We start from the raw sequence: 288358 nt of genomic DNA on the forward strand, positions 1-288358 counted from the left end.
CTTCCACACACAAGCCTGGCTGCATCTCCCCAGACATAAGTGCTTACGATGCTGGAAGAAGACTTGCATCCACATGTACATAGGCTGATAAATGGATTTAGGCCAAGACACAAGAATTGCTTTGTGGAACTGCATCCACAAAGATAAGAGCCTCCATCCTTCTTGTAATATTGTTCTTAGATTCCTTCCAAAGTCTTAGGAAGAGATGTTAAGACCAACTCATTTTTCCAGCAAATATCTCTTGCATACATCCTTTGCCGGGCAGTATTCCAGGGCCTGGGGCTGCAGGCGTGAATAAAACAAGACACAATCCCTACTCTCAAAGAGTGGAGGAGACAGATAGTCATGTTAGAAAAATGAACACATGCAATCATCTCAGAGAAATAAATGCTAAGTAGGAAATAAGGGGGGGGGGACTTACGTCAGAGAGTGATGGGAGGGAGTGGCGGTGTAGATGGGTCATCTGGGATGGGTCATCTGGGAAGATGGAATGAGGCCACCGGGAGGAGCTGAGACTGTATTGCAAATGAATGAACATGGCTTTGAGGCTTACAAAGGGGAGGGACATGACCTGACACAGGTTCCAAGAGCATCCCTGACTGCGTGTGGAGAGCACATTGTGGGCACAAGGGCAGACGCAGAGAGTCCACATAAGAAGCAGCGTCGTGACCAGGCGGGAGCTGATGGAGTTTGGGCCAGGGTGTGCTGTGCAGGCGCTGTGAAGCCGTCTGACTCCATCTACATTTGGGGGACTGGAGGTGGGGGTTGAAGCAAAGAGAAGAACAAGGAACCACCTATGTTTTAACCTTGAACCACCGGTTGGTTGAGCTCCAGTTCTGCTCTCTTGGGAGCAACAGGCATTTACTGTAGGATCCATGGTTTGAATAAACTTTTATATTAGGATCTGGTTGTAATTTTGCTTCATTGACTCTTGATGAAAACCAACAAAATATCCCGGTATAACAAAGTGGGATGGGGGTACTCCTGGGTGACTCAGTGGTTGAGTGTCTGCCTTTGGCTCAGGTCATGATCCCAGGGTCCTGGGATCGAGTTCCACATTGGGTACCCCACAGGGAGCCTGCTTCTCCCTCTGCCTGTGTCTCTGCCTCCGTCTCTGTGTGTCTCTCATGAATAAATAAATAAAACCTTAAAAAAAAGTGATGAGAACATAGTAAACAAAACCATGGAAGCCTTAAAATATATGTACATTTTCCCTCCATTATAAAGACGGAAAAACTGAGGCACAGAGAGGTTAAGAATCTTACTCCCCTCCGTCCTCCAACCAGCAAGTGGTGAAGTCGAGAGTTGAACGCAGAGCTCACGTTCTTGGCCACAGCACCGCCTAACCAGGTTCCTGGCAGAGGATACTGTGTTGTTCCAATTCAAAGGATATTTTTCATTGTTCCATGTAATGTGGCTTGGAAGGTCTTTATACACCCATCTCTGCACCCTTGAGTGAGCATTTCTGAAGATGAATTCAGGGCATAGATGCAAAGGGCTGAGGGTCCCTCACGTTCTGTGACACCTGCCAGCCCCACCCAGTAGCCCTCCACTCTTCGATCTGTGCCTCAAAGACTTTCCTTCTCTGAAGGCGTGAGGGACCCTCCCCAGGGATTGAACTGGCCTTGAAAGGTGACTGAGCACCTTCCAGGAGTGGGGGATGGGCAGAGAGGAGAAGTCTTCAGAAACTCTAAATGCAGCCAGGTCATCAGTGCCGGCCCCAAACCCAACACATTATCCCATAGTCCCCTGCAGCCGACATGCAGACGAGGCTCCTGAAAAACGTACTGTCTCTCCTCTGCTCCTCTCTACGGAGGTTCTGGCATTTCTCCGAGCTGGAGATTTCTTGGCTGAGATAATCCCAGGCTTGCTTAGAGTCCCAGGGTAGAAAACAGCCATCCATCCTAATTAGGGCCAGAAGAGGGTCTCATCCTGTGTCCTGTTTGCAAGGCTGAAGTCTGGGGGCTTTATGCCATGAATGTCTTTACCCTTCCCTCTGTGAAATGGTCATGCCTCCTTAAATTGTCACTTGGAAGTATCCAAAGCTCAGAGGAACTGGTTCTATGAACTTACGGGTCAGTAAGTAGCCTAAACTGTCATCGAATTTTTAAATAAACTAGGAAAATCCGTACGTTTGGGTGATGCTCAGAGACCCTTAGGCTTCTTCTGTCACCAGGAGGTTAAAAGCAGGAGGGAAGTAAGGAAGCCAAGATCTTGTTCGCACGTTGTCCTTTGGTCAGGGAGACATAGCCGCACACTGACCCGGTGTTACTGGCTTAATCCAATCCAGACAAGCCTGCGGTGAGTCTTCTCGGGTGCAGGACTCTGCTAGGCCCTGGGGGCACCCACGTGAGCATGACCTTCACTCTGCGGAGGGAACTGTCCAGCCCAGGGTCCCCAAACATCAGCCATCCCCACCTACAACCTCAGGACTTGGTGACATCAGGGAACAAAAGAGTGACTGCCAAGGTGTGGTGCTACACTGAAGCCCCCATTCCTGGGGTGTAGGGGTGTCTCTGACTAGGGGAAGCAGGAGTCCTTTAGGGGAGCAGGACAGGGACTGCTTGGGGACTCCTGGCTCAGGCCACATCTTGACTCTGCCTTGGGCAGTTGTATGACCTTAGCCAAGACTTTCTTCCTCTTAGGACTCAGACATCCTCACCATCCAGACAGTGATGAGTGTGGACCAAGGAGTCACAAAGGCCAGTTTCTCCCCGCCCCTCCACCACCACCACCACCAGCACAGTCTCGGGCTCAGTATCTAGGAGATAATAACCTGTGATTAACGGTGATTGATAACGTCAATCACATTATGAAAAGCCTGTCCAGGTCAGAAAAGCAGTGCAAATGTACCCTGAGAATGCACCACTTTTCATAGCACAGGTAAGGGAGGCCCACCTGTGCAGGCAGGTAAGTTCCAGTTTTCTGAGAACACACTCCAAAGTCTGAGCCCACAGTTAACAAAGGGCTACTCGGCATCCACTGGTCATGTCCAGAGTGAGGGATGCAGGTGCATCCTGGATCTGGGTCTGCTCTTCTCAGGACTGCCTCCACTCAGGGGAGGAGAACGATGACAAGGAGCCACGGTTTACTCTCTGGAGGCAGGAGTAAGAGAGAGAAAACATAATTTCCTAGCATGTGCATATCCCAGGACTTTCTCAGGATATCACTATACCTGGCATCTAGAAGGTTCAGATGTCTTGGAGCAGGTCATGAGCCTTTTAGAGGGATGCCTTCCTCATAGTTGAGGAGCTTCAGCAGCTTAAAGAGAAAAGGCTTTCTGGTCTGGCTTACTGTGCTTTGATGGCCTCTTTCTGGAGGAATTGACACATTACTTTTTGAATTCTTTTCCCTTTGCATCCTCATCAGTCTGAGTTTTTTATCACAAGGGACAGAAATCTAATACAAGTCAGATTATGCAAACAAAAAAAAAAGTTTTTCTCATTAAAATTAAAAGTTCAAATTTAGCTAGCTTCAGGTGTGGTTGGATCCAGGAGCTCAAACTGTATCTCCTGAATCCCCATCTCTCTGATCTCACCTTTCCTCTTCATGACTTCATTCTTAGACCAGCTCTCTGTGTGGTGGCACCTGTACAGCAAGCCATCCCATAGGAATGATGGTTACAGGGACACCTGGGTGGCTCAGCCATTGAGCATCTGCCTTCGGCTCAGGTCATGATCCTGGGGTCCTGGGATCAAGTCCCACATCGGGCTCCCCACAGGGATCCTACTTCTCCCTCTACCTGTGTCTCTGCCTCTCTCTGTGTTTCTCATGAATAAATAAATAAAATCTTTTTTAAAAATGATGGTTACACTTTCCCATTATGGCAGGAAAAGCCGCAAAATTGAGTTTCACGGGGCTGGGCTTTGTCCTTGAATGAATCAGGAAGACAGAGTCAAGATACGTCCTGTGAGCTATGCAATTTTTCTTTCCATTCCTCCCCCAGTGATCTTAGTTATGTGAATAATAGGATTGTGATTTTAAAAATTCAAAGAAGGCAAAGTGAAGTAGCCCTCATTCCCCACCCACTTTTCCAATGTGTCACCATGGGCCAGGCTCATTTTCAATGTGATGTGTGTTATCCTCTAAAAACACAGAGAGAGAATAACCAAGAGGGAGGCAGAGAGCAACAGGAGCCTCTCTTCAAAGTGGGACCAGGAAGGCCTCTCTGAGGAGGTGCCAACTGCAGAGAACGAAATCAGAAAATGAGCCATACAGACGCCTGAGGGAAGGGCAGTCCTGGCAGAGGCACCCAGGAGTGCAAAGGCCCTGAGGCTGGAGCTTTTTAAATGTGTCTGAAGAACAAGAGGACCCTGTGGCTGGAGCGGAGTGCCTGAGGTGAGGGAGTGGTAGGAGCTGGGATCAAAGGCAGGATGAGGGATCGCATCATGTAAGGCCTTCTAGGCCGCAGTGAAGACTTGCTTCCATTCAGAGCAAGAGTGGAAGTCATCAGAAGAGTTTTGAATAATGAAATATGATGATCTGATTTAATGTATTGGAAAGACCACTCTTCCTGCTGAATGGAGAGCACAGAGCAGGGGCCAGGGGGAAAGGAAGACCGGTTAGGGGGCTCGTACAACAGTCCAGGTGAGGGACGGCCGCACTTAGACACACAGCTGGGCGTCCAAGGCCTGGGTTAATGGACTCCAGCTTCATTTTTCTCACCGTCCAACCTCCCCCACCCCTATTTTTCCAGAGAGTTCCTGCCATCACATAATCTATTTCTCTCTAGTTGAAAGACATCACACATGATTTATCTATCAGGCACAGTGCATCTGTGTCACCTAAGTCGGGGTCACAGGAAGTGGTCTGGAAGGGTCTTCATCTGCTACCCAGGTGAAGCAAGTCTCTTGGATAGAAGTCTCTGGACTTAACCATCGGGTCTTAGCCACCAAAATATGTAGCAAATGCCAAGTCCCAATAAGTGGTGGTTGTTTGGACCCAGCCCTTTCGCATATTGAGTTAATTCAGCATTTCAAAAAGTGGGTGGGTGACCTGTGGTGACACTAGAGAACCCAAGATAATTTTACATGCCATGCCCATAAACATTATTTCTTTTTAAAGCATGTATTTCTTATAATGTATATTCGGAAAACATAGAAAGTATGGATATGAGCTCCATGATTTCACAGCCACGACTGAATGGATGAGACTTAATTCAAACGAGTGGGTCCATTTAAAGAAACTCATTAAAGAGTAGCACAGGCGGTGCAGGGAGGCGGCCCCAGCAGCAGTCGTGAAGGGCTGTGTGATGGGCGCCACTTGGGACACGCTGGGGCGGTTTGGTTTGAAGTCTAAGTCCCATCACAGGGGTGGCAAGGGGTCCTTCCAGCCCATCAGAGTGACAGAGAAAGGTGTCAGGGTGACCTCACCGCCAGCCCGGCATGGTGGGAACATTTCATAATGGAAAGAAATTGGGTCTGTTTTTGTTTCCCCACATTACAGGCTACTGTTGGAGAAAACAAGTTTTGGTTGGCTGGCTTGGATTCACTAAAACATTTAAAACTGGCTTCTTCTGCCCTTCATGACGTGCCTCCCACCCAAGCTGTCTGCCCGCATCGTGGCTGGGCTGCAGAAGGAGTTTAGATCATATGTTTTTGTATAAAAGACACTGATTTACAGAGCGCCTCTTCATTATGGCTGTTTTAATGAAGCAGGTTACTGTCCCCAAGAGGAGGCTTAACATATAGTGCTATTTGTGTGTAGATCCTGCTGTCATTTAAAAGGATTGTTAAAATTGTACTTTAATAGCAAGATGACATAAATCTTTGACTGGCTTATTTGGGCAGGGATGAGTGCATCTAACAAATATTCGAGAGCTCACAGGCAAAAGCACCCAACAGCTAATTGCCTCTGAAATTAGTAGGATGGAAACATAAGCACTCGAGACCCTGGTTTTTATGCCCGTTAAAAATAAGAAACAGTTCTGCAGGCTGCTTGCTTTTTTGCTAACACAGCATTTGGAGCTGCTGACTGCAGCAAGTGAATTATTCACCAGGTGGAAGCTTCCCCTGCATTCGGAGAGAAGGGTCTGACAGGCCTATGGGCAGCCGGCTTTTGCTCCTTTTTGCTCGTAAGGGGGTCTCTGGAGACCCAGAGAGGAGGAGGAGCTCTCCTACCACTGTTCCATCATGGTTTGTGAAGCGCAGGCAAAGGGTCGATTCTTCCCCGAGGGCCCTGGATTCATGGGTTCAAGAAATATTTATTGAGCACCTGTCTGCTGTATAGCAAACACCGTCCTTGATAAAGTCACTAAGGGGCTTTCAGTGGGGAGAAAACGGGACCCAATGCCCCCCTGGCTGAAGGGTGGTCCCTGGGAGGCAGAGGGGTTGGAGGAGGATGGACATGGGGAAGGGGGTCTGGTGGTCGTGGCGATGGACCCCTCCTCCGAGAAGGTGACACCTAGCTGGCTTTTCCTGAGCCCTGCCCCTTCGGCAGGTGAGGCGTGGTTGGAAGCCATCCTTCCCTATGAATCACCTCATTTAACCAGCACAACCCAAGAGGTGCAGAGCATTACTGATCCCATTTTAGTTTAAGGAAACTGAGTCAGTCACACAGAGGGCAAGTCCTTTAATGCAGTGAGTAAAGGGTGCCGGTGAAATCCGAACCGCAATTCGTCACACTTTGCAGTCCCTGTTTTGATGGCTCTGCATCTTGTTTCTGCTCCAAGGAGCTGCAGCGGCTAAAAACCAGATACTGAGCCCTAACATTCAATTCTCAGGATGCTGGCAGCTTCGGCGGTCCTCAATGGCAGCGAGGAGACAGGAGCTGGTTGCTAAGCAACCTACTTGTTGTCCATCCTGAGCCAGGCTGGGTCACTGGGTGGCTGGGTCGGTGAGGCCCAGGTTACCATGTGATCCAGCCCTGACCCGCCGGAGCACCCCGTTCTCCTGGCTGCGCTGATTGGCTCTGGTTGTGATCCAAGTTGCTGTGGATGCAGTTGGGCCTGAGACTTTTGGGTGATGCTGCAAGAGTTGCCTCCATCTGCCAAGTGGCTGAGCTAGGAGGCTATTAGTCCAGAGCTGCTGGGGGGCAAGGGGGTGTCGTCCCTGCTGTCCCCAGGGGAAGGTCTGCCTTAGAGCAAAGCCGCTATGGAGGTAAAAAGAGTCCAGGCTACATTCTCAGCATCGGGATAAACCTAAGCTTTCTGTGAGCCAAGGAATTCCCTTTGTACCTAAGCCAGTTTGAGTTGGTTTTTCTATCATTTTTGTAACCAAAAGCGTCATGGCAGATACTGTACGGTAAGGGTTCGTGCCCCCGTTTGACAGGTGATAAAGCTGAGACTCCAAGCAGAAGACAAGAAAAAGGAATAGTCACTTACTACGTACTGTCCCCGTTGCTTTTTTTTTTTTAAACTTATTTTTATTTATTTATGATAGACATAGAGAGAGAGAGAGGCAGAGACACAGGCAGAGGGAGAAGCAGGCTCCATGCACCGGGAGGCCGACGTGGGACTTGATCCCGGGTCTCCAGGATCGCGTCCTGGGCCAAAGGCAGACGCCAAACCGCTGCGCCACCCAGGGATCCCCCCGTTGCTTTTTTAAACGTGATCAAGCTGGGTTGCAAGCCCTGATGTGACACCAACTCACAGTGAGATATTGCAAATCACATTGTTCCAAGCCTCAGTTTACCCATCTAGGCAGTGGCTGAGCTGGCCTATATCACCTGTTCCCACGGATGTTCCTTGTGGCATTAGTAAAGCTCCACTACAGAGAGTTTCCATAGTCAATGGGCTCAGGAAAAGTTGCACCCACTAGCTTTTTCTTTGGAACCTTAGCATGTTAAATGTTCTGGAAAGCTCGGCAGCCAAGACATATGTGTGTTTAACCCAGCATTTTCAGGATGTGTAAGTTTGGTTTGGAATTCGTCAGAGATGTTTAAAACACGAACAGAAAGAGAGAAAGAAAAAGATATCCAATAAGTAAAATCCTGTTCTGACATGTCAAAAACTGGCGTGAGGACTGAAAATTTAATTCACTTTGGAAGAGCTCGTTTTGAGTCTCTCAGAGGCTGAATAAGTGCGAGGTCAGCCGAGCTGCAGCATGTGGACCACAGGTTAGATAAAAAGAAGAACTCTCCAACACTGCAAGGTGTCCACCTAGACATGGGATAAGCTCTTGATAGGGAGATGTCCATCTGTGATAATCCGAGGACTAGATGACCTCCCCTTGAAATAGAAGGCAGAAAGCAAATTTAGAAATTTCTCTGGGGGCACCTGGGTGGCTCAGTGGTTGAACATCTGCCTTTGGATCTCAGGGCAGGATCCCTGGGTCCTGGGATCGAGTCCCACAACAGGTTTCCTGCAGGGAGTCTGCTTCTCCCTCTGCCTGTGTCTCTGCCTCACTTTCTTTGTCTCTCATGAATAAATAGATAAAATCTTAAAAAAAAAAAAAAAAAAAGAAATTTCTTGTTCTGACAACATAATGTGGAGCACAAAGGAGTGACTAAAGAAACCCATTGATAGAGATTCCTGCATTTCTGTCCATTCGAGTGATCCAGGGTTTCTCTGTATCATTTCCAGAGTGATGAACCCCAGACTGGGGCGGGGCCGGGGGGGCGGCAGTGCTCCCAGGAGCAACACTCTCCTTGGACCCTGGCTCTGCTCCAGCGCGTAGGACCTTCACCATGTTGAACTTTCCACTGCTGGCTGACCTCCGGTGGTGTCTCCAGACAGACCTCACACCAGCAAACCTCACAGCCTCTGTCCCAGGCTGGGTCCCAGCAAATTGGCAGGTCTCAGGAGAGAGATGGAGGAGGGGGGTGTCGATAAGGAGACCCCAGGTGGTAAGGGCCCCAAGATTGGCATCAGAGGGAAGCTGTGCCCAGGCCTGCAGACTTGAGGGTGAAAGTTCCTGTGGCCCCAGGGCAAGCTGTGTTGTACCAGAGGGTCACCTGCCAAGAGCAATGGCTTCAGAAGAGAAACTCAGCCATTGCCAACCTCTGTGTTGCAAGGCTTGTGCCAAATGGTGGGGGGGTTGGGAGGGTGGGGGGGTTGTGAACAGAAGCTTTAAAATTTAATTTTCTTTTCTCTCCCTGTTACTGTTGTATATGGTCAGCCTGAGGAAGCTTTGCTTTTCCCAAGGTCTCAGAGATTTTTTACCCCTGTTTTCTTCTAGATGTTTTAGAGTTTTCGATTTTATGTTTATGGGTATGATTCATTTGAAGTTAATGTTTATGTGGTATCAGTTAGGGGGTGAAGTTCATTTTCTCCCCATATAAATATTCATTTACTCCTAAACCATTTGTCAAAAAGACTTTTCTTTTCTTCACTGAGTTACCTGGACACCTCTGTTGAACATCAGTGGAATATATACGAGCAATGTATTTTTAGTGTCTCTCTTCTGTTTCACCGATCTGTATGTTTTTCCTTAAGCCACGAGCGCCCTATCTTGACTTCTATAGCTTTGTAGTAATCTTGAAATCAGAGAGTACAAGTCCTCCAACTATGTTATTTAAAATTTTATTGACTATTCTAGATGCTTTGTATTTTCATGTAAATCCTATAATCAGCTCATCAATTTCTAAAACTGCCTGCTGGAATTCTGGTTGGGACTGCATTTAATCTATAGATCAGTTTGGGGAGAATTACCATCTTAATGATAATATTGAGTCTTTTTTAAAGTTGTTTTTTTTTTCCTATTGACTTAAGTAATCTCTACACCCAACATGGGCCTTGAACTCATGACCCCAAGATCCAGAGTCACATGCTCTCCCAGATGAGCCAGCCAGGTACCCCAAATATTGAGTCTTTTATCCCAGGAAACCGGTGTAACTTTTCATTTATTTCAGTGTTTAATTTCTATCAGCAATGTTTTGTAGTTTGTAGAATACAAATCCTCTACATGTTTGGTTAAGTGCATCCCTAAGTACTGTGAGGGGTTTTTTTTATGCTATTGTAAATGGCATTTTAAAATTTCATTTCCCAATTGTTCGTTGCTAGTATACAGAATTTAAATTGATGTTTTCTATTGATCTTCTAGCCTGCAATCTTTCTAACTCACTTATTACTCCTTATCAGTTGTTTTGTTGATTCTTTAAGACAAATTTTTCTTTTATCCAACCTTGGTCCCCTCCCTAGAATTAACACTGTTGAGTACATCTTTCTAGATCTTTTTTCATATATTTTCCCCACATACACATGAGCCCATGAAAAAGGCGTAATATTGGCTCTTATTTCGTGCAACGTTATCAAATTGTGCTGTCATCATGCAACTTGCTTTCATTCTTCAACTTGTTTTCACTCAACACCATCTCTTGAAGATTCCTCCAAGACAGTAATAAAGACCCACACATTTTGTTCAATCACTGTACAGTGTACTCTAGTTAGGAGAAAATGACATATCATGGGACACATACACTTGACATTTTCAAGGATGACAACGTCCTTCTGCCTGGGCTCCTGGTGAAATGAAGACCTGTAGGTGCCCTGTTGAGTCCAAGAGGGAGGAGATGAAGGACTTGGGGAGAGGAGGGATGTGAGTGTGCTTGCACACCCCTTTGGGGACGAGGTGTGGATTTGCACCTGGGCGTGATGGAAGGGGATTGCAGGGCCCCCTACAGCTCTAAGGGAAGCAGACGTCCTCCTGGCAGCCTCCACCCTCTTCCTCCCACACTCCTCCCTCCTTCCCCCATCCCCCCCTTCCCACAGCTCTCCTCCCCCTGCTGGGTCCTTGCAGGTCCCCACAGTCAGGGAGGAGGAAAGCCACCTGATGGATGAGTCTGCATTAGGTGTTGCTCATTTGTGTTTCCCAAGCTGGGGGATGCAGCGCTGGTGGGGGCGTCAGCAGCCCCTGGGAACATTCGGGATGGACAGAAGGGCTTCCTGGGGTTGCTCCTACTTCACAGGTTGCTTTTCAGGGTGCACAGATGAGGCTTGCCCTCTGGAGACAGTGCTGCCGTCCCGGAGAGAGGCCTCACACATGAGCCAGGGCCTCCTGCAAACTTTGCGGGTGTTTCACATGGAAAACATCGGTGACCCCGCTCCCTCAGGAGCTGCGTGTGAGGCCCTGCACTGAAAACCCTTCTCTGGCCACTTTGAGCTCCACGGCCTCGGCTGAGGCACGTCCCACCTCTGACTCGCTCTCCTGCTCTGGGGTGAGGAACCACGGAGCACCCACGATTTCTAAGTCGTGTCCACCCCTGTCCACCCCTGATTTCCCACTGGGGACACGGCCTCCCTCACACTGAGCCATGGTGTGGACCGAGCAGTGTGACCCCAACTCCCAACACCAGGATGGTCTCGTGACCCAGGTGCGACCAGCGGGCGGTCCATCCTCTCGGATGCTCTGATTGGCTACGAGAAGGACATGTGACCCGAAACGGGCCAATGAGAGGCTGCCCTGGGGCTTTTCCTGGATCAGGTGGGGAGAGACTCTGTCGCCTGGGGCTGCATCTTGCTCACCCTACGGAGACCACCTGCTTGAGAGTGAAGCCAACCCAGGGGAGAGCAGAGCCCAGAGAGGGAGAGGGACCCAATCATGACTAAGCTGTGGGAGTCCCTGGATCTGGCTGGGTGGGCACCCCAAACACCTGACTTTTAATTACCCGAGCTAATACATTTGCTGTTTCACTTGGTCTTTTGAATTGAGTTTCTGTCACTTGCAATTGGGAGACTCCCAGCTATTAGAACCGAGTTTGCCTCTGGGACCCGTCAGTGGTGGCACCAGCCGACCATGGCAGGGGGGCTGCTCCAGGAAGGCTGTGCCCTCGGTGTCTGGAGACCCGGCAGGCTCGGGGGCTTCTCCAGGTGGGGCCGGGCTGTGCTGTGTCTCCTCGTCCACCCCCAGGACGGCCCCCTCAGCAACCAGGGGAGCCTCAGGACCTGGCTCACGGTCCCTCTTTCCTTGGATGACACAGGTCCTGCCCAGCTGGCTCAGGCAGACCCAGGCAGGTGCTCTAGACGAGGAGAGCCAGCAGTGGCTTCCTGAAGGGCATAGAATCTGAGCGGGATGAGAGGAGATAATATAGGACATACACCAGCTTGAAAACCAGAGCATGTGCATTTATCCAGTGTCAGCCCGCACACCACCATGGCCTGGATCGTGAGCTCCATGAGGGCAGGAGGGTGTAGGCCAGTTTGCCCCCAGTAGGGAGGGAGCATCGCCTCTAAGAATCTAAGTCAGATCAGGTCCCCCTTCTGCTCAAACTCTGCTGGCTGCACCTCACTCAGAACCAAAGCTAACCAAAGTTGTCAAAATGACCCTCAAGGCCTGGGTCCCACCCAACTACCCCAGGCGACCTTTTATCTCCGGGCCTTTGCACCTCCTTTTCCTCCTCCCAGAAATTCTCTTCCCTGGGGCAGCCGCATGACTCCCCTCTTTCAGTTTTCACTCAGACATCTCCTTGTCAGTGAGCCCTCCCCAACAAGACACACCTCGTCCTCCTGTCCCACTTTGTTTTCTCCACAACACTATTGTCATGATTATTGTCTAACAAAGGCATTGGTTTTTGTTTTGTCTATTCTCCCAAACAAGGCCGTAAGTTCCATGATGGAAGGGACCTCCGTCCACTGCCTCCCAGCACAGCGTGGGCACTTTTTAAAAAATATGGCAAATAAATGAATGGATTCTCCCTTCTGTGCACAGTGCCCTGGTTGTCCTTTGGGAGCCCTCTGTCCATGTGAACCCCTGTCCACGTGCTCAGTGGGCTGAACCCCACTCCCAACTCCATGCCAGGTGCATGATCCAGACCCAGCAATCAGTATGTGCAGGACCACTGAGCAGGTCCTAGGCTGGTTGTACCAGAACAAGGGGCTGAAATTTTGCCCACCAAGCCTGTGTCCTGGCGTGGGGCTGCTTCTCCTGGGAGGAAGGGGTGCCTTTTCTAACTGATATCAGGGCACCTGAAGGAGCAGCCCTGGCCGTGAGCAAATCCCATCACGTTGGTCCCAGGGTTCCAGTCAGAGATGGGCGTGTGAACAGGTTGGTCCAGCCAGGTGAATCCTAAGAAATGCACAGGTGCCACCAGGAAAAGAAGATCTTCCCTCCAGGTTTGCTGTGCCAGCAAGTGGCATCTAGCTCCCTCGACCCCCACCCGAGAGGGTAGAGGAACAGAGCAGTGTTGCAGTATTGACAGAAACTGGCCAGAGTCCCTGGATCCAGCCCTACCTGAGGCCTGCGTCGCCCTTGGGACTTCAATTCTATGAGCCCATTCATACATTCCCTCTTGGTTTGAGTCTGTTAGAGTTGGGTTTTTGTCATTGACAACTACTGGAGCCCTACCAGACCTAGGAGGGTGGGTAACGATGGCCTGCAGGGCAGCCCTAAAGTTAAATGAGACCCGATCCATGAAAAGCACTTTGTTGTGTTTTTGTTTTTGTTTTTGTTTTTAATTTATTCATGAAAGACACAGAGAGGGGATCCCTGGGTGGCGCAGCGGTTTGGCGCCTGCCTTTGGCCCAGGGCGCGATCCTGGAGACCCGGGATCGAATCCCACGTCGGGCTCCCGGTGCATGGAGCCTGCTTCTCCCTCTGCCTGTGTCTCTGTGCCTCTCTCTCTCTCTCTCTGTGACTATCACAAATAAAAAAAAAAAAAAAAAAAAGAAAGACACAGAGAGAGAGAGGCAGAGACACAGGCAGAGGGAGAAGCAGGCTCCCTGCAGGGAGCCTGATGCGGAACTCAATCCCAGGACCCCAGATCACACCCTGAGCCAAAGGCAGACACTCAACCACTGAGCCACCCAGGCGTCCCAAGTACTTTGTCATTTTAAGCACTTTATGAATATGAAGGTGCTGGTGGGCTCATCACCATCCTCCCCCCCCCCACTCCGGGGTTCCTTCCCCAGGAGTCCAGACCTCGCCCCAGGGCAGCCTCCACCCCCTCTGTGTGTCAGCTACTCACAGGCCTTCTCTTCCAGCCAAGTCATTGTCTTCTTTCCCACTGTGTCATCTGGAAAGATGGCAAATGGAAGCACTTAATTTTCCTCCTCAACCCAGTGAGTATGAAAGCGTACAACGCTGATGAGTGGCAGGAGAAGGAGAGTCATCTATATCAATTAGCAAAAATAAACATGAGCTTTGTGCAAATGCACAGTGAGGACAGCCCTTAGGAGCGCGAAGCCCAGCACGGTAGCCGGGATTCAGCCCCCTTGGAGCCTCTTGGGGGAAGGAGGAACTTGGGGGCACTGTTCGAATGGCATCTCATGACCTCCCTTTCCCGTGAGGTCCCAAGGGAAATAGGTCCAGGAGTCAAGAGAATCTGCAGGCAATGCCACACCTCACTGTTCCCGTATCTTGGCTCAGCCAAACTAGTCTCCCTTCTAAGTGTGTCCTCAGTCCACTCTCTTGTCTCCACCAGCACGGCCTCCCCATCATACACCAGGGCTCCCCTAGATACTTGTCACAGCCTCCCCAGCGGGCCTCTCAGTTTGCGCTTGGCCCTCTGCAATCCAAACCCCCCTCAACACACATTGCAAAGTGAGCTTTAGAAATGTATATCAAATCGTGTCACCTCCTGCTCCAAAACCTTCAATGGCTCCCTGTTGCTCATAGAATGACATCTAAACCCCCTGTCAGGGGCTCCAAGGCCCTTAATGGTCTGCTCGCCTCTCAGACCCTTCTGCCCTCCCCCTCCCCCTAGCTCACTCCATGGCAGCCACACTGACCTCCTCATGGCTCCTCCAACTCCCCAAACTCACTCTTGCCCCAGGCCCTTTGCACTTGCTTTCTCCCCACATCTTTTCCTGTTGGTTCCCTTTTAACTTTCATATCTCCGCTCAAATGTGACTCCCTGCCAGCCAGGCTAATGTCACTGCTGTTCATTCTTTCCACATCCATTCCATCTACAAACTTCTGTTAATCATCTCTAGCATGCTGGCCACATTCTAGGCCCCGGGGACATGGCAATAAGACAGACATGTCTTACAGCTCCTGCCTAATGGAAGCTCCATTCTAGTTAGGGACGGTAGAGGGGGTGGGTAGAAAAGCGGCAAACCAGGTAAAGACAGAAAAGATCTGAAACACTATGAGAAAAATGAAGACAGAGGAGGGGAGTGAGACTATAATTGGAAACCGAGGGAACCAGAGTGGGATTCATGGAGAGTGGCACTTGAGCAAAGACCCAAGGGAGTTAAGGGAAGGAGCCATGTGAGTACCTGGGGGAAAGTGTTCCAGAGGGAACAGCAAGTGCAATGTCCCTGGGGCAGGAATGTAACTGGTGCATTTGGGGAGCTGCAGGGAGGCCAGTGTGGCTGGGACAGAGTGAGTAAGGGGCCAGTAGGGGGAACGAGGACGGGGAAGGAACCATCAAGGCAGGGGTGAGGACTTGGGCTTGTGCTCTGAGAGAGGTGGGAGCTGAGAGGGCCCTGAGCAGAGGAGATTTAGCGGGATCCCTTCATGAGGATGGTGACAAATCTCCCAACAGGGTCCAGGCAGGCGCAGGATTGGAACAATGACGGTCCATGGAGCAGGGTTCCAGAAGGAGGGTTGGCCTCATTCATTCACTGGGTTTCATTCACTCATTCATTCCAGACTGAGCAGAGGCTTTTTTTTTTTTTAAGGTTTTATTTATTTACTCATGAGAGACACAGAGAGAGAAGCAGAGACACAGGCAGATGGAGAAGCAGGCTCCATGCAGGGACTCGATCCCAGGACCCCGGGATCATGCCCTGGGCCGATCATGCCCTGGGCTCAACCACTGAGCCACCCAGATGTCCCCTCGCAGAGGCTTTGAATCCAGATGGTTCCATCTCTGGCTCCTCCCACTTCCTCGCTGGGAGGGGCAAGGACTTTAAACTCTGGGCCTGACCACACCTAACTGTGCTGACCCCCGTGGAGACCCCCGCCCCAGGGCAGACCCCGTGGGCTGCTTCACACGGCCCGCACAGAGCAAGCTGTCGGTAAGTGCAAGCCTCACTTCCCTTCCTCCTCCTTTCCAGCCTCCCCTCTTTCCTTCCTTCTCATCCGACTGTAAGCTCCGTGAGGACAGTGACTTTTATCTGTTTTGTTCACTATCCTATCCCCAGGGCCCAGGACCTTGCTTGGCATAGAGTGATTGCTCCATAAATATGTATCAAATGGGTGAATCTCCTGAGTCCTGAGCAGATGGAAAACACCTTGTCAGAGTCAGGGTTGACAAGAGGAGAATAGGGTAAATGCCAAATTCCAGAAATGTGGATCAAGGACTGGGCCACAGACGTGTCAACTCACCCAGAAGAAAGTGACAGGTGTCGCCCGACCTCGTTCTAATTCTAAGAGGCAAACAAAGGAGCCTTAACGAAACCTTTGATGTCTGCTTTAGGTCGCGTGCAAGTTGTCTGTCAAGTCTGTGGGCCAGAGAGCCTTGCATTTTAAAGTGCTGTGGATACATATTTCAGTACACTGGGGTCTGTCGTGTAATGATTATGCTTTATTGAGTCCCGGTGCATATGCTTATTGTTTTAACTGTTGGTGGGGGGTGTCGCATGGGGTCTCCGCCTGGGGAATTCAGCAGAGCCTGGGCTGTTGGGGGCAATCCCTTGTGTAGCCAAGTGACAATAAGGCTTCTGATTTATGAGTGGATGTGACACACTAGGTCCCATGTCAGCCATTCATGTCTGTGATTTCAAAGAATCCTCAGGAGAACCCCGTTCAGGGGAGTCCTGCTTTAGTTCCGTTTTACAGATAACAGAACCAAAGACCAGAAGAGTCTAGCATTTTCCACAAAGTCACACGGCTCGTAAGTAGCAGAGTTGGGATTTAAACCCAAGTCCACTCCAACTTATCCAAAGTCGGGACAATCGCCTGGTCCCGGTTTGCCCAGGACTGTCCCAGTTTGAAAACTGAAAATCCCACATTCTGGAAACCCTTGGAGTCTCAGACAAACCAGGATGGCTGGTCCCCCTATCCAAAGCCCATGCTTTGAACCACACAGCACATTATATGTCCTCTTTTAAGAAAGCATAACAGGGGGCAGTGAGGATTTTCCAGGAGGTGCTCATAAATAGGGACAAGAATCTCAGAATTCTTGAGGGGGGTTGCCTGGGTGGCTCAGTTGGTTAAGCATCTATCATGATCCCGGGGTCCTGGGATCGGGCTCCCTGCTCAGCGGGAAGCCTGCTTCTCCCTCTCCCTCTGCCTGCTGCTCCCCCTGTTTAGGCTCACTTTCTCTCTTTCTCAAATAAATAAATAAAATCTTAAAAAAAAAAAAAAGAAAGAAAAAAATCTCAGAAAGGGAAGGCAATGCTTGAAAAATGGCAACTAGCCACATTTCACTGAAATTTAAAAATTTTTAATTCTAAAATGATTATAGACTCATAGGAAGCTACAAGTAGTGTTACAGCGTCCCATGTACCCTTCACCCACCTCCCCGCGTGGTGACATCTCATACAGCTGTAATTCCTTATCAGGCCAGGAAATTGACCTTGAGGCAACACTGTTATCTAGATCACAGACCTCATTCAGATCCATCATTATTTACGTGCAACTCACATGTGCGTGTGCGTACGTGTGCCGGTGTGCACGCACACATGCACGTACATGCTTCTAGTCCTACACAATTGTATCCCATGTATAGGCTCATGGGAGCCCCACAGCCACCAAGATAGAGGACTGTTCCTGCACCACAAAGGAACTCCTTTGTGCTACCGCCTTGAGACTTACACCTGCTCCACTCCCAACCCCACACCCATCCCTACTGCCTGGCAACTGCTAATCTCTCCTCCATCTTTATAGGTTTGTCATTTCGAGAATGTTATCTAATGGAATCACCTGGAACACAACCTTTGGAGATTCTTCTTCGTTCAGCATACTGCCCTGAGATCCATCAGGGCTGTTGCACGTATCAATAATTCACCCCGTTTTATTGCTGAGTCATAATCCATGGTGTGAATGTACTTGAGTTTATTTAACCACTCACCCGTGAAGGGCAACTGGGTTGTTTCTTTTTCCTTGGATTTTTCTTTTTAAGCTCCAGCAGAGCTAAAGAGGATTTTTTTAAAGCCGATTGTGAGGAGCCCAAGTGGGAAGTCAGGGCTTGGTTCTGCCCATGCTGTGCCATCAGAGCAGGGTCTAAATGAAAGGGAAGTTAGAGTGTGGGGAGCTATACATTAAAAAGTATGTGTTTTTTTTTCATTATGAATTACAGAAACCCAAAGCAAAAGGGACTTCTGACTTATGGAAATGAAGAGTCCAAAGATAGTGCTGCTTCAGGCATGGCTGGATCCAGGGATTCCAATGATGCCATCAGATCTGCTCTTCCTCCTCACTTCTCTTCTTCTCCTCTCCTCCTCATTTCTTCCTTCTCCTCCTTATTCTCCACCACCCCCCCGTCTCCCCCTCCTTCTCCTCCCTCCTCTTGGCTCTACTTTCCTTTCTATTGACTGTTCCCCACAGGCCCACTCTGAGTAGTGCCACAGGAAGTTCCCAGCCTCCCTCATACCAGATCAGCAATTTCAAGGCAAGGGAATGCTTCTTTCCAGCAGTTTTCAGGAGCTTCTTAATCAATCACTGAGGCTGGGGGAATGCACTGCTCTAATCGGCTAGAGCTCAGTTTGTGTGCCTTCTGCAGCTGGAGTAGGACCAGCCTGAGACTGGGGAAGGGAGGGTCTCCAAAGGAAAACTGGGTCCCTATCACCAGAAGAGAGAGGAGGGATGGATTCTCAATGGGTACCCACATCAGGAGACCACCGCACAAGGACTGCCCTGCTCGGGTGCTCAGGATGGGCAGCAGCGGGGAGGCCAGCTGCTGGCACTGGCTGTGTGGGGAGATGAACAAAGCAGGGCCAACTTATCAATTAGGTACAGGGGGAGCAGAGCCTAGGGATCATGATACTTTTAGGGGCTAATAAAAAAATTTTAATTCCTTTGAAAATCATGAAGTAGAAAATGAATGTAACCCATCCTGGAATATATTCATCATATATTCATCTTTATACCAATGCAGTCACGTAACATAATTATCTGTCTCTTTATTCATATGTTTTAGAAAGAAAGAGACCACAAAGATTGACACAGTAGGACTGGGTGTTTGCCTGGACAAGGTGGACCAAGTGAGGCGATTAGGAAAGTTCTCAAATTTGGATTCTGGCATCTAAGAGAATGGTTTGCTCATATTAGGGAAGAAGGGTTAAGAACAATTAAGTCTATGCAGGGCTAAGGCTACAGGCTCTGGGGCTGAGTCCTGCATCTGTGACCACCCAGAAGATCAACCTTGGGCAAGGCCCTTTACCTCTTTAAGCCTCATGGTCCCCATCTGTAAAACGGGCTCAAGAATTGCCATCCTTTCTCAGGTGGCATGGGGATTACATGAGACACTGTATGTGCTTAGCAAAGGATTTACCATGCAGTGGGTGCCTAATAAATGGGATCTGAGTCTTAGTTTGGGGAAACCTAAGAATAGAATTTGAGAGAGATGCTGGGACCAGACCCGAAGTGACATCTGAAGCTGAGACCACAGAGCGGTTGCCAAAGAGAGGAGGCAGGGAGAGGAGAGCAGGAGACAGGATCCCGGGATGTGTTGACATTAGGGGCGAGGAGTAGGGGCTGGTCAGCAAAGGTGGTAAGAGAAGAAGGAGGACAACACTGAGATCAGGATCTCGGAAGCCAAGAGAGTAGTGGGCATCAAGAAATTGGAAGTTATTACCAGGGCTGGATCCTGCAAAACAATCCAGAATAAGTGGTAGGGAGAGTTTTTTGGGGAAAAAAAAAAAGATGTAACAGATATCTGTGGTTTTGTCTGAGCAGTTTCTAAGCCCCCTCCTTTTTTTGTTAATTATTCATTCATTCAACCAACAAATATTCACTGGGCTTATTGGTTGTGTATTGGTCTCAAGGTCACTCACTTAGGCAATTTTTGCTGCAGTGTCGTTCTGAACACTGCTGGCTCCTACCTGTTCCATTTCTGAGCCTTCTCTGATCATCCGAGCATCCTTTTCTTGGACCCAGTAAATTCTCAATTGCCTCAGTTAGCCAGATTCCATTCCTGCTGCTAAAAACCAAATGGATAGCTCACACACTTGGTCCACATGTTTGGGTGATGGTGACTCCCACACCCTGCTCCACAGTGGGCATGACACCTAAGCCAGGCCAATCAGAGCAACCAAACCTTCAGCCAGTGGAGTGGTTCTCTCGAGTCCAGTGAGAGTGAGCCTAGGGGTATTGCTGGAGCTCTCACGAAGGAAAAAAGTATCACTCCCCTGGGGTTGCTGAGCTGGTGGGATAGTAGGCTAGAGTTCATAGGGACCATCTCTGTCCCTGTGAGGGAAGGGCCCTCCAGGGAATGAGGCCAACATCGAGGAATCAGGGATGAGAGATGGAGACAAATACGTTACAGATCCTGGATCCAGAGCCCCTCCTGAAACCCCTGGGCTTATCCATTGTTGGACCACTAACTTCCCATTTCAGCTACATCACTGTGGATTGGGATAACACCCTTTTCAATAAAAAAAAAAAATTTCTGTTTAGGGGCGCCTGGGTGGCTCAGTGCTTGAGCATCTGCCTTTGGCTCAGGTCGTGATCCTAGAGTTCCAGGATCAAGTCCCGCATCAGGTTCCCCACATGGTGCCTGCTTCTTCCTCTGCTTGTGTCTCTGCCTCTCTCTCTGTGTCTCTCATGAATAAATAAATAAAATCTTTAAAAAAAAAAAAAAAGACTTCTGTTTAATACAAAGACTACATCACTTTAAAGTGAGTGCCATCCTCCATTGTTCGTTGTGGGCAAAGGGCTTCATAGACAAATGTGATAGCTAAATGTGAGAGCACAGCACACAGTAAGTCATTCATCTTTGTTACTCACCTCCCATCGCCCAGGAGCACTCACACGTGAGCTCACCAGCAAGAAGAAAAGAGCCTGCAGGCGATTTTTTTTTTCCCAAATCAACATTCCCAAGGGTTTTGCACACCCTGCTTGCTAAACTCACCACCTTTCCCTGTCAGCTTTTCATCACTGTCTTGAGCCACCCAAATTATTCCAAAATAGACACCCTAAATTCTAAGAAGACAAGCAAAGCTAGTGCTAATGAAATGTTTAATGCCTGCTATAGCTCATGTTAGTTTTACGCCAAATTTATGGGCCTGGGGGGGTACATTTATAATGTATGATGTGTATGTTTTTATTACATTGGAGGACCCACATATAATCAACATGGACTATAGATTTATGGCCATCTTTATAAGACTTGGAGTATAATTGCATTACTCTTAATATTTACAGAGGTTCAAAGTTATAGCATGGCTTTCATGGCGTATTGTGATATAACACGGTCCTGTCTGTGACTTGGCAAGCGAAGCCCGTGGTGAGGAACGACCCTGGGGGGAACCGTGGGCTCCGGGGGGCCGTGAGCAGCGTCCTGACCACGTGGAGATAAACCTGCAGGGAGCAGGCAGCTGGAGCAGCTCAGGGCTCAGAGAAGACGCATCCCTCGAACCAGGAACCACAGAGGAGACAGTGGGGAGGAGGCCAGACTGGCAGGTGGGGCCCAGGGAGACCGTGGGACACTATCCACGGGGCAGCTGCCACTGTGGAAAAGCTCCCTTCCCTGTGAAAATGCTGCCTCGGCCTCCCCGGGCTCTTGGAAAGCTGGGCTGCCTTCTGCTATTTCCTTAATGAATCTTCCCCAGACACTCGTGAAGAAATGAGCAGCACGGAGCATAAATCCACAGAGGTTTGTCGATCCTCAGAGGAGGGAGCGTCTAAATAATCATCTGGCTGCAAGGTGGTCAGGCAGGTGGGCCCTGATTATGGACGGGGATCAGTGTGCAGCTCCTTTGGTGATGTGATCACACAGAATGGACCTTCTTAAGGTCCCCAGTGAGGAACTAGGGTGTGTGTGTGTGTGTGTGTGTGTGTGTGTGTAGATTACTAGATTCAGCTACAAGTGACAATAAATCCATTTTAAAAGTTCCTTAAGCAGAACACAAGATTATTTTTCTCTCTGGAAAAAAGAAAAAAAGCCCAGCAGGAGGCAGCCAGGGCTGATGGGATGGCTTCACTCTGATCAAAGATTCGGGTTCCTTCTAACTTATCATTTTGTCGATCACAATACGTTTCATGAGGCTTCCAACTTGTGATCCAAGACGGCTGCTGGAGCGCCAGCCATCACACCCACATTTCTGTCAGCAGTGAGGACGGAGGTCCAAAAATATGCTTTCCTCTTCCTCAGAGACACTTTCTGGAAATGACACATGGCACTCTTGCTTTCATTCCACTGACGACGACGACTTCATTACATAGCCAAAGCTAACTGCAGGAGAAGCTGAGGAATGGAGTCATTATTTTGGGCAGCTTTGTGACAGCTGCACTCCTTCCTCCCTCCAGAGGAAAGGGAAAACAATACTGGGAGGAGCCGTCCATGATCTCTTCCATACCGCGTGGTACGTGTGACTATGTCCTCGCCTGGGTTTGTACTGTGCTCATCATCCTTCATTATTAAGATACGCTGAATGAATGAATGAATGAATGAATGAATGAATGAATGAATGAATACGGCCATGTACGTCCACGGAGATGTGCATATGGCGGTGAACGGATAGGGTATAAGCATGAGCGTGTGTGCTCATGCACACAGGTGTATCTACTACTTACCCACTAATTCAGCTAATATTTAGTGAGCACCTGCTCTGTGCCTGGGACTGTGCGCCACACTCGTGAACCGAGTAACCGTGGAAGCCCAGCTTGCTGCCCTCGTGGAATGACGCCGTCCGGTGGGAGAGACGGACAAGCCCAGGAACACAAATAACCAAGGGAAATAGTATAATAATCACATTAGTGAGATGAAGGAAATAAACAATGTGATCTTTTAGGGGATCTTTAGTTGGGGATAACAGGGACACCCTATAAGGACAGGAGAGTTGTTGAGGGGTGTCCCTGAGGAGGTGACGTTGAAGGAAACACATCAGCCCGCTCACCCCAGACATCTGCCTCTAACTCAGACTTCTCATAGCTCCAGGCACTGATCTCCTGATGCCAACTCAGCGTGTCCCCCGAGGCCCATTCTGCCCCCAGCTCCGTGTGGCTGAAGAGAAGGTCCCGTTTCTCTTACCTGAACCTGATCCACCCCCTCCTCCCGTCTTGCCCTAGCTGAGTCCATAGTTGTACGGTTTACTTAAAGATGGGAGGAACCAGCTTAGGAAGAGCTGGCAAAGGACCTTTCCAGAGGGAGCACCAAGTGTAAAGGCCCTGGGGGAGGAAACATCCTCCTCTAGTGGAATAGAAAGGAGGCTAGAGCATCGCCAACCCAACGTGACCCCTTAAAAAGGGAGCCAGGTGAACCACCTCCCAACACTACCCTCCCCTCTTTGGCGATCTGCTGATTATCTCCAGAGACTGGACCAGAACCAAAGCCAGAAGCCAGAGAGCCCCGTGGATGGACCACCTCGCAGTCAACCTTATGGGTGAGAGAGCAGGGGAAGGTAGAGACAGTAGTCGCGGAGGGCAAAGGACAAACAGGTGACACAGGCCCACAGTCAAGGCCAGGGCTATGGCACTGATGCTGAGTTAGGTGAGGACCCCCGGGGGACGATGAGCTGAGAGGTAACAAGAACCAATTTGCACGTTTCAAGTGTCACATCACTGCTACGGGGACAAAGGATCGTGCAGGCCGCACAGTGGGGGCAGGAGGTCAGTGGGGAGGTATGTGCGGTGCCCCAAGGAGGGGTGACCTGGCTCCAGCTAGGGGAGGACAGTGGAGGGAGCAGAGTCAGAGCAGAAAAGCCACACAAGGGAACCCAGGTGGCTTCGGGACAGGGCTGGCTCTCAGGTGCAGCTTGAACGCCGAGGGACAGCTGTGCCTGTGCACACACACGGCCTGAACACCTGGGCAAGTGGGGATTTCAGGCCCTAGAGACCGTGGGGTCAGGGCCAGGGACGTGACCCAGAGTCTCCCGCCTGTGCCACCCCTGAGGAGCCCACGGCTGCCCCAGAAGAGCCGACAGCAGGAGCGTCAGGGCCCCGGGAAGGCCCTGGGCCGGGGCCGCGCTGCTCCGGGGTTGGGCTTCCCCGCCCAGTAGGAGGACACCCACGGGGCCAGGCCGCGTCCTGCTGGAAAATCACTGTGCCCTCAGAGCTCACCCTTGCGTCCGCCCCTGCCCTGAGCATCCATCAGAACTGGCTGCGACAGCGCCACACCCAACCCCGGAGGGACCGCGGGCCCAGGTCCTCCTGCAGGGCCACCGCGGCGGGGCCACTGGCTCAGCCTGGGGCCTGCCCCGCCTGCAGGAAGGAGACCCGCTGCACCTGGATGGCAGCAGGCACCCTCTCCCTGCATCCTGGGCTCAGACCCCAGCTCCACACTCGCCAGCTGGGTGACCGGGGGAGTCACCTCCCCTCTCTGGGACTCAGTCTCCCCATCTGCAAAATGAGGCTTTATGGTCAGAGTATCAGAGCTCTTCACGGCAAACCACAGACTCTGCTCCAGCTGGTTTGAGCAGAGGAAGAAATGGATTTCGGGGTCAGCAGGCTCTAGAGCTGCTGCGAGGACCAGAGACGCAGGTTTGGAGGCTCCACAAGCAGAAACCAAGACCGACTTCCCTGGCAGGACAGCTCCCGGGGACCCACTGCTGCTGCCCGGGGCACGGACACCCCAGCTTGCACCCAGACACCCAGCTCTGGGCTCAGCAGTGGAAGCTCCTCTCACTCCCAGTCCATGTGGCCTAATCCCCTCCTCATGTGACCTCGGTCTGGCCGATGAGCAGCACCCTGGGGCTCAGCTGGACTCCTGGAAGGAGGTCTCTGGTTTCTGCTTGGGCTGCTAAGTTGGTGGATGGAAGCCTGGAGCTGCCGGTGACCAGTCTGCCCCCACCTGGAAGAGCCTGTCTGAGAACGACACCAACACAGAGGGAAACCAGGCCTGAGAGATGAGCGGCAGCATCTCACTGACGTTGTAGGAGCCCCTGGATGTAGCCATGCCTGAAGCCATCCTGTCAGTGTGTAGAGGTCAGCCATCGCCTCTGCAGGGGGCCCAGTCTCCTTTTGTGGAGTGAGTGCAGTGGAGGTTAGGGGAGGGAACCCCAAAATGCTACCTCACAGTCTCATCACAACCTTCTCTGAGCCAATGGCCCACCTGGGGGCAAGCCTTGCCTTCTGGAATCTTCTTCCCACTCGTGTCTGGAGGAAATGCCAAGGGGAGATGTGGGCAGATCTGGGGTTTAGCACCAAACACACTGCATGCATGACAACCCTCTGCCACTCACTGGCTGTGGGGCAGTCACCTGTGGGGCAGGTCACCTCACCCTCCTTGAGCCTCACTGTGCTGATCTATGAAATGGGGATGATGGACACATGATCCTGCAGAGTTAAGGGAGCCAGTGTGTGTAAAAAAGCTGAGTACATGGCAGGGGCTTAGAAACAGCTGTGCATCCTGGTCTTTCCTTCCTGCCAGGAGGCCTGATGGGCGCAGGATTGACAGCAGAGTCTATGTCTGCCTTTGGTCAGTTTAATGAGGTGATACACAAACATGAAATGTACCTCCTGGTCCACATCAGGGCTCAGTAATAGTTCATTATTGTCACCATCACCATCACCATCATCATCGTCACCATCATCACCATCACCACCGTCGCCATCACTACCATCGCCATCACCACCATCACCATCATTATCATTCATCACCATCATCATCAGTTGCAGAGGCACATGATTGACAAGCTGACCTGGGAGGTCTGGGGCCCTGCCCAGCAGCATGCTATGCAAGGGAGCCCAGGAACTTGTGGGGGTCAGAAAGGGCTTCCTAGAAGAGGCAGGACTAAGGTGACACCTAAAGTTCACGAGGGACTGGGTTAGAAAAGGAGTGATGGAGACAATATCTGTGCAGCTGTTGTTCAACGATGTGTCTGCTGTGGGCAGCTTAGTCCCAGGTGTTTGAAACAACCTGGGAAGTCACTGTGATTATTACCATGCAGTTTACTGATGAGCTGAGTATCAGAGATATTAATTATTCACCGAAGGTCACACAGCAATGAAGTGGCAAAGCAAGGATTTGAACCCAGGCAGCTGGGCTCCAGAATCTGTCCTCTAGACCACTACCCCATAACTGTCTAGACCACTGTCTCCATAACTTGATACAATGATAATCACAGTATAGGTTGGCTAATCTGTATGGAGGATTCATGTCCCAGGCACTTTACGTGCATCATCTCATTTAGCCCTTGCAATAGCCCTACAAGGTTGGGATTACAGGCATCCTGTTTTAAGGATGAGAAAACTGAGCCTCAGAGAATGGAGTGCTTTAGTCTCACTGTAGAGCCCACAGTCAGTGTCATAAATTCAAACACTCCCATGGTGAGACAGTCGGTGTAAGTGAATGAAATAGGCCAAGTGTGGGACAACAGGGAGGAGTAGGGAGTGTGGCAAAGTGGAGACCATAGGCTACCTGTGGAGGGGCAGCCATACTCACCTCCAGTGATCTTTGCCAGTGTATTACCCCAATGTTCCCAGATCTTCCAATTACTCCAGAGAAGTTGGATATGAAATTTTGTATGTCTCCTAATTTTTAAACTTTGATCACAAATTTAGTTTTTCCTTTTTTTTTTTTTTTTTTTGAGGAGATAGAAGTTTATTGAATATACCGCAAAGGAGCGGTGAGCAGGACAGCAGAGGAGAGGCTGCCACAAATTTAGTTTTTCAAAACCCTGGGTGGTGCGTCTCTGTGAACCAAGTAAAACATATCTGGGAGAGAGAATCAGCCAGTGGCCCAGTAGTTAATGGCCTCTGAACCTTCAAGAAAGGCACCCCAGCACGGCAGTGGGTGTGCAGGTAGACATGAGTCTCCCCTCCTGCCCGAAAGGGGGAAGGAAACAGGAGGGTGACACAGATGGAAATGCAGGGCGGTAGGGACCAGAACTCACAGCTGACCCACCCACATTCCTAGTTGGGAGGGATCAGATATAGGAACTCTCAACATGGGTGGTCCTGCCCCCAGACATATCTGAGAACTGTGGAGACATTTTAGATCACCATAATAACTGGGGGCCCCACTGGCAAGCAGTGGATGAGGCTGGGGTGCCACACATCTCACCCTCAATATACAACACACAGTCCTGAACAACCAAGGCCTCGTCCAGCCCAGCTGGGCTTCTCATGCCCTCCAGACCTTCATGGGGCCAGAATCTCACTCAGATGGGATCTTAGTAGGGTGTCCTCAGAAGTAGACCCTGAGTCAAGGATCCAAGGGCCAGTGATTTGTTTGAGGCAACTAGTGCCTCAGAAACACTAGTGTGGGTGGAGGGGGGGAAGGGAAGGGAAGGCAGTGGGCACTGGGTGTGCCAATAAGTGTGTTACCTGCAGGGGTGCCCAGACTGCAGACGGCTGGGCAAACAGGACAGGACCTGTGCCAGTGGCATCCCCACATGCCCATGGCATCCCCATGTGGCCCCAGTGTCCCACGTACCAGAGTGTGGCTGCTGGAGCATTTGCTCCCCCACCTCCACCTTCGCTGGGTGCATGAGTCCCATGTGAGCACCAACTCTGGGGACAGAGAAAGGCTGAGGCTGACAGGTGCCAAGCTGGGAGGGAGCCTGGGGACTGGAAAGGAAGGGGCGAGGGGCACAGGCACTGACAGTATGACCTCAATTGCTGCTTGTTTTATCCTCTTCTGTGCTCTGAAGACCCGCAGGATTTTTCGGAAAGCATCTATCATTGACGTTGAGGGAACGCAGTCCATCGTGCAGGCTCCTGTGGTGTCAGGTCCCCAGCAGGGCACACATGTCAGTCTACGTTTGTCACCATCATGGTCACTGTCCTCCTGCATTGATGTGGGAACATGATGGCTTCATTCCATGACCGTCATGCTCAAAGAGTCACACAGGAGAAACACTTCATCAGCTGGTGGAAACCTGACCTCAGACAAATTGGGGCTAACGCCTCCCCTTTTCTGAGGATTTACCTGGTCCAGGTGATAGGAGACCAACCTGATCCTTAGACTCCATCTCTAAGACATCCGCCCTTCTGCTTGGATCCTGAGTGTTGGCTCAAGTGGTTGCCATGGTGATGCTCCTGTGCCTGTCACTCCTTCCTGGACCGTTACTCTGCTATTACCATGACACCTGGAGCACAGGGAAATCACCCCACAGCTCTGGCCCCGGGATGGAGGGCGCTCTGGCCATCCTCCAAGGCTTGGCTGCTCAGGGTGAAGGTTGCAAATGCAGCCTAGCAAACGGGTGGTGAGGGGGTGGGAGAGTATTTGCCCTGTGTACAGGGCTGCTGTGGCCCTGCCACAGCTTACTTTTCTGGTCTCGAATGATGCCAGGGTTTGGGATGTGAAATAAACTGTAATTTGTTTTGATATTGGCAAAAATACAATTTTGAAAAGCAGGATGTGAAAGCAAGAATAAAAGGCATACATATTGGGAAAAAAATAAAACTGCTCTTATTTGCATTCAGTCCCAAAGATTGCACACATACACGTGCACACACATGCTTGCATGCACACACACACACAAACTCCCAGGAGTTAACAGTGAGATTCACAGACCTTGTTATATAGTATTTCTATACAATAGAAATGTACAATGGGAAAACGTATTTTAAGTATTTTGACAAAAACTCTTTAAAAATGGAATACTGTGATATAAATCTTACAAATACATATAAGATTTTATGCTTGAAACTACAAAATACTGATAAAAGAAATCACAGAAGACCTAAATAAATTAAAAGACACAGCAGGCTTATGGATTGGAAACTTAACACAGTAAAGATGTCGATTGTCCCCAAATTTATTTAGAGATTTAACACAATATCAACCAAAATACCAGAAAAAAAAATAAAAATATAGATTATCCCATTGTAAAGTGTAGAGACAAAAAGGCAAAGAAATCAAATAGCTAAACAGTTTTGAAAAAGAACAAGTTTTGAAGAACTACTACCCTATTTTAAGGCTAACTGTAAAGCTCTAGTCATCAGGACAGTGTGGTATTGATGAAGGATTGGTAAACAAATCAATGAAAAAGAACAGAGAGTCCAGAACAGATGCGTGCAAATATGGCCAGTTGATTTTGCACAAAGTACAAAAATGGGGAGCCTGCATGGCTCAGTTAACCATCTGCCTTCAACTTGGGTCATGATCCCAGGGTCCTGGGATGGAGCCCTGCATTGGGTTCCCTGTTCAACGGGGAGTCTACTTCTCCCTCTGCTGCTCCTTCTGCTGGTGCCCCCTTTCTCTTGCTCTCTCTCTCAAATAAATGAATAAAACCTTAAAAAAAAAGGTACATAAACAAGTCAATAGACAACAAAGAGTACAGTCAACAAATGTTGTTGGAACAACTGGTCTTGTCTATGAAAAAAAATGCACCTCAACCTGTACCTCGCACTTTGTATAAAAATTAACTCAAAACGGATCTTAGATCTAAAGATAAAACAAAAAAAGTGTAAAACTCCCTCAGTTGCAGTGGAATGGTGTCTTGGAATAAGAAATTAAATCGAGGTGGAAATTCCTCCTGCTCCCCTGAGTGAGGAGACAGAGGTTCAGCTCACAGGCTGACTTACACTCACATTTGCAGGACTGCAAAGTCCCCAAGGGGTAGGGACAGGGTTCTCCCCCCACCCCCACCGAATCCCCAGCACCCAGCACAGCCCCAGCTTGGAGTGAACATAATGCTTGGCACATGGCAGACGAGGGCCACATCCTCCCCCAAGGCAGAAGCAGGAGCACCCCTCAGCAGTCTGGGGAGTGACCCTGCTGGTAGTTCCTCAGCCCCAGGTACATGTCTGCCCAGACCCCATTGTCCCCTGACCTTTGGGGGCTCAAGTGTCACTTGTGCCTGATGGGGCAGGGGAGCAGAGTGAGAAAGAGAAGACAAGCAAACAGACAATGCTCAGAGGCCCTAGAAAAGGCTGTCCTTCAGCAGCTGGTAGGGTCCATGATGCACCGTGACAGGTGTCACCAGGCTCAGCTTCTATGACCAATTCTACAGATACTTACTGATGGTCAACTGCCAGGGTCACTGCTGGGCATCTAGCGGCAAATCCAGCCCACGGTGTGTGATACGGTGGAGGGTGTTCAACGCCTCCAACAGCAGGTGACCAGGATGCACAGCACTCCTGGATGAGCGGGGCCACCCGGTGAGTGCCCTCCAGGTGAGCACCTGCTCTGGCACCCTCCCCGTGTCCTGCCCTCACTTGCCCCCAGATCCCGGGACCCTCCCGCTGGGACTGCCGAGACCCTGGTCAGAGCCACCCCTGGAGACCTGCGTCCACCCACCAGCCAGGGCATCCAGGAGGCCAGGTCCCCCATGTCCCTGCCTGTCACAGCCCTGTCTTGAGAGCCCATTTCTGGGAACCGGGCCCCTGCCAGGAAGCTTCAGCTGACGGTATTGATCGATGGGGGCCTCGAGCTGCCCAGGCTTCCTGCAAGACCTCGGTGAACCTCAGCTCAATGAGCCTGTCCTCCCAAGGCCCAGTAGAGCCTCCTGGAAGCTTCTGCAGGAGGCAGGCGGGCGGCAGCGGGCACATGAAGAAGGGGCCCCGGAGGAGTCAAGCCCTGGACTCTGCTCTGCCACCGTCTTGGCCTCAGAGCTTGGCCTTCGGACGCCGCGACTGTCCTGTTAAGTAACCGGGGCTGCAGGTGACTCTGATTTACAAATGCTGGAGGCCTGGGCGCCGTCACCCCGGCCCGGATCTCCCGCTGCTGAGGCTGGGCCCACCCAGGGGCCACCCCCCTCTGCCCGTGGTGCCCCCCGCCGCCCCGCTGACACCCCCTTTCCACCTGAAGCCACCTGCCAGCCCAGGGGACCCCCGGGGGCCGAGCCTGACAGGACCCACCCCGGTCTGCCCTGGGCGGGCGGTGAGCACACCTGACTGTGGCCTGGGCTCCGGGGCCCCGGGGCCCTGTGGGAAGAGGCTTGCAAAGGGGAAGAGGGGACCAGAGGAAACAGCACAGACCCTACGCCCTCTTCGCCTTCCCTCCAGCCCCTCTCTCCCCGTTGCTCCCTAAGCACCGTCGTCCAGCCCGTGTGCCCCCTCCCCGGCCTCTGCCCTTGCCCAGTGGGGGCTCCACGCGTGGCCCCGGGGAGCCTCAAAACCCCGCTCAGGGCCCTCCGGTGCTGGGACACCCGCTCCCATCTCGCTCGGGGTAGAAGCCGAACCCCTCACCCCGCCCACGGGCGCCCCAGGAACAACCTCGCCCCTTCCCCCCAATTCCTCTCTGCCCACTTGGCACCACCTCGCCCGCCCCTGCAGCCCCCCGACCCCCCACGCGGTGCCCACCGGGCCTTCCCCCTGCCTCTGCCCTCTGCAGGGCCCCCTGACCCACGCCCACACCCGAGGGCTGCTCCAACCCCCCGGGGCTCTGCCCACGGGCCGCCGTCCCCAGAGGTCCCCTCCACCCGCCCTGCTGACTAGCACACCATCACTCTCCACCCGCTTCCCGACATCCTCCCTAAGATTCAGCCCCAGCTGACGCTCTGCTGGGTATTTAACCTTTACACAAAGCTTCAGTGTCTGCCTCCTGCCCCCGAAATGCGGCCTCCAAGAGGACAGGAGTTTAAGTCTTTTCTCCCCCGACGGCTGTATTCACACAGCGCCTAGGAGGGCACCCGACACGTGGCGGGAGTCTGTGGATGACTGTTGAGTGAGTGAAGGAAGAAAAGGAGGAGAGAGGGGAACAGGGTGGCTAACTCTCCCAGGAGCTGTCCGTGCAGCCAGGGCTCGCGGCCCTACGTCCCGTTCACTCACTCACCCACTCACCCATTCATCCACTCACCGTCTCACCCAAACCTGCCTTTACTGAGCACCTGCTGCAGGCCAGCAAGTGTCATGGGTTCTAGGAGTAAAGCAAGGAGCACAAGATCAAAATCCCTTCGTTCAAGGACTTTAAATTTCGCGGTGGAAGCCAGACAACAAGAGAGAGAAGGGCAACACGCAGCGTGGGCGGTGGTGCTCCGCGCCAGGAGACAGGCGCTGACGAGGGGCTGGGTGGAGACTTCAGGTGAGGCGGCCGGGGACAGCCTTGCTCACAAGTGACATCAGAGTCCAGAGCTCAAGGAGTCCAAATCCCCCGAGTCAATGAGAGAGAGACCATGGTCATCCCTGTTTTCCATGTGAGGACACTCAGCTCAGAGGGGTTCGGTGACTTGCCCAGGGTCACACAGCCGCTGAGTGGCAGAGCCATCAACCCCCAAAGTCGACTGTAACTCTGCTCCTCCCTGTCTCGCCCAGACCCCGCAGGTGCTCTGGGTCTGAGGGTACCGGGGGCTGTGTCTCCCCTTCCCCAGCCCAGAGCTGGGCTGCCGCGGCATCTACCAAAGAAGGAGCCTCACGCTTGCTCCTCGGGCCTCCTCTCCCTCCAACCTCCTGATTTTCTAACAGGCAGGAGAGAAGATGTTGAATGGCGCAGCTAGAAATTCATTTCAATATTAATTCTGGAACCTCATTTTCAGCAGCTAATTAAATTACTTTCTAATTACAAACAGAATACCTGTGCATTCCCTCTGGGTGAGCGCGGCGGGTGTGCAGGGGAGAAAGCCCTGCAGGAATGGCCGGGCCTGCATTTCCCTTCCGTTCCCCATATGGGCTGCCCCGCCGCGGCCAGTGAGACCGGTCCCTCCTTTCCTCCTTCTGCGTCTGGGTGACCCTCCCGCCAGTCACCCGTCAAACCCCCGCAGATGCTCCTGCCGCTTCTGGGCCACGCGGGCAGCACACCTTCTTCTCAACAGCCTGCCTCCTCCCCAACCCCTAGAACTGCTCAAAAGGGGACACACCAACTTTCCACTAAAACAAGACAAAGGGATCCTGTTGAGGTCGGCACGGAATTTGGGCTGCAGGGAGGTGTCTGCAGTGAGACAGCGGGCTGTCCTGACCTGGGGGCTTCTGCAGCCAGCAAAGAGCCTGCCCCCCTGTGCAGAGTCCCTGCAGAAAGAGGAGACCACCGTTGGTCTTCCTCGCTGGAAATTCAAGTGTACAGGGGCACTGCCAGAGGATGGTGTCCCTCCTCCTCCCCCGCCTGCTTGCTCCCTGGGAGAGCCTCTCTTTGCTCCCTCATCCCGAGCCACCTCTGGTTGGAGTGTCCAGGTGTCCAGACCCGGAGGGTCAGAGCTGGAGGGAACCTCCCAGGGGGACAACCTCCTGACCACCGAGCAGGTGTGGCCTAGGGACCATCCCAACATTCTGGTAGCCGAGGAACTGAGGCAGGATCCTGCTGGGCAGACCTTGGAGGCAGATGGAGCCGGTTCAGGGGTCGGCTCCACAGCAGGCAGCAGAGAGGGGCCGAGCACCGGCTGCATCGGATCGGCCGGGCCCTGGGCAGGGAGGGGTGCCTCTGAGCCGGGCCGAGCCCAGAACCGCCTCCAGGGACACGGGCACAGATGGTGACCCAGCCCAGAACAGCCCTGCCCTCGAGAGCCCACCCCCACATGAGCCGCCCTGCAAGCACCTGCTGCTGGCTTTCTTCCCCTTGACCCTCTGCCCCAGCCAGCCTCTCCACCCTGGTCGCGGACACACGGCTCTCAACACAGCGCTTTTCCAGGAGCAGATGGCAGCGTCATCCCCCGTGTCATGTCCCGCCTGCCTTTCACATGAAAATGGGGGCAGACAGCCAGACAGATGTCCACCAAGCTGCCCTGTCCGGGCCTTGTGGACCCAAGGCCACGTCCACCCCGGGTGCCTGGAGCAGCCCCCGGACCAATGGCCTCTGGTCAGCACCCCTCCCTGTGCCTCGGTACCCCCATCCTCTGTTTTCTCCCTCTCCCAGGCCTTCTGAGGCCACAGGGATGGGGACACGGAGCTGGTGGGCCAGCGGCCTGGTGAGTGGGAGCAGGACTTTCTGTTTTAAAGTGACACCCAGCCCCCCGCCCCCCGTGGTGAAGAGCAGAGGCAGGTGTTGCCTCTGGACCAAGAAGAACAGCCCCTGAGGACCTCCTCCCCCTCCCCCTGCGTGACACAGGCCTCCTCTGTGCCCTCCCAAGACCCTGGGGCAGCAGAGAGGGGGAGTCACCCCCCTGTTCCTTTGTTCCCTCAACAAATGCTGGGGGAGGCGGACTCCCCCTCAACAGGTAGGGATGACAGCAGTCCTCACTCACTCCAAGGTCATTGGAGGATTAATTCGAAGGTGCCAGGAGGGCCGGGCCTGGCCTGGTCAGAGGGTTTGGTCACTAGGGCGTCCTCGCAGACCGGGGCTCTCCTGGAAGCCAGTGGTGGTTGGATCTCTCTGCCCACCTCTCTGTCGTCACTCCCTTTTGTTTCCTGGTCACTCTTTGAAATTATCTTATTTGTTTTTTTGCTTATTCTCTATTTTCCCACCAGAGTGTGAGCCCCATGAGAGCCTGGAGCCATGCGTTGGGTCTAGTGCTGGATTCCCAGTGTCAAGAACAGCAAATCCTGGCCCACCGTTAGGCCCAAATCATTTGTTGAAGGAACTGGGTAAATCAGGTGGATGAAGGAATGGATGGGTGAATGGGCTTCATATGACCTTGGCCCAGCTCCTGGTCCGGACTCGTGGCCCACGACCACCCCACTACCCTCAGGACCTTCCAGCAACATGTTTTCTCTCCACTCCTGGACCACTTCCCCGGATACATGTCAGGTCTCGGCCCTCACCTCCTGCAGATGTTTGTAGAGACGTCACTATCTCGGGCCCTCTGACCAGCCTGCCTAAAACTGTAAACCACCCCCACCTCCGGGCATTTCTTACTCCACCCCCACCTCTACTTTGGCTTTCTTTTCTCCATAGCACTTAGCATTATCTCACATAGTAATAAGTTCTTTATTTCATGTATTGTCTCTCACGTCCCCACTAGAACATCAGCTTCAAGAAGGCAGAGATTTGTGTGTTTTGTTGGCTGACCTAGCCCATGCTCTTAGATCAGTGAGCACCTGGCACATGGAGGTGGCCAGATATACTTGCTGAGTGAATGAGCAAACTGGAGGTCAAAGGAGCTGGGGTACTAGGGCTGAAGTAAGCAAAGAGGACTTCCTGGAAGAAGGGGCTTGCATTGGAATGTAAGGGATTAGGAGAGGCATAAGTTGGTGGGAGAAAATTCCAGGTAGTATAAAGGACTCCAGGATTTGGAGCTGGAATATTTTAGGTACCTTCTTGACTTTTGTTCTCCCCACAAATACTTAGATCTTATGCTGTCTGACAACGGTTCTTTGAAAATTTATTCAATGTTTTATTCATCTTTAAGTTCTTTAAAGCTGCAAATCAAACAGTCACTGGGTGCTTTGCTAACCACAGGTTCCAGGCTCCTGTGTTGCAAATAACTCTGTTCTTTTGCATACCAAGCAGACCTTTTTCTGTCCCGGGAAAATGAATTTCTCCTGGTGATCATTGCTCTAATTGCATCCACAGGCAGAGCAAACATCTTCTTGCCCCGATTTGCATTATGCAAAACCTTAATCTCCACAAGTTTCTAAAAGCACTGTGAATGATTCACGGCCTCCTAACACCAGGAAATGCACTGCTTGATCTACCAGTCCATATAAATTAGATTTATGGGGGTGAGAGGGATAAAGGAGTTTTGATACTGTAAACTATTGGGGAATAATCACCCCAAGTGTAGATGCCCCATAAATTTGCTTCTTAGAAAAAGAAACAGGACAACTGACCACACACGTAATGCTGGATTTATGTCCTTCGTTCCATTATCAAAATTAAAAGAGGACGGTGGACTTCTGTCTTGAGCAAACTCCTATGCCATCCAAAGTGGGACTGGCCCTCTGTGAACTGGGGGCAAACTGGCCTAAGAGAGGCCCCTGGAAGGTGGGCCAGGAAAGCGAGAGGTTGGACCTTGCAGCAAGGGCACAGTATGAGAAACCACCTGGCCTTTGAAGCCCTGCTGTGTACCTCCACGGCTCTGTGACATCAGGCAGGTCACTTAATGTCTCTGGGCTTTAGTCCTCTTACCTGTCACTGAGGATAACAAAACCTGCCAAACCGGGTGGCTCAGGATTAAGTGAGGTTCTGGATGGAATCTTTGTCGGGCACCTGGCCTATGCTCTGGGGAAACAGTGGAGGCCTGGAACACAAGGCCCCAGATCTCAGGTGTTCAGAGAGGAGACAGGAAAGAAATCTGTTGCCTGGATAAGCGCAGACAATGGTAAGGTCTGTGAAGTGAGTGAAACAAGTCTATGACCGTGACTAGGGGGAGTTACATTGGCCGGTAACACAGTAGACCCGGCTGTGACAGCGAGGGTGGGTGGAAACAGCCCTCTCGGGTGCTGGCACAGGTGGTTAGAGCCAGAGTCCTCCACCCGTGCAGATCTGGCCACCAGTGGCCACCAGCCACGGGGGCGTTGCATTCTGTGTCTGGGTATCAGGACCGCATGCAACCAAACATATTCATTAACAGGTGTATTATTATTATTACTATATTTTTCGTTACCATTTACAGATGAGGAAACTGAATCTTACCATAGAATCTACAATCAGCAATTTGATATGCGCTCTGTCTTCCATCTCAATTCGTGTGCCTGGAGATGAACAGGAAAGGGATGCCTTGTTCCTTGTACCAGTTCTTAAACTATTGTCTCTCATCTGAAAATCTACCCTTGTGTGTGCTGCTTTGCGATACTGGGGCTGCCTCTGCAAACCACGTTTAGGCTTTGCTGGTGATCCCTGTTGGGCCTTGCCTATGGGGGTGCCAGAGGGAGAGCATCAAGACTGGAGGAGGAAGAGAGGATTTGCTATTTCCCTCCACTTCCTGGTGCCTCTCTGCTTCCCCCTCTTCCAGTCTGTTTTCCTGTTCCTGTCAGTGTCACCTGAGTGCCTTCAGGCATAGCAGCATCAAGCAGCCAGTGCTAGATGACTTTCAGCCTCACAGTTTCAATTCTGCAAGGTCCCTCTTCCAAGCCTCTGTTTTAATCATTACAACATAACTGCCGAGTCCTCAGATGGTAGCTGATTCCTGGCCTTGCCACTTCTGTGACACCTTAGTGCAGGAGTGGGCAAATTTCTTCTGAAAGGGCCACATAACAAACACATTAGCCTTGCAACCTACATGATCTCAGTTGCAGCCACTTGGCTCAGCCCTTGGAGTGTAAAAGCAGCTGTAGACAGTATGTGAACAAACGGGCATGGCTGTGTGCCAATAAAACTTTATTTACAAAGGCAGATAGACTACCCATGAACAGCAATTTGCCATCGCTGCCTTCGTGTTCTCTCTTTGCATTTCAATTCCTCAATACCTAGTTAACAGTTATATTACATATACATTATTTTTATTGTTATTGTTAAAATAACTGGCATGATTTCTGTCTCCTGGCTGAACTCCTGCTCATACGGAAATTGGAACCCAGATTAGGATTCACATTTGACTTACTAAATAAAACATTTAATGTTGTTAAATTTAATGTCAAATTTAATGTTATAACAAAATATTGTTACATTTTGTTCATTGGGTCCAAACAGCCAAATGTCAACACCATAGTGGACCAACCACTATGACGCTTGGTACAATGAAAAGATAACCAAGAATCTCAGAAGACTATATTGTGGCAAAAAGCAAGAGTGTTGGCATAGACTTGGGGCAAGACTGTGAATGTGTACTGTTGGCTCCGAGCAGTAAAAGCAAGCTGCTTCCTATAGTCCTTGTAGATTGCTCTAGAAAAAATAAAGCATCTGGCACGTCAACAGCTGCATATGGGGTGTCAGGGGGCTACTGACGGGCTGAAGCAAAGATCCTATGTCCAGAACAGCAGTTTCAATTACAGTCACCACCTGATTAGGTTTATAGTAATCCACTATCATTCTCCAAGAACCATCTGCCCCAGAGAAGCCAAACAGGCAAGTTAAATGGAGATACGATTGGATTCCCCAACCTGCCACATCTTTCAAGTCTCCAAGGGTGGCACTAATCTCTGCAATTCACCAAAAAATGCTATCCTGGTTAGGAAAGAAATTACTAGAGGGTTCACTTGGGTCTTATCTCTATTACGGATTTTACTCCATGGATCCTTCCAGTTGCCAAGGAGCTCAGGATCTGCAGGCCTACTGGGTCCACTGTGATTTGGACTTGAGTCAAAATTCCATGAATTACCTGATCTCTCTTTTCAAAATATTAGACAAGAGGCCATGACTCTCCGTTGCAGTGGTTTCTGGCCACCAGATCTTTCTGCGTCATATAGATCCAATAACATTTTGCTACACTGCCCATCTATTTCATTTCTAAGGACACCATCATGAATAAGCCATGCAAAAGATTTCCTGAGACATTCTGATCACTGCTTCTTTTCCTCTGGGAAATATAATAAGTATGCCCATCCTAGTCTTGGGTGGATAAATGCTGTCACTTGTCCTCATCCCCACTGTCCTTCTTCCCACAAGTGAAATGCTGTCACTCGACCTCATCCCCACTAGATAGCTGGCACCTCGTATCTCCCTGTGGCTCTCCACCATTACACCTGGCTTACCGAGAACAGTCACACAGAGAGTTCCAAGGATGCAGGTGCTCCCTCAGGGATGTATCCCTCAATGCCTTCGTGAACCGAGTACCTACCAGAACTTTAGAGGGCACAGGAGGGGTTAGGAGGAGTGCTTGTCCGTATCATTCATGATAAAGTCACTCCCACCTCCGTATCTCCCTAAGCCTTTGGGTTTCTTCCCTTAGGTTACACAAGGAACATTCTGTTATCCCATCCTGGTTAAATGAGGGCCTGCCGTGAAACCATGGAAGGTCAGCAACCAAGTGAACAGAGCCACCTCCAGCCTGGTGAGCTAACCAGTGAATCCAGAATCCCCGGAAGCACCCATATTTCTACATTTACTTTGATCCAATGTATATGCTGTCCTCCTTAGCCTAACACTCTTGCCAAATCTATTCCTGTGCGTACTCCCTAGGTTTCCACCGATATAAATCAGCAACATCCCAAAATCACTTTGGAGTGCATGTTGTTTCCTCCCGGCCAGGCTTTGCACTTGCCCTCTGGAACATACTGACACCTGACCCCAGTTAAGTAGCAACAAGAGTGATTAGGGTGGGCTTGAGGGGAATACATAGCTCCTGGCAAGGAAACCCTCTAGTAGCCTTCTAAGGAGGCCCGGGAAGGAGCCTGTTTCTACTTGGTCCTACTTAGTTTCTGTTCTTTTTTTTCTATGTTTGTGTTATTTCCGGTGCCCACAATGAGGGTGGGCACTTAGTAGGCACACAATAAATATTTTTGGATAGATTAATAAAAACACTTCCGGGGTAAGGGCCAAGCATTTGAAATTCTATTTCATTTTTTAATTTGTAATAAAATGGTCAAAATGTAGCTTTTTCCTCTAGGTAAGGCTCACTTGAACAGAACCCCCAACCATCTGGCTCCTCCTTACCCTGTCTCTGGCTAATGCAGGCCTCCCCTAAAGGGCCGGCTCAGGTCTGATGCCTCCCAAACCTTCATATCTGGAAGCATGAGTCTTGGTATCCAATGGATGCTCAGTAAGTATTAGCTGGATGGTTGAATGAATGAATGAATGAATGAATGTAGGGAATTGCTTTCAGAGGCCTCTTCCAGAACCGTCTGTCTCAGTTGGGCATTGGTCACACCTTACCTACCCTCTGTATTCTTCAGTTTGTGCTCAAGGAGATAAACCAAAAAAAAAAAAAAAAAGGAGATAAACCAATCTTTCATTCCCACCAGCAAATTCTCTCCCAGATGTAAATTGATGCAGTTGTATGACCAACACCCAGCAGGCCATAATGTGGTGGGTTTCTACTGTCAGGTCTCCGGGCTAAATGCAAACCCAGCCCTGCCTCAGTAGCCCTCTTGGCACCTTCATGCCTCTCTGTGGATCTCTTTCCTGAGCAGCCACTGTGACTCAGTGGCAGTGAAGGAGCAATTGCACGGGCAATCAGACATCATAGGTGCCAAGCCAATAGCCACTTCTGGCCTTTACTCTTAACTCAACTTTGAGGTGATTCAGGTCCCAGGAAGCCACAAATTTCAGAACTCAGGCTCTCCTCCCACCCCAGGATATGAATCGTGATGGATTCAGGCCAGTGGTTCTCAATTCTGGCAGACCCAATGACCTCTCCAAAGAGGAAATGTACTCAATAACCTCTCTATTGCCCTGAGATGGAAGTCATAAATAATTAACCTATAATATCACACGTACTTAAAAACCCATTATAATGCTCTTAAGTGGATTATAAAAAAGAAATAAAAGGAAAATAATTTGTAATAAAATAAATCACATTTCAGTATGTAAATGAGAAGCCACAGACACATGAGGACACACGATGAATAGCTCTTTGCCAACATCGGGAGAATAAGTTTGGATGTAAGAGAAGTAAGATCAGGAGTCGCCCCACAACAGAAGGGCAGAAAAAATGACAGAGATACTTGAATATCAATAGTATATTCAGTATATATGAAAATCTTGCAACATGTTTTGTTTTGATATAGTTGACATAAGTTGTATGATTAAACGTGCCCTTTACACCATTTAGAAAATAAACTAAAATGGCACTTCACACACACATAAATGATGTTTATCTAGCTTAAACTGTCTTGCACATTGTAGGACACTCAGGATTCCTGGGTCTATCCTGTAAAGGCCAGCAGTGTCATCAATCATTAAGACAAACTAAAACATGGGACGCCTGGGTGGCTCAGCAGTTGAGCATCTGCCCTTTGACTCAGGGCATGATCCCGGGTCCGGGGATCAAGTCCCACATCGGGCTCGCTGCATGGAGCTTGCTTCTCTCTCTGCCTGTGTCTCTGCCTCTCTCTCTCTCTCTCTCTCATGAATAAATAAATAAATCTTAAAAAAAAAAAAAAAAAGACAAACTAAAACACGCCCTAGTTTCAACATGTCCCCAGGGAGCAGACCTTCTGGTGGAAACATCATGGTGGCCAATCATGATTGGTACATTTTCTCTTCCAGTGACTGGTCTAGGAATAAGCCTTGGATGCAATTTTGGCCAAAGTACCATGAGAGAAAAGATGCAGGGGGCTTCTGGAAAAGGTTTCCCAGGTCCTATAAAGAGGCCATAGGAAGAAATATATTTTTCCCTCTTTCTGCCTCTGGACACTGTTGTGTGAGGATATGATACCTAGAGCTGTGGAACCTTCCTGCAACAATCAGAGAGAAAGCCAATGAGGGGAAGACAGTGCAGCAGAGAAGCTGGGAGGGACCAGGTCCTTAAGAAGCCATGGCCTCCAAGCCAGCCAGACCCAGAGCTGCCTGGAATACTCTCTGGATTCCTTGATTTATGAAGTAATAAATTGTCCTTATTATTTAGCTACATGTTTGGGAGCTTTCTGCTTTTTGAAGCCAAAAATATCTCATCAGTGACAGGTAGGGACACTTTTGCTCATTACCATAATCCCTTCTATTTAGTGAGCAAAAACTTCGTAATTTCCAAAACACCAGAACTACATTCATGTCATCTGAACCTGACACCTCTGTGAGGTGTGGGTTAGGGTCCCCATTTACAGATAGGGTGTCTGAGGCCAAGGAGGAGGGGCGTGACTTTTCTGGTGTCAGATGCACAGGTGGTAGCTAAGCTGGGACCAGGTCCTGGTCCTGGACTGACTCCCACTGCAAAGCTCCCCCTGCCCTCCCACCCCACACCCAGGAGAACTGCTCCGTTCTGTGACCCATGGCTCCTCCAGGCCTCCATGCCCTAAATATCCATACTCCCTCATTGCTATCATTTTACATTCTCATTATCGGGGTAACTTTCCTTGGATTAAAAACCTGAGTCTCTAGACATCCCTTATTAAATATGTATATCTCATCTTGAAAAAACTAATACAGGGACCAAAACTAATACAGCAGTTTGGGCGATTGCCGTCAGCTCAGGGTGTGATCCCGGAGTTCTGGGATCGAGTCCCACATCAGGCTCCCTGAATGGAGCCTGCTTCTCCCTCTGCCCGTGTCTCTGCCTCTATCTCTTTCTGTGTGTCTTTCATGAATGAATAATTAAAATCTTTTAAAAAAAGAATTAATATATATTCATTAACACAAGTAAGTTCTTCATTAGGCTCAGATGTAGAAGGCTTTGAAAGACATGGGACAGATGAGGCTGGAGAAGAGTCTGCTCTTGGTACCAGGATGAGCTTCCATCCATTCGTCCCTACACTCGTGCACACAGAGAACCCCAGCAAAGTGCACCAATGTGCTCCAAGGGTGTGGGGTCCTGGAATCACGGCCCAGGGCTCACCACAGTTCCTGCCCTCACGGACCTGGCTTCCTTGAGGCGAGACGGTCAATGATCACATGAGCCAGATGATCAGAGGACTGATAAACCCCACAATGGAAAGAGTAGGGCATTAGGGAACAGGAAGCGACTTCAGAGGAGACAGGGTGGTCAGTGAGGCCTCCAGGTAGAGGAGCCAAGACCCAGCTAATGGCACAGGCCCCCCTCCTGCGGGGAACTTGGGCCTCTGAGAAGGCCCTTGGAGCCTGGAAGTCTGGGGAGAGGAGCAAACAGCAGAAAGATGGGGGGCCTTGGGCGCACGAGGCCAGGGACTAACCCCTCCGGTACGCTCCTCGGGGGGCTTGAAATGTGGGCCCCATCAGACCTGGCAGGAGCACAGGGTCACCCAGAGCCAGGCTGAACCACCACTGCCCTGGAATCTCCTCCGCCCGAGCCGGCACCCCCTGCAGAGCGGAGGCTCCAGAGTCCACACGGTCCAGCGTGAGCAGGAATTCACACGGGCTCCACGGGCTCCTTTACCATCACTGCTCTTGGGGGATCCTGCGTTTGCTTAACCAGGCCCCTGGGCGGGGACACTGACGGGGAGCTTTGTGCGAGCCTGAGAGGCTTGAGAAGGCCTCTCACGTGTACACATGCACACACACACATTCACACACACACTTATGCATCCATATGCACACACATACATTCACACATATGCATATATACACATATAGATGCGTACACACAAACACAAGCACATGCATTAACATACATACACACACACACACACAATCCACGAGCGAGACCGGTCGTTGAGAACTGCTGTGATGAGACCGAGGCCCTTGTGCAGCAGACTCTCGTCTTGGGGACCTGACATGCAGACAGACAGACGCACGGTTCCTGCAGACCCAAACAGACCCCGTCTGTCCCTCCTGACGAATTAGTGGGTGCCGGGGAAGGACCCAGGGAAGGAGCCCCCAGGGGCACCAGCTCCGAGCCCGCGGCTCTCCAAGGAGGGGCTGCGGCCGAGCCCAGCTGGCCCGCGGGGACAAGTGTCGCCCTCAGCAGGGCGCGGCTGCGCAGGACCCAGCGTCTACGCGGACGGGTTCCTGGGGACCCTCTGGAGGCCGGGGCCGCATCCCCCCTACGGGCTCACCCCTGCACTGCCCACCTCTGGCCAATGAGCCGCGAGCACAGAGGTGGCCTCACACCCGGGGTTGGGCACCTTACTGCCCTGCAGGGCTCCCCACCCCCGCCACCCTCCCTTCTCAGGGCCTAGGCGCTGGGGATGCAGGGGCTGGGCTGCCCTGTCCCCGGGTCGCAGGTGAGGAGCCTCCTGAGCACAGCCCCCAGGGTGAGGCCGCCCCTCTGTGCACCTGCACTTGGAGCCAGAAATCCACCTTCCGGGGCGGGGCCTCTTCTTGGGGGGCTGTTTGCGGTGCAGCATCGCCGGCCTCGCCCGACTGTGCGTCGGGGGGTTCAGACCGATGCACCCCAGAGAGGAGCCGCTCCGTTCACGGCGCCCCGCGGGTGCCAGGCATGCGTCCCTCCACGTGAAGAACACGACCTGGGCGGAGCGGGGCGGCCCATACGCTCCCCATTTCAGGCAGGAGCGAGGAATAATTGAACCCCGCGCACCCCGAACCCGGCGGGCATTGGCCCCGCTTCACGGCGACTTCTCGCAGCCTCACGTGTCCCGAGGGAAGGCAGTCTTGTGCTTTATTTCCACGGGACAGATGGGGACACTGAGGCTCTGGGGTCATGCAGGGACCTCGGCCCACACGGCCAGTCAAGGGCACAGCTGGCTTTGAACCAAGGCCCATCCGACTCCTGACTTGGGGTTCATGCTGAAGCCCCCCCGGGGCAGGATGGGGGGCGCAGGTGCCACCCCGCCCCTGAGGGTCCGGCCAGGAGCGCCAGTGCCAGCGGGGCCCAGGCCCTGATCCTGCAGCTCCTGGTGGCCGCAGTGACATCCCCAGGGAGCTTCTGGGTCGGCCCCGACCCTCCACCCGCTTTGCGTCCAGCCCAGGGCGTCCAGGCCGACCTCCCCGCCTCTCCGTCTGAAATGGACCCTCTTTAGAGTAAACCACATTGATTCTGCCTAATTAGCTCTTCAAATGAAATCACCGGTTATTTTGGGAGCAGCATCCTCACAAATGAACGTTTCCCTGGAGCATTCAGGTGGAAAATGCAGATAAACACAGCGCTTTGTAAAATAAATGGATGCAATCCGTCCCCAGGGCCCGGGCTACACAGGCGCCAGCCTCACTCGCACAAAAGGCCTGACTCTTAGACTTCTGGAACTCTCTCTGAATGAGGCGCCCGGAGAGTGGAAGAGGAACCCTGGTCTGGGCGCCCCCTCCGCCCCCGCGGCCTCCTGAGCCCCCCCCGAGGCCCAGTGCCCAGCACAGGCATCCGGGCTCCCCCCCCAGCCCCGCTCCAGCCCCGTGAGGAGCCCACTGCCGAGAGCCCTGCTGCCCACGGGGAGACTGAGGCACGGGAGAAGCCATTCGAACCCAGGGAGTCTGGCCACAAAGCTCAGTACTTGGCCACGATGCCGCATCCCCTACCCCCGCCCCCCACCCTGTGCTCATGCCTCAGTGCACCTGGACTTAGCCTCTCGTTAGATCCATGCGGTCCGGGTTTTGGCGCAGCACCGTGACCAGGCGTTGGCCGCTTCACGTTCAGCCAGCCCGGGGGCCTCGTCACCCCGTCTTGGCATGTCCCCCGTTTTTGGTATACCAGCAGCCCCCCAAGGGGGAAGCCTCCCGGGGCTCCCCTCTCTGACCCGCCCTCGGCGGAGGCCTCTCCCATCCCATGAGCAGCGGGCAGGCCTGAGGGCTGGGGAGAGCACCTGGGACCAGGCGTCACGCTCTCCAATCCCGGCTCTGACGCCCTCCCCACGGGACCCTGGGTGAGCCCCTCACCTCTTTGCCTCCCTCCTCTCTGCAATGGGGGGGCGGTGTATCCGGGGCCCCCCAGGGCTGCTGTAGGGTGAGGGAGGTGACATGCTCACGCGAACACGGGGCTGGCACTCGGGAGGTGTTCAGTGAACACACATCAGATTGACTCTTCGGTCCCAGGGGGGCACTGAGATCCCTCCCATCTGTCAGTTCGGAGGAGGCTGGGGGTCCGTTTATGCCCCTCGGGCCGGCTCAGGTGTGTGCTGCCCCCGCGGGGCTGCCCTCCTCCAGCCTGTTGGCCTGCGGCGTGCCGTTCCTGGAACAGTTTGTCCCCCTCCATCGTCATGGTGTCTGAACCCCCTCACCCCCGCCCTGGCTCAGGCAGGTCCTGGCCAAGCACAAATAGGTAACTAGGGGATGTCTCCCCATTACTCCGGTGGCACTGTGAGGCCTGTGTCCCTCCGCAGGGAGCAGGGCCAGGGGGAGGGGGACAGAGGATGGGTAGGCTTTGACTAGAGAGAGGGTGAATGGGCAGGAAGGATCTGGAAAGATCTGGAGGCTGAACCCAGGGTAGCAGGGACGGGCTGCATGGTGGGGACGCTGGAGCAGCCCTGCACTGGAAACATGGGCGTGGAAAGTACTGGAAGGGAAATAGGACAGCAGGAGGACTGGGCAGTGGCCTCCCTGCATGCTGGGCAGAGGCTGGCTGAGGCCCACCCAGGAGGGGGTGACCTGGGGCACTAGGCCTTCCCCCAAAGCCCCAGAACGTCTGGGCTGAAAGGCAGAAAAACTGAACACGGCATGCAGGGAAGAGGGTGGGAGCAGCGAAACCAGTGGAGAGCATAGAATATTCTAGGGAGAGGATGATGGTTTGGACCTGGGTGGCAGCAGCAGATGTAGAGTGACATATCCTAGTGTCCAATATCCAGAGCAGGAAGTTAAGGGCATGGGGAGAAAGGAAATGTTCCTCATGAGCATCCTCACTTCAGGGAGAAAAGATTTTCCCAGAACCTACCAGAGCAAGGCCCTTACACCTCACCTCGTTGGTCAGAAGTGGGTCAATGTCCCACCAATGACAGGCAAAGGGGCAGGATCCCAGGATCGGCTCGCAGCCTCATGTCGACCCTCCTCCCCATGTGTGGGGCCCGGTGCAAAATAAAAATATAGAGCCCCTACTCAAAAAGTTATTAAGAATCTCAAGACTGCAGGGCGCCCGGGTGGCTCAGTTGGTTGAGCGTCTGACTCTTGGTCTCAGCTCAGGGCCTGATCTCAGGGCTGTGAATTCGGGCTGTCACTGGCTCTGCACTGGGCATGGAGCCTACTTTAAAAGAAAAAGAAAGAAACTTTTAAAAAGAATTTCAAGACAGGAACAGCAGAACCTCAAGCCAGTCGTGGGGCCCTTCTGAACACTGTGACTACGCAGGTCCCACGTGGGCCCGAGAAGGCAGCCCTGTCCTCATGATTCATCCCCTGGGCTGAGCACCCAGACTGCCCGCCGGAGGGAGGGCGTGGGCAGTGGGGAGAGACCCCAGCGAGGGCCGCAGCCTCAGCAGCGTGAGATTCAGGGTACAGGACTTATGTGCGTAGCTCTGCTGGTCCCTATAATGGGCATCACGGCCCAGGGAATTGCTGGGAAGATGTGGGTGATACAGGCCAAGTGCTGGGAACAATGGCCCTTCTTCCCACCCTCCTTACCTCTCGGGACAAGATCCACCTTCCTCTTTCCAGCCTGCTGGTGTCACCCAGTTGTAAGCCGCTGACTCCAGGAGGACTTCTCCGGCCCACGCTCCCGGCAACCTGAGTGCCCGCAACTCCCCCATGGGGCAGGTTCCTTGTCTCCAGAAGAACCCTAACCCTGCTTCAGCCTTCCTCAGACAGGCCGCTGTGTCCGTGGACTAAATAGAAATATGAATGTGTGTCATGGTAATACTACACAGTTCATAAAACACAAAAGGAAAAATGCAACACATTGTAGAAATAAAACGTTACAAACCACTTTCACTCTGGAGAGTCCTCTCACCTTCTTTTGGAAAGCATCCAAACGGGCAGGGCTGGTGGACCCAGACCTGTAATTGCTCTGTTTTACAGATGAGAAAACTGTCTTTTGCTCAAAATTTGCCAGTGGCTTCCTGATTCTAGACATGAACTCCAAAGCCCGCCAGTCACCCATATGCCCTGGCCCCTGCCTGCTGTGACATCACAGCCTCCCACCCCCAGCTGCCCCAGCTGCAATGCCCTTGTCATCCCTCCTCTAACCCACCAGGGGACTTTCTACCTCCAGGCCTTTGCACCTGCTGTTTTTACTATGTGGAATCTGTTATCTCTGCAGCCTCTCCTCCTTGGGTTTGCCCAGAGAGGCTTTCCCTGACCATTTATTAAAATCGCTCGCACATCCCCTCCTGACCTCCCACTTGCTGGATTTAGCTCATTGGCATTTACACCATCTGGCGTATTACATACCCGTGAGTTTATTGGCTTTTTTGTCCGTCTCTTCCAGCAGAAAATAAACTCCACAAGCCCTTCGCTCATATGACTTTGGGCCTAGAACAGAGCCTGGCACCCAGGAGGCCTTCAATAAATACTTGATAAATGATGCGAGCAAGAGCCCGAGGTGGGCCCAGATGCGTTGCAGAGCAGACCTAGAATCACATATGGGTTTCTGCGGGGCTCTCGTGTGCCAGAATGCCGAGGGAGGACAGGACACACCCTGGATAGGGTGGGGTGGCTTTGCATCGTCAGCCGTGCCCTCCCACCAAATCAGACCCAACACCTGGTGACTTGGGTCCAGCCTGATGGAAGAACATTCTCACGGACCATTCAGCTTCGTCCCGGCCTCCTGCAAGGTCTTGAGGCCTGGGTGAAGCAGAAGGGCTCCAAGTGGGTCAGGAGCAGAATTATCCCACCCAGGGAAGGAACAGAGACATACTCGTGGACTTCCCAAAACCTGAAGATTAAATTAGCATAAATACCTCGTGAGGAGGCAGCTGTAAGTTCATCCTCCCTGCCACGGCCATTCATTCACTGCTTCATTCGACCAGAGTCAACAAGCACTGACCGAGCACCTACTGTGCCACGGTGCTAGGAACTGAGGAGACAGGTGTGAGCAAGGGGGGCCCGCCCTCCCCGAAGCTGCAGGCCGCTTGGAGTAGACCAACGACACGTGAGTTAAGAAAGGCAAAAGGAGACTAAATAAAGACTGGATCTTATGCAGTAGGAAAGAGCATGCTGTGTGACAGTCAATATGTGAGGATATCTTTACTCAATCTGGAAGGCCTCTTGGAGGAGGTGGCATTGCAACCTGAATAACCAACAGGAAGGAGGCAGTCATGGGAGAGGCAGCCTGCAAGAGGGCTCCAGGCAGAGAAAACAAGTGCGAAGTTCCCGAGATGGGACAAGGAACGTGATTACAGACCCCAAGGAACAGACAGGGGGTCCTGGGGACTGGAGGGCAGCGAGCCAGCGAGGCAGGGGGTCGGGGAGACTGCAGAGGCTGGAGCCCCCCCAGCACTGGCTGCTTCTGCCCGCCTGGGAGGTGCTCAAACACCCGGGGAGCTGGAGGCTGACACGCTCGGTCCCAGCTCCAAGGCTTCGTGACCTCAGGCAGGTCACTGAACACGTCCCACCTGTTTTCTCATCTGTAAAATGGGACAATAATTGTCTTCTCACAGGTGCTGTGAGAATTCGTGAGGATTAGTGATCAGAATCCTCGCCAGTGGGGATGTGCTGCCCCCCCCAGCCTGCACCCCTCGTTCCCTGATTCTGTCCACTGGAGTCCATGGGATTGAAAGAACATCTGCAAGAACCCACTGCGCCAAGACTCCGAGGGTTAAACTCGGCAGACAGCGGGCGCCTCCAGCATTCCGACGCGTGGCACTCACATGCCCAGGACGGCGCCGGGCACAGGGGGGACGCCCAAGAAGCAGCGACGCCGGTGTGCTTGCGGCGGGCCGACCCCAGCGGACACCTTCCTACACATCTGGGCCGCCAGGCCTGCCCTGGGCTTCCTCTCCCGCGGCCGTGGCGACAGGGAAACCAGTCGGGACACACGGCAGAGGCAGCCCAGAGCCCAGTGTGGTTCCCAGCGCTGAGGTTCTAGGCCGGGGACCCATTAGAAGGCTTTCCCACCGCATTCTGATGAACGGCGAGTCCCTAATAAATGTGGTGAACAAGGGCCCCTGCCCTGTGAGCTGACCTGGATGTAGTGCCAGAGACGGGAAGTGGGCCAATGCACACTTCTGGCAGGTGGTGGTAGATGCGATGCAGAGGAGGGTGGTCATCCGAAGGAAGGGGGAAGGGGGTGACATTTGAGCAGATGTGAGTAAAAGGAGGGAGCAAAGCCTGAGGCCAGCTGGGGGAAGAGCACTCCAGGCTGTGGGAACCTGTGCAAAGACCCTGAGGCAGCAACCCAGGGCAAGAGCAGCAAGGCCCTTTCTGCTTTCCCAAAACAGCCCGCAGGTCTTCCTTAATCAAGTGACCTCCTCACTCTTCCCTTCCTCTGCCCCTATTTCTGCCAGGTTCTGGGCTAAAGGTCAGATTCTCCCATGGTGCACATGGGCAGAGTCCAAGAAATCCAGCAGCCACTGTGTTTCCCACTTGCTAAATGTAACGTTGCTACCACAGCTGGGGCTGGGATATTTGAGCTGTGTGACTCTGGATAAGTCACTTAGAACTATCTGTCCCCACCTCCTCCTCTGTAGAATGGAGGGAGCCCTTGTCATACCCAAAGGGCTGGTAAGAGGATCACACCTGGGCACCTGGGTGGTTCAGTGGTTGAGCATCTGCCTTCAGCTCAGGTCATGATCCCAGGGTCCTGAGATCAAGCCCTGCATCAGGCTCCCCACAGGGAGCCTGCTTCTCCCTCATTGTTTCTCATGAATACATAAATAAAATCTTTAAAAAAAGTTTTTGGAATGTGGATCGTACCGGGTAATGCCTTTACACCACCCAGCCAAGTATCCAATAGACACTGAGAGCTCAACACACCTGAAAGATCCTGAACGTTGCTATGAATCCTACAAAGGAGTCTGAGGGAGGCCAGGCTGGTCAGAGGATAAGTCCTTTTTTGAGGAATTGAGTTGTACATACTCTCATCCTAGGTAGGGAAACTGAGGCACACAGGACGCCTTGGGCTCTGGGGCCCTACCACCCTCCCCTGACCCTCCAGGAGATGTTGCTAAGTACTCAGAGAAGGCCACTTTGGGCCGGCTATCTGACTCACCCCCCCCATCCCTGCAAAGCCCCAAACCCCAGAGACTTACAGCTGGAGGTGCTCTCCCGCCCCAGGTGCTCTGGGAGACTCAAGTCTGGACAACCTGGCCCACAGCGCCACCTTGCGGTCCGTGCTTCCAGGCGCGGCCTCGTTCCAGGCCCGGGTGTACTAATGACATTAGTCATTGGTGAGTTCCTGGCTGCAGCCCTGATGAGCACCTCATTTTACAGTGTACAAGGGTCTTTCACATCCTTCTCATACATCCAAGTGCAAGGGGTGAAAGAAGAGAGAGAAGGAAATGCACAATTTTTAAAAAAAAGAATATAGATTCGACCTCACAGACATATGTTACAAGACAAAGAAACAACAGAAAATCTAGGAAAGAAAGACATGGAGGAGAAAGACAAAAATAATCAAGAAAGAGCAATAACAAAAAATGGAAGATAAAGAAAAAGAGAAAATATCCACACCAAGTCAGGCCAATCCCGGGCCAGAAGGGCAGGAGCCGGTGCTCATCATCCAGACAGTTCTAACCAGCACTTCCAGGCCACCTCTGTCCCAAATGTGTGCACCCAGCGGCCAGCATTTGGGTTGGAAGCCGGTTGGCAGGACCTGGCAGGACGAGAGCCCAGGTAACCGAACCTCCTGTCACTACACGGTCTCTGATGCCACCTGCTGGAAGGACAGAGCACCACATTTATCCCCTGGAAGTTAAATTTGGGAATCCTGGAGATCATTTGTCTCCCAAAAACACAGCCAGATGAATAAACTCCATTTCTCAGAGAAGGAAACTGAGGCTCCAAGGGAGGTGGTGACCTTTCAAGAGAGGGCACCCAGCAAGTACAGAAGACTTCCAAGTTCAGGGGGGAGGCAAGGTTATCTGACTTCAAAGGTCTCAAGCCAGATCCTCACAGCCCTCAACAATAAGCCCCAGAATAAGGCCAGGTGCAGAGCACATGATTAGAGGCACGAGCTTTGGCTGTGGCCTGGGTTCCTGGCTCCGATCATCTTGATCCTTCTTTTATTTAGCCATGGTTCACTGATGTCCAGGACTGGGCTAGACCCTGGGGACACAACACACAGGAGGGATAGGGCTCCTACTCCCAGGGTGCTCTTACTGGCAGGAAAGGAGGATGGTAAATGCATGGACATTTAAGTTTAGACAAAGTGATAAAGTGGCCAATACACCCCCATCCCACCTTTGGCTTCCTGAGTGGCCCCTGACACCATCCACGCCAAGGGGCCATTTTTGAGTCAGTTCCATTTGACGGTTGGAAGAAACCAAGGTGCAGAGGGATTCTGGAAGCCCAGCTCGGAGGTTCAAGAGATTCATCAGCTATGGGGTTTTGCCCTCCCCTTGATGCTCCATTGACCGGCCCAGTAGCCAGGTCACCAGGTCCTCACTCAGCCAACATCACCAGGATGAGTCAAGAGCTGAGGATCTGGACAGTTATGAGGCAGGCACTGGCCAAGCTTGCCTGAGCAAGTCCAGCCCAGAGACGAGAAGGTCAGGTAAGGGGCTGTGCTGGGCCAGGTGGGGCTGCAGAGGACAGGAGAGCCGGCACCTTGCCCAAAGGTGGTGGCCCTCCTCAACCACAGCCACCATAGCCAGGCAGCAATGTTGGGCAGTAGGACCAGAACTTCTGAATTTTCACTAGAAACAAATCAGAATTTGGAAGTGAAATCTGCTGATTGTCAAGTGTCTAATTCAAAATTATGAAAATACCGTATTGGGAAAAAACAAAACAAAACCCATATCTATTTCCAAGTTTCAACCTGCAGGCCACCAGTTTGACATAACATGCCCCCTCACTCCGGGTAGCACTTTGTGTTTCATCTTGTACAGTGAGAAAGGCCTTCCTGAGCCCAAAGCTGGTCCTGGGCTTCCCCCCACCCCCTCACTTATGCAGACAAAGCTCTGTGTCTGTGTCTGAGGAGGGATGTGACTTGCTCAAGGCCACAGAGACCCTACCTCTCAGCTCCAAACCAAATCACTATCTGAGATTTCACTTTTCTCGTTTCCGGTACCCAGGTACAGAACAAGCAGACTTTGCTGCTTCCCATACAAGAGCCTGCCTGAAGAAAGGCATAGAATCCTCCCTGTTGACCCCAAATACAGACTGAGGTGACAGGTCTCCTCTCTGAGGATCCTTCCCTGGATCCAGGCACGAGCCTCGGGTAATTCCAAACAATCAGCCCATTGCTGTGCCTCAAATCCCACCAGGATTCACTCTCAGCTATTTGTACAGTGAGATGGAGTCTTTGAAACCTGTAATTGAAAGACACCAGGATCGCTCTCTCTGGGAAGGACCCAATCTGGGCCTTGAGAGTCGGAGTTCTGGAACAGGTTAGCTTGGAAAGAGGAGACTAAAAGAAGTGCTGGTTTGAAAGGCACGAGTGGGTGGAGACATCATGGCTCAGGGGGCTCCCAAGGGCGGCAGACTTCAAGAGGAGGGGGGACCCGGAGGGAGCCTTTCATAGACGTCAGGGTCTGCCAGAGGGAAGGAGGGAAGAGGGCAAGCCCAGCAAAACAGGCCTGCAGCTCAAATCCGGCCCAGGGAATGAGATTCCCCTCCTGGGCGGATAGACCCAGGGAGCCCCGAAGGCTGACCCGGGCACGGGCAGGTGAGAGCCTTCAGCACCTGAGTCCAAGTCCAGGTGTGCGTCTGTCCTGATTGATCCGCCGGCGGCAGCCTGGACTCTGGCCGGAAATCAGCCCATGGTGAGAGCTCCACCCCCACTCGGTCCCAGATCCCAGACCCCAGTGGGCCTTGCAGGCTGGAGCGGAGGGCAGCTCGGCGGCATCGGCATCGCTTGGACCTGCCCTGGCCCTCGGGCACACGTAAGAGTGGGAGGCCAAGCATGACACCCAGAGGAGGCAAGGAACGCCTGGAAAAATGATCCCATTTTCCACCACTGTGGTGAAATGGGAGCTCAGAATGGAAGCTCGAGGCGAACGCAATGTGAAGACCGTTATTTCCCTGGCACGCGGGAGGCTCAGGCCCACCGTGCAATCCCGGGTAGTCCTCACCTCTCTCCCCCTGCAAGAGGACACATATGCCGCCCCCATTTTAGGGCAGGAAACGGGTTCAGACTGGTAACGTCACCGCAGACGTGCTGGCCCAGGGACTAGGTCAGGATCGATGGGAACCGGGTCCGTCCCCGGCGCAGCCTTCAGAGCACGAGCTCACCCCCACACGTGACGCTGGCCGCCCCACACCACCGGGGTCAGCCCCCCAAAGGAACCCTCCACAGATCAGGATCTTTGTATTATAAACTGACTTTTAATAATAATAAAAAATCTATCATGAATTTAATGAGAAGATCTGTACATTTTAAAGTAAACCAGTGCACAAGGCCCTTGCCCCCAGGGGGGCCCTCTCTGTTTCCCACCAGGGGGCTAAAGCACATCATTTGTATCCATGTCACCTGTGTCCAGCAAGGAGCCACCTCTTGCAACCTAGGCCACAGTGGCAAGAGGGGGAGCGTGGCCCTCTGGAGGCCCAGAGAGCCAAGACGCTGGTGGCTTCAAGCCTCAGGGACAGTGGGTAACCCATTCCCGACCTCAGCCACAGACAAGAAAGACTTCCCCTCCCTGCTACCTCAGCTAGGAGGCTTCCCTGCTGGCATACAGAAGCTAGAGGGGACACCAGGGTGGGTCCCTGTGGCCAGGAGGTGGGCAGGTTGGCTTCCTGTCTCTCCCGCTGGCTGAGAAGTCCCAAATGCCCTGCTCTGAGCTAATATCAAAAAAAATAAGTTACAGAAGCCACCTCCCCATGTTTCCCAGTGGTCCTCCTAGCTGCAGGACAGACACCTGTGCGGGACAGCACCTTGGGTAGGTGGTTCAACCCCCTCCAGCCCCCAGCCCTGGTCCCACTGCCGCTCAAATCCTTGCAGCCCCGGATTCAAAGAGAGCAGAGGAATTCATGCTAACACTGACCAGCTGCTGGAGAACTGAGGTGGGTGGGAAAAAGAATTGTAGTCAATACCTGTAAGTGATACCTTAAGACCCTAATATTAAAAAAAGATGAAATACTGACATTTTTGAATTTTCAATAATTTAGTTTCTCTCTTTTTTTTTTAGTAGATGGGAAAAGTCATCAGTGCTACCTTATGTTGGTCCCCTGTTAGACAATATATCTTTCTTTGAAATTTAAAATGTCAAATATATAATCACACAACCCAGAGAGAAAAAAAAAAAAATCTCGACAACACCAACAACATAAAAACCCCAAAATAAACCATAGAGATTTCACACCATATAAATAAAGTCAGAGCAAATCTCGCACCCAGGGCTGATGGCTCAAAGTTCCGATGGCAGTCATGTAGGAAGCTGGTGTGGCTTTCAGGTTTCCTCTTGGTGACAGGGCTTGTGCCCTGTCCCTCTTTCTTGGCAGAGGCCCGGCTCTTCTGAGTCCACCGAGCAGGTTAGTACGGGGTTAGGGGTGAAGTGGAAGCTAAGGGGTGGGGGGGGGAGGAGGAGACTCATGTGTCACCTGGAATGTGGATTTAGAAGGAAAGCAGGGGTTTTAAAAGTGCAGGTTGAGCCATCCTGAGGCAACTGGGTCTGCAGGCCTCCAGCTACAGCGCCCGTGACTTCTCCCGTGTCCCAGGGACTTGTGGGCAGGAGCCCAGGTCCTGGCTGCACCCATCAGCTAGCTCTGTGGGTTTACGGCACCCCTCGGGCTTCTGGCCGAAGGGTCGAGAATGTGCCGGCCCGGGGCCAATGGGCCAGCTCATCCGAGAGCGGGGACACCACTTGTCTTCGCAGGAGGTGATGGAGATGGCTGGCAGATCCCAGAGCGGGAAGGAGTCCCGGCAAGCTCTGGTGAAGGCCAGCGTGGCCCCCCGTGCCCCGCCAAAGCCCAGCTCCAGAGGATGCAGCTGAGCACCGGGCATCCGTCCCCACGTTTAGAGGTCTCCATCCACCGGCGGCTGGCAGAGGCGGTAAAGCCTGGGGAAGAGGGTGCGAAGAGGATGAGGAATGGCCGGGCAGGCTGTTTTCCTGAACACATAATCCCTGCCCAGAATATAAAACTCAACAGGTATAAAAAGATGCGCGGTGGGGAGAAACATCCAGGCTGCTCCCGCTTTCCCGCAGCCGCCTGGCCCTCCCCAGACTGGCAGACTATGAACACAGGCGCGTCTGCACGTGTGTGTTTGGGCGTTAGAATCCGTGCTCGGGGGTGTGTGTATGGGGGCGGGGGTGGTAATGCATTTTCCACGACAATAGCAAACTAGACACAGCACTCTGCCCCCTCAAGTTTTCTTCAAGTAAGAGATCCCGGGGGCCTCTCCAGCACCCCACGGACAGCTGCGAGCTCTATGACCTGGGACAAGATACTTCACCTCTCTGTGCCTCGGTGTCCCCACCTGCCACCTGGAGAGAATGCCCCAGGGTTCTTGTTGGGTAAAGAAATAAGAACAGTGCCTGGAGTGGGATTCGTCACTCTTCAAAGTGGGTCCCCATAAATGAGAGGTGAGGCCCCCACGGGAACACCATGGGGGCTGCCGGGGGTGAGGCGGGGATTGCATGCCACGCGCAGGTCCTGGCCTTCCGGGGGCTGGGGGAGCAGCCACTCACCGCGGTGCACCCTGGGGCATCTGATCCTTGACTCGGAGGTTTTTGGCCAGAATCTCCACCCTGGGGCCCTGGGAAGAAAGAACCATGAGGCCTGGGACCTGCCTTTGCAGAGTTCAGGGAGGAAGCGTATGGATGTAGGTGGAAGGCAGGAGGGGTATTGAGGGGAGTCATTGGAGGCCCCAGAAGCTGAAATCTGGGGCCTCACCAGATGGGGAGGAGGCCCGAGTCAGGGGCTGGGGGCCACTGATGGCCCTGCATCCCACCCCAAGAACCCACCCTGCCCTCCGCCCACCTGGTGGGTGGGGCCACCTCACCTGCTTCCGCATGATGTCCGTGGCCTGCATGATGCACTTGGGCAGCAGCCCGTGGCTCCGCGCCAAGATAGCCGCCTGCTCCAGGGAGACACTCAGGGTGCTCCTGCAGGGGAGGGGTGGGCGGGGCTGTGGCTGCCGGCAGGCCTCATGCCCTGCCCTCTCCCCTGGGAACTGCCCCTCCTGCCCCCAGATAACCGCTGCACTAGCTCCCTCCCCATCAGGCATCTTCTCCCGGAGAGCCCCACCACCACCACCCTCTCCCTCCTGTCCACCCCCGACATCTGCCCATCCTTCCTCCTGGCAGCCAGCACTCCTGCACACAGTAGGTCTTTTACTGCTTTACTCTGTGCACCCCTTAATACGTCAGCACAGCACAGGAGCTTTCCCTCGCCTGTTTTGTGGTGTTACTCCCAAAGGGCCAGCTCGGAAAGGGTGCTCAGTAAGCAGATGTTGAAGGAATAAATGAAGTGACTCCCTTAATGCCTCACAACTTGTCAACAGGGCTTGACATGGACACGTCTATTCACCTCTCCCATCTGTTCTGAACAATTCTAAAACATGGGCTCTGCAGCCCAACCTCTAGGATTCAAGTCTCAGCCACATAATTACTTCTGTGACCCTCAGCAGGTAAGCTGCCCTCCCCAGGCCTTAGGCTCCTCAACCCAAGACAGGGATAGACTGTTACCAGGAAACTACTGACCTCTGGACCTGGACCAGGGCGGGGGGGAGGGGGGCGGGCAGGGGGCCTGACCTGTGCTTTGTAGGATATTTAGCAGCATCCCTGGCCTCTGACTACTAGATGCCAACATCATCCTCCTCTCCTCATCTGTGACAATCAAAAACCTCTCCAGACATTGCCAAATGTCCCCTGCGGAGCAAAACTGCCCTAGCCTGAGAAGCCCTGGCATAGGCCATGCCACAGTGGCTTGCTATGAAGAAGAAATGAGTTAATCCATTAACAATGGTGCCTCGTATCCTCAAGAAAAGCATTCTCAACAAGCATTTATTGAGCACCTGCTGTATGCCAGGTGCTGTTCAGTGCTAGGGTATGGCAGAGAAATAAAACAAGTACCTGCCCTCACAGAGCTGACACTTGGTCACCCAAGAATAAATGAATACACAAGTAAAGTACCTCGTGTGTGGCACGGTGGTAGGGCTGCTGAGGAGAAGGGGAGGGGAGGGCGGTGGTGCTGGGGAGAGGGTGCCCTTTAAAGAGGGAAGGCCCGCTGGAGAAGGTGACTCCTACCCCACCCCAGGAATGAGCAGCAGGGACAAAGGGCAGAAAGCGGAGTGTCCAGTGGGCCATGAAGGCCAGTTCTGTCCCCGGAGACAGGAGCCGGTTGAGGCTGCAGGGATGTTCAAGCACAACCATGCAGATTGGCGTTTGCACCAACCCAGACTTCGCTCCAGAGGGTTCCACAGCCCTCCTAGGGCTGCCTACCCCTGCAGCCCCACTTCCCCAGCAGAGGCCAGAGGCCGAGAGAGGGCCAAGGCCACCACCGGGCTCAACAGGCAGGGCCACCTGCCTCCTTGTCCTGCGCCCCCAAACTTCGTGGAAGCCCCTGGGGCCCTGCCTGCCCTGACTCTGGGGTCACCGCAGCTCACCTCTGCATGCCCGTGCCACACATGGCGATCTGGCAAGCGCCCAGGCGGTAGCAGAGCTCAGAGGAGATGGGGATGAGGCCGGCACCCAAGTTCCCACTGGTGCCAGGTTTGGGGTGGACGAAGGACTTCATAAGGCGGCAGAGCTCGTCCAGGGCGTTGATGGGGCGGATCAGCTGCGAGGCACAGGCACACATCAGGGCCCCTGGAGGAGGCCCCCGCCCCGCCCCATCTCCCTCCCCTGCCGCTGTCCCCCTGGCTCCCCTCTCCCGGGGGCACAGCCCGCTTAACCTTCCACGATCCCCGCTCAAGGACCATCGGTGGCTCCCACTGACCCGCAAGCTGGCATTCGGTTTACGCTGAATTTCAGCCTAACCTTCCACCTGCCGCCGTGTGCCCCCAGCTAACCTGAGCCAAGTGCCCCCTCCTGTCCTCTCCCAACGGCACCCTCCCGGGAAGAGCCTTCCCTGTGCCTCCAGCTGTTCTCAATCTCCTGTGCAGGCACTAAATGGCGCTCTGCCCCTAGTTTCTGTGTCATCGGACTGTCCTGCCGGCCAGACTACCGACTCCCAAAGGGCCGTGCCCACCACTTCTCTGGGAGCCCCCAGCCTCCAGCCCCGAGGCCAGTACCCCAGAAGCACATTCCAGGCCTGTCTGAGCCTGGAGCACAGGCCCTTGGAGAGCCAACTGACACATGGGAATGCGGCCCCCGGACGGCCAGAGCCCTCTGATTCTCCAGGGAAGCTAGAGGCCTCCATCTCATCGGAAAGCTTGTTGATTTTAAAATGTTGGCAATAAGTTCCAATCAGACGTCACATGTGGGCGGCGCTTCAGAGACACGCTCGGGTAAACGACGGAGAGGAGGGCACAGGTGGGCAGGTGCCAGCAGGGGGAAACCATCTTGGGAATTCCAACGCACATGGGGAAGCAGCTGGAATTCCTAGAATGGGGACGGAGTTGTCCCAGGAGGGATGCTCCTGGAGGAGGCGCTACAGAGGCCTCAGAAGCGGCTCTGCCAGGATCCTGGCTGGGGCGGGACCCCTGGATCCCATCTGCAGCATCCTGACTCCCACAGTCCCCAGCGCTGCCCAAGCTCCGCTGCCGGCTGAGGGAAGGGGGGGGGCACACCTGGTCTATCTTCACTGCTGTGGTGCTGGCATCCGTGGGCAGGTTAGACCGTTCCAGATAAAACGCCCTGAGAGAGAGAGAGAGATGGGGTGAGGGTGGGGGCTCTGCCTCTCTGCCCCCCGCCAACTACTCGCACTGAGAACACCTCGCACTGCTCTCCCCGTCCACAGACACCTGGTCCTCTAACAGTGGAAGGGCAGGGAGCAGGGTAACAAGTGGGCTCCTGGGCACTCCCCGCCAGGCACTCCTCAAAGCACCTCTCCCTGCCTGCTGTCAGAATCAGTACCCCACCTCCACGACATCTATCCTCTTGTCCCACTGACTCTCTGCTCTGAGCCCCTGTCACCACTTGACATGCTACAATGGTCTTTGTTGACTGGCTTATTGCTCATCTCCCCCTCTGAAAGTAGGGCTTGGCCAATGTTTTTCTGTAAAGGATAAAACAGTGTTCACGTTGCACAGACCAGACTGTCTCTCTCAAGATGCTACTCAGCTCTGCTGCTGTAGCACAAAAGCAGCCTCAGACAGTACATACACAAGTGAACGTGGCTGCGTGCTAATAAAACTTTACTGACAGGGGCACCTGGGTGGCTCAGTGGTTGAGCATCTGCCTTTGGCTCAGGTCGTGACCCTAGGGTCCTGGGATCAGGTCCCACATTGGGCCCCCCACAGGGAGCCTGCCTCTTTCTCTCTCTCATGAATAAATGAATAAAATCTTTTTTAAAAAAAACTTTATTGACAAAGCAGGGCGACTGCTGCTCTAGAATCTGCACTCCATGAAGCAGAGGCTTTGGCCACTGCTAACTCCCAAGCAAGCATCCAGAACAGAGCCTGGCCCCAGGAGCTCTCCCTTAACGTGTGCTGAATAAGGGAGGGATGAATGAGTGGATGCTCTCAGAGGCAATATTTAAAATATTCAGCAAATGCCAAAGGTGGATTGATGGCATGGGTCGATCCAGAAGATACCAGTTTTAACGATACAGCTGGATAGTTTCCCTGAACAGATGAATGAAAGCATCATCCTCCCATTTCCAAATGGTAAAACCAGGCCCCAAGACAGGAAAGCCCTTACCCATACCCCAAACCCCTGATCTGACTTTCAGCCTCTTTCCACAAAGGAAGAAGTAAAGCAGGAGCAGGAGGGAGCTGGGCTGAGTGGTGGGAGTGGGAGCTGCCTCCCTGGGCCTGGAGCCTCCTTTGGGCAGAGGTGCCCCCTGCTCTCCACTTCTCCCTGGGGGTTCTCTTCTGGGCAGGGCCAAGGCCCTTAGGACCACCCCTTTCCCCCGGACTCCCAGGGTCAAGAATCCCAGGCCCCTTGTCCCAGCTCCTATCCCCCACATAGAATGAAACAGGCAGCTCCTCTCAATTGGAAAAATCTGCATTGAGATGAAACAGACCCAGTTCAAAGCTCAGTTCAGCCACTGTCTACCTGTGTGACCTTGGGCAAGCTGGGTAGGCTCTTGGGGCCTCGGTTTTCTCATCTGTAAAGTGGGTTAGACTGGCATACAGCGACTGGGAGAATCTGAAGAGCCCATGTTCACAGAGGGCCTGGCAGAGAGCAGGTGCTTAAGAAAAGGCTGAGGCCGCACCGGGGGCCCATCTGGGGCCTTACGTGCTGACGTCCACCCTGCCATGGCCGGGCCCAGACTCCTGTCCCCAGCATGCGGCCCAGGCCCTTACCTGAGTTTGCGGTAATACTGCTGAACCTTCTCCAGAGACTGGGTGTTAATCTCCTGCTGCAAGTCTTCCGCCGCCTGGCTGCCTGTAGGAGGTGGCCCCTCCACATTCTCCAGAGCTACGGAGGAAGGGGGAGGGCAGGCGTTTGGGTCCCAGTGCGCTCAGAGGCCGCAGCTATGCCCAGGGACCCCAGAGCTCACCTTTCGTGAAGAGCACAGTGTGCAGCCTGAGACTGGCTCCGCCCTCCAAGCGGGAGGGCAGCTTGGAGAAGTGGTAGCTGTCGAGGTAGAAGACAACCTTCAGGGCCTGCCGGCTGCCCTCAATGTGGTAGAAGACGTTGGTGTCTGTGGGAGGATACGGTGGGGCAGGGCGGCTCACCACCTAGGCCCGAGGGGAGTCCCCCTCACCCTTCACTAGGGCAGCTTCACCCCTACCTTCAGACCTCCAGAGTGGCGTCCAGGACCTCCCTGTTCTCACCACCTCAAAGAGTAGCCTCAGAACCCCTTGCCTGCCACCTTCAGAGAGGCATCCTGGGACTTCCTTGTCTGCCCACCCCAGAGCGCTGGGCAGACACCCCTGCCCTCCCACCCACTGGGCTGGCCTCCCAAGCCCCGTCCTCCCTCAGGACAGCAGCCTGACTTTTCACCTCCTTCCATGGGTCCCAGTTTCCACTACTTCCTTCTTAGGCCGGGCACTGATTTTGCCCCACTGGGGAGTTGTGTTCAGAGCTTTACCAAATTCAGAACTACCCCTCATCTGGTAACCCAGGGCCTCTACCTGGCAAAAGCTGTCCTCAAATAGGACCTGCATCTTTATACTCATAAGGAAGAGCTTATGGCAAGGGTGGCAAAATTATGGCACTCCCACCCCATCTTGCACCCACAGCAAAAATCACTAACCAGTCAATAGTTGCCCCTGAGCCCAGCTCTCCCTATAGACAGGCAGCCACCGCCGATCAATTTCAACTGGTACCCGAGAAGACACCTGTTGTCCCTCTAGACTCTAGTCTGTGCATTCTGAACAGGATATCACCCCCCAAGGAGGTGGAAATTGGTTCATGGATGGATGGATGGATAGATGGATATAAGTAGACAGGATGGATGGACGGAAGGAAGGAAGGAAGGAAGGAAGGAAGGAAGGAAGGAGATGGAATCAATGGATGGAGAGATGGATGAACAGATGGATGGATAGATATAGGTAGGATGGATAGATAGAAGTAGATGGGATCGATGGATGGATGAACAGATGAATGGATAGAAGTAGGTAGGATGGATGGATAGAAGTAGATGGGATGGACGGATTAATGGATGGGGAGATAGATAGGAGGGTAAGCAGGTGAAAGTATGTGGGAGCAGAGAGAGGGAAACAGAAAGGAAGAAAATTATGGATAAACCCTTAAGAAATCTTAAGAAGTCTTCACTCCAAAGGACTTCTCTAGGGTAGAACTTTAAGAATTGGGTACTGGCTCTTCCCTTTTAAGAGCTGTTGGAGATAGCTGGGCTTATACAAAAAGAAACCCCTCTTTTCCATATGTGCCCCAAGGTTCAGCTTCGAGACTCATGTTGGAAGCAAGAGGTTTGAAAGTGCTAAATCCCGGTTCAAACTTGGGCAGCTGACCTGGTGGCAGGGTGGCCCCAGACCAGTCCCCTCCGTCCCAGAAAGCCAACTCTCATGGTGGGGGTGGTAAGCAGCACTCACTGGCCACGTAGTTCTCATCCAGCTGCTTGAAGGAAAAGCTGACATTGTCCAGCTCTGACAGGGTCACCCAGAGGTCCTCCAGCATGGTCCGTTCCTCCTTCTGCAGGAGAAAGGGTACAGGAGTCTCAGATGCCACCCCTCGCCCAGGACTGCACTTCAAGATTCTGTGATTTGACCCTAGTCAACACACCAGGCACAAGGTCCTGTGCTGGGCTGTCCAGGGCTCAATGTGAAGTTGCACTTGCTCGTGGATTACCCTGTACCTCCCAAGGTCAGAACGATCTCTGTTCTAGTGTGCACCAGTCCATCCTAGCCCTTTCAAACCTAACACACCCAACAAGTCCCCACTTTCCTGCTTACCCTCCTCCAATAGAGTCCATTTCAATAAAGTGCATGGGCCCAGGTGCCCAAGCCCTAAGCCTTTAAGGACCTCTCAACATCTCTCCCCTCCCCCTATATGGACCATCGCTCAGTCTTGCCCGCTCAGCCACCCAAACCTTCCCCTGACCGGCCCCCCAACCTCCTCCACCCAGTACAAGGACCACACCTGCCTCTCTGTCAGGCTCCTTCTGCCAACCTTGCCCCCGAGCACAGGGCAGACAGGGATGACCTCAGAGGTGCAGGGAGAGCAGGGTAGCCGAGGGCCTCCTGGGCCTAGGTTCCCCTGTGACTACAAGTTATCTTCCAAAAACTTAATTTTAATTCTATTTCTCGGCTGCCTCAAAGCCTCTGCACCCTCCCTCTGCTCCCAGAATAGTCCCAAGCCCTACAGACATGGCCAACCTGATCCCTCAAATCCTCCCAGCCTGCTACCTTCTGGCCACACTGGCCTCTGCTCAGAGCCTTTGCACATGCTATTCCCTCTACCCAGCATACTCTTCCTCAGACCATTCACCCTGCTGGCTGTCTGGCTACCCAGGTCTCAGCTCAAATGTCCCCTCCTCAGAGAAGCTGGCTCTGAGCACTGAACCCAAGGAAACTCGGTGGCTTCTTTATCTTCTGAAGAACTCCTTCTTTCTATCCCCACACCCTCCCCTCCATGCCCTCTTCTCGAGCTGCTTTCCCCACTAGAAAGTGAGCTTCGGAGCCGCAGCCTTCAGCTCAGAGCCTGGCACATCATGGTGATTAACGAATTAATGCACAAGGCCCCAAGTCCTCATCTGAGAGGAGAAAGCAAGGGCTGGGGGTTCAGCTGCCTTCTGGGGGCCCCAAATGACAGCAGGTCTCCTGCCAGGCAGACACCCGCATGCGACACTGGCCAGCAGAGGGCGCGCCACGGCCACACTTCCCCATCGGCCGGCAGCCGTGGCTTCCAGGGTCCCTGGGACAGAGCTGCAGCGGTGGGGGATGCTCCGGCCAAGGGCAGGCACGGTGGAGGAGCAAACAGCACAGAGCAAGTGCCACCGCAGCTGCATTTCTGGGGCACCTCGGCTCTGGGCACCAGCATCCCCAAAGGCTGAGGCCTTGGCTCTGCCTCCCTGGGGCTGGCAGAGGAACACACCTGGATGCTGAGCCCTGAGAGTGGATGGACAGGGCAGGCAAAGATAAAAGAGGGATACAGAGAAAGCAGGGCACACCCGAGGGGTTACTAGGCCCGAAGTCAAACTCCCAGGGTTCAAATCTGGCTCCCTGGGCCTCAGTGTTTTCATCCTTGAAATGTGGGTGGTGAAGGACCTACCTCTCAGGGTCACTGTGAGGATTAAGTGAGATGCTACTCGCACCAGGGAATTTGCCTGATTATTACAAAAGCCTGCTCTCCGACCTCCCAGCGTCCACTCTTGCCCTTCTATAGTCTCATCCCCACCCAGCAGCATGGGTGACTCATTAGGTGGAGAAGTCAGACCTATTCCCTCGTCTACTCAAAACCCTCCTTGGGCTCACAACCACACAAAGCAACAGCCAACGTCCCCACCACAGCCTGCCTGCACAATCTGAGGCAGTTAATTCTTAGGACTCACCTCAGGATCCTTCTGAGGCTCCCCTGGATCCCTCTGCTCCAGCCACACTGGGCACCTTGTTTCTCAGACATTGGAGGCAACCTCCTGCCTCAGGGCCTTTGCACCTGCTGTTGCTGCTACCTGGAAGGTTCCTTCCCAGTATCCTCATGGCTCCCTCCCTCCCTTCCTTTGGTTTTTCAGTCAGATGTCACCTTCTCAGCAAGGGCTTCACTGGCCACCTTATCAAAACTCAAACTGCTGCCACCCCAGACCTGCCTGCCTCCTTCCATTTCTCCCCTTAGCCTAGATCACTATATACGAGGGTTCTCAAAGGCGGCACTGCTGACATTTGGGCAAGGGCATCCCGTGCAGTGTAGAATGCTTAGCAGCATCCCAAAATTCTTACGCCAGTAATAGCATCCACCTCTTCCCTCGGTGGCAACAACCTGAAATATCTCCAGACGTCACAGTGTCTCCTAGGAGGTAGAACGGCCCTGGTTGACAGCCATTGGTCTACACCACTTATTTATGTCTGCATGTGTCCCACCCCCCACACACGAGGACATATGGTTCCTGACTACAAGGACACTGCTTTGTTCACTGCTGGATCCCCAGGGCCTGTGACAGCATACAGTGGGTGCTCAATACATGCTGAAGGAATGACAAGGTATGTGAGGGCCCAGTGAGCAGGCAAGAGCCCTCCTGTACCGCGTCCTGGAAGGCCCGGCCTCGGCCCCTCACTCACCGCGGCAGCCGGCGACAGCAGGGACTGGCAGTGCAGGAGGACCCCGGTGGCCGCCACCTGCTCCAGCCACTTGCGGCTGGCGTCCCGGCTGCTCTCCTCGTACTCGCCGTTGTTGTTGTAGCGGTAGCTGAGGGCCGCCAGCAGCTGCTCGGAGAAGGTGCACACGGCGGCCACCAGGGCCTGACAGAAGATCGTGTCCCTCCGCACCTGCAGCTCGGTGTCTGGGGAGAGGCCGGGAGGGCGGGTGGGCGCTCGGGTGCCGTCAGCAGCTCCCGCCCCGACCCCGGGGGCCCTGAACCACTCCCTCCAGACCACCTCTTGGGCCGGCTTGCCAGAAGTTAATTAATCCCAGCAAACAAAAGCCAACCTCAAAAAACTCAATTCTCTGAAAACAAGCCAATTTGCCAAAAGACTCCGTTCTCTCAATGATCCATCTGCCTATGCATCCCCCCCCGCCAAAAAAGGCACTTTTTCATTCTCCCCAGGCTCTCCCCAAACCCTTACCCTCAGCTGTTACTCCATGTGTTAGGGGATTTCTCAGCCTTGACTGAGAATAATGACGCCAAGCAGCTCTGCCAAGCTCCGTGTTTCAAGAAATGCACTTTACCATTTTCTCTTTCTGAGAAGTAAACCTTCTGCCTTCCTGCCCTCCCCCCTTCCTTGCCCCTGCTCTGGACACGGTTTGCAGAGCTGGCCAATTTCAATCAATAGTGGAACAGGGTCCCAATCTTCTGGAAAAAGATTATTTTTGAAGACTGCCTTCTGCCAACTGGTTTCCAGTGACCAGTTTTGACCTGGATCCTTTTTTTGCTGCCCCTTGGCTAAGACTTTCTAGAAAGGAAGAGGGACAGAGAATACATCCAACCACCCCCTTGTCCCCAGCCCCACCATCAGCTCTTCCCTCCTGCCCTCGGTCTGCTGGGTAGGGAGTCCCAGGCTGGGCTGTAGGCACTACAGGCAAGGAGCTGCCCTATTCATCACCCTCCATCCCGAGCCCTCATCAAGATCCACCCAGGCCCAGGAGATGGCAAGAGATGGGGCTCCAGGGCCCTAAGACTTGTGCCTTGGACACAAGAGGAAGAAGTGAGGTCTAAGCCATTTGTAGAGATGCTAGAGGCCATGATGTTACTTTCCCCGTGCAGGCCCCAATGACCGTCGGAAAGTTGACCTCAGCCAGCAGGAGGGGTCTCCCTGGACTGCGGTCAAGCACACCCCTGCCAAGATGGCCTCTCCTGGACATGCCAGTGTGTGCCAATCACAGACACTGCCTCTTCAAAGCCCTCACCTGTGCATTTCAGCAAGGCCAGGAGGAGCTGGTTCTTCCCGTCTAGAAGAAGGTAGAGAAAAGACAGGCTGAGGGGAGTCAGGAAAAGGTGCAGTGGAGGGGTGCCTGGGCGGCTCAGTTGCTTAAGCATCTGCCTTCCACTCAGGTTGTGATCTTGGGAGTCCTGGGATGGAGCCCCACATTGGGCTCCTTGCTCAGCAGGGAGTCTGCTTCTCCCTCTACCTCTCCCCCTAGCTTGTGCACACTTGTGGTCTCTCTCAAATTAAAAAAAAAAAAAAAAATCTTTAAAAAAGAAAAAAAAAAAAAAAAAGGTAGAGTGGAGCTGGCCCTCCCTACCGCCCCCTGCGGTGAAACCCCAGACATCCAAGGGGTGGAACCCCAAGTGTTAGCCGCCTCTGTTTACATGTGCCCACCACCAAAAAGCCCCAGGCACCCAGGATCAGCAGCAACCAGGTCAAGGACATAGAAGGCCCAGGACCAGAACACTCAGCCAAGAAAGGGACACCCGCTTTTCCTGCTCCCCTGGGCATGGACAGATGCGTGACATGGAGACACACCCACTCCTGATCTTCCTACGTGCTACGTTAAGAACTGAAGGCCACAAAACATCCTTGCCTGCCCAACTAACCTTCCACGTATCTCTGAATGTTGTCCACCAGGGTCTTGATGGAGTTGGGGAGGTTCCAGGGGTCCTCCTGGATGCTGATCTGGATCAAGCTCCGGCCACGGATTGTGCACTCTTCTTTCTGTTTGAACTCTGGGGTGGGAAGGTGACAGAGGTAAATGTGAAGAATGATGGCACAAGGCCTATGTCCCATCCCCAGATTCCAAAGCTCAGAATCCCAGATAAGGATGCTGGCAGGACTTTTGGGAATTAACCAGTCCATGGTGGGCAAATCCACAGTAAGTGTGCTACTGACTCATAGAACCACGCTCATGGCAGGTATCGCTAATCAAGTTCAGCACTGCTTCCTGCCAGTCTGAGCCTGCGGCACCTCGAAGCTGTAACCAATCCAAGGTAGACATCGCCAATCACTGCACCCTTTTCTCCCAAGCCTGGACGTAGTCACAGAAAAATTCTCGGGTACTACCTCCTTATAGCCACAACCAGTTGAGCTGGCACAGGAGTTATAACCTAGTCTAACCTTTTCCCTATATAGAGAGGGAAGCTCTGGCACAGAGACTTGCCTAAAGTCACGCAACTGGGTAATAATAGAGATGGGATCTGAACGTAGCCCCAGTAGGACCATTTAAAAGACAGGCCCCTGTCCTTTGGCCTCCTTCCTGCTACAAAGTCTCAGGTTTCTGAGATATTTATGGTTTCTCAGAGTTTTGACATTTCTGCTTTTTGAGGCCCATCCCTGAGACAGATGATCATGAGACAGCAGGAGGGGCAGAGGAGCTAGGACACCCCCACTCCTCACCACTTCCTACTCTTACTTAGGAGCAACCAAGAGCTCCTTGAGGTCAGGGGCAGTATCACACTTATCTCAGGGTCCCACGCACCCAGCACAAGGCTTGGCACAAGGTGGTTCTTGGGAATTACTGGATGGATGGATGGATGGATGGATGGATGGTGGTTGGGTTGGTGAGTGGTGATGGATGAGTGGGTCAATGGATGGATGGATGGAAGGATGGAAAGTGGATGGGTAGTGGGTGGGTGTGTAGACAAGTAGGAAGATGGACAGATGCATGGTGGGCGAGTGGGTGGGTGGGCACGTGGATGAGTTGGTAGATGGATGGTGGGTGGGTAGTTGGGTAGGCATGTGGATGAGTAAGTGGGTGGATGGATGGACAGTGGATGAGTGGTAGGTGAGTGGGTGAGTAGATGGATGGTAGATAGGTAGGTAGATGGATGGTGGGAGGGTGGGCATGTGGATGAGTCAATGGATGGATGAATGGATGGACAGTGAATGCATGGTAGGTGTGTGGGTGTGTGGACAAGTGGGGGGTGAGTACATAGATGGTGGGTAAATGGGAGAAAAGGCTGGTGGAAGGATATAAATGTCAATTCTTTTTGTCTCCACATTTCAAGAATAAAGTCTCAATCTGGTTCTAATAAATCCTTAATGCTTCTTTAATTCACTGATCCCTCTCATGAAAGCACAAAGAGCTCTGGGAAGGCAACTGTCCTTAACGACAGTATAATGACATTTTTTTTATTGATGCTTCCATTGGATTTAGCATCATGGTAATCATCACTTTATGACATGTTTTACCAGTTTTCCATAAGCATAAGGAGATTAAATAAATTCCTTTCAAAATTAAGTTTCTAAAAGGGAGGTATTTTCCAAAAAAAGTTACGTCAATAGTAATAGAGACAGCAAATGAATATGGTTTTTAAAAATGTAAAGATGTAGGGAGGATCTGTGAGCGCAGCTAAAATGATGAAGGGGGGAACGTGGGAATCTGGCAAGTTGCTGCAATCCTTCCCCTCATGTTACAAATGGGCAGACGGAGGCCAGAAAGGCTCAGTGCCCAGTCCAGGGGGCCGCAAACATTTTCTGTAAAGAGCCACATAGGGACTGTTTTAAGCTTTGGAGGCATATGGTCTCTCTTACATATAGTCTCTGTCTTTATTTTTACAACTCTTCATTTACAGAAAAAATCATTTTCAGTTTATAAAAACAAAGCAGGCCATGGGTGGATCTGGGCCAGGAGCTGAACTTGCTGACCCCAGGACCAGGAAGGGACATCGGGCAGGAGAGGGACAACGCTGAGTCTATGACCCAGGTGTCCTGCCCCATCCAGCACGCATTCCCCAGTGCAGGCTGTCTCCCTGCCATTCCCAGCCTAGGGACTGCCATCTGCTCACCTTGCAAGCTGTGGTCCATGGGGAAATGCTTGGTCTCTTCAAAAGCCCTGCTCATGACTGGCCCCTTGAGGAGTGTGTGGATGGAGTCCACCTGGGCGCAGGAAGCTCTGGGTTAGTCTGGCCCCCACCAGCCCTCCAGGGGCCATGACCCAGCCCCTGCCCCCCACTCCTGGCTTAGCTGTTCTCACCAGGGGTGATGGGAGGAACCCGAGGTCCGGCCAGGGGCAGCGACTAAGGTCCTACCTGGTTAAAGAGATGCTCCAGGCACCCGTGAAGCTTGTCCTGCTTGTCTGATGGGATTCGCATATCACAGGGCAGTTCATCCCCTGGAAGAGGGAAGAAGCCATGGCCACCAACCATCCCTGCCCCATCCACACCTTCCCAACCTCTTTCCCAAGAAGGCAGCACAGCAACTGAGCTCCAAAACCCAAGCCAGAAATGGAGCCTGGCAGACTCAGATCCTGGCTGTGGGACACTGGGCAAATCACCTGACCTCTCTGAACCTCAGTTTCTTCACCTGCAAAACGGACACTGGGAACTAAAGCATAACACAATGGTAAGTCATTGTTATTATTCCATTCTGCAAATGAGGGGACAGAGAGCCAGAGACAAGGAGCTGGATTCCAAGTCTCCAGACACATCTCCCAGCTGTTTGAGTTAAATCAGCTGCCACACGTAAGCTCCTGCCTAAAACCCCCTCAGGGACACTTCTTGTGGCTAAACATCTTATGTGATGAAATATTTATCTAAAGTTCAGCAATATCGTCAATTTTACTTTAGCTTCTCTTTCTTCTGTTAAACTGAAGAATAATTAAAATTGAATTTGTAGGCACAGACGAGCTGGGGAAGAGCACAGAAGGCGGCAGGGACAGTGGGAGCTTGGGAGCCAGCAGCCAGGGGACGAGGGCGGGGAGAGGCTTGTCGTCACCCACCCTCTTGTGCCTTCTGAAATAGGACCATATGGATGTATGACCTATTCACAAAATAAAATTTTTAAAGGCTGTAATCAATGAAACTAAAATAAAAACAAATTTCGGTCTTTCAGTAAAAGCTGCAAGTACAGTCTAACCTAATTTATAAACTATTATTTCTGTCTGTGTGTCCATCCGGCCATCCACCCACACATCCATCTGTGCAGAAGCACGTGCTCACCAATGATCTCCAAATACCATCACCGATCACTTCTGGGGGGCGGAGGGATATTCTGACTTACTTTCCTGTACTTCTTTTGAACTCCTTTGGGTCCTTTGAAATGTTGGTTTGAGTGTGTGTCATTTTTATGGAAACTGCCAGGTCACCCTACTTGAGTGACCTCATTTGCCACCATCTGTGGGTGTGCCGTGTATGCTTTATTTGCTCTGTGTCTGTGACATTCATGAAGAATATCAGTTCCACGAGCGCCAGGACCTTTGTCTTTCCATTCCCCACTGAGGTCCCAGCACACAGTAGGTGCTCAATAAACAGTCGGTGACTAAGTGATTGGAAGGAACTATACTATCCCTCTATGCAAAATAATACAAAACAATACAAAGTATAATAAACAAAAATAAACAAAACAAAATCCTGGTGTGGGGATCACTCTCCGGGAGCATGAGCCGCTGCACTCACCAGACCCCATCTCGTCACTGCCCAGGTAGGAGCTATTACTTCTCACGCTGGTGTAGGACAGCACAGAGTCCCGGTTGCTGTTACATTCGCTGCAAAGGGACAGAGAGAAAGGGATGAGTCACCCCCCCGGATCACACCTTCTGGGCTCAGCGCCCAGAACCCACTTTCCGGAGCATAGACCACTCAGCCACACGGCTCTGAGTTCTCTCCCCAGCCCGGCTGTGACCTCGTGAGGCCGGGGACTATCCTAGGAAATCGGAAAGGACAGGCAGTCAAAAACCACAATACCATGATTCTTTCCTTCACCTTTTTGACAATTAAAGGAAGAATCAGAGGACCCAAAAATGTAAGAATGGAAATCCTGGACAATGGACAGGAGGCTCCAAGGACGCATAGCACCCAGTTAGCTGGAGCATCTCTATGTGTGAAGACTAAGCCAGACACACGGACCAGTGGGTCCCTTGAAGGCAGAAAGAATATGAACAAGGAGAACTGAGGCGAAGGGCTTTCTTGTCATACCTGGCCAGCTCCCTATTTTCTGAAGCACCCTGTAAGATCGAGCATCACAGCCTTTTGCTGGAGATTGCAGCACTTGTTTACTCGAGGTAAGAAATTCTATTTACCCGCTATATGGTTTATGCTAGAAAACTGGCTTTTTAGTGTTACTTAATCCACTAATTAGGATTTCACTAATCTGGTTATAATCAACCAGTAGGAAAACAATTCAGATCCTCTCAAAGTTAGGAGGGGGAAAAAACACTCTCTTCCTCCTTGAATCAAGTAAAAATAAACGATGTTTACTGCAGAAACCATATGTCTTATGCTGAGTTTTAAAACACACCGCAGACCTTGACTTTTTCTTTGCCCACATTCCATCAAGAAGCGCAGAGCTGAACTGAGGCAAAACAGGTGGATGGAGACCATGAGGAGATTGGCCCTGAAACGCTGGCCTCAGGGCAGGAAAACCAAAGGGGGCACCTGGGATGTTTTGCGGGGCTCAGATCACTGCCCAGAACCACACAGTTTAGGACCATGCTCCATCCCACTTTCCTAGGACACATCCTGCTGATTCCAACTTCCCATGGATCAGCGTCCTCAACTGTCCCCCTGGCCACCCACATCACACCCCCACATGATCCCCACGTGATCCCCACGGCTGTCCCCACCTGTAGGAGTCACGGTAGCTCATGGTGTCATGGCCTGAGTCCTCCTGGTCCTCCTCAGACACCTTGAAGCACACCTTCTTAATGCCCCCGTGATCGGCCCTGTCCATCTCGCTCTCTTCACTGACCAACGGTGGGGACGAGGCCTCCTCAGCCAAGGGGGGATCACAGGACCCACCAGAGGTGGGCTCCGTGATGGTGGACAGCAACCTGTGGGAGCACAGAGCGTAAACTTCAAGCCCACAGCTTCACTCTCCTCCGTGAAGGTCCCGGGTAAGGCCCCGACCTCAGGCCTCCCCTTTGACCCAAAACACAGGCAGCCATCAAATGTTTCCAGTCCCCTCCCTGAAAATCCCACCAGTAGGTCTGCAGATATGCCTGTACCAACCTTCCTGTAGTGGGTGTGAGATGCATTTCCTGGGGGAGTCACTGAAGGCTCTAAAGCACAGGACACAACAAGGACGTGGAATATAAAAGGCCCAGAGGGCAGATCCCTTCAGCTTGGTAGGCCATACAGGCGGCTACTACCCAGCTATTCGGCTCTGCTGCTGCGGTGGGAAAGCAGCCCTGACAAGAGGTAATCAAGTGGGCATGGCTGCATACCAATAAAACTCCATTTAAAACAAACAAGCAGGGATCCCTGGGTGGCGCAGCGGTTTAGCGCCTGCCTTTGGCCCAGGGCGCAATCCTGGAGACCTGGGATCAAATCTCATGTTGGGCTCCCAGGGCATGGAGCCTGCTTCTCCCTCTGCCTGTGTCTCTGCCTCTCCCTCTCTCTCTCTCTCTCTCTCTCTGTGTGTGACTATCATAAATAAATAAAAATTTAAAAAGATAAATAAATAAATAAAATAAAACAAGCAAGCAGTGGGCCGGGCTGGATTTGGCCCCTAGGCCATAGTCTGTCAATCCCTGGCACAGAATATGATGGTTAAGAGTGCAGGGCTTTAAGACAGACCGACCCCAGATTCAAATCACAGCGCTACCGTTTCTTGGCTTCAAGACCTAACGTAGCTATATAACCTCTCGGAGACTCCATTTCTTCGGCTGTAAAAGGAGTTAACATCAGTATCTGTGTCCTAGGCTGCTGCAAAGATTAAGGGACTTAAACCACATAAAATGCTTAGAAAAGCATCTGGTACCTTGCAAGTGATCCCTAAGCCCTTGCTGATATCATCCTACTACACCTCGGCAAGGGCACTATGAGGGTTAGCCCCATTTCACAGGTGAGGCTCAGAGAGGTGAGGCGACGAAATCGCACAGCTGTTGTCTCCAGACCCGACACTGTCTCTCCTTTACCGTGGACGATTTCCAACGTACACGAAAGTAGGAGGAACAGCACAAGAACCCCAGGTACCCAGCAGCTGGCTGCAGCCACGGCGACTCAAGGACCACCTTTGTGTTCTCAGCTTTCCCCACTGCGTGTGATTTGTATTTAAAACAAATCTAAGATACCATATAATTTCCCCCATAAATACTTCCATATGCGTCTCCAGCACGTGAGGACTTCCTTTCAAAGCAGTGTTCTTGACTGCCAGCCCACTCCCACCCCCCGGAAACATTTAGCAATTTAGCCTCTTTCCCGAGAGGCAAACATCTAGCAGTGTCCAGAAACATTGCTCTTTGTCACAATGGAAGCGAGGGACAAGGGGACACCCCTGGCCTCCAACGAGCAGAGGCCAGCGACGCCACTAAGTATCTTAGAAGGTGCAGGCCAGCCCCACAACAAAGAACTGTCTGGCCTGAAATGTCACTGGTGTCAAGGCTGAGAAACACTGTCTTAAACACAACCAGACTGCTATCAACATACGTAACAGAATTCATAATTCCTTAATACCATCCAGCACCCCCATCCACGTTCAAATGTCCCCGACGGTCTCCAAAGTGTGTTAAGAACAGAATCTTGACCAGGTCCAGATGCTGTATTTGGCTGGTATGTCTCAGGCCTCTCCTCTTCCTCCTCCTCTCCCTCCCCCTCCTCCTCCTCCCTGTCCCTGCTCCCTGCCCACCACCATTCACATGTGAAAGAGACTGGCTCACGTGTCATCTAGAACCACCCGCCCTATGGATTCCCAAAGTGCCACCTCAGCATCCTCTATCCCCCCACATCCTGTCGCTGAGTAGTGAGCCCCAGACTCTGGGGGGAGCATGGTGCCATTTCCACTGTGTGTCCTGTGCCACTGACACCAAAAAGGACATGCCCAGCTGTCTCTCTTTCTGCAAAGAAAGCTCCCCCAAAACCATTCTCCAAAAAGGGTCAGCCTCTCCTAACAACTGCTGTCCACACTCATTATTTCATTAGAGCAGTGGTTCTCAGTTGGGGGACGGGAGGAGGACTCCACCCTCCCCAGGAGGCATCTGGCAACGTCTGAGGACATTTTTGGTTGTCACAACCACAGAACAGGGGTGCTACAGCATCTAGTGGGTAGAGACCAGGGGCTTCACTGAGGAGCCTGCAATGTGCCTGACAGCCCCCCTCTACCCAGCGTGTCAACATTGCTCAGGCAGGCAAATCCTGCCCTACCCTCCCCGCCCCGCTCCCCCTGGGGCCAGAGCCCACCTGTTGATCTGGGTGACATATTGCTTCATCTCCTTCAGGGCTACATCCAGTCTGGTAAAGAGCTGCAGGTAGGCACCCTGGATCTCCCGGTCCTCCTGCTTCAGGAGGAAGCTCAGGCCCCGGTCCTCCTGGCCAATGGTTTCATTGGCTGACCCAAAGCTGCTGTCGTGGAGACCCCAGAGTTGGAGGTCCCCATCCGCAGCAGGCAGGCACTTCCAGGATGGGGCAGCCATGGTGGTGATACAGTGCTGGGTGTAGGACATGGGGTTCAGGTGGCCTAGAGCAGAGGGGGGAGAGCTCATTTGGAACCAGCCCCCAGACACCCATAAACCCCCTCAGACAAATATACAAACCAATTGCAAGGATCCCAATGAGTGAAAAAATTCCTTGTTAAATATTCTTTGAAACCACTAGCTTACTTTGAGAAGAAAGTTTCAGTTTGAGGCTCACATGCTTTTTATTACCATGATACTTTTCCCGACTGGAATACAGGCATGATGGCTGGTACTCCAGCAGCTACTTTGTAACATAAGGCACCTTCAGGATGGAAGCCACATCTAGAGATGGTGGGTGGGATAAGAAGTAACCCAGATCCCCAATGACTGACTAGGGAGCCACCATGCTAGGCCTGGACTGCTGGCCTCCAGACATGTTTCTGTTTATAGATCTGTAGATCTGAACACACCCTCTAACAGACACATGCAATCACCTTGCTCAGGGTCCAGGCCGATGAGGGAGGGTTTACGACCGAAACGGATACTGAAGGACCTGCCAACTGAGGGGGTGGTCTTGGGGTAGGACACTTCCATGAGGTTGACGTGGCAGTTGGTGGGGCAGAAGTCCAGGCCACACAGCGGATGGGGTTCCAGGGATGCTTGTTTGAAGGGCGGGCTGAGCCTGTTCTCCAGCTGGGCTGCAAACTGAGGAAGGTGGGGGACGTGGGGTCATGGTTCAGGGGCCTGGGAGTCCCAGCCCACCCGCAGCACTCACTTCATCCCAGCCTAGGCCAGACATTCCAAAACGCCAAGAGTTTCAAATGGAAAAGTGGATTCCCCTACACTGGCTTTCACTGCATCCAGATTTCAGGGGAGGTGAGGAGAAATCTGAGGCCTCCCCACATTCATTTCTTCATCTCAGCTGCCCTGAGCTATCCTTGAGGAACCGTCTGTCCTTGAAGTGAAGGTAAGGCTGGCCTCCCCATCCCTGCAGTGACTGCTAGAGGCCTACACACAGGATCCAGGCCAAGCCTTAGGAGTTCCCACGGAGTTCCTTTTCTCTTGGGGTTGCTAAGGCCAGAGCTACTGGGAACCATTCTGTCAGCAGGTGAGAAGGGTCTGCCTGAAGGCAAAGCCAATACAGGAAAGCAAAGACACGAGAAAGAGGCCACATTTCTTGTGATGGTGAGATGGCTGTTTGAGCACCTGGATACAACCAAGCCTGAAGTTCACCTCTGGACTTTTCAGGAATATAAACCAATTAATGCTCCTGTTTGTTTAATCTAAGTTGGGTTGGATTTTGACATTGAAAACCAAAATACCCCAGGCTGAGACCCTGTGGGGCGCAGGTACCTCCTGGTAGCAGGCGATCCTCTGGCCGATGCTCTCCAGCTTGGTGTCACAGATGTTGCGGAACTCGTAGTGGAACATGGTCCTGATGTTGTTGTTCAGGGCCATGAGCCGCCCACAGTTCTGCACAAAGACATTGTCGTCGGCCGCAAAGGCCTTGAGGATCTGCAGAAACACGAACAACCACTGAGTACTCACTGTGCACCAAGGAGGGTCTTCAGCAGTTTATCTGCAGCGACTCCTGTGTGCCTCGTGATACCCCTGTGACAAAGGGTCTGCTACTGGCCCATTTTGCAGATAAATAAGCTGAGGCTAAAGAGGAGGGGAAACAAAGCTACTCTCCTAAATCTCACAGCTACCAAGTGGTGGAGGCAGATACTAGAATCCAGCGCTCCAGGGTGTCTGAGGAAATGAGAATCAGTGCTCCACACGCCCCCTCCCCGCCCCCCAGGGCAGGGCAGCCCCCAGTGAGACCTTGGCAGTGAGGCCAAAGCAGCCACGGGGTTCCACGATCTTCTCCAGCACGTGGCACTTGATGCCTGCGGTGCTCACATACTCATACACCACTCCGTGCTCCAGGTGTACGTTGTCCACGGTCAGGGTGACCACAGGGCTGTCCTCATGCAGGCTCAGCTGGGGGCCCAGGGACAGCAGGGGGAAGGCTGGAAGCCAAAGGGACAGGCAGCCCTGAGGAGGGGGCACACCCACCGGCCAGCCCACCCCTGACCCAGCCCTGCAGATGGCTCACGTGGGGCTCGCGGGGAGACAAAGCCTGTGCTGCAGCCCTACTCATTCTAGCCAGCCCGCTCTCGCTCACCCCTGGCCCTGGATTCTCCTTCTAAGAATCAACCTTTGTACCCCATTCCCAGTCTCTGGGGCTCAGAAGCAAGCCCTGTCCACACCCCTTCCCAGAGGCACAGGCTGGCCAATCAGCAGTTCGATTTCCGCTATGTGCAATGACTGGTTCAGGACAGAGCTCGTGACCCGAGCCAGGCCAAGGAGAGTCAAGTCTGGGACTTTTGTTGGCTCTACACAGAGGAGACATTCCCTTTTTCAATGGGATTCCCAGCCGCAAAAACCACCACAGGCAGGAAACACAGAGGGAGCACAGCCGAGAATCAGACAAAAAGAGACTCCTGCCGAGACTGTATGTAGAACTGGATGGAGCCAGACCTGAAGCTTGCTTGACCCGACTCCCTTCTTAGTTTGCTGAGCCAATGTTTTTATGTAGCTCAGTTTCAGTCCTGATTAACACCGGCCCAGAGAGTCTAAGTGACTCCTCAAAGGCCACACAGCTAGGTGGTGACGTATCTAGAGAATGAAGCAGGCACTTTACTGGACCACTTTCCTTTCTGCCCACTCCAGGAAGCTCCTCTGGACACACACCCCAGGACTGTCTTACCCCCTCACTCTCGTACTCTGTCAGTTTTTCTGTCTCCTCTCTGCTCCCCCTGTGTCAGCACCATGAGGACAGAAACCATGTCCACCCCGGAACCAGACCTGAAGGACCGAGCTCGTGACCCAAGCCAGGCCAAGGAGAGTCAACTCTGGGAAATTTGTTGAATCTACACAGAGGAGACATCCCCTTTTTCAATGGGATTCCCAGCCATGAGAACCACCACAGGCAGGAAACAGCATGTAAAAGAGAAACCAATGTTTTTATGCATCCCCAGCTCCCAGACCAGGGCCTGGCGTACAGCAGGTGCTTCTCCTTGGGGAACAGAAGAGTAGAAGCTGCCAGCTTCTGTCGGCATACAGGGCCATCACTGTCAGGGTGTCAGAGGGCCCCACATGCTAGGGAAGAAGGCCCACAGCCCCTGCCTCTCAGAGGGCATAAAGTGTGCTCAGAGCTGCCAGCTGGCCCCTCCTCCCTCCCCATCAGCCTGTCCCCTTGAGGATCCCTTGGCCAAGCTGTGTATGCTCCAGCACTCAGGGGACAGTTCCCCAAACAACCCCACAAACCCTGGCTCTTTGTTGACCCTGAATGTACCATCAAGGAGCCCCCGGTAGACAGCTGAAGAGGCATCCAAAGCCCCTACTCTTCCCATAGCCTCTGCCTCTACCTCCAGTCCCGCAGAAATACAGGCAGAGTCCAGAGAAGCAATTGGAGAGAACAGGCTGTTATTCAAACTAAACGTGTGCTGAGTGCCCACCATGTGCCAGGCACAGTTCTAGGCTCTGAGCATACAGCAAGGAAGAAAATAAAATGCCTGCCCTCGAGGATTTTATGCTTTAGTGGGGCAAATAATAGGGAAACAACAGTACGATATGTTAACCGATTCTTGGAGTGAAGAAAAATAAAACAGGGTAAGGAGACACAGAGGAACAGAAGGGGCTTATTTTAACCAAGGGCACTCAGGTGGCCTCCCTGAGGAGGTGATATTTGAGCAGAGAGCTGAATGAGGTGAAGAGCATGAGGTATGAAGTACTCTGGAGAAGCGCACTCTAGGCAAGGGGGAGCTGCAAGTGCAAAGGCCCTGGGGCAGGAGTACATTTGATATTTAAGAGCAAGAGACTAGAGCAGACGGAGCAGCGAGGACAAGATGAAAAGTGCTGGGAAGTAGGGCTGGAGAGCCAGGCTGGGGCTGGAAGACCATGAGGAAGAGGAGGGCTCAGTCATTGCCTGGAATAGGGTGGGAGCCGCTGGAGGGATCTGTTCTGTTTTTTGAGAATAGCTTGTAAGAGGAAGAAGTAAGGCAGGACAAGCTACTGCAGGGGTCCTGGTCAGAAAGGATGGTGGCTTAGGCCAGGCAGTGAGGGAGGTGGTGCGAAATGGTCACGTGCTGGATGCGTGAGGAAGGCGGGTGGGGCAACAGGTGTGCAGCTGGAATCAAGGTGGAGGGAGAGAGGAGACAGAGAACCGTCCAGATGGACTCTGAGGTCTGGGGCCTGAGAATCTGAAAGGACAGGGCAGGGGCACGTAGGGGAGGACCAGGTTTCGGCGGAAGGTTAGGATTTCAGTTTGGGCCATACTGAGTGGGCAATGCCTGACGGACATGCCGGGGATGGCAGGTAGGAAGACGGGCCTGGAGGACATCCCGGGTACGGCAGGTAGGAAGACAGATCTAGAGTCCAGGGCTTGGGCCGGGCTGCAGCTCATGGTGGACACAAATCCGGCACCTGAGCGCTGCCCGTGCCCTAACCCCCAGGCCCCATAAATATGCTGTTACATGCAAGGGGCGAGATTACGGTCACAGGGGAAATTAAGTGTGTTAAGCAACCGACTTTATAATAAGGAGATGATCCTGGGTTATCCAGATGAGCCCAATGGGACCACGTAGTCCTTCTATGGGGAAGATGGAGGCAGAAGAGTCAGAGAGAGGGCCGTGGGCAGGAGCTCAGGCCAACACTGCTGGCTCTCAGGGTGGAGGAAGGGCCCATATGCCAGGGAACGCAGGCAGCTTCTAGAAGCTGAAACAGGCAAGTACATGGATTCTCGTCTGCAGCTCCAGAAAGGAACAGAGCTCTGCTGACACCTGGCTGATGGCCCAGAGAGAGACTCACAGTGGACATGTGACCTCCAGTGCCGTGAGGGAACAACTGTGTGCTTTAGGCCGCAGGTCTGTGCTGCTTTGTTACAGCTGCACAGAGTAACACAAAACTGATGGCACCAAACCATAGACACGGGATGGGGACCAGTCCCCTCTGGAGTCTCCATCACATGGCCCTACTGTCCCGTTACCTGAGTCAGATTGCGGGTCCTCGCCGGGGGCTTCCTGGCTGCCTCGGGCCTCCTGGGCATCCTCGTGCGTGTGGTAGACCCACTGGTACAGACCCTACCAGAAGGGTGGAGTAAGGGGGGGTGCCGGGACACCAGAAGCCCAGGGAGGAAGGGATGGGACGAAGGGGCAAGCCAGTCCCTGACTCCAAAGCCCAGGCTTCTAGCCTAGTGGTGACACCATCTCTGGAGAGTCCCCCAAGACTTTGCTCTGGACCCTTCCTGAGGGACCTCCAGTCATGCTCGGCCCTCACCCTCTAGAGTAGATGCTCCGCACAGAAGCCAGAGGAGCGGGGAGCCTTTGAAAACGGAGGTCAGGACCCAGGGGAGCAGACACCTGGTCACTCCCACAGCTGCAGGGCCCGCATGCATGCCAGCCACATAGCAGGTGTTCGATAAACACTTACTGTATGAGTCTGCAAATGAGGCCACCCTCCCCAGGACCCCGGCCCCCAACCCAACTAGAACATCTTTTACCATCAACTCTTTGCCCAGTGTGCCTATGTGGTAAGAAAAGAGGTCTTATCACACCCATGTCACAGTGGTGACAATAGAGACTGTGAGGTATCCTGGCCCAGCTCCTCCGATTCAGGGAGACAGTGGGAAGAGCCCAAGCCCAGCTCAGCCCTGCAAGGAGGGCAGGCCCTCCCCACCCCAAATGCTGTGGTGCCCTCAGGCCTCTCCCCACAGAAGAGAGGTGGTCCTCAGCCCCCCACCCCACTGAGTAGGCCGACCCCAGTCCCCTTGGCTGTGGACTGGCTCACCAGGGCCTCTTCTTGGTGGCTCCGGAATGCCTGGAAGTGCTCCAGGACCTCTGCCGCACCATCGTTCACCACGTTGTTGCCGTTGACCTTCAGGATGCACTGGCCAGCACAGAGCCCTGCGGCCGCAGCCTCGGAGCCTAGAGGGACACAAGTGTCTGAGGGCGGACAGCAGAGAGAGCCTGGGGCAGCAGCAGGCAAGGGCAAGTACCCAGGTGAACACTGTGCCCCACCTCACCCCACCCCCAACCCAGACATCCCGCCATCTCCCCACCCTAGAGCCACTCTCCAATCCACATCAATAGGCAGGATGGGGACTGCCATTCCCATTTCTCAGAAGAAGGAACAGAGGCTCAGAGAAGTAGCAGCTTGCCCAAGGTCACACAACAAGGAAGGCTGGACTGGAAACCCAGGTACATTTCACTCTAGAGCTTCACCTCCTTTAAAATCCCTTAACGACCTGTAATACTATGACAGGATCAGCCCCATTTTGCAGACAGGTAAACAAAGGCTCAGAGAGGCAAAGTGACTCGGCGAGGAGAAGCCAGGATTCGAACCTGGGTCTACCAGACTTCAATGGCATGCTTTTTCAGCTATACCATGACTCCCAAACTGTAGGTCTTGGCCTTCAGGGTTTTGTGTGGTTAATATGAAGAGTCTGGGAGTACAAATGAACGCCAAGCTTCCTCCGTGCCTGAGAGAAGATCAGGACCGTTTAGTGTGATAGTGATGAGTACCGGCCTGGATCCGGGGCCCTGCCACTGACCAACTGTGTGACCTCTGACACGTTCCTCAACCTCTCTGTGCCTTGGTTTCCTCATCTGTCAATGGAGGACACTAACGATACCGGCTCACAGGGTTCTCCAGAGAGTCGGGGAGTTAAACCCGTAAAGCATCTTGCCCCCTGACCTCCTCTTAGTAAGTGCTCAAGAAGTATCAGCTGCTGTACTATCGCCTCTAAACACCTGTTCTTCTCCAGAGCTGCTGCAAGGCAGGGCTCCTCACCTCAGCACTAAGACACTGGGGGCCAGGTAACTGTGCTGCGGGGCCGTCCTGTGCACTGCTCGGGATGTCCGGCAGCATCCCTGGTCCCTCCCCACGAGAAGCCAGCAGTGCTCCCCATCCCTAGCTCTGACAACTAAAGACGTCTCCATACAGGGCCAGATGTCCTCCCGAGGGTGAAAGTGCCCCTGGTCAAGAACCGCTGCTTTAAGGACAAAATAAAAACCCGCCTTAAGATAGTAACAAATCCTTAGTAGCTTTCTGCCAGGATAGGTGTTTTCTTAATCCCCTTGTATTAGAAGTACAACTCTGACTGCAAAAGGGGACAATTAATGTTTCAACTTGAAAAGTGGGGCCCTCAGATACAAAAAGGGCTAGGAGCCCAGAACCTCAGACCTACCTGGTCTCAGCTCCGGGAGAGAGTAGCCCTGTGAGCAGTGTGCAAGGAGAAGATACCACAAGAGCTGGGTCTCTGACTGTTGGCCCTCGGGCTGGATCTGACCACAAAAGTGTGGCCTTTAAAAGCTCGGGTCTGGCAAGGATGGACTCACATTCCTACCTGAGCTGAGGAAAAACCACCCCTTTTAAGGCGAGCATGTCTTCTCTGGCCTGGCCATAGTCTGCACCATTCCCTATGCGCTCCCCTCGGCTGTCTGTTTCTAACTGCCTGACCCCCAGAGACATCTGACTTGCAAGCTTTTGCTCCAGACGAGGAAAGTGAGTGCTCATGAAGCCCAGGCCTGGTGGTCGCACACAGAGACCCATCTCCCAGAGCCCCCCTCTCTGTCTGCCAGGCTCACCTCTGCCCACAGCGTAGACATATGGCGGGGCAGCTCCACGGATCTGGAAGCACAGAGCCTCTGGATGGTCAGGAACTTTGATGATCCTGCACAAGGAGAAGCAGCCATAGGGAAAGCAGTATTACACCCAATAGCCCAGAGGGCCACCCCAGGAGCCCCTGCCTCCCAGACTTTTGAGAAATCCGGCCCAAAGTAGTAGCAGCAGCAGCGCCAGACTTTAGGCTCCCAAAGATACAGACAGACCTCAATTACCCGGAGTCCACACCTCTGGGATCTTTAATTAGTCAGAACCGCCTGGCCTGGCCTTGGAGAGGCAATGCACGCACCGAAATCCCAGATCACCCTCCTACGCCGTCTCTGTCACTCTCCTGGTGAGAGGGGGCCTCTCGGTGGTCAAACTAGCACGGCAGGCGGCGAATGTTTTGCTCAACAATCACAAGTGGGAGGGTGAGAAGTGACCCAGAACATCTTGGTGCTGACTCTAGAAAAATGCCCACATGTGTCCACTAGAGAGCACAGCTTGAAAGGCCAGGTCTTGGCCATTCTGCAGGTGGAAGGCTAGAGCACAGCGAGCAACACCCCCGCCCCCCAGGGCTGTGCAGTGGGCGATGTTAATCCAGTGGCTTCGATGCAGCTATCTGCTTCTGCATCCGCGGTATGTCCCCCAGGGGGCCTCAGGGTCATCCTCCCATCCCCACCTGCCAGATAAAACCACCTAGGAGCCTAGGGAGCCTGTTCTCAAACCCCAGACATTTCTAGAACTTTAAGCAGGCACATTTCCTTGGGTGATTTCTGCCACTTTCACATACCAAACTATCAATCATCTTCCCTAAATCGCCCTGCCTTCTCCCTGAAAGAATCATATTTAAAACTTCCCATCACTCCCGTCAATAGCAAACTGGGAGCATTTGCCTTAAATAGAAGAGAGAAATGAAAACCAAATGCACAATTTTTAAAATAGAAAATGCTTTTCCCTGCACCTATATCTGGCATCCAACCACCTCTCACCACCTGCACTACTGCCATGCTGGGCTGGGCCAGGCCACCAGCCTCCTCACCACTCCTCTGCTTCTACCTTTGCCCCTGACAACCTAGTCTCCACCTGCAGTCAGAGGGATTCTTCTAGAACCTAGGTCACATCATGCCCTGCCTCTGCTCAGAAACCTCCAGTAGCTCCATGGTCCTTACCATGACACGAGGACCTACAAGGCCTGGCCTCCACTGTCTCATTGACTTCAGCACCCACTGCTTCCTCTCACTCACTCTGCTCCACCCCATCAGCTTCCTCATTGTTCCTCAAAGATACGAGCCATGGTTCCATCCCCAGGACCTTTGCACTGGCTGTCTCCTCTGCCTGGAACCCTCTTCCTCCAGAAGTCCCCTCGACTCCCTCCCTTACCTCCTCCATCTTCACCTCAGCTCACAGTGGCATCTCTGACCACCATCCCTCCACACAGCCCATCTCCTTTCCCAGCTGTCTGGACTGGCCTGGGCTTACTACCACCTGGCTCACTATGTCTCTTGCTTCTCTGTTTTATTGTCTGTCTCCTGCTCTACCTTCCAACTAGACTGAGATCTATGAAGGGGAGAAATGTGTCCATCCAGACATGGCTGGATCCCCAGAGCCTGAAACACCACTCAGCACACAGTGGGCGCTCAACAAACATCTGTTGAATGAATCAAAGTAGCAGCATCATGCCACGTGCCTGTAGAACGAGCCACACCCACGGGGAACCGGGACAGCTCGGCCCCACCACCACCACCCCGGCACTCCTCAGCCTGAGAGGAAGAGGGCCGGACACCCCATCACAGAAACACTCACTCTTTGGCCTTGGTGGCCACCAGGAGGCGCAGCGGGCGGCGGGAGCAGAAAGACTGGTTGAGGATGGACTCCACCTCAGAGAAGGGCCTCAGGAACACTAGATCCTCGTTGATGGAGTAGATCTTCCTCCCCACCTGCAGGCCAGCCATCTGGGGGGGGGGGGGGGCGGGGGAGACATGCACACCAGGTTACTAGCCTCCTTTCCTCCTCGGCAAGGAGCCCCAGCTGCGCTCAGGCAGCACACAGCCAGCCCGGGGACCCAGCAGGCGCGGAGGGAGCCCACCAGGGCAGCCCCGCTCCCCACTCTGGGAAGCGGCCAAGTGGCTGCTGAGGCCCAGTTCCGGCCAATGAGCTCGGAAGGGAAGCCTACTGCGGGCACTAACAGGAAAGACGTCTTCCTTGAGGAGAAACTGCTGGGGCCTACCACTGCTATCTGCCTGCCGTGTGAGGACACAAGGCAGCGAACCAGGAGGGCCACCCTGTGACCCTGACAGCTTGGCCAGGAAGATCAGAGATGCTGACCCTGAGCCAAGACCCAGAGCCACCTTCTTCTAACCACTTGGTTATGGCTCCAGCCACTGGGCAGAGAGCACATGGCTACCTGCAGCCCAAAGCACTCCTAACCACCACAAGGACAGGAGAGGAGAGCCCGGGCGACATGGCCGGTGCCTCCCCCACCCACCTCCACACCCCCGGGAGCAGCTGGGAGGACAGGGCTGAGTCCCTGACCTACCCAGACTCTATTCTCCCTCCTCTATGTGTCACATCCATGCCAGAGCCACCAACTCGTCCTATTCAAGACACTGAACATTAATTTGCCCCCTCATCACAGCTGACTCAGGAAACAGCCGGACTCAGAAACATGCTCTTCTCCTGCACCTCCCCACAGGGCCCTGAGGGGAGCCGGGGCCACATACAGCCCTGAGCAGGCGGGGGGCGGGGTGGGGGGCCTCTATCGCAGCTCCCCGGAGACTGCCCTGGACTGAGTTTGCCCACATGGCAACAAGCAGGGAGGAGCCCCGAACACTGCAGGTGGCCCCTCTGAGAGGCCTCACCTCAGCCAGTGAGCCCCTCTGGACCGACTTCACCACCACAGCCTTGTTCTTCTCCTCGATGTCAAAGCCATAGTCGTCCTCCTGGGGCAGGATCTGAGGGCCCAAGGCAGGAGAGAGCCAGTGAGATGCTGAGGGGGGCCTGCAGCCAGCCCCAGCTGGGCCCCACGAGACCGTGACCCTGCCGGCTCTTCATGCCCCAGATCCACAAAAAGGAAGGGTGCACAGCAGGAGGAAATTAGATACGGAGATCACCCAGTACACAGCAGGTGCTCAATACGTGCCTGTCAAGTGAAGACACACCACCTAGCTCGCACCTCAGCCTGGTGCTGATCACATACTTTTTACTTCTCACTGCCCGCCTCCCCTTTCTCCTCCCAACCCGAGCCCCAAGTCTCCTCAGTTATACTACGGTCTCCTTATCTGCGGGCATACTGTACGTGCTCAGCCAAAATTTGCTGGCTTCATGAATAAGACAGATCCAAAGGCGTCCAGCCACCAAGAACATAGGGACGGGAAAGCAGTATAGGGAGGAGCAGTCCCTGCCCACAGCATGGTGGCAGGCAGGTTGGGAGGTCTGGGGGTTCTGTAGGGGGGAAGGGGGAATGCATTTATTCATTAAACAAATATTTGGTGAACTGCTGCCTATTATATGAGCCAAAGGCTTTACTAGGCACTGTAAATAGTGTTGGACAAAACAGACAGTTCCTGCCTTGTTGTGGCCAACTGTCCAGTGGGGAAGACAGTCTACAAACAAATGAGCAAAGAAATACAGAATGTGATGTATATAGTCTGAACTATAATAAAACACTTAAAAGGATAGATTGCAGAGTGGCAGGGGGCCCCAGAGGAGGAGTTATCTGAGTGGAGACCTGAATGAAGTGAGGAACAGGACTTTATGAAGAGTGGAAAGAGTGTCCCTGGCAGAGGGTACACAGCATGTGCAAAGGCCCCAAGTCAGGCCCACAGTACTGGAGGATAAGAAAGGAGATCAGAGTGGCTGGGGGGGAAGGGGGGAGGGAGGGGAGAACACAGGAGATGAAGCTGCAGAGGCAGGGAGAGTCTTACAGACCATGATGAGAGACTGGATTTCATCCCATGTGTGATGGAGAGCATGGTGGGCTTCATAGCGGGAGAAATGTGAACCCCCGTATTTATGGGACCCCTGTGAGTACCACAGGACAGAAGTTAATGGTGCCATCTTCATATTAGTCAGACTTCAGCCCCACTCTGGCTATGGCAGGAGACCTAACGTGCTGAGCCTCCCTCTGGACTGCCTCCCATGGATCAGGCGTGAAGATGAAGGCCGCTGGTCATCAGTGGGCAGAGAAACAGGACTTGGTGGGCCAGGCTGGAGAAAATCTGAACAGGCGGGTAAATGTGCTCCCCCAGCTGCAAGGATATTTACAGCAACTGCATGTGGACAGGGCACCAGCCCAGAAGACCTAAGGCTTCGGTATCTGGGGTAAGCCACATCGGGGGGGTCAACCTTTCTGCACGACGCTAAGCTGGGGTGTGGGGGACGAGGGGAGAAGCAAAGGAGAAGAAAGGGAGCCAGCAAGCCCAATCTCACAAGAAGGTGGCCTTGGCCAGCAAAGCATGGCCAGCCAGCACCTAGAATACCCATACTCGGGTGCTCAAAGTGGAGCCCGACTTCTTAGGATGTAATCAGAAGGTCACCCAGCTCCCAGCCTGCAGCTGGGTGTCAGGAGGCAGATGCACACTTCAGCCGCACTCCTACCAGCAGGCGCTTGGCCAGAATGTTCTCCACCAGCTTGAAGTCATTGCGGAGCTGTCTGTTCTTGGTGCTCGTTCCCTCCATCTCCTCGTCTGCGTGGAAGCGGAAGTACTGGGACTCATCCTTGAACTCACTCTTCTCCAGCACTGCAAACCCACAGATGCGCAGCACATGGTCAGGCTCCCAGGGGAAGGCTTCGGCGGCATTTGCCAACTGGCAACCACAGGCCAGAACCAAGCCCTAGACAAGCTTGCTTTGGCTAGCAGGGTGTTTTATTAAATGCAATCATGTGCCAATGCTAACGTATTAGAACGTTTCACATAGAAGTCTGGCTTTCTGACTTTTCTTGCAAAGTCTGAACTTGCCCCACCTGCTCTAAAGACATGCTACAGAGCCAGAACAAAAATAGTGAAGAATTGTGGCAAAGAACCGGTGGAAGAAAACAGAAATCACATGAAAGGACTGTGTGTTGATGGGGACTTAGGATCTGATAAATGATGATCACATGGATGAAGGGAAAGACTCACTTTAGGGAAAAAAAAAAATAATAAAACTGGATCCCTACCTCAAACCATATTATCACAATAAGCTCCTAATGGATTAAAGACCTAAATACGAACAGGAAAACTAAAGCTCATCAAACAAAATGTAAAATATCTTTGTCCTAGGGCAGAAAAAGATTTCAAACAAGACCCCCCCCAGAAAGCAATCGGATAAAATTAACAATCAGAAACAGACCATGATGAGACTGGGACACTTTAGGCTGAAGATTAGCAAACTCAGACCCTATAAGCCAGATCTGGCCCACTACCTCTTTTGATAAATAAAGTTTTATTGGAACACAACCACATCCATTTATTTACTCATCGCCTGGGGCTGCTATCATGCCAGAGTGATAGAGCTGAATAACTGCAAAAGGCCGTATGGTCCACAAAGCCTAAAATATTTACTCTTTGGGCCTTTACAGGAAAGATTTTCTGACCTCTGTTCTAGAAGGTAGGAAAATCAATACAAAATAACCAGTAACAACCAGCACGTGATCCGGTCCCTGTGGATTACAATCTAAGTATCTACCAGTGCCAGGCATGCTGTGGATGCAGGCGTAAGTTCAAGTTCGTTTACTCCTCGGACAAAGAAGAATTTGCTGCACCCCATTTACCGGTGGGGAGGCTAAGGCCCAGAGAAGCTAAATAAACTGCCCAAGGTCACAGAGCGGACAGGCTCCTCCTTTTCACCATGCTGCCCAATGGCCTGTGAGATGGGGGCAGGGGTGAATTATAGAAAGGGGGAAATCCAGGCTCGGTTTCGGGAAGGCAGTTGTCTGAAGTCAGTGGGCCCTTGAAAGAAGGAAAGTCAGCTGCCTGAGGCTGGAGATGTCCCCACCCTCCCTGAAGACAGGGGCTGTCTACCAATTTGGTGACTACATGAAAAGCAGCAGGAGGTCATCTTTTCCTTCTCCTTCTTTCCTAGGACATCGAGCTGTTTGTGTCTTCTTCCGGCCACCTCTATTACCTCTTTGGAGAAAACAGACACACAAATTGCTGCTTTGCCCAGAGCTGGGGAGCCAGGCCCCGGGGGCTGTATGGCTTCACCTCCACTGTAAACAGGAGGCTGAAAGACTCTGGGAGTGGGAGGAGGAAGCACAATGTTGTGTCTTGGCTGAAATGTTTGGGGAAACAGCTGGAATCCCAGAGTCCAGGACTGCAGCCAGGTGAGGTCCCACCACTCACTGATCCAGGTTTCGCTCAAGGCCGCTGGCCGGGTTCAAACCCCTGCTCAGCCCCTGCCCAAGCCCAACTTCATGTCCTCTTAGCCTCTCTGAGCCTTAGTTTCCCTGTGTGTGCCTAAAGGACACCTCAGGGCCCTGGAGCTCGGGCCAGACGCCATGGGAGGCGCCACATGGGCCCCACCTCCACCCTCCACTCTGCACCCTAACCTGCACTTTGCAGCAGCCACAACCCTGGGATTTGGCCCTTTCCTATTTTAGCTTATTTCTGAGTTCGTGGCAGGGACCAGGGGAGCAGGGGCCACGCCCTGCAATTTCTCTCCCTGAGGGCCCCAGGGTGTGGGCGCTGCCAGAGAGTCACCCCCCGCAGAATGTCCTGAGCCAGCCGCCTTCCCAGAATAGCAGCTGGGGGGGACCCCTAATTACTCTCACCCACAAATGAGAGGTTCTGCCCAGCTGATTGGCGGGAAGAAGGGAGCTGTCAGAGGGCTTGCAGGGAACAGAGTGGCTTCTGGGAATGAGGGACTCTGGTGAGAGGCGCTGATGGACGGGAATGACCCTGGCTGGGCCTGCTTGTCCATCGCAGCTGGTGAAACGGACAGCTGGGAGTGTGTCCCAACCCCTAACCCTACAGAGCCACGGGCAGGCTGAGCTCAGAGGAGGGGATGACAAGGCCACTAGTGGGAAGATGAGGAAACTGAGGCCCAGAAAGGGCCACAGGCCTACTAGGAGTCATCCAGGTCAGGGCTAGAACAAGCCCTGCTGGCTATAAGGCAGCAGATGTGCCTGATGACCTGTCCCCTCGCTGGCACGCCTCTCATCCTGTCGAAGGGATGACAAACCCAGCAGCTAGATCAGGGGTGGAAAATTATGGCCCACTGTCTGCTTTTCTAAATAAAGTTTTATTGGCACAGAGCCACACCCACTTAAACTACTGCCTAAACCTGCTTTAATGCTACAATGGCAGACTTGAGCTGTAACAGACTCTGTGGCCTACAAAGCCTAAGACATTTACTCTCTGGCCCTTTGCAGGGAGAGTTTGCCGACTTCTGAGTTAGAGCACAAAGCAGAAGCTGGGAGGAGGAATGGCCAAAAGACCCTCCAGAGTCTCATCTGTCCTCTGCCCCCACCAGGGCCCAAGCCACATCAACTCTGCCCTGGCTTCTCTCCTTCCTTGGTCACCCCCACAGACATTCTCCACAGGCCTCCTCTGCTCAGAACCCTGCCAGGATTCCCACCGCACTAGAGTCCCAGCCGAAGTCCTCCTCACGGGCCCATACTGTTCCGAAACAACTGACTCCATTGGCCGATACACACATGCTAGGCTGTGAGCTCTCAAGAAGGAGGGGACTCTCACCTGCCCTCGTTCACCGCTCTGTCCCCGGAGCCTAGCACAGTGCCTACACCGAGAAAGCACAGGCTGGATAAGAACAGCGTGAACAAAGACACAGGGAAGTGTGGGAATAGTCTAACGGAGAGAAGGGCTCCGTGAACAACAGTGAATGTGAGCTAAGCAGAGAGCGATGAAGGAGAGGACCTGTAAGGCCGGGGGGTGTTTGGGGAGCCTTGGGAGTTGTGAATCAAACAGAAACATGGAAAAAGTCAGGGGTGTGAGGCAGGCAGGGCACCCCAGGCCAGGGGAACTGCAAGAGCCCAGGCCGTGCGAGTGTTCTAGAAGTAGAAGAAAGGCTCCTTGGTGGGAGCTAAGTCTACCTGTCCTACTGAAAGGGCAAGAGACTCAGACTCGGGGCTCCCCCAGGGCCAGCGAGCAGGAAGGCTCTCCCGGAGAGCAGTGCCCTGAAGACAGTTCCCTCAGAGTACAGTGGCTGAGCATGTGGCCAGGGAGCTGGCCTGCCTGGGCTCAAATCCCAGCTCCTACTTGCTGTGTGACCTTGAGCAGGTTTCTTAACTATCTGGGCTTCCATTTCCTCATTTATAAATAGGGGTGATATTAATACCAACATCAAAGGATCATTTCAGGATTAAACTAATGAATACATGGGGAGAGCTCAGAAGCAGGCCAGGCACACAGTGTATTAGCTTCTGTTTTAATTTGAAATGGTCACAGTGGAACCAGTTTCTCCCTCCTTCTCCCCGCCTTCCCATCTCAGGATCATCTCAAGACTGCCCACCTCTCTACCCCTCTTCTGTGCTCCTCCTCTGGGAAGAAGAGTGACTTATCTAAGGGGTCAGGCCGGGTGAAGGGGTGCCAACGTCCCTGCCTGGCTCTCTTCCTCTCTCACTTACAACCTGCCTGTCCTCAGTCCCCCCAACCCCTGGCAATCCAAGGCCCACAGCTCCGGCACCTAGCCTGGGGCTCACCCATGGGCGTGCTGAGCAGCCTCCAGCCCACCATTTGCTCTCTCTGGGCTTCAAATCCCCCTCCATAAAAATGCCCCAGGGTCCCTACTAGCTTTTCTATTTTGGGGAAGACCCCCTAGGAGGCTGGACCAAAGGTAAGGAGATTACCGTGGTGCATGAAGCCATTGTTGCACAGGCCTACGCCAAGCGCCACTGCCTCCTCCCGCGTCTGGCAGTCACCCTGGAACAAGAAGGGGACGGTGTTAGGTGAACTGACACAAGGGGCTGAGCAACAAGCCCTCTGTCACCCCTAGAAGTGGACCCTCCACAGGGCAGGGATCTGTGTCTGTCTTATGGACTATAGCATTGACCAAACGGGTTTGTGGCTATTATTAATAAACCCCAAAGAAGAAAATTAGTAGTAGTTGGGATAAACACGTTGCCTATCGTGCCATGAACACCACAAAGAAGAAATGAGACTTTACATGGCAAATATTGTTGGATGCCTAGCAACAACCCTTTCCCCAATACCACGCTAGGAATGAGATGATCACTGTTGAAGACGGCAATGCATCCATCTAGAGGATCATAAAACCCAGCTCCCTTGCAGCTGGAGATATAATGAGATATAAGCAATGAGATATAAACAGAAATCACTGGTACGGAGCTCTGGAAAACCTAAGTCCCTGGTCCTTCCTTTTTTTTCCTCCTCCTTGGAACAAAGACGTGATAGCTGGAGCTCCTGCAGTCATCCTAACCACAATATGACCTGGGATCAAAACGTGCAGAGCAGGAAGAGAGTGTGTGGCCCAAAGGCCCCATGAGGCTGCCCTAGCAACTCTCAACCACCCACCTCTAGGCTTTTTTCAGACCAAAGGAAAATAAACCCCTAATTTGTACCAGCTTCTATAGCTGGGATCTTTGATAACAATGAATTCCAAATCCTACCTAACCTAGCAGTAGCCAGTCACACCTAAGAACACCAGGATTCTGGAAAATACCTTTCTCCCTGATAAAGGAAAAAGCAGTACCACAATTCCCTATCAGGGACAAAGTCACATGAGGAAGTGAGATGTGTAGGGCTAACAGGCTACCCGGTGATCAAGATCACAGGCAGAGTGAAGGATGGAAGGTTCTTGACATGTGACATGACTGGTACATGGCACAATTATTTGCTTGAGCCACTGTTCAGTTGGGTTTTCTGTTCTTACAAATGAACACACTCCTAACTGGTACAATTGAAGTCTGGTTCGTCTCAGGGCTTCCCCAAGGAAGTGACATACAACCCAAAAGTGAAATACGAACAGTCATGGCCTATTGGGCCTGCCTTTGGGGCCGCCTCTCCCATGTGGAACATCATCTTGGTAGGACAGCCCCTTAAAGTATTCACCACCATCCTCCCCCCACCACCACCCCAGGCCAGGTTGAAGACACATGATCTGTGCAAAGCTACAGTGATGCCCCAGAAATAAGACCTGTAGGTGGAGGAACTCAAGGACAGGAACAGGTGGTGTGGTTCTCCCGGAGAGCAGTGCCCTGAAGACAGTGCCCTCAGCTCCTGCTCCCAAGAAGCTGGGCATTTCTGGATGCCAGTTCTTCCTAAGGCTGGCTCCTGGGTCTCCCCCTGACTCTGTGGGTGCTCTTTAGCCTTCTAATGAGCCATCTTCTTCCTCCCTCTCTCCACCCTTTCCAAGTTAACTAGCATCTGTTTCTGGTTCTTGCAAACCCAACAATCTCAGTTCATCAGGGAAATCATGTGAGTTGTGTGGCGGTTGGGAGTGGAGGATGGGGATGGGGGGGAGCTGCTGGGTGGCAGGTAGAGAAAACAGCATGGACAAAGGTCCAGGGGTGGGATGAAGCCTGCAGCACAAAAAGCAGCCTGGCCAACAGGGAGGGGGTGAGTGAGGTCAGCTCCAACAGGATAAGGAGTTTGACCGGTTATATTTATTCCCTGTGGAGCCCCAAATGCTTAGAACTCAGCCTGGCATACAGGAGGTGCTTAGTAAATATTTGGTGATTGAATAAAGGTGTTGTCAGCAGGGGCCAAATCATGCAGGGGCTGTGGCCAGGTCGGTGAGCTTCAACTACCTTCATATGGCCACAGGGCCCGACAACCTCTCATTTAAAGGACTCCCAAACTGAGAAGCTGTTTCGAGAGGCACTTGCCTTGATTGTCCCCCATCCCCGCTGCCAGCAGCCGAGGGGCTGGGGTGGGGCGGGGAATTTCCCAGCTAAAGGAGAAACAAATGCCAGGGACTGAAGGACTCAACCTGCCAAAGCTGCAGCTCAGACTCAGAGCATGGGGCCCGGGGGAACCACTGGCCTCAAGATTTGACGCATTGGCCAACTGGAGGAAGACAAATCTCTCCTGGGGGACCTCAGGCCAGCGGCTGGAGGGCTGTGTGCGCCGAGCCCTGCCAGGGGAGGTGGCGATCCATGGGAGGCTGCATCCGGAACAGCTGCCCCCAGCTGTGGGAGGGCCAGTAGGGGAGAAGCTGGGGCCCAGGTGGCGTGCAGACCCCACTCTGCAGCCTGGGAGGCCCCGGCAGGCGTCTGGAGCCCACCTGGCTCTCCGAGGCACTTCACATTCTCCAAGGCACTCACATTCTGGGCTCCCAGCCCAGTCCTGCCCCCTTCCCACAGGGCCCTGGGGTGACCCACAGGGAGGTTCCTAAAGTTAGAGCAACAGCAGGATTCTCAGGTTAACCGTGGATTAACGCCGATCTCGGACACCTGAAAAGTAAGGCCCCTACCCCACATCCCACCAAGTTGCGGGAAAACCTCAAATCACTGTTTTCTCCCCTCCCAGAGGAAGACACACATAGCCCTGTGCCACTGCACTGTCATGCTCCCCTCGTTTCCCCTTCCCACCCACCAGCCTCTGTTGGGGTTCCAGCCACGCTGGCCTCCTCGCAAGTCCTTTCACAAACTACACATGCCCCCACTTCAGGGCCTTTGTACTAGCAATTTCCTCCCCATGGAATGCCCTGCCCTGGCTTTTGAGGTCGCAGTGTCCGGGTCAACGCCCCACAGGACACCCCAGCCCCCACCACCAGCCCAGGACATTCTCATGACCCTGTACGATACCGGTGCTGCACCTGTCACGGTCGGAAACAAACTCATCCCTTCAGGGCACTGCTCTCGGGAGAATCAGCACCAACTGTTCCTGGTCCTTGGGTTCCTCCAGATAAGTAAATACGGTTTAAGGTCTGTCTCTCGCCAGAACATCAGCTGCACGTGGGCAGCGGCGGTGGCCGTCAAGGTTACCCGCCTCCCCATGGCATCTAGCACTCAGTGGACCACCAAACATTACTACCGGGAACCACCTGGGATGCAGGTGGCAGAGGCAGAGCTGGGCCGGGCGACGGAACACCCTGGGGGGTAACGTACACAGGGCCCCAGGAGGCTCCCTGCCCGTGAACTGGGAAGCCCCAGGACATTGTCCACCGATGCCTCTCGCTGACCCGCAGCGTGCCAGGCACCACATGATCTCACTGGTCTTGGTCAACCCAGAGGTAATCACGCTGACCCCATTTAACAGATGAAGAGACTGGGGCCCAGACGGGCTTGCACTTGCCCTGGGTTACACTGGGAGAAAGGAATCCCTTCAGAGCCAGACCCTCCCCTCACCTACCACGATGGGGACACTGAGGCTCTAAGAGGACAAGTCAGTCACCCAGGGTTGTGGCCAGGGCACATGTCCCCATGTCTCCTTCATCGGTGCCTGGAGCCACCAGCAGGGCCCCTTTCCCCTCCGAGCTGACGACCCTGCCACCGTCAGCGCCCACCATCTGCCTCCTCGTAAAGGTCGGCACAGCTCCCAGGCCCTTTTCTTTTCTGCCCACCAGCACCGGAGCCTGCACGCCTGTGCCCTCCAGCACCTGGCTCCTGGCCTGTTCCTGTCCCTGCTGCCCCCCTGCCCTCCACCCGACAGCCACCCTTGGGGCATCCTGGAGCCCAGGCAGCGAATCAGAAACTGTGCAGCAGAGAGGCGCAGCGAGCAAACTCTGGAGTCGGTTTCCCCAGGTCCCCGTCCCTGCAGGGCCCTGGCTGTGACCCCTCTGACCTTCCCTTCCTCGTCTGTCATTTCTTATTCCCAGATTTGCCCTTGATCTTCCAAGGCCTCTGCCCCCCTGCTCAGACCCCATGGTGGAGGCCGCCATCCAGACGGGGCTAGTGCCACCACTGTCATTATCTACATCTATGAGGCATCATGACAGCCCTCCACACGCATCTTACAGGAGTGCCACAGGCGTGTGTCTTGAGGCCTCAGTTTCCTTGTCAGTAAAATGGGAATACCTGTGTTTTCCTCAGGTTGTTGTGAGGAGTAAACGAGATCGTGCAGAGATGAGTGGAACTGACAGATCACAGCTTGTCTATGGAAGGGCTAATCACCCCCTTACCCTCAGAGTTAAAAGAACCCTGACTTGTCCAAGCAGTGGGGAGGGGCCCCTTCCCCAGCCTCAAACAATGAATTCCAAGGAATTCTAAGCCACTCTCCTCAATCCCTGTCCTTGTCCCCAGGGAGTGGTTTAGGGGTACATGTGGGACCCACGTGGCCAGTGAGACTTAAGGGGAAGACCAGTGAGGAAAAGTGGGGTCTGGAGGGGAAGTTTCCTCCTCCAAATAGACTGAGAGAGCTCTCTCCAACTGCCCCTGCTGCCTGCCTTTGGCCATAGGTCTACATAGATGTGATGCCTGGAGCCGTGGCAGCCATCTTACAACCACAGAGCAAATGGCAAGAAGATAGCAAAGCAGAAAGATGGGAAGAGCCTGGGTGTAAACGGCACTGATGAGCTCTAGGACCATGAACTGGGGATGCCTAGTTATGTGAGAGAAAAATGTCTTCACTGTGCATGTCAGATTTTCTATCATATGCAGCCAAAAGCACTTCTAGTTGATCCAGTGGGTTTTGATGAACATTTTGTTTCAAGGAGCAGAATGATCTAGAAGTTCAAACTGAAGATGTGTTCAAACCAAAATTACCCACCCACCCCCACCCCCGCCAGGCTACACAATTATAGGTTCCCTTCTCAAATTCCCTGCTAAGGTACAAGATGGCAATAACTCTTGAAATCAAGGCTCACCATAACCCGAACTCAAAGACATCCTCACCACCAACCTCTCCCCGACAGTGACCCACACACACATCCTGCTGCCCCTTTCCCAGAGCCATGTGCCAGCTGTCTTCCAGTCAATCTCTTGGAAGTCATCCTCCTGCGTCAGCTCCAATTAGCCTCCCTGTGTCCTCAGCCCAGGCCAAGCCATGGGAGGTCTGCTGAAGTAGACAGGACCACTTACAGTTAGTTGCCACCTTCATCCTACCACCCTTCTCTGGCCTCCACTTGCCATGCTGGGGGGACAGGGGCTGGTCCCCAGGACCAACTGACATGACTCGGGCTGCTCCGGGGGTCCTTCGGCCAGGACCACAGCCTCTCTGGCAGCACCGGCCATGAGGAGGTCCTCCCCATGCCTGACACCAATCACCACACAGAAGGCAACACTGGCGTTGCTTAGCTGGTGGTCCTCCTTGCCAGCGTGCTCCGGAATGCAGTCCTGTACCCTCCCAGCTCAGCCTCCACCAAGGACCTTGGGGTCTTGGAGATCCCTCTCTGTCTCTCCCTTCCCACACCCCACCCACCCCCATCAGCAAACTTTGTTAGGTCTACCTCCAAAAATTCCAGAATCTGACCATGTCTCCCACCTTCCCCGTGGTCACCCAGTTCCCAGGAACCCTGTTTCCCTGTCTGACGTTCTGAAGCCGCCTCCTCTCCAGGTTCCCTTCTGGCAGCCTCGCCCCCCTACAGCAGAATCTCATCCCACCAAAGTCACTGCTGTCCCTTCTGTGCTCAGAGCCCTGAAGTGGCCTGACCCTCCCCAGAGCCCACAGGATGCCATGAGACTGGCCACAGGCCAGCTTTCCCCAGCATGCCTACCTCCTGTTCACGCCTCCCACAGACATACCAGGCTCACCCCAGAGAAGGCTGCACCCCCAACCATCCTCGGGCTCACTCCCCACCTTTCTCGGGTCTCTGTTAAAATGTCCCTACTCAATATAGCCTTCTCAGGCCCCTCCAAAAACTGGACCAGCCCCACCCGTGTGAAGGGTAAATGCCCCCCTGTGGCTCCCACACACCCTACCCCACGCACCAAGCTGGCACCCAGCATCAGCAAACATATGGTGCATTTTACTCCTTGTTCTTATCAACTGCCTCCCCCAGCCCTCACCAGAATTCAGGACCCATGAGGGCAGACACTGTTATCCAGTTCACTGCTCTGTCCCCGAACCTAAAGCAGTGCCCGGTAAACAGGAGGTGCTCAAGGAGAGAAAGGGATGAGCTAATGAGCCCTCTTGTAGGATTTCTCTACACCCTCTCCTGCCTTCTCATTTTAAATACTGCTAAAGTGACAAGGAACAGAGTGTCTGTGATGCAGAGGCCACCTGAGTGCCAGGCATGCCAATCTGCCCCGTCCTCCACCCACCCACTAGGAAGTCCAGCGGGCACCCCAAAGACAGTGCCTTCCCTCGCCAGAGGAGAACTCTGGACTTTCCCAGGCATCCAGGGGTTCCTCCCCTGTCTTCGCATCACTGTAAAGGGTATTTCCAGCCACCCAGCGCACCAAAGCCCCAGGACGCATCCTTGCTTCCCATCCCCCCCTCCCCCAGCAGTGCATCCTGTATTATCTGACTTCTCACCATCTCGGGGACGCACCTCACTCCCAACTCAGGCCTGGGATTCACCACTTAAGGCAAAGTCCACGTCATGTTTTGAAACCAACACGCAGCTGTGGGCACCACGGGCACTCGGGAAACATGAGGCCACAGAAGGGCCAAGGTGGGGAAAAACAGCCGTTTCAGAGACCCCAAACCCAGCCAGGTCTGGGCCCCAAGCAAAGAACCTAACCGTCACCCCCTGTCACCCTCACCTGTGGCAGCACACTCAGGAGGCGGGACTCCATGGATCCAACCCCCAACCCCACCCCACCCCCACTCCCCAGCTGGTTGTTTCCTGTTCATATTGGTCCTGCACTCCCAAAACCCCTCTGCTATTTTTTAAGACTTTTTAAATTTACTCATGAGAGACACAGAGAGAGGCAGACATAGGCAGAGGGAGAAGCAGGCTCCCTGCGGGGAGGCTGATGCGGGACTCGATCCCTGGACCCCGGGATCATGCCCTGAGCCAAAGGCAGATGCTCAACCACTGAGCCGCCCAGGCTGCAATTTCTTCAGCCTTCCATACCACACAGAACTTGAAGCCACCTTGAATCCTTTGTGCAGGAGATGAGGAATTATAATAATCATTGTATTTACTGAGCAATTACTCTGTGCCAGGTGCCCTTCTAAGCACTTTACATGATTAACTCCTTGAATCCTCAAAATAATCTAACGGGGAGGGTATCGTTTTTAGTTTCATTTTACAGGTGTGGAACGTGAGGTACCGAGAAGCCGAGAGGCTTGTCCAAGGCCACGCAGCAAGGAAGATGCAGAGCGGGGATCGGAGCCAGGTCAGCCTGGCTATAAATAAAAGCACGTGCTCAGAGTTGGTTTGATGGGATCCTAAGGGGAAGGCGGTGTTACACTGTGGTTAGGTGCTCTGGGCTTTCCAGATGTCCAAAACTGAATTCAAATCCAGGGGTGTTTCAAGACCTCCTGAGGTCTTAGAATCCCATGCTACAGCAAACATATTAAAATAACACCCACATCCTACATTAAATAATGCTATTTTGGCTTGAAATTTTTTTTCAAGGATTTTTCTAAACCTGCTTTTTAAGTTATCTGGCGCCAAGAAACATTTACTTTACAGATTGGCTACGATTTCCAGGCAATCATCAGGAATTGTGTGACATGAGAAAATCCCGCCAGCAAATTGTTTTCAAATGGAACGAGGTTTTTATGAATGCTAAATTTAACAATTAAGGAGGCTGACATAAAGCTGCGCTCTGTAAACGTTTAAACATTTATCCATTTTGATTTCACAGTTGTCTCCTCATCTTTGGAGCCAATACGTTTTTTTTACAGACTATGAATGAACATTGTCGCAAGCTCCCTGAAAAGTTCGCAGAACCGAGGTACAAGTGGGGGAGACAGGCCCATGCCAATAAGCTGTGCTGCCACAAGGCTGTGTACCCTTGAGCCAAGCGCTCGGCCTCTCTGGGTCCCAGTTCCCCTGTCTCTAAATGGGTTGGAGGACTCCACGAGAGTGGAGTAAGCGTCCCGTGAGCAGAGGCCATAAAGCACAGGAGGCAGGCAGACAGAGTATCTGCAGCATCTCAACGGAGCAAACACCTCTGGCAAGTTGCAATAAAACCGACGCATGGACTTTCCCAGCCTCTGCCCAACCCTTGCCCTCTGGGAATTTATGTGAAAGGAATAACGTGGCAAGCTCCACATGGAGGCTCTGGTCTGGTGCTTCAGCCTGAGATCAACTTGTCCCAGCTCCCCCAGGACTGTTCCAGTTGTAACTGAAAGCCTCAAAGTGGCAGCAACCCCAGCGCCCATTAAGTAGATAGCTAATAGATAGCAAATATGAAATAACAGATAAATAAAATGCGGTTGATCCATACAGTGGAATATTATCCAGCCTTGCAAAAGGAAGGAAATCCTGACCCAGCCTGAGAACACTAGGCTGAGTGCAATCAGCCAGCCGCAGAAGGACAAAGGCTGTAGGATCAGACTGTATGATCCCGCTTACACAGGGCACCCAGGACAGCCAAACTCCTAGAGGCAGAAAGCACAGGTGAGGCTGGGGAAGGGGCAATGAGGTGGGGGGCTGCTGTTTACTGGGGACAGAGTTTCAGCTCTGCAAGATGAAAAGCGCTCTGGAGAGGGCGGGTGGGCATGGCTGCACAGCGCTGTGAGTGGACTTCAAGCCACGACCTGCCCACTAGAAAATAGTTAAGGCAGTAAGCGTTCTGTGTATTTTACTGGGAGCAGAAACTCATGAACAGATTGTTTAAAGCCTCGAAGGCCCACATCCCGGTTAGCTCCTCAGTCCTGGGCAGAGGGAGAAGCCGCTCACACAGCCGGAGGGAGTTCTCACCTGAGCCAACAGCCAGTCCACCAGCTTGCTCCCGGGCAGCACCGACTTGTAGGTCTTCAGGTGGTAATCGCGGTCTCTACAGGGGGGAAGTGCATGTGAGCCCATCAGGGAGAACACAGGTGGGGAGCAGATTCCCAGTTTGACCCCGCACCCCACCAGCACCTGCTCCGATCTGTGCAGCATCTAAATTCCCACCAAGTCCTGGTACAAAGGGCCGCGTTAACCTCACAGTCAGACTGCAACAACTTCTCAGGCTGCGAAGCTGGCAAGTACGAGTTTATGTGGCCAGCCATGCCGAGGCTGATAAAGTCTGGCTGGGGGCACTTCTCCCAGATTCAGGCCGCGTGCACAGTGAGGGCTGGCCCTGCCACTTCCTTCTCCCAGGGCCAAGCAGGAGGCCTTTCTCATGAGGGCCAAGGCTGGACCTTGGAGGCAGAGGCAGGTCTACAGATGTAAGTGGTTCCCGGGGGCCCAACCCCCAACAAGGCCAGCAACAGCTGGAATCTTCTCCGCTCCTCTACGAGTGGACAGGAGCCGTCAGGACAGGGGACAGAGGAATGTGCAGCTGGGTAAGGATTAGGTCACCCTTTCCATCCCTTTATCCATAACCACAAGCTTCACAAAAAAGAAAATAATCACTGGCGTTTCCACAGCCCTCACTATGTGCCATAGGTATTCATGGCTACTGCCCTGGACAGCACAGACCCAGAGCATGGCTACCAGTATGGAAGGGGCTACAGGACAGCACTGCTCTAATGTGCCAGTCAAGGGTCTGGGGACAGAGCAGTGAGCAAACTCCCTGCCCTTGGTGAGTTTACAATCCAGTGGAGAAGAAAGACAGCACATCAAGAAACAATACATATGTAAGATGTCAACTAGTAACAAGTTTCAAGAAGAAAAGCAAAGTGAGGTAAGGAGGACAGTGCATACCAGACTGTGATGCTTTAGAACGGTGGGCAGGGGAGGCCACTCTGATTCGGAGATGTTTGAAGGAAGTGAGGGAATAAATACACAGATAGGTAAGGGAAGAGCACTCCAAGCAGTGGGAAGAGCAAGTGCAAAGGCCCTGAGGTGGATCTTATTATTATCCTCATTCCACAAAGGAAAAAAGTTGAGGCACCAGGAGGCTAAGTGACTTTGCCCCAAGTCACACAGGTGGTAACCAGCAGCTGAGACTCAAACCGGTTCCTGCACAGACATCCTTCACCACCACCCTGCAGCCTTTCCTACAGACTGACTCAATTAACCCTGAGGACAAACATACAGGGAAGATGCAATTATGAGCCCCATCTGATGGAGGAGACTAAGGCTCAGCCCCAGGCCACACAGTTGAAAAGAGGCAGAAGTGAACTGGAGCTCAGAGAAGGTAACTTACTTGATCACGGGGGTGTAGAGGCTGTGGAGGCGGCAGTAAAGCCTCACACCCTGAAAGAGACAAAGGGAGAGTCTGGGATCAGGCCACATGCTTCAGGGGCCTCCAAATCCAGGCTGCTGGGAGAGATGGTTCCCAGGATCAAGCGGCAGCTGGGGGTGGGGGAAGAGCACAGGCCACCGGGGCACAGGCCGGCTCTGCCATGACCGTGGGGTCCGGGTCATGGGGCCAGGCGACATACCTACCTTGGACATGATGTCCTCCAGCTCACTCCGGGCCTTGTAGGTGCCGTCATCATAACGGAAGCGGTACATCACCTGCTCGTTCTTGAACTGGTGCTTGTCAGAGACTGGAGGGACCCAGGGAGCCAGTGAGGCTGGGCCCAGCACCCGCCCCCGCCCGTCATCACCCTGCACTCGGCCAGGCTCTGTGTCATGCACAATTTCCCTGAAGCCCTGCCCTCGCTCCTCTGTGGAAACCAGGTCCCCCTGCTCCATCTGGGGCCCTGCTGAGCTATCCTGCTTGGGGCTGGGGCACCTGCAGGTTCACGAGAGGCCCAGAAATGCCCTGACGCAGCCTGCATTGGAACCCATCGGGCCGGCACCTCCTTGGTGCTCAATCACCAAAGCATGTGTTGGGACCATGGGTGCTGGGGTGTGAGACCACGCAATCAGGATTTATGACACCCGAGGGCCTTGGGTCACCCCTGGCGTTTCTTTCTGTCACTCTGTGGATCCATTAGCAGATCCTGGAGGCTCTTCTTTCAAAACACTAACAGTGTGACTCCACACTCCACCCTGTTCCAAGCCACCACCCTCTCTCATCTAGAACATCGCAGCCCCTCACTGGGCACCTGCTGCCATCCCCGCACAACCTGTCCACTGTCCACATGGTGGCCAGAGGGAACCCGCTCAAGTCTGAGTCTTAGCAGGGCTTCCCTCCACTCAGAACTCAGCAGCAGCTTCCTATGTCACTCCGAGTAAAAGCCGAAGCCCCCACGATCCCTCACGAGGTCTCAGACCTCATCTCCCTAAACGCTGGCCCCATGCCCGCCAACTGCACCCGCACCCGCTCCCATGGCAGCACTGGCCGCCGTGCGGCTCCCTGGACCCACTGCCTCTCCTCTCCTAGGGGCTCTGCACCAGCTGCTCCCTCAGCCTAGAACCCCAATGGTATCCGGCCCCTTGCTCTCTTGGGGTACCTTCTCAGGGAGGCCTTCAATGCGAAATTGAACACCACCCCCTTGTTTCCTCCCCCCAACCCAGGCACTGATCACCATCTGGATTCACAGAGTTTACTTCTGTTATTACCTTCCCCCTCCAACTAGAACATCGGCACCATGAAGATAAGACTTTTCATCCATCCTGTCCACGGCTATGTGGCACATGACAGGCACTCAATAAATATTCACTAAGTGACAGAAATATAAATGACTCTGACCCTTTTTTGAGGGGACTTTTCAAGGTGTCCCTGCATTGCTGGTGTTGCAGGTGAGTGCAGGGCTTCTCAGCCTGGTGAGCAGATTCATAAGGGCATCCGCATCCCAAGGCTACCCTGTGCCCAGGGAACACTAATGCTTCTGTGCTAGTGGACATGCTCACGGAAGCACAGCACTGCTGAGGTCTGACCTGTGCCCACCCACAGCCCCCCCTCACCACGCCCCCCACCCCCGGGCCTGCCCAGGCCCAGCCCCGACTCACCATGGTGGATTATACCGTTCTCCAGCAGGGCCTGACCCAGGTTGACTCCTTCTTCGGTCTTGCTGATTTCACCAATTTCCAGAAGCCAGGCAACAAACTCACTGCCAGGAAGATAAGATGCCGTTGAGAGACCCTCCCCAGTCTTGGGAACACAGGGACCAGCACTAAACTGGCCTGGTCCCACCCTCTCCTGGGAAGGACAGCTAGAACATCCCACAAGAGAGCAAACTTTGGGAGACCATAGCCCTGGGCATTATACTGAGGCCTTGTGCTTTTCCCAGGACCAAAGGTAGAGGGGTGGGTGTGACCAGGCCCTGACTCGGGTGCAATGGATGGCTGCATGGACAGATGGATGGATGGGCCATTGGATGGGATGGAGGCAAGGATGGGTGGATGGATGGATGGGAGAGAGGGTCGGAGGATGGATGGATGGGAGAGAAAGATGGATGGATGGACAGATGGGTAGAGAGGTGGGTGGATGGGAAGGAGGGAAGGATAGATGGATGGGTGAATGGATGTGAAAGAGGGGAGAGAGGAAGAGGATGGATGGATGGGTGAATGGGAGGGAAGGATTAGTGGATGGGTGGATGGATGAGAGAGAGAGAAGGAGGGTGGGTAGATGGATGGATGGGAGAGAAAGATGGGTGGATGGATAGATGGGAGGGAGGGAGGGAGGGAGGGAAGGATGGATGGATGGGTGAGTGGATGTGAGAGAGAAGGAGAGAGGAAGAAAGGATGGATGGATGAGGGAGGGAGAGAGGGAGGGAGGGAGGGAGGGAGAGGAGGAGGATGGATGGATGAATGGACAGATTCATCCCCACAGGAGTGGGGAGGGAAATGAATAGAACGTTGAGTAGATGAATGGATGACCTGACAGAAGACTAGTGGGCAGGTGGGTGGAGGGCAGCATGGAAGAAATGGGTGGACACTAAGTGGAGAGAGACCTGGGCAGATGGGTGGGGTAACAGATGATCAATAAGCAGAGGAATGAAGAAACAAACAAGCAGGAAGAAATAAGAGTCCCGAAGGAAGACTGTGGAGAGTCAGGAGAGCTCATGGTAATCAGATTGTGTCATTCTCCTAGTCAAACTCTCCAGTGGGCCTCCCCCTTGATCTCAGAAAAAGATTGACACTCTGCCCACACGATGACCGTTATCCACATGAACCGCTGTCCTCACAGATCTCATCTCCTACACCTTTCACTTACTATGTTTCAGCCACAACCACCATCTTCTGCTTCTTAAGAAAGATCAAACTCCTAGCAACCTCAGGGCCTTTGCACTTGCTGTTCCCTCTGCCTGGTAACGCTCTACCCCAGCTCTTCACATTTTCCTTCTCAACAAAACAGCTCCCTACACAATCCTCACATCTTCTGGTTTTACTTCCTTTTTAGCATGTATCTTTGTCTGGAATTGTAGTGTTACAGATTTCTATATGTGTTTATCAGCAGTCTGCTCCATCAGAAAGTAATCTCTATCCACATTGACAGGGTTTTTTGTTTTTTTTTTTTTTACATTTGAGAGAGACAGAGACAGACAGCGATAGAGACAGCACAAGCTGGGGAGGAAAGAGAGCAGTAGACCCCCTGCCCCACTGAGCAGGGAGCCCGATGTGGGGCTCGATCCCAGGATCACAACCTGAGCCGAAGGCAGATGCTCAGTCGACTGCGCCTCCCAGGTGCTCCTGGCAGGGATTTCCGACAGCCTTATTCCCAGCCCTACCCCGCCCCCCACCCCGCACCTCTAGAGGAGGGTCTAAAGCACAGCAGAGCTCAATCATCATTTCTTGAACGCATGAAGGTATGAACCATCAAACAAGGTGGAATTTTCTAGGGTCGACAGGAAGGTATCTGGGAGAAAGAAGGGCTCACGAGCCTAAGGAAATCCAACGTGACTACCCAGTGGGGTAGAGGCTCAGCCCGACCCCAGGTCCCTGCTCTTGGCGGCACACTCAGGTTCAGTGCAGAGCTCAGGCCACTCAAAGTCAGCAAGAAAAGGGAGAACCGGCAACAGGGCTGTTTCCACCGAGGCAATCTGTGTTCAATGAAAGCAGGTGGCAGCTGGCCAAAGCACAGAGCTCTCCTGCTTATCGAAACCAGCTGTCCCGCCTCCAATTACAGGGCCAGAGGGGGCAGGACTATTTTTAGCTTCTCAGTGTTTGGCTGCCTGTGTGTAGGTAGTGGTGTGTGCAGAGGCATTCACAGAGCCCCGGGTGCAAGCCAAGGGGAAGGGGGGGTGCACAGAAGAAATGGATCTATTTTGTGGGGTGAGAGCCCTGAGTGGGGAAGAGGTTTTTCTAGGTCCACCACCCTCAGTTTCATTCTAAAAGTCCCAAAAATCAGAGACGGAGGAAGCTGCCGGCAGCTGAGGGAGGCAAACAGATGTTGAGTGCCCACTCTCGGAAGCTGGAGACTCGGCATCCGGCTGCCCACCAGCTGTCCCATCGGGGGCCGTCTCTGGCACCCATCAGCCGCCCTGTGGCCAGATGGGGGGCAGGAAGTGTCCTAGGGTCTTCTGCTAGCGCGGAGGAAGGCAGCCCAGAGAACAGCAACTGTGACCCATGTTTCTGCCCCAAGTTGAGGCTTACCCCTTTCAGAGCATCAGGGAAGGTTCACAGCTTGCTGGGCGAATTTGGGCAAGACATTGTTCCTCTCTGGGTCTCAGTAGGGGCTATCTGGCAAGCGGTTCACTCTGGAACCTTCTGGATTTAGCTGATCAACTTTCACATCAAATGAAATCTCAAGCTGGGATCCAGTGTGCAAAACCAGATACAACTCATCTCTAACGCAGGGACCTCGAGTTCTTGTAAATGACCGTAAGCGGCCAACTTGGAGGTGCCTGGGTGGCTCAGTCGGCTAAGCATCCATATGACTCTTATTTTCAGCTCAGGACATGATCTCAGGGTTGTGAGATCAAGCCCTGCATGGGGATCTGCGCTGGGCATGGAACCTACTTAAGTCTCAGTGTCTGTCTGTCTGTCTCTCTCGCAAAAAAAAGGAGGAGGAGGCGGCAGCGGCAGCGGCGGCCAGATTGAGGCGATGCTGAACGAGCCAGTGCTGGTGCTCCTGAAGACACCAGCTACCCCTCCATACAGCTGACTGTGGCCACAAGGGAAGACTAAAGCATCTTACTTTCCAAGAGAAGCCAGGAATTCAGCATTTCCTGTGAAATCTCCCAACTGTTAAATGTTGATATATAATCCAAAATTTCCTGAAAGCACCATGCAGCCCACATAAAACACATGCGTGAACTGCTCTAGGTCAGTGGGGCACCATTTGCCTCCACTGAGGTGCAAGGAAGGGTGTTCTAGGCAGAGGGATCAGCACATACAAAGGCCCTGAGTTGAGAAGTACAGTTAGGAAACCAGCAATCTGCCAGTTGCTGGAAGTCCAGCCTTTCAGAAAGCTGTAGCTTGGAGCACTGAGCTGGGCACATAGAGATGCGGTCAGCTTAGGCTGGTGGGGAGTCTGGGGTCCAGACAACAGGGCGCTAGCTGAGTCTACGTGCACCCAGCTTCAGCCCTTTTTCCTTCCTGCCCCCAGAATCACTGCCACATGTCAAGCCCAATAATAGGCACAGGGGATACACAGGCATGTCTTTGTGATCTCCCTAGGACAGTCCCCTGAGCTGAGGCCCAGTGTGCCACTCAGCACCCAGTAGAGCAGTCCCCTTGTTCTCACCTGTTTCCTCCATGAGGGTAGGACTGGGGGGTCTATACTCGTCCCTATAACTCCACTGCCTGAAGCTGCTTCCTGAAGAATTCCTGGAGGAGCTTCCTGCAGCAATGTCTGACAAATCATTTCTGATCAACTCATACCCACAGGTATCCTGCACCTGTGCAGGCAGGTGGGCGAGACAGTGAGGCCTCTTCCACCTCAGAGCTTCTATCCCAGCAGACATCAGTCAATGAGTGACATCTAACCTCTGGCAAGGGGGAATCCAAAAGCATTCTCCTTCCAGGAAGCCCTGACTGCCTCATGCCAGACACACAATTACACTTGTGCCCTGAGTTCTCCAAGCTCTGACAGTGCCTTCATCCAGAGCCTGTGGAATGAGCTCATCAAGAATCAAACCTGAGCCCCCCTCTCCCCTTACCTGCCCAATATGGCCCCTGCCAAACCCTGCAGCCTCATCTCCCACTTCTTGGCCACTCTCTCACTCTAACCACTCTGGACTGGCTGTTCCTCAGTTACTTACTCAAGGCTCGTTGCAGCCTTGGGGCTTTTGCACCTGCTGTTCCCTCTGCCAGGAATGCTGTTCCCCCCAGATCTTCTCATGACTGGCTCTTGGTGATAATCTAGAGCGTGGTTAAAATGTCACCTCCTCTGAGAGGCTCTTCCCGACTACCCTTGCTGAAACGGTACCCCATTTCCTCACCTCCCTGAAATCAGCCTACTCATTTCTTACAACATCAATCAACTCACTGAAATCTCCTCTTTACTGGTGTTGGTCTACTTGTGTATTTTCTGATCCCCCACTAGACAATCATCTCTATGAGGGCAGGGGTCCATCTGTCCTGTCCCCTGCTGGCACACAGTAATGGCTCAGTAAACAGTGAATGAATGGCATGAATGAACTGATTCAGTCTGCCCAACCGATCTGAGGCTCCTGGAGGACAGACGCCCTCGTTCCTCCCATGATGCCTCTGCACACATATACAAATGTTATTCCTTGATTTTCCTCACGAGTTCTGTCTCCGAGCAGGGCAGAAACAGGCCACCCCAATACACATTTCCATCACCTGGCCAGCACTGTGTGGGGCATGTCACATGCCTTTTCTCACTGCAGCCTCTGACAATCCAGTGAGGCATATTTTATTATTTCTCACTAAGTGATCATTTACTGAAGCTCAGAGAGGTTAAGAAACTTGCCCATAGTCACAGAGCTAGAAGGAGGGGGAAGCAGGGTTTGCATCCAAGTTGGACTCAAAAGCCCACCCCTCAAAAGTTATGAGGGCAAATCAGACATGTTTTGTATTCATGGATTCCCCCTCTAGTAGCACAGATGGACAGGGAGAAAGTAACTATCAAGGAAAAATTAAATGTGCAGAACAGAGATATAAATGGATACATGTAGCAGAGTGTGGTGGGAGAGAGCCCTGGATTCAAATCCCAGCCCCTGACTTGTGGCCACATGACCTGGTGCAGGCCCTTTTCCCTCTCTGTGCCTCAACTCTCTTACTCTTAAAATGGGGATAATGGCAGTGACCTGCCTCACCATGTTGCATGGGGGTTAAAAGGCATGGCCACATGCCAGTGCCTGCAGCAGAGGAAAGTTTGGTAATTATGTCTTGGTAGCTACAGGTTCCTTCCACCCGAAGGACCACGTTTGCTCCAGCAGGAGAAGACTCAGGAGCTGAGCCCTGGGGGGGAGGAGGAAGGTCATGAGCCAGGGCCAGGCTAAGAGCAGAGCTCTGTGTGGAGAAGAGCTTTGTTAGAAGACTCTTCAGCAGGAAGTCTGGTCCTTAAGGCCCCGGTGATTATAAAACAAGCTTCAATCCTGGCCCTGTTTCAAATGGGCGGTAAAAGAAATCTCCCCTAATCCTTCCTGAGGAGACAGAAGACTCCGCTGAAGCTCTAATCACAGGCAGGTTATCCCATCCGGCTGCACTAAGCTCCCCAAGGGGCTTGGCAGGAGGCGGAGAGGTCGGGTGACCTGGGGGGCGGGTGACAAGAGGGGCCGGAAGCAAGCCCCTCCTGCAAGGAAAACCTTCCTTCTGCCCAGGGATTAAAGACTAGCTGATGGAGACGAGCCAGGCCGCCTCTTCCCCACTTCCCGCAGGTCTGAGGCCCACAACCTCCTCTCCACACATCCTTCCAAGGAGCTCCTGGCGCGGGTTGCTGACCCCTGGGGGCAACAGAGCAGCCCCCCTGCCCCTCCTCGGGAGTCCAACCACCCCCTCAAAACCTCCTGCCTGCTGCCCCTTCAACCACAAGCCTCATGCCGCCACCAATGAGCTCGGCCCTGGCTCCACACCTGGTCTCCAAAGGCCTGTCTTCCCAGCATTTCAACCATGCTGTGTCCAAACCTCGCTGCCGTTGCGCCCTGTCTCTGCGTCTTCTTCGCCTGGCTTGCACGACGCCACACTTGCCCCAAGTGCCTCCTACCTCTCTGCCCGCTTCCTCTGAGGCTCCTCTGCATGTCCTTCCTCCAGACCCTGGCAGCCCCACGGCCCAGTACCTGCCTCGGCTCTCCCTGCATGTCCCCTTGCAGACTTCAGTCCCATGGCTTTAAAAACCATCAAAATGTGGGGTGCCTGGGTGGCTCAGTCAGTTAAGCGTCTGCCTTGAGCTTAGGTCATGATCCTAGGGCCGTGGGACGGAGCCCCGTGTCAGGCTCCCTGCTTAGCTAGGACTCTGCTTCTCCCTTGCCCTCTGTGGCTCACCTTCCCCCACATGCTTGTTTGCCCCTCCCCCCACAAAAATGAAGTCTTAAAAAAAAATAAAAATGCCCACATGCCTTGCATTTACTTCTCCAACGGAGTCTTTTCTCCCCAAGGCCAGCTATATCCAACTAACAAGTCAACACCTCCACCCAGGTATGTAAGAGTCTCAAGGGCACCTGTCTGAAAGGAGCCTCTGAGCTCTACTCCCACGCCCCAAACCTTCTCTTCCATCTGTCTCCTTCCCCTTCTCAGCAAGTGGCAGCTCCAGCTTTCCAGGGGCTCACAATCCTCAACTCTTTTTTTTACCCGACCAGCAAATGGGGTCACTTTCAAAATGACCCAGAATGCAACCACTTCCCCATCTTTACTGTGACTCCCTTCGTCCAAATCACCTCTCCCCTGGTCCACAGTAATATAATACCGAGGTTCGTATCCAAGGCCTCTTCAAAAGTTTTTGGGAGGTGGGTGGATTATAAGTCAATAAATTCTAAATAAAGTCCCTGCCTCCCAGGCAAGCGTCCCCCCCACTGCTGGCCCACAAGCCCCATGAGGCTGACATCGTCTGTGTTGACCACCAGGTCAAGCGCACGGCACACGGCTTGGTAATCCTGGTGAGGCTGTGTATCTGCTGCCCCTCTTCATCCCCAGCCGCCCCCACCAAATAAAGGAGATATAATTCTGGGTTTAACATAAACCTGTGCTCCAACCCCTTTGATCCTTGGCTATGAAATGGGGGCAGGGGTAAAGCGTTTTTTATTGGGAAGGAATGTATTTCCCAAAGAGAGAAACTGGGGGCCCTCAAATACGGAGAGCTTCTAGGAACCTCCCTGCTAAAGTATAACTCAGGGCAGGAGGCCTCATGGGACGCCACCCCTGCCCACACCTAGTGTCTCAGACTTCCAGCCTCTAGGACTGGAAGGCAACAAGTTTCTGTTTAAGCTGCTGGGTCTGTGGTGCCTGCTGACTGATGCAAAGGCCCTTGTCTGCTCTTCTGGCGCTTCCTGCAACTCTGAAATCAACTCCCTGTGTGAAAAACCTCTTCGCTGGAAATATCTATAGTGGCTTATGTTTTGAGAAGGAGGGGCTGTGTTTCTCAATCCATGGTGGGCAACCCGTTAGCAGTTTGTGACATTTACTCCATGGTCTTGCTTCACATTATTTTTTAAAACAACTGAAGAAATGAATAACATACAAAGGACAAGATGGAATAGAAATGAAAGAGAACAAAAAAGAAATAGAACAGGTACTTTCAGAGTATACCCTGCCCAGAATGTTTTGTGAAACTGGCTTCAATCATACGTTACACGGCTATATACACTAGGTTACAACATAGAATTTATGTTTTGCAGTAAATTGTGGTAGGAAAAGACTGGAAAGACCTAACATGGGGACCCCACGATCCTTGTTGACCTCCGAGGTCTGTTACACAAGGATTCCGGGTGCTTTAGCTCTGCCCAGCAGGGCTCCTGGGGAAGAGGCACGGGCGAGAAGGGCCAGGTGGGTACAGTCTACCCCACCTGCTGCCGGGGAACCCCCCAGAGGCCTGAGTGAGACCACTCACTTGCCGAGGAAGCACTTGGGGACAGTGCTCAGCTTTCTCCGGCGGTCCTTGATCAAGTTCACCTTCTTGTTCATCATCATGTGGTAAAGCTTCTCCCCCTTCTCCGCAATCATGACGTAAGCGTCCCGTTCCATGCCCAGCTTCAGGCCTACAGAGGGGGTACAGTCAGCGCTCAGGGGAGAACCAGCCCTGGGGAGCAGAGGGAGGCAGGCCTGGGGCTCCTGGAAGCCTGCCACCCAGCTGTTCCCGCCCCCCACCAGGGTCATCATAGAGCACACAGGGCATGTCAGCCACTGCTCCAGGTACCTGCCAGTGATCCTCGCACAACCCTGTAGGGGAGGGTGGCTGGTCTCCCCCATTCTACAGATGGCGAAGCTGAGGCCCAGAGAGGTTAAGTCCCAGGGTACTGCTGATCAGCAGTCAGGCTTATTCAACCCTTCAACCTGAGCATAGATTTTCAAATGCAGAGGTTATCAGAAAGCCTACCGAGCTCTTCCTTCCAGCCAGGGAGAAAAATCTGCCCATTTATCTAGACAATATGCACAGAACCCTGACCAGATCCCTGCCCCACATTTTCTACTTGGACCCTGACGACTCCTGACAACAGCAACGACAAAAAATGATAGAAAATGCTGTAAGCGCCTGCTATATGCCACTTGATCCTCAAGAAACCTGTAAGACAAAATTATCTCTAGTTTACAAATGAAGAAATCGAGGCCCAGAGAAAAGCACCTGTCTGCCTAAGGTTACCCAACTAGAAGTGGCGGAACCAGGATTTTTACCCAAAAAGTTTGATTCCCGGATCTGTTCCCCTGATCACAGTATGCACCACCCCCTGTAAACCCAGCCCTGAAGTCAAGGTTTGGACCACACCCTGATTCTAACGACTGAAGCCCACCGAGGCCACACCCTCCACATGATCCCATGTACCCTGAACGAACCACAGCCCCCCAACCTGACCACAAAGACAGCCACACCCAGGCCCGTCCACACCCCTGGACACCACCCCTGGTCCTGAGCACACACCCAGCCCTGACTAGTTTCAGAACTCACAAGCTGGCCAACCAGGGGCCAGGTTCCTTCGTTTATTTGGCTCAAAGCCATTGGAATACATTTTGATACAAAATTTAAAATCAAGAAATATCACCTGAAAACTTAAAATCTAGCTATGCTGGGCTCATACTCTTGAGAAATGGTGGTGACCTGCACGTGGGTGGAATAGGTAAGAGGGAAGTGGATGGACTTGGAGGAAGTAAAGGGACTCCCTGTACTGAATCTGGGGAATGGGCAGAAATCAGAGACAGCACCCAGAGTTTGAATCTGAAGCCCAAGGCAAATGGAGGAACCAGGTACTGAGATGGGGAACCGACAGGAGTGGAAAGCGGGGTGGAAGTTAGTTCTGATTAGACATGGCGAGTGGGAAAGGTCTATGACACACCCAAGTGGAAGGCTACAGATACAGAGAAAACTGTGCCTCAGTTTCGTCCTTTGCAAAGACAGGGGGCGGGGGGTAGGGTTTTTAGGTTCACATGTCAAATTTCCCAAGTATGGTCAAATCCAAACTGCATTTAACACCATTACAAGCCTGTGCAGCAGGGACTCTTATCCCACTTATTGGACGACATCGCTAAGGTCTGGGAAGCTAAAGTAACTTGCCCCCAGACATACCACAGCTCCCTTTTCCCAGATCTCTGCACAATAACCCAGTGCCAGGTCCCAGCCCCACCCAATTACCACACCCAGCCCTGCACTATGTTAGCAATCTGCATCCAGGGAGCCTGGGCCCAGAGAGATCTCTGACCACAGCTTATGAGCAGCCCCCAAGGATCCTTCTCCCAGATGCAGACTCTGAGTCTCAAGCACAAAGAACCCCCGTGAAGGCAGCAGAACTATGGGGGAGACGGAGGCATGGAGGGTGCATCTTGGCTACCAGCCCCTAAGGGTAAAAGGTGCCAAGCATCCCAGGATGACCAACTGTATTGACCAACCTTGGGCAAGTCCCTTCCACTGGACCTCAGTTTCACCACCTGTCAAGTAGACTCTACCACCAAGTTATAACACAGTCCCAGAGCTCTCTGCTCCTTCAATGACCTGCTTCTTATAGCTCTAATCTCTCTGGAAAGGACCCTAGGCCCCTTCCCTGGACACAGTCCTCACTACACAGTCCTCACTCCACAGAAGTGACCAGCCTAAGGGAAGCCATACACACCCCAGGATCCCAGGAAAGCCCCCCGCAGCCACCACTCTTCGGAAGCCCACGAGAGGGTCCACTCACTCTCACGCTGTTCCCTCTCACGGATGATGGCATCCAGCCACTTCTGCTTCTCCTCTGCCGTCTTGGCCATGCAGACAAACCACTTGTTCTTGGCCGTGTTATGGATCTTCCAGCCATTGGTGACAGTGTAGCCATTGCTGTGGTAATCCGCTGGTAGGGGCAAAAGGCAAAGGTCAGCCCAGACTCAGCTGGACAATTCTGAACATTCGCCACTACACACCTGAAAGGTTATAGGACCAGTGCATCTTGCCCCAGGAAGACAGGCTGGCAGGGGCATCAAAAGGATCAGGATCTGAGAGTTGAACTTGCAACCCTTTAAATGCTCACTCCCTCTCTGCAAAGAATAGAAGATCTGCAAATAAAGACTGCCCCCCCCCCCCCAATTACAGGGGCTTCAAGACCGCATAGTCTGGGCACAAATACAGGAGTCTCAGAGCCTGGGAATGTACTCTGGCCTCCCTGCCCATCTCATTTGGGCACTTGGGTTACTTAAAACCTAGTGCAAGCCTCACAATGCCAAGTCGAGGGCCCTGATGCATTGCTGGCTGGGCTGGATGGAGATGGGCCAACCTCTTTTTGTAAACAGGCTGTCAATTTTCCAGGGAGGTTGAAGCTCCCCGTACCCTAAATCCGAGGAGGGATCCACAGGTTTCACGACATTGTCAAAGGAGTCTGTGTCTCAAAACCAACTAGGGACTCTTGCCCTAGCCAAGCTCAAGGACACATACACAAAGGGGTTCACACAAGACTGCTCACAGCATCACTGTTCATAAGAGCAAATAGCAGAAATGACTCAAATGTCTATCGCCAAGGCATTAATAAGAATATTACACAGTAGTGGAAACCAACACAGTGTAGACCGTGATGTGCAGAAACGCAAAGCAAGATGCAAAAGAATATACAATATTTTGTGACCCTTTAAATGAATATATAAGACATCTATATAACTACATGTATATATTTAAAGCTACTTAACATGCATATATAATGATATTACCCTTAAAGTTAGAAACAAATTTTCATGAAAATGTTTACTAATGCATGCTTATAAAAATGTTTGCGAGAAAATGATCATCACACCATTTGGACAGTTACTTCTGGTAGGGAAAGGTGCTGTGACCATGGAGGAGCCTGTGAAGGGCTTCCACGGTACAGGCAGTGTTTGACTTATTAACTCGAATGGTGACTACCCAGGTGTTCACTTGATGTGCATGTGTTTTAGATATTTAGGTTAAGTTACATTTTAAACAAAAGAAAAGATTGAGGAGTGCCTGGGTGGCTCAGTCAGTTAATCAGACTCTTGATTTAGGCTCAGGTTGTGATCTTAGGGTGGTAAGATTGAGCCCCGCATAGGGCTCCACGTACAGCATGGCGCCAGCTTAAGATTCTCTCTCTCGGGATCCCTGGGTGGCACAGCGGTTTGGCGCCTGCCTTTGGCCCAGGGCGCAATCCTGGAGACCCGGGATCTAATCCCACGTCGGGCTCCCGGTGCATGGAGCCTGCTTCTCCCTCTGCCTGTGTCTCTGCCTCTCTCTCTCTCTCTCTCTCTCTATCATAAATAAATAAAAATTAAAAAAAAAAAAAAAAAGATTTTCTCTCTCCCTCTCGTCTACCCCTCCCCAGCCCCTCTAAAAAAGAAAAGAAAAAAGTAAAACGAGATGGTGCCATGGAGCAGGTGGGGCTGGGGCTCAGGCGGGCCTTGGGGTTAGGGTTTACCTGTCCCATCTTCCACGTTCTCCACCTCCATGACTTCAGTGTTGATTCGACCCCTGAAGATGTAGAGGGAGCCATTGATGGACTTGGTCCTCTTGGTGGATTTCTTGCCCCCGGTGACCCTGAAAGACAGAAAGAAGTCAACAACCCCTATATCTCACCTAACAGGGGCTCGGAAGAGCAAAGGGAAGTAGTAATCTGGAAGGATGCACGAGTTTTTGACTGGTGGCTAGGTGACTTGAACAAGTCTTCTCGGCTCCCAGACAGTTTCTCCATCTGGAAAATAGGCTAGTTGCCTTGCTGACCTCACAGAGCTACACCAGTGAGAAACTAACCAGAAGCAATAAAACTCATTCCTCTTAGCTAGAAAGAGGGTAGGGGCTCTAACAGAAGGGTACTTCCTGAAATCAGACCACAGAGAAGGGTGCTCAGAGGAGGCAGTGCACCCAACCATCCACATCCACCTGCCCACCATTCATTCCCTCACTCAGGACTCAGGTCCTTCTGCCACTCACTCAGTCACTCAACAAACATCTGAGCAGTGCTTCCTATGGAGAGGATGCCAAGTTGGGGCAAAGGGGAGTCACTGACCCATGCGGTCAACAAGCACTTCGGAGAACACCTACTTGGTGCCAGGCACTCTGCTGGGTGCTGGGGCTGCAGCAGTGAACAAAACAGAATCTCTGAGGACTTGCCCTCCAATACAAGGGGGCAGGGGGCAGAGAGACAGACGCAAAGTAGATAAGTCAAAGTTATGTCAGGAATGCTAAATGTTGTGTTTAAAATAAAACAGAGGATGAGGTCTCGGGGCTAAAGGCCACTTTGTGGCATGCGCAGGCCCCTCTACTCTGCCAGATGGGTGATGTTCTCAAATCTATTTGCCTGATGTGCACCTGTCACTGCAATTAGGTAAACTCCGTATTACGTAAGTGAGGACATACAAATGTAGAAAGAGTTATCTCCCTGAAAATAAAGGTGATTATTTTGGAAAGACATGATAAAAGTGAGTTGCTTTTGTGTTAAGAGTAAACTTCTCCTCAAAGAAACTTTGGCTCTAGATGAAAAGAATGTTTAATGAACACAGAGTATATGCTTTTAGTTAAAATATTTAAGGTTTGTAAAAAATTAATAATAAAGCAAGAAGATGCTTAAGGAGGGTGCGGTGCATGATTTTAACTGGACAGGGGAGGAAGAGGTGGTCAGGGGAGGTCTCATTGAAGAGGTGGTTTTAGAGCAAAGACCTAGGGAAGATGAGGGAGGAACCTAGGAGGGTATCTGGGGAAGATCATTCTAGGCCCCACGCGATGTTGCAAGGAGCAGCGCCGGCTGGTGGTTGAAGCTGAGTGGGCAAGGGTGAGTGTGGGGACAGAGGTCAGAGCAGCCACACGGGCCAGATCTGGCCGGGTCCTGTGGGCTGTGATGAAGATAGGCTCCTCCTGACAGTGTGAGATGGGGGCCATGGAGGGTCTGAGCAGAGGAAGAGCATGATCTGATCTAGGTTATGTGGCAGCCTGTGAGGAAGGGACTGCAGGTGGGGCCAGGAGAGCCCACAGGAAACTAGAAGCCACCGAGGAGCACAATGGTTTGTGCACACCTACCCATACTTACTTACCTACGTGTGTGCGGACACATACAAGTTTCTATAAACTTTTTATTAAAATGTAAAATCCATACAGGAAAAAAAATGCCCAAAAAAGTATGTTTAACTTTTATAGAGTGAGAACACTTCTATTATCATTGTAAACACCCCCAAAAGCCCCCCACTGTGCCCCCTCCCCAGTTACTCCCACCACCACCACCACCACCAAGCAAGAGTGACCTCTATCCTGACCTATGACCCTGTGGATTTGCTCTGCCTGTTTGGGAACTTCACATACATGGAATCACAAAGGGTGATGGTGATCAAGAGGTCGGTTGCTTCGTTCGGTGCCACCGTGTCTTATGAAGAATACACGTGCACATCTCGGCAAGTGATCGACCTCAGCTGACTTACAAGGGATGCACATGATCGACTTTACCAGAGAATGCCAAGCTGTTTCCCAAAGTAGTTGTACGAACCTGCCTACCCCACCCCAGGAGAGCAGGAACATTCCTGCTGGCTCCCCATCCTCTGGAGCTAACGTCCACTGCGGCCATTCTGGTGGGCATAGAGTAGCGGCTCATTAAACATCACACTTGTATTTCCCTGATGAGTAATGAGGCTGAGCCCCTTTTCATGTTTATTGGCCGTCTGGTCCTGTGGGCCATGGGCTTTTGTGAGATGACTGTCCCTTGCACATTTTTCTGTTGGGTTGTCTTTTTCTTAATGATTTATAACAAGAGTTGGCAAACTTTTCCTGAAAGGGGCCAGATAGATGGTAAACATTTTCAGTTTTATGGGCCACATGGTCTCTGTGTCAACTACTCAACTCTGCCCTTGCAGCATGAAAGCATCCACAGACAACACCAAAACAAATGGGCATGCCATGTGCCAATAAGTCATTATAAAAAGCCAAATTTGAAAAAAAAAAACAAAAAAACAAAAACAAAAAAAAAAAAATTAAAAAAAAAAAGCCAAATTTGGCTTATAGGACTTCTTACTACATTCTGGATGTGAGTTCCCTGTCAGTTATATGGATCTCAAAGACCCCTAGTCCATAGCTTACCTTTTTATTCTCTGAACAGTGTCTTTTGATAAGTTCTTCATTTTAATATGATCTGATGAATCTACTTTTCCTTTAAATTAAACTTTTTGTCCTATTTAAGAAATCTTTGCTTACCATCAGATCATGAAGATAGTCTCCTATGCCTTCCTCTGAAAACCTGATTTTTTGACTCTGCACATTTAAATCTATGATCCACTTGAAGTTGATTTTTTTGTACCATCTGAGCTAATAGCCAACTCATTTTCCCCACCGGATATCAAACTAACCAAGCATCATTTATTGAACTGCATTGGCATTTTTGTTGAAGTTCACATGACCACGTCCATGGGGGTCTGCTCCTGGACTGGCTGTTTTATTCCACTGAACTATATGTCTGATTTTACAGCAATACTATGTTATTTTACTTACTGCAGCTGCATAGTAAGCCTGGGTACCAATAGTACAAGTCCCCCAGCTTTGTCCTTTTTCAAAATTGTCATAGCTATTTCTCTGTTTCCATGTAAATTTTTTTTGAAAGATTTTTTCTTTTTCTTTTTTTTTTTTTTAATTTTTATTTATTTATGATAGTCACACAGAGAGAGAGAGAGAGAGAGAGAGAGAGAGAGGCAGAGACACAGGCAGAGGGAGAAGCAGGCTCCATGCACCGGGAGCCCGACGTGGGATTCGATCCCGGGTCTCCAGGATCGCGCCCTGGGCCAAAGGCAGGCGCCAAACCGCTGCACCACCCAGGGATCCCTCCATGTAAATTTTATAATCATTTATGCATACATACACAAACACTCCCTCCTGGAGTTCTTATTAGAAGCACTGAAGTTCTAGCCAAAGTTGGAGACATGGGCTGCCTGGGTGGGGGTGGCTCAGCAGTAGAGTGTCTGCCTTTGGCTTAAGGTGTGATCCTGGGGTCCTAGGATCAAGTCCCACATCAGGCTCCCCACAGGGAGCCTGCTTCTCCCTCTGCCTGTGTCTCTGCCTCTCTCTCTGCGTCTCATGAATGAGTAAATAAAATCTAAAAAAAAAAAAAAGTTTGGGGACAGATAAGAAAGGACTTGCTAAAGAAGTGGGTGTAAGGTAAGGTCAATGAAGATTCTGGTCTGGTTTCCTGAGTAAACAGTAGTGCCATTTACTCAGAATGAGGAAGACTGGAAGAAGAAAAGGTCTGGGGCAGCAGTTGTAATGAAAATGAAGAGTCGGGGCACCTGGTGGCTCAGTGGTTGAGCGTCTGCCTTTGGCTCAGGTCATGATTCTGGGGTCCTGGGATTGAGTCCCACATCGGGCTCCCCACCAGGAACCTGCTTCTCCCTTTGCCTATATCTCTGCCTCTCTTTCTGGGTCTCTCAGGAATAAATAAATAAAATTAAATATAAAAAAAAGAAAGAAAAGAAAAGAAAAGAAAAGAAAAGAAAAGAAAAGAAAAGAAAAGAAAAGACTCACAAAGAGTCTTGCTTTAGGCCCCATCTAAGTGTGAGCTGTATGTGAGATACCCACAGGAAGACAGAGATGGGTCATTCTTCTTTATGTACATGTGCCAGCATTATTCTAGCTGATTTACACATTTCATCCTACTTCATCTATAAAAACAATCCTATTGGGTGGGGACTACTTTCATCCACATTGAACAGACAGGAAAACAGAGGCACAAAAAGCTGATGTCACATGCCCAAGGCTACACAGCTGGTAAGCAGCAGGACCTCTAGGTCCTTAACCCCGGAGTAATGCCACTACCCCTCAGACACGACACAAGCAGCTGAGGTATCAGAAATTGAGCTCTTCTTGGTGTTTGTTTCCCATTCTGAACAACGGGCAAATGGGGTCCTAGAACACTCCTTCCACGTCTGATGGAAGCCTCTACTTTTGAATTAGGCCAGAAGCGCTGTGAGTCAGAGGCCTTCCATGACCCGCATCCTGGACGGGCGGTGCCCCGCACAACCCAGGCAAAGACAAAACCGTCGGCAGACACCTAGCAGTGTCAGGCGCTTCCTGTGACCACATTGGTCAGGCTGGGAGTTCTATCCACCCCTGCCCAATCCCTCTGGGACCTCCTGGAGCCTGGCCCTCTGGCTCCGTATCCAGAGGCAGGAATGCTGGCTGCCCACCACATTCTCCCAGGAGACAGATGTGCCCTTTCCATCCAGCCAGCCTGGATCACTCATGGAACTAAGGCAGCAAATGGCCTTCAGAGACCTCATGGCAGCCACGGGGCCAGTCCTAGAAGCCCCACTTGAGATCCAGCACCAGCAGGATGGGCCACAATTGCTCCAACAGGTGTGACCCTGCCAATGGAGGAAGGGCTGGTACTAGGGCGGCCCAAGGTGAGCAAGGTCAACTAAAGCTGGAGCAGGTCACACATGCCCAAAGGGACGTTCTGTTTCCTAAACCCCAGGGTGCAGGGAACAGTGCCTGCTTCAGATAGCCCAGGGTGGCTGGCAGGGAAGGGCACAGCCAAAACAGGCACGAAGCAAGAAGGAAGGAAAGGTGGAGAGGAGAGGACCTGGGGGACACGAGACAGACACCGACAGGCCTAATGGGAGTGGGCAAGAATAAAACATCAGCCAAGTAAGACACACTCTGGGAGATGGTAGAGGTGGGAGGCCAAGGCCTTTAATCAAAAGGGCCAAACCCAGAACTAGGAGGAAGGGCAGAGGGGCAGGGGCCCCGGTCAAAGTGCCTACTATGCGCCTGGAGCTGCACATGTCCGTGAACAGGAACACAATGTGGATGGAGCTAAGTTAACAGTAGTAGGAACAGCCGCCAACCCTTACTTTGTGAGCTTTACTAGGGGCTGGGCCCGCCTAACACAAAGGCTCTTCACGATGACTCTCTGAGGTCCATGTGATAATTCACCCAATGCTGCATATAAGGGAACCCAGGCAAAGAGAGCCAAAGTCACAGAGCCAGAGAACCATGAACATGATTCAATCGTCAGGAGCTCACTCTAAACCCAACCTTGCTGTAAGAAGCAGTTTATCATTCCCATTCCACAGAACAGGAAGCTGAGGTTCAGAGAGGTCAGGCTGGAGGAGAAAGAGAAGCCCAAACACATGCAATGAATGCCATCATTCACCCTATGGAAAGGTTCCTGACGACAACCTCAGGAGGCGCAGAAACAGACCAGGAAGATGAGGCTCAGGGACAGTACGTGAGGTGCCTGGAGCTACAAAGGGAGGTGGGGACAATGCTGACAGTGGGTCTCAGGGTCTGGACCTCCCTAAGCCTTAGCCTCTACTAGATCAAGGATCTGGAAAGCCACCATTTCATCCCTAAAACAAGGTAACAGGAAGAGGGATTCAAACAGGCTGGACTGAGACTGTCCTCAGGAAACTGAAAGACAGGGATCTCTCATTTCACCAATAATCTATCCAGCCAGCCAGCCACTCATGCCCCCATCCATCCATCTCCCAATTCTCCCTCTCTACAATCATCCATCCATCCACCCACTTGATCATTCAACCCTTCATTCCAGAATCCAACTACCCCAACAACTATCAACCAACCAACCAATCATCCATCCAACCATCCAACTGACCATCTATCCATTAATCTCCCATTTTATTACTATCCCTCCATCTACCCGTTCATTTAAATACCATACATGCACGGTACCAACTCACCTTCATGGGAACACACCTCTGCCAGCTCATAGCAGCTTCATACCCACTTCTCCAACTACCCAAACATCCATACATCCCCCAGTCTTCTGTCCATCCCTCCATCCAGCCATCTCTTACACCTCCAACCACTTACCCATCCACTCCCTCATCCACTCATTCATCCATCCACATTCCTCCCGGCCTCTCTTCATCCACCATCCTCTCACCCTCCAAAACCCCACCTGTGCACCCTCCTCCTATCTGCCCACACATCCCATCATCATCCACACTCACAATCATGCATGCACCTGTACGTGTCTACCACTCACTCACCCATCCATTCACTCCTTAACTCTACAAAGCGTAGGAAGCTCCAGGGAAAGATACAAAGGTGACAAAGATAATATCCTTTCCCTCAAGAAGCTTAACAGTGGAAGAGCCCTCTGCCCTTGAATCCCCCACCTTTGGGTCTTAGAATCATAGGATGTTAGCGTCACAAAGAATCTCCAAATTTCTATGACCGTCTAGACCAACATTATCCAATATAGCAGCCACAAGCCATATGTGGCTGCTGAACACTTAAAATGAGGCTAGGACAAATTGAGATGTGCTGTAAGTGTAAGATATGCATTAGATCTTGAACATTTGGTGTAAAAAAATGCAAAATATCTCTTTAATAATTTTCAAAAATTGAATATACATTGGTTATATACATTAAATGATATTTAGAGATACATTGAAAAAATAAAATATATTATTTAAATTCGCTTTGCCTGTTTCTTCTTGCTTTTTTAATTTTAACTTTTTAAAATTATTTAAATTCAATTAGTTAACATGTAGTATATTGTTAGTTTTAGATGTAAGTTCAGTGATTCATCAGTTGCATATAACACCCAATGTTCATCACATCACATTCCCATAACCCAGTTACCCCATCCCCCCACCCACCTCCTCACCAGCAACCCTCAGTTTGTTTCCTAGAGTTAGTTAAGAGTCTCTTATGCCTTGTCTCCCTCTCTGGTTTCATCTTATTTTTCCCTCCCTTCCCCTACGGTGCTCTGTAATATGGCTGCTAGAAAATTTTATATAACACATGTGGCTTACATTATATTTCTATTAGGCAGTACTGATCTAGAACAAACCCCTCAACTCAGAAGAACAAAGGGAGGCCAAGAGAGGGGAGTAACAAGCCTAAGGTGTCACCGTGAAAAACTGTTAGGGTCCCATCCAATCCCTGCCTCATGGCCCACATGGGCAGCCCCACCCCCAGCTGCCCCAGCAACTCACCTGGATTTCCGCTTGCAATAGACAAGGAGGTTGTCAAAGAGGAAGAAGGCCCTCTCCTGAATGTTGCCCGCAGAGATTTTTAACAAAGTCCCCTGTAGGAGGAGCTGAGTGCAGATGTCCGTGAGGTTGGAGCCCTGGGAGAGTGATAAGGGGAGCACAGAATGAGCCAGCAAATCCAGGAGAGAGCACTCGAGGATATCAGCTTCCTTCCCAGAGACAGAACCTATCATTGGCCCCCTCGTACCCCAAAACCTAAATGCACCATGCAGGAAATCTGTCAGCAGACAGAAAATCCCAACAATCTGATCAATGGCTTCTGTCTGTTGAGCACACCTGAACAATGCCAGGAAGAGCACATGGAGATGCCCACTTCACAGAAGAGAGATCTGGCCTCAGGGCGGAGAAACCACCCAGCCCTAGTTGGCATCCACTTTTATTTTGCTTCAGTTTTTGTTTGGCATTTGGGGGTTTTTGTTTGTTTTGGTTTTTGCCTGTCCTTTCCTGATTTATGTCTTGACTTGTGATCATATCGCCCTAATCAGAACGCCACTTCCATAAGGACAGGAAGCATTATTAAGTATTATTAAGCATTCGCCAAGGTCTTCCAAGCACCTGTAGCCCTCTTGGGCATACAAGCAGGTGCTCAATAAATGCCTGCAGAGCAGGTAATAAGCACAGTGTGAACACCACCGGGGCAGGATTTTTAGAGCACTTACCCTAGCTACAGATACGGATACAGATGGAGACAATTCTCAAACTCTACATGGTCATCAATGCTAAGTGACAGGGGTGGTGGTGGCTACAATGTTAACTATACATAAACTTCACTGAACCTCCATGAGGTTCCGGGATGGGGGGAGATCAGGAACCAGGAGGACGGGACCACACAGGTCTGTCTGGAACTCAGGGAGGACCAAAGCAGGGCACAGAGCTCTCCAAGTGCTCAATGAAAGAAAGCTAGAAACATACCTGGGAGGGCACAGGATGCCAGCTAGCTGTAGTCCTCACCTGTGGCAGGAGTGGAGTTTAGTGGGCACCTAGCTATCCAACCACAGACTCTGCTTCCCAGCATCCCTTGTCAGTGTGGTCATGTGACTAAGTTATGGCCACTGTGGCCCATTTTTACAATATTCCCTTTTTTTTTTTTTAAACAAAATTCCCTTTAAAGAAAATAGCGTCCTCTCCTCTCCCTCCCTCCCCTCTTGTCACAAGCTGGAAGACAGCTGGACTGGTGGCACACACCATAGCAGGTGGTAGAGCAAGAAGTTGGAAGGAACCTGGGTCCAAAGGGAGCAGAGCTGCTCGGCCCCCAGCTTGCTCTGCTGCTGAGAAACCAACTTCTACCTCATTTATGCCATTCTCTCTCCTGTCAGCAGTCAACCACATCCTTGAACCCATACATCAGGATAAGGACCAGGCCCATCAATAAGTGGACAATGGGGTGCCCCTGACATTTAGGCCCAAGGGATACTACACAAAAGTGGGGTTCAGGGAGGCTCGTTTGACAGACCTGTAGATAAAAGGGGTAGGAGAATGAGATGTGATATTATCTTAGCCCAGAAATCAACTTGAGAAAGAGAGAGGGAGAAGTGTGTGTTCACAGAGTCTCCTTCCCCAAACATGCAACAACCAAACCAAAGGGGAGTTCATACCCCGATGACATATGCTGACTCAATTACTTCTGAGACCTAGTTAGGGGAACTGGTTCTAGAAACTCAGAAATCAGGCTTTCTGCTAACTACCCACTGCAGTCTTCCCTGCTCCATACCCACAGCCTGGCTGGGCACAGCAAACTCATCACTCAAAAATGCAGAGATCCCTCTGGGGCCCACCTGGAGTCCTGGGAAACCAATCTCCCTGTGATCAAGAGCTAGGCAGCCTAGGGCAGGAGTATGCACCCGTTTAACACAAATCACAATATGGATGCCTGCATGCTGCAGGCAGGGATCTGACTCCACACACACAGCTACTAGCAAGGTAGCGAGCCCACTGCTCCATGGCTCAGGGCTCTTGTGACAAAGAGACCCCTGGGCCTTCAGTATCCTCACAAACAGGGTGAACATGATGCTTGGGGTCATGAAGCTCTATCAGTGGCCTATGGGCCAGCTTGGGGCAGCTCCTGGAGATCACATGCCTCCCCATCTCACTCATGCCCACCCATCAGCCCTTCCAGCCTCTAAAGGGCTGCTTGTATGTGGATCTGGTACCTGGTCTGGCTGCAGGGCCTGGAACCCCGACATCACACAGGCCCACACCTGACCTCTCTGTCAACATCCAGGGACCCCAGAGAGCAGTGAACCCAGCCAGGGAAGCTGCCCCTCCACCTTGACCCAAGACCACCTAGCAAATACACTTGAAATGCCAAGGACACTTCAGGAAGATGCTCCTTCTACCTTAGCTGAGAAGCCCAGGTGGCCCTTGGACTCCCCAGAATCCTTGAACCTGGGTCAAGGTCAAGTCTGATGCTGAGGATCAGACACACAGGGAAGAGGCTGAGCACCAAGGTGTCCACCAGGCAGGACTGGAGACTTGGAGACAGTGTAGGCTCCATCCAACTGAAGCACTAACATGTGGAGAAGATGGGAAGAGCTTATCACGTGCCTGCTGCTATTCTAAGTATTTTGTATGAATCCAGTTCATCCTTACCACAACTCTCATTTTATAGGTGAAGAAACTGAGGCACAGAGCAGGGAAGCAACGTGTTCAAGGTTACACAGCTGGTCAGTGAGCAAGCTGGGACTTAAACCCAGACAGGATGGCCCCATTCCCTGACCCACCAACCTCCCTTACCCGGGGGGGGGGGGGGGGGGGGGGGGGGTTCTTAGAAGGTAATTGACAACCAGAAGGGCTTTTTAATGAGACTACTCGTCTAGAGAGAGCAGGGGTCTCCGAAGGGGAGAGACCACAGCCCCTTGGAGCACAAGGCATCCCAAGAAGGGTAGAAGAACATATGACAACTTCTGTTTATGGTCTCTCTCTCTCTCTCTTTTAATAACAACTTTATGTTTCCTCACTCCTGTTGCCTTCTGTCCCTCTGAGGGTGAGTGGTCAATTGATGGTCTCTTAAACCAGCGTTTCAAGAGCCAGCGAGACAAGTGTGCTCTATTTCCTCCTTATTAAGAACATGCATTTCTTTTTATGACTGTGAGCTTCACACAAAAGTCCATGGGGCTTGCTTCCCAAGTGTCCCTGTGTGGGAGGGTCAGCCCACACCGGGTATGAGCTGTAGCTAAAGTTGCACGATGCTTTTTCATCTTAAAAAAAAAGAAAAGAAAAGAAAAAAGAAAAAAATTTTGAGACTGAACTCCTGCTCTGCTGCCACAGCTCCTCCCGCCATTTATGGAGCGTTTACTCTGAGCCAGTGAAGCCAGCCACAGCGCTGCTGTGTTGAGTGTCATGCATGCGTCCCCTCCCAAATCCTCAAGTGACCCAAGAAGGGGGAATGCCATCATCCAGACTTTTCAGATGGAGAAACTAGAGGATAAGGGATCCCTGCAAGGGATCCCTGGGTGGCTCAGAGGTTTGGCACCTGCCTTCCGCCCAGGGCATGGTCCTGGAGTCCCAGAATCGAGTCCCACATCGGGCTCCCTGCATGGAGCCTGCTTCTCCCTCTGCCTGTGTCTCTATCTCTCTCTCTCTGTCTCTTGTGAATAAATAAATAAAATCTTTAAAAAAAAAAAAAAAGAAGAAGAAGAAGAAGAACCCCTCCCTGCAAAGGGAGCCGGCTTGTCCACTCACTTCCACGGTATTGCAACATACTGCCATTTCCATGCGCTCGGTAAATTGGATTTATGGATTAATTTATCTGGTTTTAAGTAAACCAGTCTCTCGACTAAAAAGGACAAGCAGATTACAAAGGATGGGGGCGGGGAGGAAACCAGAGATTGGAGATCAAACATATGATGCACACCCAAGCACAGCAAGAAAGCAGCCAAGGAGAGACTCTCCCTCCTTCCTAAATGAGTCCCTTGCCAGCCATATTCCAAGAGCTAGATGGCAGCCCTCTAACTAGATTGGCGAGAGGTCAGATAGAAAGATCAGTAATTATCACAGGAAGATTATCAGAAGTAAGGATCTGCAACCACCCATTCACCACAGACTAAACCCGAAATCACACTGTCCCCCGAGGCTGTAACTACAGAGAGCAAGAAGCCATTGCAAGTAGCTTCACTGTTACATGTGATTTTTTCTAGCTACGACACATTATTTTTACAAGTCATCTTGGGGATCCAACTGCATTTAAGAACCTTTCTGGGGCACTTGGCAGGCTCAGTCAGTGGGGCATGTGACTCCTGATCTTGGGGTGTGAGTTCAAGCCCCACATCGGGTGTAGAGATTACTTTTTACAAAAACTGGGGCACCCAGGTGGCTCAGTGATTGAGCGTCTGCCTTTGGCTCAGGGCATGATACCGAGCTCCCCCGATCGAGTCTCATATTGGGCTCCTAGAGGGGAGCCTGCTTCTCTCTCTAGTGTCTGTCTCTCTTTGTGTCTCATGAGTAAACAAATAAAATCTTTAAAAAAAACAAAAAAAAGATACACTTAAAACAAAAAAACAAATACTTCTCCCTACTGCACAGAAAACTATTTTACTTTTTCCAAAGAGCATTCATACTGCAGTTTTCACTTTATCCTCAGAATGACACCAGGGGATACCTTCAAGAGACAGTGTTACTCACATTAGACAACCAAGGGCAAATGGAGGCCGAGAAAGCAGGACAACCTTGCGTGATGAAGGGCAGACTAAGTTATAGGGCTGGGCCTCCAAACCAAGTCCTGTCCCTCAGTTTCCCACCCCCCGTCCAGCGGGAGTTAATAACAGCCCCTCCCCTCAGTATTGGAAACATGTAACAGAGGCTCAGTAATTGCCAGAAAGTCTTGTTCTGGCTCCTGCATTTCCTATTGCACCTAGAAACAGGGCTCAAAATAAGGGCCGCTCTCAAATTGTAGATTTTTTCAGGATCTAAAAGGGCCCCCGAAGACCCTTAGTTCTTATTTCCTCAGATCCTTCCCAGAAGCAGGCATCTAGAAATCACTTCTGCTCTGACTGCCAAATAACTTGCTCAATCCTCCTCTCCACAGGGGCCCATGTGCGAAATATCTTTTTCAGCTGGTTTCCAGGAAACTCTCCGTGTCTCCCAGAAGAACTGCTCTGTCTTCCTTTTTTGAAAATAAATATTGAGTAACTTATGTCTCCTGCTCTCTTCACCTTGGCTGCCAGGAAGCTCAAAGCCCAAACGGGCTTAAACACATCCCCTACTCTCTTGGCAACTTAGATAAGGGTGTTCACCAAAAGTGGCCGTGTGGCCCAATGGTCAATGAGATGAAAGGAGAAGTAAGTCTCTTTGGGGCTCCCCGGAAAGGTTTTTCTTCACTGAGGAGAACTGCTCCCTCTCACTGCCCTGGCCATGCCCCTGTCTCCTCCTGTTTTGGAACACGTGATGCCTGGAGCTACTGCTCTCATGGAGCCAAGAGGGGAAGGCCAGGAGGACCACAAGAGACAAAATGGGAGCCCTGACATCTTGGGGCTGAAATGAGCCCTGAGACAACATACCCTAACCAGCACACTTGAGTACCTGACAATTTGCAGCCGCAGGAAATGGAAACTAAGCTACATAATATTTTAAGCAAAAAGAAATGAGGGGCTCGCTTAATCACTGGGTGGTCTAGGGGAGCCAGGAGTCTAAACCAGGGCTCCCCGAAAACCAACAGCACTGTATACCTGGCCCACCCACCAGAAAGCCACCGCCTCTGCCCCAACTGGGGAAAGGAAGGGTCGCATACCACCTGCCCGAGCTGACGCCACAGGAGAACACCCCCCGGGGCTGCAACCAGGCCCTCGGGAGCTGCTGCCTCACTGTCAGCTGCAAAGCCATCCCTTGCCTGCTAGACACACACCACCAACAACAAACAGATGGCCCACGCCCCCCGACACCCAGGAAGCCGGAACCTGGACCCTCTGCTAATGCTACCACAGAAAGCCAAACAGGACCATGGCTGCGCTCTGCAGCAAAAAACAGCACAAGGGTGGCTGGCCTCTGTCCCACCCACCATCCAAATCCCCAGCAGCTGGGTCTGAATTCGGCCAATCATACCCCAACCCTAAACTGCACGGGGAACTAGAAACACAGCTCTTCATTCTCTGGCTTCGGCAAGAGAGGAAGTCCCAGCAGGAGGAGGATGGTACGTGGCAAGCGCTAATCCACAGGACCCGCCTCCTCCCTGAAAACAGGCTCCTGTCTGCAGCCAAACTCTCAATCTCGCACTGATACAGGGTCACATTCAGGATTCCTGAACACAGGGAAAAGAAGTGGAAATCCCAAAAGTAGCAAGCGCCAGAAAACCCAAAGGGTCTAAGCAGATGATTCAGAGAAGAATCTAGGCGTCTTTCATCTTTGCTTTTGATCCTCTGTTCCAGCTGCATTTACTCTGATATTGGTTTTTTTATTTATTTATTTAGATTTTCCCATTTCCTTCAACAGATTTGTAGGAAATCTCTAATAATCTAAGGAAGACAGGGAGGCTTAAATGAATAAATGATGCACAATGGGAAGATTTCAAGAATCCCACACCCTCGTAAGCATGACAATAGTAATACAATAGCAACACCTACCATTTATGGAGTACCTACTGTGTGCCAGGAATACATGAGGAAACAGGAGGTTCAGAGAAGTGAAGACATTTGCCTAAAGTCACCCAGCAAGGGAGTGTCAAAGCCAGGATTCTGTCCTGGAGTAGACCCTTAAGTATTACAGTGGACTTGGCATCAAAAGCTCAAAGGCCTGTGGACACCAGGCAGGTACAGCAACATGTGAAGGAGAGAGACTGGGAGGGACGGGGGGCGGTGGGCAGTGAGGAACCGGAGGCTCTAGTGGCTGCTGTCCTGGAGACTGGAGGCCCAGTGCTACCGATTTTTCAAAAGAAACCTGAAATTTAGACTTATGTGGACTTAACTAGAAAATAACTAAATTTTTTTTTTTTTTTTTACAGACACAAGGCCAAACAAAACACACACTGTAGGCTGAATCTGGTGTCCAGACCACAGTGCGCACCTGCAGCTGTGCATCCCCCGGGCCCCTGTCAAGCCCAGACACACCTCCCAGCCTTCGATGTGGGACTGCAGCTGCTCCAGTGCCTCTAGCTTCTCCATCTGCCGCTTGGTCTCGTTGATGTTAGAGCAGACGGTCTTCATGGCCTGCAGGGCACTCTGGACCGCAGGGTGGTCGGGGTGCTTGCCGGGAGTCCTCTTGGCTAGCTCCTAGGGGACAGAAGAGGACAGGAATGAGAGACATCAACCCAGAGGGAACCAGACACAGCACCTAGGCCACCCGGCCCCAAGCCAAATCCCAGCTCTGCTGCGTACAAACTGGGTGTCCTGGGGCTGGAGAATATCACTGATTCATTCATTCACTCATTCATTCAGTAAACATGCCCTGAGCACCTGCTTCATGGAACGGCAGTGTTCTAGGGCACAGGGACAAATCTGTCAACCAAACAGGGAAATTCCTCAGCTGGTGGGTGTGACATTCTAGTAAAGGAGATGGGCCAAAATCAGGAAAAATCACATAAATAACATAATGTCAGGCAGCAATACTACTTTGAAAGCAAATCTGAATGACAGGCTCTAGGCTCTAAGGTCTTGAGAAGGGGGGTGTTCTTTCTTTTTATTTTAAAGATTTATTATTTGAGAGAGAAAGAGAGAGCACGAGCAAAGGGAAGGGGAGAAGCAGACTCCTGCTGAGCAGGGAACCTGACGTGGGGCTCAATCCTAGGACCTCAAGATCATGACCCGAGCCGAAGGCAGATGTTTAACCCACTGAGCCACCCAGGTGCCCCGGGAGGTGGTCTTTCAAATGGGGAGGTCAGGGAAGGCCTCCTGGAGGAGGTGACATCTGAACGGAGACTCTGGATAAAGCAAGGGAGGGAGTCCTGCAAAAACCTTGGCGAAGAGTGTGCCAGACTGAGTGTGCCAGCAGATACAAAGGTGGGAATGTATAAGGCATTGAATGAGGGACAGCCAGGAAGTGGCATGGTGGGGAGATAGTACCTGAGAAAGAAAAAGAGAGAGAAACAGACAGATCCGGAGGTCAGAGAGAAGGCCACAGATGCTGAGCCCACTCAGCCCCAGTCTTCATCTGTAGGGGAGGTACAAGAAACACCTCCACTCCCACAGGGGCCAGATGGACCGTGTAAAGTGGCCAGTCTGGGCCGGCCCTCCCCTAAGCCTTCCCCCAGGCCCTCCCACCCCTGCCACCAGCGCAGGCCTGGGCCGTGCTAAGGCCAAGCTCGTGTTGTCACCGAAGGGCTTTAGCCGCGTGGCAAGCATAATGAGAGAGAAACAGGAGGGAGAAACCGGCAGGACCTTAAGATTGCAGGGCAGATTTCCTAGCTGATGAGAGAAATTTCCTCGACCATCTGACCCAAACATGCCCAATGGTTCCAGTATCTCCCCAGTTCTCTGCCCCCCCGAAAATCACAGACGTGGCGCCATGACATGCCACATGCAGGTGCCAGGGCTGGCCCCGCCCCTCCGTAGCTAGGTGACCTTGGGCCAGTCGCCCTCCCAGCTGAAAAGGAGGGATAAGGAGGACCATGGTGAGGGGGAAGAGGGGGAGGATGGTGGCAGTGGTGAGCACCCACTCGGCCCTTCCTCTGTGTTTGTGAGGGAGGATCCACTATTATCCTCTTCAACAGATAAGGAGGTTGAGACAGAGTCACCCAAGGCTCCCAGAAAGTCAAAGGAGGAGCTGGGCGTGAGCCTGGCCGTCTGGTTCTGTCCACGGTCACAGTGAATCCCAGGCTCCAGGACGTCCGCGGGAAAGTTCCTACCTGGGAAGCACTGAGTCTCTGCTAGCCATCGTCCATCTGCTGTCTGACGACACGTGCTGGCTGTGACAGCGGGGACCATCTGCCACGCCAGGGTGTCGTTCTGAGCACTCCGGGCAGAAAACCAAGGCCAGGACGGCCCTCCTCCATCCACTTCATTTCTGCCCGGCCTGAAAATGAACAGCCTCTCCTCCATGGGACACAGCCGCACAGTCCTGAGGCCCAGATGTTCTGCAACCTCAGGACCCTGAGAGTTTACTGAGCACCTGCCACGCTCTGGGGCCACAGCAAAAGGGAAGCGAGGGATGGGGACGTGGAGCCTGGGCTCTGGCAGAAGGGGCTCCCACAGGGGAACAGGACCTGACAACAGCCCCGGGGTGGGGGTGGGGGTGGGGGTGGATGCCACCCAGATCCACCAGCCAAGGGAAAGGAGGGTGTGATCCGCAGCTTTGACAAAAGGAGGTGCAAGCAGGCTCCCCAACCGAGGCAGCGCCCGAGGCCACTGCCGCTCACCACACAGGAAAGAAGCTGAACGTGCGCTGGGTGTCAGAGCAGCTGCGGGCAAGGTGTCAGTGCTCAGCCCGACAGGCAGGATGGAGGTGGGCGCTGCGGCTGGGGAGTGCGGCGACGGGGGCACACCGGGAGAACTCTGACTTCCTGTGCCTTCACGGCAAGATGCTGACAACCAATGCCAGCTCATTTCATAACATCAGAGTCAGAGAAGAACTCCAAAGGAATGAACCAAAGCATCCAGTAGAAAATGGGCAAATGATAAGAAGGGGCAACTCTCATGCAAAGAACCCCTCCCACCCTCCCCCACCACCCTCTCCTCCTTGGACCCCACCCCCACTCCCTCCCCACTCAGAGTCCACACACAGCCAGACGTTGTCGGAACAAGATGAGGCCCTGTTCCTCTCCTGCTCAGAACCTTCCTGAGGCACCCACAACACTCAGAGGACAAAGACCCCACAACGGCCCACAAGGCCCTGCCTATCTGGCCCCACCACCTCTCTGACCTCACTCCTGCACTCTCGCCCTCAGACCCTCCTCTGGCCACTTCACTGTTTCTCAGGCATAGCCCTACCCCAGGGCCTTTGCACTGGCTGTTCCCTCTACTTGGCCGACTCTTCCCCCAGGTTCCCATACGGCCCCCCTCCTCACCTCCTCCAGGTCTTTGCTCAAAATGCCAACTTCTCAGTCCATCACTCCTGGCCTTTACCAACGCTCTTCGTCTGAGATATTTTTCCTCCACGGTACCTATGCCAACTCTACAAGTATATCCGTTTCCCATTCGTCCACCCATTGTCTGTCTCTCCCGGCAGAACCCCAGTCCCATGGAGGTAGGGCTCTGGGCCATTTTGTTCACTTTGTATCTCCAGCACCTAGGACAACGCCTTCCACAAAACAGCTGCTCAATAGTTGGGGAGTAACCGAATGGCCTCCAAAACCCCTGACACTGCAGCACCAACCGTAGCTCTCTCCTGGAGGGAATCAGGAAGACTCGAGGGATTTGTGAAGAAGAGAACATTCTCACTATGGGATGCGCTGCTTTCCAGTGCTGCATGTCCCAAATCTGGGGACACCACTCCCAGCCATCCCCTCGCACCAAGAATTGATGCCAACAGCTCCTCAGGGATGGACCCGGTCCGTCCGCAGGAGCACCACACCCCCAGTGGCCAGGGAGACAGAAGTAACAACTGAATGACGAGGTCTTCACCTGAGTGTGGGCGACAGCTGCATCACCCGCAGACAGATGTAGGAGGTGCAGGGCACGTCGAAGACTCTGCAGGGCCCCAAGGCTGAACCCCAAGTGGCCATTCTGCAAAAAGCATCCCTGACACAAACCCACTAGAGCAGCAGTCCCCAGCAGACGGCTCCCAGGACATGCCCCATTTGGCCCCAGGATCTTTGATAAGTTATGAACCAAGCAGACATTTGGAAATCAGGAGCTTTCACTTAAAAGTCCCCAATTTCTAGATCTAGAAATAGCTGGCAACACTAGGGTGGCATTTCCATAGTCATTCAGTGGTAACTGGGCAGGAGCGATGGGCACCTACTATGTGCCAGGCACTGTTATGGGCACTGGAGGAACAGCAACAAGCGGAACAGGCCCAAGCCCCTGCCCTAGCCAAGCTGACATCCTAACGAGGATTCAGAAAATCAATCTGTACACCACGAGTTACAGGACAGAATGTGAGTGAGGGAAAGGGGTTGTGAAGAAAAATAACAGGGTGCGGGGACCGACCATGGCAGAGGCATTTCTGCTATAACTGGGTTGGTCAGGCAAGGCCTCTCTGAGGAGGGGACAACGAGCAACAGAGGCCTGACAAGATCAGAGAGTGAGCCTCAGGTTATCTACGGTAATGATGTCTCAAAAGAAAGAGCAAGTGCAAAGGCCCTGGGGCAGGAACCTGTTTGTTGTGTTCAGAGGATGGCAAGGAGACAAGGGTGGCTGGAGCAGAGGCGAGGGGTGATCAGAGGAGAAGCAGCAGAGGAGATCAGAAAGAAACAACTATGTGGCACCTTCTAGGTGACAGTGATGAAGAATCTGGATTTCGATCTGAGTGAGAGCGAGCTGCCGGAAGGTTCTAAGTGAAGAAGTGCCTGAACTGGCTTAGGATTAGCTGCTGAGTTGAAAAGAGACTGCGAAGGACACGGCAGAGGCAGGAAGACCCAGTGGGGGCTGTGGCAGGGACCCGGGAGCAAAGCGGAGTGAAGCAGCTACAAGGTCTAGACATGGGATAGACTCCAAAGGCAGAGCCAACAGGACCTCCTGAGAGACTGGATGGAGGGTGAGCCAGAGGCAGCTTGGGTCTGGCTTGAGCAACCAGAAAGGACAGGCCATTTATGGAAACGGGGACAAAGGGGCGGCGGGGAGAGGAGCCCAGTCTAGGGAAAGGGGAGGGCCAAGCATCTGGTTTTGGACATGTTAGGTAGGAGAGGCCCGTCTGACATCCCAGTGGGGAGGCTGAGTGCACAGGAGAACAAGTCTCCAGCTTGGGAGCCAGGTCCAGGTTGCAGGTTGGACACAGAGATGGGGTTTAAAGTCATGGGAATGCCCACAAAAAAATGTCCACACTCATGTTCATAGCAGCATTATTCATAATAGCCAGAAAGTGGAAAGAACCCAAAGGTCCGTCAAGCAATGAACAGATAAACAAAATGTGGTTCCCTACGACGGAGTAGTATTCATCCATAAAAAGGAATGAAGCTCTGATCTGCACTGCAACTGAGGATGAGCCTGGAAAGCACTGTGCTAAATGAAAGAGGCCAGATATGAAAGGTTACATATCATATGATCCCATCCATGTGGAAGGTCCTGGACAGGCAAATCCCAGAGACAGGAAGTGGCTGAGTGGTTGCCAGGGGCTGGGGCAGGAGGGAAAAGCCCCAATGACTGCTGATGGGTCTGGAGTTTCTCCTGACAGTGAGGAAAATTCTCTAAAATTACGAGGATGAAGGTTCCACGATGTTTGAACATATATATACATAATTTTTTTTTAAAGGCCACAAGGTGGATGGAGCAAGTCTAGAGAGAGAACCTCCTATGCTGAGGTCCAGACGTGGAACCAGCGAAGGAGACTGCAGGGAAGGGGCCAAGGATGTAGGAAGCAAAGGAGAAACAGAGGGGCTGGAGTGGACAGATGTGCCCGTCCAATCTGCCCCCCACCTGCCTCGTCCCACTTCCGTTAGGTACCAGGCCCTCATGGGGCCCAGTATGACCAGAGCCTAAAGGGGCAGGGGCTGTCACGTGTGCCACTGCGTGTCCTGAGCCGCGCCAACCGCTAGTGCGCAGCAAGTGGCCCAAAGAGATCTGTGCATCACCAGGAAGCAACCCAAAGGGACCGTGACAGCCAGCCTCCCCTCAGGCACTTGTCACTGGAGCACCAGCGGCATTACCCCAAACCTGAATCATTTCCCTGGAAACGCTGATGGAAAACTCAACAAAGCCTAAAAATGCCAACTGTCTATCCTGAGCCTGGGCCGAAGGCTGAGATAGAATGTTCCGGCTATTCTTAGGCAATGTTCAAGTTCAGCTTTTTGGGGCCATTCCCAATGAGGCTTTCATTCTTGCCTCTTCTCTCTTCCCACCCGGGCCCCTTGACCCTGTTCGCCTACTGGATTCGGAGTTCAGCTCCAACAGGGGGATCAGAGGGCCACGGGGACATCTGCGAGGGCAGCAGAGCTGCAGGGGCCGGGGTGGGGGAGGCCTGAGGGTTTGGGCTCATGGTATCGTCTTTTCAAATTGTCTGGAAAATGTGACAGGAAGGAGGAACCCAGGAGGGGCACAAAGAGTCGCCCTCGGCTCCAGCTGTGCTCTGATGCGAATGTTCCAGCTGTGGGTGCCAAAGGCCAGGACACGGAGCAAGCCCGTCAGGCGGGGAGCATGGCACGTCCCCACAGGAATCCAAGGCCCTTCTGGCTGGTCCCCCCGGTGCTATCTGAGCTCCCGATAAACACAGCTGGAGACTGAGGAAACCGGACAAGTAAACAGCCATTTGGTCAGGAGAGCAAACCCACAGCCTGGCTTCGTCACTGTTTCCTGTGGGCAGTTCCTCTCCCACTGGTTGCCGGCCAGTTCTGTTCTTCTCTGTCTGTTCTCCTGGGAATCCAGAGCCCACAAGTCCCACCAGGCCGAACTGTGGCCCCCCGAACTGTGGGGCTGACCCACCCACACACGTGCGCCCAGGTCCAGCTCCACAAGCTGTTAAAACATGTTATGGAAACTGCCACTCCAAGCACCTGCTGAGACTCCGGGCTTTTCCAAGCTCCAGAAACCAAAGGGTTAACACCTGGGGAGGCATGGCTGGATTGTGAACCTAGAGCTGGCATTTCTTCTAATGGATCAAATGTTCAAGGTGTGAAAACCCAGGAAAGAAAGAGCAGCCACTGGGATCCCTGGGTGGCGCAGCAGTTTGGTGCCTGCCTTTGGCCCAGGGCGCGATCCTGGAGACCGGGGATCAAATCCCACGTCAGGCTCCCGGTGCATGGAGCCTGCTTCTCCCTCTGCCTGTGTCTCTGCCTCACTCTCTCTCTCTCTGTGACTATCATAAATAAATAAAAATTAAAAAAAAAAAAAAAGAGAGAGAGAGCAGCCACTGAGCCACAAAACACAAGACCACTGACCTTCCCAGACCCCCACCTAAGGAACTGAGGAGGTCAGCATCCCCAAAACCCAAGGACTTTGGCAGCTTGACGCCCCAAAGTGCTTACCTGGCAGCAGAGCTTAATGGTCAGAGGGTGGGCCTCTGGAATGGGCTCAAATCAGGGCTCCTACTACTTAACCTAACATGTGGCTGTAAACAGGCCACTTCATCTGTGCCTCGGTCTCTCCAACAGGGCTAATCACAGTGCTTCCCTCATCCAGTTGTTCTAAGAATTAAGCGAATAAATGTTCAATCATCGTAACAACCCTATCTGTAATCATACAAACCCCATGCCACAGATGAGAAACTGAGGCAGATGGAAGTGACCCGCCCAAGGTCAGGTAGCTAGTAAATGGCAAGGCCAGAATTCAAACTCAAGCAGCCTCTGGCTGCGGAGCCTGGCTCTCATCCAGGGATCAGCAGACTTTTTCTGTAAACAGCCAAATAATAAATATTTTAGGTTCTGGTGGCTACATCCGGTCTCTGTCACATACTCTTCCTTGTTTGTTTTTTGGGATTTCTTCTTTTTTTCTTTAAACAATGCTTTAAAAAATGTAAACATCATTCATAGCTCATGTGTCGTGCAAAAACAGGCCATGGGCTAGATCTATCTGGCTCATGGGCCACGGTGTTGCCAACTCCTGCCCTAAACACTACAGAAGACTACCTCTTAAATGCTAATTACCAGTTCAGGTTTGGAAAACACCCCAAAACACATCAAATGAAGCACTTTGGTAAGTCTAATTTGATCCACAGGCCACCAGTTCTACCAAGCAAGTTCTACCAGGAGCTTCTTCTGCACCCAGGTGAAGAGCTAGCTACACACAGCATTTCAAACACGTGTCTGGGGGTCAAAGAACCACCACAGACAGTCCTTTTGAGACCCCAGGGACAGACAAACAGTAGCAGGCCAGAGGAGGTGCAGAGAGAACTTTGTCCCACTGACCACAGCTGCACACATTAGAGGCCTATGTCCACAGATAGAGCTGATGGCCCCAGAGAGGGTCTGGTCCAGCTCACAGACCCAAGGGTCACCCACCTTGTCCAATAGAAAGTCAAGCTCAAGAATGCCCTAGTAATCCTCCCCTCTCCTCTGCCTTCCAGGTCACGGAACAAGGATGCGTGTGGCCCCAGTGACAGGTGCATGATTGAGGCACCACCAGCCAAATTAATCCACCAGCAGGGACCCCAAAGAACAGCTGTCAGATGCAAGGCCTTCAGGATGGAGCCAGGGCAGGCTTGGGCCAATAGCCACCATTTCCAAGCACTGAAAACCCTGGGTGTAGAGCGGAAAATGGTGGCAGAGCCATCCACCCAGCTGGGGATCTGCCCCGAGGCCAACTCTGAAGCTGAGAATTGAGACTTCTGGGGTCGCCGCACAAGCAGCAAATCTTCCCCTGGTCTGGCCTACCGAGATGAAATCAAAGATGAAGACAGCAGGTGTGTGGACCACTCAGCAGGCCCAACCTCTTCCATAAATAGCCAGATTGTGATGAGGAGGTCCTGCATCCTCCACCCATGGGCTCTTGGCCTATGGGATGTGATTGGTTGGAGGCTGGAGTACATGACATAAGTCTGCCTTGATTAGAGCTCATTCACTCAGTGTGATTCGGTCAGGCATGGAGCAGATAACCCTGATACCAGCCAATGAGAACGTAATGCTGCCCAGTTCACTGCACTGGACCATGTCTCAACCAGAGTCCAACACTGCCCAGCTCCTAGCCACTGGGGTAAAGTGCAAGTCTGAGCAGGTGGGAGGAGGATAGATGGCATAAGCAAAGGCTTCATGTAATTGGTTCAAATTAATCCATATGACTCAGGCCCAAACCATTCAGAACATCATATTCTTCTAGCCACAGATGACCAAAGCCTGAGTGACTCTCAGGACTTATGTCAGAGCTACTAGAAAAGAGGTTCATGCTTTCCCACTGCCCTTGAATTTGAGGAGGTGCGTAGTCAGAGAAACACAGTCATTGGCTACCACACTGAATATAAAGCCCAACAGTGGAAAGCAGAACTGAACACAAAGAGGCAGGGTCCTGGTAGGATCCAGTCCGGCCCAAACCAGTGCAGTCCCTACCCGTCTCAGCTACTTGAATCAACAAATTTTACTTTGTGAGTAAGTCAGTCAGAGCTGGGATTTGTCACCTCAAATGCAGAGAAAGGAGTTGGGTGAATGTCTCACCTTGAGGAGGAGGGGGTACTTGCAGATCCTCTGAATTGGAGATAGCAGATAGCCCTCCAAAGGGATGTCCGTGGTCTTCCGGCCTCCCAGAAGCATGCAACTCTGCAAAGGGACACAAGACCTTCATTAAAACTCGCCAGGAATGGCAAAGGGATTTGGCCACCTTCTCAATAAGCATAGGAAGCACTCTCAAAACATGGCTACAGACTTTGGAAGCATTTAGCAACACCTAGAGGAGATGGAGGTATGCATATCTATAACCCAGCACAAAGCCTACCTAGATCAGGACCTGGCAACCTTGGTCCCTAGGCCACATCCCACCCACTCCCTTCGGGAATCAAGGTTTCACTAGAATCCAGCCATGTCCATTTGTTTACACACCTGCAGGTTGTAAGGTTGCTTCCAAACTACCATTGCGGAGCGGAGTGGTCCTAACAGACACTGTATAAAAAAAGTTTACTAATTCCTGATCTACTGAAACTCTCACACATACGCACCAGGACCCAAACTACCTCATTTGGAAGGGCAAAAAATGAAATGCGACCTGAAAAGCCACCAGATGAAGAACAGAAAGGTACACCTATAGGTTTATATGTTGCCACGCTACATGGCGGTGAGAATGGGGACCTGACACTGTGCACAGCAACACGGACAGGCTGCAAAAACAAAAGGATGTGTGTGCTATGAACCCGTTTATATGATGCTTTTAAAAACACACAAAACAAAACCAGGCATTGTTTGTGGAGAACACATCTGTAGTAAAATACAAAGGCAGGGATGGAAGAAAAATAAACCAAATGTTAATGGGAGTTAGCTACCCCTGCAGAGGGAGGGGAACAGGGCTTGGAAGGTGAACTGAGTCCCCCACCATAACCCCTCATGGTCCTGTCCTGGGGCTCACTATGCACCCAATATACACACATGCATGAAGGAATGAAGGGAAAAAGTGAAGAATGAGCAAACTGCCAGCATAGCCCACAGTCCCAGCCTCCCTCCTCAACACCATGCTGGCAGACTACAAATGAAACAGGAGCTTCTGGGGAAAAGAATCCTCATCTTAACACTCATTCATTCATTCACTCACTCATTCTGCAAATATACATTGTGTGCTTACTATGAGCTGGGAACAGTTCCAAGCACTGGGGAACCTGCCCAACAAAGCAAATTCCCTGCTTATACTCAAGTGAGAACATTAAGCCTGTGCTTACCACGTGCTAGGCCCTGTGCCTTATGCTTTGCCTATATAAAGTTCATGTTCACAGGTCCCGGATGACCAGGGATGTTATCTCCCCTTTACATATGGGAAACTGGAACAGATAAGTGAAAGGGCAGGTCCAAGACTCAGAGCTACTGCCTTTCAGGGATCTCAGCAGTCCCTCTACTTGGGGAAGCAGGATCCCCGGGACCCCAGGTCCCTGCTCTGGCAGGAGCTGCGTGGCTCCCACCCCCACATCTCCCCAGGGCACAGATGGGGGATCGGAGCTGTGGCAGCTGGGAGATGCCAGGCCCCACACTGCTCACACTCAGGCCTTTGTCCTCGGAGCCAGTGCTCGCCACAAGCTGCCCTGGTGATGTCAGCTCCGGGCAGAGAGAGGGGAGCCTGGCGGTAGGGGAGTGTTTTCCAGAAGCCCCCAGGACCTGGCGGGAGAAGGTCCTGCCTCTTTGTCCGGGATCAAGGGGTTTTCACATAACTGTCAAAGCTGCCAACTGCACTTCTCCCCCAAACACTCCAAATTCTTGTTTCACTTTATTTTCATTTAAGGGAAAAAAAAAATGCAAACACACACAGAGCTGCCATTCACTATTCTAGCAAGATTACGCTCCAAGCACTATGGGAAGAACTTTTGAAAATTATCTCTTTAAATCTTCCTCCTTCACAGAAGTGATTTGAGTGAGGTGTCACGTTATGAGTGCATATAGTGCATACAGTAATATTCTGCAATAAAAAAGGCTTTTTAAGAATCTCAGATCCCTTCCACCATCCAAACGCTCCTTCATTACCTGGCCTCTTGATCTGATCTCACTTTCTCCCACATTTCCTCTCTTACTCTCCATTCCAGCTACCCTGGCCTTCTTGATATTCGTCAAACATCCTTCTACCTCAGGACCTTGGGATACACAATTTCTCTACCTGGAATGCTTTCCTGCCAGGTGCTTCTTGCCTCTCTCTCTTACTTTTACCAAAGTCTCTGTTTAAACATCACCTAAGACACCGTTTCCCCACAGACCAATCTAAAATAGCAGCCACCACCCTGACTCCCTCCAAACATCCCGTCATCCTTAATTTATTTTATTTCCTCCAGAGGACTTAACACCATGTGACATATCATGTAAGTTTCTCCTACCAGAATGGCTGCTCCAGGACAGCAAGGACTTTTCTTGTCTTGGTCATGTTGTACCCCAAGGCTTAGAATGAATGAATAAATGAATAAATTACTCCCATCTTACAGACAAGAAAACGGAGTACAGAATGATGAAGCTAGCTACCTCTTAGCTAGCACACAGCACATCGGGACTGGAAAACCAGACCATGTCTGTTCCCAACACCTTAATACCCCATGATGGACTTGAGATGGCTTTTCTGCAGGTGGTCAAAAGCAAGGAGGGGGAAAGATGTTGCATGTGCTGGCCCTCTCCCATGTCCTCCCCCTGCCTGATCTGGCCCAGCTCAGCTGCTGTTGGGAAATGGCAGCCTGGCCCACCAGGAAGACTGCAGGAGACAGAGGAAGGAAGGAAAAAGAATGGGGCCCTTCCCATCCCACCACCCTGCTAACACCATCCTGCCATCACCTGCTTCCCAAGACCCAGCTGAGTCCAAGAAGACACCCCCAGGAAGAGGGCTCCTCGGCCAGGAGCCTAGATTACAGCTGATTTCTTACAGGGACTACAGGACTAAAGTCATCAAGGCAATCACAGAGGCAGGGCCAGGTGTCTGGGCTTGGGCCATATGACTTCATCTTTGCTTCTGGTCCAGACCCTTTATTGAATGTACAAAACTGGAAATGTAAAGAGGCAGGTAAGAGCAGCCAACAGCATCAGTCCCAAACACTAAGACACATGAGACATAAGTGGCAATCCATCGGCCCATCGGCCCTTCCTCAGATGCTCACTGGAAATGGACCAGGCAACATGAACATACGAGTGACGGAAACGTACATTTTGAATCAAAATTCTGGAAATGCTTTGTTGGAGACTGTGCATCAGGGAGGAGTGCAGGTAATAATTTTATTATGTAGTTTAGCTCTCTATGCATGGAGTTAACATTCCTCGTGCTACGTCAATTAGCTGTTCTTCCTTTGTGTGCTTTATTCTCTACGTGCGGTCAGGAAATAAAACAGTTCTTGGGGGTGGGGGTGTTGGCCTTTGACTGAGCAGGGGATTTAGAAGTGAGGGATCCGGATTCGAACCCATGAGCAGCTCAATCACTTTTCACGTACTCTCGGAAGTCACTTAAGATTTTAGTCATCAGAATCACCTGTCGGCAAAGGCTATGCAGTGTCCCCTACTGTATTCTTCCAAGACAACAGAATTTTCATCTGGGCTCACAGCTACATGCCTCAGCCTCCCTTGCAGTTGCATGCAGCCATGTGAGTCAGTCCTGGATGTGAGTAGAAGAGATGTGTACGGCTTCCTGCTGTGCCCTTAAAAGGAGACAGGTGGGCCCTCTTTCCTAACTTCCTGCATCCCACTACCTGGAATGTGGAAGTAGTGAGAGGTCAACTTAGACCACATTGATGAGGTCACATCCCAGGGCACTAGCCCCCAACACTAGGCCCCCTATACCAGCCTTAGACTGTCTACATCCACCTTGTTCGCATGACAGAGAAATAAATGCCTACCTTGTTTAAACCATTGTTATTTGGGATGTCTGCAAAGCAGACAAATGTAGAACTTAACTCATATACAACAGACGGTGGCTGGTAAAGCTCCAAGGAAATCACAAGTGAGAACCTTTATACACAAGTGAAGCTCTCTGCAATTGTAGAGAAGACCATCATGGATGTCTGCCATCTGGCCTGATCAATGTCTATTCCCAACTTACTTGTCCAAGTGCAAACCAAGCATCCTTTAGAGCTCCACCCCACCCTTAGGGCCTGTGCTATGTACAGGTGGAGCTGACTCCACCCTCCAGCTCCAGCAGTGACCAATCAGAGCAACAACCAAACCCTCCATCTACAGTCCCTGGTTCAGGGACAAGGTCTTGAGCCAAGCTGAGTCAATAAGCATCAGACCCAGGATTTTTGCTGTTAATGCTGAGAAAGAGGAGCTCTTTTTCCCTAAAGCTGCTCTGCTATTAGAAGTATAAGCACAGAGCTGAAGGGCACCTGGGTGGCTCAGTGGTTAAGCATCTGCCTTCAGCCTAAGTCGTGATCCTCGGGTCCTGGGATTGAGTCCCACATCGGGCTCCCTGCAGGGAGCCTGCTTCTCTCTCTGCCTATGTCTCTATCTCTCATGAATAAATAAATAAAACCTTTAAAAAAAAAAAAAAAAAAAAAAGGACAGAGCTGCTGGAGGCCATGTTGGCACCACATGGGGAAGCCTCCTTGGGAAAGGAGCCAAGGCAGAGAAAAGCAAAACTAAGAGACACATTTCTGATGACATATCTGAACACCTAGATTCTGCGTGCCTGAAGCCCTCTGGGTCTTAAACTTTCCAGAAAAATGAACAAATAATTTTTTTTCTTTTTTTGGCAAAAGCCAATTTTAACTGGATTTTCTTTCCCTTACAATTAAATCATCCTAACAATACAATCATTGCTACTGCTCTTATCAGGATCATTACTTTAGACCAGGAATTGGCAACGTGGCCCTAGATCTAGCCCACCGCCTGTTTTGTAAATAAGGTTTTACTGGAACCCAGCCATGCTCCCTCCTTTATATATTATTTATGGCTGCTCTCATGCTGCAATGGCAGAACTGAGTCATTGTGACAGAGAGTACGTGATGCAAAAAGGCAAAAATCTGGCCCCTTACAGAAGACGTGAGGTGATGCCAGCATTACCCCAGTTGTTAAACCCAGCTGACCCAGGCAGCATGGGTTGGGCATGAAGCTCTCCTGTGCCCAGGGACTTGCAAGCCTGAAGCTGCACAGAAGGGCAGGTGACAAACAAACTTACCAAAAGGAAGGCGCGCACAGTGGGGATCTTGTTGAGCTCCACAAGCAGCCGCAGGGCCTTCTCATGGTTGCTGCAGTATTCCTCATATACGCAGAACTTGTCCTTCTGCAAGACAAGGACAGAGCCTGTGAGAGAGAGCCTGTGGCAGGAAAGCAGACGCTCTGAGATGTGCCGACAGCTGGGCCAGCCTGGGAGGAACCCCATGACCACACAGCAGGAGGGACCTCGGGTAAGGTGGCTCCCACTCACTGTCGGCCTCACAGCCTCTAGTCCTGCCCCGAATCTGCAGCCAGAAGCCTGAGGAACCCTTTCAGGAAGCAGCAAGTCCCAGGATCAAGTGTGCAGACTCAAGCCAGCAGCCTGGGCCTGCCATCCTGGCTCTGCATTTCCAAACGTGAACTCGGGCAAGTTACCTGGCCTCTCTGTGCCTCTGTTTCCTCATCGGGAAGGAGGAGTTACTAATAGCCCTTAATTCATGGGGTTGTTAGAGGGATTAAATGAGTTAAAACAGGGATGCCTGGGGTGGCTCAGCAGTTGAGCGACTGCTTTTGGCTCAGGGTGTGATCCCAGACTCCCGGGATCGAGTTCCATATCGGGCTCCCTTCATGGAGCCTGCTTCTCCCTCTGCCTGTGTCTCTATCTCTCTGTGTCTCTCATGAATAAATAAATAAAATATTTAAAAATAAATAAATAAATGAGTTAAAACATAAGGCTGTAGTATATAGTAAGTGCTCAATAAATGTCCACCATTAGTATTAAAGTACAAGCCAGACTGTGTCACACCCTTGCTTGAAAACCCCCTGGTAGTATCCTTATGCTACAAATGAAATCCAACACTTGATTATGAATTTCAAGGGCCAGATAATGTGACCCTGCCTTTCTTTCACCTCACCTCACTGGCCTTCTATCTACTCCTTGAATTTACCAGCCTCTTCCTACCTCAGGGCCTTGCACTGCCATACCTTCTACCTAGAACATTCTTCCCCCAAGCCTGGCCACTCCCCAAACTCAGCTTCCACCTCCTCAACCAATACCTGGATTACTCCAGCTAAAGTAGCCAGCCAGGAGTAGTCTGAATTATTCAGATTATCAGTTTATGTCTTTTCCCAAATAGCAGTCAGCTACCCAAAGGCAGGGACCACATCCGTCTTACGGAGGTATTCTCTAACCCCGGCACAATGTCTGGCACACAATAGGCCCTCTGTGAACACTCAGCAAATAGTTAAGTTAAACACCTACTGCTGGTTAAGTTAAACACCTACTATGTGCGGTGCCCCACATATATGAACCTCAAATGTGTAGAGAAGGCTCAGGAATGTGTGAGAAAGTAGATCGCTGGTTGCGGCCACACAGCAGCACAATTTTGAGGCAAGGGGATGGTTTTCTTGACCTCCAAATGCCCCTCCACTGGACTCTTTCCAATTTAGAGGTCACCTGTGGGTCACCAGGTCTGTAACCGTCAGCTGGGGCCTCTGGGAACAGCAGGAAGCTCTGCACTGAACACTCTCAGTTCCAAAAGGCTCACAGAACACCACCTCCTAACGCAACAAACCCTAAACAAGGATGTCCTGGGTAAGGCCACTGGACAGGAAGGGCTGAAGGGCTCTGACCTTGGGCTGGGGGTTGGGCAGGAGACCCCAAGAAACTAAGGAAGGAAGAGGTGGGTCTGCAAAGCAAGCAACTCATCTTGTTTCTAAACAAACCCCCAGTCATCCTGCCGATGGTGGCTGCAGGAAAGAGAAAACCAAAGAGGAGGGAGAATGGGTTTCAGAATCAGTAAGCTACCCCTCCAGGCTCAACCCTGAAGGTTCTGGGTGTGCAATCTGAGCAGACGCCCTAAACGTGAAGGGCCCACAGCCAGAGCCGCTGGCCGGCACCGGGTGTGTGCTGAGCACTTAGTACCTGCCACACGCTGCTCTCTTGCAATGAGGGCACCCTCATCTACTCCTCACAATAACCTGGCAGGTAATTACTCTACCTGCCCCATTTGCACAGGGGAAAACCAAGGAAAAGTCACAGGCCCAAGGCCTCATGCCGCTCAAGGAGTGGGGAGCTATCCTTATGTCTGTTTTTGTAGATGAGGGAACTGAAGCAGGGAGAGGTGAAGCTTGTCCAAGGTCACCCACTACTTAGGGAGCACGGGGCTGGGTTTCCGACCCAGGTGGTCTGGTTCTAGAGGCACTCTAAGCTTTTTCATCATTACCTGCAGCACCACACACACCCCAAGCTTAGGTGGTGGATCTGTGACTTGAGATTTGTCCCCTTTGGCATTCCCTTCCCCACGGAAAGGCACTGCGCAGTCCAGGAACTATGGTAGGCCCTGACCCCACCACCCCACCACCCCCATAGGTCTTCCTTCTCATCTGTGTTCTGTCCATCACCTCCCCCTTCACCCCCCCACACCCTTGAGCTCCACGGCGGGAGGGGGGGGGCAGGGTTTGCATCTGCCGGGGTCACTGCCATAGTGCCAGTGGGGACTGGAGTCCCTGGTGGCGAGTGGGCAACATGACTACTTGATGAATGAAAGCAAGAAAGCAGAAGGAACTGAAAGAGGCCCAACAGGCCTCCAACCAGCCCCACCCTTCTTCCAGATAACCCTGATCTACCACAATTGCAGCCTTGGCTCTTCACTGGACCATGTCTTGTTTTACCCACCCAGCATCCATTCCCCCTTCTTCTGGTCATGGCCCCAAATTTTTCCCCTGGAGCCACCTCCTCACTCTGAGCCCACTGAGCCTGCCCCACTCCCAGGCACAGGCACCACAAGTGAGCATATGACCCAGGCCAACCCAGAGAGCAACCTGTCCTGGCAATGGTGGCCATGAGCCCTCAAAGACTCACATTGGAATTACTGTGGAGAGAAACTCTCTTTGAACTGTCACTGCTGAGCTGGCAAAGTGTCAGCCTAAAACTGCTGAGGACCACCTCTGCTACTCTGTGAGGCACACACCCACAACCCCTCAAGGATGAAGCCAACAGAGGAAATCAGACCTAAAGATAAAAACCAAGTCTTGAAAACACCATATGCGGCCCTGGATCCAGCTATGCCTAAAGCCCACTCACTGGAATATTCCATTTGTATGAGCCATAAAGTCTTTTTGTTTGTTCAAGCTTATTTGAACTGGTGTTTTTGTCACTTGCAATGAAGAAAGTCCTAATAAATGCACACTCTAAAAGGGGAAAGAAAATGAAAAACTGGACCCAAGCCCTGTGAAGTGACAGGGTCTCGCTGTCCATCTTCATCTTCATCTGCACGATGAAAAGGTTGGGTCAGAAAGCAGAGGCCAATCTGTTTACTGTCACATGCCAACCCCAACTGATGAGTAGCACTGGCTGCAACACTGGTGAGAAGATTTCTGGAGCCCCCCAGGGAGCCCGGAGGCAGAATGCTGTGACTGATTAGTGATGTCTGCTATGGCTACAGGCAAGGAGAGTAAGTGATAAGATTGCAGCAGGTTTGCCATTCCTCATACCCTGAGCCCCTTCTGTGACATGCTCTGCAATGTCATCCTCTCCTTCAGCTTGCAAAAAGGCCAGGGGACCAAAGGCTTGAGGCTTTGAGTAGTTAAATTTAGCAAATGGCAACACCCCCTCCTCTAAACCATGCCCAGCTCCCTCACTCCCCTGCCCTTCGTTGAGCCCAGTCCCAGCTGTATCCCAGGCCCAAGATCAGGCAGATATGGAAATGCTGCTTTTGACAGCTAAGAGCCCAAGCATTCAGTTTCCTTGTAGGGGCCCTACAGGGGGCTCTGATTATTGTGCCAAGAAGAAACGGACAAGCAGTTGTGCACACACAGATGTGATGGGTGGAGAATGTGTGGCTGAGGGTTTGGGCTGTGAAGGAGGAGAAATGGACAGGTGCCAGCTGGGGACAGCTGGGGAAGAGGGTTGAGCCCCCAGGGAGGGTTTAAGGACTGTCAGAGGTGATGGCTGCTGTCCACAGTACCTAGGGAGTGACACATACTCCACAGAGACCATCTGCTCCAAACCACTCACTTCACACCCCAAAAGACTAAGACTCAGAGAAGGGAAGGAGCTGACCATGCAGACATCTCCTCCAGCACAGAGGGGAGCATGAGATCCAGGTCTCACTTTTGCAATGGTTTCTCCAACTTCTCATCCGCCTGTCCACACAGCCTGGGATGTCCAGACCACATGACCTCCCTGCTCAAAACCTACAACTCTTAGAATAAGATCTCTCTAGGATCTGCCCCCATGGAATCCCTGCACTGCCTCCATCACTCAACTCTGCTCCAGCCACACCAGGTTGCCTGCCTTCCTCCCAGGTACATGCCTGTTCCCCTTTCAGAGCCTCTGCCCTTGGTAGCCTCTTTCTCTGGAATGTTCCTTCCCAAGATCATCCCATTTCACCACGTTCCAGAGAACTGCCCTGACCAGGGTTGCCAGATAAAATACAAGATACTGAGTTGAGTTCAAAGTTCAGATGAACAACAAATCATTTCTTAATATAAGTACATCCAAAATAGTACACTATTTTTTAACAGTAGTATGTTAAAAAATTATCTGTCATTTACCAAATTTATTCAGATGTCCCGGATATTCTTATTTGTTCAATCTAGAAACCCTGCCCCTGACTTCCCAATTTCAAACAACCTCGAGCAGAGTCATTCTTTGCCACCTCTTTATTTCATATTCTTCACAACCCGTGACACCATCTGAAATGGCCTTCTCCATTTCTCCAGCCTATGAGCCTCACAGCAGGAGGAATAAATCCATCTTATTTAGGGCAGCAGCCTCAGAGCCAAGTACAGTGCCTGGCACCCAGTAGGTATCTCATATGTAATCAGGAAACTTATCATATAAGATGGTGAAAAATGTAAGCCCTGAAGCCAGACAGCGATGTTTCCAAATCCGAGCTCCAATTCTCACTGGCTGTGTAAGCTTGCATTATGACTTACCCTCTCTGGGTTTCAGCTCCCCTATTTTCAAAGTGAGAACAATAGTAGTATACACAGTTGAAGGCTGTTGTGAAGTCTTAATGAATGAAGATATGTAAAGCACTTAGAACAGTGGCCAGCATAAAGGGAATGTGTGTGCTAGTTTTGTGATCAACTCAGGAGTCTGAGGTTGGGTTTTAGGGTGCCCACACCCTCCTTCCTCCAGCCATCCCCTCACTATTCCAAGCAACTTGGCAATCCTGCAGGAAGACAGAGGCTATTATGAAAAGTATCTGCCTCTCTGACCAGCAGCTTAGGTAGGAACCTAAGACGCCCTCGAGGGTCCAGGGGTGGCCAAGCTGGGACTCATACCCAGGTCTGTCTGACTCAAGTCCATCCTCTTGGCACTGGCTACCCACATTGCTCCCTCTGCTGCAGAAGGCCCCTGCCAGACTAGGAGGTCATGGGAACCCCAGGACACAGTCATTCAGCAAGGAGCCCTGAAGAAAAGGGAGCCACGCTCTCTGTGGCTTGAGGGGAGGCAGAGCCAGCTAAATCCACCACTAATCTGCTGGAACTGAACTGATTCCCATTGCTCCTGGGAGCAGAGGCTGCACCTGCCCTGCCTGCCACCTGCCTCTCCATCCCCCAGATAGGCCTGCCGAGGATGCCGGGGAGGAAGCCCACTTCCCCAGAGTCGCAGGCTCCAACAGGGGCCGGGTCACCATACTTACAAATCTTAAGAAAACATTCCCAAGTTCATGCTGAGACTGAGGCTCGGGGTGTAAACAATACTCCAAGGCAGCCAAGAAATCCTTATGAACTTCCAAGATGTCTTCGATGTTCGAGAACAGGATCTATAAGGAAAAGTGAAGCCCGAAGATTGTGTTAATCAAGGCACAGAGGGGGAGCAAAATCAAGCATTAAAAAAAAAAGAAAAGACATAACCCACGGTGTGAATGAGGATATAATGCAACAGGCACTCTGATACACTGGAGCCACTTTACCACTAATAAAAATAATGCTGAAACAAACTATGGCCAACATTGATCACACAGGATTAACGCTTAATCCTGTGCTAAGAACTTAACATGCATTTATGGCACCTAATGCTCATTGCAACCCCACGAGATAGAGACTACTGTCATTCCCCATTTATAGAAGAGCAGGGACCCAAAGTAAATTAACATTCTCAAGGCCACACAGCCCAGTAAGCAGCAGAACTGAGTTCACACTCAGCATGCAGAGAATGTAATATAAGACATTTGTCACAGTTTTCATAGTGGCCAACCAGCACATCCAATCATAAGACTGATTTTTAAAATGATGAGGGTAGTTCCATGTACCTATTAAAATGCTGTGGCAAAAAAAATATGATAGGGAAGGATGTCCAAGATATGCCATGTGAACTTACACAAACAATATATAAGTGCTTTTTCCCCCATATGAGTCTACAAAGTTTGAGATGCTACATCAGGGTACAATTTGATCCATTAATTCTATATTTTAGAATTGAGCCTGTCCATCAGTGGTCTCCAACAAGGGACAACCGTGTACCCCAGGGGATGTTTCCCAATGTCTAGGGACATCAGTGGCCATCACAAATTGCGGGTAAAGATGCTACCAGCATCTCATAGGCAGAGGCTAGGGATGCTTTCGACACCCTACAATACACAAGACAGCGCCCCACCCACAGCAAAGAATCATCCAGCCCAAGATGTTAATAATGCCAAGGTGAAGAGCCTGGTGGATAGCCAAGGACATACTATAGCCTTATTTACATATTATAGCTTTATTTGCAAAAGCAAAACACTGGGGAAAAGGCACACGTCCAAAAGGGGGACTCATCAAATACTTAAATGAACTGGACTGGTTATAATTAAATATATTGTACATGCTGAAATACTATGCAGTCTATGAAAAGAATCTGCAAATCCTGGGATGATCCTTAATATATATTACTAAGTGGGGGTGGGGTGGAGAATCATGGTGCGAAGCAAAATTCTAGCATGGGCCCATTTGTGTTTAAAAAAAAAAGGAGGGGGGATAGGATGCCTGGGTAGCTCAGTCGGTTGAACGTCTGCCTTCAGCTCAGGTCATGATCTCAGGTCCTGGGATTGAGCCCCCCATCAGGTTCCCTGCTTACCAGAGGGGTCTGCTTCTCCCTCTCCCTCAGTCTCTCCCTCCCTCCACTCGTGCTCTTGTTCTCTCTCTCAAAAAAAAAATGAATAAATAAAAATTAAAATTCAAAGAAAGGCAATCCTCTGTAGGCTGGCAGAAGGAGAGACTAACTGAATGAAGCATCGAGCTGGCAACTAAAGGGACCTTGGGAAAGAGAACTAGGAGCTCTTTATTTACTTAAATTCCTTCTGAACTGCATAAAATTCTTTTACCCTTTTTTTAATAAGAGGTATATTTTTTGAAATTTAATTTCAGAGAAGATACCCCATGGTTCAATGAACAGAACACAGTACAATGAATCCAGTGAAGGGCTCTTCCCCCACCCATCCCAGGGAAAGGGGGGGAAGGGCAGGGGGGTGCTCACAGCAGGGGTAACCAGTGTCACTACAGGTTTCTGTTTCCCTCTAGGGTTCCTTCCTCCTTCCTTCAGCAAATACTGACTGAGCACCTGCTGTTTGCCAGGCACGATTAGAGGCCCTGGGGGGATACAGTGGGGCATAGACACGTGCATGCGTCCGTGACATTCTAATACAAGGGGACAGACAACAAGCAAAGAACTAAGCTAGAATATTCTAGAGGGTCAGAAGCACTAAAGACAAAAGGAAAACGTGGAGGGAGTCCCAGGGTGGGGCAGAGGGCCAAGGACAGCCACTCTGAGAAGGTGACATGTGAGCCAAAGACCTCAAGGAATGAAGACCAACCTGGGGGACCTTTGGAATGCACCAGAAAGTCTGCAGAGGGAGATGGCCTGAGGGTAGGCAGGTAAGTATGAGGGCTGGAGGCCTTTCCTCAATGGCTGCATTGTGAGAGGGTGAGGGAGTCTCTTCCCCACCTCACCCTGGGGGACACTCATCCGGGAAGGTGGTTGGAAGAATCACCTGCACCATCTCATTATTCTTCTTGTCTGGTTCACATGGTTGAATCAGTTTATGTTAAAGACCCACAGGATAGATCCTATTGCCATACTTCCTCAAGGGATGACTCCAAAACTTCAAAATAAATATCTGTCTCCTGAGTGTATACCCAAGAGAGCCTGTGTCATATGTATGCCAAAAGGCATACATAACCATGGTCATAAAAGCCCAGAACTGAAAATAACTCAAATATCCACCAACAGGAGAACGGATGGTCAATTAAGGGACACTCTGTACTAGGGATGATGAGCCAGCAATTACAGAGACTGGATCAGAGCCGCACATAACAGCCCGGGCAAATCTCACACACATCACAGTGAGCAAAAGGCACCAGACATGAAAGAGCTCACTTTTATCTAAGGCTCACAAACAGGCAAAACTAATCAATGGTTTACCTTTGGGGAGGGGGCATTTACAAGGAAGGGGACACAGAGGAGCCCGTGGGGGCAGGAGATGCTCTGTCTTCATTGAGTTTGCATTTATAGGCCTGTTCATATGTGAAACAGCATCACGTTCAATACTTAGGATGCACCCTTTACTGTGAGTTAGAGCTCATGACAGAAGTAATTTCTAAAAAAACTAATAAATTACAATTTAAAGTTCTAGTGATTTTTAAATTGCAATTAAAAAAAACAAAAAATAAATAAATTGCAATAAATAAATGAATTGTGATAAACACACATAATAAATAAATAAGCCCTCGGTAAATATTTGCTGAACGAATGAATGCATGCATAAAATGCTTAAATCCCAGCACTATCAGGGACCAGCCAGGCAGTGACCATGAGCGGGTCTCTTTATATCTAAAGCCTCAGCTTTCTCATCCAAATAACTGGACTCAGAATTATCCACTGTGGGCAGCCCAGGTGGCTCAGTGGTTTAGCGCCGCCTTAGGCCCAGGGCATGATCCTGGAGACCAGGGATCGAGTCCCATGTTGGGCTCCCTGCATGGAGCCTGCTTCTCCCTCTGCCTGTGTCTCTGCCTCTCTCTCTCTCTCCCTCTCTCTCATGAATAAATAAATAAAATCTTTTAAAAAAAAATTATCCACTGCAAGGTTACTGCCCAGACTGGCCGAGAATGGCGGGGGGGGGGAACATCCTGTTTGACCAAGTCCTTTGTGTGCTATACATGTCGGGCACCTCTGACACCCACCCACCCTGTCTCCCTCCTCCCCCGGACCAGGACCCCGGAGCCCCAAGAACTAAAGGCAGCTTCCCAGAGAGTGAGGTCACGCTAGAAAGCCAAGCCTGGGGACTGCAGGGGCCTCCTCCATGCACACAGAGGGCCTATTGACATCCTCCCGAAACTCCCCAGAGCCACAGCCAAGACGAAGGCCGGACCCAATTACTCAACTGCTCTGCCTTGACACTCAATGCCCAGAGCAGGGGCACAGGCCAGGGCTGCCAAGAGGGCAGCTGGAGGTGCCAGGCTCCCAGGGGCACTTGGGAAGGGATTTTCTGCTGGCTCCACGCCAGGAGGCCTGGCACAGAGAAGGCTGGAAGACAGGATGGCCATGGTGAGCGAGGAGACAAAGTCTTGAGGCTGCGTCCTCTGATGTCTGCCAAGCGCAGCTCACTCTGGGGCCCCAGACCCCCCAGGGGCTGCAGGGAGCAAGCTGTGGGAGGGCAAAGCCAGCGGCCAGCAGGGTGGATGCACCTCCCACTCTGCCCTCTGAGCATCACCGCCTCCCCTCCCCTCCCCCCACCCCCGGGAGCAAGATACAGAGCAACAGGTCAGTCTGCAAAGGGCCGGCCCAGCAGTCCACACCTTGACGTTCTCCTCTGTGAGGCCTTTCTCCACGGAGTCCGCCACATTCTGCCGGATGCGATGCAGGAATGCCTAGAGGAACAGAAGCAGGGAGAGGTGAGCATCCAGGCCTCTGATCCACCCCGCCCCAAGGCCTGAAAGGAGGGCCACAAGTTCAAATGCCACCTGGGCGGATCCGGGAAGCATCACAGCACAGGGACATGGGCAGGGAACAAGGAGAAGCCTACCCAGCTTCTGCATGGAACAAAACAGGAATATATCCCTCACCCCCATGCAGTCAACCAATGTTTACTGAGCACCTCCGACCCCAGGCCCTGTGCAGGGAGCACGGTGAAGCCCTGCCCTCAGGGAGACACACTCCCATCTGCTTCCTCACCCATGGCACTCACTCTGACGAGAATGCATTTCCCTTGTTTTCCTTTTTTCAAAAATTTAAAAAAAAATTTTTAACTTCTAAATAATAACACATCCATATGGTTCAAAAGTCAAAATTATAAAAAGTCAAAAATACGACAAGTATTTCTCCTACACGTGGGGCCCTAGGGCATCTAGTCCCTCCGCACCCCCCTGGCGAACCACAGCTTTGTCTCGGGTACCCTTCCAAAGAATCTTCATGCAAAAATAACAAATGGGAATATACAGACATGTACACACACACGCGCGTGCACATATTTTCATTTTTTCCCTTTTTTACACACCAGAAAAATAGCAGCATACCCAGGACATGCTGTATCTGCTTTTCCCACTTAATCCTGCTTACAGATCCTTCCTCTCCTTAACGGGGAACCTCCTCGTTCTTTTTTACAGCTGCCCGGGATCCTGCTGTACGGATGGACCGCAGTTGTCCTGCCACTTTTTTCAGGGGCTCAGAACAGAGAAATAATTTCTGTCCTCTGTGATGTGACACATGACGATGGGGCGGAGGGGCAGGGGGGTTGGGGACCGTGGAGAGCTGGCAAGCGCGTCCTATTGAAGGGGATGGCCGCTTCTCCTTCCCAAGTGTGGTCAGGTGGGAAGGTGGGTGGGGCCCAGTATCACCAGGTATTCTGGGCCTCTTTTCAACAGAAGCCAGAATTTAATTTGTTTTGTTTTGTTTTGTTTTTTAAGCAAAGTCTCCCAGTTTTTACATATTGGCAAAATACTGGTAGTTTTTGTGAAGAACTGGATTTTAGGGGGTCGAGAGTGAAAGTGGGGGTACCAGAATGGAGGGGTGCAGCCAGGCTGATGAGAAATGACAAATGACAGTGGCCTGGCCCTCATGCGGGTAGCACAGAGCTGGCAAGAGAGGAACTACTGACAAGAACCGTGGACTTGGGGTACCTGGGTGGCTCAGCTGCTGAGCATCTGCCTTCAGCCCAGGACATGATCCTGGAGTCCCAGGATTGAGTTCCACATCGGGCTCCCTGCATGGAGCTTGCTTCTCCCTCTGTCTGTGTCTCTACCTCTGTGTGTGTGTGTGTCTCTCATGGATAAATAAATAAAATATTAAAAAAAAAAAAAAAAAAAAAACCATGGACTTGAATGTGAGGATGGGTGGATGGGGGATGGGAGGCGCACCTGGGAGAGACTGAGGCCAGTTCCACACAGCCAACCTTGCCTGGTCTACCTGGCTGCAGGCTAGATAGAGCATGTCTCATGTGACTGTGCTTGTCTGGGGAGATCTCTGACAGAAGGACAGCCCAGGATGGAGGAAAGCAGGGGGAGGCAGGCAAAGGGGAGGCTGGCCTTCCAGAGACGGCTGTCAGATCCTTCTCCATTACCCAAGGGATGTCGGTGGCTGTCCGGGGGCGCTGGCCACCCGCAGACTCAGGTTTCCCAGTAGGCGGTGCACGGGTGCTTCACACAGCGGTCACGGAGCCAGGCAGCCGTGCCTCTGGCTGCACGCACCGCACAGCAGTCTCCGCCAGGTCCCCTCGGCCCATGTTTATGTCCCCAGCCTGAATTCCTTCCCTGAAGACTCCACATCTCCATCTGGATGTCCAGGAGCCTCACAATCTAGTTCCTGATCCTCCCTCCCAACCCACAGCACCACTGGCTCCAGCCAAAACCCCCCAGCCGTCCCTCACCCTCGACCCCTCTTTTTCTCTGGTGCCCACCTCCATCCATCAGCTTCACCTTCAATAGGTATTAAAAATCCAACTTCTTCCCTCCACCTCCACGGCCACCCCTCCCCAGTCCAAGGCACCATCGTCTCTCGCCTCCACTAATGCAATCACCTCCTCCCTGTTCCCCCTCATTGCCCCCAAAGTCCTTTCTCCACACACAGCCAGAGGAATCCTGTTAAATATGTAAATCAGATCTTGTCAATTCACAGCTTAAAATTCTCCATGGCTTCCCTGGCTTCCTGCTACACTTAAAAAAAAAAAAAAAAAAAAAAAAAAAAACAACCACCTAAAATCCTTCCACAGCCCATAAGGCCCTTAATCTCTCACCTCACCATCCAGCGTCCCATCACCCCACACCTCAATAATCTTCAGCCCCACATCATTCTATCTCTTCCACCTGCCAGGAGACATTCTTGCCTCAGGACCTTTGCAGATGCTGTTTTTACTAGCAGGATAGTCTCCCCAGCTCTGCCATGTGCCAGCTCCTCATCCATCAGGCCTTAGTTCAAAGGTCACCTTCTCCAAGAAGCCCTCCTTGTCTTCATACACTTCCCACCTTCCCATCTTGCATTAAAAGTCCATCTGACAGATGAAAAGTGAGGTTAGGCGATCTACACCAGGTGCTAAGGGAAAGGCCAAGATAAGAAGGGAGCATGGCTGAGATGAAACCTTTACCCCAATCCAATGCTGAAGGCCAAGTTTGGAAACGGACACTGTGTGTTTAAGCCAGAGATCCTCTTCCTTCCTGCTGTGTAACTTCAGGAAAAGGCATTAGCCTCTCTGAGCCTCAGTTTACTATTCCCAGATATGGGGATCATAGCAATACCATCCCACCTTTCAGAATGTAACAGGATAAAGTGAATGGAAACCCCATGAGGACAGGGAGCTTGCCTCTCTTGTTCCGAGCTGTATCCCCAGATTCTATAGTAGTCCCTGGCACACAGCAAGCCCTCAGAAATCAAAGGAAGGGATGGGATGTGCCTGACACACAGCAGGAGCCTGCTGGAAGCCTGCTGACCCTTCCTTTTAAAGGACAACGGGTGGAGGGACACGAGTCCTAGAAGATGCTTCAGCAAGGCAGTGCTGCTGCTGGGAAGGCCGGCCTCCAGCCTCCTCAGACTGGAGGGAGACAAAGGCCTGCCGGCCCAGCACCGCTGGGGACAGCAGGAAGCTGGGAGTGCTGGCCTCGATTGAGGCTTCCTGTCCTGGTTTCTTCCAGCAAGCAAAGCCACTGCTATTGTGCTGGGACAATGAGAGGCTCGGGCCACCCACAGAGGAGCCGCAAACAGGCCTGCGTGATGGGCACCATGGACAGCTCGTGACCCGGAAAGAATGGACAGGCAGGGGCTCTGGGCCCAGCCCTGGTGCTGCCCAAGGCACGACTGGCTTTTCCAGGCGGTGCCAATGGCCTCGGTGCAGGCGGGGTGGTTTAGAGGGACCCTCAGGGGCGACTCCTCGTCCAAGTCTTGACAGCTCTGGAACGCTCAGCCAAAAGCAGCTCTGTCTTGGGAACCTCCCTTAGAGCCGAGGCCATTCTCAGGATTCCCAGGGCTGCCTGAGACCCCGGTTTGGCCCGGCAATCTTCGTCCCTGTGGAGTCCTTGCCACACTGCTGCCTGGGCCACTGCCCCCACATCTGTCTGAGTCCCCCTCTGCTGATGATAATGATGACAATGATGATGGGATATGTGAAGGATTCGGAAAAGGATAGAGAAAAACCCAATCAACATCCACAAACCTAGCTTTGGCAAATCTTAGCATTTAAATCATTTTCTAAAAGAAATTCATCAAATCTGGTGGAGGTGCAGATGGGGAAGGGGCACGAGGGAGCCCTGGGAGGTGCTGGAAATGTTCTACTTATTAGTCTGAGCGGGTTACTTGGGCCCATGCATATGCAAAGCCTCATCAGTGTGTACTTTATCCATGCGCTGCGTGAATATCAAGCCTCAGTGCATAACGGGAAGAAATGAATCACGGCAGAGGGAGGTAAGCCACTTGTGCACCTGCCCTCCCGCAACGCACCCCCCTCATCCTGGATATGGTGCGCCTCCTTCCCACGCATGCCCCCTGCCCACTTTCCACACACATGTGAATGGACAAGCAATAAAGAACACAGTTCTGCGTGCTTACAGCGTTTCTATAACTGACGTTTCAGCAACTTGCTTTTCTCACTCAACATCACATCTTCTACATTCGTCCACATTGTTGTGTGCACCTGACAGCACCTGCCATCCAGACCCTACCCATGTCTCTCAGTCCCTACCCCCAGAGTGCACACCATGCACCCCTTCCAGCTTTGTTGTTCACTTTGTTGCTGAGTTTTTTTTTTTTTTTTAAGATTTTGTTTATTCATGACACAGAGAAAGAGAGAGAGAAAAAGAGAGGCAGAGACACAGGCAGAGGGAAAAGCAGGCTCCATGCAGGGAGCCCGACGTGGGACTCGATCCCGGGTCTCCAGGATCACACCCTGGGCTGAAGGCGGCGCTAAACAACTGAGCCACCCGGGCTGCCCTGTTGCTGAGTATTTAAAAGTACAGCACCCACTACTAGGAGGCAGAAGTTGAGGTTGTTTCAAATGTCCTTATGATAAACAGTGCTACAGTGAGTAGGTCCATGGGCCCAGGTTCTCCATATCCTCAAAATGTCAATCTCTTGAGGTGCAAGTCCCTCTGGATGTACAGCCAGGCGTGGAATGGGTGGCCAGAGTTTAGAGACATGTTCAACTTGACTAGTGAACACCGAACGGCTCTCTGACAGGATCATACCCAGCCACACTCCAACCAGCAGTGGATGAGAGTCTCCACAACTCCAATACCAGGATAAGATCCACACACTCTCATTCTTTCAGGTAACAAATACGTGCTGAGAATCGTACGGTCCCATCCTAAGTTCATTTCCTACCCCACAATCAGTTTCTGGGGTAGGTATTTTGGTCTCAGTCTTCGGATGAGAAAAACTGAGGCCCAGAGGATGAGTCACCTAACAGAAGTCATCTAACCAGAAGTCAAAAGAGCAAACCCAGGACTGTCTGACTCCCACTTCCTGCTCAGAGGGGACCAGACAAGCTGCTCATTGGCCCCCAAGTGTCTCCAGGGCTCCCAGATGCGGCATGATTGATGGGTGATGTCTGCCATAGCTGTGGAGATGGCAGGGGTAGTGGGGCTGTGTGTTTGCCATCTCCAGAGAGCTCCTACTGGGTGGAGGAAACCAGGGAGCATGGGAGATGCTAATCTGAGGTCAAGCAAAAAGTTGGTGACAAAACGCAGATCAGAACCAAGTCTCCTGATGTCAGGCTCACACCTGTCCCACTTTGCCTTAGGGCAGTGGTTCCCAACTCCAAAGTGATTCTATCCTCCAGAAGAGAGGACAGTGACTGCAGATACCCGGGGTTGTCACGACTACTGGGTAGAGATCACGGATGCTGCTAAACATCCTATGATGCCCGGGATGGGCCCCACCGAGATGCAGGTGGCCCCAATGTCAGTAGTGCCAAGAGCCTCTTACTAAAACCTAGAGAGACAGAGAGACGAGGCGCTATAGGACGAGGGCTCCTCCCACCCATCACTCAGCTGCAGTGAGCCGGTCTCCTTTTGTCCCGTGAACGCACCGGGCCTGTCCCCCACCAGGCCCCCGTGGTGGCTGCTCTGTGCCGAGGAGCTTTCTTCCCAGGCACTCAACCAGCAGGGGACCAGCAGAGAGGTCTCCTCTTAGACCCAGAGAAAGCAGAGTCTCGCCACATTCTCCACAGCCCTCGGAAGCCTGTCACCCTTCCCAGAATTGATCAAGATGAAGTCACGATGTACCGCACCGTCTGGTAGCATGTCCCCCACATGGTGTGAACAGTCTCGGGGCAGAAGGCGGTTTCATTCACCTCTGAGGAAAGGGGCCCTCAAGATGCTCCAGAAGTAACAGGTACAGCTAACAGTAACCATAACAGTAATCGTGATAAAACATTGACTCTTGTTTATTATTACCATCCCTTTCATCTTTGAGCCCTATTATGTGTCAGGTACTGTGCTGTTTTAATCCTCAGGCAATCGCAAGAGGTAGGTAGAGGTAGGTACTATTATTACTGTACCCATTTTACAGAGGGGGGAACTGAGGCCTGGTGCAGGAGAGAGCTTTCCCAAAGCCACACAGCTAGCAAGGGGCAGACCTGGGCCTCTAACCCAAGCAGTCTGGTCTGGGATAAGTGCCCAGGCTACCCCCAACACACATCATCAATGAGTAACTATAGACAACAAGCCACATAAGCATAAAGCAGGGAGCAGCTGCCCCTCGGGGTGCCTCTGGGGAGCTGCCATCTGTCTGGAACCTGCAGTCACCGCCTGGGAAGGATAAATCTTTCCCTGGAGATAAAAAGGATAGAAAGATGTCTCCAAGTCACTCTCTGAGACTGATGCCAGCAACCTGATCACAGAGGGGAGGGGGCTCGGCCGCCCCCAAGGACATCCCTGCCGTGGCCAGGGTGACCTCACCAGACATATGGTGAAACTGGAGAGGGCCGGGGGACCGGCCAGACATGAGGCTGCCCCACCCCAGACGACAGCAAGGACGGAGGAAAGGGGGACCCATCCCCCCACCTGGACTGGGTGGCCAGGGGCCAGGGAAGCAGAGTGTCACAGAAGAGCAGGGCTCTTGAATCTCAGCAGTACTAATAAAACAGGAATAACAGCAACAGAGTGGGGGTTGCATGGCCTGCTCCACGCAGCCCCACAGGCCAGAGTCTGGGGACACCCCTCAAATGCCCACTGACTCCTTCGAATGCCCAAATCCTATGCTCTATCCATTCAAGTTCTGGGCATTTATGCCATGGCAAAAATAAATAAATCTCACATATGACATTGAGATTTAAGTTTAGTATCTGATTTATAATTCTATCACTTAGGGTTTAGTTATTAAATAAACTTCATCACCACAAAGGACGATCATGCTAGAAATGGTGTTCAGAAGTCCATTTAATAGTATGGACAAAGGCTATTGATGTATCTAATGGTGGGGGGGAAAAACAAGTACCAGAATACATAAAATATGATCTCATTTTCAGTTAAATGAATCATCTCTACATAAGCACAGAAAAAAGACGTGTGAAAGGATAAAACCCAAACTGTGTGAGAATATGGCTGAGGTTACTAGTTGTCCCCTACTATCTGGTCTCCCCTTTCCCTTTAGAAACAGAATCCAAGATTTTAGAATAAAGACATTTCCCAGCTTCCCTTCAGCTAGGTATGGCCATGTGGCTAAGTTTGGGCTAGTGGGCCATAAGCGGAGGCATCACATACAATATCTTGGAAGTATCCTTGGGGATAGGAAGAACAGGCGGGATTCTTTTCTGCTATTCCTCCTTCCTACTGATTGGATAAACCAACGTCATGTCTGGAGGCCAAGCAGCCACCTTGTACCATGAAATGGAAACCACACTGAAGAAGATGGAGCAGCAACAGAGGAGCTTATGTCCCTCAGGACAGAGAAAGCAATGTATCTGCCCCAGACTGTCTATAATCCAGTGAGAATGAAACTTCCACCTCATTGAAGGCACTCTTATTTGAGTTTTAACTCTAGGAACCTAATCCTGAGAGTGGAATTATCAGTGATTTTAATTTTCTTCTTTCTTCATTTCTGTTTTTTTCCACATTTACAAAATGAGCATGCGGCTTTCAAATCAAAAGTCATTCTCTGGGATGCCTGGATGGCTCAGGGGTAGAGCATCTGCCTTCGGCCCAGGGCGTGATCCTGGAGACCCGGGATCAAGTCCCACATCAGGCTCCCTGGATGGAGCCTGCTTCGCTCTCTGCCTGTGTCTCTGTCTCTTTCTCTCTCTGTCTCTCATGAATAAATAAATAAAATTTAAAAAAATAAGTCATTCTCTAACACAAACGCATCTTTTTTATTTCTTTTTTCTTTCTTTTTTTTTTTTTTTAATTGGGACAGGAGAGGTTGCTAAACAAACCAGGCCCTCTTGCCCACCCAAATTATCACTTCTTTAGCACCCAGGAGTCTAGTCTGCATTCTCCTCCTGATGGGTGTGTGTCCCGGTGTGGACAGGGCAGTGCCTGCCAGCAGAGAGCAGGAGCCAGGCAAATATGAGATGAGAAGGCTTTCCTTCTGCCTCCGAGCTGCCCACCTCTCCTCCTCTGTGTTGACTCTAGAAGCCACAAGGCCCCCCAGGAAGATGCCCATCTTGGCCAGCCCCCTACAAGCCGGCCTGGCACTACCACAGCCTGAGGGAGAGAGACCTTCCCCCAAGAGGAACCCCCTGCCACCACCCAGGCTGAGAGTAAAACCTCCTGCACTCCATTCACACCCCTTTTTGCGGGGCCCGTGCCAGGAGCAGAAAGCCACTGCCCAGAACAACTTTCCCAAAATACCCAAATTTCAGATTTGAGACGTCATGGTCAGGGAAGGTTACATACTCAGTCACAGATATACCAGACAGGATTGAGAGAAAATAACATTCCTTTTCCAACTTCACACTCATTCCTTTATGTCATGTCTCATACAGCAAGTTATGAATTCCACATTATGTACATAAAATTCATGCCATTATATAGAACAGCACAAATACTGTTGCCTCATACTGTATCTTAACAGATGAATATCTTCATCTAAGCACTAAAAATAAGATACAGTTGAGGCCTCCATACTGTTCCATGAACACACCAAGCACCATTCCACCTCAGGGTTTTTGCACCTACTGTTCTCTTTGTCTGCAAGACTCTCTCCAGATACCGTAGAGGGCTCCTTCCTCACTCAATTCATTCCCATCTACAATCAAATGTCACTTCTTTCTTTTTTTTTTAACTTATTTATTTATGGGGGGAGGGGCAGAGGGAGAGTGAGAGAGAGAATTTCAAGCGGACTTTGTGCTGAGCCCAGAGCCTGATGCAGGGCTTGATCCCACAGCCCTGAGATCATGACCTGAACCGAAACTAAGAGTCAGATGCTTAACCAGCTGAGCCACCCAGATGCCCCTCAAATGCCACATCTGAGAGGCCTTTTCCCACCACTCCATTTACAGCAGACGCCCATCCTTCTCCTCCATTCTCTATCTTATCAATCTTTTCCTGCCCTACAGCACTTACTTCCACCTCCCTCCACATATCTATTTCCTTGCTTGTCGTTCATTTACGGCCTGCTTCATCTACACCAGGAAAGGAGTGGCTTTTTCACACAGCATCCACCCCAGGCCTAGATCATTGCCTGGCGTGGAGGAGTAGAAGTGGGTTAGCAGGTGCCCGATGACCAGCCTGTTTAATCTTACGAGGTGTGCTGTGAGTATCCCCATTTTAGGAAAGAGGAAAACCAGGGCATAAATCAGCATGTGGGGGTCAGCCAGCCAGGCTCTGTGCTTGGGTAACACGACCTCACCTTGCAAGGTGGGTCCACCTCTGTGTCTCCCTCCACCCCCATGCCGAGAGCCTGCAGGATCCAGTTTGGCACCAAGCCCACAGGAGGCACCCAATAAGTGCTCAATAAATGAGCACCATGGAAGGGGCAGGCACTTTTAATTCCATATTAAACAAGAGTAGGGGATCCCTGGGTGGCGCAGCGGTTTGGCGCCTGCCTTTGGCCCAGGGCGCGATCCTGGAGACCCGGGATCGAATCCCACGTCGGGCTCCCGGTGCATGGAGCCTGCTTCTCCCTCTGCCTGTGTCTCTGCCTCTCTCTCTCTCTCTCTCTCTCTCTGTGTGTGACTATCATAAATAAATAAAATTTAAAAAAAAAAAAAAAAACAAGAGTAGGCCCCTTCCCGCTGGCCTCTAGGCACTGATTCTCAGACTGTCAAAAACACTGGAGACCTTAATATATCTGACTATTGGCTCCAAATACCAAAAAGAAAACTGTGTTGTCAAAAGAGTAAATCTTGATTCAAATGCCGGCAAAGCATAACCTACATCAACCACACCAAGCACCAACCAGCTCTACTCATAGCTGTGCATACAGATAGCACAGCGAGTGTGGACTGTGGGCATATTTGAGCAGGTTGGGCCCCTAGAAGCAGACCCCAAGACAAGGATTTGGGTACAAGCAGTCAATCTGGGAGGTGCTCCAGCAAACACAGGCAGGGGAGGACAAAAGTGGGCCCAGGGATGGTGGTCAGCCAGGATAGGGCAGGAGATCAAGCAACTGGCCAGGATGGGCGATGGGTCTCCATCCCTCTGAGGCTCCCTGAGAGCCAGTGCAGAACACACATCTCTGGGTGATCCTGGGGCAGGGAGGCAGCAATGGAGCTGGGGCACTCATACACCAATCCTGCTTGGAGGGCAGGGGTAGAGGGTGTTAATTCCCTGGCACTATCAGGGGGCCCTATAAGTGCCAAAGTGGCTCTGCAGGCCAGACAAAGCCACCAGGCCCAGGACTACAGGGGCTGGTAGTGGCAAGTCTGGCTGGGCTGCCACAACGGAGCCTCCAAAAGAAAGAGGGTGGAAGGAAACACCTGGAATGGCCCTGTCTTCAAAGAACCTTCGAAGAACGAAGGCATGCAGGCTGGTTAACAGAGGCCTTCCAGGCTGACATTTCTCAGAACGCACGAGGTCAGCCTCCCTGGTTGCTAAAACATGGAAATAGTTCGGTGATCGGCAAAATCTTGAAAGGGGCTGCAGTCCAAGGAGGGGGCTGAGGAACCGCGCGGGCTGACCCCAGTGAGACCTGGAAGTGGTTTAGTAACAGGGGCTGCATCACGGCAGGGAACCTACACACACTCCCTGGTGAAGCCACAGTAGCGTCCACATTCTCCTCTGCCCCCCACCGGCCACCTCTTTGGAAAGCCCTCCCTGCTCTTTGAAACTCTCCTTTCTCAAATGCTGGAAGGGCCCCACATCTCTGAAGGAAGCAGTATATAAAAGTGGCTGAGGCTCAGAGGTTAGGACCAACTGCCTGCATCAGATCCTGCCTTCACCACCTACTGCTGTGGGACCTACACCAGTGACTCCACCTCCCTGTGCCTCACCTGTAACATGAGTGGGAATAACAAAACCACCGACGTCACAGGCTCCGGTGAGCCAAAAATGAAGTACAATATAAGAGCAGACAACATGCTTGGGTAAGCTGGCTCAAATCTCAGCTCTGCCACTTTTGGGCTGTGCAACCTTGAGCAAATTATTCTCTCTGCCTCAGTTCCCTCCTCCATGAAATGGGGATCAAAAGAGCACAGAGGATTGCAATAAGGATTATAGAAGTAAACACGTATAACAAGCACTTTGAACGATGCCTGGAACACAGTATGTGCTCAATTAAGCATCAGCTAGAATATTCTCCACAACCCCACCTTGAGTTTTTAGGGCATCTTCTGGGAACCCAGGCCCTGGAGTAAATCGATATGAACCCACTGTGTTTCCTAAGGAAACTTCTGGAGTTGCATCAACCCCATCTATAGAGCTCTTACGATACACCACAGACTTTTATATACTTGTCCTATGTCATTTTCACTTAGGGGAGTTACTTGGGGTTTTTTTTCCCATCTTAGAACCAATTCTGTTGTTGACTGCCTGCTTCTAAGTCTCCTGGAGTGAGAAAGACGGAAGGCTTTATAAACTGTACTGCGCCGCCTCATCCTCGTCACTACCAGCACATCTCCGTCAACGGCCAACCGTGTGACCTCAGTGAGTCACCCTGCTTCTCTGACTCTGTTTCCTTGCCTGAAAAAAGAGGCAGTTGAGGTTTCAGCAAGATGATGCTGGTAGAAAACATTGTAAACTACAAAGACTTCCTGGAAGAAGCGGCCCGGGGGCTGGGTCGGGGGAGTGGGGCAGGGCTATGGAAGGAAACAAGAAACTGGTTATGATTATATTCTCGGGGGAGAAAGCCAACACCAAGTGTTCTCCATGCCAGCCAGCGCCCCCCGCGGCAGGGAACTGGGCACGGGAGGCGCACGGGACGTGACCCACCCGCAGGCGTGTTCATTCACCCTCGCAGGCACCCATTTACTCAACACTCGCTAGGCGCCTCCTCTATGCCAGACGGGCACTGTGCTAGGAGCCAATGTCAGATCAGTGACTGAACAAATCAGCTCCATGTCTGCCCGCGTGGAGCAGCGGCAAGACCAATTACACATAGATTTTTAAAATGCAATGACAGTTAGGGATGAGCGCTATGAGTAAAAATAAAGCCAGGATAAGGAAACACAGAAGGCTGGGGTTGGGGAGCTGTTTCACAGAAATGGTCAGGGAAAGCCTTTCGGGTGGGATGGCATTTGAGGAGATACTTGGGGACTGAGGTAAGGTAGCAGCTCTGCAGGTATCTGAAGGAAAGTCACTCTAGATAGAGGAACCTGTTGGTGCAAAGGCCCTGAGGCATATTCAGTCCTTCCAAGACCATCCTACTAAAATATCTGTCCCTACTCCTGCCTTGTTTTCTCCATAGCACCTGCTGCTGTGGATATTATGCATGTCCATTTATCAGCCTATTGTTCATCTAGCGCACTGGACCGTCAGTTCCAGGAAGGCAATGATGTTTGTCTGGGTACCACTGTATCCCCAGAGCCCAGGATTGAGCCTACTACACGGTACATCATGTGTTTAGTTGATTAATCATCAGTCATCTAGCAAGACTCGCCCTACTCCCAACCTAGTTTCGAGGCCCTGAAGAGAAGTGTCCAGTCCTCCTCACCCAGCCCCACTCCATCCCTGACCATGGAGGAAGTAGAAGTTGAAGCAAAAACCAAGTTGCTACAACCTGTTGTGAACAGGCTGATGCAATAATGGGGGGAGGGGGGCCACAGAGGGGAAGCCAACACTTTTCCCCACACAGATCCCCTCCCCCGGGGCTGGGGCCCAGCCTTCGATCTTTTCCTGAACTCATGATCTTTCCCTGAACTCATGGACAGCCTGCCATTCTTTCAACTGTGACTCATACAGTGCCTCCTGCGTGCTATCAAGCTAAAACTCGCTCTCAAACTGGTGACCCACAGCCATGGGTCGTTTGACCAGCAGTGGGCTTTGAAAAAATTCAGGCCTGGGTCTAGATATCAGATTTCCCATCAAAATCCCAGTTCCTCACTTCTCTGAGGAAAGCCGACCGCGGGGCTCAAATGCCCACAGGACCACCGCTGGCCGCAGTGGTCTGGCAACTCCCACCTTTCCCCAGGGCCGGTGCGGTTGTTCTTCCCTAACCTGCTGCTTATGCTCACCCTCCTGCCTGGCCCTATGAGCATCTGAGTGTGGGATCGCAGCCGTAGACACGGCCTGGCAACTGAGAGCCCGTCGTCCCCACACCCTCACCCAGGGTGGGCATCACTGATGGAACGCAGACCTCATTCCTGCGAAGTCTTTCCTACACTGTTGGGACTTTGTTCTTGTCCCTGGCCTAGAACGTGGTCTGAGATCCTTCCTCTTTTAGCCCCAACATCTACTTTGGGCCCCTCAGCATTTTCTGCTGAAGAATGGGCTGATCAGCGTGGGATTGTGGCGGGGCTTCTCAACTTTAGCACCACGGATCCTTGAGCAGACGAGTCTTTGTTGCGGGGGCATCCTGTGTATGGTAGGATGCTTAGCAGCATCCCAGGCCTCTGCCTGCCAGAGCGTAACAAACCCCGCCCCCATTTGTGACAAGAAATGTCCCCCAAATATATCCCCTGGGGGACAAAATGTCTCCCTGTTGACAACCACTGCATTACATCAGAGTGAAGAAAACGTCTCTAGGGCCAGTACGCAGGTGCAATCCTGGCTCCGTCGTTTACTAGCCTTGTGACCCTGGGCGGCCTCTCCATGTCTCAGTTTCTCTCCCTGTGAAATGGGAATAAAAACACAGTAACTGACTGCTGATGGGTACAGTTTCTTTTTGGGGAGTTGCTGAAACTGTTCTTAAATTAGATGGTGATGATGGTTTCATCTGTGAATATACTAAAAACCACCATATTGTACACTTTAAGTGGGTAAATCATATGGTATGTGACCTATACCTCACTAAGCTATTACACACACACACACACACACACACACACACACACACACGGTGCCCACCTTGATGAGCTAAGTTGAAGCATGCTAGAAAACACAAAACAAGCATCAGGTCTCACTGCCAGCAGCAGCTGTGCTGATCAGGCGCCTGCATGGGTGGGTTGCTGCGTGGAAAAGCCTCAAGTGACCAGGATGGTGGTGGCTGGGAACAGGGCTCCGCTTTGGGTGGTATTTCCCGCCAGAATGTCCCAGACAAAGCAAACCAAGTCACTCTGGGCCCCAGGACGCAGGGCGGGGCGGCGGGAAGTCCTGGGGTCCCTGTGCCCGTCTACAGCAGGACAATGGGTGGAATGTGGTCTCCTCTCCACGGGACTGACACTTGACATCTGAAGACAATGACTTTCAAGAGGTTTTGTTTTTTCCTCAGAGCAGCCTTTTTTTTCCCTCCTCCCCAAACAATTGTTCCTGGGGCTGGTGAGGGAGCCCCCTCCATCCCCCCCGCTCCACTGCCCCAGCTTGTGAAGGATTGTGTTTGCAGAGTCAGGAAACAATGCACAAAAGTGAGAGAATGTAAAAATAGTGGTACTCAGGGCACGGTCAGGGGATGGGGGCTCTGCATGAAGGTTTCCTCTGGTTTATTTTTCCCAGCGCCTGCTCAGACCCCAGGGAAGGAATCTGAGCACGGGAAGAGGTGGCTGACAGCAGTGCCAGCCTGGAGGGTGCAGATGTTTGTGACTCAGATACAGGTTGGAAATCTTAAACTTAAGGTTTAAGTTACAGTCCCACTGCTACTCACATATGGCCTCATCCCAGACACCTCACCCCAATTTACAGAAAAAGGAGACCGAGGTTCTCAGTGGACGAAGCACCAGGCCCACCACATGCAGCCAGGTGGAGAGAGTTGGGATTTGCCCTCTGGGCCATCAGAGTCCAGACACTGACCTTCTGCTGCATCCGCTCTGACCTAGTATTGTGCTGCCAGCTTTTTGGGGCTACTCACTCACATCCACTCATGATGCAGCCACTGCACTGAAGCTGTCCCCATCCCCACCTGCTCCAGGAGGGCAGGCACTTTGGTCTACATGGTCCAGCACAGTCTCCAGCCTTCTGGGCACAGGAGGCGAAGGGAGGGAGACCCTGCACAGCCAGCCTCCAGATGCCATAGCACAGAGAGACTCCACCTGCCCCTAACCACTGCAGTCAACCAAATAAGTCCCCCACCCCACAAAGACGTCTGCATCCTAACCCCTGAACCTGTAAATCTGTGACCTTACATGGTGAGAGGGACATCGTAGATGGGATTAAGCTAATGATCCTGAGATAGCAAGGTTACCCTGGAATATCCAGATGGGCCCAATGTAATCACAAGGGCCTTGGAAAATGAAAGAGGGAGGCGGGAGAGACAGCGTGAGAGTGATGTGGCCTGAAAAAGACGGCACCTGTTTACTGCTAGCCTTGAGGATGGAAGGGCCAGAAACTACAGAACACAGGCAGACTCTAGAAACCGGGAAGGCAAGTAAGTGGATTCTTCCCTAGAGCCTCAACGGGGAGCCCTGCCAACAAGTGCACGTTAGCCCTGTATGCCCCATTTCAGACTTCTGAGCTCCAGAAACCTAAGATAATAAACCTACATTGTTTTGAGCCACCAGTTTGTGGCAATTTGTTACAGCAGCAAAAGGAAACTAATACAACCACCTAGCTGGAAAGAAAACTAAATCTCCAAGCATCTCCAGTAACAGGTGACACAGCCCTAATACCTCATTGTTAATTATTGCGAAAACACAATAAGTATTATTATACAGCATAGCTACCTATTTCATATTTTATTTATTAGTCTTATAATTAGTAAGCTGTGAAATGTCTTCTTTCTCCACCACTCATGGTCTCTATTAGCAAAATTCTTAAGGACAGATGGTCTGATAATGATAATAATTATAATAATTATAATAATATAAACTATCTTTACCCATTTATATTCTGTTCCTGAGTTTAGAAAGCAAGAAGCCATTTGGTAAGATCAGACGAGGGAAACCTCAGGACCCCAAGCTATCTGCACTATATGATGCTGTTGCTTCCAATGCAGTACAGACACAAGAACGAGCTTTGACGTATATTAGGTACTTATTGTATATCAACGCCAAGGGTCTATGGGGAGGTAACTGCTGTATCCCTGTTTCACAGGCAAGGAAACGCAACCACAGTGTAGAGTCATTTCCTCAAGGTCATGCAGGGAGGAAAGGCCAGAGCCATGACTGAGCCCAGGCCTGTGGGGCTCCAGAATCAAGTCTCTGCCACAAGACTATTTTGCCTCTTGTGTTCAGAAGTTGGGCAAAGTTAGTTGGGGTAGGAGCACAGTGTAGCTTGGTGAGATGACCAGGAGTTGGCAGGCCTAGGTCATTTAAACTTCCCTGGCTGGGGGCACCTGGGTGGCTCAGTCAGTTAAGCATCTGCCTTTGGCTCAGGTCATGATCCCAGAATCCTGTAATCAAGTCCCACATTGGGCTCCCCGTTCAATGGGAGTCTACTTCTCTCTCTCGCCCTCCCCCATCTCATGCATTCTCTCTCTGTCTCTCAATAAATAAATAAAATTAAAAAAAAAAAATCCCTGGCTGGAGTGACAAGACACAAGTCAGAAGGAAATCTTTACAAAATGCAAATGCAGTTCCCTCCATCAATGCCACCCCGCCCAGCAACGGCTCCTCCCTGCTCTGAGAATAACAACCAAAAAGCAGGACCCAGCCTCATTGCCACCACCAAAGTATGCTGCGACCAGCCCAGCCTTTGGCTTTTCAGGTTGTTCTGGAAACATACCAAGCTCACTCCTGCCCCCAGGCCTTTGCACATACTGTTCTACCTCCAACACTCATCTCCTCCCCTTCACCTGGTTAACAACCATCCACCTCCCCCACCCTCCCAAGGAGATCACAGCCTACACAGCCTCCAGTTGCTCCATTTACCCTTCTTTTCTTTTTAATTAATTTGGGGGGGGCGCGCAGAGGGAGAGGAAGAAGAAGAGAAGCAGACCCCCCACTGAGTGCAGAGCCCAACACAGGACTCGATCTCACAACCCCGAGGTCACGACCTGAGCGGAAACTAAGGGTCAGACACTTCCCTGACTATGCCCCCCAGAGCTCCTCCATACACCCTTCTTAGCACCACCAGAGCCATAACTTGACCTTGATTTTTTTTTAAGATTTTATTTATTTATTAATGAGAGACACAGAGAAAGAGAGGCAGAGACATAGGCAGAGGGAGAAGCAGGCTCCCTACGGGGAGCCCGATGTGGGACCCGATCCTGGGACTCTAGGATCATGCCCTGAGCTGAAGGCAGATGCTCAACCACTCAGCCACCCAGGTGTCCCTTAACCTTGATTTTGACATGATTCAATTAACGGCAGTCTTCCTCACCAAATGGAGAGCTCCCAAAGGTCTTGCTCAGTCACAGTTTTATTCCTGTTTCATTCACTCTGTTTTAGCCATAATTTTAGGTCCAGCACTTAGTACCACAGTGCCTGACACTGAGTACACTTCTGATGAATGAATGAATGAATGAATGAATGAATGAATGAAATGTCCTCTTCCCTGGAGCTCAGTTTCCTCCTCCGTGAAAATGTAATAACAGTAGGGCCGACTTCAAGGATCGCTGTGAGCATTACAAGAAATGACTTGTGCTAACTAGGTGACTGGGGAGACTGACTCCTCTCTGGGCCTCAGTGTCCCCCTCTGCACAATGGATATAGCACAACGTCTACTGCTCAGGACCTGCTGGTTCAGGTCCAAATGCAACACTACCACCACCTCACCATGTGACGCTGGGGACGCCACTCCCATGCTCCATCCTCTATCCCCTCTTCTGTGAAATAGGGGCAGCAGGGGGTCAGACCACAGGACCCCCGAAAGCCCCAGCTCTGGAATTGGGGGGTCAGGCCCACCCACTCTAACCACTCCCACCCCCCACCACCACCACCAAACCAGTAGCAACCAGCCCACCACAGACTTTGCAAGTGAGTCTCTCCACACTCTCCACAGCTCCCTCCCTGGGGAACTCCACCAGGGCCCAGGGACCCCTAGGAAGGAGGGAAAAGGAGGGCAGGGGGAGGTTTTGGCACCAGTTCCCACCTGCCAGCTGGAGAAGGCCGAAGAGTGTAAACCTCAGTTTCCTCTTCTTCGAATGGAGACTCAAACACCTACCTCAGAAGATAAATGAGATAATGAACCTCAACTTCAGTATCACACCAGAATGATGCCTTATGAGAGGTCAGCATTTACTGTTATCATCACTGATATTATTTTTATCTGTCAGTGCATCGTGATAAAAGAAAACCTCACCTCCAATATACAGACCACACAGTATGTTCCTGACATTTCCCCGAAACGTAATGTCTCCCTCCACTCCACCCATACGGGCTGGTCTGCCCTTTCCTCGGACCCACCAGGCTTATTCCTGCCGTGGGGCCTTTACATAGGCCGCTCCCTCAGCCTAGAGGATTTTTTTCTCCAGCTCTTTACAGCACAGGACAGGTCAAATGTTGCATCTTCAGAGAGCCTATCCCTGACCATCCTGGCTGCAGCAGCCTCCCTCAAGCCCTACCCCGTCACTCGCTACCACAACAACCTGGCCCTAGTTCCCTGCAAAGCAGTTATCACAAGCTATGTTATTTTGTGCACTGACCTGTGGAGGACCAGTTCCCAGAGGGCAAGGATTTCTTTTTTTTTTTTTTTTTTTAAAGATTTTATTTATTTATTCATGAGAGATAGAGAGAGAGAGAGGCACAGAGACATAGGCAGAGGGAGAAGCAGGCTCCACACAGGGAGCCCGATGTGGGACTCAATCCCGGGACTCCAGGATCATGCCCAGGGCTGAAGGCAGGCGCTAAATCGCTGAGCCACCCGGGCATCTCAAGGGCAAGGATTTCTGTGCATCTGGTTCACTGCTATAACCAGTGCTCTTAGAATGGGATGAGCCAGACAGAAGATGTTAAAAAACTGCTTGTTAAGAGAAGAAAGGATGGACATTACATAAGCTCCTGAGCATCCTGTTTCTACCTCTGTAACACAAGGTAAAGAAGAGCCTCTATCTCGTAGGGTTCTTTTCAGGATTAAAGAAAACATTACACGTAACATAAAATGCTTAGTGCAGGGAAGGGAACACAATAAACACTCAACTTTTTAAAAAATCATAAATGCCCAGCAGCAGGAGAATGGCCAAACAAATTGTGATGTGTTCATACAATGTGATACAACTCAGCAAGCAGAAGAAAAGCTGCTGACACACGTGACAACGTGGATGGGTCCTAAGCACGTCCCTCGAGCCAGAGAAGCCAGACGCAGTGGGTGCATCCTGCGGGATTCCACACTACAAAACCCATAAACTGACAAATGCATCTCTGGTAAGGAGGTTATAAAAGTCGTTCCTTTTCTAACCCCAAAACCAAAAGTCACTACTTTTTCTGGCCAGGTACTGACAGGCAAGGGGCCCGAGGGGACTTCTGGGGTCGGTCATGTTCGAGATCGGCGCCTGGTCGTGACGCACAGGTAGAGTCATGGGAATGTGCGCTCAAGGCCTGTGTGTCTTTACTGTGTTAATTACATTGCAGTAAAAATTACTCCAAAAAACACTTCCAACAAAGTGATGGCAAGGGGATTGTTCCAAAGTGATGGGGAGGGGTTCATCCGCTGGCCCACACGTGGGTCTCCCGGGCCCTGACAGCAAGCACACCCCTCCGGCTTCGGGCAGACACAGGCTCCCTCACCACCCACGCAGCCCTGGCACCCGTGGGGCCCACTGCCAAAGAGATGAGCCGCCCTCCACCACTGCCCCCCAGCCTGGCTTCCGAGAAGATGCCAGAACAGGAAGTCTGCTGTGAGGTTGTAAAGCAAAAAGGCTAAGGGTGATAGGGGAGGGGAAGGCACGGCGGGAGGGTGCTCCCCCCTGAATCAGAAGTGCCTTAAATGCTGTCGGAGATCCTATCTGTGTGGTTGATAGGTGTCCCCCCACCCACCACAGGCACAAGGACACCCACAAATGCCTGCTCTACAACTGACAGGCTGTCTCCAGGAGTGGCCGCACTGGTCATGCCCTGTACATCACAGGCCCTCATGCCACTGCCGCCCTGCTTAAAACCCTCCAAGCGCAGCTACCACTCTTGGAACAAAACCAAACCATGCTCCTCACTGCAGCCTTCAAGGTCTTACACGACCCACTCCCCTCTGGCCCCCCTCCCTCTCCTCTGCTCCCACACTAGCCCCTTTGACCTTCCAGGGACACCCCCAGCAGGCCCTTGCCACAGGACCTTTGTACCAATCCCCTGGTGTCCACCCAACTCATTTCCTCCCCTCCTTCGGGTCTTTGCTCCAACATCACCTCCTCAGGGAGGCCCACTCTGACCACCCTGCTTAAGACTGCCACACCCTTCCCAGGTCACGGTCACCTTGCCTTGCTTCTTTTTCCCACAGTACTTAGCAGCCACTAACACTATCAACTTTTCTTGTTTAATATCTTCACTGTCTGTCTGTTATAAACTCAATGGGGACAAGGGTTTCTGTCTTGTTTACTTACGGCATCCCCAGCCAATTGGCACATAGTTGCCATAAATTACTTGTGGCTTCTAGAAGGTAAACCAGAGGCTCATCATAGGATTCACTTATGATTTTTTACATTGTTTCAATTCTCTGTTATGAGTATGTGTTAACTTTTGCAACTGAAAAGGCACAAGTTGAAATCTGGTTTTAAAAGCCAGGTGGGCACCATCCTAGGTCACTTGGTCTGATGTCCAAAGGCTGGGCATAAAAATTACCTGAGGAGCTTTTCAAAAGGCTCATTTGCCCAGGAGGTGCAGTCTGGGGAAAGGGATGCCTGAGTGGCTCAGTGGGTTGAGCATCTGCCTTCGGCTCAGAACATGATTCCGGATTCCTGGGATTGAGTCCCACATCAGGCTCCTTGCATGGAGCCTGCTTCTCCTCCCTCTGCCTGTGTCTCTGCCCCTCTCTCTGTGTCTCTCATGAATAAAGGAATAAAATCTTTAAAAAAAAAAAAAAAAAAAAAAAAGAAGAAGTCTGGGGAAAGCCAGGGAACCTGTGCCTTTGGAGTCTTTGTTTTTCTAAGATTTTATTTATTTGAGAGAAAGAGAGCGAGAGAGAGCATGAGTGGGGGGAGAGGCAAATGGAGAGGGAAAGGCAGGCTCTCCACTGAGCAGGGAGCCTGATGTGGGACTCGATCCCAGGACCCCCGAATCCTGACCTGAGCCAAAGGCGGATACTTAACTGACTGAGCCACCCAGGTAACCCGGAACCTGTGCCTTTATAAAAGCTCCCAGAGAAGCCTGAAGGGTGGGAGCGCCCGGGGAACTCAGGAACCAGGCAGGTGGTCAGGGAGGGCTGCTCAGGGGAGGACAACAGAGAAGATTCTGTCACACAGCCAAGATCAGGCTACACCAATTCCTGGGCCCTGCTATTCAGAGGCTCCAGTTCAGTGGGATGGAAGGGGACTGGGCATCTGCATTTTTTAGATACACTTTAAATACTCTGTGATGGGCTGAGATTTAGGAAGCACTGGCGGGGTCTGATCTTCTGGTGTGAATGCGTACAGTTGCCTTTCATCAAGAGAACCGAAACGATGGTAAATAAGAAAACTGCAAATCCGGCGGCACCCACTGAGAATGCCAGGGCTTGTCACCACCCATACTTTCTCCTACGTGATTCTCAAGACAGCAGCTGTCATCACGGGCTGTACATGGTTTGGTACGTCCCCTTTCCCCTGGTACTGAAGAAGTGGACATGGCTTGTCTGCCTCACCATTTGGGGACTTTCAGCTTCTTCCAGCATCGCGTTCTCCCAGGCTGGGTTTTGATGAACACCATGGTACACAGACGCATCTGCCCCCCGCCCCATCCTGAGGATTTTTTTAGACTCTATTTACCATTGCAGGGTGCCCATGGACCCCAGGGCATCCTGTTTGGGAGGCTCCTGCTCATAAGGATGCTAAATCATCCATTAGGTCACTGCCCCCAGATGGCATGAAAGGCACTGAGGTTAAAACTTTATCGGGGGTGTAGCCCCACCAGCACACAGAGGAACTGATGCCCAGACAGTGAAACATCCAAGGCTGATGCTGTTTGAGAATTTAGTCAACCCTGGACACGGTCCTGGGTGCTCTATTAACATGAACCCACATGATCGTCAGCAGGACCCCGTGTGCTGGGGCGGATGCCCACATATTGGCATGCACCAAGCACTCAGGAAACACTATGATCACTATTATCTGTGTCTGATTTTCCTATAGATTTGTCCAACCACATCCGTGAACAAAATCAGGGTTCCAGAAAGCTGGGCCAAGTTTCTCAGATGGCACAAGGATGGCCTGAAGAGTGCCCACATCCCCAAGATGGAACGAGAGGGGTCATCAGTCTACGCCCTGTGGCAGTCGGTCCTGGCGATAAGGCCAGCCCCGTCCCTGTGACACTGGGTGACACATACCCCAATGTCACTGCTAGACCCTTCCTGCTGGAGAGATGTCCTCACCCATGGCCCAGGGCTGGAGCCAAAACCCTGGGAACATGGCAGGTAATTAATGATGGAATGAAGGCAGGAATCCCCAGATGCATCATTGGGCGAGATGTGCCATCAGGAGGAAGACATCCCAATGCCCCAAATCTTGCCCCTGGCCACCAGCCACAAGACACAGACCCAGAATCCTCCACTCAGCTCCAAACAGAAGTCCCAGTTCCCCTTTTCTTTACAGAACTTCCCACCGCATCAAGCTGAAAAGGAAGTCGGCAATCTGGCAGGAGGAATGGTGACAGTGACACAAATCATTTCATGTCTGCTGAGGAAAGAGGAAGAGGTAGCTCGGGCCGGGCTAGGACTCATCTGCCCGCTGCCGTGCAGCCAGGGATGGCCACGTGGCAGCGCAGCAAGGCAGAAGGAGAAGTGGTCCGGAGAAACAAACAAGTCAACTCAGCAACTGCGTGTCCACAGGCAAGCCACTACTGTCACTGGCCTCATCTGGAAAACGGGCAAAACAGGACCCACCTCGAGGGCTACTATGATGATTTAAATAAGATCTATAGAGCGTTGGGGACGCCTGGGTGGCTCAGTGGTTTAGCACCGGCCTTCAGCCCAGGCCATGATCCTGGAGTCCCGGGATCGAGTCCCACATCAGGCTCTCCCTGCGTGGTGCCTGCTTCTCCCTCTGCCTGTGTCTGCCTCACTGTGTGTCTCTCATGAATGAATGAATGAATGAATGAATGGATAAGTAAATAAATAAGATCTATAGAGTGCTTCCTGGGACAGGGCCCGGCACATACTGTGCACTCCATAAATGTCCATCACAACTATTAAGTTCCAGCTTTTCATCCTGGCATCTGGCTATCACATCCTGCCAAAGCCTCCTCTGGCCTGGCTTCCAAGTGCCCCACACAAATAACCGCTTTCCTGATCACCACTCGCCAGAGAAGGCCCCAGCCACATGCCAGGCACATGCCAGACAGGTGGAGTAACTTTCTTGGGACAGAATCTTTGTGCATTCATTCAGCAAGTGCTTTACCTAGAGGAGGTGACATTTGGGCCGACACCTCCATTTAGTGGGGGAGTGGCCACGAGGACCCTCTGACTACAAGCAGAGAATGGACCTGGGAAGCCCTGTGGGGAAGCTCCTGCCACAGCCCGTATGGGAGGCAGAGGTAGACCCACCCAGGGTGGGGGGTGTGACCGCAGGAAAACGCTCTGATCCTAGATGCATCCTAAGGGCAGAGCCCTTGGACTTTGCTGATAGATGGGATGGGGCCGGGGGTGAGGGAGAGGAAAGGAGGCTAACTCGCTGGTATCTGGCCTGAGACACTGGCAGGGGCAAGATCACTTCTACTAAAACAGGAAAGCCTGTGGCTTGGGGGTTGGAGGTACAGTGAGAGTTCAATTTGGGACATTTGAAGTCTCACAAGGAAGACAGACTTGTCAGCAAACCACCACACAGTGTGGATTCAAGAGCAATCGTGTTGAGCACTAAGAAGCAGGACCGTGCCAGGGGACCGAGGCAAGGGGGTGTTCAGGGCAGGCTGCCTGGAGGAGGCACATCAGAGCTGAGGCCAAGAGGCTGAGGAAGCTGAGAAGACTTAAGGAGGTGAGGCAAACTGGTGCCTCCGTGCATTCTCCACTTTGCTCGGTGTCTCCCCGGCCCTCCACAGCCGGCAGGGACGGAGCCCAGGAGTGAAGGCAGTAGGGCCTCCGTGGTGGGACTGCGGGGCCTGCCAGAGGGAGCTTCCGGGACCACCCCCTCCTTTCTTGCCGTGTGGCCTTGACAGCCCGTGACTTCACTCCCGTCACAGGCTTCAGGCTCCTCACCTATAAAGGGGGTGACGGTGCCAACCTTCTGGGGTGCTGTGAAGCTCTGGAAGCCCAGGGGGAGCTGCTGCGTCCCTCCCCGGCGTGGCGCGCCGCCCCTGAGCCCCCGTGAAAGCTGCTTTGTGTGCGAGGCTGGAGCAGGAGGCGCAGGAGCGGCGGGGCCCGCAGGGCTAAACCCGCAGGCCTGGGGCACCGGGCGGGCCAGCCTCCCGCCCCTGCCGCCCCGGCCATCCCTGCTGGGATTTTCCATCCGTCCAAAACGGGAACCATGAACACGCACGGCCTCCCGGTCTGCCACGGGGCAAGTGTTTTTCCACAGTGAGGCCGAATTTAGCCTTAAACGGCCAGTGCGGGGCGGCAGGGGCTTCGAGAAACAGGAGCGGGCACCGGGCGGGGGCAGGCGACCAGAAGGCGGTTTCCCGTCAGCTCCAGGGAGAGAGGGCGCCCGCCCGGCCCGTTTCTCCAGCCTGGTTCCCACACTCCTGCTCACACGGCTTCGTGCTCACACCTCTGGAACACGCTTCTTCTGTGCCCTGGATGACGCTGTGAATTCGTTCATTCCCTCGCTCAACAAAGCACAAAGGCAGCGTCTGCGTGGGGCCAGGCACCTTTCTAGGCCCTGGGGATGGAACAGTGAACGGAGACACAAAGCTCCCGACCTTCAGAGGTGATGGGTGAGGCACGGGTGATGAACAAACACCAAGTGGTTAAGGGGCGTGTGAAGGGGAAGGCCTTTCTGATAAAGGGACAACCAGCTGAGGCCCAGGTGAAGTGAAGGAATGAGCCATGGGATGCCAGGGGAGAACATGGCCCCAGCAAGTACAAAGGCCCTGAGGCAGGGGCCTCCTTGGAGTATCTGGGGAACAGCAAGGAGCCCATGGAGGCTGAAGCAGAGCAAACGGGTGAGTGGAAGAATGGGCAAGGTGACCCAAGAGGCGGGCTTCACGGGCTCTGGCAGAAAGGTACACGGGAGCCAGAGGGTGCAGGCTAAGGAGACAGGGCTCTGATCTCAGCATGGTGGGCATGGCTGGGAGGAAGGAAGTCACTCAGCAGCTCGGACAAGCCAGAGCTCTCAGGGGTGGAGGATGAGTGCAGCCCCATTCCTCCTGGGACAGTCCAGAGGGCTCCAAGCCCTGACACCAACCCCCATAGCCCCCACTGGACCCTCCCCTCGGCTCCCTGGGCCTCACTGGTGCCCATCTAGAAAATGGAGACGCAAGGCCTGTCCAGCCTCCCGTGGGGGTCCAGCGAGGAACATGCTAAGATACTGAAACGAGAGGCTGCTCTGAAGCCTCTGCCCCTGAGAACAAACCTCCCTGGTTCCAGGGTCAGCTGGGGCCCCCAAGGACCCCCGCCCCCCACACAGACAGCCTGAAACGGGCTCTCAGAAAGCTAAGGTGTCTGAGGAGGTGGCGCCTGGCAACCAGACGCCTGCCTAGCAACGGCGGGGTGGATGGCAGCCGGGCTCCATGGCAACCAGCAGCTGGGGCCCGGAGGCCAGGCACCGCTTCAGAGGGGGGGTCAAGGCAGGGGGTTTCCAGGCTTCTCTCTAAAGCAGCGTGACTCACAGCTCCTCAGAAAGTCCAGTAGGCACTGCTTGCAGGACTGGAGGCCCAGGCCTCGCTTCCCTGCCCTGCACTGGGCCCCTGAGGTTCTCTGGGCCTTTCATGTCCTCTCTGGAAGGGAGGCTATGCCTACCGCGGAAGGACTCGAGAGAGTTCAGCATTAATACACAAAAATAAGAGCAGCGAGCATTTACAGAGAACACTATATTTTATGTGCCATGTGATTTACTTCCCCGGAGGTGGGTGCTAAGCCCATTTCACAGATGCGAAAGCTGAAGCAGTAGGAAGTAAAGCATCATGAGCAGTGAGGAGCAGAGTCAGAGAGGCTGAGTGCACACCAGGCCTCCAACCACGCCATCACCCGACCCTGGTATACAAAGGGCTTGGGGTTGGTCGAGTCAGCAAATATTCCCACATTATTAATAACAGTGGTAACAACTGCCACCAACATCTACTGAGTGTGTTGTACGAACCAGGCACTCAACTGCACTGGCTCACTTCATCCTCACAACCTTGTGAGGTGGCCACGATCAACGGCACTTGTTACAGAGGAGCTACTGAGGCACAGGGAGGTGAAGCAACTTGCCTGGAAGGTGCACAAGGCAGTCCTAAAAGTGCAGTTTCTCACACCAAAACCCACCACACCACACGGAGCACTCAGTAAGTGTCTGATCATCACAATCGGAGCCTGCCTTCGGAAAAGTCACCAAGTCCCCAATCCAACTCTCCAGCCTGAAGCTTGTGGCCCAGGGATCATCCCCCAGCCACATCCCACCGTTCCCCTGAGGAGGAATCCTCCTCCAGGCAGCAACGCAGAAAGCTGTTAACCCGTGTCCCTCAGGGCTGGCCACTGGGCTGGATATTCACCCCACCACCTACCACCCAGAGTCATCTAGAGAGAGCCTGGGGGGAAATATACAGCCTCTGAATGCCACATCACAAATACCTGAGAACAGGGCGCTCGGATGGCTCAGTGGTCGAGCATCTGCCTTTGGCTCAGGTCGTGATCCCAGGGTCCTGGGATCGAGTCCTGCATCGGGCTCCCTGCAGGAAGCCTGCTTCTCCCTCTGGCTGTGTCTCTGACTCTCTCTGTGTCTCTCATGAATAAATAAATAAAATCTTTAAATATATATACATATATGTATATTTATTTGTTTATATATTTATATTTATATATACACACACATATATCTGAGAACAACCCTTGACAGCTTAGAGCCAGGTAGGGAAGCCGGGTAGAGGATCTGGACACTGGCTGGCAGGGTCTCTGCCCTCCATCTCCAGGCAGCCAGAACTGCATCTGATAGAATACAGGCTGTGGGCCTGCAGTTAAACCTGAGACTCAGCTTCCTCATCTGTAAAATGGGCGCATAATGAAGTAATGCCCTTGTAGCAGCAAAGATCTGAGGAAAGACTGTGGATAAGAATAAAGGCCGAAGGGGAAAGAAAAAAGAAAGAAGCAAAGCTGAGAACAGCACCAACAACACAGCCCTGACTGGAACTGCTGCTCCATCTTCATCACCATCATCAGAATTATCAATATTTCAGATCCCACAGCCAGAGACGCCTCCCCCAGGAGCTTACACGGGGGCTGCCAATTCCAGGGCAGTGCCCACAGGAGCCACACACAGGTAGGGCGAATGAGTAAAGCTGGCCACGGGGCACAGAAGGGAGACAGTGAGGACTACGGTGGACAGGAATGCAGACGCTCATCTAAAGGGGTGCCTGCGACACAGCTCCCATCAGCTGTCAGCCGACAGAAACGCAGCCAGATCTCTGTGCTGTCCAAGAGAAACTGGGGATCTAGATTTTTGTGATCATTTTTCCCACTTTTGAAACCCGGTGCTAGCTCATTATAAAATGTATATGGAAAGACAAAGAAACTAGAAGAGCCAGTGCAACGCTGAAAAATAAAATTGTGGAGGAGTCACACTACCTAATTTTAAGAATTACTCTCAAGTTACAGTAATCAAGAGAGTATGTAGCAGCCAAAAGTAAGACACTAGATCAAAGGAACAGAATAAAGAGTCCAGAAACAGACTCCTACAAATATGGCTATTTGATTTCTGACAAAGATGCAAAGGCTCTTCTTTTTTTTTTTCTTTTTTAAAGATTTTATTTATTTATTCATGAGAGACAGAGAGAGAGAGAGAGAGTGGCAGAGGGAGAAGCAGGCTCCATGCAGGGAGCCCGACGTGGGACTCGATCCCGGGTCTCCAGGATCACACCCTGGGCTGCAGGCGGCGCTAAACCACTGCGCCACCGGGGCTGCCTGCAAAGGCTCTTCAATGGAGAAAGGACAGTCTTCTCAACAGATGATGCTGGAACCCCTGACACCATATGCAAATTACTGACCCTCACCCAAACTACACACTTTATATGAAAGCTAGCTCAAGATGGATCACAGATCTAAGTGTAAAACAACAAAACTCTTAGAAGAAAACATAGTGGCCTGAGATTAAGCAAAAAGTTTTCAGGATATTAAAAGTATGCTGCAGGAGAGGAAATAAGTGGTAAATTAAAATTTTAAACTGTTGCTCTGCAGAAGACACTGTTAAGAAAATGAAAAGAAAAGCTACCAACTGAGAGAAATATTTGCAAAAGACACGGAAGACAGAAGATCTGCAAGCAGAATATAACTCTAAATTCCACAGAAAGAGAACAATTAAAAAAACAGGTAAAAGACCTGAGCATAGGCTTCACCCAAGAGGATATATGGACAGAAAAAAAGTGCATGAAAAAATATTCAACATCATTAGACATTCAGGACTATAAATGAAAACTTTTTTTCAGTGGGATATCACTACACTTCGATGAGAATGTCATCGAAAAAAAAAAACCCGACAATAATAAGTGCTGACAGGGTCTCAGATGTTGCCGGCAGGAATGTGGGATGGTACAGTAACTTTGAAAAGCAATTTGGCAGGTTCTCCTGAGGTTAAGCATCCACTCCTGGGCATTTACTCTAGAGAAATCAAAAAACCTGTACATAGGACACCTGGGTGGCTCAATGGTTGAGCATCTGCCTTTGACTCAGGCCGTGATCCTGGGGTCCTGGGATCAAGTCCCATATTGGAATCCTTGCAGGGAGCCTACTTCTCCCTCTGTCTGTCTCTGCCTCTCTCTGTGTCTCTCATGAGTAAATAAGTAAAATCTTAAAAAAAAAAAAAAACACCTGTACACAACTGCATATAGATACTTCATTTATAATTGCCAAAAACTAGAAACAATTAGTACATCCTTCAACAGGCAAATGGATAAAACAACTGGAATATGCAAACAATGGAACACTGCTCAGCAATATAAAGGAGCATACTCTAGATACAGACAACAACAGAGATGAATCTCAGAGACGTCATGCTGAGTGAAGGAAGCCCATCTCAAAGGCATGCTGTGTGGTTCCACCCGTGTGGCATATACATGTTCTGGAAAAGACAACACTACAGGGACAGAAGCAAGATGAGTGGTTGTCAGGAGTGGGGCCTCTGAGTGGCTACACTAGGGAGTTTTTTTTGGTCTGTATGTGGATTGCAGTGTAGGAACGTGACTAGATACATGTGATGAAACTCGTAAGACAAGACACTTGGCTCAGGTCATGATCCCACGGTCCAGGGATTGAATCCCGCATTGGGCTCCCCAGAGGGAGCCTGCTTCTCCCTCTCCCTGTGTCTCTGCCTCTCTCTCTTTCTGTGTCTCTCATGAATAAATAAATAAAATTGTTAAAAAAATAAATAAATAACTCATAAGACTCTGTACCCCAATAAGCCATTTTTATTGTATGTAAATTTTTAAAATTAAAACTTAAAAAAAAAAAATCTCACACTGGGTACCAATATGTACTCAGGGTTTTTTAAAAGATGTATTCAGAGAGAATACTACAGACATACAGGTGTGTGTGCATGCATGAATTAATATGTATACATGTGTCCCCTCACTCTCTCCCCCAGAGCCAGGGAACAAACAGTAACATGCAGTAACAACAAGCACACCCAGTACCCAGATCAAGGTTTCTAAACACCATCCTCCCCCAAAAAATAAAAAATAAAAACACAACAACAACAACTAGAGCTCCTTGGAAAACTACCTGATCCCAGGGCTGGGACATGTAAAATATAAGATGGGTCTGAAATATTATGTGGTGTGAAAAAGCAAGAGGAAGAAATATTTTTTTAAAAGGATGAAGGCAGGAGCTCCAGGGTGACTCAGTCAGTTGAGTGTCCAACTGTTGGTTTCGGCTCAGGTCATGATCTCAGAGTCACGGGATAAAGTCCCACATCAGGCTCCACGCTCAGTGGGGAGTCTGCTTGAGATTCTCTCTCCCCCTCTCCCTCAGCCCCTCCCCCCCACTCATGTGCACACACATTCTCTATCTCTCAAATAAATAGATAATTTTTTTTAATTTTTAAAGAAGGGTAGAGGCATATCAAAAGGACACAGGGGCCAAATGGAAACAGTTCCCCATGGCCAAAGCTGGAACCACTTGAACAAAGTAAATAACAATAGCACTGATTTATGAGTCTATCCTGATATAAGTAACTGAATGAATAAATAAGTGAACAGAGGAGAATTCTTCCTTAGAGAAAAGTTCCAATTAATAAAAATAGAAGGAACGAAGAAAATAGAAATTCACCATTAGAACATCACAGTAAGAATTGCTACAGGCAAGATACACCCATGGATGCTAAAATTAGTGGGTGAAAATTGAAGCAAAAGCAAGATGTTTCCACAGCCTCAAAGAATCTCCCCCCCAAATATCTAGTAATTATAAAGGGAACAAATTGTAACTACAGTAGAGAATCCTGGCTTTTGCCATCTTAGTCAAGTGATCATGGTTAACATCTTCAGTACTACATACTGACACAACGTGTCCCTGATACAACGTGCTGAGAAAGACCCATCAGCCCTGATCTATCCCTCCCAATAATGTAGAACCTCAAACCCAAATGGGAGGCAATCTATAAGATACTTGACCAATACTCTTCAAAAATGTCAAGGTCATGAGAGACAAGGGAAGACTGAGGACTCACCAAAGACTAGAACTGACTAAGACGTGATACCTAAAGGCATCCTGGATCTTTGGAAGAAAAAAGATATGAGTGGGGAAACCAATGCAATCCAAGTAAACTCTGTAGTTTAGTTAATGGCATTATGTCCAGACCAGTTCCTTAATTCTGATCATTGTATCACATTTCCACAAAATGTTAAGGGGAAGCTGGATGAAGGGGGTACAGGAACTCTATTTGCAACTTTTCCATAAGTCTAAAATCAGCTTGAAATCAGAAACGCTATACTGGCCAAGCTAACTCAGCTACTGGTCAAGCAACACGCATCTACACAACAAATTCGGCCCCCGAGCCACAGGTTCACACTCCTGGTTGTTACGGACTTAATGTTTGCATCTGAACCCCCACCCCAAATTCCTAGCCCCCAACGTGATGGTATCTAGAAATGGGGGCTTTTGGAAGGGAATTAGGTTTAGGTGAGGTCACAAAGGTGGGGTCCCTAGAAAAGGATTAGTGTCCTTATAAAAAAGAGGAACAGACACCAGAGCTGTCACTCTGCCATGGGAGGACATGGCCTGAAGGTAATTGTCTACACACTAAGAAGGAAGTCCTCACCAAGAACTGAATCTGTCCACACCTTGATCTTGGATTTCAGAGACTCCAGACTGTGTTCAAATAAATGTCCTGGTGAAGCTACCCAGCCTATGCTGTTTTGTTATAGCAGCCTGAGCAGACTAATACGCTGGTCTACAGCTGACACCCTCATGCCTCCCCAGGGAGCCCAAGGAAAAAACCCTCTGAACTTGTACATAAAAGTCTCCCCAGGTCAGGCACCCCAGCGCCACCCTCTTGATCAGTTTTTCACAGCTACACCTACAGTCTCCAGCAAAAAGGACAGAGGGCTATAAATTAAATAAATAAGACCTGGGTTTGAACCCAGGCCCTGCTACAAATTCACTGTGGGAGCCTGGGTGAGGGACTCCCCCTCTTCTTCTAAAAACTTTGGCAGGGGTCAAGTTTCAGGGGTTATCATGAAGCTCAGATGAGTGTGCCTTGCTATGAAGTCACTAGGAAACCTACGATGAACTAATGTTAGGTGTTGTTTTTTTGTTACAGCAACACAAAGGGGCTGAAGGACAGAGACATTTCATCTACAATTTATGAGTGAGAAAGGAAATTCAAATTGAACACAGCTGTTCCCCGCTCTGTCTCCAGCACTTTCTATGAGCCCCAGAACTCTGCAAGGCAAGGAGGCGGGGCAGAGAAATGATCTCCTGCATACGGGTGAAGTCTCCCCTGTCAGGAACATCCTCATACATGGGACATCCTAATTCACAGAACATCCTCATAGATGGGCACAGAAACATTGCTACAAGAATAGTAACTGCAGGACTTTTGAAATAATTCTAAACAAATTAGGGTCTATTTAAGGAATGAAAAACTAAGCAGCTGTGAAAAATGAGGAAGCCTGTGGGTACTATAGAGAACAAGCTCCAAGATATATGAATAAGAGGGGCCCCTGGGTGGATCAGTCGTTTAAGCATCTGCCTTCAGCTCAGGTCATGATCCCAGGGTCCTGGGATGGGGCCCCGCATTGGGCTCCCCATTCAGCAAGGAGTCTGCTTCTCCCTCTCCCTTTCCCTCTGCCCCTCCCCCTCACTTGTGTGCGCGTGCACGCTCTCTCTCTCTCAAATAAAATAATCATAAATAAAAATAAATAAAATAAAATAAATAAAATAAAATAAAATAAAATAAAATAAAATAAAATAAAATAAAATAAAAGGGACACCTGGGTGGGTCAGTGGTTGAGCATCTGCCTTTGGCTCAGGGAGTGATCCCGGGATCCTGGGATCGAGTCCCACGTCAGGCTCCCTGCATGGAGCCTGCTTCTCCCTCTGCCTGTGTCTCTGCCTCTCTCTCTCTCTGAGTCTCTCATGAATAAATAGATAAAATCTTAAAAAAAAAAAAAAAGAATATGAATAAGAGGAAAACAAGACACGGAACCTCACAACCCAGCACCTTCACTCCTCTAGCACATGTGAACCAGGAGACTTTTCAACAAGGTTTACAGCAACATTGCTTGGGAAGAGATGTGTGACCAGCAGCCTCTGAGATGCACCCTTGTGAACCCCACCTTCCTGGTCCTCACAATACCTGGTATATGTATAGTGATCTCCCACATTCCATCACAGCTGTGACCAAGAGACTCCGGCATAGTAAAATAGATGGTATGGCACTTCCAAGACCAGGTCACAAAAGCTATTGTGGCTTTTACCTATGGCTCTCAGGACCACACACTCGGGGGTAAGCCACCTGTCATGACTACCTATGAAGAGTCCCACATGGTGAGAAACGGAGGCCTCCGGCCCACAGCCATATATGGGTGCCATCTTGAAGCAGAGTCTTGGGCCCCAGTCAAAACCTCAGATGAGCCTGCAGACCTGGCTGGCAGCTTCTCTGCAACCTCATGAGAGACCCAGAACCCAAATGACCTAGCTAAGCTGCTCCCAAAGTCCTGACCCAGAGAGATTGTGTGAGACATGAAATATTTAGTATTTTAAGCCACTAACTTTGAGGGTAACAAATATGGCTCATTTGACTCCACATCTTTCACGAGGCTGCAGACAAACGGCCAGTTGGGACTCCAGTCATCTGGAGCCCAGAGGATGTGCTGATACAGCTTTGGGCTGGAGACCTCTGTTACCTTCCTACCACTTGGGCCTCTCCACACAGCTGCCTCACAACATGGTGGCTAATAACTTCCCCAGAGCAAGTGATCCCAGAGAAAGAGAACACCCACCACAATCCTCTTATGACTGAGAGCGTAGGTCACTTTCTCCTCCTCCTTGTTCCATTCATCAGAAGTGAGTCATTAAGTCCAGCCCACAGTCGAGGGGAGAGAAAGATACAGGGTGTGAATAATAGGAGGTAGGAATTTGGGGGCCATTTTGGAGGCTGTTTATCACACAGTCCAAGTCCTCAAAGGACAATGAGTCTGTTGTAACAACAAAACAAAATAATAGCTGACATTTACTGAATGCTAACCATGTTTGAGGGTCTTCACGCATGAACACATTTAATCACTAAAACAACTCTGGGCGCTACAACTATTGCTCCCAGACTCCACCGCTTCTTCCACACTTGCTCTGTAACTTCAAGTGGGCTTTCTAGCCTCTAGGGAAAGCTTGACCCAGAAATGAGCCAAAGCCATTCTCTCAGACCTCTCTGAGGGGGTGCCACTTGGGTTCCAACCTCAAAGATGAGAAGGAAACAGACCAGGAATCATCTAAGGAAGAATGTTCCGGCAGAGGGAATGTCAGGTGCAAAGGCCCTGAGGTGAGAGTGGGTATTGTTTGTGGGAGGCTGAGGAAGGCCCACAGGCTGGGGAGGAGCAAGGAAGGAGCAGTGCTGAGAAAGGCAGGAGTGGACATACAGGCTACATGGACAGGTTCAATTTCCTAAAAGACATAAGGAGTTGAGAGACCTGGCTTCCAGGGAATAAAAGGCAGAGGAATTCAGAGTCAACGTTGGAGAAATCTCCCAAACCGTCGACCCCTGGGAAACCTTCAAGGGCAAGAGGGACCTGGTCCTAAGCTTCCAAGGGCACTAGAGGAAGACAGGGCTGGGAACCCATCGTCTGTAATGATAGGATCCCCTCTCCTCCCCCAGGCAGGGCTTTGGGAATGACCCTGCGTCCTCTGCCAGGGCCATGCCCACCCACATACCCCAGCCACATGTCCATGAAGTCTCTCCCCAACTTCCCACACTCCTGAGGCCGGAAACCCAACCACTCACCAGGAGGCCCCAGCTCCCAGGACCCTTCTAATTTGAGGTTAGATTCAAAAGGGGAAGGCCCGCCCTGCTTAGACTCCCATGGAAGATGGAGCAGCCTATGGGTGGTCTGCCTGCCAGGGCCGGGGCTGCGAACTGCTCTGCTTCAGAACCCTGCAACTGCAAGAAGTCAGTGAACTTCAAAAGGACTCAGTTTCCCCATCTACAAAATGGGAATGATCACATCCACACCGGACTTCTCAATGGGAAATCTTGAAGATTAAAATGTGCCCCAAAAAGTTCTAGACGCACATATAAGGCTAGTCTAGAAATAAAAGTGATGATGGTAATAACAACCTAACATTTATGAGTAGTTAGCATAGATTGGACTCTTTACATGCTTTACAGAAATTCCTGCATGCAATCCTTTACACAACTCTATGATTAGCCCCTCTTTACGGATTAGGAAACTGAGGCCAAGAGACATAAAGTAACTCATCTAAGGTAGTGGAGCCAACAAGTAGTAGAATCACAGATAGATCAGAGGCTGTGTGTTTCAAACGTATGAACAAACTTACAAGCAGGGAAGCCAAAAACAGGCTCGCAAAACGCTCTGTCCTCATACCCTTTATCATCACCCTGCAAAGGGCAACCTTACACAAATGACATCATATCATGTAATCATTTCTTTTTAAGAAAAAAATTATCCATCCCCCAACACACACAAAAAAAAAAATCAACACTTAATTCCCTCTTGGTTGATTCTAAGAATCCAGGCTGAGTTGCTCCCATAGCCTAAATACTACATCCTAATTAATGAAAGGATGAAATTCAACTTGATTTTCCTTCCCAGGGTAAAGTCCTCATCTAACCAACAGCCCCAATACTACTACATTAGAATCCATTTTCTTTTTTTTTTCCCCCTTAAGATTTTATTTATTTATTCATGAGAGACACAGAGAAAGAGGCAGAGACATAGGTAGAGGGAGAAGCAGGCTCCCCTATGGGGAGCCCGATTTGGGACTCAATCCCAAGACCCTGGGATCATGACCTAAGTCAAAGGTAGTTGCTCAACCACTGACCCACCAAGGTGTCCACAGACCCATTTTCTTTTTTTTCTTTTTTTTTTTTCTTTTTTTTTTCCCCCCATTTTCCAAGGATTCTCAGCTGCACACCTTTCTCTGGTGCCAGTCGTTCTGTGGCACCAAGGCTGTCCTGGATCTGCAGGTTGCTGGGCCCTCCTTCCATAAAGGCATCCCTGCCTTCCCCAGAGAAACCTCTTCACAGAGGGGAAAGAAGCTATTCTACCCACAGGAACCACAAACCCACCAGAAGAGAAAGCCAAGGGGACTGCTGGGTATGAAGCCTTAAGTGGGGAGTGCCCAGTGCCTCCCCTGAACCCAGTGACCCCACAGCAGCCCCTTCCTGCCCCACAGAAATTCCCGCATGCAATCATTTACACAACTCTATGATTAGCAGCCATGCCTGCCTGCAGTCAATGGACCCACCCTTCTGAAATCTCATAAAGGTGTTGGCTTCAAATGGGTACATTTTATTTTATGTGATTTAGACCTCAAGAAAGCTTCTATTATGTGAGTATCCTGCCTGGGGCCCCCTCCATCAGGCCAGCTGGGGGATGACCTGCAGCAGGCAGCCCAGCCCCCTACCAGTTATAGGTAAGGCCACAGAGCACCATTAAGGCTCACTCATAAAAAATGCAGAGGATACTAAAAGCCACTGGTGCCCCACCACTGTTCACTCTGCCCCAAGAAACTGGCTTCAGGGATTCTCCCTCAGTGGTGCTCAGGCTTGGCTCTGACACCTGTGCCAGTTCAGTGCCCCCAAACCCTTCCCGGGGGGCCTGGCGGCATTATTGTCCCAGCCAGTCCCAAGCTCAGGAATCAAACCCCGGGGCTCCTTCTCTCACCCCATGGACACGACCCCAAGCCCCTCAGCGGCCATCAGGACACATCTCAACCAGCCAACCTTCAAAATTTCCTCTCCCCTGATAATCAGGCTGCAGCCAGCAGGCCCTCTCCTATTCTTCTTTAAGCTTCTGTGTGCACTTCTGAGTCTTGGTTTGGTTTTTTAAAACATTTTATTTAACCATTTGACACACGGAGGGGGAGAGAGAGAGAGAGAGCACAAGCAGGGGGAGCAGCAGGCAGAGGGAGAGGGAGAAGCACGCTTCCCACAGAATGGGGAGCCCGAATCGGGGCTCGATCCCTGGACCCTGGGATTGTGACCTAAGCTGAAGGCAGAGGTTTCATTGACTGAGGCACCCAGGTGCTCCTGAGTTTCAGTTTTTGAACCCCCAATGCCAAAGAAGGAAGGAAGGAAGGAAGGAAGGAAGGAAGGAAGGAAGGAAGGAAGGAAGGAAGGAAGGAAGGAAGGAGTTGAGCACATACCCCAAAATTCATTCCACATATATTTATAAGCCCCCTACCATGGGCCAGGCAATGGAGATGCAGGAAAAGGAGAAACCTAGCATTTACCTCTAGTAAAGGAAGACAGATTATCCAAAGCAGACAAACATAACCAACCAGGGGCGCCTGGGTGGCTCCGTCGGTTGAACATCTGACTCTTGATTTTGGCTCAGGTCATGATCTCAGGGGCAACAGGTCAAGTCCTGCCAAGGGCTCAGCACTCACAGGGAGTCTGCTTGAGATTCTCTCCCTCTCCCTCTGCCCTTCCCCTTGCTCAATCTCTCTTACGTGAACCCTCTCTCTCTCTCTCTCAAATAAATGAATAAATTTTTTAAAAATAAATGCAATCGACCAACAAGAGGGGAAAGCTGTTACAGGAAGAATAAAGCTGGGAAAGGCATGGGGTTTTTTCAGAGTGGCCCACAGAAGGCCCCCCTGCAAAGGGTACTTCAGGGGAAAAAAGCCTAAAGGGGGGAAGCAGGTTATGTGGATCCTGCAGAGAGTGTCCCATGGCAGGAAGAGAACAAGGCAGGATGGGGCCTAGGGTGTCTGAGGAGCTGCAGGGGGGTGGGGGAGCTCCAGACAGAGGGAGGGGGCAAGTGGGGAGGCAAAAGACCCAGAAATCTAGGTTTGTATGAAGTTCCCTGAAAGGGGACCTTCCCAGGTGGGAGAACAAGTGTTAAGACCCCTTTACACAGGGAGCCCAGGTGGTTCAGCCAGTCAAGCATCTGCCTTCTGCTCAGGTCATGATCCCGGGGTCCTGGGATTGAGCCCCTGCTAAGTGGGGAGACTGCTTCTCCCTCTCCCTCTGCCACCCTCCCTGCTTGTGTGCCCTCTGTCAAATAAATTTTTAAAATATTTTTAAAAAAATTTTTTTGGGGGGATCCCTCAGTGGCTCAGCGGTTTGGAGCCTGCCTTCCACCCAGGGCATGATCCTGGACTCCGGGGATCGAGTCCCACGTCGGGCTCCCTGCATGGAGCCTGCTTCTCCCTCTGCCTGTTTCTCTGCCTCTCTCTCTCTCTCTCTCTCTCTCTCTCATGAACAAATTTTTTTTTTAATTTCTTCAAAAAAAATTTTTTTTAAAGACGCCTTTATAGGACAAATGAGCAACAACTACCAAAATCTAAAATCCATGTGTCCTCAGAGGAGGCAAACTAGTCCCTTTCTGGATTGGATCCTGCAGAGACACCAGCACCTGCAGCCTAAGACTTTCCATGCAAAGCAGGCAGAAAGAGAAGTGGTAAAGAACAGGATTCTGCAGGCACAGTGCCTGGTGGGGAGGAGTGGAGGGAAGAAGGGGAAGGGGGTGGGGAGGCTGTGAAGGGGAGGAGGGGCGGGAAGGTCAGGAGGTGGCTGGAAGGAGGCTCCAAGCATCCCTGCAATGACCCATGACCCATGACCACCACCATCCCCAGACCCCACTCCCACTCTGACGACCTCTCAGAAGCCCCAGTGAGCACCCCATGCTGATAACCCTCTGGGGACTCACTGCCTGGGCCTCCCTGGTGGCCAACAAGTCCAGCAAAACTGAGCAGCAGGCCATTGGGGATGCCCACCGTACCCACCATGGTGGTTGGTGATGGGTGCCCACCATCCCCTTAGCCCTGGGCCCTCCCTGAGGAATGACAGAGAGAATTCTTTTAACCTGGTAATAATGACACCTGTGTCTGCTTGCCCAGAAACGGAACTACACAGCACTTCCAAATATACCAATCTTATAATTAGGTAAAAAGTTGGTCCCAACTGCCCAGTGAGTTCTATTAAAAGGCATCATAAAGATCCTTTACATATTAAAAGAAAGAAAGAAAGAAAGAAAGAAAGAAAGAAAGAAAGAAAGAAAGAAAGAAAGAAAGAAAGAAAGAAAGAAAGAAAGAAAAAAAAAAAAAAGACTGATTGCCAAACATCACATATAAAAAGTGTTTGAAGAAGCAACAACTCCTGGCCAACCAGAGTCCATGAGAGAATGTTTCAACCTAAGCCACTTTTCTAGCTAATTTCCTCTTTCTGCTGCTCATGACATTGTGGATTTACATTAAGAACAACAACAACAACAACAACAAAACCCACACACAAAGAACAACAAAAAAACCCAAAGCGGGCGGGGGGGGGGGGGGGGGCGGGAAGCCTTTGGAAAAAAAAAAAAAGGAAAAACCGATTTTTGCAAGGATAAGTAGATCTGGAGGGCAGGGGAAGAACAAGGCAACCCCTAAAGAAGCCTGGTTGCAAAATGTTAAAAAAAGAAAAGAAGAGAAAGAAAACTTTGAACACAGAAACACCAAACGATACATTTTTAAAATCTAATTTTGAAAAATGATCAAAACACTTTTTTTTTTCAAACATCCCAAATTACAAGTGGCCACCAGATGCTGGGGTCTGGAAATACGACTGTGGTTGGTTTTCTTTGTTTTTAAGAAACCTAAAAATTAAGGAAGTTAGAAGTACCCAGGGAAGAGATGCTAGGAACACTGCCCATGTGATGACTTCACTGGTGGACCTGCCAGAGGCTTCGCGATGAACGCACCCAGAAACCAAACATCTAATCGGAGGGGCACCCAGAGAGAGTGTGTGCAAACCCAAAAGGAACATAATTCTCTTGGTGTGTTTTAAAAGCCCATGGGAAGTGTTCTGCAAGCCTTGGACATTTCCTGTTGAGATGGCATCCCCCATGGAACCCCGTTCTCTACCACCCAAGGAACAGGCAGGCAGTGTCCTAGGATGCAGGATGGAGGGCAGATGTCTGGGGATATGATGTAACCTGGGTGAAGTGAATTCATCCAAGAATGAGTCATAGAAGCAGCCCTCAAACGTCCTTCAGAAATCCCAACGGCAGAACACAGGACTGAGACCCGAAGGCCCACCACCTCTCATCTCAAAGAAGAGTCTCTCCTCTTTGAAATAAGCTCTGCCCCCCAGGCTGCAATGGCAGGCACTGTGTCTTTTGTCACCAACTCCTATTTCCCCTTTTTGTAGCAAAGCACCCCAGTGCTGCTGGAGGGGCGTTACCCATCCTCCACCTGAGCCATACAAGGCCCAAGAATGAAGCCTATGGATAGGGTAACTGAGAGATGAACATAGAGCCCCTAGATCAAGCAGTATCTGAAGCTTATGTCTTAGCTTCATAAGTTATTACATTTCCACTTTTGCTTAAGTCCATTTGGCTTGGGTTTTTGAAGAATTCACCATCCAAGGATTAAATAAAACTCTGACTTTAGCAAAGAGCTTAGAGGTCCAGCTACGTCCATCCCTTCCAAACCACCACCAGTTCAGAATGAACAAGTCCTTCAGGTGTCATGGATGAGGGCAAATTACAGGCAACCAGCTTCGCCCAAGCTCACAATGCTTCCTCGATGTCCCCATTCACCTTTGTTGCCAGGACAACCTGCTGAGCCTCTGGCCCTGGACTCACTGCCTGGGCCTCCCTGGTGCCCTCCCCACAGACCCTGTGCAAACATCACTGTCTCGGGGAAGCCATCCCTGCCCAGCCAAGAAGAGCAACTCACCCCTCCCCCTGCTCTCCTTATCCCCACCCTCGCCTCATCTCTCCTCCTGATGTTCCTCACCAACTGGTACTCCGTGAACTCACTTGTTTATTTGTTCACTGCCTGTCCCCCCAACCTGTCACCTCCTCAGCCTCTTTCACATGGGGATCAGTCACAGTAAGAAAACTTGTCCATGAGAGAAGACAAGCTATGACGTGAGGTCACAGATGAGTGGGGGAGGCGGCTCCCACACAGACCCACTTGAGCACAGCTCAGAGGAGGTGGGGGTCCCGGAGCTGCTGTAAGGGCCACCAATGCTTTGTGTGTCCCCCCTTACTGAGCTCTAACTGCATGACCTCTTCTCCCTGTCCCAGTCTCCTGCTCATGTGCTCAGGCCAAAAACCCTAGAGTCAGGGAAGCTGCAGGGGAGCAGTTCTCCCCCTTGGGTCCTGCAAGTGTGGGGTCAGTTCCTAAGAGGAGCACCCCCTGTGCCTCACCCCCAGTTCCCCTTGACTCCCTTCTCCCCTCCAGAGCCAACCATCAGCAAATCCTACCGACCTCACCTTCTCTACCTCCCTGGCCAGGGCCACCATCACGTCCACCTGGACTGCCACAGTGCCCCCTCCTTGGTCTGCCCACTGCCCCTCCTGCCCCAATCCATGAAGCAACTGAGGAACCCTTTCAAAATAAAACCTTCCAATACACACATATATACATACATACCTTCCAACGGCTGGCTTCCCATGTACCTAGAAAAAAATCCCAGCTCCTCACCTCGCCAGGAAAGATCTGGCCCCGGCTGTCTCCTTACTTACTCACCGCTACTTACACCCTCTTGGCACCTCAGGATCTTTGCACTTGCTATTCCTTTTACCCCAACAACTCTCTCCAAGAACTCTAAATGCTGCTCTTTCTGTGGCTCAGTGACAACACCACCTCCTTGCCAAGCCTTCCCTGCCCGCGCTGGCTAACAGAGTCCACTGAGACCCACCCCTAACGCTAACCCCCTCACCTCTGCTTCACAGTCTTCACTGCCCTGACCACTGTCTGAGTGATCCATGCTCCATCACTGGTGTGTCTGTCTCCAAACCCGAGCACCCCCGAATGTGAGCCCAGCAAGGTCAGGAACAACTCTCCTATTTACTCTGTATGCCAGTATTTGACAAACCAAGGGGTGACTGGCTGGCTCACACAGAAGAACATGCAACTCTTGATCTCGGAGTCATGAGTTCAAGCCCCATGCTGGGTGTAGAGATCACTTAAATAAAAATTTAAAATATATATTTGACAAATCGAAAACCAAAATCCTCTGTCAGGTTCCAGCTCAAATGTTACCTGTTCCTGACTCTCTGGCCAGAGGTAACCTCTGGTGACCTCCCAGAGTTCTGTAATACAGGGCTCCTCATACAGCTCAGGCCTTTTCCCCACTGCTTGCCAGCTGGGAGGTTTTGGCCTGACCTTCCCCATTACAGTAAAAGCTACTGGTGGAAACCCCAGATCTTAAGATGCCCCAGCCACCCCGGGCCTGGTGTAGAGCTGTGACCTTTGTGCTTGCTTCACAACGGGCTTCCCCAGGTCTTCCCCACAATGCTGGGCAGAGGTAACACAGAGGCAGCACTCATGAATATCTCCTACTAGGATATTAATACCTATGATTGTCATATCAAATCCATGACTCCTGAACCTTATTGCTTAAAATAAGGCTAAAGTTTTTAAAAAGGAAGGAGGGTCAGATTAAGTAAAAATGCTAGAGAAATAATGTTGCCACTGGTATACGAATACAACAGAAACCAGGAGACCAATCCTGGGGGCACCTGGGCGGCTCAGTGGTTGAGCGCCTGCCTTCAGCCCAGGGCCTGATCCTGAAGACCCAGGACTGAGTCCCACGTCATGCTCCCTGCAGGGAGCCTGCTTCTCCCTCTGCCTGTGTCTCTGACTCTCTCTCTCTCTGTGTCTCTCATGAATAAATAAATAAAATCTTTTTTTTTTTTTAAAAAAAAAAAAGGAGACCAATCCTGGATGAGTAGATTTTAGGAAACACTAAGTGGATGGATGGATAGATGGATGGACAGACGGGTGAGAGAGAAGGAGGAGTAAAGAATGAAGTGGAGGGGAGGGAGGAAGGAAGGAGAAAACGGACCTGGCACCTAGTAGGTGCTCAGGAAATGCACTGACCTATCCCACTCACGAGGGAAGCGGCACAAGGCTACGGTGAGCAGCCGGGGCCTGGAGCCACACTGCTAGTTCTCATCCTGCTTCATCCTTTCCTCACTGTGGGACCCGGGGTACGTGACAGAGCTGCCCTGTGCCTCAATTTCCCCATCTGTAAAACTGGACAATAAGAATACCTCCACCAAGGTCGCTGGGAGGAACAAGGGAGTTAATGCATGCAGAAAGCTCAGGGCACAGTCTGGTATGTCCTCAGTGCTTGATCTATGTCAGCAACAGCGTGAAGAATCATTTCTTGAATCCCTCCTAGGACCAGGAGAAGGAAAGGATCCGAAATCTATCTACCTCCCTCTTTCGCAAGCAGCCAGCCCCAAGCTCCCACCAGCCTCTCCAGAAGATCTCCCAGGGATGAAAGAGAAAGGAGGAGGGAAGGCTCTACCCCCAACAGGCTCAAAGGGGAAGGGGGTGGGCTGCAAGGTGATCTGAGAAGTTGAACAGGGGGAGAAAAGAACACGAGTCAGGAGAAAGAAAGATCAATTCTGTAGCCCGGCCTGCCTCTGCAGAGAGCTAAATTCTGCTGTGCTGCTTCTGCGTGCTTCAGCTTTTCTCAGCCTCCAAGGAGCATTTGCCTAAATTAGTGCCTGCAATATGCCGAGGAAAGGGAAGGTGAAAACAAGCAGAGGAAAGCTTGGGCCCGCCGGGCGCTCCGCCCATTCCAGGGCTGAACACCAGCAGGGGGAACAGGGGACCCCAGAGCCCCTCCTGTGGCCACAGCCAGCAGCCGGGGGTCACGCCAAGGCCCCAGCCCAGCCCTCAGTGCCCCCAACACTCTCCCTGCCACATCCCAATCTCCCCGAGTGGCACTTAAAATTACTCTAGGCACCTGCCACCTGCGCCCACCGGCCCCCACCAAGCTCCCACCCACCGCAGTCAGCTGGAACCTTCCTTACTGGGCTGCTCCGGGGGCTGGGTTCACTGCCGGACAACTCAACGTGTATTTATTTCTGGAGATGTGCCAGAGAGAGAGAGAGTGCACGCAAGCACACGTGATGTACACGCTGTATTAATACAGGGCGCTACATATGCAGAAAATAGCACCCCAGCTAGCTGGCTCAGGACCCTGCAGATTTGTGCGAGCACACACATTACCATCGCGCTCCGCAGTAAACACACAGATAAGCACGCAGAAATAGTCACCTTCGCGCTGTTTCTGCCAGATGGCAGAGCCTTGGCAATTACTGTGTGTCTGCACGGCTGTGCATTTGTTTGCATGTAATAATAGTGGCAGCTGATGTTACTGAGGTCCTACCCGCTGCCAGATGCTGTCCTACTGTCCTACCTGCTACATCAATCCCATGACGGAGGTGCTACCCCTATTTGACAGATGAAGACACTGAGGCACAGGGGTCAGGTCATTGCCTCAAGGTCACACTGCTGCTGAGTGGCAGTGTTAGGACTCAAACCCAGGCAGTCAGGCTCCCAAGCCTGCACCCTACAGTCAGCACTGTATTCCACTGCAACAACACAGCTAGCTGACCGGGGTGCTGAGCTCCACGTGCACCTGATCACAGCCTGTGTCTCAGTCGCTGAAATAATGCATCGGTCCCATTTTGCAGGTGTACAGATGAGAAGACTGAGGCACAAAGAGGCTACATAGCTTGCTCAAGGTCACGGGTGAGCAGTGGCAGGGATGGAGTTTGAATCAGGGATAGAAACTGGATCCAGGTCCTGCTGTACCAGGTGGGTTCCTGCTGTAGGAAGATGGATAACTCCTCAAGTCAGATGCCTGTATCTATCCATCCACCATCCAATATGGGCAAGCCAGGGTTTTATAACCTTGGGGATGAAAGGGAGGGATCCCAAAATGATCAGACGCCACTGGGGCCCTCAATGAACCCGCTGTGCCAGTGAGAGACCAGATATAAACAGGACTGGCACAGACAAGGAACAGAAACCCCCAGGGAAGACCCGAGGTCCAGGGACATACGCCATTGAGGTCAGTGTCCAGACATGCCCTCCAGCAACGCTGCCCGAGGGGCAGAGTGTACAAACTGGCAACCCACAGGTTTGGCCCACAGACGTGTTTTGTTTGGCCAATGCAGTGTTTGTTAAAAATGTGATTGAGTTGCCAACTTTTAAAAAATCGAATGATTTCATACCAAAAACTCTACATTTCCGGCTGTTGGGAAACATCCTTAAAAAGTCAGCAGATTTGGCAAAACTGGGCTCATGTTCCCACATGAGAACCGCTGCTCCGGGCTGAGAAGCAGCTACCCCCTTTACACGGGACGTGGGACACGGGACGTGGACATGTGCTCTCCTGTTCTCCAGAAGGCTGGGGTCAGGGGCGTGGGCTCTGGAGCCAGACCACTAGGGCTTGCTCACGTCTGGGCTCTGCTATCTCCTCACGGTGTGATCTTCTGTGCCTCAGTTTCCTCATCTGTCAAAGAGTAGCCACTCCATGAGACTAGTGCCTGGCACCCAGTAAGCACTCATAAGTGTTCGATAGCATGCTGTACCCCCAACACCACGGCCAACAACTTGAAGCCTTTTTGTAATAAGAGATCGCACACACTGAGCACCTGCTATAGCCTGGCCTGTTCTAATAGCTGCACTTTCATGAATTTAATTGATTCCTCCCAAGAAGCCTGTAAGGACCACTCCCAGGTATAGGCTCAAGAGAAATGTAAACCTATGTCCATCTGAAAACTTGTACATGAGGGGCACCTGGGTGGCTCAGTGGTTGAGCATCTGCCTTTGGCTCAGGTCATGATCCTGGGGTCCCAGGATCGAGTCCCGCATCGGGCTCCCCACCAGGTATCTGCTTCTCCCTCTGCCTATGTCTCTGCCTGTGTCTCATGAATAAATAAATAAAATCTTAAAAAAGAAAAAAACTTGTGCATGAACATTCATAGCAGTGTTATTTCATAATAGCCGAACAGTGGGAAACAAGCCAGTGACTGTCAACTGATGAATGGATAACCAGACATGATATAGCCATATAAATAGAATATTACTCAGCCATGAAAAGGAATGAAAAACTGACACAGGCTACAACATGGATGAACCTCAAAAACATGACGCTAAGTGAAAGAAGCCAGACACTAAAGGCCACATACTGTAGGATTCCATTTGTATGAAATGTCCAGACTTACAGACACAGAAACCAGATTAGTGGCGGCTGCCAGGGGTCGGGGAGGGGAAGAATGGGAGTGAGTGCTAATGGGTTCGGAATTTCTTTCTGGGGTGATGACAATGTTTTGGAAGTAGAAAACAGTAATGGGGCACAACCTGGCAAAAAGCAAAAGTCACTGGATTGGATACTTTGACAGGGTAGATGTTATAGTGTGCGAAATCTATCTCAATTTTTAAATTTTTTAAAAAAAGAAACATCTATGAGATGGATGTTATCATCCCCATTTTATAGATGAAGAAACCAAGGCCCAGGGAGATTAAAGACAAATACTCATCTATATCCATGTCAATGTTGAAAGTGAAGAAAGGGAAGATACAGGCGGGGAAGGGTGATGTGCTCTCTCTTACACCTGGCTGCTTTACTCACAGAGCTCTGGGCATCTGGGTTTTCAAACCATGCCCAGGCAAATCATTTCCTCTTTGGGCTCTACTCAAAGGTCGGACTGGAATAACTCCTAATCCAAATCCTTCCAAGGTCCTCGAGGATCCTACAAGTCTAAGGCACTGTAGTGAAGCATTATTTATTCATATCTATGAGGACAGCTGTGACCATTAATAAGTGATGACTTTCACGACCCACAGTGGGAACTGGCCCTCTCCCAGGTGTCTGCGAAGAAAACATTCTGGGTTTTCCAAGTCCAAGCCTTTCACATGACCGGCTCGGATGTCAGAGCAGGGGGGCTCAGCAGCCCACCTCCTCCTAAGAGGGTCAGACCAGGAGACCATCCCATTAAGCAGGAAGATCCCTTACTCCCCAGAAGGGAGGATGACCTCACCAGGCTAGAGGAACCCTTCCCTTCCCAGGAAGAGCCCCCATTTGACAACAGAACCCCATCCCATCCTGGGAAGATAACCTTCACGGACCCCTCTCCCCCGGCCCTGGAGCTGCAGAATCTCAGGGGGCTGCTGGGGTCTGGAACCAGGGCTGTAACTTTTCTGCCAATGAGCCCCTATAAAGCACAGCCCTTTTCCTGAGCATGGAAGGGTCCTCAAGGGAGGCCTGCAGTAGGGGGGCGCCACACCCTCCGCATCCCATTCTCAGATGCAGGACCAACCTGCATATGATCCATTAGAAGCCAGAGAGAGCGGGAGAGACAGAGGTGCCCAGAATAAGACAGGCAGCAAAACAGGGAGAAGGGAAGGCAGGATCAGACACAGGCTGACAAAGAACTCAGAAGGAGGCTGGAGGCAGAGAGCTGGGAAAGAAAGTTAAGAAAGATGTATGAGAACAAGAGTGCCTCAAACCAGAAGCAGAGAGGCTGAGAAAGAGAGAGGAGACCCGGCAGGGGCCTTCGTTTGGGGTCCTCCATCGGTGGGAGGTAGGGACGCCCCTTCTCCCCCTACCCCGACCAGGCAGGACCTGCCAGGGAAGCCTTGGTGGCAGTGGAGGAAGCAGGCGGGGCAGGCTGGGGGCTGGGCCTGGGAGTGCCTAGTGTCCAGCCAAGTTGCCATGGCCACAGAGACAAAGAGAGGGGCTGATGAGGTGCCGAGGATGGCCCCCAAGAGGGGCCCCAGCCACCTACAGCCCCAGATAAGCCCAGCCTCTCTCTCTCTGGAAGCTGCATAGCCAGGATCCAAGCTACTGGCCCACCACACCTCCAGGGGCAGCCTTCAGGTCAGGGCATATCCAGCTGCCTGGGCTGGAGAGGGGCAGTGAAAATCATGACCCAGGCAGGCTTAGCAAAGAGAAGGTCCCCAGTGTCCAGACCCCGCCAGACAACCCTAAGTACTCAATTTCTGAGTACCTGGGCCTCAATTTCTTCATCCATTAAATGGCAAGAAGATGCCTCAGCTTGCCCTAGAGTTCAGGGCGGGGGGGACGGCAAGGAGCTTACAATGAGAGAACCAAATGTCAGTGTGTCAGATTAACAATAAAGCTCACATTTACTAAGGATTGAACTATGAACCAGGGTCTGTTCTCAGCTCCCTCCTCACACAGCATGCCTCTACCTGTGTTGGGAGAGCTATTTTCTTCCTTTAATGTCCAATCCGTTTGGGACTTATGCTCTTATAAAATACAATAAAAATGAATTATTCGAAAAACAAAAAGACTAAAAAGCCTAATTATTTTAGTATTGACCTACACTGGCACAAAATTCTTCTGCCCAATTGCTATAAAAATTTAAATATTCCTCTGCTCTAAAATAAATTAAAAAAAAAAACTTTAAATGTTCATATGCAGTTTCCATCTCTATCTCCACACAAACCACACTCTTGAGTTGTGCTGTCAGCCCAGGTGACCCCCCATGACCACCCAGGAAGGAGGCGCTAGCATGGGCATGAGGGCGGGGCTGCAGAGTAGCTACGAGTTCTAGCAGCCCAGGTTCGAGAACCAGCTTTGCCACTTCCTTGCAAAGGACTTCATCCCTCTATGCCTTGGTTTCCCTACCTGTCATATGGGGAAAACACTAATGGTATATCTCAAAGGGTTTGGGTGGGGGCGGGGGGGAAGAGATTCAGTGAGTTAATCATGTGAAACTCTTTAATTTCTGTAACTTATGTATTGAAACCCTCACCACACACTAGTCACTACTGTAAAGTACCATTAAATGTCAGAGGGCATTGCTGTTAATAATTCTTCTCCTCCTTCCCCTCACCGACCAGACACCACCTGATGTGTCAAATATCTAGTAGATGACTGGTGCGCTGTCTGTCACTCCCACGAGAATTGCTATACTACGAGGGCAGAGGTTCAAGTTTGCTCATCACCCACTAAACACCCAGCTCAGCCCAGAACTGTGTCTGGCACTTGGAGGGTGCCCCCAAAATGGGAAGAAGCATGAGCTCAAAGCCTGGATCTGCCATGCATTTGCTGTGTGCACTCAAGCAAATGATTTGACCTCTCTGGGCCTCCATTTCCTTATCTATGGAATGGGAATACATTCCTCGGTGCACAGAAAGGCCTAGACAAGAATGCTCCTGTAGCAAGCAACAAATGTTGGAGAGGATGTGGAGAAAGGGGAACCCTCTTGCACTGTTGGTGGGAATGCAAACTGGTACAGCCACTCTGGAAAACAGTGTGGAGGTTCCTCAAGAAGTTAAAAATAGAGCTACCCTACAACCCAGCAATTGCATTACTGGGTATTTATCCCAGAGATACAGATGTAGTGAAACACCGGGACACCTGCACCCCAATGTTCATAGCAGCAATGTCCACAATAGCCAAACTGTGGAAGAAGCCTCAGTGTCCTTTAACAGATGAATGGATAAAGATGTGGTGTATACACACAATGGAATTATTACTCAGCCATCAGAAAGGATGGATACCCACTATGTGCTTCAACGTGGAAATGGAGAGTATTATGCTGAGTGAAATAAGTCAATCAGAGAAGGACAATCATCATATGGTTTCACTCATACATGGAATAGAAGAAACACTGAAAGGGACTATAAGGGAAAGGAGGGGAACTAAGTGGGAAAAATTAGAGGGGGAGACAAACCATGAGAGACTCCTAACTCTGGGAAACAAAGGGTTGTGGAAGGGGAGGTGGGAGGAGGGTTGGGGTAACTGGGTGACGGGCACTAAGGAGGACACTTCATAGGATGAGCACTTGGTGTTATACTATATGTTGGCAAATTAAATTTAAATTTTTAAAAAATATTTTTAAAAAAAGGGGGATGCCTGGGTGGCTCAGCGGTTGAGCATCTTTGACTCAGGTCGTGATACTGGAGTTCTGGGATCAGGTCCCACATCAGGCTTCCTGCATGGAGCTTGTTTCTCCCTCTACCTCTGTCTCTGTGTGTCTCTCATGAATAAATAAATAAAATCTTTTTTAAAAAATGTTTTTAAATTTTTGAAAAAAAAAGAATGCTCCTGTAGCTCCTCTCAGCACTACATTTGGCAATGTCTGGAAACTTTTTTGGTTGCCACAACTGGGGAGAAAGGTGCTACTGGGATCTAGTGAAATTCTGCTAAGAGGCCAAAGATTCTGCTAAGCACCTCATACTGCATAGGACAGGCCCCCACATCAAAGAATTACGCAGCCCAAGTTGTCAATAGTGCGGAAGCTGAGAACTCCTGATGTAGAAGAAAAAGAACCACCAGGATGCCCATCAAGGGGGGAACAGGTATAGACTCCAGTGTAATCGCCCTATAAAACAGTAGGCGAAGTTAGAAGGAATGAGCCGGAACTGTGTAAAACAACATCAAGAGATCACCCAGACATACACATTCGGGGAACAAAGCTAGCCACAGGATGCTAGGTACTCACAGCGGCTTCCCCTTAGGGAGCAGGTGGGGCATGGAGCTAGAAGTCAAACCCAGGAGCTAGAAGTCAAACCCTACAGCTTTACCCACCTGCACCACAAGCTCAGTCTGATGCCTTTCATGCAAACAAATGCACGCATGTAAAATCGTGCCCTGCCATTTTCACATTCCCTATTTATGTATGTCAATGACATGAGCACAGGGAAAGATCTGGAAGGCTGCACAGAAGACTACTAACGAGAAACTGGAGGTGAGGGTGACCAGGAGCAGGAAGGTGAGGGTTACCTCATCTGTAATGGCTTAACTTTCTACAAAGAGATTGCATTCATATCTGTCATGTCATTTAAGATGAATGAAAGGGGATCATCCCTGGGTGGCGCAGCGGTTTGGCGCCTGCCTTTGGCCCAGGGCGTGATCCTGGAGACCCGGGATCAAATCCCACGTGGGGCTCCCAGTGCATGGAGCCTGCTTCTCCCTCTGCCTGTGTCTCTGCCTCTCTCTCTCTCCTCTCTGTGCATTCTCATGAATAAATAAATAAAATCTTTTTTAAAAAAAAGATGAATGAAAAATTTTAAGCGTAGGGGCATGGTGGTTCAGTTGGCTAAGCGTCTGACTCTTGGTGTCAGCCCAGGTCATGATCTCAGGGCTGTGAGATCGAGCCCCGTGTCAGGCTCCATGCTCAGGAGGGAGCCTGCCTGAAGACTGTCTCCCTCTGCTCCTGCCTCCCACTCTCTCTTTCTCTCTTATAATTTTTTTAAAAATTATAAGGTACATAAAGCCTTTAACCCAGAAATTTCATTCCAAAAAAATGTATGAACCTACACATATAAAGTGGCCTGTGTCTGCTATACATCATTTGTAATGGCAAAAGATGGGAGCAACCCTAATGCCCAGCAAAAGGGGATTAGCTAAAGAGAAAAAAAAAAAAAAAAAAAAAGCAGCACAGCCAAAACATCCAATGGAATTCTCTGTACTATAGTGAACAACTTCCATGACACAAGATGAAAAGGCAGACAAAGCCAAGTGCAGAAATATGAGTACAATGAGCCACCACTTATGTAACAAAAGGGGCATGTCTACGCTATCTGAAGGTCCTGTGTGAAACCAGGGCAAGTGGCTCGTTTTGATTTTTTTTTTTTTTAGACTTCATTTTTTAGAGCAGTTTTAGGTTTACAGCATTTCCCCGAGACCCTCTGCCCCCACACATGCAGAGCCTCCCCCATTAATAGTGTCCCCTGCCAGAGTGGTCCATTTGTTATCATCAATGAACCTGCGATGACACATCATTATCACCCGGAGTCCACAGTTTACAGTAGGGGCTCACTCGTGATGCTGTGCATTCCATGGGTTTGGACAAACACATAACGACATGCATCCATCATTATGCTCTCATACTGGGTAGTTTTCCTGCCCTAAAAATCCTCCTTGGCATCTCCTCCCCATCCCAACCCCCAACCCCTAGCAACCACTGATCTTTTGACTGTCTCCATAGTTTTGGAGGCTGACTTTTCACTCTGCATTATTTATGCCTTCTTAATTTGGACCACAGGGGTGATTATATATACTATACACACTACCCAAAAATAGATTATCCATGCAGCATATACAGTTTTTGTGTGTACACATACATACAGTCATATGTACGTGTATAGTTATAATATCTTTAAAGATACAAAAAAAGCATATATTGTATCTCTCCATTTTACAAAAAGTTGAAAAACAAACAAAATCTTGATAGAAATCAGAACAGTGGATACTTTAGGGGACACTGACTGAGAAGAACACTCTCTAGGGTGCTGACTATTGCTATCCAATATGGGTGTAGGTCATACGGATAAATCATATGTAAAAATTTATCAAGCTGTGCACTTAACATTGTGTATTTCACATGCAAAATATGCCTTAAAGGTTTTTAATTAAAAATTTTTTGTGAAAAAAAAAAAAGGTTCAGTCATGGTGAAAGGGAGATTTCTAGAGAGCCTCCAAATTCTATCATCCCCCCCCTCCCATTCCCAGAGGGAACTCTTTGCTTGAGGCCCTGGGAGGGGGCCAAGCTGGGGTCGAGGCCCCTCCCTCTCTCCACCCCCCCAAAGAAGCCGAATGGGAATCAAGCTGGCCTTTGTGGCTGTGTCCAGCAGAGCAGGACAAAGGGCCAAATGACGGCCCCCTACTCCCCCCAGCCCCCCCAGGACACTGAAGCCCATTCATGTTGGAGGCTGGCCATTTCCCCAGGGCTCCAGCCGGAGCTGGGAACAATATCCCCTTTTACTACCCCCTTGTCTCCCACTTCCGCATTTAATTGCAAGTTCATGGGTATTAAGTGGCCCATACAGCTGACCTAGCTCCCGCGCCCCACCCCGCCCCCCAAAAAAGAGGCCCACAGCGCTGTCTCTGTTTGCTGCCCCTCTGTGTGCCCGCTCCTCCTCAATGATCTCCCCAGAGAGAGAAAGAGCCCCCTACACCCCTCCTTGTCGCCTTCCTCAAACAGCTCTGTTCTCACCCAGAAAGCGCTGCTTTGCAAACCAAGCTGCTCTTGGACCCGGCACAGGGGCATCATGCCCTGGACCGGCACCCTGCTCCAGCGTGCCAGGCCGCTGGCACGCTCACTTTGTACCTCGCTGTGACCCCGCTTGATGCCTCAGGAAACTGAGGCCCCAGGACTGTCAGGGCCTCAGTCCAGCCAGGGCCAGAGCTAAGAGCCTTCAAACTCCTCTGCCTGGGAGTCTTGACTTTCCCTGAGCTGCCTTCTTGACCTCAAGGGGATGGTCCAAACCTTTGACCTGCAACCTTTTCTCTAGTTTTAAGACCCCTGGGAACAACTGAGCTCACTCAGTGACCTTTAAGGGTTGGAAAGAGGCTACATAAGCCCATCTCCTGCCCTTCACATGAACTCACTTTTGCCCTCACTCATGGCATGTCCCCGAGACTGTCCCTCCTGTCCTGAAAGTCTCCACCTCCTCCAGGAAGTCTTCCAGGTTACACCAGTCAAGGTCCAATTTCCCCTCCACTGAAGAGCCATACCACCTACATTCCTCCAGCACCAATTCAAGTCTGAGCCAGCTCTATCATCCCAGATCTGTCATCTTCCTCTGCGCCACCTCCTGGCCCAGGCCACCACCAACCATCTTTTGCCACCCACCGCCACCTAACCAGCCTTGCTGCTCCTATAGCCCCCCGCTCCACACTCTGACCTAAGCAGCCCCTTTTAAAACATAAACCAGGGGCACCTGGGTGGCTCAGTGGTGGAGCGTCTGCCTTCGGCTCAGGGCATGATCCTGGGGTCCTGGGATCAAGTCCCACATCCGGCTCCCCATGGTGAGCCTGCTTCTCCCTCTGCCTATGTCTCTGCCTCTCTCTGTGTGTCTCGAATGAATGAATGAATGAATGAATGAATGAATGAATAAATAAATAAATAAATAAGTAAGTAAGTAAGTAAGTAAGTAAATCAGACCACTCCTCTGCCCTGCTTACAGCCCTCCATGGCCGCCAGCTAAACCAGGAGGTAGGGGATCCCTGGGTGGCGCAGCGGTTTGGCGCCTGCCTTTGGCCCAGGGCGCGATCCTGGAGACCCGGGATCGAATCCCACGTCGAGCTCCCTGCATGGAGCCTGCTTCTCCCTCTGCCTATGTCTCTGCCTCTCTGTCTCTCTCTGTGACTATCATAAATAAATAAAATTAAAAAAAAAAAAAAAAACAGGAGGAAGTGCCAGTTCCTCACCTTCACCTGCCCGCCCCTGTACGATGTGCCCATTACCCTCCTCACCTCCTGCCCTTCCCTCCCTCTACTCCAGCACCTACTGTTCTTCAAAGTCACCTCCTCCTGGAGCCCTCACCTCAAACTGTCAGACACCAGCTCTCCTGCTCATTACCTGCGGCTTAGCTCCGAGATCAGGCCTTTCCTGAGCACCCAATCAAAGACAGAATCTCCTCACCACCTCAGTAAGGATTAGCGACTTGATTAATTAATGAAAAGTTGCTCCTATCCTTCCTAAACAATATCTAACTCAAGAGCTGGCCCATCCTGTGTCCCAGTAAGCAGGTGCTCCGGACCAGCTCCTGGGCCACCAGTCAAGATCTCCCTGTTTCCCCCCCGGCTCCCAAACAGCACGAGGAAGGTGGATCCCACACGACTCCTGAGGCTGGGGCAGAGCAAGGGCCTCCCACCAGGTGCTGGGCAGGGACTGGCACATGGAGCAGCACTCTGGGCACTGAGCAGGCCCGTTCCTCTGCTGCCAAAGGCTTTCTCCTCTCTGAAGATCAACTCAATCGGGGAGCCACAGAGGCTGACCCTACCCCAATCAGAATCACCCACTCCGTTTTCATGTTCTTAGCAGGCATACCACTGAGTGGTACAACATGTGCCCAAGAACAGGGCTCTGGGGCCAGGTAGCCTGGATGTGAGCACTGGCTACCTCCTCATAAACACTACTAACCATGGGTGCCTCTCTGTGCCTCAGTTTCTTCTTTTTTAAGAAGGAGCCCGGGATCCACGGGATCCCTGGGTGGCTCAGCGGTTTGGCGCCTGCTTTTGGCCCAGGGCACGATCCTGGAGTCCCGGGATCGAGTCCCGCATCGGGCTCCCTGCATGGAGCCTGCTTCTCCCTCCTCCTGTGTCTCTGCCTCTCTTTCTCTCTCTCTGTCTATCATAAATAAATAAATAAATCTTTAAAAAAAAAAAAAAAAAAGAAGGAGCCCTACCTCACAGGGTAGTTGTAGGGACTGAAAGAATAAACACCACCCAAAGTAACATTCCTCAAACTGCAGTGTGCTTGTGATCCACTGGCACAAACAGAATGAAAAAGCAGATTCTGATCCATCAGACCTGGGCTAGGCCGTAGCTCCCACATCCACACAGCTGGCCCCTGGAGTACACCCGGAGGGCAGCAAGGACCTAAAGGTTCTGGGCATCATAAGCACTCAATAAAATTTATCTACTACAGGGGCGCCTGGGTGGCTCAGTCGGTTAAGCATTGGCCTTCACTTGAGTCGTGATCCCAGGGTCCTGGGGTCAGGCTCCACATCAGGCTCCCTGCTTGGTAGGGAGTCTGCTTCTCCCTCTCCCTGCTACTCCCCCTGCTTGTGAGTACTCAAGCTCTCTCTCTCTCTCTCTCTCTCTCTGTGTGTCAAATAAATAAAATCTTTAAATAAATAAATAAAATTTATCTACAATAGTTACTATCATGTGACTAAATTAGGTTGTGGTGAGCTATGTATCTGGTCCTCCAAATGGGAATAAGTTGAAATCTTTTTGGATGTTGGCAAGACCCTGACTTAAATCTGGAACCAGAAACAAAATTTTCATTTTAATTTAAAAGAAACAGCACACATTTCTTGAGTGCCCGCGTATTTTCTCCCACTTTGATTCTCAAAAGACAACCCCGCACCCTGGGCGGGGAGTGGCCGGGGCTTGCCACACAGAGATCTCTCGCCGCACAGAGATCTCTCACAATCACCAGGGGAGCTGCCCCCCCCCCATGAGGACCCCAAGACAGAACTGAAAGAGGAAGTCCTTTGAAATGCCCTTCTGAGGCCGTGTCCACCTGCGCACCCTGTCCACGGTTTCCTTAAGAATAAAGAGCAAGCTCCATAAGCCCCTGTGTGTGTTCAACGCATTAGCTGGTTCAAAGTAAAATATTTCAAACGCCATCCTCCAGAGATCTGGTTTCGTCCTACGTGATTTTTGTTAATACAGCCCAACTTGGGGGACCCTCCCATGGGCCCACGAGGAGGATCTAATGGCCCCATTTAGAGATGCTGACCAGCCTGTGAGGGTCCCACTGGTGTGTGGGCTTCTGTCCAGCCTCAAGAGGACCAGCAAGGGGCTGGCTAGGTGGAGACCCAAGAAAACATCAGCCAGTGCTCTGGGCTGTGTGGGAGGAGCAGGGGCTGCCGGAAGAAGGGTCCCCAGCCAGGGCAACCCCACATCCAGATAGGATCTTGCTGTAATCTGCCTTTGCACCGGGCCTGGCCGATCCTGCCATAAAGGCGGCCTCGGGGAGCTTTGATGTGGTGGTGGAGGGAGCCAGCCAGACTCCAGGCCAGCTGTGGGGGAGGGGAGGACCCGCGAGGCCCCAGGCCCAGCCTTCCAAACATCCCGGTTTCTCCCCAGAGTCCCCTAGGGCCTCTCAGACAATTTAAATACAACACTGTGCCACCCCTTTCATATTCAGGATCTCAGTCAAATTTCACAAAAAGTGAAAAAACCACTGAGGCAGGTACTACAATCACACCCCAAGGAGCAGATAGGGAAACTGACGACAGAGTGGATAAGTAACGTGCTCCAGGTCACACAGTGGGAAGGGGAAGAGCTGAATTCAAATCTAGACTTAGCTGACGCCAGGGCCTAAACCTACCTAGAAGTACTTTATCAGAGGGGTGACCCCCGCCCCCGTCCCAGTTTACCTAGGATGGAGGGGTTTCCTGGGTGTGGAACTCTTAGTTTTGAAACCCAAGACAGTCCTAAACAAATCAGGGCAGTTGGTCACTCAGTTTACCACTCCACCTGCCAATAACAAAGACAACAAGAATAACAGTAATCGCCACTAACAACCACTGAGCTCTTCCAACTGCCAGGCTCTGAGCAAACGCCTGAAGCACGTTCTTCAGGGGATGCTCACCACAGGGTCCTGTCACATACGGGGCTTTTGTCCCCTTCTCCCCCCCACCCCCCTTCACAGACAAGGAAACTGAGGACCATGGAGGCTGTACACCCTGCCCACGGTCAGCATCAGGTAGAGGGAGCCCAGGCCCTCGGATGGCAGTAGTGACCCACTCTTCATGTCCTAAGGTTCTCGGAGCCACCACAGGGCGCCAGGAACCACGATGCACTGTGAACATTCACCCGTGGGAGACCCACGCGGCACATACATGACTTGCAACCAAACTGCGGTGGATGCAACTAGTTCGGGGATTTCTAAAATGTTAACATCTCCCTGTACTAGCTGGGTGGTCTCTGGGCAAGGCCCTGCCCCCTCCCAGCCTCGGGGCTCCTACCGCACAAAGGGGATAACGAGGACCCTCTCACAAGATTAGGATTACGGTGAGCATCCCACGGGGTCCCACTGCAGGGCTTGGGACACAGTCAAGCTCCTCCCACGGGGTCCCCCCACCGCAGGGCTGGGGACACAGTCAAGCTCCTCCCCCAGGGTCCCCCCACCCCCGGGCTCAGAACAGTCGAGCTGGCACAAAGGAAGCCCTCAATAAGCATCGGCCACCTTTAGCGGGGCCATCAGCAGTCATGGTGTTGGTATTTATTAGTATCATGAGCAATGCAGTCTTTCATGGAAACCATGGAAGCGGGGCCAGGCACATCCCCTCTTTCAGCAGCTCTGCAGGCTTGTATGGGCAGGTGACGTCAAAGGCCTAATTATGAGAAGCCAGGCCCAGCCAGCCGGGCTCTCCCGCTCAAGAACAAGCTCTGAGAAGGGGACCCCCAAGACCTGCATCCCCTGCATCAGCCACTTCCTCAGAAGCAAGGCCAGAGCAGCCACGAGGCAGCACCCAGCAGGGTCCTAAAACTATCCTTTAATGGAACCCAATGAAGTGTGGCCCTTGAGTACACGAAAGCCAAGGGCACAGTTTCAGCTCCATGGAAACTGGCTCTTACTCATATCCTGAACCCACCACTCCTCTCTCCGACTCCCCAACCCCAGACTACTTTCCCCACGGCAGCCAAAGGGATTCTTCTAAGGGGTAAGTCACCCACTACAGACTCCCTGGCCTGAAACCCTCCAGGTCCTCACTTTGGCCCTTGTGTGAGGGGCCTCCCACTCTGCTGCTTAGATCTCTTCCACCCACTCTCCCATCACTCACTCCATCCTGGTCACACTGGCCTCCTGCCTCATCCTGAAACTCGCCAAACTCATCCCTGCCTCAAGTCCTTCTTTGCACAGGTGGTTCTTTCCGCCTGGAACAGAGTGCCTCCTGCTTTTCTTACCAGGGGTGGCTTCCCAGCATTCAGGTCCCATTTCAAGTCACCTACCTCATCAGACAGGCCTGCCCTGATCGTCAGATCCAGAACAGCCCCCAACACTCTAATTCATATCCCTGCACTGCCACATTCACAAGGCTTGTCCCTTGTAGTGTTTTCCGTATTTGTTTACTGTCCACCTCCTCCCACTTAAATGTCAGATCTATGAGAGCAGGGATTTTCTGTCTTGTTCACTGCTGCTTCCCCAGTGCCTGGCTGGGGTAATAGCAAGACTTTAAATGATATTTGCTGACAGTACAAAGACAGCAGAAAACAAGATTCCCGAAGCTTAAAGTGTGTCTAACGTGGTGTGTGAATCACCCATTCCCTCTGTGACGAGGGCTCTGAAAGAAGACAGGCAGGCCTGAGAGCTAGCAAAGGGGGATCCGAGCTGGGCGAGGGCACAGGGAGGGGACAAGCCATGGAGAGCTTTCCTGAGAAGGTACCGTGGACCCCCGCCACTGGGAGCGTGATACCCAGACCAGCAGCATGCGCCTCCCATCTCCTGGGACCTCATTAGAAATGTAGCTTCCCAGGCCCCTCTCCCCCAGACCTGCTGACCCAGAATCTGTACTTTAATTAGGTCCCCAGATGGTATGAATATATAGTAAAATTTGAGATATCCTGGTTTAGACTCAGGACGGGTGGGTAACAGCAGGCCAGTCTGGTGCGGGGTGTCCCTGGGAAACCCAAAGGCCCAAGTAGGTCTATGAAGCCACCCGTGTGTAAAACATGGATTCCCGGGATCAGGGTTAGAAAGAGCCCCAGGCCCATCCAGGGATCCTGAGCATCTTTCCTCCCGCAGGCCTGAAACAGGATCTGAGAAGCCCACAGTCAGCATATGCGGGAGGGGCGGGGGAGGGGGCTAGGAACCTGGCAGATTTGTGTGGCAGACTCCCCGAGAGCCACACCATCTGGAGCCCCTTTGTGATACAGGCAAGGGAGGATGGTGGAGAGGCAGAGAGCCAGGAATATTTATAAAGTACGGGGCGACGGGGCAAAGGAGGTGTGTGTGGAGAGAGGCAGGGGGCCACCTGTCACCAAAAACCTGCAGCAGCCCAATCCACTCCTAACCACCTGCAAGAGACAAGGCCACACACCCCAAAAACCACTGAAAATATACATAAAATCCACCTTTGCAGCAGCTCCCAGAAATCTGACCTCCTGAAAGCCAAGTCCTGAGGTCCAATCTTGGTACATGTGGTTATGGAGAAGCTGAGCCCCATCTCCATCCTGTGACAAACACAGGACCCAGGCCTGACCAGTCAGAGCTCTGGGCCCCTCAATGGGCAATCCTTGGTTCATGGATGGGCATATGACCTAAGGGAGAAGCCACAGAGCACCTGGATCCAACTATGCCTGAAGCTGTTCCTCCTAAGTGAACCCATAAAAGTCTTTTTTTTTTTTTTAACTTGGGACCCTTTGAATTGGAGGTTCTGTCATTTACAATCCAAAGAGTCCTGACTCATATATCTTGATATATCTGTTAAAGCACTTATCACCCTGCATTGTCATTACCTACATGTCCATTCTCTCCTTACTGGACTGGAGCTCCTTAAGGACACACACCATTGTTTGATTTAGCTCTGATCCTGGTATTCTATATCAGAAATCTGGATATATAACATAATCTCAGGAGATAAGGAACACTGAATGTTCTTCCTCCCTTCACTCTACAAATATTTACCAAGTATCCACTAGGTGTCAGGTACTGTTTTAGGTCTGGGAATAAATGGAACAAGAGAGCTAAGAGTTCCTGCCCTCTAGAGATCAAATTTGAGTGAGTGGAGTGTAGATAATAATCAAACAAGTAAGAAAAATATAAATGCAATAGAGAAGGGAAAGGGAGCATGGGGAAGAGGTGGAATTTTTAGATGGGGAGGTCAGGGAAGGCTGCATTGAGAAAGTGAGATATCTGAGCAGAGACCTAAAGAGGTAACAAACTACAGGAATATGCAAGAGCTGCTCTAGACCAAGCAGACAGCAAGTGCAAAGGCCCTGGGGCTGGACTGTGTTAGGTATGTTTGGAGATAAGGTAGAAGTAAACGTGGGGAGTGGAAAGACGAGATATTAAAGGGCCACCTAGGGTATCTTCAGGGCAAAGGCTTTTATACTGAGTGAGATGGGAGCCACGGGAGGGTCTTAGGCAGAGGAGGAATGTGATGTGACTTACACAGGATGTGCATGCAGAAACACCTGTCAGGGGTAATAGCAGAGGGGGCCAGGGAGGACGTGACTGCACCAGTCCCAGCCAAAGGTGGCAGACACCAAGGTGGCTGTTTTGAGGGGTGAGGAGTGGCTGGATTCTGGGTAGTTATTGAAGGTGGAGCAAAAGGGATTTCCTGATGTAGGATAAAAGGGGAAGAGCAGAGTCAAGATGGCCCCAAGGATGTGCCTGAGTAAGCGGGAGGCCAGAGGAGCCACTCATGAGACAGGGGCCCCTCAACGGGGTGAGCTAGAGGAAACAGAGTCTGTGATGCCCACCAGACACCCAAGCAGAGATGTCCAGTTGTCATCTGGATACAGATGCCGGGAGGTCAGGGCAGAGGTCAGCACAGGAAACAGGCCTTCGGGAAACGTCACCAAAGGGACGGCATTTACCGTGATTGAACAAGAGGACCTCAACCACGAAGGATGAGAAAAGATGGAGGAAGAGAAGGAACGAGTCACTCCATCTCCCCGCCACTGGGCTCCCACTCCCACCAGCGCCCTGACCATGAGCTGGGGAAGGAGCCATCAGGGGTCACAGTGACATCAGCTCCTTCTGAAATGAGCTGCTGCGGGCAGGGCGGTTCCACCTCCATCAGCTCCCTCCTCCTGGGAGAGGCCTGTAGGGCAGGGATCAGCTCCCCACCCCGCTCCACTGCCCCGCTGAGAAACTGAGGCTCACAGAGAGACGAAGGGGCGCAAAGGTGGTCTAGGGCCAACTCGGCTGGCAAAGCCACGCGGCCCGGGCCCCCAGCCGCAGACAGGACGAGCTGCTGCGAAACCCAGCTTTTCACGGACAGAAATGGAGAGACCACCCCCCACCCTGCCTCCACCCCGCCTTCCACGGCTGCCAGCGTGGAGGACGTGACAAAGGCCTGGCACACGGGAAGGGGCTGAGAACACGTCTTGGCCCAAGGCGGCACAGCGACTGCAGACGAGGAGGACAGCGCTGGCACCAAGCTGAGGGGCGGGAGGAGCAGCCAGCACCAAACTCAAGACTGGATCTCAACAGTCTTCCCGGGTCAGGGTCTCCCCTCTCCCTGGACCTGCAGGCCGGCCCCGAGCCCAGGGACACCTGAGCCTCAGCGGAGGCACCTCCCTAGGCCTTGACTGCCCTGCCTGGGAGATGGGTGGCCAGTGGAGACACGGTGTCATCATTGCGTCAGACTGGCTAGTTACCTGCTGAGCCCTTATTCTGTGCCAGACGCTGATCTAACCCAGATTCCTGACCGTGGCCCCACTGACATTTAGGCTCAGGTCGTTGCTGTGAGGGCTGCCATGGACCCTGCAGGACAGTTAGCGACAGCCCCGGCTCCTACCCACTAGAGGCCAGCAGCACCCTGCCTCCCCAGGTAGGACAGCCAAGCGTCCCCTGTGGGGGCAGAGGGCAAAAACTTCCCTCCTTTGAGAACCGCTGTCCCAGGTATGGTTCTAGGCCGGCCCGCATGTCAGTTCCATAAAGGGAAAGACCTCCATCCATTTGTTAAACCCGAGGCCTGGCTTTAACTTTTAAGGGCCCTCAACCACCCCACTATCCTGATTCTCCAGGCACCATAAGAGGAAGTCTTTGACCCAATAGTACATACACAGAGGTCTACCACACAGTGGGTAAGACGCCAGTAATTATCTTTTTTTTAATTATTAGTTTATCTTAAATTGAGAAATAATGTGTTAATTATAACTGGTGAAGCAATGCAAACCAAAAAAAAAAAAAAAATACAAAGATGTATAAAATATCTTCTCCGCATCCCTCCTCATTATCAGCCCAAGACGACCAAGGTTAATATTCGGGTGTGCGGGCTACTGTTTCTCCACGTTCACAAACACCCACTGAGACAGTCTTGTTGTACATGTTTTTCCTACAAAACTGGGATCACACTCTACATTTGACTCACAACTTAACCTTTCTTGCTTAACAGTACAGCATGTACAGCCCTTCCTGTCCAGAGATCAAGCTCATTCTTCTGAACAGCTGCCTGATATCCCGACACATGGATGAACAACAATCTTAGGATTTTCTCTGTTGATGTGGCTTCCCTGCCCCCTTTTTTCTGGCCATCTATTAACAAAACTGAAATAAGTATTTTTGTAACTTACGTCTCTACGTACTTTTTTCTTGGTTCTGCGGGGAGAGTCCCAACCGAACTGAATTAAAGGGTATCTGTGGATTTTTTGTCTATTTCTAAAGCCACCGCCAGACTATTTTTCCCAAAAGATACCAGTCATCAACATTCCCACCAGCATCATATGGAACTGCCTGTTTCCCAGCAGCCGCGCCAGCACTGGGTATTATCACTTTGCGTGTACGAGAGTGAGAGCGCTAATGCTACCAAAGGTAATGTTGACTGGTTAGTTACTCAGCAGAAATGCCCACATAGCTCTCATTCCACAAAATAATACCAATCCAAGAGCATTCTGGACCCAAATGAGGACAGAGGATTGTCAGGAGGCAGGTTGTCCATCTACTGGGCCCTGAGATGCCTCCCTCCCAAGCCCCTCCCCATCCTCACAAGCACACTCCTGAGCCTACACTATCCTCACTTCTGAAATGGATTTCACACCCAGACGTAACAAAGATGCCTTTGTCACTAGGAAAGCAGGAGCGACTGTTGCCAGAACATTCTGGATTCTGTTCATTCAAATATCCTTGTGTGCGGAGGAGGAGAGTAGAGTTGGGGGGAGAACAGGATGCTTCCCACTCTGGGGCTGACCTTAGGGGTAGACGCTTTGGGCAGAGCTGGAGCAGCCCCAAATTCCCCATCCTTCGCTCGCTGGTTCATTCCACAAATATTTACTGAGCGCGTATGACGTGCCGGGCACTCCAGGAAGCACTTTACATTCATCACCTCATATAATTCATCCCCACAGCCTGATAAGAGAGGAAACACCATTAACCCCATTTTACAGAGGAGAAGACCACGGCTCAATGGGATAAAGCCAGGACCTAAGGTCACACAACTAATAAATAACACAAGAGCACAGAGAAGAGGCAACTGACTTCTAACCACCCACAGAACAGCCCAGGCCCCAGCTGCCATGTTGCTCTACCCGGGGTACCACAGCAGCCTCCTCCCTCTGCCTCCACCCTATCCCTCTTTAAGTCCATTCTCCACTGGCAGCCAAAGGGGTACTGAGAAAACTAAGGCAGATTCTGTCCCTCCTCCATCCAAAATTTCCAGGAGCCCCCACGTCACTCAAAGTGAAATACAAAATCCTGACAGTGGCCCACAAGGCCTTGCACAACCTGGCCACGGCCTCCTCACTCCCCCTGCTGCTCCTTGACTTCCCCTCCAAATCACTCTGTACCTGGCTCACTCTGCTCTCGCTACTCTGGCCTCTTTCCTGAAATATGTTCCTGCCCCAGGGCCTTTGCACTTGCTGCTCCCTGTGCCTGGAATGTTCTTCTCCCAAGACAGAAGTTAAGTCATTTTCCTCGGGTAACAATACCTAAAAGGGGCAGAGCCTGGATTTGAACTCAGGTTGTGTGGCCTTGCAGAAGACAAAATGTATCCAGCAGGGTCTGCCGGAAGAGAAAAGGATGCTGTGTGACTCTGGGCAGGCTGCTGAACCTTTTTAACCTCTGTTTCGTGTATAAAATAGGCAACATAGGCCACCTTCCCTATTGGGTTCCTGGGAAGCCATACTGCTTGAGACACGTCCACTGAGCACACCACCTCATACACATGGACCCTGCACCAGTACCTGGGGTCTTCCTCCCTGGACTTAATGCTCCCTCGCTGCCATGTGGCACAGGTGGGCCCCTGGCCACTCCCAAGTCTCAGTGACCCCTGTCAGGGACAGTCACATGACCCAGGGCATGTGTCAGAGCCCACTCCAGAACACTGGACGGATCCTCCCCAGACACCAGCCAAGCAATTCCCATTTTTGCTAAGGCAGTTTGAGCTGGGCCTCCCGTCACTTGCCACCAAGCACTGCTGGCAATCAGGTTCTGCTCTCCTCTGCAACAGCAATACTCTTATTGTTCTAGTTCTGGTTCTTGTTGTTATTCTCTCAAAACCGAGATGGAGGAGAATGGAGACAGGGGAGTGGGCACTGCTGGGCTGCCCATGCAGAGCCTGACAGGGGTGGTATCCAGGCCCTGCAGTCCAAGAGGAGCTTCCTTTCTGGGGTCTGCACCCCAGGACCTCCCAAAGGAGCATAAGCACAGATCAAGATTCGGGAAGTAGGGCAGACGAATGTGGGAATCTCCAGTTCAAGACCTGACATTGCAAAAAGGAAGAGCGACTGGTGGCAGGCAGGCCCCAGGAGGTGGAAACCGGGGTGAAGGAATCACCTTTTCTAGAGGAGAACCTCCTTCACCCCGTCTGCTCACCTCACAGGACCAGAGGGACACCCACACACTGGAACACTCATCTCAAGCCCAACTGCCTACAGGGACCCGACAAGTAAGGTGGTAGAGCTGGACGGTGTCCTTCATAATGGCAACGCAAGTGACATCCTCAGAAGAGCACATTTTTGCAAGTCGGACACATGTTTACTTATTAAACACATCTTTCTTCCAAAGAGAAATCTGCAGCATCCTACTTTTCTTAGAACACATGACCTTCTTTAGCTTTCGGTTTCCCGTTTGATAGAAACAAAGGTTAGAAGAAATATTCCATTGTCCTTTGAACTCTACATTTTTTTTAAAAATTTTTTTAAACCAGAAGGGCATGAGGATCCCTGGGTGGCTCAGTGGTTTAGCACCTGCCTTTGGCCCAGGGCATGATCCTGGAGTCCCCAGGATCAAGTCCCACATCAGGCTCCCTGTATGGAGCCTGCTTCTCTCTCTGCCTGTGTCTCTGCCTTTCTCTCTCTGTGTCTCTCATGAATGAATAAATAAAATATTTTAATAAATAAATAAATAAAATAAACCAGCAGGGCAAGCATAAAGATAAATGGCAACCACCATTTGGTTTCAATTTCAGGGACATCAGGGAAGAGTAGGGAGTGTGGCAAAGTGAAGATTACACTCCCTGTCTGAAGGGAACAGCTGCCATTCAGCTCCAGCCAAGCCCTCCCTATAGGAATATTAACTTGGTGTGGATAGATTTTTCTGATTAAAAAGCCAGAAATACAGATTCTTGTATGAAATATCTTTATTTTTTTTCAATGTTGGCATCTAACAAAAATCTTTCAAACACTGTCCAGGCCTAACAAAATTGACTTACGGGTCTGATGCGGCATGAGGATCTCCAGCTGCAAACCCAAGGTTCTATGGACCCATGGACCATGAATGAGATTAAGCAGCTCTGCTCTCATCACATCTGTGTCCTCAACAGCTAGCACAGGACCTGGGCCCACAGCAAGGACCTCCCCACCCCAATATACACACACACACATACACACACACCCCACTTATGGTCACTAAGGTCAGAGTCTGAGAGTGATCCCATGGAATCCTGTGGGCACGCAGGAGCCCTCGACTCATCTGAACACAACTTAAGCCTCCGCTATCCTCCAAGGTGTCTTAGCTGTTGGACAAAAGCAGAAGAATCATAGGACAGGAGCCAGGAAACCTGCATTCAAATTCCGTCTCAGCCACAAGCTCACCTGGTGAACCTGGGCCAAGTCAGGCTCAGAAAAGCTCTGGGACTCAGTTTCTCCTTCTGGAAAATGAGACGAATGAGTGAGATGATGTCTTGGTCTCTTCCAGCTCTTACAGTCTGATTCTAGAACTCTAGCTGCCAGTGACTTCTTTGGGTTAGCAAAAACCAAAAGGTTTGAACCAAGGCTTCTTCAGCCCTCAGTTACTGAATGGATGAGAGAACTGGCAGCTTGAACAAAGACGATGCACATGGTCTGCCACTTTGAAAAACTGGAAACCATGTAAGCTCTCAATCTAAGATGAATGTTTAAGTAATAATAATAATAGAAGCACCTGAGTGGCACAGTCAGTTAAGTGTCTGACTCTCGGTTTTGGCTCAGGTCGTGATCTCAAGGTCATGAAATCGAGCTCCGCGTCAGGCTCCACGCTCACCATGGAGTCTGCTTGGTATTCTCTCTCCCTCTCTCTCTGTCCCTCCTACTCATGCTCGCTCTCTCTCCTAAATAAATAAATATTTTTTAAAAAATAAAATAATAATAACTGCATTCACGTAATATTTCATGTTATATCAGTAGAATGACTAGAGTCTAGCTAATACACATGAAGCACCTACCTACCAGGTGCCGGGCAGTGTTATGCAAGCTTTACAGATGTTACCTCGTCTCATTCACCCGCTGACCAAGGAGGTGGCACTATTTCAGGAGAGAGGACACTGAGGCATGCACGGGTGAAGCAGATGGCCCTCGATGACACTGCCACTAAGCAGCCAGGATCCAATCTAGGCAGCGGGGAGCCCATGTTTCATTACAAAGTCCCCACATTTCGTTACAAAGCCATCAAAGACTCAGTAATGAAGATGTGTTGGTGCAAACTTGGGAGGAATCCCCCAGAAGGGCCCAGAGAAGAAAGACACCGTATGTGCAGTGGGGTTGCTCCCAGGCTAAAACAAATGCAAAGAATAAGGAGGAAATGTAACAAAAGGTGACACTGACTGTCTGGAAGGGTACTTATTTCCCAATGTGAGTGTGAGGGCAGCAAAGATGGCCAACACACGGCAAGCGTCCCTGGGAGCCAGCACCATGCCTGCTGAATCCTTTCTCCTCAGCAGCCAGGGGAGCGCAGCTTTGCCTGCCTGGATGGCGGTACCCCCGGCATCCACAGCAGGCCCAGATGCCCAACAGGTGCTCGATGAAATGTGTAGGAAGATACAAGCCTATCAGGTAGGAACAGCAATGTCCCCATTTTACTGCTAAGTAAACTGAGGCCCAAAAGTCAGCCACCCAAGATCACAGAGCTGGGAAGTGGTGGCCAAGGACAAGCATTGGCAGAGCGCCATGTTAGCAAAGAGTTTCTACTTGGCCACACAAGGGGTCAAAGTCACCAAAGGGACATGGTCTAGGTAGGACTAAACCCTGGAATGGGAATGGCAGGGGAGGGGGACCAGGTATAAAGGGCATTTTGGGGGAAATGGGTGAAATCTGAATATAGATGACAGATTGTATAAGTTACTATTGATGTTAACTTCCCTGATTTTGTTCACTATATTGTGGTTACATTAAGAGATTGTCTGTGTTTGTTCTTTTTTTTAAAGATTTTATTTATTTATTCATGAGAGACACAGATAGAGGCAGAAACACAAGCAGAGGGAGAAGCAGGCTCCATGCAGGAAGCCCAATGCGGGACTCGATCCCAGGACACCAGGATCATGACCTGAGCTGAAGGCAGGCGCTCAACCCACTGAGCCATCCAGGAGCCCCGAAAGTCCGTATTCTTTTTTTTTTTTTTTTTAAGATTTTATTTATTTATTCATGAGAGACAGAGAGGCAGAGACATAGGCAGAGGAAGAAGCAGGCTCCCCACAGGAAGCCCGACACGGAACTAGATCCCGGCTCTCCAGGATCATGCCCTGGGCCGAAGGAAGGCACCAAACCACTGAGCCACCCGGGGATCCCTGAATGTCTGTGTTCTTAAGAGATACATGCTGCATCACTTAGGGGCATCACGTCTGCAATTATTCTCAAATGGATCAAAGTCATAATAATTACAATCACGTACGTGTGTGCACGCACACATAGGCATCTATGCGGGAGAGGGGGAGACAGGTGAGAGGGGGAAAGAATGGGGAGAATTAAAAGCAAATGTAGCCAACAGCTAATGATTTGGTGAGTCTGTCAAAACAAAAAGTTACCCAGAAATTAACTTTAAAAAAAAATGTGTGAAAGTGCCCATAAATACAGCACACCAGGGTTTTGTGTCTGGTCCTCTGCACGTATGTAGAAATACATAATACATATCACCAGGTATACATACACACAAAATATTTTACCATACGTGGCTCCATAAAAGAGCGCTTGTAGCTGAATGGGCACGAGGGAATGTGCTTTTGACACATACCCCGCCACTGTATTTATTACCTTTGTGATCAAGGGGAAATAAATCTCCAAAACCACCCAGCAGCAGTCTGGCCAGCCGTCAGCTGGTGGCTGGGACCACACAGAGCTCCCTCTGCCCTCCTGGTGTGGTGAGGGCAGAAGGCCAAGGACACCAGTCTGCAGTCACTCCCCACCCTGGGGTCCGCGCTCCCCAAAGTCAAGGCCACTCATTGAGAAAGTAGCAGGAACTAGACTGTGCCTCATTCATCCCCTTTCCACTCATGCACTCCCTTGCCTGAAGCAAACACAGGTGGGGATTTATCCCCAGGCACAGTGGACAGGGGCCCTCAGCCCACACCCACCTTTGGTCATGTTAGGGAACATCAGACTGTCTTATTCCCAGGTCCCCAAAAGTCTGCATAAAAGTAGTTAGCAGTTACATAAACCTAGACAATTATGTCCTCTTATAGAAGAAAACATACACATGTATCCAGAGGAAGAGAAAATCTTTTCATTCAACAAATATTTAATGAGCACCTACTATGTGCCAGGCATTGTTCTTGGTGCCTGACAAAATGATTGGGACAGACAGAAGTGCTCTGTCCTCTTGGAGCTGACACTGGGGTGAGTGAGACAAACAATAAACAGTAAGTCAGCCAACCACCTAGTGTGTCAGGTGCTGGAGAACAATCTTGCAGGGAAGGGGAAGGAGATAGGAAGCGGTGAGGTGAGGCTTGACATCAAAGGACTTCCTGGGGAACAGGCCACAGTGAGCCACGGGGATACCAGGATACCGGGGAAGAGCACTGCAGATGGAACCAGGGAGAAGACCACAAGGCAGGAGAAAGGGCACGTGGGGCTGGTGGGGAGGCCGTGGGAGCAAAAGGAGATCCTGGAATTAGGTAGCGGCGATAATTGCACAAACTTTGCGAATTATACTCAAAACCACTGAATCACACACTTTGAAAGGGTGAGGTTTATGGTGCATGAATCATACCTCAATTAAGGGGAAAAAAAAAAACTCTATGAGAAAGAAGAAGAGAGACTAACAGAAGAGTAGACCACGGGACAGATGGTGCAGACTTTCGGGGCGTCCTGAGGATGTCGCTCCTACTCTGAGGGCTCGGAGCAGCGGCGCTCACTGGGCCCCTCCGGCTGTACGGGGAGGAGACTGGGGCAGGCCCGGTAGGGCAGGGCAGGCAACAGTCCTGGCCACTTCTCGGTCATGTGTCCTGGGGCAAGCCACTTCACCCTCAGTGCCTCAGTCTTCCTCACCTGTGAAGTGGATTTGAAAACTATGTTCTCCTCCCCAACCACGGGTCAGAGATGAAAACTGATATCACGCAGGAAGGTGTTGTCAAGGTGGCTAGGAGTCGGTAGAGGCAATGGCACTGCCAAACAGTTTTTAATCATGTAAATTAGTTTCCTCAACAGAAAACAGGGGGTGCCTTCCCCTCTCACAGGAAGCAGAGACCTATCATATATCAACAGTCCTCTCACCAGCGGCCACCCGCACAGCCTGTTTACACCCTGGCCATAAACAGGGACCCAAACTCCTCTTCGGGTGTGGTCAGCTCAGACACAGCACTCACATGGAGGCTGAGGCCCAGACAGGGGATGGAAATAGCCCTGGATCACATGGTAGCCTTCCCAGAAGGTCCGGGGATCTGCCTGGGGAGAGGAAGGTATGGTTCTCCCTTCTTCCTTCCTGGATGAGTGGCCACGCCAGAGGCAGGAGGTGGCTGCTGAGATCTTCGGAGGAGCTCCATGCAGCATGATTTTCAGATCATCAGTTAGACCATGCCACACCCCTGCTGAAAACCCTCCAGGGGCTCCTCACCCCACTAAGAATAAAACATAAAACGCTAAGCACCTGGGTGTCTCAGTGGTTGAGTGTCTGTCTTTGGGTCAGGGCATGATCCTGGGGTCCTGGGATCGAGTCCCACATTAGGCTCCCTACAAGGAACGTGCTTCTCCCTCTGCCTATGTCTCTGCCTCTCTCTGTGTGTCTCTCATGAATAAATAAAATCTTAAAAAAAAAAAAAAAAAAACCAAAGTGCTCACCATGCATGCGTCCCATACCACATCAACTTCATCTCCCCAACTCCGCTATCCTGGCCTCCTGCCATTCTTCAAACAAGCCAAGCATGGTCCTGCCTCAGGGCCTTTGCACATGCTACCCCCACCACCTGGAACACATTCCTCTCGACTTTCTCTACAGCTGGCTCCTTCTCAACCCCAGGACTCAGCTCAGATGTCACCTCTTCAAACAGGCCTTCCTTGACCACCCATCTCAAGTAGATGCCACCATCCCCATCACCAACATATCCTCATTTTATTTCCTTCTTGGTGCATGCACTCCCCAGCTGAGTAGACTTAAACAAGTCACTCAGTATCACTGGGCCTTAGTTGCCCCATCTGCAAAATCGACATAAGGACTGTTGCAAAGGTTCAAAGAGATAATCCATACAAAGCACTTAGCTCAGCACGTAGTAGGGCCTCAGTGAAGTTATCTTACATCTTGTTGCCACCTTCTCAAGTGATCTCTCTTTGTATTGTCTGAAGATTCCGCAAGGGTAGGGACCTTGTCCATCTCGTTCTGACCATGCGCCAGGACCCGGCCCAGTGTCCATTTGTTGAATGAATAAGTGAATCCATGAATGAAAGCGCCGACTGCCCATAGCCCAGCCTGGCCCTGGCCTTGCTACTGCAAGGAGCGAGCAGCTCCTTACAGGAGCCAGCCACTACCCGCCTGCAAGGGGGAAAATACAAGACCCCAGATCCTGGTGGCTCATGGCCACCTGCTTCCACCAGACTTTGGTGGCCCTCGGCCCGCCAGCCTGAAATAGCCTTGCCTCGGCTGGCCCAGACACAAGGGATCGTCTGTCAGTTCCACCCTGGGGAAGGAATCAGGCGGGTAAACACAGATTGAGTATCTGACCACAAGACAAAAGAGGGGCAAGCAGATTCCCCTCCTGGTCCTCATGGAGCCAAGAAAATAAAAATAAACTTAAAAATCTACACAGGGCTAAGAGGCTGGAAGACTTCCCTTCTTCCTCAGGGCTTCCTCTCAGATAACAGGAGAGCCTGCGGCAGGTACTGGGGTGGCCCTGACCTTGGCTCAGCGCTCCGCTCGGCAGCCTCTTCCCATGGACGACTGCACCTGCTCCTCGTGGCAATCCGGTCAGGGACCCCATCACCTCCATTCCGCAGACGGGGAGACCAGAGCTCTGGGAGGCAAAAGGGCTTACCCAAGGTCACACAGGGGCAGAGCTGGGATTCGAACCCAGGCCGCTTGGATTCTAGAATCCGTGCTCCCAACCATGAACCTGAGACATCCTGCTGCACGAAGCGCAACCATATCCTGCCACTCAGGTAAGCACATACACACAGCGATTCCTTATGTTTCTGCACATGCACATACATGCCCTGAAACGGTCTGAAAGCAGAGCCAGTGGTCAAAGGAGGTTTAGCCCAGTGGTTCGCAGCCAGGGGTTATTCTATCCCGAGGGACATGCGGAGACATTTTTTGACTATCAGAATTGAGGGAGGGGGTGCTAAGGTATCTAGTGGGTAGAGACCAAGGCTACTGTTAAACATCCCGCAATGCACAGGACAGCCCCCTACACCAGAGAGTGATCCCACCCCAATACTTCAGGAGTGCCATGGGTTGAAATATGGAAGGATTAGCCCCAGCCCAGCAGCTAGGGCTGAAATGTCCCCTGTGGAACCTCTTTGAGAGGTACCTTTGCGCCAGGCTAACACACAAACCCTGAGAGTGCCTCTCCCAGAACTCTGAGGATGGAACCCTGACTGGCCGCAGGGCCACCACCCTTGACCAGAGCTTATGTCCCTCTAGGGACCAGAACTTCTGCAGGGGGTCCCTCTAGGGTCTCACCTGCAAAACAAGGAGACTCAGAACCCCCCTTCCCCGCCAGCTTGCTCTCAAGTCCTGTGTCCCCAGAACTCTGGGGCAAGAACCAGCTCTGGCCCCACCCTGTGCCCAGGGAACAAGGCACACTGGTTTGAGGACCAGGCCACCCTGATTACCCGCCTCCTGCCGGGATTCTAGCCAGAGAGCTGGCGGCTGTTGGAAAAAAAGAAATCACAAAAATCGGACACGCTTAGTTCTTCTACAGCCAGGCATGACTCGCTTCAGATACAACTCTTGCAAAAGCAAGGAGTAGGGGGGTTGGGGGTGGGGGCTCTGTGAAGCAAAGAGGATGTGGGTTTCTAGATCCGAGGGAGTGGCCCAAGCTTGACAGGTCTTCTCATCAGGGGCCTTTGATAAAGAGGGACACCCTCTGAGAAAGGGATGCCCTGAAGTCTCCAAAGGCCTGGGACACCAACTCCATCCATCTCTTTTTTAAGCAACAGATAAATGGTTACGAAGGAAAACACCCAATAATAGTGAATGGGCGTCCGGGATGCTCATGTGAAGAACACGCTCATTCAAATGCATAGGATGTTGCACCTCAGTTGGGTCATCCTTCCCCGCAGGACAAGGGCCACATTTGCCCTGTTGACAGCTGCATTCTCCTGGCCTAGAATGCTGTTTAGATTCAACAGCAGGTGCTCCCAAGCTACCTGCACACTGAGAAAGGCAATCTAATTTCTTTTCGGATTTCCCTATGCATAGCTCTGTGTCTCCTGCACAAAAGATGCCCCCCACCCCAACTCGTGCTGACACTGAGGTTTTTATCATCAAAAGATTTTCCCTGACTTCCTAATGTCTGGCCCAATACAAAGTGGTCTGGCCCAGGCGCTCCAGAATCCTAAAGCTCTGATAATTTGAACCTTTGGGCTTAATTCTTGTCCACGTGGGCAGCCAGAGGTCGCACAAAGACAGTAAACTCTGGTCATGAGCACAGCATCATCTTGGGCAGTTCAGAAGAGCAGTAAAGATTGTGGGCTATGCAGCCATACTATCTGGGTTTCAATCCCAGCTCTTTTAGGCTGTGTGACCTTGCAAAACTGACTTGGCCTCTCTGTGCCTTGGTTTCATTTGTAAAATGGGAAGCAGGATACCTAGCACTTTTGAGCTGATACACCGAGAATGCTTTACACAGGGCTTGCAAACATTTAGTACTTTCTAAGTGTTAGCAAATTATTATTTAACACTGCTGTTACATTACGCTAATAATCATGTTGAAATACAGTTCTTTCTGTCAGAGTTTTGTAACATATATTCACATACGTACGTATAATTTTACATGAAAACAATATTACAAGTGAGGTTTCTGAGTACATTTTTTCCTTTATTATCTTCCTGCTTGCCTTTCTCCACAAGATATACATTCTTGTGTCCTTTTCCATAAGCTGCTATAATGTCATACATATGATGGACATGTGTATGTTATGATCACTGCTTATTTTTCCAAAGCAGAATTGTATTATATACACTTCTCAGCATCCTACCTTTTGCAACACACTGTCGTGAAAAAATCCCCAAAGTCACTTGGTAGGTCATTCTGTTTCAGAAACTGCAGAATTGGGGATCCCTGGGTGGCTCAGCGGTTTAGCGCCTGCCTATGGCCCAGGGGGTGATCCTGGAGTCCTGGGATCGAGTCCCACATCGGGCTCCCTGCTTGGAGCCTGTTTGTGTCTCTGCCTCTCTCTCTCTCTCTCTCTCTCTCTCTCTGTCTCTCATGAATAAATAAAATCTAAAAGAAAGAAAGAAATAAAGAAACTGCAGAATTTAAAATGCACCCCCCCCCCAACCTCTGGCATTTCTCTCTAGAAGTGAGACTAAGAGCAAAGACTCTTAAAAGGAAAAAAAAAAAAAAAACAGTGACAACACAAAACCACAGTTTCTTGTTTTGGCAAGCAGAGCTCCAATGAGAAGAGAAGCTCTGGTCTCCTAACCCCAAAAAAGCAGAACCACAGAAAGCATTCTGGGAGCTTTCTGCCGACACCCCCTGATCCTCAGGGACCCTGGTCCAGCCGATCGAGCAGACCTTGTGGGTACCTGGGAGTGACAGAGGTCTCTGCCCCCGGCCAAGGGGAGCCCTTTGGGGGCCTGCTGACCAACCCTCATCCAGGGGTCACTCTATCATCCACCCAGGCTCCCCTGTCTTCTCACCACTGCCTGGCTGGCACATCCATCATAGGATGCGTTAGCACCTGCCCCTGAGGTCTCCCCACTTGCAGGCAGGGATCCAAAATCAATCCAACCAAGGGGGAGGTGGGCCCAAGGTTCAATTAGCCTCCTCTATAAGTGGGGGGGTGGGGGAGAGGAGACCGTGAACCCCAAACAGACAACCTCCTCTGACCCCCAATGCTGCACATCCCTGGAAAAGCCACCATAGCATAGTGAGCACAAACTCTGTGCCTGGAACAGTTCTAACAGCCTGAATGAGCCTCACAACACCCCCTACGACACAGGTGCTATACTGTTCCCGTTCTACAGACGGTGCAACTGAGGCACTGAGCAGGCTGGCAACCAGAGCTCCACACTGAACTCTCACTTCATGAACAGACACTGAGCGCAGAGGAAGACCCTGGTAGCCTGCCACTTCCATCCCTTCTAGAATCCTGCCTGTTGTGCAGAAGACCGAACAGGAGCCGCAGAGGGGATAAGTAGCCAGAGGAAGCACAGGAAGAGGATCAGGGTCACCCAGACCTGGGTTCGAATCTCAGTTCTGCCACCTTGATAAACGATGGTCCAAGCCCTTTCTGAGCCAGAGACAGTCTGTGAGGTGGTGAGGACATGAGCTCTGGGGCGGGCGGCCTGGGGCCAGATCCTGGCACTGCTGTCTGCGTGAGCCAGGGCAGTCCGCTTAAACTACCTCCACCACAATTTCCTCATCTGTCAGCGGGGTGACAACACTCCCCTCCTAGGGATACTGGAAAGATCAAATAAGTTGATACATGCGAAGTGCCCAGTGCCCAGAACGGCGAGTAAGGAATCAGTGTCAGCTCTGACCCGCTAACGACTGTAACTGCTCTTATCACTGTGAACACTGCCCAAGAGCACACCGGAGCACCCAACACAGCCAGGGCTTCTCAGTGTTGAAATCCAAGGTTCTGAGTCAAAACCCAGGGCACTTTCTCCCACATTCTCTGTGGTATCCCCCGCGAAAGATCCAGTATCTCTGCAAGAGGGCTGTCCTTGCCTTCCTGTGACTCTTACATAAACACACATAAAACACAGCATCAGTCCCCCCCTTGGAGATGAGGAGGGATGAAACCAGTTCCTGAAGGCGGCAGAGGGGAAAGATGGGGAGATTCTGAAGGAACCACAGAGCCCCAGAACCGGAACAACAACAAAATAACAAACCACTGGTTCCGGAGTTTTAGACAGTCAAAAGGAAATTTACTCAGGGTCCTTGTCCTCCTTTCAGTGCTGACTCAGACCTCACTTCCTCCAGGCAGCCCTCCCTGACTACTCCTGCTCACTAAAAGCTAGACTCCTATAGCCCTAATCACCTGTATTATTTCATCATCATATAACAGAATAATTAATGATGATAACTCAAATTTATACGCCATACTACCTGCCAGGCACTGTTCTAAGTGCTTTATATACACATAACTAACTTATCCTCTTAAAAACCGTGCAAGACAAGATCTATAATCATCTCCTATTTTACAGATGAGGAAAGTGAGGCTCAGAAAGATTAAGCCACTTGCCTAAGGTCATACAGCCGAAAGACTCAACCCAAGGAGTCTAGCTCCAGAGCCCAGCCTCCTACTTGAATGTCTGTAAACATCCACTCTGCCACCATCAACTAGACTGTCCCCTCCTTGAGGGCAGGAACCTAGAGCTGGCCTTTCTGCACCTCCCACATTTCTCAGTCATTTCTACTGATAGCAGGACCCTAAAACTAGTGACACAGGAAGGCCAGGGCAGCCCTTGCAGACCCGCCTCTGCCCCATGGAATTAAAAGCTGGGAGGGATTACGGAGCATTCTTCCCTTACCAAGTATAAAGGCTCGGAGGAGAGAGTGGGAAGATAGAACAACCTGCAGGCTGCCAGCCTCGCTGCGTGGAAAGCCTTGGTAATTAGCAGTTCCTGAAGCTAAGCCCTGGGTTTTCAAAACTAAAAGGCCTTGGGTTGTTTAGGGGGCATTTCTGATGGAGCAAAACAAGAAAGGCCTCCTGTGGCTCACAAACAAGGTATGGCTGGTCAGGTTACACAATCAGTCTGTTTCTGGCACCAGCTTGGGGACACCCAGAAGGACAAGGCAGAAAAGAAGCCTGGATTCTCCTCCTCTTGGTTTACAGGAGGAGAAACTGAGGCCAGGGCAAGTAGTGTGACTGGTCCAAGAACCAGCTCATCTCGGACCTGACGGGTCAATCACAACAAAAAGTGATAAACTCAATAATATGGAAGTAGGGGAATCTTCTTTTCTCCCCCGCTTCTTTAATAATAAGAATGGTTGATTCCAATCAATTTCCATTATTCCAGCAACCTTCGACTCTTCGAGTGGACAATTTAAAACCACAGTTAACTCCACCACAATCTGTCTCTGTTCTGAAACGCACCACATTAGGTGTGGGCATGGGAGGAGAGGTGTATTTTCTTACCCATTAATATAAAAATTGGTTTGTCTTCTGAGGAACAGGGAGTGGTTCAGAAGGAGAAGTAAGGAGTTCCCTAGAATTTGACATTGCTCAGAGATATCAGAGCTGTCTACATCTTTGTATCTGAAACTGCCAGCTTCAAACTGAACAGATTCCTTTTCTTTTCGGGGTTTTTTGTTTTTTTTTTTTTTTTTTTTTGTAGTTGTTGTCTTTTGTTTTTTTAACTATGAGCGCGGCAGAGATGGGAAAGAAATGCCAACCCTGCCTTATTCTCACAGACCTTTCTAGAAGGGTCCTTTAGCCAAATGGTTTTCAATGCCCCCACGCAACTCCCCAGCCTCCCACACACACACACACACACACACACACCTCTTTTCAGAGAGAAGGGCTCTCTCCTCTCTGAGATGCAAGCAGGACCTCGCACAGCCTCCTCTGTACCTCTAAGCCAATGGGGACCCCAGAGGATGCCAGCGGTTCCCTCTGTCTCCCAGGAACTGGGAGCTGCAGAGCCTGGCTCTGGGGTCTCCAAAGGAACCACCACCGCCCCCACCAGCTCTTCCTGAACCGGATTAAAAGACTTCCTAGAGCCGAGAAGGGAGTAAATGAGGTCCCAGCAGGAGGCACGGAGATTAAAGCCCTCAGAGTCTCCTAACTTCCAGCGAGGCTTGGCTGCAGGCCCACCCCCTCCGCCCCTGGCCACTTTTCTCACTTCCTAGGAGAGTGGGGAAGTGGCCCCTTCCTCCCTCTCACAGGGAGAATTTTTAAAAAGGAAAAGAAGAAGAAAAAAAAAAGAAAGAAAACACACACGCACGGCACAGGAGTTTAGAGCACCGGCAGGGGCTGCCCTGGTTCGAAGAGCCGGTATCCCCAATTCACCAGCTGCGTGATTCCGGGCCAGTTACTCAATCTCCCTGGCGCTAAACTCTCTCATCTAAAAAAAATGGGGTAAATACCCGTGTTTACCCCATTCATGGGTGTTCATGGGCGCTTGGAGGGCTGGAGGCGCCCGCACGGACAGCGCTCGACTGTGACTTCGCAGGGTGACGCCTTGGTCTTGGCGCTCAGGGCTGGGGGTGGAACCTGGGCCGCCAAGTCGTGAGTTCGAAACCCGCTCTCCCCGAGCTGCCCCGAAACACGGCGTCCCGGGGAAGGGACGCGGGCCCTCCCCGGGGTTCGCTGGAGGTCCGGGCGCTCCGGGCCCCGGGGGGTCGAGTCTGGCCTGGGGGGGGCGCTCCGGGTGCCCGCGGGCCGGCCGGGAGGAGCAGCCGGCGGCGCCCAGGTGCCGAGGAGACCCCGGGGAGCCCGAGCTGCCGCCGCCTGGGTCCCGGAGCCCCGGCCTCAAGGAGGCAACTAATTTTAAAACTATTCGAAAGGCGGGGAGGGGGGAGAAAAAGACAAAAGGGCAGCGCGCGGCGGGGCGCGGGAGTGCGGGAGACCCCTCGGCGCGGCGGGCGGGAGGCGACGGCCCGGCGCGCGGCAGCGGGGTCGCGCCCCCCGGGACCCCCGGGACCCCCGGGACCCCCGCGGCCCCCCGCGACCCCCCGCGCCCCGCGCCCCGCCGAGACCGCGCCGCAGGCAGTGCTGGCCCCGCCGACACTCACCGACTGCAGGAAGCGCAAGGTGCCCACGTAGTCCCGCTCGGTGCCCAGGATCTCGTTGAGGACGCACAGGCGGAGGCGCAGCTGGCGCTCCGAGTCCCGGGCGGCCGCGCAGGGGCCGGAGCCGGGCGCAGCGGCGCCGGGGCCCCGGGGGTCGGCAGGGGCGGCGTCCGCAGCGCCGTGGCCGCCGGGGTCGCCGCCGCCGGGGGCCTCCATCCTGGCGCGGCCGCGCCGCCCGCTCCTTCCCCGCGCGAAGGTCGCGCCGAGCGGCGGCTCAGGCGTCCCGGAGCCCCATCCCGGACGGGGCGCGCCGGCGGGCCGGGCTCAGCGGCGGGCCCGGCGCCTGGCGCGGCGGGCGGGAGGCACTGGGAGCGGGCGGCCCGCGCCGGGGGCGGAGGCAGCGCGCGGAGGCCGGCCCAGGGCGGGAGGGGGCGGGAGGGGCGGCCCTCGGGGCTCCCAGACGGCGGGCCCCGCCGCCGCCGCCGCCGCCGCCGCCGCCGCCCCCGCCGCCCAGGGAGCGTCTGCCAAGTGCCACGCCGCGCTCCGGCCGCACAGGCGCTCCGCGCGCTCCCCGGGCCCCCTGAGCCGCGCGCGGCGCTCGGCGGCTACGTCGGAAGCTCGGAGCGGCCGCAGCCCGGGAGGGGGCGCCCGGGATGGAGCCCTCCGGCGGGGCCGCCGCGCACGCCCGGGACCCCGAGGCGCCGCGCACGCCGCCGCCCGCGCGCCCACCCCGCGCCCCGACGCCTGGCCCCCTCCCCGCCGCGGGCTGCGCCGCCCCCGCCCCCCGCGCGCCCACCCCGCGCCGCCCGCGCTCGCAGGTCCCGCCGCCGCCGCCCCGGCCAGACCCTGGGCCACGACCTTGGGAAGGGAGGCGCGCGTCTCTCTGTCCTTCCCTCGCTCGCCCCTTCCTTCCCTTCTTTCGGAACTTCTTTGCCCCCAGGAGACGACCCTGCCTCTTCCACCTTTCCCGGAGGAAACTATTATCTGCTCTCGAGTTCCTTATCGAATAGCAGCTGCTCCCCCACCCCCACCCCCACCCCGGGATAAGGCCTTGGGAAACCGGCCGCTAGTCCGGGCTGCTCCGTGTGACCTTGATCGGCAGCGGAACCGCTGGACAAATGCCCCCACCTGCCTCCCAGGAAGGTGTGCAGAGGTGCTGAGCTCTGGGGCCCAGAGCAAGCGGCTCAGGTGCGAATCCCATCTCCCTCACTTGCTAGTGGGTGACCTTGGGCTTGTGTCCTTGCCTCAAGAGCCTTGGTGTTCTCATCAACACAATGGGAATAGTATTGCTGCCTAGCTCATAGGGTCCTGCACAGGGTTGTGTGTTGGAAGAGCGCCCAGTACCTAGAAAATTCTCCGTGTTTGTCCTTTATTATTATTATTCATGTGTGAACTGCCCCTCTTGGCCTGATCCCATTTTCCAGTCTGCTCACAAAATCCCCAACCTTGCCCTGTTCACCCACCAGGGGCTGTACTGTCGCTGCAGTGGATTAGCTGATTCACATAATATGCCCCTCTAGACTGTAATCATCCTTTAGGCAGGAACACGATTGCTTATTTATCTTCTGTTCCAAACACCCAAAACCATTCTTATCCTGGTCTCCGTAAATACTGCAAGTGCCTCAGGACACAGGGAGAGAGGGGAGTGGCTTCAGCCCTCTAGGAAATGTGTTTGGGACAGTGGGACAAGGTGGCACCTGATCTGGGCCTTGAGTGAGTGCAGTTTTTCTGGGCAGGTGGTAAAGGTGTGAGGTAGGTGAGTCTGCCAGGTGTAGGTAGTAGAGTCAGTTATGTCCAAAAGATACACAGGTCTCTGAGTAGCTCTGCTGTGTGACCTTAGAGTAGTCACAGCACCTCTCTGAGCCTCAGATGTCTCCTCTTTAACTGTCTAACAAGAAGAGAACATAGTGGGAACATGATGGCTGTCGTATGAAACTGGTTTGGGTTCATACCCCAGCTCCAAATCTAACTGGCTGGATGACCTTGGCTATAACACCTCACCTCTCTGAGCCTCAGTTCCCTCATCTGTAAAATGGGAGTCTTTGTGAGAGATTAAAAGAAAAAAAATGTACGTAAAGCAGGGTTTCTCAACCACAGGGCTATAGACATTTAGAGCCAGAGAAGTCTTAGTTGTGGAAGGCCATCCCGTGCATTACAGCCATTTCACGGGTATGCTGCACCCACCAGATGCCAGTAGCACTCTCCCCCGCCCCAGTTGTGACAACCAACAATGTCACCATGCCAAATGTCCCCTGAGAGACAGAAGCACCACCAGTTGAGAAGCGCTGATAAAAAGCTCCTGACACCGATGGCTGGCACATGGTAGATGCTCAACAAATGTTAGTCCCCTCCCAGCTGTGACGATGGGCTTCAGCTTCAGATGTCTGTCTCAGGCGCACATGCACAGATCCCATGCCTCATCCAAGAATTGGTCCACGCTGCCAAAAGGACTGTCTTCACTTGTGGGTGGAGCCCACCCCTGGCCCATCTCCAGCTCTTCTATATTCTATCTGATTCCTCTGGGAGGTTTCATCCCCACTTAAATATGATACAACTTTTAATAAATTACTTAAGCTCTCTGCACCTCCTTTCCCTCTTCTGTGAACTGTGGACAATAGCCGTACCTACGTCATAAGGTGGTTAATACATGGAAAGCGCTTGGGGAAAAAAAAAGAAAGAAAGCGCTTGGAGCAGATAGTAAGCATTCTGGAAGTGAAGGCTTTTATTTGCATTGTGTGCGGAATCCACACAGATTCATTTGGCTACAAGGAGAAGAAAAATGGGCTACTGGTGGGTTCGAATGTAAGGATATCATTTATTTAACAAGAAGTCCAAAGGATATTGGTTCATCTGGCTGACTGAGGTTCACGATGTCATCAAGGACCAAGGTACTTCACCCCTGCTATCCTCATCATGGTGACTTGCCACCCCAGCTTTGGGGCCTCAGAGTCCCAAGACGGCTATTACAACAGCAGCATCACCTGCCAACACAAGTCCAAGGCAGGCTTTCTCTTAGACTTTCACAGGCCAGGCTTACCCCTGGACCAAGAGCATAAATGTCACTATCAGTTTACAATAACCCTGCTTCGTCTCCTGGGACGTGGCTGCCTGAACAACGTGGGGTCCTCTTCAAGACAGAAGCGTCTGCCACAAGCACCTGCTCTGTGCTGGGTGTTGGGAGGTGCTAGGACTAAAGAACTGAAAAAGACCGAAGATGTTGAGGCCCTCAAGGAGCCGACATCATTCTAGCAGGGGTGGGGCAGACAATAATGAATGAAACCTAGCAAGACAACAAGTCTTGTCGTTCATTCAACGAGTGTTTGTGGAAGGCCTACTACGGCCCAGACTGGGATACAGCAGTCACACGGCAACTTAGGTGCCTGCCCTCGTGATGCTTCTAGTCCAGACCAGGAGGAGAAGGAAAATAATCAAGTTAATAATCAATCAATAAACAAATGAGATCTTTTCAGCTTCTCCAGAGTGGGTCAGTGTCACCTCCAGGCCTCTGCCTCAGGTCACTGCCTACCCCAGGTCTTATGACTCAGCCAGGGAGCTCCGCACTGGTGTGATCAATGGGGACTCCCTTGGTCCAGTGCCTGGCTGCCGTCCAGCTAATGCTGGCACAGAGCGATTCACTGAACCAAACATGACCAAGCAACCACAACCCGGGAGAGATTTATTTTCCCAGCCCTGTTTTGGCCTTGACCTCTCCCTACCTTCTTCGCCATCACCTCCACCCACACCCTCCAGGATCTCCAGTGGGGAGCCGTTAGAACCAGTATGTCTCCAGGGTAGAGCCTAAAATAGGCTATAGCTGGGAAACATTCACCAAAAGAACAGAGCGAGAGAGAAAAAAAAAAAAATCTTTCAGTTGAGAGTGGAGGAGGAGGGGGAGCAATGATAATGATAGGGAAATTCTCTTCTAACAATTTCAGAGTTTCTATTGCCATGTACTTCGCCAATAGTGGGAAATACCATTTCGTTTCTGCTGCATATGTATCACAGGTACAGAGAAGAAGTTAGTGCTGCCTGGAAACATCAGACAGTTCCTTATTCCCTGACGAGCCTCTCAGATTCTGCAGGCTCAGGATTTGGAGGCTGCCTTCTCAAGCTCTGCTCAAAAGAAAAAAATAACGATTAAGCAAGCAAAAACAAGGGGTGGTTTCTGTCCATCCCAAGTTGAACAAACCGATGAGAAATGAATTAAGGACTGCCCAGGACTGCAATATTTCCCAAATGCAAATGAGTTCTCAGTAAGTCAGGCCAGCTGCCCAGAAAGTCTTTTCCCCATTCTGAGCACCAAGAGCAGCTTTCTGAGAGGAAGAGAGGCATCTCCACCCTTAGCATTGGCCAGAACAGCTGGACACCGAACGCAATGCGGGACATGCCGGCCAGGGTTCACTTCTTCAGACCAAAATATTTCCTCCCATCTAGTCCTAGGTGAGCCACCCTTGACTGTCCAAGTCAAAACTTCCCCCAAAGGAAGCCTTGCTGTTAGAAGCAGATCTCTCCAGAGGATTCTGGATCAAGGTCTGATTTGAACATAATGGATATCAGATTAAGTCAGGGCTCCAGGGCTTTGCCAAATCATATTCCTGCCAGGAAGCATTGGAAACATAGCCTGGAGGAAACCAAGAAGGAAATGCTTAGAACCCTTGGTTTGAGTCCCAGCTCTGCCACTGATAGACATGCTTTCAATTTTCCCAGCCTTTGGACATTGTTGTGGCCCTAGGGACCAGCTGCCTGGGTTCAAATCCCGGCCCCACCAACTTCCTAACTGTGTAGCTTTGTGCCAGTTACTTAGTCTCTCTGGGCTTTGATGTGTCTATTTGTAAAAATAGGATCAATAAGAGTTCCTACCTCAAAGGGTTATATGGATTAAAATACTTCATAGATCCAAAGTGCTTAGAATGCTGCTGCCCAACACTCAATTCAGTGTTAGCTATTAGAACTGGGTGAGGCCGCGATGTTTGGTGGTGTGGCAGCCTTCTTGACAGCATGAGGATGGTCACTGCTAACCAATTGAAGATGACAAAATAGCAGAGGGAAAGAATCTGGATCTTTGATGTCATGGAGCCCCGGAATTAACCAACTATCGATCTGCTTTCCTTCTGGACTTATTATATTAAAAGATGATAAAATGTCCTTATTTAAGCCACATGAGTCATGCTTCCTTTATTTGCAACAAAAGGAATCCTGATATGCCCTCCACTTAGATGAACTGATTCCTCTACTGAAAGGAAGACCAGGGCTGCCTGGGTGGCTCAGTCGGTTGAGTGACTCTTGATTTCTGTCAGGTCCTGATCTCAGGGTCATGGGATCGAGCATGGTGCTTAGGTTTCTCTCCCTGTGCCCCTCACCCCATTCATGCATGTTTGTTCTCGCCTTCTAAAATAAATAAATAAATAAATGGGGGGGGGGGGGACGCCTGGGTGGCTCAGTGGTTGAGCGTCTGCCTTTGGCTCAGGGCATGATCCTGGAGTCCTGGGATCGAGTCCTGCATCGGGCTCCCTGCATGAAGCCTGCTTCTCCTCTCTCTGCCTGTGTCTCTGCCTTTCTCTCTCATGAATAAATAAATAAAATCTTAAAAAAAAAAAAAAAAAAAAAGGAAGGAAGACCAAACACCCAGTTTCCATGGGACAATCCCATCTTGTGCCTGTTGTCCCAAAATAATTATTAGTAACGTCCCGCTTTGGATGATTATGATCACCCTATCTTTGAAGTACGTGTTGTGCTCTTTCCAGTTCTCTCTTAAAATGCAGATGCCCCAGCAGGGTCCTGCTCTCTACCACAGTGTTTTCCAAGTACAGCAAAGACCTAAGGATTCTAACACGAAGGCTGGAGTAGGGGTAAAATTTAAGGGAAAAAAAGGTTCAGGGGATGTCTGACTGGCCTAGTCAGTAGATCATGCAACTCTTGATCTTTGGCTTGTGATTTCAAGCCCCATACTGGGTGTCTCAGTTAAAAATAAAATATTTAGGGTACCTGGGTAGCTCAGTGAGTTAAGCTCCCAACTCTTGATTTCAGCTCAGGTCTTGATTTCAGGGTCATGCTTTCAAGCCCCCCATTGGGCTCCATGCCCAGCGTGGACCCTATTTTTAAAAATTATAAAATAATTTTAAAAATAAAATCTTTTTTAAATTTTTCAGAAAAAAAGTCAGTGCATAAAAGGTAAATTATACAACTTCGTCAAGACCCGAGATTGACCTGGTTGGTGTATCTTGAAATTCTGTAGCCAGGGATGCCAGATGGTTTCAACAGACATACTGGACACACATTTATATGTCTGGGGTTTTTTTTTTTTCCTTTTTCAGTTTATTTCCTGGCCTGAAAGCTCAAAAATAGGGCTGCCCAGTCCGAATCCAGACACCTGGCAATCCCAGTGGCAACTTTTATGGAAAGCTGACGGTTTCCGCTTTAGCCAGCAGAAACACAAACAGCCACACCCTCTCCAAATGCCATTTATGCTGCAGCCTGCCTTCCAAATTTCCTGGGCAAATTCCATTCCTGGAGTCTTGCTGAAAGGAGGGAAGTTCCAATGCCAACTGTTACCATTTCACACCGTGTCCCAGGCACTAGTCAGATTTGGCAGCAAATTCTCACAAGTGCGCTTCATAATTATTACTACATTATCATCCCATTTTATCGATGAGAAACTCGAGGCTCAGAAAGAAACCCAATCAAGGTCACTGTATTGGTTGAGATGGAGACAGCCACTGTGATGAGACCCTAATAGTAATAAATTTTTCTAAATAGAGCTTATTTCTCTCTCATATGATAATCCAGGCATAAAGAACCCAAAGCCGGTATGGAGACCTCATGGCTCCTTCCAACTTGGGACTCCACTATCCCTGACATGAGGTGTTCACTGAGTGCTCCACGATGGTTTTTCTGGCACCACATCTCAACCAGCAGAAAGAGAAAGAGGGACGGTGAAGGGAATGCTTGGTCCTTTTAAGACCGTAAACTGGAAGTTTCACACATCACTGGCACTTCCATCCGATTGGCCAGAGCTTGGCCTTTCAGGTGTGTCTGACCCTAAATCCTCAACAAGCCATCTCTCAGGTGATTCCCTCAGGACTGTGAGAATCTCATTTCCATTGACACAGAATGGCACCAAGGACACCTAAATATTAATTGAATGCACGAATGAATACCTCCAGTACTCTCTTTGGTTTCCAGGTTGAGAGAAACCTCACTGTGACGCCTGGCACTGTTCCCAGGCAGTGAGAACAGTGAATGAAGCAGGCAAGGGTCCTTGCCCTCCTGGAACTGACAGCCTAGTGGCAGGAGAGGCGAGGAATAAGGACCCCAAGAAGTCAACCACAATGTCTGCCAGGTGTAAAGGCTATGGGGAAACAGAGAGAGGGGACACAGCAGGGAGTGCTGGGCCAGCACAGCCCCAGAAGGTGAGAGAAAGGAGGTGACATTTTAGCAAAGGAGTGAAAGAGGTAAGGGAGTAGGTCCCATATGTGTTCCAAGCAGAGGAGACAGCAGGTGCCAGGACTTGGAGACAGGAAGAGCCAGGAGTGGAGAAAGCAAGGGGCAGGCAATGTAGCTAGCTATAGGAGATGGGCTAAGGCTAGACTGGGAGGCTGGATGGATGAGCTGTGTAGGTAAGGTTGTGAGAATGCTGGCTTTTTCTCCATGGCAGGTTCTGAGCAGAGGAGACATAGGATCTAACAGGATCCCCCTGATTGCTCTATGGGAGGAGACAGCAAGGGGGGAAGATCAGAAGCAGTGAGACCTGTGAGGAGGATACTGCACCAGTCCAAGCAGGAGACGTGGATGGTTTGCACCAGGTTGAAACTAGGAGAGAGAGGGATAATTGGTCTGTTCTGGTTATATCCTGCAGGATTTGTTGAAGTGCTGGGAGTGACAGAGTTAAACACGACTCCAAGGTTTTTGGCCTTGGATGGGGTTGGAATTGACCAGCATGGGGAAGACTGTGGGAGGAGCAGGTTTGGGGGAGAAGGTGGAGAAGTTGGCTTTGGCAGTGTTAAATACCAAAGCCAGTAGCCAAGTGTTGAGTGGGCAGTCAGATTCACAAGCCCAGGGTTCAGGGGGAGGCCAGCCTGGAGATAAGAATGCAGACATGGTCAGGACATAATGATAATTAAAGCCACGGGATTGGGCAAGATCATCCAGGGAGGGCATGCGGTGGGAGAGAAGAGACAAGGATGGAAGACCGGGCCACATTGACGTTCAGAGCGAGGGCAGCCAGCAAGTGGACACCAGAGCAGAACTGGAGAGAGTCCAGTGTCCCTGGCTTCCTTAAGAAGACCAGACACATGATGGAATCTCCCATGACCTCGTTTCCTGTCTCAGTTCAGTCATTTCCTTCATGGCTCCAAACCTCAGTTTCCCCATCTCTTAAGTGGGGACGTTAAGAATCCTGCTCTGTGGGCTCTCCAAGGGAATGCAAGGACGCCATGAGACTTTACGGACCCCAAAATGCTTGAAAACATGAAGAGCCCTGCACAAATGAAAGGGATTTCTTCATCTACTGCCCAATTTAAGATACTCAGAAACATGAAACCAAAGCAAAAAAAAGGAAGAAAAAAAAAAAAAAAAACCTTTCACCAATTCAGAGAAAACTAAAGAGAGGTGATGACAGAGAAAGAATTACATATAGCTCCACGCAACAAAATGCATGAATTTTTGAAACATCATGTTGAGCCAACAAAGCCGGATAGAAAAGAGCACATGAAGTACGACTCCATTTATCTGGTTCTCAAAAGCAAACAATGTTAAGCCGATGTTAAACCAGCTCTCAGAGGCCCACACTTGGAGGAGAAAGCTGTAAAGAAAAGAGCACAGCGCTTACCATGCAAGTCAGGGCACTGGTTTCCTCCCAGGGTTGGGGAGGAGGGGTCTGGGATCCCCATGAGCCGCACAGGGGCTTCAGGGGGCTGGCCGCATTAGATTTCTTATCCCCAGTGTTTGACTTGCATTCAATTGATGTAAGATAGATTCTTGCAGTCCTCAGTATTGTTTTTCAGTAGTTAAGTGAATGGATGATTTCACAAAGATTCACTTTATAATAATGTATTATGAGTCATTTTTATGTCTTATGCCCTTTTCTCTATGTGTTCTCTACTTCCCAGCTTAAAAATGTATTGAAAGCCTTAAAAATACGGATGCCTGGGTGGCTCAGTGGTTGAGCCTCTACCTTTGGCTCAGGGCATCCTTGCATGGATCCTGCTTCTCCTCCCTCTGCCTGTGTCTCTGCCTCTTTCTCTGTGTCTCTCATGAATAAATAAATAAAAGAAAAGAAAAGAAAAAAGGAAGCCTTAAAAATAAATATACACACCTACATCCATACACTTTGACCAAGTTATTCTCATTCAAGGACTCTAAAGGATGAAACAATCACACACTAAGACAAACTTTGATGCACAAAGATGTTCACTGCAGTGATACTTAGCACCATATTGGAACAGACCAAAATTCTAATTGCATTAGGCTGTTTTCACAATTAGGAAATTAGTTAGCCATCTAAAAATCTGCTATCAGGAGTGCCAGGTGGCTCAATCAGAGGTTAAGCATCCAACTCTTGATCTCAGCTCAGGTCTTGATCTCAGGGTCGTGAGTTCAAGCCCATGATGGACTCCTATGTCCCTTAAAAAAAAAAAAATCTGCTACCAAAGAGTGTTCAATGGAATAAGAAAATGCTCACAGCACATGGATAAATGGGTAGAAAAAGAGCAGAATATAAATTACGTGCAGACTGTGATGTCAGCATTGTCAATATATATTACATAATCGTACAAAGAAGACAGGAAGGAAATATATAAAAATGACAAGAGTAGATACATCTGGGCAGTGGAATTGTGGGTATTTGTTTTTTTCTATACACTTAGATTTCTCAAATTTTCTACAGTGGAAGCATATTACATTCATTCTTTAATATATCGCTTTCCCCCACCTCCTCTTAATTTGGACCTCAGATGCAAAAAGTAGTTAATCATGCTCCTCAGGCCATGGAACCATCAGCAGCATGTGAGTGTGGCCTCTATTCTGTTTTATTTTCCCTTACTTTTGCCTTCACCCCCCCTCCTATGTCCCTCTCCCCCACGGACACCCACTTGGATATATTTGAAGTATGTTCCTTCTATCCATCTGCCATATGTCTGTTTGGATACATGTGTATCCAAATAGACATAGTGAAAAAGATATAAAGAGATCAAGATAAAGTGTCATTTTATGATTATTTTTAAATTTCTACATAAATGGCTTAAAGCTGTGCTTCCGATGCTATCTTACCTTTTTCACTCCACATCATGTTTTGGAGATGGCTCCCTCCCTGTTGCCGTTTGTAAATATAACTCACCAATTCCAACTGCTGCTTAGTATTCACTGTGTGAGCACATCACCCGGGTACAGACTGCTTTGCCGGTTTCCTCCTGGTCCAGGACACACTGGAGGACTACATTTCCCAGTGCCCCCTGCAGGTGGGTGGAGCCACAGAAGGGAGCTTTGGCCCAGGGATGCCTGCAGATCAAGTGTGCATCGCCTCCACCCTGGTGAAGAAATCTCTCCGTGTCCTCCCTTCCCTGTTTATTTCCCTTAAACTGATTGGGATGACAACCCCAGAGTGACCTTGGAAGCCATAGGTTGAAGGTGGCAGGGCGACCCTCAGCCTGGGTCTGAGTGCCTGCATGGAGGGGAGCCAGACCACTGACCAGTGACATTCACTTCAGATTATTATATGAACAAAAAATAAAACTTCCACTGGGTCTGAGACTTCACATAGTTTAGGGTCTGTTTATTACAGCGGCTAAAATTAACCCTAACCAATAAAACCGTAGTCTGCTTATCCGTGTCTTCCTGCTAGACATGATTACCCGAAATCTTTGAAGCAACGCTATGATGAACATATTTCCATTTGCATCTGTGAGCAAGGTTTTTTACATTGTCTACCAGAAATGGAATTGTTGGGTTGGGCTAGAGGTATTTTGCTTACCTGCCCAAAGCAATGGCAGAGGCATCCAGCTTTGAAGGCAGTGACAGCAGAACCTTTGGCATTCCCAGTTAGAATGTCTGTGCTCTGTGGGGTCCTCGCTGGAGTCATCCCATAGAATAGTTTTGGCATTGTTCTTGGGGGGCATGATCCCTAAGACGGGCTTCCAGGGCACCCTTGAGATTCTGTGAGCCCCCCCAGAGCCGGTAATAAAATTACTAAAGTGAGTTCTATTGTTTATAACTTCAAATCCCTGATTTATGCTAGACCAGGAGTTGGCAAACTTCTATAAAGGGCCAGATAGTATATATTTTAATCTTTAAGGCTTATATGGTCTCTGTTGCAATTATTCAATTCTGCTCTTGTTGCCCTGACACAGATAATATGTAAATGATAGGTGTGGCTGTTGCCAATAAAACTTAATACATAAAAACAATAGCCTGAGGGTCACCATTTGCCAATCCCTGAGCTAGATAAAAAAGAGAGAGAGAGAGAGAGAGAGAGAGAGAGAGCTCTCCTTTCCCTAAATCTCTATGTAGACATTGTTGTCATGTTTTCTGATCTTAGCTCTTTGGTAAGCTTTTTTCGATCTATTTTGAGGTTCCACACAGAGCCTCACACATTACCTCGCCTGAAGTAGGCTGCCTGAATGAGAAAATGAGTTGGTGAATGAATGAACATATGGCTTTAATTTAGAGGTGGTCACACTGAACAACTCAGGCAAAGACCAATCAGAACAGGGGCCAGCTGCATACAACCTGTGCAACTGAACTGTTATACCAGGGGAATCCAGTCCTGCTCCATCAAGCTACCCTCTGCCCACCAAGCCCCACACCCACCCAACCAGGCTTCATCCCACATCCCTCGTAGGCATCAGTTTGGGGTTTGGTTTCCAAATTACAGAAGCTAATGAGGAACAAGAGCAACTGTGGGGGACCCAGTTCTCAAAAGCAAACTGTGTTCCAGTGACTAATCTATCTTTTGCTCCTAGTATTTTTATTCTTCTCGCAGAAATGTGTATGAGTCACAGCTCCTGTTGGAGAATTTTTTTCAACGTATCACTGTGTGTATCTCCATCCTGCAGACCTGCAGGGTCTGGGTGCTGTTGGCAGGGGGCTAATGATTTCAGCAGCAGCAACAAAAGCTGTCGTCACTATAACCAGGACTCCATTCCCCAGTCTCATCAGCCTCCAAAAAAAAAAAAAAAAAAAAAAGGAAAAAATAATTGATTCAGTGTCTGATGGAGGATGTGGCACATGGAGTGATTAGGCAACCACAGATTCACACATTCTTCTACCAACACCCTTCTTTTAAGACCCTTGCCACAAGCACCTCTCCTTTCAGAAAGCCTGCTTGATTCCTCTTGATCTCAAGGACTTTCTTCCAGCTCTAAAACTACTATGATTTGCAAATCAAATCTCATCCTTTTCTGATCACATTTCTACCCTGCAGTGGATTCCTGCAGCTTCTATGGAGAAAATTTCTATTCTACTCCCATCAACCAATTTGTGGCATTCTTTCTGGAGCGTGAAGTCATTTCCACGTGGGTGTGTTCTCTCTCTCCTGCCTAGTGGGGTGGACAGAGCCCATTTGGAAATTAGAAAGAGATGAAGTCAGATCTCCACTCAGCCCCTCCCTGGCTGTATGACTTCACCTCTTGGGACCTCAGTTTCTGCATCTATAAATGGGATGATGCTGATTATCATAATAATAGAATGAATGTAGCCGGTGTTTCCTGAGCCACTGCTCCAATAGGTAAGGGTTTTTATCTATTTTGCTCACTGCTGATTCTCCACAATCTAGGAAAGAGTCTGGCACTGTGTAGGGTACTCAACAAATGTGTTGAAAATGAATGATGAGCGTCCCATACTTGTCCAATCTTAAGAAGTCCCACTACTCTCCACAGTCAACCTTGACTTTCCCTTTGTCCAACTCCAGAAGTCTCATCTCTCAAATCCCTGGGTTACTTTATTATTCAAAGATTCCTAGGATCCAAGGGGTAGAAATCCAACTCAAACCAATTCAAGTGAGCCAGGGACTGTAAATAACAAAGTCTACACTAGCTTCATTAGGCACAGCTGGATCCAGGTGCTCAAAGAAAAAGAGACTGTTTTTGTTTTGTTTTGTTTTGTTTTGTTTCCCAAAAGCGTATTTTGCAAAGCTGTGTGATTAGCCAGGATTGAGACATATGTCCAATCACTGACTCTGAACACCCAGGCCTGGGTTAGGTGTCTTCCATTAAGAGAGGAGAGGAAGGTGGGTTCTGCCCAGACCGCATGGTTGGAAAGTAGAGAGGGGGTATTACCCAGGATCCACTGAGGCTCTAGCGCTAGAAGAAGGGGAACGGAGGCTGGCACAACAAACACAAAGGACAAGGGAGGCTGTGCTGTCTAGCAGTCTCACCAGCCTCCACTCCAGCCTGTACCACTCTTTCAGGTTAACCTCCATAAAGAGCAGCTATGATCAAATTATTCCCTTGCTCAAGTATCTCCAGTGGCTCCCTACTGCTGGCTGATGTGATTGTAATTTGCTCTGATTGGCATGGAAAGACCTCTGCTACATGACACGGGTCTTCCCGCATCCCAGGGATCAGTGAGGAAGCTGTTCTAAAAATTCCAGGAAAGCAAAGGTAAAGCAAGGAATTGGGAAGCAAAAGTCAGGATGCAGCCATGGATTCCGGAGACATCCATCACTCCACCAAAACTGCTCTCACCAAGGTCACCAGTTTGGACCTGCAAGTCCAAAACTAACAGCTATTTCTCCATCCTTATTTTCCTCCATTATTCAGTAGCACTCAGCACAATGAATTTCTCCCTCCTTCTGTTTTGCTGGTAAGTGCTGGAGGCACTCAGGCAACTCCCCTACTCCACCTCCACTCCCTCACCCCCCCCCCACTCCCCACTCTATTCATTCTCTAAACCTTAAGGAGTCCTAGCCTATCATAGACAATGGGCTGAGGACACATTTTTAACCCAAAAACATGAAGCTTCTTTTTTTTTTTTTAAGATGTTCTATATTTATTCATGAGAGACACACACAGAGAGAGAGAAGCAGGCTCCCTGCAGGGAGCCCTATGCGGGACTCCATCCCAGGACTCCAGGATCACACCCTGGGCCTAAGGCAGGAAGGCAGGCATTAAACCACTGAGCTACCCAGGAATCCCAAACGTGAAGTTTCATTCATGGAAGTCCACTGGGGGCTTCAAGTGTTCGTCCCTTTTAAAATAAGACACAGGAAAGTGATCTGTCCTTCTGACCTATGGATTTTGTATGAAGACTCAATGTCTGGAGCCATGGCAGCCATTTAGGAACCATAAACACTGTGCCATTATGGTGGATGGAAAGATGGAAAGAATCTGGATCCCTGAATGCTGCTGTTGAGTCACTGAATCAACCAAGCCTAGGACTGCCATTGTTTAAACCACATTGAGCTGGGTCTTGATTGACTTGTAGAAAAGAATTATCCTGATGAATATACCCCATGAATGGTGAAACTTCCAGAAACAGTGCTAGCTATGGCCTCCCTCCTCAGATGACTCCAGACCCATTTGTGAGGTACAGAGTGGGCATCTTCCCAAGCAGTCCCACAGGCACCTCAAAAACATGTCCCAGGGTCAGGGGATGGTAGAAGTAGATAAAGGGGATTAAGAGTACACTTATCTTGCTGAGCACTAAGAAATGTATAGAATTATGAATCATATTGTACACCTAATCATATGGTACAACTAATATAACACTGTATGTTAAATAATCTTCAATAAGAAAGAGAAAAAAAAGAGAGAGAAAGAAAGAGTCCCAACTTGAATCTATTATCTCCACATTCCCCAAAAGACCTTACCCACTGTTTATAGAGTGATGTTCCCATTTCTTTGCTCATTTAACCAACTCATATTTACTGAGTACTTATGTGCATTATGCTAGATGTAGAAGAAAAAACTGAATAAGACAAAGTTCCTTCTTTTGTGAAGCTTATATTCTATTTGGAAGAGAGAGATAGTAAACAAATAAACACATAGCCAATGACAGCTAAGAAATATACAAGATGTTTTCATAGTGAAATACATGAAGGCACATCCCTAGATAGGGTGATACAGGATGGCTCCCCTAGGAAAGAAATGATTAAGTTGAGATCTCAATGCTGAGCCAGAACCAGCTACAAAGCATGAAAAGAATAGCTTTCTAAGGAGAAAAAAAATGGCAAGCACAAAACCTGGAACATTCTAGGAGCAGCAAGGAGGCCAGTGAGGCAGGAGAAATTAATAACGTGATGAGTGGTAGGAAAAAAGTCAGAAAGGTAACGTGCAGGCAGGCAAATGCATGGATTTCATGCAAAGTACAGTGGGCAGCCAGGGAGGAATTAAAATAAAGGTATGACATGACCTGATTCTGGTTTGTAAATAATTATGCTGTTGAGTGGAGAATAGCCCTCAATAATAAAAATGACCATAATTAATCCTTTCATAATACATACTGTGTGCCAGGCATTGTTCTAAAACCACCTATAGTTTCAGGGTCACCTGGCTGGCTCAGTCATAGAGCATGCAACTCTTGATATTGGGATGGTAAGTTCAAACCCCACAGTGAACTTAGGGCTTACTTCAAAAAGTAAATTAAGGGGGATCCCTGGGCGGCTCAGTGGTTTCGCGCCTGCCTTTGGCCACGGGCGCAATCCTGGAGTCCTGGGATCGAGTCCCACGTCAGGCTCCTGGCATGGAGCCTGCTTCTCCCTCTGCCTGTGTCTCTGCCTCTCTCTATATATATATGTCTATCATGAATAAATAAAAATAAATCTTTAAAAAAAAAAAGTAAATTAAGGGCAGCCTGGGTGGCTCAGCAGTTTAGCACCGCCTTTGGCCCGGGGTGTGATTCTGGAGACCCGGGATCGAGTCCCACGTCGGGCCCCCTGCATGGGGCCTGCTTCTCCCTCTGCCTGTGTCTCTGCCTCTTTTTGTCTGTGTGTCTCTCATAAATAAATAAATAAATAAAATATTTTAAAAAAATAAAAATAAAAATAAATTTTTAAATGAAAAATAAATTAAAAGGGGTGCCTGGGGTGGCTCAGTCGGTTGAGAGACAGACTCTTGGTTTCAGTTCAGGTCATGATCTCCAGTGGTGGGATCAGCTCTTTCGGGGCTCACACTAGGCGGGTAGTCTGCTTGGGGTTCTCTCCCTTGTGCTCTGCCCCTACCCCCTCTAAAAATGAATAAATAAATCTTTTTAAAATAAATAAATAAGTACTTTCTATATTTTTTTTTTATTAGAAATAAAGGATTGGGCACCTGGGTGGCTCAGTGGGTTAAGCACCTGCCTTGTGCAAAGGTCATGATCCTGGGGGCCTGGATGGAGTCCCAAGTCCTGTTCCGACCCGCTACTCAGCAGAGTCTGCCTCTCCCTCTCCCTCTGCTGCTCCCCGCTCACTCTCTCTCTCAAATAAATAAAATCTTATTTTTTTAAGATTTTTATTTTATTTATTTATTCTTGAGAGACACACACAGAGAGAGAGAGAAAGGCAGAGACATAGGCAGAGGGAGAAGCAGGCTCCGTGCAGGGAGCCTGATGTGGGACTGGATCCCAGATCTCCAGGATCACACCCTGGGCTGAAGGCAGATGCTTAACTGCTGAGCCACCCAGGCGTCCCTCAAATAAATAAAATCTTAAAAAAAAAAAAAAAATACAAGGATCTCTTTCTCGTTAAATCCACATAACAATAAGAATGAGTGTGGTGCCACTATGATCATTACCATTTTATAGATATGAGGCCCAGAGAGGTGAACTAACTAGCTCAGGACCATGCAGCAATTAAATTAGAGCCAGAATGATAGGAAACAGGGAGACTAGCTAGAGGCTGTGCTGTAATGGGGGGTGGGGGAGGACACGGGAGGACCTGGCTTGGTCTTGACAGCTAGTACTGCAGATGGAGAAGGTCTGAACCTGGGATATAATTCCAAGATCGAAAGGAAAGCCCTTGCTAGTGGTCTGAACAGTATCCCAGCTGTGCCTTCAGATTCCCTTCTCCTGGGGGGTCTTTCGTGGGTTTGGGTTGTTTTTTGTTTGTTTTTTGTTTTGTTTTTGTTTGTTTTTAAGATTTTATTTATTCATTCACTCATGAGAGACACAGCGAGGCAAAGGCAGAGGGAGAAGCAGGCTCCCTACGGAGAACCTGATGCGGGAGTTGATCCCAGGACGCAGGGATCACGACCTGAGCCCAAGGCAGCCTTTCAACGACTGAGCCACCCAGGCGCCCCTTCCAGAGGGACTTTGAACAGGAGGTGCCCCCCCCCCCACCCCTTATCCTGCAGCATGGCATCTTGTTCATGGGGCACGACCACCACCCCTGAGAAGAGCCCGGCGCTGCCACAACCGCCTCCGGCCCTGGGCCCTGCTCTTGCCCGGCGCCTCCGCACCTTCGCCTGGATCCCAAGATAAGAGGCCGCCGAGCGCCGGGCCCAGCGCCGCGCGGTCGGAGGAGGGCACTTTGCAGACGCTCCCTGAGGCTCTGCAAAACTTCTATTGTGTCGCGGGAGACAGAAAACAATGCGAGTGGCCCAGATGCTCCCAGGCCAACCCTAGCGCCGGCAAACACCCACCGCCCCGCCCGGGGGCTGGGGCGCCAGAGCTGGGGGCAGGCCATGGGGGGCACGAGGGGAGCCAGATGTGCGCGGGACACTTGTGCCTGCAGCAGGTCGCAGCCCTCACCCATGCACGTGTCTCTCTCTAGGCCGAGAAAACCAGAGAAGGGGGAAGGCAGGCCAGAGGTGGCCAGCTTGACCTTTGAGGGGAGGCAGGAGTTTCTACAGAGCCTCTGGGACTCCCCTGAGTATCTCTTCCCACTCCCCAGAGGCTGGGAGGGCACCCTCTCGGTTCCTCATCTGGGCTCAGTGTAGGGTGAAAGTGTGAAAAGCTAGGGACCTACCCACCCCCAGGGCCTGCTTTGGGGCTTTTTAATAAAAACTAAGTGCTCAGAGCCTGGGCAGAGAACTCACCTCGTGCAAAGCACAGTGCTAGGCTCTGGGGATTCAGAGAAAAGGAAAGCACCCTGTCCTCCAAGGGCAGGGTGGAGGTAAGAAGAGTTCTGGGCGCAGAGGTAGAGGCTTAAGGCAGAAATCAAGGAGGCTTCATAAAAGAGGGGGCCTTTTTCAAGTGCTCTGAAAGGGCTGAGAGGATGGCTCAGGAGCTCAGCACAATTGTAAGCTTCTTGATTGCCGAAATCTGTTGCCTGGGTTGATTGTCATCTTCCGTAGGACTCAGCGCTGAATATTGCTGCTTCCCAGTTAATATTTGTTGAAAATAGAATAAAACAAAATGAAATGACAGAGGGGATTCCTTTCCTCGCCTTCTTCCTACCCTTCTTTTAAAAAACAAACAAAATGACTAAACAAATAAAAGTTGCTCAAAACAAGCGTATGTCCTTTTTTTTTTTTTAAATGCACAGGCCATGTCATATCTTAAACTTTTTTTTTTTTCTGATCACCAAAGGAATATGTGCATTGGTAACACCTTGGAAAAACCCAGATGAGCATATAGGAGAAAATAAAAATCACCTATATTTCCACCATTTAGAAATAAGCACTCAACACATCAGAGTCGTCCTCCCCAAGCTCTGGTGGTTATTTTATTATTATTGAATGTAGGAAATATGTGCAGTGAAATGCCCAGATCTGAAGCCTATGATTCAACGAATTTTGACAAATGCCCACACCATGTGTATGCCCCTCCAATCAAGAGCTGGAACATTTCCATCATCCCCCAAAAGTCCCTCAGGTCTCCTTCCAGTCAACCCACAACCACCCCAGGCAACCATCCTTCTGTTTCTAGCTCTGTAGATTACTTTTGCCTGTCACATAATTGGAATCAGATGGTACATGCTCCTTTGTGCCTGGCTTCTTTCATTCAGCAAAATGCTTTTGGATTCATCTATGCACCAGTAGCTTGTTGCTTTTCATTGCCGAGTAATGCTCTAGTGTGTGGAGGCACAACGCATTCGCCTAGTGCCCCTAGGGTGATGTTTTAGGTTGTCTCCACTTTGGGGCTATTATGCATAAAGCCACTATAAACGTCGTCGGACAAATCCGTGCGTGGACATAGGTGTTCATTTTTCTTTTTTGGTGTTTGTTTTTCTTAAGCGAACACTTTAAAAGGGGGATTGCCGAATCACATGTTAACTTTTTTTTTTTTTAGATTTTATTTATTTACTTGAGAGAGAGAGAAAAAAAGAGAGCGTGTGCAAGCAGGGGAAGGGGCAGAGGGAGAGGGAGGCAGGCTCCCAGCTGATCCCGCTGAGCTAGATCCTAGGACCCCTGATCATGACCTGAGCCCAAGTCAATGCCCAACCCACCAAGGCACCCAGGTGCCCCCCCACCCCACGTTTAACTTTTATCAGAAATTGCCAACAGCTTTCCAAAAGGGTTGTACCGTTTTGTAAATTCACCAGCACTGTGTGAGGGTTTCAGCTGCTTACTACTACTAATTTTCCATTACACAAGTAATACATGGGTCACCGTCCCGCATCCACCATTCCCTCCAGAATAACACTGTCCGCAGTTTGGGATGCTTCCTTGCAGAGCTTTTCCTGTGCCTTTATATACATAAGGAAATACCCACAGAACACACATAGTATTATTTTGCGGTGATGCTTTTTACAAAAAATGGGAAAACATCTCCCGTTATATGTTTCTCTACTGTACTTACTATGCTCGACATACCATTTATCCCCTGCCTTTACTTTCCTCGCAGGTAGGACATTAGCTCAGCTAGAGAAGAGAGTTTGTATGCTCTCCCAGCGCTATGAGTGTCAGGCATAGAGCAATGCTCCATAAATATCTATGGAATGAAAGAATTGTGTGTGTATTGTTCTGCAACTGGCTCCCCCCACCCTGTAATCTGTTGTAGATCTTTCCACATCGATACTTATAGATCTGTTGCCTTCTTCAGCCTGCTGCATAGTATTCTGTGATAAGGATATGCAAAAAAACTTTTTTTTAAGATTTTATTTATCTATTCATGAGAGACACACAGAGAGAGGCAGAGACACAGGCAGAGGGCGAAGCAGGCTCCCAGCGGGGACCTTGATCTGGGACTTGATCCCAGGACCCAAGGATAATGAGCTGAGCGAAAGGCAGATGCTCAACCACTGAGCCACCCAGGAATTCCCTCCGATTTTTTTATTATTAGGAGCATCCTAACATCCTGTGCTTGCCCCCTTGGACACAATATTTCTCTACAACAGGAGAAAGGATGATTGAGTCAGAGGGTCTGAATATTGTAAATGTGAATAAAATCAGCCAAAGGGAGAGGATTTCTACCACCAGATATTGCAAGATCAATACATTGTCCACTTAAGACATGGCGGGAGGCATGGGGTGGGGGGATTAACAATAAACAATTTCTATGATTTGGCGAAAGGAGGGTGATGGGGAGAAGGTACTGTGAAAGTTGTAGTGGAGTGTGATTATGTTTGGACACCAAGGAGTCACTCTGGGTTCACATTATGGCTCTGCCGCTGAAAAGCCATATGACCTCAGGCTAGTTACTCAATCTCTCTGTGCCTCAGTTCCCTGTCTGGAAAATGGGAACATGATACTGGAAAACAGGAACATGAGAGCAACCACCTCAAACAGTTGTCAGGAGAACTGACACATGTGCCACGTGCTTACAGCAGGGATGGGCACTTGTTAACTATTCAGTAAGCACCGTCTACTATTCTTCAACCAAAGTGTGTTGGTGTCTAAAGAACTCACTCACATCAGTCATTTTCTTTCCCTCCCAGGCCCACAGGCTTTTCCATCAGCTGACCCATGGCATGTATGTATTTTAGAGAAAGGAGAGATGGGGGAGGAGGAGTGGGAGGTCTGAGGGGAAGGGGACCCAGGCAGGTGCAGCTTTATAGAACCAAGAAAGAAAAGCGTTTCCAGAAGCAAGAGCCTTTCACTAAGCAGGAACAGAAGCCCCAGAAGCGAGTGCAATGAAGACCTAGGAGAGACTTGTGGCGGGGTAGCTTCGGGAGGGACATAGGAGCAGAAGCCAGCTGCACAGGGGACAGGGACAGGGCCTGAGCCCCAGGGCAAAGGAGTTGGTCAGAAGGCGCAGTCCTCTCCTGAGAATCTGACCAGACTGGACTGGACCTGAAACAGGACAGGAAAAAAAAAAAAAAGTTTTTTTGGTTTTTGTTCTTAAGGATCACAGGTCCAAGCTGGTTTAGGGAGAAAATTTTTTCAAGAGCTGTGAGCACAGAGTCTGAGAGGATGGGAGCGAGGGCTGGGATAGTCAGGGGCTGACTCTCTCTGAATGTTCATGCCACAGTTAGATGTTGCACAAATGTCTCTTGAACGGTTAGCCATGGGAAGGGGAAAGGCCCCTCACCCGCCCACCCCACACTCACTCATTTCATCATGAGATACCAAGAAATACAAAGCACGGTCCCCGCCCTTCATTCAGGGCGGATTCCAGCCTACTTGGGAAAAGGACAGAGGGATAAGAAAAAAGTAAAGTCATAATGAAAAAGTGAAAACACAGGAGACAGATCTGGCTGGAAAGCAGCTGCAAACTGGCAGCCCGCAAAAGGTTTTCATGGCCCGCAGGGAGACGAGTTCAAATTTGACTCCGTTGCCACCCATGACATAGAGGAAGTTTTCACAGTAAGGTCTAAGTTTCTCACACTACACAACCTACACAGCAGCAAATTCTATGTCTCCCCCTGCAAAATGCAAATATCTAGCTTGGTCCCAAGGCTCCTTCCCACCTCCACTCTCCCTCGCCTACTGTCCATTCTCCACATGCAGCCAGAGGGCTATCATGAGGACCTAAGTCAGATTGTCTTCCTCCTCTGCTCAGAACCCTCCATGGCTCCCACCTACTCAGAACAAAAGTCCTCACAATGTACAAAGTCCTACACAATCTGTCCACATTACCTCTCTGTCCTTAATTCCTTCTACCCCCTTACGCCCTCTGCTTGAGCCACACAGGCCCCCTTGCTGTTCCTAGAACATTCCAGGCAGTCTCCTCCCTTGGGACCTTTGCACTTGCTTCTCCCTCTGCCTGGACTGCTCTTCTCCTGGGGAAGCAGTATCCCTACAGCTCAGTCCATGAATCTTTTCAACCTTTCCCCAAATGCTACCATCTCAGTGAGGCTTCCCTGTACCCTGCTCTAAAAGTTCACACTGTTCCCGACACCTCTACCCCCTGCCCTGCCTTCCGTTTCTCCCATAGCATTTATCACCACCGCACATGCTACATGGTCTATCTGTTTTGTTCACATCTGCCCCACATCCGTTTGCAAGCAGTGTCTTTGGTCTGCTTTTACCTCCATGGACTCTCTGGTGCCTGCCACAGCCCTGGCACACAGTGAGCACTCAAGCACATTTGTGCAATGAGCATATGTCCAGCTTCTCTTGGGCCGTCAGAAGAATTTGGCATCACTGGTCAGGAGCCAGAAAAGAAGGGGCCAACACCTTCCCTGTGCTGTTCACCATAGTCCTCAGCTGGGCAGGTGACAGCCCTGTACAGGAAACCAAGAGCCCAGCATCTGGATCCCAATTTCTCTGTTAAATCCTTTTTTCCTTGCCACCTCCTTGTCCCTGCACCTGTCAGCCCCAGTGCCTGGAACTCTTCTCCCATCTGCCTGGCAACCTCTTCCTCATCTTCTTTTTTTTTAAATATTTTATTTATTTATCATGAGAGACACACAGAGAGAGGCAGAGACACAGGCAGAGGGAGAGGCAGGCTCCATGTAGGGAGCCCAACGTGGGCTCGTTCCTGGGACTCCAGGATCACGCCCTGTGGGCTGAAGGCAGGCGCTCAACCGCTGAGCCACCCAGGGATCCCTCCTCCTCATCTTCTAAATCAGGGGTCAACAAACTCCTCCCTCTAGCCAGATCCAGCCCACCGCCTGTTTCCCTGCAGCTCTGGAGCTGAGAATGATTTTTACATTTTTATTTTTATTTTTTATTTTTATTTTTTTTTACCAATCTTTATATATTTATTCACACATTTGATAAAAATGTCACAGTTAGAGGTGAAATCATTACAATGACATAATAATTGTACAGACCGACTCAAGTACAGAGTCGAGTTGCAAAAATCAGAACATGAGCAACACACAGCTCCTTAACACCTGTGCATTCATGCACTCTTGCCCACGGTTTTTACATTTTTAAATGGCTGTGGGGAGAAAAGTCAAAAGAAGACAACTTTGTGACACATGATAACGATATAAAATACCAATTCGAGGGCCCATAAATCAAGTTGTGTTGGCAGAGAGCTGCACCCGTTTGTTTACCTGTCCTCTGTGGCTGCTTTCAGGCTGGAAGGCCAGAGCTGTGTGGTTGCGACAGAGGCCGGGAGTCCTGTAAAGTCTAAAATATTCACTATCTGCCCTTGACAGGAAACGTTCACCAGCCCGGGTCGAATCCCTTTGTGAGATGTACAAAAAAACAAAAACCACCAACGTCTTTCTCAGCCTTTGCTCCTCTGTGAAACCTTCCCTGGTTCTGGGACCCACTTTGGAACTGACAACCACTCCCATTGAACCCTGTCCCCTCGCTGCCTGGCATTTGGGACGATGTGTTGTCCCCTCCCCCTCCACAAGGTCCAGGGCTTTATCGTGCGGGCTCAGATCCCCCCACACTGAGCACACTGTCCGACAGTCGGTCAACACTGATTAATCTTTTCTGCGGGGGGAAAAAAAACTTTTCTGCGGGGACCTGGGCCCCCCCACCTACGCCCTGCATCCTGTGTTTTCCTCTGTAAAGTGGGAGCCTTGATCCCTGAGATCCCCAACACTGCACGAAGGAGGGATCCTTGCATTCTCACCAAGCAATATGAGATTATTTGACCCAAATAGATGTTTTCTTAATTTTCAATTTTTTAAAAATTGTATTTATTTGGGGATCCCTGGATGGCTCAGCGGTTTAGTGCCTGTCTTTGGCCCAGGGCGTGGCCCTGGAGTCCTGGGATCGAGTCCCACATCCGCTCCCTGCATGGAGCCTGCTTCCCCCTCTGCCTGTGTCTCTGCTTCTCTCTCTCTCTCTCTCTCTGTGTGTCTCTCATGAATAAATAAAGAAAATTTTTTAAAATTGTATTTATTTGTTTGAGAGAAAGAGAGCTTGAGCAGGGGTGGGGGGAGCAAAGGGAGAGGGAGAAGCAGGCTCCCCACTCAGCAAGGACCCTGATACAGGGCTTGATCCCAGGATCCTGGGATCATGACCTGAACCAAAGGCAGACGCTTCACCCACTGAGCCACCCAGGCACCCCAACCCAAACAGATTTTTTTTTTTTAAGGGCGATCCCTGGGTGGCGCAGCGGTTTGGCGCCTGCCTTTGGCCCAGGGCGCGATCCTGGATACCCGGGATCGAATCCCACGTCGGGCTCCCGGTGCATGGAGCCTGCTTCTCCTTCTGCCTGTGTCTCTGCCTCTCTCTCTCTCTCTCTCTCTCTGACTATCATAAATAAATAAAAATTAAAAAAAAAAAAAAAAAGGCATCATGAGGGCAGCCCCGGTGGCGCAGCGGTTTAGCCCCGCCTGCAGCCCAGGGCGTGATCCTGGAGACCTTGGTTTGAGTCCCATGTCAGGCTCTCTGCATGGTGCCTGCTTCTCTCTCTGCCTGTGTCTGTGCCTCTCTCTCTCTCTCTCTCTCTCTCTGAATAAATAAAGTCTTTAAAAAAAAAAAAAAGGCATCATGAGAGCACCCTAGGTCACCGACTCATAGACCAGGGACCTGATGTGTTTTGCTTGGTTTGCATTTTTTCTAATTTTCTTTTTACTTTGATGTCATATAAGCCTAACTCAGTCCACTGTAGTCACTAGTACTATCTGGCCCCCGTGGGCATTTGTGTTTGCCATCCCTGGATGGAGACTTAAAGATCAGTAGAGCCATGCTGCCCAGGAGCCCTTTAAAGAAATCAAAGGGTAGGAATGTATTTAGATCAGTTATTCTCAACTGTGGTTGAACCAAAATTAAGCAAGGAGCCTATGAAATGCAAATTCAGGCCCACCCCAGGCCCACTGAATCCTACACTCCATTGTTTGTGGTACTGGATATGGATTCTTTTTCAAGATTCTATCAAAATGTTTATGCATTGCAGGTGAGAATATGTATTGAATCAAGCTCCGCAGATGTGAATTTGGCTGTACCTGTCAAAATTATTAATGTACCTATCTCTTGACCCAGCAATTCTACTTCTGGGAATCTGTCTTCCAGACCAGAACTTCTTAAACTTTAATGTGCATAATACAAATCCCCTGGGCACTTTTTTAAAATGCGAGGCCTGATCCAGCAGGTCTGGGGTGGGGCACATGATGTTGCAGTTCTAACGAAGCTAGTCCTGGAACACTTTAAGCAGCAAGGTACTACATCCACCCCCCCACCCACACACACACCTCCAGTGATGCACATACAAGATGATCCTTCATACCATAGTTTGTCATTATAAGTATTGGAGATCACCTAAATGTCCATCAATAGGGGGCCAAATAGGTGCTTCCCTACAGTAGAAACTTACACAGCCATGCCAAGTACCAGAGCAGCTCTTTATGTACTGGTATGGAATGATCCCTGGGACATATTAGTAACTACAAAAAAAAAAAAAAAGCAAGGAGCAGAACAATGAATGGAGTGTGCAACCATTTGTACAGAGTCACCTTGGGGGAGGGGTATTCATATTGACTTGTAGAACTGGCAGGAGAACGTGATGACTGAGTGACTCTGGAGAGGGGCACTGAGTTGAGGGATCCAGGGGAGAAAGGGTGACATTTTACTGTACCCATCTGGATTTTTTAAAAATATTTTATTTATTTATTCATGAGAGATACACAGAAAGAGGCAGAGACACAGGCAGAGGGAGAAGCAGGCTCCCTGCGAGCAGCCTGATGTGGGCCTCCATCCTGGGACCCCAGGATCACGCCCTGAGCCAAAGGCAGATGCTCAACCAGTAAGCCAGCCAGGTATCCCATATTGATTTTGAACTCTGTGAATATAGTGCCTGTCCAAAAAATACATTTAAAATTTAAGTTATAATGATATGTAAACAAAAAGACTCATGGCATACTTTGAATGCTCACACATAAAATCAGACCATCAGAAAAGCTGAGCTTCATGTTCCAGAGTAGGTCAACTCCTTCCCTGGCACACCATATAATACATGTGCACACCCACACATGCACATACACAACACACAGAGACACTTGCTTACAGTTTGAGGACAGTCTGCGCAGCATGTTGGCCAGCACCCTGGACTTCAACTCTGAAACTCTGTAAACCTCAGTTGGATCCCAGTTCTGTTCGCCCAGTGACCTGGAGCATGATATTCAGCCTCGATGAGCCCCATTTCATGGGGATGATTAAAATAACACTGGCTACCTCGGGAACCTCAAGTAGAGGGAAACCATCTCACAAACTGTCAAGTGTACACATGAAAAGACTAATTATAACATGAACCCCAGTGGTGAGCAGAGGTGAGACAACCCCAGCCTGGTCTCTGCAGGTCTCGTGCATATACCTCCCAGGGCACCGTGCAAGATGGAAACCCAATACCTTGACCTTTGCAGTTAGGCAGTTGCTCTGAGCAACCCCTGGCAGTGCTAATCTCCAACTCTCCCACCATCTGGTCCAGCTGCCAGGCTGAGTCACACGCGGGCCGAGGGACAGGCACATGACCCATGTGTGGGGCTGGCATAAGTGTGGTGGTTGGGGGAGGGTGGGAAAGGCTGCAAGAGACTGTCACTCCCTTGTCAGTGGGGGATTTCCTGCCAGGGGAGGAGATTTAAGCCTGATTCTAGGTCTGGAACTCAGCTGGCTGCCTGGTTGACCTTCTCCTCCAGGAAGCCCACCAGACATGTGTGCATGTGTAACAGTGGCAGAGAGAGAAAGAAAGTGCACAAGGAAATGATAATACAAATAACTGACAAATATTGAGCCCTTAGCTTGTGCCTGTCTCTATTCTAAGCATGTTGCAGACTAAACTCAGTGAATCTTCATTGACGCCATTGAATCAGCATCAGCAGCACTATCCCCATTTTTCAGATGAGGAGACTGAGGTGCAAGGCAGCTAATGAATTCACTCAAGGCCTTAGAGCCCTTGGCTGAGGCAGGCAGTCTGATTCCAGAGCCCCAGTTCTGAACTTTTCATCCCTTGAAGGGGGGTTTTCAGATGCCACTTACATTGGCATCCGGCATCTATGCTTTGTGTTACAGGCCTGTTTCCTTACCTGTAAAAGGAGGATCATCACAGCAATTCCCACCTTTCAGGACTGTTTTGAGGCTTAGTGATAAATTACTGAAAGTCCTACACACAGGTCTTGCCCGTAATACTAACCCTTGTGAGGATCATCATGTGAGTATGACTGTCACGCTCATTGTCATCCAGTACTATAGGATGGAGTACAGAAACCCTCAGTCCCCTGCAAGAAGGAATTCAATCTCTCTTTTTAGCAGTTTGCCCATATCATTCATCTGCAGCGTGTAACCTAAATATCTTGTCTTTTTTTTTCCTGTTTCTGTCAAGCTCCGTAAGAAAGCAAGGTAGGGCCAGCAAAGAGAGTGCACAGATCTTGGTGGTGATTAAAACCTGTTTTGTTTTGTTTTGTTTGAGATATCGAAAATCTTGATTTCTGCTAAGAGGTTCTCCCAGAAAAGATACCCACATAGGCCACCAGGTCCAGCATAGTAGCAGAGAGACAGATGATATTTATCTTTCAAGGTCACTTCCACTTCTGCATCCCCAGGAGATTAATTCAATTCAACAGTTAATTAGCAAGTGTTCACACTGTTCCAGTGGGAACTGGGAAGATAGCACTGAACAAGACAGACAGAAATCCTCATCTCATGGAGCTGATATTCTAGGGGAAGAGACAGACAATTAAAAAAACAGAGATATCATCTACAGTCAAGTGTTGTAAAATGCCATGAAGAAAAATAAAGCAGAGTGAGACCATAGAGAGTAATAGGCATGGGAGAGCTGTTATTTTAAACAAGGTGATCAAAGAAGGCCTCATGGAAGCATTTGAGCTCAGAGCTCATAGAGTGAGAGTAGCTGGGGAAAGAATATTCCAGGTTGAGGTGTGAGTGGCATATGCAAAGGCCCTGAGGCACAATCAAGGGTGAGAATGGTAGGAATTGAGTTTGGACAGGCAGGCAAGGCCTTGCTTCCCTCCCCCTCTTTTCTCTGACAAAGTGGAATAAAGACAGCAGCCTGCCGCCTCACCTCTATCCCCACTAATGGACGGATGGGAAAGTGCTTTGAGAAGGAGAGTAGGGATGATCAGTGTTACTAATGGGCCATTGGGCAAGGCCCATGCCAGGGGCACTTTGGGTCAGTGTGGTTTCTTCTCCTTCCTGGTGAGTCTGTGCTATCCTAAATATCAGCGTTGGGAGAGCCCAAGTTTCAAACCTTTCCATTCTCTCATTCAAGGGACAGAGAAAGAAGGGCCCAGAGAAGGGAGGAGGCCTGCCCAAGGTCACATAGCAAGATCCTGCTAGAGCCCCAGTTTTCAAGATCTGGCTTAAGAGTGCAACAAATAGTGAATCATCCCACTCACAGGTGCAGATGAGAGTAAATAAAATCAATATTCTTATCTCCCTAAGAAGTTGTTACTTCCCCAAGGGTAAGAAGAAGGTGAGACTGTTTGCTTGGGGGTTGGCTGTGAGGAGTAACACTTTGCAAAGCAAATTCAATGTGTTAAATGAGCAATTTCTCTACCAGACTGGTCTCTCTGCTCTCAGCAAGTGACTTCTCATTTGTGCTTTGCAAAACATTCCCCTAATTTTCTTAAGTCTTCACAAGGGTTAGAGAAGGCTGAGCTCTTTGTCACTTTTCCATAGAACTGAGGCCCAGAGTAGTAAAATAGCTCGTCGGAGGCTATACAGCAGGTGTATCTGTTCAGTAGCAGATATGCATCACAGTGGACCAGGAAAGCAGCAAGGAGCAGGCCACATAGAAAATAATGTCATGGAAGTGCCTGGGTGGCCTAGTAGATTAAGCGTTTGCCTTTGGCTCAGGTCATGATCTCAGAGTCCTGGGATGGAGCCCCATGTCAGGCTCCCTGCTCGATGGGGAGTTGGCTTCTCCCTCTCCCTCTGCCCCTCCCCTCTGCTCATGCTCTATCTCTCTCTCTAATATACATTTTTTAAAATCTTAAAAAATAATAAAATAATGTCATGAAGGAGATAATTTCAGAGAACACTAAGTGCTATGGATGAAATAAATAAGGGCTCCAACAGGACTAATTTAGGGCGGTCAGAGAAGAGCTCCAGGGGAGGTGACATAGGAGGGACACCTGTAGCTTGAGATGTAACCAGCCATTTCCAGAGCCAGGCAGTAGAGGGTTCTAGACCAAAGAATGGCAAATGCAAAAGCCCTGTGGTAGGAACAAGTTTAGTCCTAGAAGAACAGAAAGGAAAGATCAGTAAGGTAGGAGCAGAGCAGACCAGGGGGAGGAGTGGGAGAGATGAGATCAGAGGGATGCAGGCGGGGCCTTGCAGGCCACAGTGAAGCATGTGGATTCAGTCCTAAATCCATGGCCCTATGGTTGGTGGCAGAGCTGGGCCTTAAAACTCAGGTCTCCTTCTTCAGAACCAAGGCTCCCTCTTCTACAACTCCTTTTGGCCTTGCTCACATCCCAGTACCTCCTTAGCCTGACTCTGGAAGCTCCCAGTTGGACTCTCAGCGTGTGCCCCTGTCTTGCCCTCCTCAGCCCTGATTTCCCACAAACTCACTCAGCATCCACCACCTTTCTCACATATGGGGCAGACCTTCCCGTGGCTTCTCAAGTTCACACTCTCTGGGAGCCTCTCAGCAGCAGACGAATTTGCATCTCCCCTGCCCCCAGCAGCAGCAGGACTTAGGGATGAGGAGAGAGACAGAGACAGAGACAGAGACAGAGACAGAGACAGAGACAGAGGGGGAGAAAAAACAGAGAGAGCAGAGAAGTCCTCCAGGAGTGAATCTTCCCACAGACTAGAACAGCAGAGAACACAGGCCTGATCTGGTGTTGGGGTGCTTAGCAGCCCTGTCCTGGGGGACAGGCTCCAAGAAGCCAGTGCTGTCTCCTCTTGCCTTACTTATTCCTGGTGCTAGGAGGTGACAGACAAGGTCCAGAATGATGCTGACCAAAATTAGCCAAGCAGCAGGGACAGCCTCCAGGGAACCCTGGGAGGTCCTAACTTGCCCCACCAAATCACCATAAAATCTCCAAAACCCTTCCTTGGGGTTATCTTTCTTAATGTAGGAGGCAGAAGTCTTTTTTTTTTTCTTTCTTTCTTTCTTTAACTGAGGTATACTTTTTTTTTTTTTAAGATTTTATTTATTTATTCATGAGACACAGAGAGAGAGGCAGAGACACAGGCAGAGGGAGAAGCAGGCTCCATGCAGGGAACCCGGTGTGGGACTTGATCCCAGGACCCCGGGATCATGCCGTGAGCCAAAGGCAGACGCTCAACCACTGAGCCATCCAGGCACCCACAAATCTTTTTCTTCTGATCAGAACGTTTAAAATCTATTCTTATGACTTAATTTCTCTCTAGGACTTGATACCGTTGGAACCCCTTCATCCATTTCATCCTTTCCCCTACTCCCTGCCTCTGGGTCACATTTATTGAGTGCTTACTGTATACTGTGCATTGCATTAAGTACTTTACAATTTTACTACACAAAACACTTACGTTTTATGGAAATAAAGAGAATATTAGAAAATTTACTGATTGTTATGAATTTTAACAGTCCTGATAAACCAAAACAATTACAACAACAAAACCAATGAGGGTCTTTTACTAACACTGTTTTAACACAAATCTGGTCACCTAACCACCTCCCTGCACCCCATGAGATGCCACCTGGAATGGAAGGCCCACATCACTGCTTTGGAAACACCCTCAGGAAGATCTTCTAGACAGAAATCAAGATGCCGTGTCTCACTAAACACCCATTAGGGTGGCTGCTATCAAAATAAAAGAAAAGAATAAGTGTCAGTGAGGATGTGGAGAAATTAGAGCCCTTATGCTTTGCTGGTGGGAATGTGAAATGATGCAGCCTCTGGAGGTTCCTTAAAAAATTAAAAATAGAATTACCATATGATCCAGCAATTCCTCTTCTGGGTATGTACCTAAAATAATTAAAAGCAGGGACTCAGGGGAGGGGCAGTTGGTTAAGCATCCAAATTTTAGTGTCAACTCAGGTTGTGATCTCAGGGTCCTGGGATCGAGCCCCACATGGGGCTCCTGCCTCAGTGCAGAGTCTGCTTAAGACTCTTTTTCCCTCTGCCCATTCCCCCCACTTGTACTTTCTCTCTCTCTCTCTCTCTCAAATAAATAAGTAAAATCATTAATAAGTAAATAAAGGCAGGGTCTCAAACAGATATTTATACAAGCATGTTCACAGCAGCATTTGTTTTTAAATTTTATTTAAATTCAATTAATTAGTACATAATATATTATTGGTTTCAGAGGTAGAGTTCAATGATTAATCAGTCTTACATAACACCTGGTGCTCGTGTGCCCTCCTTAATGCCCATCACCCAGTCACCTTATCACCCCACTCTCTTCCCCTCCAGCAACCCTCAATTTGTTTCCTATGGTTAAGAATCTCCTACGGTTTACCTCCCTCTCTGATTTCACGTTGTTTTATTTTTTCCTCCCTTCCCCTATAATCCTCTGTTTTGTTTCTTAAATTCCACATATGAATGAGATCATAGAATAATTGTCTTTTCTGATTGACATCCAGACATGTCCTACTTGTCCCACACAAGATTTAAAATTGAGAGTGTCCAGCCACTTGGGGCTCTGCTCCTTGGTGGTCACGGCCATCTGGAGGTGGCACCCCTGGAAGGAGCCAGTGCCCCCCAGTTCACTCCAGTCCTGAACCTTCCCTGCCAGGGCACTGTAGGTGGCTGAGCTTGCAAAGCCTGGACAAGATGACACCCGAGAGGCCCCTGACTGCAATAACAGCTTCACTAGAGTTTCCTAGGAGAAGATTTCTTTTGAAAACCCAGGTCTGAGGCTTCTGATTGTGGGACACCCTGTCTCTGCCATCTCCCATTTCTCAGCTCCTAACCCCAGTATTCTGCAGACAAGTTCCCTAAATAGGGAGGCACCACGACAGGGTCTCAACACCCCCACTGCTATCTCACCACTTGACTTCAAACTTCAGTTTTCTGGGGTTCCCAGCGGAAAAGGAAGAAAGCCTACAGTGGACCATGTGCCTTGCTCGAGGGGCCTTCAGACAATAATAACTTCCCTCCCACCCTCCATCTCAAAGCTTATAGGAAGTAAAAAAATAAAATATACCCTTATTAAAGTCTTGTGATTTTGCCCTGATAATTCAAACAGGAGGAATATGAATTCACACCCTCTTCCTCCTCCTCCCCTTCTTCCTCTCCCACTTCACTACAAAGGAATACTAGTAATGCCCGACTTTAACTGAGCATATACTATGTACCGGGCTTTCTCCTATGTGCTTTACATATTATTTCATTTATACCTCCCAACAATCAGAGAAGGTAGACACTCTTATAATCCCGTTTTATAGGGACCCCTGGGTGGCTCAGTGGCTGAGCATCTGCCTTCAGCTCAGTTCATGATCCCAGGATCCTGGGATCGAGTCCTGTATCAGGCTCCCTGAAGGAAGCCTGCTTCTCCCTCTGCCTATATCTCTGCCTCTCTTTGTGTGTCTATCATGAATAAACCAATAAAATCTTTTTAAAAAATAATCCCACTATATAGAGGACATAACTGATGCAGAGCCCCACATGTTGCTGGTGAGCAGACCTGGGGTAGATTTCAGTTCTTTCACCTCTCATGATGGGATCTTGGACAAGTCTCTTCCTCTCTCCAGGCCTCAATTCTCATCTGTGAAGTCTCCAAGTTGTACAATGCCATCCTTGTGGTCTAAACATTTTGTTAGGTCTTGAACACATTTCCTAAAACTCAAAGCATATACGAAAAGAATGGATTGGAACTCTACTTGCCAGTGTAGGACGTGCGCGCACGATTCAAACGCCAGTTCATCCACGATCCATTTGTTCTTCCTTTCCAACTTGAGCCAGCCAGAATGGCTCTCGCCAAGAAGGATGGTAGCAAGAAAAACATCCTGCCATCGAGGAGGTGGTGACCAGAGAACATACCATCGGCGTGCGCGAGCACATCCAAGTGGGGTTCAAAAAATGTGGTCTTTGGAACCTCAAAGAGATCCGGAAATTTGTCATGGAAGAGATGGGAACTCCAGATGTGTGCATTGACCCAGGCCAAAGGAATATGTAGTGCCTCCTACTGTATCCACACGCAGTTAGCCAGAACACGTAATGACAGGATGAAGAGTCATCAACTAAGCTCTGTACTTTGGTTACCTGTGTCCTTGTCACCACTGCCAAAAAATCCACAATCCATGCGGTTGAGAACCACCAATGGTCAAATAGTTCTAAAACCAAACCAACAAGAAAAGCCAACGAATTGAAGTCTTTAAAACTGAGCCTATACCTCTTTTTTTTTTTTTTAATTAATAGACTTTAAAAAACCATTTTAGGCTTACAGAAAATTTGAGGGAAAAATGCAGAGAGTTCCCCTATACCCTCTTACCACCCACCCCCTGCCAAGGTCCTCCTATTAACAACATCTTGCATGAGTATGGCATGTTTGTTAACATTGAGAGTCAGTGTTAGAGCCATATTGGTACATCATTATTAACTATCCAAAGGTTTACAGTAGGGTTCATTCTGTGTTATATATTCTATGGGTTAGGACGAACGTGTCATGGTACATATTTTACTGCTGCAGTATCATACAGAATAGTTTCACTGCCCTAAAAATCTTGTGTCTGCCTGTGCATCAGTTCCTTCTCTCCCCTGGACCCTTGGCAACCACTGATCTTTTCATGGTCACCATAGTTTTGCCTTTTCCAGAATGTCATACTATTGGGATCATATCCATGTAACCTTTCCAGACTGGCTTGTTTCACTTATTAATAGGCAGTTAAGATTCCACCATGCACCATGTCCTGGGATGCCTGCGTGGCTCAGTTGGTTAAGCATCTGCCTTTGGCTCAGGTCATGATCTTGGGGTCCTGGGATCGAGCCCCAAGGCAGTCTCCTTACTCAACAGGGAGTCTGCTTCTCTCTCTCCCTCTGATCCTCCTCCCTGCTCATGCCCTTTCTTGCTCTCAAATGATTTTTTTAAGTTTATTTTTATTTTTTTAATAAAAAGAAGATTCCACCATAATGTTTCCTAGCTCAATAGCTTATTTCTTCTTTTCTTTTTCTTTGTAATATTTTTAAAACTTATTCATTCATGAGAGACATAGAGAGAGAGGCAGAGACATAGGCAGAGGGAGAAGCAGGCTCCATGCAGGGAGCCTGATGTGGGATTCGATCCTGGGTCTCCAGGATCATGCCCTGAGCTGAAGGCGGCGCTAAACCGCTGAGCTACCTGGGCTGCCCAGCTTATTTCTTCTTAGCGCTGAATAATATTCCATTGTCAATGTACCACAGTTTGTCTATCCACTCACCTACTGAAGGACATATTGGTTGCTCCAAGTTTCAGCAATAGTAAATACAGGCTTATCCATTTTTTATGACTTTTTCTTCCAATGGCAAAAAGCAATGATATATGATCACCATAGATTAGGAAAACATTGATGAGCATAGAAAACAAAATATAAATCTCTCATTTACAAATAAAGAAACCGAGGCTCAAGGAGGAGAAGTGTCCATTCATTCATTCCTCCAGTGAATATTTACAGACGACCTACTATGTGTGGGCACCGTGCTGGGCTAGGGGACGCCTCTGGGAATAAGGAGTTTAGGTGTCTGCCCTCCTGGCGCTGACAGTCTAGACAAGCAAAAAATCAAGTAAGTAAATAAATAATATGAACGATGAAGGAATAGCTCATATTTATTGTGTATTTTCTTTGTGCCAGATGTTGCTCCAAAATCTTTATGTACATTAAGGCAGTTAGTTCTCACAACGTTGCTGCTTATCTTTCCTATTGTTATCCCAGTTTTGCAGCTGGGAAAACTGGGGTACAGAAGGTTAAATCACTGACCTGGGGATCCCTGGGTGGCTCAGCAGTTTAGTGCCTGACTTTGGCCCAGGGCCTGATCCTGGAGACCCGGGATCGAGTCCCACGTCAGGCTCCCTGCATGGAGCCTGCTTCTCCCTCTGCCTGTGTCTCTGCCTCTCTCTTTCTTTCTCTCTCTCTCTCTCTGTCTCTCATGAATAAGTAAAATCTTAAAAAAAATAACTATCAAAAAAAAATCACTGACCTAAGGTGGCATAGCTCAACCATGGAGGAAGCAGTGTGTGGACCAGGTCTTGGGGCTCCTGAGTCTGTGGGCTTCCCACCATTCTGCAGTAAGGGGGGGGGGTCATTCAGATGGAGGGGTGGTGGCAGAGCACAGGCTAAGCCCCGATCTTCAGCTTCTGAGCTCCTTTGTGCCATGGCCCCTCTGCCTTTCAGGGTGCAGGGAAGCCAAACTTCACTATTCTTTGTGGCTTCCTCCAGTCTCTCAGCTGCAGCCCCAAGGGTTGGGGCAAAGGGTTTGGGGCTTCTGCCAGGGCTTGAGCCTGCCCAGGGCTCCTGAGCGCAATCTGATCCCCTTTATTTTTAAGCCATTAAATCCCTGATGACAAACGCTGTTCTGCGGAGGAGCAGACTGACCTGACCGCGAGAACAGAGTCACTGGGTATGGAAAATGATCTCCAAGCCACACACCTCAGCTGGTGCTTTTGACCATCAGGCAGAGAAGGGTAGTCTCGTCCAACTCCACTTCCTGCAGGTCAGCTCAAAATCAGCAGCAGAAAAAGCCAAAAGTTTATTAAACAGTGGAGGTGAGGCTCTGGGGTGAGAGCCAGTTGCTCTGGGTGCTTTGGAAAGCAACTGCCATTGACATCAACTACCTGACTTTAAAGGAACATGGCCTTTGACACATTCATTCCAGGCCCAAGAGTTTATCCTACAAATACCGTCACACGTGTATGGAATGATAGATGCACAGACCTCTGTGTTACAGCAGTTTATAGCAAAAGAATTGGAATGACCTATCCTCCTCCACCCCCCAAAGAGGTCCCTGGTTAAATGAATAAGGTCCATACTTGCAAAGAAATTCTATCCTATTGGTCAAGAGAAAAAGGCAGCTCTCCATGTGCTGTGATTGAGCTCTCTCCAGGATAAATTGGTAAGGGAGGTAAGAAAGGTTCAGAACACTATACATGGCCTCAGCTGTAACAAAGGTGGGGGGAAGTCTACAGAGGTGTTAAAACCTGAAAGAGGGCCAGGACCGGGGCCCAGGCAAACCAATTCTGGCCCTCTTTTGCTGTGTGATGAAGAGCAAAACAGTCACCCTCTCTGTGCTTCAGCTTCCTCAACTGTAAAATTGGGTCCTCATTGCTGTACTTGTTGGAAACCTTGAATTAAGTAATCTCCTTGGTTCTTTTCAGTGCCAAGGACACAGGCATTGGTCAATAAAGAATAGCTATGCTAACAATTATCTTTGTGCACAAAATCCCTCAGATGGATGGATCCAAGAAACTGTAACAAGGGTGCTTCTGAGAACTGGAATGTTGGGGGGCAGGAGAGAGGGTGACTAACTTTTCAGTGTATGCCTTTTTCAAGCATTAGATTGATTGATTGATTGATTGATTGATATTTACCTTCTGCATGTATCACATGCTTGAAGAATATTATTTAAAATAGGGGAGCAGGGCAAATTCAAAATGAGAAGAAGTCGGTGAGTGGTTTTCAGGTGACTTTCCAGCTGGATTTTCTGAGCTAACAGCATCCTGGGCACTGTTCTTCAGGACCAGGATGGGATGCTCATGGGCATCCCGGAGGAGACTGCTAGAACAGTACACTCTCAGCTCCACCCCAAACCTGCCAAACCAGAATCTGCATTTTAATGAGAAGAGTTCAAGGGAGCCGTGTGTGTGTGTGTGTGTGTGTGTGTGTGTGTGTGTGTGTGTGCAAGTTGGAGGGGTGCAGGTTTTGGACTGCAGCCCTAGCGGCAGCCAGAGGCCAGAAGACAAGTGTTTTTTTCCATTTTGTGACTCAGCAGAGCAAAGGATGAATGGAGTGAGTTGCCCCTCCCTTGGGATGGGGGTGGGGGACAACAGTAAGAATTAAGAATTCTGCTCACTTTCTCCCCAGAAGAGGTTGTAGCACGTGAGATCTGAGGCATGTGGCTTTTAGCAGCTCCTCGCTTAGGGTTTAAAATAACTTTCTGGCTACAAAAAAAAAAAAAAAAAAGAAAGAAAGAAAAGAAAAGAAAAAGAAAGAAAGAAAAGAGAACCTCCCACTGCAGCCCACACATCCCCAACATGAGAAGGCTTCTGCTCCCTGCTCCCCTGCCCGAGCCCACTTCATCTCTTTGGAGACAGTGACAGAAGAACTGCTCAAAGAGAACACAACTGGGAGATTCTAAGGGCTGAAGAGTCCCTGAGATAATCCACTTCAAGCTTCTCATTTAACAGATGGGAAAGAGGCCCAGAGAGGGGAAGTGGTTTGTCCAAGGTCACACAGCAAGTAGGGGGAAAAAGCATTCCAGGAATCATGGAGGCAGGAGAGAACTTGAGGGATCCCTGGGTGGCGCAGTGGTTTGGCGCCTGCCTTTGGCCCAGGGCGCGATCCTAGAGACCCGGGATCAAATCCCACGTCGGGCTCCCGGTGCATAGAGCCTGCTTCTCCCTCTGCCTGTGTCTCTGCTTCTCTCTCTCTCTCTCTCTCTGTCTGTGACTATCATAAATAAATAAATTTAAAAAAAATTTAAAAAAAAAAAAAAGGAGAGAACTTGAAACCACCGACTTCAGAGTTACAAACTCAAGAGGCCATACAGGCAATGTCTGTAAGAGAAGCAGATTGGCTGTTCCATCCCACAGGCCTCAGAGCTGGTACATTGGCCAAGCTGAACTGATGATAATTGGTTCTGGAACTTTGTTGGTACTAGGAACCATCTATGCATCTACCTGCAGGTATACAGCCTGCTACATTTTTTAAAAACTATCGTTAGGTATACATAACATAAAACTTACCATATTAAACATTTTTTTAAAAGACTGATTTGAGAGAGAGAGTGCACATGCTGGGGGGAGGGGCCGAGGGAGAGGGAAAGAATTTCCAGCAAACTCTTTGCTGAGTGCAGAGACCAACATGGGGTTTGATCCCAGGACCCAAGATCATGATCTGAGCTGAAATCAAGAGTTGGACACTTAACCAACTGAGCCACCCAGGTGTCCCTACCATCTTAACCATTTTTGAGTGTAAATGTAGTGTAGTGATGTAGTATATTCACATTGTTGTGCAACAAGCCTGCCGCTTTTGATGGAGGCCTGAGTATAAGAAGTTTCACTTTTCTCTTAGCTCTAGTCTAAGAAAAGCTACAGTGAGCAAACTGATAGATGGCAACAGGCCCCGTGTCTTAGGGTCAGGGAGACAACAGGGAGAGGTGAGGACTGTGGCAAACCAGAATGCATGCAGCCCATCTGGGAAGTAGCCACCACCCAGCTTGAAGCTGGCCCTTGCCTGCAGAGCTGCTGGATCATTTAAATCTGAAAGCATCTGATGTTTTAAGTGTGTTTTTTTTTTTTTTTCTCAAAATTAAAGACATTTTAAAAAGGTAAGCAGAGGGATCCCTGGGTGGCGCAGCAGTTTGGCGCCTGCCTTTGGCCCGGGGCGCGATCCTGGAGACCCGGGATCGAATCCCACATCGGGCTCCCGGTGCATGGAGCCTGCTTCTCCCTCTGCCTATGTCTCTGCCTCTCTCTCTCTTTCTCTTTGTGTGACTATCATAAATAAATAAATAATTAATTAATTAAAAAAATAAAAGGTAAGCAGAAAAAGTCTCCCTTTCACTCCAGTCTCCTACTCTCAAAGATAAGTTAATTGACTTTTTTTGAATACTGAAGGTTTCTTTATAATTATACAAGCAAATAGTAACATATACATACATATTTCTTTACTTTAGATAAAAGAGAACACAATGAGCACTTTGGTTTACACCTGGCTTTTTTTACTTAACAGTATATCCTAGAGAACTTTCCTCATCAGTACCTAGGTGGTGCCCTGGGTGTTTTCCAACTGCATTGTATCCCAATGTGTGGATGATCCGTATTTGATCCAGCCCATCCCCTGTTGGGAGGCATTGGACTGTTTTTCAAAACTATTGGTTACAAACAATGCTGCCTGACTGACCTCCAACGTATATCGTTTCTCACATGAACAAGTATATCTGTGAACAAAATTCCAAAAAAGTAGAATTTCTGCGTGTGCATTTTTAGCATTTAATGAATTTGCCAAATTGTCCCCTCGTAGTGGCACCAAGATCCACTCCCATCAATTTTGTACCAGTAACTATTTCCTCACAAACACCTTATTGTTTTACTGTTGCCAAATAAACTAAAATGAATCAAAATAAAACCATGTGCCATCCAAATAAACCTGCCTGTGGGCCACACTGGCCCCAATTTTACCAACAACCACCCTTCAAAGCCCAGAAAGGTTGATTGACTTGCCTCAAGTTGCACAGCGAGTGAACGGCAGGGTCAGAACTCAAATCTCAACTGCCTGATGTCTATGCCTGTTTCTGACCCACCACCCGGCTGACAACAAACTTGGGGGAGCTCTCAGCTTCAGTGGTAAGAAACTCGGACATGTGGGGTGCTTGGGTGGTGAGGTCGGTTAAGTGCTGGACTATTGGCTTTGGCTCAGGTCATGATGTCAGAGTCGTGAGATGGAGCCCTGCGTTGGCCTTGGTGCTCAGGACGGAGTCAGCTTGAGATATTCTCTCTGTCCCTCTGCCCCTCCCGCTTGTGCTGACACACACTCTCTCTCTCTCTGAAATAAGTAAATCTAGAAAGAAAGAAGAAAAGGAAGAAGAAAGAAAGAATGAAAGAAAGAAAGAAAGAAAGAAAGAAAGAAAGAAAGAAAGAAAGAAGGGAGGGAGGGAGGGAGGGAGGGAGGGAGGGAGGAAGGAAGGAAGGAAGGAAGGAAGGAAGGAAGGAAGGAAGGGAAAAGAACAAAAGAAAGAAAAAAGCTGGGGTTCCTGCAGTTACCTGGAGCCTTTGTCAGTTCAATGAGTGGAAGAAGTCCTGCTTCTCTGAATATGGATGGAGCTGCCCTCAAATCCAGCAGATGCCCACTTCCAGATGTATCAGCTCTTGATATGTAATAAGCAGCCACAAAATCTTACTTATTTCTGCTCATCTAACCTAAAAGTCCTCACTGAGTGCTTGAGAAAATCTCTTATTGAAGAAGGAAGTCTGCAACTAGAACCCAGGATCCAGCTTTGGATCCACATCGCAGCCCAAACCCCAACTCTGGCCCAATCTCCCTTATAGGCTCTACCTGACTTGGTTTCTTCAACTATAATACGGGGATAATAAGAGATCCCCCTTGGAATTGTCCTTGGTAATCACCATAGACACAAAATAAGTACCTTAAACGTTAAAATCAGGTGCAGCTGACCAAAAACGCTGTGAAAGACTCAAAGGAAGTGGGCCTAAGTGAGAAGAGAGATTTCCTTTGTATTTATATCACATTCACGCAAACTCGATTGTAAGCTCCTTGAAGGCAGGTACATTCTTCAAGGGGGTGAGGTAAGCGTATTGCAAGACAGAATAATGTAAGTAGTGGGTGCAAAGTACCATCAAGAAGGAAGGCGACTCATTGAAACTGGGTCGTGGAAGAGCTTCTGGACTCTTCTGAACCAGCCCTTGAAGGAGGATTAGGGAATGGAAGAGGATCCAGCATTTATTCAACAGCTATTTGCTTGGTATTCTTTTTTATTTTTTTAAGATTTTATTTATTTGAGAGAGAGAGAGCACAAGCAGGCAGGAGTAGAGGGAGAAGCTGATGTCCCGCTCAGCAGGGACCCCAATGTGGGGCTGGATCCCAGGACCCCAAGACCATGACCAGAGCCAAAGGCAGATGCCCAACTGACTGAGCCACCCAGGTGCCCCTTAATTGGTATTCTGTTTTCTAATTTCATTTTTTAAAAATTTTGTTCTTCCCCCATCTTTTATTTATTTATTTTTATTCTTAAAGATTCTCCTTTTATCTATTTATTTGAGAGAGAGTGAGAGCAAGGAGAGGAACAGGGGGAGAGGGAGGATCCGGGGCAGACTCCACACTGAGCATGGAGCCCAACGCAAGGCTCGATCTCACATCCCTGAGATCATGACCTGAGCCAAACCCAGAGTCCCTCCACTCTCCTTTCAGAATAACACAAGTAGAGGCACCTGAGTGCCTCAGCGGCTGAGAATCTGCTTTCAGCTCAGGGCATGATCCCTGGTTCCTAGGATCGAGTCCCAAACAGGGAGCCTGCTTCTCCCTCTGCCTATGTCTCAGCCTCTCACTGTGTGTCTCTCATGAGTAAATAAATAAAATCTTTTTTAAAAAATAAAATTAAAAAATAAAAATAACACAAGTATATCTTTTGCTACACAACATACACTCATTTGTGGCTCATGCATCTGTGTATTTTCTAGGGAGAGATGATTGATCTCCTGATCTCAGCTGGGCCTCCGGGCAGTGGGTCTGGTTCAGGGTACTTCACAAGTCACCCATTTTGGGGAACCAGCGGGGCACCCATGGCGTGTTCTCCTCATGTTGAAAGGCAGGGGCACAGGGGACGAGCCCCATTCTGTCAGTACATGTCGAGCCGTGGCTTACACCATGTCCACTAATACCCCATCAACCAAAGCCAGTCGCAGGGCCAAGGCCAGAGGTGAGAGCCACAGAAGTACATCCCTTCCATGGAAGTGGAGGTGGAGAAGGTAAATGTTTGCTGGACAGTAACCTAATCTACAGCAACCAGTGTTACACGTGAACATGGTCTCATTCAGAATTCAAAAAGGAAAGTATGCAACCATAGCAAAGGAGGAAAATACCTAACCATCCTCCCAACCCACCCGCTCCAGATGTGACCCATCGGACTTTTTCCCACACTTTCACACACACAGAAGGGTTTCATTTCACACGACATCACACTACATGTATTTTCACATGACGGTTATAAGTATCTGATCATTTAACTTTACATTGAACCCATGATTAGGCTTTTTGAGTTTCTACTTTACAAATGAGGAATCTGAGGTTAAGATGCTTACCCAAGATCACCTACCTCTTAAATAGCTGAACTAACATTTGAACCCAGGACTTTCCAAAAGTTCTTTCAATTACAGTAAGGCTGCCTCTCTAAAAGGATTGTTGTTGTTGTTTTTAATACTTTGTTTATTTATTCATGAGAGACACACAGAGAGGCAGAGATATAGGTGGAGGGAGAAGCAGGCTCCATGCAGGGAGCCCAATGCAGGACTCCATCCCAGGACCCCAGGACCACAGCCTGAGCCAAAGGCAGACAGTCAATTGCTGAGCCACCCCGGTGCCCTCAAAAGGTGGTTTGAGTTGTATTACCAAACTTGTTGTTACCAGCCCACTGTGCTTCTTATGGACCACAGAGGAAGAGGTGTGTGTGTGCCTTCATGTATGTATGTGTGTTGTGTTGAGGGTGGTGAGTTTTAGGAAAAGGCAAGGGGAGCATTCACTATGATCAGACTCGCATTAGGGGATTTGGGAGACAGGGTGTAGCCATCATGATTAAGCCAGAGAAACAAGGAGTCTCCAAAGGCGGTTTAACAGCGCAGCAGGATGTGCTAGCTCTGAGTCTGGCACCGACAGAAATTATTATCTGTCCTTTTAAGAACCGAATGCCGAAGGCAAGCTCAGCCAGGGGCTGATATCCCTGCTCCACCTTGGATGACACAAACCTTAACCAGCTAACTCGAGAAAACAAAACAAAAACAAAAACAAAAAAACGGGTCACATTTCGAGAAAGTTGAAAGAACCCTTGCATGAACTGAGGATGGTAATAGGGCTACACTTAGGAGCCAGTGCAATCTGAATGTATCACCAGGGGGCTTCATTTAGACCTGGGGTCAGGGAAGGCTTCTTGAGCAGTAACGTTCAAGCAGAAACCTGAAGACTGTGGGAATTAGGCAAAGATGAAGGGAACAGCAAGTGGGGATGCCTTGATTGAAGCTGGAGCTTGGCATCAGAGAAAGAGGACAGACACCCAGGTGGCGAGGCAAAAGGTCCGGGTGGATGTGGTGGTGGTGGTGGGGAGGGGGAGATAGGCTGGGTTGCCACCAGGGGAAGGTAGACAGGAGGGCAGAGGCATGGCCTGACCATGAGCTGGTGCCAGAGGTAGATTGTGCATTCATGTATGTGTGCACGAGGGGCTTCATGAGTGCATTCAAGAGAGCAGGGTCAGGGCAGCCAGTGGCTCAGGGACAGGACCAGGGTAGCTACTGGGTAAACGGTGGGATGACTCTGGATATGACTTCATCCATTCAGGTCCGCAGGGAAAATATTCAAGCTTTCAAAAGGGTACCTGGGATAGCAAAACTTGAGAAGCTCTCGACGTGGAGTTTAAACAATTCACAAGAAACCGATTCTGCTGTGTTTGTGGCTCAAGCTTGGAGAAGAGGTTGGGAAGACGGATTGGGATTGGGAAGGCGTCACAGGTGCCACCCGGACTAGGTCCTGACGAACGAATGGGAGCTCACGAAGCAGGGATGGGAGGGAGGCAGGACAGGCAGGAAGCTGGCAGAGGCAAAGAAGGCAGAGTGTTCTGAAAGTGCCCGCTGCGCCCCGAGCGAGAACAGGTTGGGAAGGGTGCAAGCTTCGGTTTGTGGAAGAGAGGGGCATGAGGGAATGCGGGGCCGCTGAGCTGGGCAGAGCCGCCCTACTGAGAACAGTAGGATCACATGTCTCCTAATAATATATTGGGCTCGCCTCCCTGCTCTTTTACCCCAAGGGGACCAGAGCGAGGCATGTGGGGCCCTTCCCCCTCTTCCTCACACAAAGACATACCTTTTGGGGAGGGAGAAGTGGCAGATGGGGTGACTGATCCTGTAATCCTACCCCCAGTCCCTGGGTCAAGAAGCTCTTTCCCCAGCGGGCTCCAGCCCCAGTCTGCTGCTGAGACAGAGGACAGAAAACTATTTTTCTCATCTACCTGGCCTCAGGTGGACGGGATGGGAGCCAACCAGAGTCCTTTGGAGACAGCTCTGGCTGCAGGACAGCCCGTAAAGGACACAAATGAAACCTGATGTGACATGAAAGATGGTAGGAGGTGGCCAAGTGCTGATTGTATCAGGCCAACTCCTCCTTGGAATCAAAGAAAGGGAATAAAGCTCTTCTTGTTTACTCTCCTTTTGGGTCCTGGTTCATTGCTGGCCAGGGGTCTGTGGGGGGCTCGGGGACTTGTAATCTGGCCTGGGAGGCAGGCAGGTTTCCCTGCCACCCTGGATTCTTAACATTTTCTTGCTGTTGTTGGGAGTCACATCCTCAAGCAAAGTCACATCCTTGGTCACACTTAGGGAGCACCCACGAAAACGGCTCTACAGAGGACTAAATTCTCTTGGGAGTGACAGAGAAGGTAAAGGACTTTGCACAGAAGGGGTCAATGATTTAGACGGAGACAGGAAAAGGTTCTCTATTTCAGTCAACTGTGAACTTGTTAGGAGCAAAGCACTAGTCAAAACCATCCTGGCATCTGTCCCTGGAACAAACATGCAGTGGGGCTCAAAGTACACACTCAGGATTCTTTCCATCGTAAGCATTAGAAACCCAACTCAAGGTGGCTCCAATGAAAAGTGGAACATATTGACTCACAGAACTGAGAAATCCAGGCCTAGAAAGACGTCAGGCTGGGCTGGTTCTAGGGGTCAGCTGATGTCATCGAGGTTAGACTTTCTTCCTCCCCATCACTTGTCCTGCATCCTTCGTGTTGGCCTCCTTCTCAGGTGGAGTCCTACTACCTGGTGGCTCTTAGTGGTGAGACTCATATCTTTATCAACATCAGTGGAGTTTCTTTTCTCTCCATAGTTGGAGCAGGAGTGCCTGGACTGGACCTTGCTGGACCGGTGTGGGTCACATGCCCATCTCTGATACAATCACTGGTCAGAGAAACGGAATGTGCTGATTGGCGGGGCCTGGGCCCCATGTCACTTTTCTACTTGTTACATGAATAAACATGAAAGGTTAGAGAAAGAAAGACAGTATTCTACATTTGAACACCAGAGCAACTAGAATGATTCTTTCTCAAACCTTTATGGGGTCACTTCACTCCTCTGCTCTGAGCCTGCCTTCTCCCTCAAAGCAAACATCCAAGTCCTTCCAATGGGCTGGGAGACCCTACATGATCTGAAACCTGCCCTTGCTGACTCCTTTTCCCATAATCCCCCTTTGCTCACTGTGTTCCAGCCAAGCTGTCCTCCTTGCTGATTTGCACAAGTTAGGCTTCAGTTTCCTTGTTACTAAAATGGGGACACTTGTAGTAGACATCTGATATTGTGTCTGGGCAGCTTTCCCCTTCTCCTTGCAGCTTGGCCACTTCTGTATTTCAAGAAGTGTTGACCCCACCCCAGATCCAGAGGTGGGCTTATGACTGGCCAGAGTGGTCCACAACCAATCACAGAGGTTGGTTCAGGGATGGGCATGTGACCCAAGTCAGTCTATTGAGGTTCAATCCTGAAAATTCCATTAGGATTATTAGAAATAAAAAGTTCTCTGGGACGCCTGGGTGGCTCAGTGGTTGAGTGTCTGCCTTTGGCTCAGGGCGTGATCCCTGGGTCCCGGGATCAAATCCCACATTGGGCTCCCTGCCTGCAGCCTGCTTCTCCTTCTGCCTGTGTCTCTGCCTCTCTCTCTCTATCTGTGTCTCTCGTGAATAAGTAAATAAAACCTTAAAAAAGAAAAAAGAAATAAAAAGCTCTCTAAATGCTGATGTTGTTACAAGGATAACACAGGTGTTGAACCACCAGGGTTACCACATGGGGAGAGAGTCTACTTGAGAAACACCAGGGAAAGCGGAGCAGTGACAGAAGGGAGAGGATAACCGAATTCTGGTGATATCTTTGAGTCCCTGGTTCAGCCATGCTTGAATCCCACTAGACTTTTTAGTCACATGCCTTGGTAGCTTCTCTTTTTTGCTCAAGCCAATTGGAACTGGATTTCAGTCACTTGTAACCAAAAGATCACATTTCAGGGCTGCTGTTATAAAGGTTAAACGAAATTGTGAATTATTAGAGTGCTTAGCACCACGAATGCTCAAAAAGCAGGAGTCATTAGTACTAGCATTTTACAATTCCATCTTCTACACACATATTTAAATATTTTCACTTTTAAAACTTTTACTTAAGAAGCAAATATTTAAACTGCATAATCAGAGCTGATACTTACTTGTAGTAAGTGCAGGCACACGGGTTGTTAAAATACTGAAACGCCTCTGTAATGGTTAATAAATAGCACCCTCCCAATCTCCCAAGTACTCCCTGGCTCTCCAGGATCTATTCAACTCCTCTCTTGGGACCCTCCAGCTCCTCCTACAATCTGGCACCTAAAGAGTGAACACCAGGGCTGGCAGGGGCGGGGGGACCTCTTGCACTCTCTAAGGCTTCCTCTATGCTACTCATTTTTTTTTTCAAGCTACTCATTTTTTTATATCACCTGTGGGTACATCTATTAACTCTTCAATAGGCACACATTCAACGGAAATGCTGAATTATCAACAGCTCCATTGGTTCCTCGAATCACCAATTATTGTTAACTGTGTAACCCCCTCTGAGCCTAAAGATACCAGAGATGTAATTTTGCACAGTGGTGACTAAGCAGGCATGGGCACTGGCCAAGCCTGTCTTCCTCTCTTCCTGTTACCTTGTGGAGCACCTTTGCTGCTTTTCACATCACAGTCATATTTGTCGTTCTCTGTGGCGATCTGATACTCCTTTGTCTTAACACACTGTGGATGGCCTAACCCTTCCTCCATGGTGGGACATATGGTCCGGTTTTGTTCAGCTTTTCAAATTTTAAAAACTCTCTCTGGTGGAAATTGATTTTCCATGTGGTACCCATCTTTCTGGTAATAAGCAACGGATTTCCTTCCTGATTCAAACTTCAGTTTTGCGAATCACAAGACACAGTTTAACTTTCTGTCTGCGAATGGTTTTTGTTGTTGCTCTTTGAAATAAGAATCCATGTGCTCGATTGCGTAATGCTGCCGTTTAATAAATTATTTATTTTGACTCTAAGTCCATAAAGGATTTAAAGTGGTTTTATAAAAATACGTACAAGATGAAATCAATATTTGAGGGAATCAGGGAAAAGAAAAAAATAAGGAGCAGTCTATCCGATAAAGTATTGTGTTCAGCTGCTGGTAAGAGAGACAAGAAAAAATAGTGGCCTCAACAACATAGACATTTATTTTTCTCTTATATAAATAAAATCTGCGGGGAGGAAGTCAGAACTGGTATGGCAGCTCCACAGAATTGAGAACACAGACTCCTTCTAGAATCTGACCTTATTATCCTTAGAATGTGGCTTCCATCCTCAAGGCCACCTCATGGTGCAAGATGCCTACAGGAACTCCAGCAATTACAGCCACATTCTAGGTAGCAGGAAGAAGGAAGGAAGAGAGAAAACCCTACAATCCCAGCTTTCTCCAAGGAGCCTCTTAGAAGTCTTAGTCCCAAACTTCTATTTATAAATCATTAGCCAGGATTTAGCCCTAGCTGCATAGGAGACCAGGAAATGCTGTCTTTTAGCTCTGCACAATGTCATTCCCCCCCCCCCAAATAAAATCGGGGCTCTTCCCTACTGGGAAAGAAGGGAGAATAGATGACAGGCTACTAGTAGTCTCTGCCACAGGTTAGAAAATGAAATAAAGCTAAAAATTTACCTGGTCCATAAAACTGCCTACCACAAAGACCTCTCAGGTATTTGGCTACCGAATTGTCTCTGAGCATCCTAATGACAATAAAGGAAATCAAGAGTTGGACACTTCTCCACCAGGCCACCCAGGTGTCCCTAACACTGTGTTTAACATTAAAAAAAAATAAAACAAAAAAAGAGGCGTGGAGCCTAACACAGGGATTGAACTCATGACCTTGAGATCAAGACCTGGGCTGAGATCAAAGTCAGATGCGTAACACACTGAGCCACCCAGGCACCTCCATGTTTAATATTTTGAGGAATTGCTGAACGTTTCCCAAACTAGCTGCACCATTTTACAGTCCCACAAGCAACGTACAAGGGTTGTAACCTGACTGTAGGCTTCACCAACACTTAGGATGGTCTGTCCTTTTTTTTTCAAGATCTTATCTTTAAGTAATCTCTACCCTCAATGTGGGGCTCTAATTTACAATCCCAAGATCAAGAGTCACACACTCTCCAACTGAGTCAGCCAGGTGCCCTGTCTTTTTATTTTTGCCCTGCCAGCTGGTGTGAAGTGGTACCTTGCGCCTCTGATTTGCATTTCCCTGATGGTTAATGATGTTGGCTGTCTTGCCATTTGTATATCTTCTTCAGAGAAATTGCCTATTCAAATACTGGTACCCACTCAACAATTGGTTTATTGCCTTTTTGTTGTTGGACTTAAGGTGTTTTTAATACATTCTGGATACAAGTCCCTTATCACATATATGATTTGCAAACATTTTCTATCATTCTGTAGCTTATCGTTTCACTCTCTTGATAGTGTCCTCTGAAGCACAAAAGTCTTTAATTTTGATAAAGTACAATTTATTTTTTCCTACAGTCATCTGTGCTTTTTTTAGTGTCATATCTAAGAAGACTTTGCTCAACCTGAGATCACAAGGATTTGCTTCAATGTTTTCTTCTAAGAATTTTGTAATTCTAGTCCCGACTTTTAGGTTTGTGGTTCATTTTGAGTTATTCTTTGCATATGGCATGAGGAAGTAGTCCAAATTCATTCTTTTGCATGTGGATATCAGTGGTTCTAGAACCTCTTGTGAAAAGAATTATATTCTCTCTCTCTCTCTGAGATAAATAGATAAATTTAAAAATTTTTAAGAAAAGGTGATATTTTCCCACTGAATTGTTTTGGCATCCTTGTCCAAAAAAGCAACTAACTAATTAATGCAAAGAATTATTTCTACTCTTTCAATCTACTCCAATGATCAGCATGCCTATCCTCATGCCACTACCACACTGTCTTTAATACCATAGCCTTGTGGTAGGTTTTGAACGCAAGAATTATGAGCCCTCCGATTTTATTCAAGGTTGTTTTGGTTATCCTGGATTCCTTGCATTTCCACATGAATTTTAGGATCAGGTGGCTAAGTGAAAAGAAGCCAGTGGAGATTTTTATAGGAATTGCCTTGAATCTGTAGATCAGTTTAGAGAGTATTGCCACCATAACAATATTAAGTCCTCCAATCCATGAAAATGGGTTGTATTTCCATTTTCTTAGGACTTCTCTGATGTTTTTCAACATCTTACAGTTTTCCGAGTACAAGTTTGGTAAATCCTCAATGTTTTATTCTTTTTGATGCTAATTTAAACAGAATTTTTACTTAATTTCACTTCCTAAGTTTTAATTGGTATCTCACAGAGTTTTTTTAAAATAAAGATTTTATTTATTCATGAGAGACACAGAGAGAGAGAGGCAGAGACACAGGCAGAGGGAGAAGCAGGCTCCATGCAGGGAGACTGATGCAGGACTCCATCCCAGGTCTCCAGGATCACGCCCCAGGCTGAAGGCGGCACTAAACCACTGAGCCACCCGGGCTGTTCCTTACAGAGATTTAATTGATTCTTTAATCAGTCATATCCCGTAAACTTGCTGAATTGCTTTATTAGTTCTAATAGTTTTTAAATGGGTTCCTTACCATTTATAATATACAAAGTGATGTCATTTGCAAGGACAATAGTCTTACTTCTTTCTTTCCAATCTGTATGCCTTTTATTTCTTTTTCTTATCTGATTGACCCAGCTAGAATGTCCAGTACAGTGTTTACTAGATGTAGTGAGAACAGACAGTCTTGTCTTATTCCTGATCTCACGTGGAAAGCATCCATTCTTTCATCATTAAGAAGGATGTTAGGGATCCCTGGGTGGCTCAGCGGTTTAGTGCCTGCCTTCTGCCAGGGCATGATCCTGGAGTCCCGGGATCGCGTCCCGCATGGGGCTCCCTACATGGGGCCTGCTTGTGTCTCTGCCTCTCTCTTTGTGTCTCTCATGAATAAATAAATAAAATCTTTTTTTTTTTTTTTAAGGAGGATGTTAGCTGTGGGATTTTTGCAAATTTCCTTTATTAGGTTGAGGAAGTCCCTTCTGTTCATAGTTCATTTAGTGTTTTGGGTTTTTTATTGTAGAATCTGCTGGATATTGTCAAATGCTTTTTCTGTACCTGTGGGATGATCATGTGGTTTTTATCCATTAGTCTGTTCATATGGTTTATTATATTAACTGATTTCTGGATGTTAAGTCAATTTTGCATTCCTGAGATACATTTCTGGTATGTAATCCTTTTCATATGTTCCTAGGTTCAGTTTGCTAGTATTTTGTTGAGGATATTTGCAAGTATGTTCGTAAGGCTATTAGTCTGTAGTTTCCTATCCTTGTGATGTCTCTGTCCATAACTTGGACCACTCAGCAGCATGTGACACAGTTGCTTACTCCCTACTTTTCTATTTTTAATTGTGGTAAAATGTACATAACATAAAAATTACCATTGTAGCCATTTTTAAGAGTAAAGCTTGGTGGCATTAAGTACATTCGCTCTATTGTACACCCATCACCACCACCCAGCTGCAGAGTTTTTTCATCTTCACAAACTGATACAGACTCTGTGAAGCACTGACTCCCCTCCCATCCTGTTGCATTCAGGAATCTATCTTCTGTCCCTGTGAATCTGACTCCTCCACAGACCTCCTAGAAGTGGAGTCATGCAGTACTTGTCCTTTTCTGAGTTATTTTACTCAACATCATGTCTTTTGGTGTTCATCCATGTTGTAGCCTATGTCAGAATTCCCTTCCTTTTTCTTTTTAAGATAAATATATATATATTTATTCATTCATTCATTCATTCATTCATTCATTTGTTCATTCATGAGAGACAGAGAGAGGCAGAAACACAGGCAGAGGGAGAAGCAGGCTCCCAGTGAGCCCAATGCGGAACTCAATCCCAGGACCCCAGGATCCTGACCTGAACCAAAGACAGACACTCAACCCCTGAGCCACCCAGGCCTCCCTGAATTCCCTGTCTTTTTAAGGCTGAATAATATTCTATTGCATGTATATACAATGCTTTGTTTATCCATTCATTTGTCAGCGGACTCTTGGGTTGCTTTCAGCTTTTGGCCATTGTATAGAATGTTGCTATGGGGGCACCTGGGTAGTTTGGTCAGTTAAGCACGTGCTCTTGGCTCAGGTCATGATCTCGGGGTCCTGGGATCAAGCCCCACACTGGGCTCCCTGTTCAGCGGGGAGCCTGCCTCTCCCTCTCTATCAGCCTCTCTCCCCTGCTTGTGCTCTCCCTCTGTCAAATAAATAAATAAAATATCTAAAAAAATAATAGTGTTGCTATGAACATGGGCGTACAAGTGTGTGTTCATGCCCCTGCTTTCAGTTCTTTTGGGTATATACCCAAAAGTGGAACAGCCAGATCATATGGCAGATCTATGTTTAATTTTTTTGAGGAACCACCGTACTGTATTCCTAGCAGCTGCACCATTTTACATTCCCACCAGCAATGCACGAGGGTTCTAATTTCTCCATATCCTCACTGACACTTGTCATTTCCTTCTTTTTTAAAAATGGCTTTTTTGAAATGTAGTTTATATACCATGAAATCCCCTCACTTTAACCATATAATTCATTGATGTTTGTGAAATTTATAGAGTTGTGCAGCCATTACCACAGTTCTAGAACATTGTCATGACCCTAAGAAGATCTCTCGAGCCCATTTGTGGTTGCTCCCCATCCCTCTACCTCAGCCCCAGGCAACTCTAATCTCCTTTCCCTGCCTTTTCTGGATATTCATATAAACGCAATTGTAGTCTTCAAGCTGTAAATGGATCAGTATTTTGTTCCTTTTAGCTGCTGATACTATTCTAATGTGTGGATATATCACTTTTTTTTTTAACCACTCACTAGCTGGTGGACATTTCAATTGTTTCCACATTTTTTTATTGTGGTAAAATATATGTCATATAGAATCTGTCAGTTTTTTTTTTTTTTTTTTTAGAATCTGTCAGTTTTAAAAAAGATTTTATTTATTTATTTGAGGGAGAGAGACAGTGTGCTTATGCAAGTAGGGTACAGAGGGAGAGGGAGAAGCAGACTCCCCAGTGACCAGGGGGTCCAACGTAGGGCCCGATCCCAGGACCCTGAGATCATGACCTGAGAAGAAGGCAGATGCTTAACTGACTAAGCCACCCAGGCACCCCTAAAATTTGTCATTTTTAAGTGCACAGTTGAGTGGCATCAATTACATTCATAAAGTTGTACAACCATTAACCCTATTTCCAAATTTTTTTGTCACTCCAAACAGAAACTCTGTACCAATTAAACAATAACTGCTCATTGTCCTCTGCCCCAAACCCCTGGTAACCTCTAATCTACTTTGTCTCTATGAATTTGCACATTCTAAATATTTCATAGCAGTTGAATCATACAACCTTTGCCCTTTCACATCTGGCTTCTTTCCCTGAGTGTGATGTTGTCAAGGTTCATCCACAAGGCAGTGTGTACCAGCACTTCATTCTTTTTTACGGCATAATAGTATTCAATTGTGTGGATACACCACATTTTGTTTATCCATTCATCAGTCAATGGACACTGGGTTGTTTCCATTGTTTGGCTGTTGTAAAGAGTGCTGCTATGAGCATTCCTGCACAAGATTTCGTAGACCTTGTTTTTTATTCTCTTGGGCATATGCTTCAGAGTGGAATTGCCGTGTCATGTGGCAATCAAATGTTCTCTGCTTTGGAGACTGTGCCAGCTGTGGTCGGACAATAGATCCCAGCCTTTTGGACTTCTTAAGGCCAGTAAAAATTCCTAAAGTCAAAACAAATGATTGGGCAATCTCCATAAGACGATCTACTTTTTATATCGCCAAGTAAAGACTTTCATATCAAAGGAATATTTTCATCATTACTTCACAAAGAAAGAATGTGTTCACTACCACCACCACCACCACTACCCCCAACAAGGGAAAGAGATGAAAATATTAGAATAAACAGCAGCTGTTTAAATTTATGCAAATTTCACTACATTGTTGTTTTCCACAAAGTACCATGAACGGGTTTAAAAATAAAAGCAATACAATATATCTTCCTCACAATCAAGCCAGGCCGTGTGTGTGTGTGTGTGTGTGTGTGTGTGTGTGTGTGTGTGTTTGAAGCAGGGGGATGTTGGGTAGCCCAACTCTAGGGAATTCTGAGATGTCCAAAAAGTGGTTCTTACCCTAAGGAGCTTCAGGCTCTGGGAAGAACCAAAACCAGGATGATGGTTTTGAGGCCCAAACAAGAGAATTCAGAGACTGAAACTGGCTCTGACCATGGGAAGACCAGTTGAGGGGCAGAGACCTGAGCAAGCCAAAGTGAATTCTACATGCTCACAAGTCTGGGAGACCATTTTTATTTTTATTTTTATTTATTTATTTATTTTTAAGATTTATTTATTTATTCATGATAGACACATAGAGAGAGAGGTGGAGACACAGGCAGAGGGAGAAGCAGGCTCCATGCAGAGAGCCCGATGTGGGACTCGATCCCGGGACTCCAGGATCACACCCTGGGCTGAAGGAGGCGCTAAACTGTTGAGCCACCCAGGCTGCCCTGGGAGACCTTTTTTTTTTTTTTTTACCAGATCAGAGAATGTCTGCGATTTCTAGAGTCCCAGTACTTTTAGGAACAGAGGTCCTATTGCCAAATAATCTCTTCCAGTTGAGGTATTAGCAAAAAGACTGGGTAGGTTTGGTCCCTTCTCCTCCTGGGCCTCAAGGACCCTGAGAACCATCATGTCTGGTAAAGGCCTGCTTGGATACTAGCCCTTAAGTGCCTGGTATCTGAGCATGTTTGGGAGGGAAGCAACATCTCTGAGAAAGTCAGGAGATTGGAAGCCTGGATGGCTCAGTGGTTGAGCATCTGCCTCTGGCTCAGGTCATGATCCCAGGGTCCTGGGATCGAGTCCTGCATCCGGCTCCCCAGAGGGAGCCTGCTTCTCCCTCTGCTTCTTCCTCTGCCTGTGTCTCTGTGTCTCTAATGAATAAACAAATAAAATCTTAAAACAAAAAGGGATCCAGAGATTTATGGGGTCCTAGCACCATCATGAAAGAACAAAAGAGGAAGGTGTAAGCTCCCACTGCTGAAAGCACAGGAATGAGGAAACAGGTCACAGATGGGGGAGAGGTCATAGGGCAGAAGAAGTATCAGTGTTTCAGAATCAAACTTGGCTGATTTTCCCCTAAAGGCTGGCATTGAAAATATATAAAGGAAAGTCCCCGTGCTTTGTGAGGTGGGCTCCTGGAAAACCGTGGGGCGGGAGATTTTTCCTGATGAGCACTGAAGGATCAAATATGCCTGCACCAGACTCACACGCGACATAACTATCAGACTTTCCTCTGGTGCCAGGGCAGCTCACGAGAATGAGTCTAAGGCAAAAGGATGAGGCCAAAACCTTTTCCCCACCTCTTTTTCAGGGAGGAGTAAAACCAGACGGGGTGGGAGTCCAGCTGAACTTCCTGAGCACTGTCGCCCTCTGGTGACTGAGACACAAATTGCATGGAGGTTGAGGATGGGAGTGGGGTGGAGAGTGGTCCTTTCCCTTCCCTGGGGAAACCAATGAATGTACCAAGAGGTTTCAGAGAAGCTGTCTCTGGTTATGAGGAATATCTACTGGAAGGTGCAGTCTTGGAATTTATAACAACCTTTTCTTTCTGAAACCAGCTTTTCCCGTGTACCCTGGTTTGGTAAATGGCCTCACCACCTGTTTGCTTCTCCAAATGAGAAAATCGGGAGCCCTCCTAGACGTCCTACTCTCCCTCATTGCCACACACAAGCAGTCCCTGAGGCCTGTTCATTTAGTTTTCTGAATTTGTCTTCAGTATGCCTGCCTTTCACCACCTTTGCTACTGCGGCCTTGGTCCAGACCACTACCCCCTCTCAGCCAGAAAACAGCAGAAGCTTCTGTGGTTTGAGTAGCTTCTCCCTTAGACCCAGCCCAACATGGTCATCTTTCCTTCTGTCATTAAATAACTGTTCTGATTCCTGTTACTGCAGAACGAGTCGCCCCAAAACTTAGTGGCTTAAAGCAACAAAAATCAGGGCAGCCTGGGTGGCTCAGTGGTTTGGCGTCGCCTTCGGCCCATGGCCTGATCCTGGAGACCCGGAATCAAGTCCCATGTCGGGGTCCCTGCATGGAGCCTGCTTCTCCCTCTGCCTGTGTCTCTGCCTCTCTCTCTCTGTGTCTCCCATAAATAAATAAATAAATAAATAAATAAATAAATAAATAACCTTTTAAAAAATGAAAGCAATGAAAATCAGCACCTGTCCCCATTTCTGTGGGTTGGGAATTGGGGGCAGAGCATGGTTTGGAAGTTCTGGCTGGAGATTTCTGATGTTTGCAGTCTGATGCCTGCTGAAGCTGGCACGGGGGAGCCGGAGCAGTGGAGGTGAGAGAGGGTGGCCCAGCCTCTCCCTCTCTCCATGGGTGCTTTCTGTGTGGGCTCTTCTGGGCTCCCTCACAGCCTGGCTGACTCGGGGCAGTGTGCCTGGTTACCTGGCAACTTCAGGGTTCAGGCACAAGCATTCCCACGAACAGGGTGGAAACTAAATCACCTTCTATGACCCAGCCTTAGAAGCCACATCGTGCCGCTTCTGCCATAGTCTATGAGCTGATACAGTTTCAAAAGCCCACTGAGTTTCAAGGATGCTTGACAAAGAATTTGTGGACATACTTTAAAATTACTGTCACAACTAATTTCGGGCAAATAATTAAAATACACAAATAAGTCTTTAACCAGCCCCCACATTAGTTTATGTGTTGATTGTCTGTTTCTCTGCACTAGAAATCAAGCTCAATGAAGGTAAAGGCTCAGGCATTTTGTGCACTGCAATGTCCCCAGGACCTAGAACAGAAGGCAAGAACCATAAGGTGATGAAACAGATGGAAATGTCCACCCTTCTCTTCTCCGCCCAGGTTAGGCCAAGCACTGCCACATCCAGCTCCCACCCTCCCCTGTGGTGGCTCTCCTAAACACCTGCAGTTGCTATCTCCCTGTCCACCTGGGAGTCACTTAGTCCCATACTTGCTTGCCACATCTGGACACAGGCACCGTGCACAGATGACCATCTCAGCCTTGGGGACCAGGTACCTAGATTTCAATCCCAGTGCTCATGGGCACCTGCTGCGTGACCTTGGACAAGATACCTCAAGATAAGAGTCTCAGTTTTCTCTTTTGTAAAAGGGGGTGCTATTCAGAAATAGCATCTGGGATAGTTGTGAGGATTAGATGAGTCTAAGCAAAGCACTTAGAACAGTCCTGGCTGGTGGGAAGCACCAGATGAGTTAGCCAGTCTTAGCTCTCCGATTTCTGGTGGAGTTTATTTGTCCATTGTATTTTCTTTATCTTAAGCAGCTTTGCTGAGATTTAATTCACATATCATGCAATTTATCCCTTTAAAGATGTACAACTCCGTGCTTTCTGGTATACTGAGAGTTGTGCAGCCGTTACCACAATCTAATTTTAGAACATCTTCATCACCTGCAAAAGAAACTCTGTACCCAGTAGCAGTCACTCCCATCCCCGCTCTGTAGTGCCTGAAAACCACTGATCCCCTTTCTGTGTCTATGGATTTGCATACATCTGTGATATTTTATTTCTTGTATCATTTCACCCCTGACTGTGTCTTATTTTCAACCACCCCCCACACACACTAATAATGGCACATAAGATTCTGGAGACCCTGCC

General features: G+C 50.5%; 1 protein-coding gene and 1 long non-coding RNA gene across 3 annotated transcripts; both read right to left on the bottom strand.

The window, feature by feature from the left end:
• Positions 1 to 53341: 53341 nt before the first annotated feature.
• PREX1 (phosphatidylinositol-3,4,5-trisphosphate dependent Rac exchange factor 1) lies at positions 53342 to 231864 on the bottom strand. Of its 2 annotated transcripts, XM_077873497.1 has the most exons (40): positions 231652 to 231864; positions 153274 to 153345; positions 149145 to 149267; positions 143513 to 143617; positions 138397 to 138498; positions 129335 to 129496; positions 122241 to 122374; positions 114725 to 114843; positions 113009 to 113158; positions 110734 to 110881; positions 102789 to 102889; positions 101334 to 101437; positions 101092 to 101141; positions 99717 to 99792; positions 90844 to 90916; positions 86652 to 86794; positions 84914 to 85006; positions 83859 to 84007; positions 82037 to 82122; positions 80238 to 80374; positions 79438 to 79531; positions 76230 to 76417; positions 75759 to 75920; positions 74900 to 75110; positions 74191 to 74467; positions 71637 to 71843; positions 70471 to 70559; positions 69106 to 69188; positions 68863 to 68953; positions 66676 to 66804; positions 66048 to 66089; positions 64763 to 64983; positions 62081 to 62180; positions 60583 to 60726; positions 60386 to 60500; positions 58706 to 58772; positions 57581 to 57753; positions 55976 to 56078; positions 55662 to 55729; positions 53342 to 55031 (listed from the first exon to the last, which is right to left on the bottom strand). In XM_077873497.1, exons 1-40 carry the CDS (start codon positions 231862 to 231864, stop codon positions 54989 to 54991), a joined length of 4947 nt encoding a protein of 1648 aa, XP_077729623.1. In that variant the 3' UTR covers positions 53342 to 54988. The 2 variants fall into 2 exon arrangements, with proteins under 2 accessions (XP_077729623.1, XP_077729624.1); XM_077873498.1 differs by lacking the exons at positions 138397 to 138498; positions 143513 to 143617; positions 149145 to 149267; positions 153274 to 153345; positions 231652 to 231864 and adding an exon at positions 131068 to 131089.
• A 2508-nt stretch (positions 231865 to 234372) lies between these two features.
• Positions 234373 to 242054, bottom strand: LOC144298484 (uncharacterized). Its single transcript, XR_013365423.1, has 4 exons — positions 241915 to 242054; positions 237634 to 237740; positions 235624 to 235761; positions 234373 to 234629 (listed from the first exon to the last, which is right to left on the bottom strand). It is a non-coding gene; the product is annotated as an uncharacterized LOC144298484 (long non-coding RNA).
• Between the last annotated feature and the right edge of the window lie 46304 nt (positions 242055 to 288358).

Source organism: Canis aureus, chromosome 26 (genome assembly GCF_053574225.1).
Source record: "Canis aureus isolate CA01 chromosome 26, VMU_Caureus_v.1.0, whole genome shotgun sequence".
In the NCBI taxonomy this organism is placed as follows: domain Eukaryota; kingdom Metazoa; phylum Chordata; class Mammalia; order Carnivora; family Canidae; genus Canis; species Canis aureus.

Coding starts and splice junctions, on each gene's coding strand:
- PREX1 (XM_077873497.1), bottom strand. CDS start 231,864: ATGGAGGCCCCCGGCGGCGGCGACCCCGGCGGCCACGGCGCTGCGGAC. Junction 86,795..90,843: donor CAATGGCTTCATGCACCACG/GTAATCTCCTTA, acceptor GTGGGTTTGCAG/TGCTGGAGAAGAGTGAGTTC. Junction 66,805..68,862: donor CATGGACCACAGCTTGCAAG/GTGAGCAGATGG, acceptor TTCCCACCCCAG/AGTTCAAACAGAAAGAAGAG.